Raw genomic sequence first — 226019 nt, 5'->3', positions numbered from 1 at the left:
TGTCCATGCAGATGCGAAGTCCGCCAGGGCAGGGGACGCTCTTTGTAGCTGTATAAAAGATGAGGGTCATGAATGAGGAACATTAACTCCGTATTCCCTAATAAGGCATTTGAAAACGCATTTTTAAAACCATAAAAACCCCTTTAAAGCAGTAAAAAAACGACTTCTCTATGGAAAATTGGGTGTGTTCCAAGTACAGTATTTTAATAGTTTGGGAAGTTTGTAAGAACCTTAATGGGTGTGGGTACTTTTTTAAAATCCGCCTGAGGGGTGTAACTGGAGGCAGATGCAGCGTTCTTTGCGTAGTAGTGGCAGACAGGTTAAAACGCATCTGTCCTGGCACAGGAACAGGGCGTTTCCCGATTAACTGTACATTATGTGACTGATATTAGCTCATCGCCCCTCAGAGTATTTATTTTCTTATTAAATATCTGGTCGGTTGTTTTTGTGAATAGTCTGGCCCCTCATCCTTTGGTAGAGTAATTTGATTGTAAGCTCCTCTTGGCCACAATGATCAAATGAACATTTGCTTGTATGAGGTTGTGTCACATACCAGTAGTATATAAAGAGTATCCTCATTTGTAGGTTTGGACAACGCCTCTTATTGTGGACCCTCCTTCCAGCTACTCATACTAATTGCTCATGGTGCCCCCTTAATCCGCAATGGAAGAAATGAAATCACTTGTTTTCCCTGCAGTGTCACATCCTGGAAAATATGACCGGACACCCAGTAAAATGAATGGACATATGTGGCCTTATTTTTTTTCCTCCACAAAAATGCGGTGGTCCAGTGCCGACAGCTGCAGTGGACATAACGCTTGAGTCTAAGCATCGGCTTCTCCCCTGGTACTATTCTTTTTTTAATTCACAAATAAAGTTTATTATAAAACAACAGAATTAAATACAGAGCATTGATATGTGTAGACAACATGTCTACTGCAAGTACAAAGAACTCAGTAGTGCAAAACAGCAATGAGACAGAAAAATTAGTTCAATCAATTAGGGCAATGAAAGTTTATTGAATATAGAAGTTATTGAATATAGAAATGTCATACAAAGTGATGTAAAGCAAGCAGGGTATCTGGTAATATACACTCCTTTAATATGTAAGACCCAGCGTGTAGAGCAGGGGTCTCAAACTCGGCCGGGTAAGTGGGCCACATATAGAAAAAATGGGAAGTTGACGGGCCGCATTACTTTCAAATTTGATACAATACAAAATTATTGTTAATCAATTAGTTATTTGAGCGACTATAACACTATATTACTATAAGGCCTCGTTTACACGAGCGTGTGCTTTTTGCGCACGCAAAAAACGCGGCGTTTTGCGTGCGCATAAGGCACTTAACAGCTCCGTGTGTCATCACCATATGATGCGCGGCTGCGTGATTTTAGCGCAGCCGCCATCATTATGACACTCCGTTTGGATGTTTGTAAACAGAAAAGCACGTGGTGCTTTTCTGTTTTCATTCATCCTTTTCACTGCTGTAGCGCGAATCACGCTGTTCGCACAGAAGTGCTTCCGTGTGACATGCGTGGTTTTCACGCACCCATTGACTTCAATGGGTGCGTGATTCGCGCAAAACGCCGAAAGAACGGACATGTCGTGACTTTTTTTCAGCGGACTCACGTTGCACAAAATTCACGGACTGTCTGCACGGCCCCATCGACTATTATAGGTCTGTACGACACGCGTGAAAATCACGCGCGTCGCACGGACGAATAACACACTCGTGTAAACAAGCCCTCATACTAATACTACATTACTATAATAATACCGCTAGGTTTGAAATTTGAGAGAATTCTCCACGTGCTTATTTCAACAATCCAGTTTTCCAGTTTAAGTGTCGCTAAATGCAGTCCGGCGGCTCAGTTAGCAGCGTTTGGCAGACACACATGTCAAGATTGGGCAGCCCCTTTTTAGTGCCGCAGTGCCCTCTGTGGATGCTGCCGCAGTGCCCTTTGTGGATGCGGACAGAGATGTCAGGGGCAACCCCAGAGCTGGAGTCCCGGCAGAGCGCTAGTAGGCTCTTCCTGGGACTCCAGCTGTGCTCCTGGCATCACTGGGAATGCTGTTCTGGGGAAGCCCCTGACATCATTGTCGATGTATGGACAGCGATGTCAGAGGCTTCCCCAGAGTCCCAGAGCAGAGCCTATACTAGCGCTCTCCCCAGGACTCCGGCTCTGGAGAAGCCCCAGGCATCGTGTGTCCAAACATGGACACCGATGTCAGGGAATTCCACAGAGTCCCGGAGCAGAGCCGATACTAGCGCTCTGCCCGGGTCTCCGCTCTGGGGAAGACCCTGACACACTGTCCATATATGGACACCGATGTCAGGGAATTCCCACAGAGTCCGGGAGCAGAGCCTATACTAGCGCTCTGCCCGGGACTCCGCTCTGGGGAAGCCCCAGACATCGTGTGTCCAAACATGGACACCGATGTCAGGGAATTCCAGAGTCTCGGAGCAGAGCCTATACTAGCGGCTCTGTGTCCCGCGGGCCGCAGATGACAGCCCCAGGGGCCGCGTGCTTGAGACCCCTGGTGTAGAGTCAATCACTGCCAATATATATTATAAAGGGTTAACTAATTAACTAAAACTCAAACAGTTTCCAAATGTAGAGATGCATAAAAAATAAAACATATACATGTCAGGTAATATGCGGCGGAAGATCAGAACCTATAGCCATACCATGTTGAAAGTAGAGGTCCAAAGTGTATAATGTATACATGAAGTGCAAGAGGGGCCAACTGAACACGAGTCAAACATGAGCCACGTTCGTGACTGCCAACAGATCAAGGGTTGGGGGCGAGTCCAAGATTCTGTGTTGGGGGGAGCAGACCGTAGCAGGAGATTGTAGCCACCTATCCCAGATTTTGGTGAATTTGAGAGGGCAGTTTCTATGTTGGAATAACCATTTCTTGTGGGGTAACATACTACCAACTAGAGACAGCAATTCTGCAAATGAAGGGGCACAACAGGACAACCAAGTCTTGGCCAAGAGCTTCTTGGCATAATACAATGTCTTCACAATAAATATATGGGTATGACGGAAGTCATATTCCGCAGGGTCAGGAGTAAATAGACAGGTCTTAGGGCACAGCGGGACAGCAGACCCCATCTCATCATTCAGAAATTTTACAACTTGATCCCAGAATCCGGCCACCCTAGGGCAGGACCACACCAGATTGTAAAAGGAGCCCGAGGCAAGTCCACATTTAGGGCATTCGTCAGGGTAGTCAGGACGGAAGCAATGTAATCTAGAGGTAGTGTAATATGCCCTATGCAGTATATAAAATTGTGTGAGCCGTTCATTATGATTAGATGATACTATTTTAGGGGAGGAGAGGGCTCTGTCCCACTCATCCTCAGTCAGCGGCCCCGCATCATCTTCCCATTTTTCCTCTAGTGGGATAAGTAAAGACTCTCTAAACTTACCGGATAATAGGCCATAAAGTCGGGAAATCAATTGTTTAGCTGATGGAAAGAGCAGAAAGTTAGGAAGTGGGAAGCTTTGGAATGTTCCCTGGTACTATTCTTAAGCAGATCCTAAACCGTGACATTGTTATAAACAGTACATGATAAGAATCTACTGCAAAATTGACAACCAATATGCCTGACAGCAGATCCTGGTGGCCATGCACACTTCTCTATTGAAGTCTATGGGAGTGAGATCCGTGTAGGGCACCCACCTCTAAACTGATTTCAATGCAAAAAGTGGTCGCTGCTGGCCACTTTTAATCTGTGAACAGGGTTATGGGCTCTCTGGTTTTGTGATTGGTGAGTGTCCCAGAAGTAGATATGCCATAAATGCTTCACGTGGGAAGACCCCTTTAACGCAAACAGTCACTTAGGCTTACTCATAGGCTTTCTGAATAGCTACATAATACGGCATGCAACATATGACATCGGAGATATATGGAGCAGTCTATAGGTGCTGTTTAGCCAATCCATACAACACAGATTTGTATTACAGCTGTGTGCATATGCCCTTAAAGGGTGTTCAGATAAACAACCTTTATCACCTATCCACAGGATAGGTGATAAATATCTGACCGCGGGGACACTCCGAGATCATGAGGTCCCTCGAGTTCCCTGTTGGAATGGAGCAGTAGTGCACATGCATGGCCACCGCTCCATTCACTGTCTATGGGACTGACGGAGGTACAGTGAAGGAAATAAGTATTTGATCCCTTGCTGATTTTGTAAGTTTGCCCACTGTCAAAGTCATGAACAGTCTAGAATTTTTAGGCTAGGTTAATTTTACCAGTGAGAGATAGATTATATTAAAAAAAAAACAAAAACAGAAAATCACATTGTCAAAATTCTATATATTTATTTGCATTGTGCACAGAGAAATAAGTATTTGATCCCCTACCAACCATTAAGAGTTCAGCCTCCTCCAGACCAGTTACACGCTCCAAATCAACTTGGTGCCTGCATTAAAGACAGCTGTCTTACATGGTCACCTGTATAAAAGACTCCTATCCACAGACTCAATTAATCAGTCTGACTTCTAACCTCTACAACATGGGCAAGACCGAAGAGCTTTCTAAGGATGTCGGGGACAAGATCATAGACCTGCACAAGGCTGGAATGGGCTACAAAACCATAAGTAAGACGCTGGGTGAGAAGGAGACAACTGTTGGTGCAATAGTAAGAAAATGGAAGACATACAAAATGACTGTCAATCGACATCGATCTGGGGCTCCATGCAAAATCTCACCTCGTGGGGTATCCTTGATCCTGAGGAAGGTGGGAGCTCAGCCGAAAACTACACGGGGGGAACTTGTTAATGATCTCAAGGCAGCTGGGACCACAGTCACCAAGAAAATCATTGGTAACACATTACGCTGTAATGGATTAAAATCCTGCAGTGCCCGCAAGGTCCCCCTGCTCAAGAAGGCACATGTACAGGCCCGTCTGAAGTTTGCAAATTAACATCTGGATGATTCTGAGAGTGATTGGGAGAAGGTGCTGTGGTCAGATGAGACTAAAATTGAGCTCTTTGGCATTAACTCAACTCGCCGTGTTTGGAGGAAGAGAAATGCTGCCTGTGACCCAAAGAACACCGTCCCCACTGTCAAGCATGGAGGTGGAAACATTATGTTTTGGGGGTGTTTCTCTGCTAAGGGCACAGGACTACTTCACCGCATCAATGGGAGAATGGATGGAGCCATGTACCATCAAATCCTGAGTGACCACCTCCTTCCCTCCACCAAGACATTAAAAATGGCTCGTGGCTGGGTCTTCCAGCACGACAATGACCCGAAACATACAGCCAAGGCAACAAAGGAGTGGCTCAAAAAGAAGCACATTAAGGTCATGGAGTGGCCTAGCCAGTCTCCAGACCTTAATCCCATCGAAAACTTATGGAGGGAGCTGAAGAACCGAGTTGCCAAGCGACAGCCTTCAAATCGTAATGATTTACAGATGATCTGCAAAGAGGAGTGGGCCAAAATTCCATCTAACATGTGTGCAAACCTCATCATCAACTACAAAAAACTTCTGACTGCTGTGCTTGCCAACAAGGGTTTTGCCACCAAGTATTAAGTCTTGTTTGCCAAAGGGATCATATACTTATTTCTCTGTGCACAATGCAAATAAATATATATAATTTTGACAATGTGATTTTCAGTTTTTTTTTTATATAATCTATCTCTCACTGGTAAAATTAACCTAGCCTAAAAATTCTAGACTGTTCATTTCTTTGACAGTGGGCAAACGTACAAAATCAGCAAGGGATCAAATACTTATTTCCTTCACTGTAGTTGAGCGCTGTACAGAGATCCCAGAGTCCCACCGACCAGACATTTATCACCTATTCTATGGATAGTTGACAAATGTTGTTTATAGAGAAACCAGTTTAAAATCCGAGCTTTAAAACGAGTTGTAGAAGCCTCATAGCTTCATATGTCATGCAAAATATATAAATGTAATTAATATCACATAGTATTTTAATAATAATTGTATTAATGTCTCCATTTGTCCCTTTCTTACAGTAACCCATTAGCGCAGGTCTTATAAATCCCTCATTGGGTGTGTCTGATGGTGACAGTCGGATGTTTTAGGAAGATTCCCGCTCGTTTTCTGTTTACCCCTGTTAACTTTATGTATCCGTAGGGCAAGCAGTCTTTGCGGAGGGAGTTGCCTCACCACAGCCTAGTCTACCTTCCCTGCAGGCATGTTCTCAGCTGAGTGTCATTCTCCTGACGGCTGCAGCAACCATTACCTCAAGTGTCTGATTCACTAACTGCTTCCTGTCTGCACCCCACATATCTCCATCACTCACTATTTTATCTTAAAGTGAAGCTCCACCTTCGGGTTACTGCATAAATACTCATTATATTATAGGAATTTCTCCCTTTAAAAGGGCATGTTTCACAATGATAACGCCGGTCAATATGCTTTATTAGGGCACATGAATGTCATAGAGGGTGGGGGTCGCTGATGAATGCCGGGGAACCGCTGGACATTTTTAAATTTCATTCATTTTCAGGCCTAGTTAAATATCTTAAATTTGCCGGGTTTAATAACTACCATATTATGTAAAATAGAAATCTTGTGTGTTAAAATAATTAAAATAATTGTCTTCCACACAGCTACTTATGTGTAGCTGACGGACTTACCACACTCAGTGCTTGCCCGCTAGAGTCCCCTCTTCTCAAGAAAGCGGCTCTATCAGATCTACCTAACTACTACTAAATTGTTGTTGTTGTTTTTGTTTTTTTTGTAACCGCTATAATACTGTTCCTATAGCAGAGACGTAGCTAATCTTTCCTAATACTCGGCCAATGCAGAGTGGCTCGTTGATGCCCCTCCCCAGCACCTAGAGCACTTGCCCCACCAGCACCCCCTCTAGCTACGTCCCTGCCTATGGAGATGTATATGAATTTAAATAGGTAGGAAGATTTTCATATAATTTTATACTCGTATCATATTTTGTGCTCAGAGCAGTGGTTGGTATCTATCGATCGATCGATCGATCGATCTATCTATCTATCTATCTATCTATCTATCTATCTATCTATCTATCTATCTATCGAAAGTCCAAAGCAGCACAATGGAAAAATAAATAAATTATATATATATATATATATATATATATATATATATATATATATATATATATATATATATATATATATATATATATATATATATATATATATATATATATAAAAGCAACAAATTCTAGAGTACACGCCAGAGGAGTCCAGCAAGAGTCCTATGTCTACATGTCCAAAAAAGAGGCAGTACTCCAAAATATGAAAATAAATCTGGTTGGTTTATTGCGTGGCGCATGGAGTGCTGCCTCTTTTTTGGACTCTATCTATCTATTTGTATGTTTATCATTCCCTGGAAAAATCTGATAATAGAGCAAAGCAGTGGTGTGAAAATCAAAATGCCTCTGTCACCAGAATCCTGACTGCTATTTATGACAGCCTGTATTTTGCCTATGGTGCAGCAGACACAGGCTCGGAATCTGGCTGTTTCAGAATTCTTGTAAATATAATTCCCAAATACAGAAGCGTAGGTTCCTTTTAATTGTCTCCATATAAGACATTTGGAAAATAACAATCTGCTGTCTTATATTTGGATGAGGTGGTCACAGGTTCACTCGAGCCCTGGTGTACATTGAGCAGGTTGTATGATGTATAGACCGGGATCTAGTGTGTGGCTGTGAAATAGTGAAGGGTTGGGCTGTTATTCAGAGGGTGAGTCACAACAGAAGATCTTTGTGTCTAATGAGTCAGGTTACAGAGAACTCATAAAACACACCTGAAGGAGACAGAAGCAGTCAGACAGAGGGTGCAGGGTGCACGCTACACAGGACCCCAAAACAACAACAACCACCATCGCCACCATAGGATGATTTTACGGAGGAGTCTAGACCCACTTCTGCTGCTGCTTCCATTGCTGGGTACACTGTCAGTGGTTTTTGCTGCATCATCCATAGATGGTGAGATTTAAGATTTTACTTTTGGTGGTGGGTAGTAGTTCATCATGTACAATGGAATGCATAGAGTTAAAACCTTGTTATGACCTTGCCTTTAATTCTGACTGCAGTATTTAAAAAGTACGGATTGAGTATAATGGAGCAGTGGAGAACAACACGCACTTTTGACATTAACAGTATGGAGAATGATTTTAGTTTTATACACCTTTGAGTAACTAGGAGCAAAGACTTTTACTTAAAGGGGGTGTCCAAGATTAGAACAAATGATTGAAAAACTGCACCACTCTTGTCCATGGGTGATGTCTGGCATTGCAACTCATCTCTTATCAAGTGAATGGGATTAAATTGCAGTAGCAGACACCTATCACGTACCAGCCTATGGACTAGATTGGTAATGTTTCAGGAAAGAAAGCAGACTTTTTTCTAATCCCGGACAATTCTGTTTGTAAATTATAACCATTTCATCTCTCTCTGTTTTGAAAATGTAAAAAAAACGTATGGACTTTATTGCTGCTTCGTTATGGGTTTGTCACGCAACTTTCCCAGATTTCTAAATGGCAAATCTGTCTAGATTTGCAACAATACAGAGGAACTTGGCAAAAGTCTTATTTCTTGACTCGACAATCTATATGGCTTCCATTACCGCTCACATAGGAAGGAATCTGCATAACTTGGGAAAACTTTTATTTAGGAGTCCTAAATAAAAGTTTTCCCAAGTTATGCAGGTTCCTTCCTATGTGAGCGGTAATGGCAGCCATATAGATTGTCACATGACTTTCCCAGCAACATACATAGCTAACAAACAACTAAATAAAACTTTACACCTGTCAGTAGCAAACAACTCGAGTAAATGCCCTTTAAATGTATTAAAAACGATGGAAAATTTGTATGTACAGTCCCAAAGGAAATTAATTCTTTTAGATTAGCCATTACTTTTAAAGACCCAGAGGACCCCTTTAAAGGTTAGAAAAACATGGCTGCTGGCTTCCAGAAACAGTGCCACACTTGTCCAGGGGCTGTGTGTGGTGTACACAGCCCAGACACAGTCCATTGACAAGAATGCTACTGTTTTTGGAAGACAGGAGTCATGTTTGCCTAGCCTCATATAACCCCTCTAAGTAAGACTTTAGTAATTAGGTGACTTATAAATGGACTGACTAATCATTAACAATGATGTATCCATTTGGTGGATTCCTAAAACCCTATACGTTCTTCCCCAGTGTGTTAATGATAATTATTATTAACAACCAGTTAGTGTGCCCATACATGATGCGACCGAGCCACGGTAGTTGCAGAACAGCTTTGTATTTGGACCCTTTAAGATTGCCAGATATATGCATGATGAAACCATTACTAAATATGGCTGATACGTTGTTATAAGATTTATTTCGTCAGATTTGAAGGTGATGCCAGTTCTCCTAGTATTACAGTAGAGGAGCGTTCCCCAATCTGTGGCTCTCCAGCTACTTTAGCAACAGCTGACGAGCCACAAGTTGGAAACCAGTGAAGTAGAGGGTTTTTCGGTACCCTTCATTCTACTACTACATAATTTTACTGTTTATCTTTTCATGGTTAAAAACTTGTGTAATTGTGCCGTTTGTCATTTTGGCGCTTGCTACATCTGTAGCTGAACCAATTCAGTCAGATGGTGAAAAGTGACTCTCTGAAAGGAGTATTGTGGGATCACTTGGCACAGTCATGCCCTCAGGCTTCATAGGCATGTCATATGAGGTTTTCACTTTTCCTTATATAGTTATGTATGGGAGGCTTCATAGGAAGATGTACTGTTTTCTAGATCGTACCGATAAGTTTACATAAAGCTAATATCGGTGTAAAAAACAGTCAGCACCTCCTAACAAAGTGAAATAAATGGGCAGTTGCCAATCTGCTATGACTGAAATGCAAAAGCAAATAAAAATAAAAATGCAGCAGCATTTTATTTTCAGGAAACACAGGGCACTTCTGGCATAAAGTTGTTTCAGGATTATGAAGGGGTTGTCCACTACCGGACTAGTCATGGCGGATAGGTCATCAGTATTTGATCAGTGTAGGTTTGACACCCGGACCCCTCCAACCAGCTGCTCCGGCTGCCTGTGGCCTCTAGATGATGAGCCGTATGCAATGTACGGAGCCGGGAGCAGTTGGCTCCGTACACCGCATAGCGGCCGTGCTGAGGGAATTCCAGCTCTGCTCCTATTAACTTGAATAGGAGCAGAGCTCCAGTACTGCAGCTCGGCCGCTATTCCGTGACCGGAGCTATTTGCTTCCGGCATGGATGTCCGGTGCGCGGAGGCAGCTGTCGCAGCTGATCAGTGCGGTGTCCGGGTGTCGGACCCCCACCGATCATATACTGATGACCTATCTGGTGGAAAGGTCATCAATTGTACAATAGTGGCCAACCCCTTTAATACCCAAGGGTAGGACAGAGCAGCAGACAAGTTGCACCTATAATCTCTGCATTCCAATGCGGTGTATATTACAATACTAAAGCATTATACATATTATTACACACTACATGCTGAAAATTTGAGAATTTGGAGTATTCCTGTTACTACTTCCCAACATCACGTGCACTGCATGCAAATGCCATTGTTTCCTATGGTCACTAGTTCTTTGTGTGCCCCGGACAAAATGGGGCAGATTTACTAATGTATTTGCACCTAGAATATGTCTATGTCTGTTTAGTGGTTTATTATTTTTCAGTCGGGTTTATAAAAGAGAGTTCCTTTACATAAGAATATTTTTAAATAACACATAAAATGAAAGTAAAATAAATCTATTAAAATCCCCTTCAATTCTTTGAAAATAAATTGTGTTCTATGAATTACAGGTTGTAAACTGCATTATATGCTACAATAAATTGGACATCTCTTCATCACAGGGTAGATCGATATAAATGAAGGATAATATATGTGATAATATTAGTTATGGTAAATTAAGGAGGTATAAAGGGAGATATGATTGTAGAGAAGAAAAACAACACTGAGGTAATATATAGTGATATAACTATTGGCAGCAGAATTTGCTATACAATGACAGGAGTGTCAAGAGCCAAGATACTTTAGTCATGTGACTCAAGAACTTTCTTCGGAGGACTTGCAGATGCTAATCACATGGGGTATTACAGGTCGGAATAAGCATTATTAGAATGTGAGAAGTCTACTCTTTGGCTGGCATATAAATGGTCTGGAATGTATTCATGTTACAACCTGAGTTTTGCTGGATCAATCTGTAATAGAACTACTAGAGCCTTGAAATCAAGTTCTAAGCAACCATAAACTATTTATTTTCATCAGGAAATGATCATACTTAGTCAGGCCAAAGAATAATCGGTAAGTGTACGTCACCTAAGCATCCAAAATTACTGGTTCTCAACTATGATTATCCAGTTAAGAACGTTTTCACCGTCTAGTGTTGGAAAACAAATCTGTTGTAACATGTGCAGGCAGATGAAAAAAAGGGAATATTTAAAGAGTCACCTTTAATGAACCTTTGCTAGTATATTAGGGAGCAGGACTGATTCAGGCAATAGGGGAGAACAGGAGTAAGTTTGACATCCCACTAATGCTTTCCTAGCACCGCCAGTTGCAGGGCTTGCCTGACATTGGATGTGCCCATTGCGATGGCTTCTGTTAGCGCCCTCCTATGGTGTGCGAATAACTATACCAAACAGTTTCTAATTATAGTCTCCATACAGTATGGTGCCCTAAGGTACTGTACATTGCCCAAATAACACCTTTATACAATTGTCTTATTAGCAATGCTTTATATTGCAGTGCATGTTGGCAATAGCAAAAATAGTGGTAAATACCACCATACACTGCTCAAATAATAACAAGAGAGCTCCAAACATAAACTAATCTAACACGTAACAGTGCTATCCAACGTCAAAATAATAATGTATAAGATTAATATAAACATTTGTGGTGGTCGCAAGCTCCAAGTGGCAGTCTGTCTGAAGAGCCCCTTCAGCAGGGGCGGATAATGCGCCTTGTGCGACCGCACAGGTTGCACACCCCTAAGGGTACCCGCACACACAGCGGATTTGTTGCAAATTTCTCAAAATCTGCATCTACATTGAGAAATCTGCTGTGAATCCAGCCTAGGGCCTGTTGCATTGTACCGATGGCCATCAAAACCTCTCTGTTCTCCATTGACAAAATATGTAAATGACGCCACAGGGGAAGAAACATGAAATTTCGTTTTCCAGCAATTGCTCATACTGCAGTGTTAAGTTAGCCACATGTACCAGGGCCCTCCTCTTAGGTGACGTTGTACCCACTCAAGCACCTAGGCTTGATGTGACTACAACCTATCCATCCCCTATAGTTATGTTCCTGAAAAAAAGAAAAACTATTTGTTTTGTTGGAGACAGGGACTGATTGGTTGGCGCTATATTAGCAACGAGAAATATATAATTAAATAAGTGTTCCCCCATTCCAAAATTCCCATAGTTTTTCTATTCTTAATGTTATTCTAAATTCCTAATGTTTTTCTATTTTTTTTAGCACAACCTCCTACATCCTGTTCTCTTTCTCCTTTCCTATCCTTAGTCAAGTTGTCATGGGCAAAGAAATCTAATCTTTTACGGTTACATGTAATCTTTATAGGTGTCGGCCATTGACATGTGATTTGGCGCACATTTTAGTTTTGATTTAGGACTGTTACTTATTGTATGGATTTTATTTTGACGTGATGGTGTACACAGTCTTCACTATTTTCATATTGGATATCTCAATTATTCCTGTGCGTATTGAAAAACCTTAGGACCCTCAGCAATCAAATGTAATGGGCAGAGAAACCTGATTACAACTGTTTAATTTCCCTACAGCAACACCGCAGGGGAAATTAAGTATTACATGTTGACCATTCAAATTAATAGGCTATCCAAGCCATGCTGGTGCCTCCAGACACACTTTTTGTAGCTGCTCTCCATGCTGGCCAATAGATGGATGTCCCGAACGTGAAACTCCCCTATAATAGTTCAGAATGCTGTAATAGCATATTTGAAAATGGACTTTCTAACCCAGACAATCCCTTTAATTATTGGTGGCCTGATTATCTGTTCTTAAGTAATTAATAAGGTTAAATGATAGTTTTCATATTTTCATTCATCCAGTGTTACAGTAAGTATCCTCTTTATATTTTACTTCTTTTTCTAACCCTCCAGTCCATATATCCGTCTGCAACTGTAATGGCCGCTCCCAGCGCTGTGTGTATGACCCAGAATTGCAGGCACAGACAGGTTCTGGGTTCCGCTGCATAGACTGTAATGGAGGCACAGATGGCCCAAACTGTGAGAGATGCAAAGATGGGTACTACCCTCAACAGAATGGTGCCTGTGCACCTTGCCACTGCCATGCCAAAGGTACGTTCTCAAGAATAAGTCTTAATACAGTGGGACTTACATGCTCAGTTATTGTTTTCTAATACTTTGATACATTTTCTGAGGTCAGTAATGTATTTCAGACATTACATCCTCATAAGCACTAAGCAATTTGATGCTTTGCTAGACTCCTAATCGAAATTAATAATGACGCTAAAGTAAAGGATCAATACTGATTTGGTGTGTGTGTCATCCTTCCCCTTAAAGGTTCTCTTAGCACTCAGTGTGATAACAATGGACGCTGTAGCTGTAAGCCTGGTGTGATAGGAGAAAAGTGTGACCGATGCCAGCTTGGCTTCCATTCACTGACAGAGGCTGGCTGCAGGTAAATATAATATATATGAAGCTTAAAGGGAGTGTCTCATGGATTTAAGTTTAGTTTCATTAAATAAATGTGTCTCAAGAATTTTTTTTTTAAATCTTGTAGCTATTTGTTTTATATTTTGAAAAACTTTCCTATAGGCTGCCATATTGGAGACGTACTTCCTTCCTGCATTGTCTGTATAGTCAGAACAGCAGTGTGTTCGCTTTATGGCAGCTGAAATTAATAGGAGTCAATTGACAGAGAAATGTCACAGATTATATCAGCCACCCAAGAGGCCAGAGAGTGACATTTGAGATTCATATAGGGCCTTATATGTGTATATTCTGCTGCTATTCTGCCTTATCTAGTCCTCCAGCAGTACAACAGAGCAGTCAGTAATATCCCCACCTTCAAATGATAGTGAGAACAGACATGAGATTTCTCATTCTGTTCCAATCTATACAGCAAAGCTGACAAGTGAGTTACAAAGTAAAGGAATCATCAGCCTGTTGTGACTGGTCTAGTGGCATTAATGAGCTGCAATGTCACCTAAACCAATATCCATAACTGCTATATGAATGTACGAATGCTAAAAAGTCTCAATATATAAATTAAATGAATAAAAAGATTTACCTATATGCATTTATAAACATATCTATAACCAGACGCTATAAAAATTAAAGGGAAGAAATGGGATAAAACGTGAAGATCTCCTAAATTTAGTTCATCTCACTGTCCCTAATGAAGTCAGGATGACGAAACATGTTGGGCTAACTGAGTTAATTGGCCTTGTTGTTTAGAAGATATGCTATTATTTATTGCTTTGACGTTGTGGCTAATACCATTGAGGGGGAGCAGTGTCATCCGCAGTTTAACAGGTTCCACGTGAAAGGCCTAGACGCCATGTGGACAGGCACCAGTGGTGGCTCTATTGGCGATACAAGACATTGGGGCAGCATGTACAATTAGGGCTCATTCAGACGAGAGTAATACTCGTGTGCTGTGCGTTGAAATCACTCACAGCACACGGACCCATGCAATTCAATGGGGCCATTCACACGTGTTGTTTTTCATGCAGCGAGTGTCTGTTGCGTGAAACTCGCTGCATGTCCGATATTGGTGCCATGGACAGCACACGGACGACATCCATGTGCTGTCTGTGTTTCACGTATCGAATACATTGAAAAGCAGAGAAATAAATTTTAAAGTGCTTGCACGAACGTGAAAAACACATGCCACACGCAAAGCACAGTGATGCCAATATGCAACGCACATGGACAAGAAATGTAGGAAAAACGCTGCATTTTTTTTACGCATGCAAATCAGAGACGCTCGTCTAAATGTAGCCTTAGCAGGAAAAGAGAAAGCAAAGAGGATACAATTAAAAGAGCATCAGTGAATGGCTGAGCACTTATAATATAATATCGATGTCTTCAATATTTCTAAGTTGCCTTGTCTGATATTGACTTTTGCTCTGAAGGTTTTCCCAACTATAGTGACCATTTACTTCTGATGCGTACTTTGCTACAAACTATCCACGATACATTATATGTAATTGCTATTTATGGAATTTTAAGCATATGCTTGACGCTGAGATCAAGCATACTAAGGGTATGTTCACACGCACTGTTTACAGACATAATTCGGGCATTTTACGCCTCGATTTACGCCTGAAAAAACGGCTCCATTGCGCCTACAAACATCTGCCCATTGCTTTCAATGGGTTTTACGGTGTTCTGTTCCCACGAGGTGTTATTTTATGCGTCGCTGTCAAAATACGGCGCGTAAAAAGACGCCCGTGAAAAAGAAGTGCATGTCACTTATTGGGACGTTTTTGGAGCCGTTTTTCATTGACTCCATTGAAAAACAGCTCCAATAACATCCGTAAAATACGCCACGAAAAACGCGAGTTGCTACAAAAACATCTGAAAATGAGGAGCTGTTTTCGTCTGACAACAGCTCCGTATTCTCAGACGTTTTTGAGTTTGTGTGTGATCTCCAAGCTTTATCCGATTTCTACCCTATAATTGTAACAGCGCTGGAGTATGTATATTTTTGTTTCACTTTACATTTTCCGTAGGCTGCTATATATATATAGTAAAGCAATAACATACTGTGGATATTTGTTTTTACTTGTTATATACATTTATAGTCTCAGTGCACAATGCCTGTGGAATATACGGTATATGGCCTGATTTACACGAGCGTGTGGTGCGTTTTGCGCACGCAAAAAACGTGGCGTTTTGCGTGCGCAAAATGCACTTAACAGCTGCGTGTGTCATCAGTGTATGATGCGCGGCTGCGTGATTTTCTCGCAGCCGCCATCATTATGACACTCCGTTTGGATGTTTGTAAACAAAAATGCACGTGGTGCTTTTCTGTTTACATTCAGAGTTTGACGCAGTTCGCACGGAAGTGCTTCTGTGCGACCTGCGTGGTTTTCACGCACCCATTGACTTCAATGGGTGCGTGATGCGCGAAAAAACGCTGATATATAGAACATGTCGTGAGTTTTACGCAGTGGACTCACGCTGCGCAAAACCCAAGGACTGTCTGCACTGCCCCATAGAGTAATATAGGTGCGTACGACACGCGTGAAAAGCACGCGCGTCTATTACGCTCGTGTAAATGATGCCTATTTCTGCACTAAACCACTCCTCACCTGCTGTTCTCTATTTCATCCATGTACTCTTCAGGGTGGGGTGAATTGTTGCACAATGAAAAGTCCCTCAGGAGCTCATCTGTCAAATAATAAAGTTTATGATATATAGAAGGTTGCGATCATTTTGTATATTATATATAGTTCTAGTTTCATAAACATCACAATCGATGTTATTTTAGCCATTATCCGACCCTTGTACAGGATCATAAATTCTTTAGTCACTCTGTGGGAGACGTAATGGTGGCTCTATTGGTTGTTACTCAGTTTTCCCAGAAACAGATATAACTAAGAAAAGTTGTGCAGAATTTTTTTTATTCCTAATCTTCCTTGGCAGCACCTCAGGGGGTCTTCTTCTGACCTCCATCAGGTGCTGCCTTTGGATTTAAGGCAACAAAAATTTCAGGTAAGTAAAATTGAGGTACATTATAGGGTGCAGCATCAGGTTCACAGTAAATGAATCCTTGCTTATTGCAATCTCTGCTAGAATATCACTTATATTTTATTGTCTCTTTGCTTTCTCCAAATGTCAGGCGACAAGGCTGTCTATGTGACCCGGCCGGCAGCAGCCAGGGATGCGACAGTGAAGGAAACTGTGCTTGCAAACCCAAAGTCACTGGAGAGAGTTGTGACAGGTAATGTAACTTTATGTAGCTGTTCACTATTCTGTGACAAAATAATTGATATTCTGGATAAATGACAACAATATTTTTAAGAAACACATTATTATACTAAAAAAAAATGTTTTTAATTGGTTGTCTGATGTGGATTGAGTATCTGATTTACTGTCTACGGCCAAGGAAAGCCAGGAGGAGCCAAGGGGGAATATGCCCAGCATCTTTATTCTAGTGATCGGTGGGGGTCTTCGACCCCGGTTTTCATCCGTCAGATTTTAAAATGACACTGCCCCTTAAAAAAAAAGTTGATTGTAGGGGGTCCTGCTGTTGGATATTTCTCCCCTCCCCCCACTTGTTCCCATTTTGTTAGTGTCTAGAGAATGTCAATGCAAATGTTTACTCTTCTTTTATAGTAAATGTTTATCTTTTTTACTATTTCGTTTTGAGGCCCAACATTCTGTGCTATTAATACATCTTTATAACAATCAGTGCTCTGGTTTTCTGATACAGAGCCCTAAATTCCCTGCAGAGACTTAGGCTATGTTCACACGGGGTCTTTTGCCGAGTTTTTTGACGCGGAAACCGCGTCGCAAAACTCGGCAGAAACGGCCCGAGAACGCCTCCCATTGATTTCAATGGGAGGCGTCGGCGTCTTTTTCCCGCGAGCAGTAAAACTGCCTCGCGGGAAAAAGAAGCGACATGCCCTATCTTCGGGCGCTTCCGCCTCCGACCTCCCATTGACTTCAATGGGAGGCAGGAGAAAGCGTGTTTTCTGCCCGCGGCGCTCAATGGCCGCGGGCGAAAAACGGCGCGATCATTGCTATTCACACGGAGTATTTTGGGGGAGGAATATCTGCCTCAAAATTCCGTTTGGAGCTTTGAGGCAGATATTCCTCCCCCAAAATACTCCGTGTGAACATAGCCTTAGGCTGGATTTACACGAGCATATTACGTCCGTAATGGACGGAACGTATTTCGGCCGCAAGTCCCGGACCGAACACAGTGCAGGGAGCCGGACTCCTAGCATCATAGTTATGTACGATGCTAGGAGTCCCTGCCTCGCTGCAGGACAACTGTCCCGTACTGTAATCATGTTTTCAGTATGGGACAGTTGTCCGGCAGCGAGGCAGGGACTCCTAGCGTCGTACATAACTATAATGCCAGGAGCCCGGCTCCCTGCAGTGTGTTCGGTCCGGGATTTGCGGCCGAATTACGTTCCGTCCATTACGGACGTAATATGCTCGTGTGAATCCAGCCTTAGAGTTAAAGAGGTATTCTAGTTTCAGCAAATAATTGCTATTTTATTGTATAATAAAAAGTTACACAATTTTTTGAATATGCTTTCTATATCAATTCCCAAATGTTTTCAAAATCTCTGCTTGCAGTCATTCAATATAAATCTTCATTGCTTGCTCCCAGGGAAAAAAACACTGATCATAATCATGTGATGGACACACAGTTGCACGAATTGTCACAGTATGGGTGCCTTTAGATGAGACGTTTTGTCAGGGCAAAAAAAAATATAAGCAAAAAGTGCAATAAAGCTGTACGTGTTTTTACCATGATTTCCAAAGCGTTTTTTGGCTGCGCTGTTTTTACAGTGGAAACATGTAAAATAAATGTAAACCTGGAAAAAGCACACAGGCAAAAGACGCATTACAAACCGCAGCCCTTCGCAGTAAAATCGTGTGCATTTTTGCAGCTTTTTTTATGCATTTTTTACTGTGCGGTCAAAAACATTTTATCCAAATTCACCCTATGCGTTCCAGAGCTGAGGCTTGTAACAAGCCGTGCACATGTGTGTTCATCACATGACCGTGAACAGATTTTTACCTTTTGGCAGTAAACAATGAAGATTCATATTTAATAACTGTAAGCAGAGATTTTGAAAACAATTGGGTATTAATACAAAAAGAATATTGGAAAATTGTATAACTTTTCATTGTACAAAAATAACAATTATTTGCTGAAACTGGAATACCACTTTAAAGGTACCAAAATCAAAAATGAGAATACATTTTTGATTGATGTGGGCCTCACTGCTGGGGCCCCCACCTGAACCCCCTGTTTCTCTTCACTATTTGACCTAGAGGACATAGAAATGCGTATGCTCGACTGCCGTTCCTTTCAAGCTCCTTCTCACTGCAAGGGGCGCATGTTCTTCTTCTGGATCCACACAGTAAGCAATAGCAGAAAACTATCTCCTCCGCTGCTTTATATCTGCGTCATGGTGTTTATTGCAGGTGTAAGGCTGGATACTATAACCTGCAGGCCGGGCGATCAGAGGGATGCTTGCAGTGTTTTTGCTATGGACATTCAGCAACTTGCAGCAGTTCTACTGGCCATAACAGGAGTAACATCACGTCTTATTTTGAGAAAGGTAATTTACACAAATGTATCGTCTTCCTAAGTTTCCTCATATGTGCGCTGTTTCTCAGTGGGAGCTTCCTCCTGGAGAGACTTGTCTCTGTGTGAGCTTTCCTATAGTTTCCTTATATTGAGTGGCTGTAAGCCGCACTTTACCAGAGGTAATTTCCTATTGGTTTCCGTGTTTCTTCACTTTATAATAGAAAGCACAAGTCACACAGTTATATACAATGACCGACCGATACCGTAAGATGTACCTCCTTACATTCATCCCAGAAAGTTAAAAAGGTTTTCTGTATATAAAGCTTATTTATTGTATGATGACATTATATGCTACCTTCTAAAATACTGTTTATACATTTCGCACAGTTTTTAATATTTCTGCTTGCTCTCAGTGAATAAAAACATTACTTATTTATACTGTACTGATTTACACACTGGTGCAAGACCTATTAAGTGTATCAGAGCTCCTGCCCTTTGTGAACAGCACATAATCAGAACAGGTTTTTAGCCTCTGGGTGTAAACAAAGGCCATTCACTGACAGCTAGCAAAAAACGTAATCACTGAAAAATGTACACAAACTATATGACAGTAAACGATATAACTTTTTACTATATAATGAATACAATTTATTTACATTAAGCTGAAAACTGGAAAAATATTAGCAGGAGGCCGGACCTGGTATATACCTCTACCTCTGGGATGCAAACACAATTCTCTGTCCAATTGGTTGCTGATATATATATATATATATATATATATATATATATATATATATATATATATATATATATGTGCACACAATCAAATAATTTTGATCACGACTCAGAAATTATTTTAGTTTCCAGTAACTACAATGATAATCTATGTCATATGACTGTAATCTAATGGTCGAATCCTTGGCGAATCCGAAAATCCCACCATGTACTATATACAGCTCCAGATGGGTCTCTGACATAGGAGTGGATGCTCTCCGCAAATCTGCTCTACGATGACATGGCGTTTATATATTTATATCAGCTGTCCAGATGGACCTAACACATAAACACTGGGATTGTTTACAGCGCATGCACCATAGGCATCATTTGCTTGAAATATTGTGCAGAAGGAGGATAAGCAACATATAATGGTCTTTATCATGGTGGATAATCATTCTGGTAATTTCTAATAAATCGTTATTGGGGGATAACATCTGGAATTATCCAGTGTCATTCCATCATGTGACACCAGCAATACTGAACGCAGCTCATAGTGACATCGCACGATTTCTGTCTGATATTGTATCTGTCAAATTTCCTATAGATGTAGAAGGCTGGACTTCAGTTGTAAAAGATGGATCCCCTGCTCCAGTCCCCGTCCGCATGTCTCGCCATCATAAAGAAATGTATTTAGCATCACGACAACTGGAACCCCTTTATTTCGGTGCCCCAGGTAAGTAAATCATGGTATATGACTGTATTTTCTAAGTGCAGTATTTACATAGATCAAGTATATTGGGGATTACAGCTATGGGTTTGTAGGCCAAAAACGATTGAAATTATAATTTATACATGGAGGGGGTTCTACTCCACAACATTCGACTGCAGACTTAATATGTCCGTAGACATATAAATGACCAATAAGTCGTCCGGCAGCACTTTTTGTGAATGGCGTAACAAATACATGTAATATTCTTGGGGCTGCTTTCCACAAAATCCATTAGCGCCATTCATAACATAAACTGCAGATTGCAATTGACTGCCAGCCAAAAAATCCAACATGGCAGGTTATTTTTTTGCCAGATAATGGACAGTCTGTCTGTTGTATGAAAGAAAATTAAAATTTAATGGCTGATATTCAGTATTTCAGCTGAAACATTTTTCGTATATGACACTGTTGGGTTTTTCCATTCAACTGCAGGACTTCAATGTTTAATCTTCATTATTTTGCAGGCGCTTTCTTAGGAGACCAGTCTCTGGGTTATGGCCAGGTGCTCTCCATAAGTTTCCGTGTGGATCGAGGGCGTCATAGGGCTGGTGCTGAAGATTTAATACTAGAAGGAGGAGGCTTAAGAATTACAGCACCCCTTACTTCATCCAAAACTTCATTACCCTGCAGATTACCTCAAACATATACCTTTAGGTGAGGTGACATCACTGACTCGTGATAACGTTTTACCTGTATTTCCCAATATAAATAACACGTACAAAACTGTGTCCTCCCTACAGATTGGATGAACTCTCTTTCAGCCCTTGGACTCCCAAAATCAGTCATTTTGATTTTCGACGACTTTTAAGTAATGTGACATCCTTGAGAATTCGTGCTACTTATGGAGAATACAGTAAGTTCCACTAAAAGCACAGTTTTTGTCTCCTGATTAAGATACGTTGTCTGTTTATTTTTATTACCATGAACCTTTAATTCACTGTCTATAGTGCCCCCAGTGGTGTAATTAGTTACTACTGCTCTTCATTTTTTCAGTGTATAAAGCCAAAATTTATGGCGTGCATGTACACTGAGCATTAAGATAAATTCTCGATATGACCATACAAAATTGATTGTCATTGTTTGGCAGCATTCATTGGCATTTTAGTGGCAATGTCAGGATCTCCATGCAGCTGGGCACACAAGATTTGATGCACTAATCTGGTATTCTTCAGAGAAATTGCTTTACAGTTTTGTTATATTGACCTTATCCTGGAAGATCAATTATAATTTCACATTGTTATCAGACATAATAATTGGATGAGCAGGCATATGAGGACTCCAACCAACTGAGGAGAATGTAAGCAGGGAATGTTCAATTACAAGTTGCACTGCTGGTCTATTCTGGATTAAGTATTAATATGTATGGACCCCAAAAAACCATCCAGCCTGATCAAACTCTAGTCAGCATCAACCAAATCTGCTAGTGGTCTACCCACTATGAGTGGGGTCTAACATTGTTCTATTTAGGTGGGAGAGGTAGCAGTCGCACCAGGGTCCTGGTTCCTGCGGGGGCTCATGTGCTCCTCTGCTACATACGAGGACACCAGTATTATAAATGGCACATGATAGGTGGGAGGCCATTACAGATTTTACATTGAGGCCCATGAGCTTCAAGCTACGACTCTGATTCTGTTTATTTATTCCCTTTGGGCACTAATGGGTGTGCTGACCCTTCCCTCACGATGTCCCAGGATCTCTCTCCAGTGTATGAGATTAGAAAACTAGAATAAAACCAATTCCTACTGTTTTTAAAATGTTGATTGAACTGTGTAGAATAAAAGATCTTGGACATTGCATTAACATGGAAAAGCCTCTGTAAGGATTCATGGATTTATATAAAATAGAGATAGCACTTCATAGAGACACTCAGTTTGAAACAGGAAAAAAAAAAGGTAGGTATAGGTGGAAGCGTTCACTTATGTACAGTGAAGGAAATAAGTATTTGATCCCTTGCTGATTTTGTAAGTTTGCCCACTGTCAAAGACATGAACAGTCTAGAATTTTTAGGCTAGGTTAATTTTACCAGTGAAAGATAGATTATATTTAAAAAAAACAACAGAAAATCACATAGTCAAAATTATATATATTTATTTGCATTGTACACAGAGAAATAAGTATTTGATCCCTTTGGCAAACAAGACTTAATACTTGGTGGCAAAACCCTTGTTGGCAAGCACAGCAGTCAGATGTTTTTTGTAGTTGATGATGAGGTTTGCACACATGTCAGATGGAATTTTGGCCCACTCCTCTTTGCAGATCATCTGTAAATCATTAAGATTTCGAGGCTGTCGCTTGGCAACTCGGATCTTCAGCTCCCTCCATAAGTTTTCGATGGGATTAAGGTCTGGATACCGGCTAGGCCACTCCATGACCTTAATGTGCTTCTTTTTGAGCCACTCCTTTGTTGTCTTGGCTGTATGTTTCGGGTCATTGTCATGCTGGAAGACCCAGCCACGAGCCATTTTTAATGTCCTGGTGGAGGGAAGGAGGTTGTCACTCAGGATTTGACGGTACATGGCTCCATCCATTCTCCCATTGATGCGGTGAAGTAGTCCTGTGCCCTTAGCAGAGAAACACCCCCAAAACATAATGTTTCCACCTCCATGCTTGACAGTGGGGACGGTGTTCTTTGGGTCATAGGCAGCATTTCTCTTCCTCCAATACGGCGAGTTGAGTTAATGCCAAAGAGCTCAATTTTAGTCTCATCTGACCACAGCACCTTCTCCCAATCACTCTCAGAATCATCCAGATGTTCATTTGCAAACTTCAGACGGGCCTGTACATGTGCCTTCTTGAGCAGGGCACTGCAGGATTTTAATCCATTACGGCGTAATGTGTTACCAATGGTTTTCTTGGTGACTGTGGTCCCAGCTGCCTTGAGATCATTAACAAGTTCCCCCGTGTAGTTTTTGGCTGAGCTCCCACCTTCCTCAGGATCAAGGATACCCCACGAGGTGAGATTTTGCATGGAGCCCCAGATCAATGTCGATTGACAGTCATTTTGTATGTCTTCCATTTTCTTACTATTGCACCAACAGTTGTTTCCTTCTCACCCAGCGTCTTACTTATGGTTTTGTAGCCCATTCCAGCCTTGTGCAGGTCTATGATCTTGTCCCTGACATCCTTAGAAAGCTCTTTGGTCTTGCCCATGTTGTAGAGGTTAGAGTCAGACTGATTAATTGAGTCTGTGGACAGGAGTCTTTTATACAGGTGACCATGTAAGACAGCTGTCTTTAATGCAGGCACCAAGTTGATTTGGAGCGTGTAACTGGTCTGGAGGATGCTGAACTCTTAATGGTTGGTAGGGGATCAAATACTTATTTCTCTGTGCACAATGCAAATAAATATATATAATTTTGACTATGTGATTTTTTTTTCTTTAATATAATCTATCTCTCACTGGTAAAATTAACCTAGCCTAAAAATTCTAGACTGTTCATGTCTTTGACACTGGGCAAACTTACAAAATCAGCAAGGGATCAAATACTTATTTCCTTCACTGTATGTTATGCTGGAGAGCACAACTCCCATATGTGTTTCAAAGAGGACCTTTTCGTCAAAGAGCTGCCACCGGACCGTTGCTTCCCGGGATTCTAGTATCGGTACCGGAGTTTGTAGACTTCATATATAGTGAGTGAAAGGTAGGGTACTGTCATTGGCTCTACACGTGAAATCTGATGGGTGTGTTGTAGCAGGGACCAAAGTCGCCCTGGAAGAGCCTAAATATCTCCAGTTTATGAAATTAGAAAAGTAGAATAAATACCCATTCCTATTGTCTTTAATAGGTGGATTGAACCGTCTACAATCAAAGACCTTAGATGTTGTATGACCTGGAAAAGCCTCTGTATGGATTCACATCTGTATTTGTTATCTCCCTCAGGCACAGGATACCTGCAAAGTGTTACTCTCATCACAGCTCGTCCTGGTCCTGGAGAATCTGCTCCTTGGGTGGAGAAATGTGATTGTCCTATTGGCTATAAAGGTGATTCCTGTGAGCAGTGTGCCCCAGGATACTACAGAAAATCTCCAGCACTTGGGGCTTTCAGCCCTTGTGTCCCTTGCAGATGCCAAGGTGGAGGCCAATGTGACCCAGAAACTGGTAAATATCTCATTGTATTCTTGTTTGGCTATGAGTTTATCCACATTCAGTTTTGTATATTTTTATTTTTGTGTTGCATTTTGGTAATTTATCAGGTGACTGTTATTCTGGAGATGAGAATCAGAATAATGACTGCGCTGATTGCCAACATGGACAGTATAATGACCCTCGGGACCCCCAGAAATGCCTGTCCTGTCCGTGTAGTTCTGGCATAGGATGCTCATTGTCTCCAGAGACTCAGGAACCCGTGTGTGATCACTGTCCTATAGGCCGAAGTGGTGAGTAACAGGAGTTGTGTTTATATAGAGAACTGGGAAAGTTTTGTCACAAAGCAGAAATGGGAGAGGAATAGTCTGACACACAGCAGGTTAGTGCAAGATGTGGCCTGGCACACAAAGGAGCTGAGGAAGGTGTAGTCTCGCACTTACTCATCTTTCGGGTTGCATGCATGCAAGAGTAAAGCATTGATACTACCAGAATGCTAACAGATTTGTATTCTCTACAAGCCTGGACACTAGAGGTAGGAGTTAGGTCGCCTTCCATCTCAGAGACCATCTTAGTTTTACCGCCTCTGAATTAAATAAGCGTTAATGTGATATTCTTTACATTACTACATTTTATTTCTCATATTAATGTTGATCATATATTGAAAACCAAGTAAAGTAGGGGCTATAGCATCTTCTACAGCCAGTTAGGTGAAATGTTCTGTAAAAGTCGCAGGTAAAATATTTAGTAAAAGCTGCAGGTTGACGTACATAGTGCAATCAAGTCAAACAGACATTTCATGGTGGTTTTTTAACGGTCGATCCCCACACCAGGTCCTCGCTGTGAATTATGTGCGGATGGATATTTTGGAGATCCCAATGGAGAAAATGAATCTCAGCTCCAATGTAGGCCTTGTGCATGCAACAACAATATTGATCCAAATACATCGGGAAACTGTGACCGAGTCTCCGGAGAGTGTTTGAAATGTATTTACAATACAGCTGGATTCCACTGTGACCGATGCAGAGAAGGATACTTTGGTGACCCTCTGGATGCAAACCCTGAACGCAAATGTATAGGTAATGTCCATTAATATTTCATTGCTTTTAGATGCTGCCTAACCGTTAATGGGCTGCATTGTGCAGTGACTCAATGCGTGTTCTCTGTTGCCCTGCAGCACTGGGGCCCAGAGTTCGAATCTGTCTATGCAGCATCTGAATAGAATATGTATGGTCTCCCAACTTTTTTATCGGTTTCTTTTTGGATTCTCTGGTTTTGTCCAACCCTGAATGGTTAATTAGCTTTCTATTAAATTGACCATAGATTGTGTGTCCAAGGGAAACACTGAACAACATCAAAGGAATTTGTGATGCGATTCATTGAGGGTTTTTTTTATTTATTTTTTTAAAACATATTGTTATTGGATTTTGTATATAGTAAAAACTGTAAAATAAAGAAAACAATACAAAATATATAATATATAAATTGAATAGACATGCATGTCAAGATTTATACAATCCAGTGACAATATTATGTATAAGTGGTACATGACAGAAAGTGAGAAGTTTTATTTGATGTTCGAGTGGCAATAACCAAATATGCAACTTTTCGGACATGCAAGTGCTTCGTCAGGTTGTATATGAGGATGAATTTGGCAGCCTGTCGCGACCGGAACCAAACGAATGTCTTCCCCGATTGAGCCCCATATGCAGCCTGATGAAGGACCAGTTTTGGACACAAAACGTTGCATAATTGGTTATTGACACTTCGAGCATCCTATAAAATGCTTCTCTTAATTGCATCACAAATTTCTTGAGTGCTGTTCAGTTCTTGTCTTGGCTTTCAGTGGTTCCTGACGGGATCCCTACTAAATTTCCACCATCCACCATGTACACCCATTATTTCTAGGAAAGTGCTGTTAACATTTATGATGGTGAGATCCAGACAGATGTGACTTCATTTATTGTACAGCGCTGCAGAATATGTCAGCACTATATAAATAATAGAAAATACATACATAAACTCCACCACTGTTACTTTAGTCTGAACTGTTTTTTTTTCTGATGTAATTCCAGCATTTAACGATTGGTGTATAATTGATTGCATTAAAGGGGTTTTCCCATCAGAGACATTTATGACCTATCCACAGGATACGTAATAAATGTCCGATAGATGCGGGTCCCACAACTGTGACCTGCACCTATTTCTAGAACGGGGCCCCCTAAAACCCGTTCTAGCTTTTTGTGCTCACGCTAACTCCAGGCCACTTACTGATTGCATGGTCGGGAGTAACAAAAACAGCCCAACTCGCTGAGCTACGCTGTTTCCGTAAGTCCCATAGAACTGAATAGTAGTTACGGAAACAGCGTAGCTCGCATGCTATGCTGCTTTCGTAACTGCCATTTAAAACTATGGGGGTTACGGAGACAGCGTAGCTCAGCGAGTTATGCTGTTTTTGTAACCCCCGGCCATGTAACCAGTAAGTGGCCCCGTTCTAGAGGTAGGTGTGGGACCCGCATCTATCTGACATTTATGACATATCCTGTGGATATGTCATAAATGTCCTTCATGGGAAAGCTCCTTTAATTGTTAAATGCAATAATTTGGCTGAAATATTCAAAATCCAGTAGATTGATGTATGGGTTATGACCTTCTTGGTTGTGGGAATCATTTTACTTCCAGACAGCTACTGTATTCGGAATTTCAGCACGTTAAATGCGACCAAACCTAAAATACATAGTTTCTGAACGTAAATCTTACAAAAGGAGCTGTTGATGTCATTCACACATTTGTATGTAATTCTTACGGGACATTCTCATGTAGTGATCATGAAGGTAGACATTTTCCTAAACTTCCTGTCAGTAATCCTATTGAAAGACACGACCGTCCGGCTATTCCCAGTCTGAAGTAGAACAGTAAATCTCAACCACACAGCAAATAAAGATACAATAGACTTTATAACCTTAATGGTGCACCCTGCCCGTAGTCTCATGGAGGACGGGGGTTCATATGTTGGCTAATCCTGATAACAGCCATTGTTATTGTGGATATGTCAATAGAAATATTATATTGCAATGTTCATCAATTTTCTTATACCGGTCATCTATAAGAGCCTTAATATACTTAGCACTGTTCTTGCAATATATTGTATATATAATTTTTTTCTTTTTCATGTTTATTTGGCTAGCAGCTTTTTTAGCATAAATACTTGAAAATACTGTACAAGGGAAATAACATAGCATTTTAGGAGACTCACTATAAGGGGTGCAAGGGCAATGCCACATGTAAAATACACAAGCGTTTTTGTAAAGCGCTTTTTTTTTTTTTTACAAGCAATTTTTATGCATTTTCAGCATGTTTTTTCATGAGTAATTAGGATTCCCATTGACTATGGGAACATTCGGCACGTTTTTGGTGCGTTTTATGCGGCAAATACTTGACCTGAAGTTTTTTTTAAATACGCTCGGGTTAAAAAATTGTTTCGTATGTACTAACGGCATGCTTTCTCATTCATTTGAATGGAAAGCTTAATGAAGCGGTTTTTTAAACCAGTGTCAAATGCACCCCGCGTGAACAGGGCCTAAGGGGGCCCTATGACACCTCTACCCATATGGCAGGTCAAGTACTATAAATGACGCTTGATAGTTGGGGGGGGCGGGGCCTATTGTAAATTTTGAATTGGGGCCTAGAAACTTCAGGTTACGCCACTGTAGCATCTATTATATGCATACAATTCACACATTGTAATGTAGAGAGATCAAACCTAGCATCTTATATAAAGTCTAGGTACATCATTGCAACCTCTACAACCTGCTTATCTTCCAAATGTATGTTATCAAGAAGTAGAGGACAGATGGAAAGGAGTACGACTGGAGGATCAGACTACACAGCTGTAGTCTGTAACTATGGAAACATATAGGTCTTCATAGGAGTTGTAGATACAAAACGGTCAGCGTTTTTGTTTTTTAGTCCAGGCTATTGGCAAAGTTGCTTCATTTTTTATGTTCTAATGCATTCCAGCAATAGCAAAAAGTTCCAAAGGTATCCATAGCCTTTAATGTTTTTCAGCTGAATGTTACATTTTCATATTTTTTCGCAGCTTGTTCCTGTCACCCAATGGGTTCCCAGCAGCCAAGTTGTCAGAAGGACAGCTCATGTGTGTGCAAACCTGATTTTTACGGGGACAGCTGTGATCAGCCACAATGTCCTAGTTGTTATTCCCAGTTCAGCAACAAGGTACGTCTGAGCAAAACCACAGCTCCCGTCAGTATGGAGACCTGTTATCTTTCATATAAATCTTTGTTATTTTTTTAGAAATCATATTACAGTATGAAGCATAGATTTTATTGTCCTCTCTAGATAACTTTGTACAGGAGACAGGTGCAGGGCCTGACCACTGGTGGCAATGGCCAGAGCCAGGTGACAGATACACGTTACCTAGAGGAGCAAATGAGAAGAGCTGAGGAGACCTCTACGGCCATGTTAAGAGATTCAGAAACTGCTCATGGTGAGATCAAAATCTACAGTGATATAAGAGCTTCTAAACATGGTGACAACACGTTAGATTAATACTCCAACTGCAGGAAAAATATATATTTGACAACAATGAAATCCTCCCATAGGTGCTGAGCTGTCCCTGCAAAGACAGATGTCGGGGCTGCAGGGGTTACAGGTGGAAACCCAGAATGACCTTGAGAGTTTGCAGATGAAGCTACAGGGCGCAAAGTCTCAGTCCAGCCAGTACCAGAACCAGCTACAAGATATAAAGGGGAAGATCACAATTGCAATTCAGCAACTCAACGGAGGCCAAGCTGAACTAAACCAACTGGTAACTTCTGGTTTATATAATTCATAAAACACACCCATATATATATGTGTGTGTGTGTGTGTGTGTGTGTGTGTGTGTGTGTGTGTGTGTGTGTGTGTGTGTGTGTATATATATATATATATATATATATATATATAAAATTTTCCCTTTTTCCCAATCATCTGCTTTGTATGATAGAGGGCTACATGTAATATACAATAACACTGCGCATGCACACCATACGATTTGTATATGTTTTTTATCTAACCCTGTCACATTATCTGGTAATGGTTTGCCACTTAAACCTATTAGTGACATCTCTCTAGTCACGTTTCTCATACTCGTGGGGTACGGGGACTGGAAAGTAGGCTCATCGTTTTCTTTATGGATATTTCAGAACTACAATTTAATATTGCTCACAAAATAATATATATTTTTTTATTATTACAGACATTTTCTTCTGTAGATTCATCCTGGAATTCAAACTCTTTCTCACAACTTGGTCAAGAGGCCCAGACTATAGCAAATAGGTAATAACTTGCTGATTCTCTAAGGCTGTGGCATCACAACAATACTTCATGTTGAGGCTTATAGGCAAAGCATTGTGTTTCACCCACTTGTAAATGAGTATAATGTAATGAGTCTATTGAGTCTGGCTGAAAAACTCCTTGTTAAGGGCTGGTGCATTACGTGGAGCCTGTATGGTGGCACATATATTCCCTATGGCTTCGTACTACAGACCGATAGGCACTCTGGGAGGAATTTATTAAGACTGGCATTTCAGACACCAGTCTTAAACTAAAAGCACTGGAGTAAAGGACATACGCCTCTTAATAAATCAGGCGCATGTATGGTTGTCCGTGTGTCCGCTCATAACAAGAGTAGATTTGCACTATAATTTACGCCAATTTCTAACGTGATTTATAGTAAATGTGTTGGGCCCCGTCCCATCCACTTTTCAGTTAAGTGGCGTGAGTGGCACAAATGCCTCAAAAGATTAAATTTTGGCTATGCAAATTGTGACTCTTGAGGCATCTGCGACTTTCTATGACAGAAAACTGGCGTAGAATGAATAATAAATTCCCATCTCGGTGTGTTGCCCTATGGTGCCTTAATACGGCACCATATAATTGAGTTACTCTCCCCTAGAAGCAATGTTTCCAATGGAGCATACAATGGAATCCTACGTAAAAATAAATCTGAGGCATTTGGAGGTACAGTAGGGCTTCGTACACTTATATGGGTGCCGTATTACAGCTCTATACAAACCGGAGGTTGTACAGAGCCACAATAAAGCTGTGTGCATGAGCTAAGTCAACACAAAACAAGGGGTAGGGCGGCTCTCCGCTGAATCAGAATTGCAACTTTATTTTACAGCAGTGCTACAGCAAGAAATGAATGTATTAGGCTGTTGTAATTGGGGGTATAGTGTCATACCCCCTCCCTCCACAAGGCTGGCAGTCGGCACATGTGGCAACACGCTTATGTGTAACATTCATTAGATGCTCTCGAAAGCTCCTAATTGCTAATGTTTTTTTGGGTCGGGTTTTGTCACTAGGGAGCAGCAATAAATCAAAACTGTTTTACTGTTGCCATGGATGTTTAAAAGATTGCAAAGATGTAATCAATGTATCCATGGCAACTAGTTTAGCCAATTGGTCCGTGCAGCCAGCAAACTCTAGACCATTAGTAATGAAATTAGAAATGATGAGTTCATTAACGGTGAAAATTTTTTAGGATCCTACATGATGTTCAGTATAATTAGGTGTTGTAGACTTAATTTCCATACAATATGATGTAATCTGGATTTTATCCATCTCGCTGTATAATAATAGTACAAATACAGTTAATTTATTAGAAAACAAATTTCCTGATTCCTTAATTCCTTCACTTGAATAATTCATCTCCATGTCCTACAGACTTTCTCAAGATGCTCAGATCATAACACAGGATGCCGCTGATGCCCTGGCAGATACTCAGAGAGCAATGCAGATCCTACGTTCTGGAGAGGTGGACCTTGGTGCTGCAGAAAGACTAAGAGCGAGGTATAGGATATTGGCAATAGAGAGGAGGTCCTAGGACTAGTGAATGTCTAAAGCAGTCTATGGGCACTGAGTACAGATCCGTACAACACGGATACATAATACAGCCATGTGCATGAGTCCTAATCGTGACAACTAACATTGGATGATTGGATCTGTTATGCGGTCAGAAAAATGCTCCCTTGTCAGCAGCACATCCCCACATGTAAACAGGGGATGTTCTGCCGACAAGATGAAAAAGTATGGGGATGAGCAATCGTATTAACGATCATTCATCCCCATACTTGTGATCATTGCTCCATGTAAATGGAGCAAATGAGCATCAATGGGCGCTTGTTTAATGGGAAGAATATGTGCCAGGGGCGTAGCTAAAGGCTCATGGGCCCCAATGCAAAAATTCTTACTGGGGCCCCCCCCGCAAACTTCTCATGGCCGACGGTCCACAGCTTTCAGCTGCATCGCTGGGTCTCCTAAGTGACCCAACAATGCAGCACTAGCAGCCGGGGGCGTCACTAAGGCTGGGTTCACACACCCCATTTACGGACGTAATTCGGGCGTTTTAGCATTGAATTACGTCCGAAAGTGCGGCTCAAAAGCGTTGGCAAACATCTGCCCATTCATTTGAATGGGTCTTACGATGTTCTGTGCCGACGGTCATTTTTTTTTACGCGCCGCTGTCAAAAGGCGGAGCGTAAAAAAGACGCCCGCGTCAAAGAAGTGCCTGTCACTTCTTCAGACGTAAATGGAGCCGTTTTCCATGGACTCCATAGAAATACAGCTCCAATTACGTCCGTAATGGACGCAGCGAAAGACGCCTGCACATGCCATTACGGCTGAAATGACGGTGCTGTTTTCTCCTGAAAACAGCACCGTAATTTCAGCCGTAACAGACGCTGCCGTGTGAACATACCCTCAGGGCTTAAAATGTAAGGGAAATAGCCCCAATACATATGTGTCCGCCCAAAAAAAAGTGTGTATATGAGACAGCACAGCATATCTATAGCACTACGACCCTATACACTATGGATAGGGTTAGATACAGTGGCTCAGAAGGCAGTATCACACATAATAGGATTAGATACAGTGGCTCAGCAGACAGTACCACACATGATAGGATTAGATACAGTGGCTCAGCAGACAGTACCACACATGATAGGATTAGATACAGTGGCTCAGAAGGCAGTATCACACATGATAGGATTAGATACAGTGGCCCAGCAGACAGTATCACACAAGATACGATTAGATATAGGGCCCAGCAGACAGTATCACACATAATTGGATTAGATACACAGCTCAGCAGACAGTATCACACATGATTGGATTAGATACAGGGCTCAGCAGACAGTATCACACATGATTGGATTAGATACAGGGCTCAGCTCGCTGACATTGCGTCTCCAGCGCTGGACCCAGGACAGGTAAGAATAATAATTTTGCTTCTTTTATGTGTTACTGATTATTTTTGTGTTTGTGTTATTTTACATGTTCGGTTGTTGGACTTCGGATTCGAGGACTTCAATGACGGCGTTTTTTTTATTCTCAATAAAATGGTTAATGGGGGTTGTTTTTTTATTTCAATAAAATATTTTTTTTATGTGCTTGTATCTTTTTAAACTTTATTATCACCGACTTAGTAATGGCCGCTGGCTGATTGACAACCTCCATTACTAAGGCGGGGCTTAACGTTAGCCGGTGCAGAGGCTACACTAACCCCCGTTATTACCCCGGTATCCACCGTCACCAAGAGTACTGGGAAGAGCCGGGTACGAACCAGTACCCGACCATCTGTAGTGACGGGCAGGCACCGGGGTGACCGCAGGCTGGTAGTATTAGGCTGGGGAAGGCCAAAAACAGTGGCACCTAACACCCTGGTAATGCTGCCTGCTGCTGCCGTGTTGTATCTGGCTGGTTATGAAAATTGGGGGGGACCCCACATCGTTCTTTCCAATTGTTTTTTTTTTTAAATAACGTGGGTTCCCCCCCATTTTTCATAACCAGCCAGATACAATAAAGCAGCAGCAGCCTAGCATCACCAGGGTGGGAAGGGCCACTGTTTTTGGCCTTTCCCCTCCTGCTAATACCAGCCTGCGGCCACCCCAGTGGACTACCATCACTACAGATGGTCAAGTACTGGATCGTACCCGGCTCTTCCCAGCACCCCTGGTGGCGGTGGGTACCGGGGTAATAAAGGGGGTTAGTGTTAGCCTCTGCACCGGCTAACACTAAGCCCCGCCTTAGCAATGGATGCTGTCAATCAGCCGGTGGCCATTACTAAGGCGGTAATAATATAGTTTAAAAAAAAACACAAAGACATAGAAAAAATATTTTATTGAAATAAAAAATCCCACACAGCCCTCATTAACCATTTTATTAATAAAAAAAAAGCCGTCATCGAAGTAGTCCTGGAATCCGCCGTAGTCCAACGACCGAACCTGTAAGAAAACACACACAAAATGATTAGTAACACGTGTATTAGGCTTAGATACAGGGCCCATGTGTGATACTGTCTGTGGGACCCTGTATCTAAGCCTACCACAACGTAGGCTTAGATTCAGGGTCCAGCAGACAGTAATCTTATACAGTATAAGATTACTGTGTGCTGGGGCCCTGTATCTAAGCCTACAGTGTGGTTGGATTAGATACAGGGCCCAGCAGACAGGATCACACATGGGCCATGTATCTAAGCCTACCATGTGATTGGCTTATATACAGGGCCCATCAGACAGGATCACACATGGGCCATGTATCTAAGCCTACCATGTGATTGGCTTAGATACAGGGCCCAGCAGACAGGATCACACAATCTGTGATCCTGTCTCATGGGCCCCCTAAGCCTGCTACATCGTAGGCTTAGGGGTTGTACAGTCCCTAAACATTGATGGCCTATCCACAGGATAGGCCATCAATAGCTGATGTGTCTCCCGGGACCCGCAAATCAGCTGTTTTGAAGGGGCCGCAGAACTCGTATGAGAGCTGCTTCCCCTTCATTTCACTACTCGCCGACACCGATTCACAGTGTGACCGGAATGAAGTGACAGGAATGAAGGGGAGCAGATCTCGTACGAGTGCTGCGGCCCCTTCAAAACAGCTGATTGGCGGGTCCCGGGAGTCGGACCCCGCCAGTCAGGGATAACCTTACCTTCCTCTTCGGCCGCGGCGGGAGTTCTGTCGTCTCGATGCTGTGCGCGGCGCATAGCGTGGTGACGTCATGCGCTGCGCACAGCGCTTTACGTCAGGACCTCCGCTGCCGTCCGGAACCAGGAAGGTAAGTAAAGTATGTTACTATAGTAACAGGGGCCCGCGGCCCGAGTTACTATAGTAACTTTTTATTGATGTAGTGCGGGGGGGCCGTGGGCCCCCCTGGCTTCGGGGCCCGGTCGCAATTGCGACCGCTGCGACCCCTATAGCTACGCCAGTGATATGTGCCCATGTCGTGTCTGAGACCTTTCTCTTCATCATGATTGTATGCAACGTGTTTCAAATGGATTAATAATAAAACAAAAATGCTGGATGGATCTTTTTTGTTATCATATAGGTATGATTAAAGGAGAATTAATGAGCATTTCTCAATAAAATTAAACATTTTTTTTTTAAGTCGCGCTCTTTAGTCAAGTTAGTTAAAATTCTATTCAGATGTTTCTTAAAGAGGCTCTGTCACCAGATTATAAGTGCCCTATCTCCTACATGATCTGATCGGCGCTGTAATGTAGGTGACAGCAGTGGTTTTTGGTTTGAAAAACGATCATTTTTGAGCAAATTATGAGCAATTTTAGATTTATGCTAATTAGTTTCTTAATGACCAATTGGGCGTGTTTTTAATTTTTACCAACTGGGCGTTGTGAAGAGAAGTGTATGACGCTGACTAATCAATGACCAATCAGTGACCAATCAGTCTCCTGAACAATCGCGCTGGGCTGGAACAATGAGAAGTGTATGAGGCTGATTGGTCACTGATTGGTCACTGATTGGTCAACCTCATACACTCCTCTGTACAACGCCCAGTTGGTAAAAAGTAAAAACACGCCCAGTTGGTCATTAAGAAACTAATTAGTATAAATCTAAAATTGCTCATAACTTGCTCAAAAATGATCGTTTTTCAAAATAAAAACCACTGTTGTTATCTACATTTCAGCGCCGATCCTTATGACACGCGGTTTTGAGGTTTAGAAAAAGAAATTAAGGAGGTGGTTTTATTTTTCCCTTCATTTCTTTGTATACTGTTGCACGAATCACGCGCAGCACACGGAAGTGCGTCCGTGTGCTGCGCGTGATTTTCATGCACCCATTGACTACAATGGGTGCGTGATGCGCAAAACACGTTCAAGTATAGGACATGTCGTGAGTTTTACGCAGCAGACACATGCTGCGTGAAAATCACGGACTGTCTGAACGGCCCCATTGAGTTACATAGGTCCGTGCGACGCGCGTGATTTTCACGCGCGTATCACGGAAGTGAAACACGTTCGTGTAAATAAGGCCTAACTGAGAATCCCCTAATAGGGTATATAATAGGTTTTCTAAAACAGTCAGTCCCTTTAAAAATATATATTTCCTGGGAATTTTTCTTTAAATGCTCTTTACATTTTTTAGTTTTTCAAGGTCACTTGACAAGGCTTTATTGTAGGTATGTTTTGTGTTCATAGGTTGGATGATGTCCGCACTCAGACTGGGGCAATAGAGAGTGAGGCCATTCAAGCTGCTGCAGCGGCAGAGAGGTCCTACCGTGAGAGTATGCAAACCACTCGGGCACTGGCACAGGCTTCTCTTATGGATCCTCTAGGATTCCAGGTAATGCTGTCAGCAACACATAATAACTTGGTTTGATATTCAGGAATTCCCTTAACCAGGTTGTTAATAACAGGTACAAATAAAATTTCCTCCATTTACAAATATTCAACAAAAATTCTTGGCCCTGCCAAAGCCAGTTCTTTTGATCCAATTGTGGTTGTCCAGCGGGTGCCTTCAGCTCCCTACCCTGCCATTCAGCTTGTAGCCCTGGCATTCACTATATGGGTAGTGTATACACTGCTCACTTCGGGAACCCACCTGTGAGGAAAAAAGGGGTCACCTGATGGCATTCCGGGATTCTATCCAGCGAGAGAAGTGGTGTAGGGGTGGCCATGCTTGTGTGTGGCTCTCTCAATTGAAGTCTAAGAAAACTGCTGGCTTGGCTATATCTATAGCTCCCATAAACAAGTAGAGGGCCACGCGCAGCCACTTTTCCTATATACTACTGCAAAAAGGGGTTTGGTGGGGTCTGAGTTCCAGAGGTGTGATGAGGGCCCCAACCAAATTCTTTGCCTACGGGCCTTCACTGAGGTTAATCAGCCCTGTATGGGTGTGTATAGAGGATGAGGCTTTCATTGCACAAGGATGAGGCTTTCATTGCACAATGCTTATACAACTAATAAATAGGGTGGCACGTTGGCTCAGTGGTTAGCAGGGGCCACATCTGCATGGAGTATGTATGTTCTCCCCAAGCTTGAGTAGATTCACTCCTACATGCGAAATCATCCTGATAGGTCAGTTGGATTCCTATGCAATTGGCACTAGTGTGGGTGAGATAGGGAAATGATATTATAAACTTCACCGGAGACCGTGACTGATGTGAGTGATAACCATCTCTGTACAGCGATGCAGAATATATTACCGCTGTATAATTAACAGGAAATAAATAGTGAGTGGAGATTTTAACTCGACGGGAGAGGGCAACTCAAAGACTGGTGTTTTTGTTCCTTTTTTATTTTTTTTATAAAGGGTCAAAGTAAAATCATCTGTCTTTAGATATAGCAATATTTTTTGACTGCGATTTATAACTCCAAAATATTCCAGTGACAAATCCTGAAATGCCGGACATTCTAACTTGTCAGATCTGGAGATGGTTCTCAGTACCTGGTAATAATGACTGGGAACCATCTGCTTGCTATAAAGCTAAGACTCACGGTGATACATCTTCTTAATTATCAGGGGGAGATGGAGCGTCTGAAAGGAGAATCCTTGTCCTTGAGAACTACAGTGGAAGGAGAGATATCTCAGATCAAGAATTTACAAAGCAAATTTACTGTCTGGGAACAGGATGTGGAGCAGCAGCTTCAGGAGGGACAAGGGAACCGGCTGGTAAGGAAATGTGCATGAAATCACCACTAACCACCAATCTTCTTTAATACCTCCGCCAAGAATCTGAATATATTTGAAACGTTTTATCTGACAATTAAAAAAAAAAAAGTGTGATTTGTTAATGTAATTATTATAATTACAGGCAGCAAGGATTATAACCCAGCAGAGCAGCTGTAGGAAGTCAAATTACTTGCAGATTCTTTGTTAGCGAATACAGAATATTTTACAATTGTCTGTCTCCTGTGTTAAGTTGGCCATACACATAAAACACCTGTCGGCCGAGTACTCGTTCGGCCGACTTTATTTTTCCCCGGTCTCTTCTCTTGGTTAGGACAAGCGTTATTGTTTATTTCAATGGGCAGATGGAGACAAGCCAAATATTTTTGGCAGAAGCTATCACTAAGCAAAATGAAATCCAACATGGGTGATCCTTGTTTTGGTTGACATCTGCTGTCGGGGGACAGTTGGAAGGTTACATAAACATTAGATTGTTGGCAGATGCCACCATCATGGATCTAATATTCATGGGCAGATGTTTCATATATGGCTGACCGATATACAAGAAGCAGAATTACACAATAAATGGGGGGGTATAGAATGAGGGACTTATACACTAAGTGATGGAGCTAGGAGGAGGACAGTTGTCTGGGAAAACCAGATATGGGGAGACAGACTTGTTCTCTCATTGGTATAGCTCAAACACATTGTTAACTAATTAGTAGGCATTGTGTGAATAAGGCAGCGCACAGATTTCCTGAGATTCTGTATTATGGAGCCATGGACATTTCTTGTGCCGCCACATGGTGTCAACTATAAGGCACCATATTCTCCTTTAGAAGCAATGTCGATGGAACATGCTTACGTTTCATTTTTCACTGATTCCATATGAATCCGTTGGAAAAAAAACCCTCTGTGTGCCTCCTTATAAAATTAGAGACATACGGTATAGGTACAAAGATTTCTACGGGTGCTGTATTATGAATCCAGGGATCTGTGATGTACAGCATTGATCTGTCATACAGTTGTGCACATAAAACTTGAACATGTCCTAAAAAATTTAGGAAATAGGGCGTGATTTCTTATTTTCTTCAAGTAGAATTGTGCTTTGAATATTAATTATACAGTTTAAACCCAAAAGAAATTTTTATTTTTTATTTATTTGATTATGTGGCTCAAAGAGTTGCTATCTAACAGAAAAATGTATAATAATTGAACTTTTAATGTATGTGCACTTTTTCCCCATTTGTCTTCAGACTGCTTCTACCATGTTTAACTAAATCCGAGGAAGACCCATATACTAGTTTTATGTGAACAGGAAATAATTTTGAATACAAATTTTTTATTTTTTGCAGTTGGCAGATCAGTTGCTGTCACGCGCAAATGCTGCTAAGAATAAAGCAGAAAGGGCAATGCAGACAGGGAACACCACTTACTATGCGATTGAAGGGATGCTAAGCAGCCTGAGGGGTGAGTATTTGTAAATGGAACTTTATTTTGAAAGGTTCTTCCTCAAGCACAGAAGTTGTTTTGTCATCTCATATTTACCTTGTGCCATTTCATGTTTTTATATGTTGTGACTTATAGTAAAGAGGATCTGTCAGCTCTACTGACATGTCTGTTTTAGTAAATACTTGTATTCCAAGTAACAATTCTGAAGCATCTTTTCTTAGAACTGTGCCGTACCTCTGTTATTCCTCCTGAAAATGTAACAGTGGAAAACAGAGGAACGGCATAATGCTGAATTCTAAGAAAAGATGCTCCAGAACTGTTATTTCATGGGGAATACAAGTATTTGCTAAAACAGACATGTCAGAAGAGCCAACAGGTCCTCTTTAAATATCCGATCTTTAAAGGGGTTATCCATCTGGACAATATCTTTTTGTTAAACAGATATACTCCAACAATATACTTATCACAGGATGTCCCACTGCTGGAACCCCACAGCAACCAGTTGTAATCTGTGGGGGAATCTGGTAGCAAGTTCTCAATTCCTCTACAGCGCCACCACAAGGGAAATTAAACATTATATGGGGCTCATTGAAATCCGTTGGCTCTACGTATAATGCACAGATATGTCAGATCCGCCAAAGCAGGAGTTGCCCTTCGTAGCCACTCTGGCTAATATATGAGGGTCCTCAATGTGTGCCACCTTTCTATTAACTCAGAATTTACTAATAGGGTATTGAAATGAGATTTCTAAACCAGACAACCCATTTAATGGGATTGCAAAAGGTTTGAAAGTGTTTCCTCATGTTCTTCAAGATTGTCTTTTTAGAACATTGCCATAGTATATGAAGTGAATTTATCAACATACAATATGCTGCCCTTAAAGAGGCCCTATCCCCTCACCTGGTATGTCTATTTTAGTAAATAATTACAGTATGTTCCCCCATGAAATAACAATTCTGTTGAGCATTCACTTAGAACTCTACATTGTGCCCTTCCTCTGTTATTCCTCCTAGAAATCCGTGTGTGTCCCTACACAGACTGACAATATCCAATCAGTGCTGACAGTGAGACTGTGTAATGACACACCCCTTTGACAAGGGGTATGATAACATCCAGTTGTTAATTTGTTCATACATTTTCTAGGAGGAATAACAGAGGAATGGCATAGTGCAAAATTGTTATTTCACGGAAAATACAAGTATTTACTAAAACAGACATGTCAGGAGAGGTCTACAGAAACAGGGGGAGGTCTACTGTTTGGTTAATAAAGAATACAGTGTATTCATAGTTAAGAGTCCGTGGTATTCATGAGGAGAGAGGTCTACCCGCCTACTCCTGCCCCCTCACCAGTGACTGATGGCTCCAGTGAAAAAAATGCAGATATACCAGAGCCCGTCAGTCACTGGTGAAATGGACAGGGGGAGCTCTCCATTCAGGAATACAGCAGACTTATAACTATGAGTTCGATGTATTTTTATTCGGCTCCATTAGCCAAATGGCATTATATTTTTGGTGCTGTTTGGGTTAAAAGTAGAGCAGACCTGTATTCATACTATGCTGCCCTCAAATATGGCAGCATAGTATGGTGACAGATCCATTTTAAGTTATGGAAATTAGATTGTGAGCACCACTGTTAACCGGGATTAATGTGTATGAATTCATGCTGACAGTCCTGCAGAATATAGTTGCACTATTTACATGATGGGTAGTAACTCTGACATCATAGAATCTTGTAAGTTCAACCCAATCATCATATTTTAACCTTCTTAGGATTTGGAGACACGGTAGGGGATCGTCGCACCGAAGCTGAAGATGCACTGAGACGTCTCCCACAGATCATGCGCCAAACTCAAGCAGCTATAGGGACTACAGAAAGAGCAGAAGCAGCACTGAAGGGGGCAGAAAAGGATGCTGGCACAGCAATTGGAAATGCCAGAGAAGCACAAAGTATTACAACCGCAATACAACAGGTAAATCTGACACTAGTGAAATCTTAGGGATTTGATAATATAAATAGCAGCTAGATGTCTGCTGTGTATAGCCCTGTCTTGGTATCTAAGATTTGTCATTCCCAATGGACAGCACACGGATGCCGCTCCTGTGCTCTCCGTTTTCTTTTCATGCACCAATATACTTCACTGGGAGAGTCTGGTCCGGAAAAAAGAGACCAGACACATGCTTCATTGGAAAAAAAAAGTTGTGTAAATAGCCCCATTGACTTGTATGGGTCAGTGTGTGGTCCGTTGTTAAAACAGACAGCAGACGGACGAGAAATACATTGGTGTGAATAAGGCCTTAGAGATAGCAGCAGGGACGCAGAGAAGTTGGTACAGAGCAGAATGTAGAGGGGAAAAAGCATCCAAGTGCTCAGGGAGGGCAGATCGTATTGAATTAGAGTAAAGATAGGAAGGAAAGCCCATACAAGACAGTCTGCAGGGGGAGGGGGCAGATTCTGCAGGGGGTGGAAAGGAGGCATCGCACACTCCTCAGCTGTAGTGTCTGTGCACACAAGGGACAAGAAATCCCCCAACGGCGGTAAAACACAAAGCAGTACAGGAATGAAGCTGTGCTGATACATGAGAGCTAGTAAAGGCAGCAGCATCCTGGACACACAGAACTTACATCCAACATGTATTACTGGAAGAGATTCCTTTTGTTTTTTCAATTCTGTTGCAATCATCAGAAAAAACTTATGTTATAGCTTATTTGTTCATGTGTCTAGGACAGGGGTCCCCAACTTATAACTTGTAGCCACATGTGACATAGGCATGGTACCTTCGGGTTGACAAGCAGAGGTGAGTAGAGTCCACCCAATGCCATGCTACAATGAATACTCCTTACCACCCAGGAAAAAGTGCAGAGGTGTAGGCCCTTTGGTCTAGAGGGATGAACACAACACTGTTCCATGTTAAAATTTGCATAGTGTTCCTGTAATGATGAGGAGATGCTATGTTTAGATTATCTTGTATAATACATTCTGTGCTCTGCTTCTCAGGACATGACGCAGATAAGCCTTGATGCAAATAGTACTGCTGAACTGGCCTTGACTTTAGAGCGAGAATTTGCACAATTGGGCAAGATGGTTACTGGAACATCTGGAGACCTGGATGACAGGACTCGGGTTGCAGAACAAGACAGTACGGCAGCTCAAGGGGTAGGAAACCTCTTACTAAATATCACTTAGGCTATATTTAAGCCAATTTGAAGCATTATTTAATAGTGAGATTTTCCTGTAGCCTGTGATGCATTCAATAATTGATGTTCTAAAATGTCATTGGGTTCATTCAGAAGAGACTTCAAGGAATGTTTCATGCGCTCTTGCTTTAAAAGGGTTGCACAGAATTTGAAAAACATGGTTGCTTTCTTCCAAAAATAGCGCAACACCTGTCCGCAGGTTGTGTGCGGTATTGCATCTTAGCTCTATTCACTTCAATGAGCTGCAATATCAGACACAACCCATGGACAGGTGTGGTGGTGTTTTTGGAAGCAAGCAGCCATGTTTTCTAAACCTGTATAACCCCTTTAAGTCCACATTTCCTAGATATATCACTAAGTGTCTTCATTACTGAGTGACACCTCTTGCTCATGACCAAGTTCGGGCCCGACCGCGGTGCAGGTGAATAGGACTCCTGCCATCACAGACATTTTATGATGCTAAGAGTCTCTGCCTCCTCACGGAACTGCTATTTCGTACTGAATAAAATTGTACAGTACGGAACAGCAGTTCCGTAAGGAGGCAGGGACTCCAAGCATCATAAAATGTCTGTGATAGCAGGAGTCCCGTTCACCTGTACCGCGGTTGGGCTGGGAAATCCGGCCGACACACGGACCGTTTTTCACAACCCGAACTCAGTTGTGTGCAAGAGGTGTAAATAGATTTGAAACTATGAGGAGACTATTACGCTTATCTGGGCTATGAAGTTTTTGGAGCCATCTGGACATACTTTTCTCATTTTCTTTGTCATCCTTTAGATTGCTGTAAGTGCTCTAGAAGCCGAGGCTAGCGCCAGTGGCACCTTTGATGCTGTAACAGCAACGTTGAATGTCCTTGATCATGTACTGAGCTTATTGGGTAAGAGACTGTGATAAATTATATTTTCACTTTGTGAGTTATCCTTTCATCTCGAACTGATCGAATTACTATTGAGCTATTAGAAATTCAGCACCGGTTGTGTCTTTATAGCCTTTGATGGTCTTTGCTACCACAAGTCATATTTCATGGAAAAAATTAGATAAATACTGCCCGGAATGTATATCCTTTGTGGCCAGTGGCTCCTTTGCAATTTGTCCTAAGCCAAATCTGCTACATTCATGTTTTTCCAATAGATATTACATAATTCTTTTCTACTGGCTCTGATATATGTTTAACATTTGCAATCCTATGCACTGATTTATTATAGTGAAGTGTAAAAGAGTTGGTCAGGTGACCAAAAGTGGGGTGCCACGCCTGGCTGTATTACAGATGTATGCTGTAAAAACCCTTAATATGCTCCCATATTATTTTGTAGGCTTATATTGTACCTTAGTGTTCCTCCGATTTTATACAAACTGAAGTTTCTTCTCACAGATTCATATGGAACCTGTCAGTAAAATAATTGTGGCATATTCCACCGAATGCTATATCACTGAAGTATTCTCCCCTAGAACCATTGTTTCTAGGGAAAAATACATAGTGCGCAGGCAGCATGTGGTGGCACACAAAATGACTACAGCTCTGTAATATGCATACGTCTTTGCTGTGTGCATAAGGTCTTACCCTAAACAACATCTTTGACCTGAAATTCAATCTGGTTTACTATAAAGGATAACCAGATAAGCTATAATGTGCTGAGATGAAAGTCTATAGAGTAGATATTCCCTTTATAAAGCAGGAAATATTTGCATCATTGCCATCACAAATCCAAAAAAGAGAAGGTCTATACGTTATTTAGGAATCGTAGTTGGAGTTATACAAATCGTTCCACTGCTGGTGTAAAGCACACATACAGCTTTTAGGAATGATTTGCAGGTCTCTATCCACTTCCCTAGACTATGGAATAAAAACCCTTTTTTTGCAATTAGTGATGAAAAAGATGATAAATACCCAAGTATTTGCCCCACAACCACCACCATGTCCAATGATGACCATGTCTATGAATTATTTCAATGCATAGTCTGCCATATGTAAATGTCGACGACTTGCATCATTGTGCACCGAAACCTATATGCTTTTGATTTGGATTGACTCCAATACAGACTGGATCATAGACCACAAATATGACCAGGTGAACGCTAGCTGTTGAGAGAGAATGAATATTCATGTTTATAAAATTGTTTTAACCATAACTCTTGGTAATTATCACAATGCATTTGCCTCTAAATTGTGTTTTTCTTTTATTTTTCAGACCAGCCTGTAGATGGAAGTGAAGACGCGTTAAGAGCTCTAGATCTTAGTATGCAGTCCGCTCGGAGAACTGTCACTGGGGAGCTTAAGCCGGCTTTGGAGGTGTTGGAGATGGCTGCTAATAATCAAAAACAGGAAATTCTCATTTTAGAGAAAGAGATTCAACAAACTCTCTTTGATATCCAAAACCTGCGTGATATACGTGAAGCTCTGCCGCCAGGGTGCTACAATACCGCTGCCATAGAAAGACCTTGAAAGCACAGATCACAGTGCTGGTTCATCAAAGAGGCACCAAGACACAAGACCATTCCACCTCACCCATACTGGGTGCAATATGCTGCAGTATTCGAGCACACAATCACCCAGTGATGTATTTTATTTAAGGAAATATATTCTGTTTTGGACACGGTTGAGAGAGGACACTCGAATATAGAACTACCTGAAAGAATGAACTTTGTCTCTCTCATAGAGACCACTGAAAATCTGCTTTGTACTGTTTCTATTTATTTATTAATAAAATATGATCAAATTCTACCACTCCCGTTTTTGGCAATATCACAGCTCACGCATTCTAGCAAAGCAAAATCTTTATTGGTAAAACAGCAACATTAATATGAACAAAACCACACACTAGTCAAAGATCTGCAGTCAACCCCTCCAAATAAGAGACTAACCCAAACTTTTTCTAATTATTCTTTTTGCACAATTTACATAAACGTTTCTATTAACCCCTTCTGGTCCTTCATTCTCAGCTCTTTATGGACACAGGAAATTCAATTGTTCCTATGCTTTGATTTCACTTAATCTGCCTGCAAGTGTGCCTATTGTAAATGGGTCCCAGAAACAGGTCAAAAGGGATGGTAATAATCCGTACCTACAAGTCATTAAATCGGACATTGGACCACCTTATCATTCCCATAGTGAGCATCCGATCTTCTTGGAGCCCACTCCATTCGCGTTTTGTAGGAAATTCATTCATTACATGCCGTAAAGAAAGACAAGCCAACATATGATGAGGAGGGATGAACACTGATCTATACAAGGCATGTTTATATGGTATAGGCTCCATAAATTGTATAACTATGAAAATAAGCATGCTGGCTAATATGAAAATATTTTAGGAAAGGTGTATGCAGAGGGTCCCCGGAGCATCAATCCACTATCATTAGTGGGATCATGTAGACAATGCCTTACTAGGGTGTTGGGCCTGTGGAGTTAGCAGTGACTATCATGGTATGTTGTCCACCGCTGATATCAATTTTTATATTATGAGTCAATAAATGTCTAATTTTAGTGTTCATTTCGTATCAGTACCTACAGTCTACAATACTCATGATCAACGATAGCCCTTTCAACTGTATCTTTATATTGTATTTTATGTTTTTCTACAATCTGTTTGTGGCTAAGTAATAACGACACTAACACTTTATATGCTTCTTTAAGATTGTTATAGCCAACAAAAAAAATCTGAGATCCCTTATATCCAAGTAAATGCTAGCAAGTCCAATTTAGCTCATGCATGAGTGCTGATACCTATAAAAAGCCCATACATACTGGATTTAAAGGTTAATGGGTGTATGGTTTCAAATTGCACTGCACAATGACGCCCTGAAATCTGCTATCTCATCTATTGTGAAATCACACGAGTTCTGATTTGTTAAAGCGGACATTAAAAGTCATAAATTCAGAAAGGGGGGCTATACATACGGTCTAAGACACCATCTTGACATGGCGGGATTGAATACTGAGACTACATACAGGTGTGCTTCCAAAATAGCTTGCACCTAGGAACTCTCAGCAACTTCTGCTGAAGATCCTGTGTCAAAAATATATTGTCCTTTTATATTAGGGCCTTTTTCTAAGGTTCTCCACTAGTTCCCTGATTATCTCTGCAGGTTTTAGTGATTCACATGCCTTTTCCTCCTGGGCAGGGGGTTCATAAAGGTTATGATAACACCATGGAGTTATAAGCACAGGAAGAACATGCTCGTTGCATGCAGAATGCTTATGGGGGGAATGCAGCAACAATCCCCTTCCCCGGCTACCCACAGTCCTCTATTAATAGAAAAAGGACAGGGATATTGGACTTATTCCCAATTACCACTAATAAAAGAGAAAAACAATTTATTTTTGGAAAGTAATAAATGAATCATACTCAAACTCCCACCCTCAAAATCTGACTAACGGGAATAAATATATGCCCACTCAGTGTGGCATGATGTGCAGGGCATTGAATGGGTTATATTATACCCTACCCTCCCCATAATATACCCAGAATGGTTCTAATGTTTAAACACACCAGAAAAACACTGCCCCAAACACTTCCATCAGAAGTACAGCAAGTGTTCCCCCACCTTGGGCTTTGGAGTCATAGGATCTTATAAGTGAATGAGTAAGGCATAGAGGTGAGCAGGACCGTAATGAGTGGGGTAAAAGAGGTATCATGATCCGTGAGGAGACTGTGGTGAGTAGTGGGTAATAACACATTGTATCGTGATGATTGAGGTGAGAACAAGGCTACACCTAAACTAGGAACCACTGGTCACCCCGATGTATTGATATAAAGCTGACTTTTCAGAACATAGTCAATGACAGGTTGCACCAAGTAATCCACCACGTGTCCATCTCCATGCTGCAGGGCCAACCTGAAGGAGACAAAAAATGGGCATCAGCTGGGCTGTATATGCAACTTCTACACTGCTATGATAGGAGGAATCTGCAACTGCAGTCTCGGCACCATCTACTACATCATTTCGGCACATCTATAAAAAATTGCAGCACCAGTTTCAACAAACTAAAAAGATATATATATATTTTTAAAAAATCTTATTTTGCGCTTCTGAGGTGGGAGGCGTAATATACTTAAGGGAGGATTTACATGAGCGTGTAATACGTCCGTGCAATGCGCATGATTTTCACGCGCGTCGCACGGACCTATGTTAGCCTTATAGGGCCGTGCAGACAGTCCTATATTTCTGCACTGTTCGCGCATCACGCACCCATTGAAGTCAATGGGTGCGTGAAAATCACGCGCACCACACGGAAGCACTTCCGTGGGGCGCGCGTGATTCGCGCAACAGCAGTAAGAAGTATGATTGAAAACAGAAAAGCACCACCTGCTTTTCTGTTTACAAACATACAAACAGAGTGTCATAATGATGGCGGCTGCGCGAAAATCACGCAGCCGCGCATCATACGCTGATGACACACAGAGCTGTTAAGTGCCTTTTGCGTGCGTGACTGAGTTACTTGGTTATATTATTATTGATCCTCCTATATCTGCAGTATTTATCTAAAAGATATTGAGTACACATTGTATACTAATTTTTATGTAGTTAAAGCAACACTAAACTTAAAGAGACTCTGTCACCACATTATAAGTGCTATCTTATACATAACATGATCGGCGCTGTAATGTAGATTACAGCAGTGTTTTTTATTTCGAAAAATGATCAATTTTGACGGAGTTATAACCGATTTTAGATTTATGCTAATGATTTCTTAAAAGACAACTGGGCGTGTTTTTACTTTTTGACGAAGTGGGCGTTGTAAAGACAAGTGTATGATGCTGACCAATCACTGACCAATCAGCGTCATACACTTCTCTCCATTCATGTACTCAGACATCGCGATCTTGCTAGATCACGCTTGCTGTCACTTACTCACACATTAACGTTACTGAAGTGTCTTGAGAGTGAATAGACATCACTTTCAGCCAGGACGCGATGCCTATTCACAATCCCAACACTTCGGTAACGTTTGTGTGGAACTTACAGCACATCATATCGAGATCACGTTCTGCTGTCATTTACAGCGTGATCTCGCGAGATCACCCTTGCTGTCATTAAGTCCCACACAAACGTTACCAAAGTGTTGGGATTGTAAACACACATCGTGTCCTGGCCGGAGGTGATGTCTATTTACTCTCAAGGCACTACAGTAACGTTAATGTGTGAGTAAGTGACAGATCACTACGTGCTGAGTACATGAATGGGGAGAAGTGAATGACGCTGATTGGTCACTAATTGGTCAGCGTCATACACTTCTCTTTACAACGCCCACTTGGTCAAAAAGTAAAAACACGCTCAGTTGTCTATTAAGAAAATCATTAGCATAAATCTAAAAAAGGTCATTACTCCGTCAAAATTGATAGTTTTTCAAAATAAAAACCACTGCTGTGATCTACATTACAGCGCCGATCACATTATGTAAGAGATAGGGCATTTATAATGTGGTGACAGAGCCTCTATCCTATCACCCTTTGCTTTGCGGTTGAATGTACTCTAATGTTTCCTGTAAGAGGCTATTTTGGGCCAGAGAAAAACAGGATGTCCCAAATAAATGTCTGCCACCATAATAACTATTAAATATTTCCAGATCTGAAAACCTTTACGAAGAAAAATTGAAAATGAAATTTACATTTAAGGGCTATGTAAATGTTTGAAAGTGTTTTGTTTTGGTTTTGACTAGAAATATGTATTAGTATGTGTTAATAAACTTTGTAAATACATTTTATTAAAAATGCTTTTTAAGATACAACTGCACTGTATTCTCTATTCAGAGCAGCTGTATCGTTCGCTGTTCACTAAATCTGTCAGTCCCGCGGCCTGACGGGTTCAGTGACAGCGGGTCCTGCGTGTCTGACACGCAGGATCCACCTGTAAACTGTTACATCTAAGTTATGAACTTAGATGTGATAGATAACAGGTGGATCCTGCGTGTCAGAGACGCAGGACCCGCTGTCACTGAACCCGTCAGGTCCGCGGGACTGATGGATTTAGTGAACAGCGAACGATACAGCTGCTCTGAATAGAGAATACAGAGCAGCTGTATCTTAAAAGGTAAAAATTATTTTTAATAATTTGTATTTACAAAGTTTATTAGTACACACTAATACACCTTTATATATATATATATATATATATATATATATATATAATTTTTTATTTTTTAAAAAAAAACACTAACAAACATTTAGATAGCCTTTAAAGGTTTTTGGGGATTTCCAATTTATTCCCTATTTTTAGGACAGACCATCAATGTATGATTCGTCAGGGTCTAACCCTTGAGACATTCACCAATAATCAGAATGAAGGAACCGCGGTTCTCCCTGGAGCATTGCAGCCGCTTCATTATTTATCCAGGCACAGCGATGTTCCTATGAGTGTGGCTTTGCCTGGTACTGCAGCTCAGTCCTGTTCACTTGAATAGTCAAGACGAGTGTGTGGCTGTGCCTGGATAAACAATTAAGGTGCTGCAGCCAACACCCCACCAACCGTATAATAATAAGACATCGATTAAAAATCCTAGAATACCCCATCAAGCTTTCATACAAAAAGGGAGAGGTCAAGTGACCAAACCACTAGTTCTTTTTCCAAGACAACCACTTTGAAGGTGACCAAATTCGATAAACTATGGAGCAAAGCCACCTGCTCTGGCAAGTCCTGCTCATATACAGACTGAACTTTCCCACCGTCCCTGATGGAAATGTATTGATTCAAATCAAATATTAATTCATGTTAAGTAGGCCACTAAATAGAGTCTTCCAGAAACCAGCGTGCATGGAAGACTTACACTTGGGAATGGTATATGTATTACCTGCTCTTTGTGGAGCTCACATGAGCCATCGGATGGTTGATGTCATCTTTAACCACAAGGATGTTGTTCTGTAAGGGAAGGACCAGTTTTAGTATGTTAAAAGTCTAAGAAGTTATGTGATGTATATTCTCCATAATATATGCAGCCATTACAGCTGCCATGTGGATAACGGAGATGGGGCATCAGCTCAGGTTAGTGCCATTTCTCTCCTTTTTGGGTGGTTTAACCCTGTTGCTCTCCACAGGCACTGCAATATTAGGAGGTGCAGCTGGGTGAAGGGTCACACCAACCCTTTCCTATAAGAAATTGGAATGGAGACGTGTAGCGCAAATGTTAAGTCTTCCTGCTTCATATATATAAGTTGTGCTGAATTTCTTTGAAATATGAGGCTTTGTTTTTTTTCTTCTTCTGGAAGAATACAGCAAAGAAGCAAATAACAATAATTTACAGATCATCTCATCATTTATATTCCCTGAAACTGTCAAAGCGACGTGGCCCATGGTTTAGCACAATGTCTCAATTTTCAAAAATTCCTTTATTGTAATGAATAAAATAACATATTTGTTGTTGCTAAGTGAAACATTTGGTTTATCAATGAGTAAAAGATTATAGATAAGAGTAGAACACACCTTGTATTTACGGAGAACGGATGAGTGATTCATGATTTGCTCAGTGTCTGTACCATCACGTGGCACAACTACAATGCCAAAATCTCCGACAATCACCTCCATCTACAGGGAAATATAGGTACACAGTACATCAAGGAACAAAGAAATCCAGACATCAAGTCATTATCCAGTCACCCATAACACAAAACTCAACACGTCAGTCATACAAGGAAGGAGAATGAAAGTAGGGGCTCTAGACAACATAAGGAACAATACTCACATCTGACTCATTCCAGAGGCCAGGGATACAAAATGACTCAAGCAGGTCACTACCACACAGGAGCAAGATCCGCAGCTCTGGGTAGGAAGGACAGCAAGTGTATGAGTGAGAAGACCAACTTCAACAGTATCATAGAGAGAGTGCCACCTCAACACTACCAGCCCCACAATACTGTCTGCTACTGGCACTTACCTATTTCTTCATACCTCATAACTGTGCCCAAGTTTGCATTTTCATCTGTCAAATAAAATTACAAAACCAGTTAAGGAAAGTCACATATGACCAGATGCATTGCCCTTCATCTACAGACTCATGTCTTCATATTTGTAAGTTAACAAAGGGAGAGTGTTCCTCTTTAATGGTTAGAATCAAGGGTTAACAGAGTTACCAAGCAGTGCCTTTAAGGGAATGTTTGCCCTGGATCGCCATTTTTCTAATACAGATCGAATAATCTCCTGCATAGACATAGATTTAAAAGATAACATTCTGACTGCCTGCAGTCACCACTAGAGGGAGCTTCAGGGCTCACAGCATATTGTTTTACATTGAACTCAATAATAAGTCAGTATGCAGTAAGTTCTTATACTCCCTCTAGTGACGGCTGCAGGTAGGTAAAATGTTAACTTTTAAATCTATGTCTATGCAGGAGTTTTTGAACTAAATAAAATATATGTAAAGTCTAACTAAACGTTTAAAAAACTTTTGACGTGTCATAGTGACATGTCAGAAGTTTTGTCCGGTGGTGTCCGAGGACTGAGACCCTACCGATTGCTAATATGCGGCAGCAGAAGCCCTCAGGTGAGCGCTGTGCCGCTTAATTTATGATCGGCTGTCCTCCGAAAGCTGAGCAAGCGGTGTACGGACTCATAGACTTTCTATTGAGCCCGTACACCTTCGTTTTAGCGATTGGTGGGGGTCTAAGTGATCAGAACCCCACTAATCAAAACTTGACACTATGACATGTCAAAAGTTTTTTAAAAGTTTAGTTACCCTTTAAGCTGAAGGGGCCAACTGCCTGTTCTTGCCCTATGCAGATGACATGGTGGAGTAGTGGATCCTTTGACTGAAGTTTTTAGTGGAGCAAATTTCTTTTAACACTCAGGCAGTTAATCAGAATAGTGTTTTAAGTGATCCAGCTGCCCCGAGAATACTGTCATCACAAATCTCTGTGTTTCCAGGCCAGATTAAGTCTAGTCCTGGTTAGAGAAACAAGACGGCATATTTAGCTTCCATACCCACCTATTAGGTTGAATATAGTGGCAAGTATTAAAAATTATGTAATGTCTTGTGTTAAAGAGGCATCAGCGCGCAAAAAAATTGCAACAGACTCTAAAGCTACAGCATTGGCGGCTGCAGGAGTAATGAGGTATTACATGGTGCACACTAAAATCAACGGGCAACAATGTAGTACACACCAAAGTTGGAGCCACTATCCCGCACTGATTAATAGAGGGGTGTCCCAAACAGGTGACGCCCCCTTTTTGATGTCCATATACCCTAACAAGGAATATAGACAGGAGCTGTCCAAATAGGACGATCACTTTACTAAAACAAGACACCAAGGGACATCAATCACTACTTTACCTCACATATTTCCAGTTTTTAGAACCTCCAGAAACATTTGCATACATGTGTGTGAATTGTGTAAGCAACTCTCTTTATAAACTTTAACTAATATTTATATAAGACACATTTTATATAAAAAGTTAGTTGTTTTCTTGAAAACCTTTCACTAAAACTCTAGTATATGCTCCTCTTTATTGCAGTATAGTTTAGTTAAATATTTTGGACTGCAGCAATCCCATTGGGAGGACAATACAAGAACACAATCTTGTAAAATCATTTTAAATGTTTTATACCCTGGCTTGTAATAAAGCAGCTATAGTGACCTCTGCAGGACACAGAAGACACAGCACTGGTTTGGGGTTGTCTGAGATAAATAAAAGTAAATGCAGAAAGTGTTATAAAATAAAAAAAGTTATTTTTATGTGTTAAATCCCCCGTTGTTTCTGCTTCGATGCTCCGGTGGTCTTCACCATTCCTGCATCGATGACGTCGCATACATCATTCACCTGACCGCTGCTGCCTATCACTGGCCTCAGCGGTGATGCTTGCACGTAGAGCACGAGACTAATGAATGATAAATGTGAAAACTGTGACTGATGTACGTGACGTCATCGCTGTTTCAGTGGGGGATTTAACAGTCTAGTAACCTTAAAAATCTCGGACAACCCTTTTAAGTATTTACACTGTATATACATAAAGTGTCTCAAACTTACCCACAAATGTAACACGCTGCAGATTGGGACGGACACAGCACATACGACTCAGTCCTTCTCCAACTTTTCCCAAAATCCTCACTAACAGAAGTCAATGGAAATTACCCAATTACAGATGGTTGTGTTAATAAAATGAAAATACATATACTTTAAGAATTCACACTTGCCCTTTTGCCATGGTTTTTTATTATATACATATATATTTATTTTATTAACTTCAATCCATAGGATCAATGGGCTTGTTGACGGCTTCCAGGTATGAACAGATTTTATTTGTATACTTCACAGGACAACAGGTTAATTAACAGTTACTTATTTTCACTAAAATATCTAAGTTAGGATAATGATTAAACAGGATCTGTGACAAATTTATTTATTCCCTATCTCCTATCTAATCTAATAGGCGCTATGATGCTGATAACTACAGCGTAATTTTTTCTCAAAAACTTTTATTATTTGCAAAGTTATGAGCTTTTTTCTAAATATGCTAATTTGGCTATACTTGCCAAATGGGAGGTGACTCCTTCTTTTCACTCTGGACGGTGTAATGTTTTCTGTATGACGCTGTACAATCAGCGTCATATAGTTCTCTTCCCAGCCCTGCATGATCATATAGTACACAGCTTCCATTACCGACTGTGTTTTCTACTGGTGATACCTCCGGCGATCCTGGTGCCATATGAAAGATTGTAATCTCATCTTTCATATGCCATCAGAACCATTGTTCTAGGTGGTCCACAGCCAGAGATATGGCTATTTGAAGTGATGCCCCTTCCCTCCAGCCTCAGGCTCTCACACTGTGTAAAGCAGCTTCATGCTAATAGGACAGCGTCAGAGGCTCCACCTCAGGAGAATCGCTGGTGATGACGCCCACTTGTCAAGTATAGCCTAATTTGCATATTTAGCAAAAAGCTCATAACTTCTAAAATAATAAACTTTCTGGGACAAAATTTTCACTAGCATTATCAGTGTGACAGCGCCTATTAGCTAGGAGATAGGGCATTACTAAACTAGTGACAGAGCCTCTTTAAAAGCTATGAAAACCTATGAAAGGGATTGAGGTTTTTTTAATAAAAAGGTCAGTCAGTGTGATTAGTGCAACTTTATAAATAGTTTTTATTAAAAGTTTGTTATACTTTTTGAGATACAGCTGCTCTGTATTCTCTATACAGAGCAGCTGTATAGTTTGCTAAATCCTGCTCCTGTTAGGTCCGCGGGACTGACAGGTTCAACTAAAGCGGGTCCTGCATGTCTCTGACACGCAGGATCCACCTGTTATCCATCACATCTAAGTTCAGAGACACGCAGGACCAGCTGACACTGAACCCGTCAGGTCCACGGGACTGACAGATTCAGGTCTTAGCGAAATATACAGCTTCTCTGTATAGAGAATACAAAGCAGCTGTATCTCAAAAAGTACAATTCATTTTTAGTAAAAACTATTTATAAAGTTGCACCAATCACACCGACTGACATTTTCATTAAAAAAAAATCCCTTTAAAAAGGTGTACATAGGCTTTAAGTGTACCCAACCCTTTCTTATTTCTTCCAAATTTTCCATCTTTTGGAAGGACAATCCCTAGATAATAAACTATTAAGGAATATGGGCATTAATGAAAATATAGATCTTTGACACAAGTTTGACTATCAAAAATGTTGGGAGGTACGTTTCCTATGGCAAGATCTGTTTGAAGGTCTCAGACAACCAGTTGACAAAAGCGTTCTTGTTTTCACAAGGTTGCTGCGTATTCTGTAGGTTGAAAATAGTATCTGAAGACCTGCCCACAATCGAGTCCCCAGGAGAATGAACACGAGTTGTGGTTGAGACTCCAGGGAAAGTCTCATGGATGTCGATCATGAACACACTTGCCTGCAGTCGGCTTGGTGGTGAGATTGTTGTTTTGATAGACGGGCTGTGTCGGCTGGTTCAGGGTTTGGTTAATCACTGGTGTGACAGACGGTGTGTTCACATTAGACAGAATGCAGCCAGTTACTCTCTAGAAAGGAATAATGGGTCAATTGTTATTATTAGTAGCAAAAATAGTATTTTTAAGAATACTATATCACTATTTTATTTTTTGCATATACCGCATCAGTGAAGGTTTCTTACTAGAGTACAATAAAGTCAAGAAATATTATCCTTGTACAATGTCATCATACCTAGTGCGTAGGACACAATGTACAGATGCGCTCTTATAGTCATCCAGTCTGCCCCCCATACATCATCACAGAACATTACTTGTCTCACCTTCATGAGGTCTCGATGATGCTCCAAAACACTGCAGGTGGTCTGCCAAGTATCCTGGTAGCACTCCCATGGGTCTACCCTGCAGAAAGGAAAATTTTATACTAGTAACAACACAGGGAGGCAAAAAGTAAGAATGACTTTATTGAAGCTCTGAATATAGACTCGGTTTCTTAATAACCTTGCACAACTGTCTAGTGTTATATATCTTTATCTTTACCTCCAATCGTTGAGATTTCTGCTTTCTTGGGTAACATTTGACCCTCTTAGAAGTCTCCATTGTGCATTTCCAATCTACTCTACATATTACCTCTGAAGATAGCATTTCAACCAGAGGTAAAGATAAACTATACTATCTCAAAGCTGCTGTAAGTTAGTCCGGTATAAGCAATATTGAACAGAGGTTCCTTGGGCACAACAGAGAAAATTATTCTGATGTCCACCCGCCATCTATATAGAACATGTGCATGGCCACTTTCAAACTTTTTTTGTTATCATTGCACACAAAGGACATATCATCAATAGGATCTACTAAGTTATTTGTGAATCACTACATAAAAAATAGACCCTAGTGGCAAGTGGCTCCACAGTCATCTCCAAATGGGGTTGTCTTCTGCTGGAACTTTAGGGCCCATTATTGTTGTTTCAGAGCCTGGCCCCACCAGTGGAACCCCTGGTATTCTGTTGTGCTAGTCCATCCCTGGGTACAGAGGTTTTGTTATTATAGCTGATAGTAATCCGCTATCATGTGTTATTGATACATAGTTACATAGTTAGTACGGTTGAAAAAAGACACATGTCCATCAAGTCCAACCAAGGGATGGGAAAAGGGAAGGTAAAAATTTCTACACTTTGACATAGAAGCTGATATTATTTCGTTCTAGGAAATTATCTAAGCCTTTTTTAAAGCCATCTACTCTCCCTGCTGTGACAGCTCCTGCGGTGACTATTCCATAAATTCACCGTTCTCACAGTAAAGAAGGATTGTCGCCTCTGCAGATTGAACCTTTTTTTCTCCAGACGGAGGGAGTGCCCCCTTGTCTTTTGAGGGGGTTTTACATGGAACAGGATTTCACCATATATTTTGTATGTGCCATTCATATATTTATATAAGTTAATCATGTCCCGCCTTAGTCGTCTCTTTTTAAGACTAAAGAGGTTTAATTCTATTAATCTTTCCTCATAACTTAGATTCTCCATGCCCCTTATTAGCTTCGTTGCTCTTCTTTGTATTTTTTCCAACTTCAGGGCATCCTTTCTGTGAACTGATACCATGCCCCTTAAGCCATATCTTACCGAATCCAATCAGAGTTCTGCACAGCCAACTGGCACATAGTCAGACGATGCCGACTTGAGACCAGACCCTAAAGAAGAAACAGAAGAAGACAAGTCATGTTCATGAAAAACGTAAACATTAGCAAGACCACCGATGATGCATTCTATTACAAGGAAAGACAAAGAAATCAGCACAAGAAACATTTTACGCCCAGAGACCCATTGGACATGCTGCATTTTAATTAAAAGAAAAACAAATGATGATACTAAATACATATGAATTCTTGACAATTATATATCCCATTGGTAAAATTATATTTCTTCAAAACCGATCGTTTGATAAAGTGAACACACATGATTATAGCAGCTTGCTCATAAAAATACGGTACTATCCCTCTGGAGTTTATGGCTGGTAATTGAATTTACTTTGGAAGTATTACAAAGATCCCTGTCAGCTAAACAGTCCAAAAACAAAAAGGTGAGAATGTTAATTTGAGCAAGACTTTACCAACACGTGAGATAAATGTCAGCCGAACCCACCGATTTTGTCAGGATCAGCTGACAAACTAAGGTGTATGGAGCCATCCGACTTCTACTTTGTTCCCACTGGAGGGAATCGAAATAAACATGCACAAGAGTTGAGCATGCCTGTTTAAGGTGGAGTCGGGAGAAAAAGTCGCCGAGCAAACATTTGGTGAACAGCCAGCTCATGTGTATGCCCATCTTATGGCTTCTTTTTAAACAATTTCCTGCATTGACTCTTTAGAAATTAGTCCAGATTCAGTACAGATGTCAAACTTAGCAAATAAATTCGACCAACTGCAGAAAATTTTACCCCATCTTCCAGTGAAGGCCCATGGAAACCTCAACACTTTTTTGGGAGAGAAAGGAGACAGAAAATATGCTTATAAACTTATAGTCCACACTCACAGTGCAGAAGAAAAACTAATGTTAGCCAAGGTGGTGCAGGTGGCACCTTGCCCTAATAAAGCCAGAAAATGGCGGAGCCGAGGATAAACTCTTTGTGATGTCTATAGGCCATGAATACAAATTGGAGAAAGGAACTGCAGCACTCAAAACACGAAAGTTTATTTTATTCACCCAGCATAAAAACACTTGCAGCGTTTCAACCCAACATGGGTCTTTATGCTTAATAAAGACCCATGTTGGGTTGAAACGTTGCAAGTGTTTTTATGCTTGGTGAATAAAATACACTTTCGTTGGAGTGCTGAAGTTCCTTTCACCAATTTGTATACATTTGCTTCCCATGGACCGGGGACTCTTTTTGCTCGTGCACCATCCATGATTGGGGAGTTGTCCTTTCCTGCTGATGAAAATCGACCTGGTTGTGCTGCTGATCTCCTACATATCTATAGACCATGAATAGTCATTTGATAAAAATGAATGCAAAATATTTTGGCAGGATTATAGTGTTCATTTTTAATCAGGGGTGGTGGAGGCCCTCTCAGTGTGCCACTATGACGATTCCAAAAATGACAGAGGGTCAAAGGTAAACCAAATTGTGGTGCGGAGGGAAGAATGTGGATGAGTGATGTGGGTCTTTAATAATTTGAGGGTATAAAACTACAGACAAACCTATAGGAGAAAGAGATGATAACTGAAAATAGCTGAGGAGGAGGAAAGACAGAGCATCAAAAATGAACGATAATCAATGTGAAGCTCTGTGCACAGAAGATATCAAGCTGAAAGTTTGGAGGACATTAAAAAGAGCTAAAAGCATGAAGGGAGAAGAGGGGGGGGGGTAGCCTGGCTGGCTTAAGAGTGAGGAACAGTAATGGAAGCTGAAGGCAGAGAGAGAGAAGAATGATAGGTCGGCACCAAAAATAACAAACGCTAGATAAGAATCATCTGAAAATGGAAAAGCATAAGAAGCATACAAGACAATATAAAAGAATCTTTGAATATTCGCTTAGGAGATGAAATTCAATGTGCTAATAATTGATATAATTCTCACGTATTCTATATACTATAGTCACTCATGTGTACATAAAGAATTACAGTTTTTTACACATCGTATCGCTACAGTTTAATAGCATCAAAGGAAAAAACTGTAAAAAACAGGGTTCAGGATTTCCTGCTGTGATGAAATACGGCTGATCAAACCACTTGGATTGAAATACAGCATGTCAGTACTGTCTGGTAGTTTATAACGGATGCACTTCCATATATCATCTTAGTATATTAAGTATATACCCAGTGTAAAAATGATCATTATTAATGTGTAATATAACTTTAAATAAGTTAAAGGTATACACCACTCATACGCTGTGTAAAAGCTTGTGCAGGGCCTGAGGGGGCGGTGCACGACACAAGTATTCTCTCTTTGCTGTTCTTTGAATACCTGTATCATGCATCTCCCTCAGGGCCTTCACTAGGTATAACACAGCATATAAATTTTTCCTGGGGTGTTCTTTTCTTGCCTCAAAAAACAACAATTGTGACCCTGGGTAGTCAGCAGGTACAATAAATATGATCAATAGGAGGGATGCCTGCAGGCAAACAGAACCCTTTTTCCTGACCACCCGTTAATAGTAAAGAATAAATTACAAATTTTTATTAAGCTACGTATAGCAAACAAACAGACCACATATATATTGGTTTAAAACTGTCACTGCCTAGAGCTGAAGTAGAGGTAATTCACTGAAGAGATCAGCAAGTGTTGAAACAGACGAGAGTAAGTGCTGGCCGACACACAAGGGGTCAGTTACAGCCAGTAAATACCATGTAACTAGTCGCAAGGTAAATTCAGCTAAGGCAGGAATTAAAATAAACAGAGCCCCCCCCCCGACATGTTTCGCTAACTAGTAGCGTCCTCAGGGGTACACGGGGCTAATGGCGACGCGGCGAGAGAACTGATCCTCTTATGGGAATGTAAGATGACGTGGGTGGGGGGCGGGTATGAAGACAGGCCGCCAATAGAATGGGACAAGACGCAGCAGCCATCAGAGGCGGCGATCCAACCAATGGGGATCGCTGTAGCTGGAGACCAATGGGAGGCAGCGGGCCGCGCAGGCGCACTGTCGGTACGGCCAGAATAGCTCAGAGGAGAGGCGCATGCGCAGTGACAGATAGCAGGGACTTAGAAAAATAATGAAAAAAACAGAATATGACAGGTCGGCGCACGCGCCGTAGCTGTTAATTAGAACTTAGTGCAGACGCACTGTCGATTCGGCCTGGTCAGTCCAGAGAGGGAGGCCATGCGCAGTAGCACATAGCAGAAACTTAGAAAAGTAGTAAAAAGAACAGAAATATGACAGGTCGGCGGGGACGCCGTAGCTGTCAGTTAAGACTTAGTGCAGGGAACAGTGATGTCCTCCGTTATAGTGTAGTAGCAGGCGCACGATCATAACTGCCAAGACAGTCCAGGTCAGCGCAATTGTGCAACAAATAAGGAAAAGGACCAAGAAAATATACTGATCGAACAGGATATTAAAAATAATAATAATAATAATAATAAATAAAAATAATAAATAATAAAAAATAATAAATATCACAGATGCCCCTCTGGGCTAAAGACAATAGTAACAACTACCCCCCATTTTATGGTATCCCAGTATGTATCTATGAAGATGCGATTGTCAATGAAAAGCGCACCCAAACTCCCATCCAAATAAGTACAGTCATAGTATAATAATAAATATTAAATATGTGAATAAAGGGATTGCAGTGAGTATAAAGCAATACATACATAATACCAGTCGCACACTATAAAACATATATGGTCATAAATGATAAATAAATAAATAAAGTAAAGTAAGCCATAATATATCAAAATAGAGCCGCTCTATTAGGAGAAGCTATGATACGCATAAATGAGGCGATTTATATAGACCAAAAACCAACTAATTGTAGTACAGACCATACGAACAATGAAGATATCAACACCAAACGTAAAGGGAAATGGCAGACGAGTCAAAGAAAGGCACTATAAGTGAAACCCTCATTGAGTCCCTGAGGGGTCATAGTGCCAAGACGGTGGATCCAACGCGCCTCCTCCTGTAGGAGTTTGCGGTCTAAGTTGCCAGCCCTGGGTCCCAATTTTAGTTGTTCAATGCCCCAAAATTGGAGTGACTTGGGGTTATTGGGGTGAAATCTGTGCATATGCCTAGAGAGAGTAGTATCCTCCTTAAGGTTGATGGTACTGAGGTGTCTAGACACTCTCCTCCTCAGTTCCTGCAAGGTCTTGCCGACATATAACTTAGGGCAAGGACACTTGGCTACATAAATGATCCCACTGCTTTGGCAATTCAAAAACTGCTTAATATGATATAGTCTATCATCAAAGGGGTTAGTGAAACTCCTAACCCTAGGCATCAAGGGAAAAAAGGAGCACCTACCACAGGGATGGAAGCCGGTAACAGGTGATTTATATAGGGGATTAAGAATTAACATTACACCCAATTCTTATCGCGATAATACCGCCTTCACGAAGGGGTGGGAGGATCTCCTTACTGAGAGTTCCTTGCGGATGCTCCAATATCTGCTGGAGTTTGAAAAACTGAACTACAGTAAAACCGGTGCTCAACTTGAAAAAGAGATAGCGGACATACAGGTCTTTCAATCTTGTCCTGAATTTGGCGCCTCAGAGACTAAACTGCAGAAAAATATTGAGAAATTACAGGGGGAGATTAAGGAACGTAAACATCGTAAATATATCCGTGATCGGAGGGATTTCGATATAGGTCAAATTTATACGTATAAAACACGCTTTGTTCCTACCCCTAAACGGACCACTGTGTACACTGATTTTTCCGAGTCAGATACTTCGGGCACTGAGCTTTCTAGATCTACCAGTGACAGTCCCAGACTAGGTACCAAACGTAAGGTTAGGAACATTAGGCCTGGCTTTTCAAAAAGAACACCTACCCTATCGAAACAGCCCCTCACTGAACCCCTAAGCAGAAATAGACCATGTCCACCTGCTGTCTCCAATTCTTCATCCATCTTATCTATACCTGTTCCTACATATACCCAAAGTGCCACAAGCATGATGGGCAACTCTCAGTTACCTACCCCAAGTACGGTCCTGAATGGGGGCAGCGGCACCAATACCACCATGGGCACTTCTGCCACATTTCCTTTTTTAGGACCACTCAATATGCACTGGGGGCTCAAGTCATAACCCCAAGCATACCAGCTATCAATAGTGACAATATGCAGATATTTAATGTATCTTCACATAAATTAAATCCACATCAGGTGACCCTTTTGCAAAAGGGACTCTCATATACCCCTGCACCTCCTTTTGACGAATTCACATGGGCAAAGGATATTAACCTTTTCGCCAGAAAATTGGCCCTACATAAGCACTTTAAGGGGTCCATACAGGATGGAACTCGACAGGATCGTCAGGAACTAAATACCATGAGGGATCTTGAGAGTCTCCTTCATGAGAACCAATTTGGAGCTACTGAAGCGGTTGGCCCCTTTTCCTCGTTACGCCCCAAGTCCAAGCTTACCCCTCCCTTCTCCCAGTATGGACATATCGATGTCTTTGTTAAAATGGTCTGTAAAGACCTTAAGAAATTAAGAGGTGATAGATCTATGTCCTTTGGTAATCTTAGTAGTGATGAGAGGGTGGCGTTGGATGATTTATGTGGCAGTGCAGATTTGGTACTCAAACCCTCCGACAAAGGAGGTAACATTGTAGTTATGGACCGTGTGGACTATACAGACATGGTCCATAGGCTGCTAGGTGACCATACAACTTACGCTATCATCAAAAGCAACCCTACCACTAGTTACTTGTCAGAACTGTATGACCTTCTTACCGATGCCAAGAGGAATAACCTTATCACCTTGGACGAATTTAAACGTCTATATAATCCCACTCCCACTCTTGCAACCTTTTATGCCCTACCAAAGGTTCATAAAAATAAAAGCCCTATCCCTGGCAGACCTATAGTGTCGGGAAATGATAATCTCACACAGGGCATTAGTCTTTACGTGGACGAGATTTTGTCCCCTTTCGTTTCTGCTCTGTCGTCCCACCTCAGGGACACTAAGGACACCGTCACCAGGATCCAGGAGATCAATGTTACCCCCACTACCATGTTGGCGAGCATAGACGTGGAGTCATTATACACTAACATTCAGCACGACCTAGGTCTCACCGCAGTAAAATATTTTTTGAGCACGAAAGGCACTCAATTTCATCGACATAATGATTTTGTTCTGTCACTACTACGCTTTTTGCTCACTCATAATTTCTTCACTTTTGACGCCAAATATTATCATCAGATAAAAGGCACGGCCATGGGCACTGTTTGTGCACCTTCTTACGCCAACCTTTTCCTGGGTTGGTGGGAAGACACCATTGTTTTTTCCGACGATCTACTTTTCTTTACGTCACATATCTCCTTCTGGGGAAGATATATTGATGACATTCTCATCCTGTGGGATGGGGATGTCAACACCTTTACTGACTTCATGTCTATGCTCAATAATAACTCTATTGGTATGAAATTCACATTTGATATAAATGATCGAGTGATCGACTTCCTTGACCTCAAGATCTCTCTGGACCCTGTTGGCGGTGTCCAAACCGATATATTCCGTAAAGCTACTGCCACCAATAGTTTCCTGCACTGGGATAGCCACCACCCCCCTGCCCTCAAGAGAGGGATACCTATCGGTCAATATCTACGAGCCAAACGCAACTGCTCCAATGAGTCATCATTTCAGAGAGAATGCGATGGTCTTTACCATAAATTCCTGGCACGGGGGTATCCCAAAAAGTGGCTTCATAGGGCTTATGCTAGGGCTAGGGCGTCTCATAGGTCTGATCTACTTTCTGATAGAAGTGCTGTACCCGCATTGCCATCAGCGTCCAACGCCATCCGCTGTATTGGCACCTTCGATGTATGCTCCTCCCAGGTTGTGGAGGTTCTCAAAAAACATTGGTCCATCCTCACTGCTGACCCTGACCTAATGGAGGTCATCCCTGCCAATCCTGCTATTACCTATCGTAGGGGTAAAAATCTACGTGACTTTTTGGTACATAGCCATTATTCTCCCACCTCTTCAAATACATCATCCACTTGGCTGAAATCACCTGTTACCGGCTTCCATCCCTGTGGTAGGTGCTCCTTTTGTCCCTTGATGCCTAGGGTTAGGAGTTTCACTAACCCCTTTGATGATAGACTATATCATATTAAGCAGTTTTTGAATTGCCAAAGCAGTGGGATCATTTATGTAGCCAAGTGTCCTTGCCCTAAGTTATATGTCGGCAAGACCTTGCAGGAACTGAGGAGGAGAGTGTCTAGACACCTCAGTACCATCAACCTTAAGGAGGATACTACTCTCTCTAGGCATATGCACAGATTTCACCCCAATAACCCCAAGTCACTCCAATTTTGGGGCATTGAACAACTAAAATTGGGACCCAGGGCTGGCAACTTAGACCGCAAACTCCTACAGGAGGAGGCGCGTTGGATCCACCGTCTTGGCACTATGACCCCTCAGGGACTCAATGAGGGTTTCACTTATAGTGCCTTTCTTTGACTCGTCTGCCATTTCCCTTTACGTTTGGTGTTGATGTCTTCATTGTTCGTATGGTCTGTACTACAATTAGTTGGTTTTTGGTTTATATAAATCGCCTCATTTATGCGTACTACACTATAACGGAGGACATCACTGTTCCCTGCACTAAGTCTTAACTGACAGCTACGGCGTCCCCGCCGACCTGTCATATTTCTGTTCTTTTTACTACTTTTCTAAGTTCCTGCTATGTGCTACTGCGCATGGCCTCCCTCTCTGGACTGACCAGGCCTGTCTTCATACCCGCCCCCCACCCACGTCATCTTACATTCCCATAAGAGGATCAGTTCTCTCGCCGCGTCGCCATTAGCCCCGTGTACTCCTGAGGACGCTACTAGTTAGTGAAACATGTCGGGGGGGCTCTGTTTATTTTAATTCCTGCCTTAGCTGAATTTACCTTGCGACTAGTTACATGGTATTTACTGGCTGTAACTGACCCCTTGTGTGTCGGCCAGCACTTACTCTCGTCTGTTTCAACACTTGCTGATCTCTTCAGTGAATTACCTCTACTTCAGCTCTAGGCAGTGACAGTTTTAAACCAATATATATGTGGTCTGTTTGTTTGCTATACGTAGCTTAATAAAAATTTGTAATTTATTCTTTACTATTAACGGGTGGTCAGGAAAAAGGGTTCTGTTTGCCTGCAGGCATCCCTCCTATTCATCACTTTTCTTGCCTCATGCCCAGATGTGAAGAGGCCTTTATCCTCCCACACAGACATATAACAAAATCTATTTACTTTTAAAAGGCAAAAAAAAACACAATACACAATTGAATAGATAAATACAAGAGGATTTACCTGTTTCCCATAAGAATCATGGACAGGTGAGATGATTCCTCCAATCACAATAAACCTTCCTGTTTTATGCAGGTAATCCCGGGCTCTCTCTGTAAAGGTAAATTAATTATGTTTATATAGTATATGATCTGTGATAAGTATCTACAGTAAATGCACTGCGGATGCTAAACACAAACACAGCAGATAAAATAGTGATGAGAGATTTGTCTGGACCTATAATTGAGCAAGGCTACAGTCAACCTCTCCCTAGCCTAACATGGCTGATAACAGAAAACAGTAGACTGAAAAAGTGATAGGGGCCTCATATTAGGCCCCCTTCACATCACGTTAATTGCCTTCTGTTGGAGGTATAGTCGGCAGGACACCCGACGCATACTATAACCCCCGACGGAAGGCTGCAACTTATTCCACTGTATATGCATACAGTGGGATATATTGCCCGAACAGCCCTGACACACTTGCAGAGCGCCCGGGGACAACAGCCCTGGGGAAGCTCCTGACATCACTGTACATATATGAACAGTGACGTAAGGAGTTTCCCCAGGGTCGGAGTCCTCGGGCAGAGCACTTCCTGAGGACGGCGGTGTTTCCTTCAGCTCTATGCAGGAAGCTCCAGTGACATAACTGTCCATATATTAAGTTACGTCACTGGAACTTCCCGACGTGTACGTTTAACATATACCTGTGACAAATGCAATGCAGTGGCATCTATCACCCATAGGCTACCATGGTAAAAAAATATGTATACATTTTGCAGTATACATTTTTTTTGCGGAATCCGTTAGGCTAGACTAGCGTAGTCTATTATGCTATTCCATCCTTCAAAAAAAGGTAATCTGATGTATACCAGCCTGATGGAGGCGAAAAGGAGACTCTTTTGACCTTCAACTGGCTAATGAAGCTCTATGGACACATTTATCAAGTACGTTGAGAGCTTTCCAGACATACACAATAAGAGTATGGCAAAAACGTGATGTGTAGGAGGCCTTATAGTGACAGTTAATTTGAATTTATTTCCCCTATGAATTCCTATCATAACTATGTATTAGGGTATTGCTACATATGCAAAAACCTAATCAGTGAGCCAACAATTTAAAAGGGTTGACCACTATGGACAGTGCCTTTTGGGAAGAAGGGTCACCCAGTGATTAGCTGTCATCTGTGAACCTGTTAGCAAGTGTTTAATTTCCCTGCAGCTCCACCACAGGAGAAATGAAGCATTACACAGTTCATATTGAAATCAATGTTCTGTCTGTATATTGCACGGATTTGGAGAGTCCTCCAGAGATCTACAGACTCTTTTTGTAGCTGTTCTCCCCTCCAGTTAATAGATGACAGTCGTGAATAGGAGGGCCTCCTCTATTAACTCACAATTCCATAGTAGTGTGGATTTTCTAAACCAGACAACCACTTACATAAAGAACGGATACAAGCAGTCAAAGTGAAATGAAAACATATGGCGATAAAAGCCTTTCTGATCCTTCTTCTCTCTTCTGCAAATGTGCTCTTATAAAAGAACAGTATGTTTTTAAATTAATTACATTTCAGATCATTGAAGCATCTTCAGTCCCTGTGAAAATAACCAATGTGGTGTGTGCAGCCTAACATGACATAAGGATCTGTATTGGATTAATCCAAAAGGAGTCCAATTAAATTAGTGAAATCCTAAGAGATTTCATGACCAGTGAGAATATATAAAGCAAGACAAGAACCAGATAATGACCACTTCAGTATTATAAAAATGTACTATCATTGCTACTGAAGACCCCTTAAAGTTTCTTAATGATTCTATACTTAAAGGGGCTCCATTCCTTTTTTTAATAAATGCAGATGCAGAACAGAATACAAAAAAAAAATCCTAACAATGTTAGATACAGAATGTTGAAAATTGTTCACTAAATATGTCTCTCTAAGGCTGGATTCACACGAGCATGTTACGTCCGTAATGGACGGAACGTATTTCGGCCGCAATTCCCGGACCGAACACAATGCAGGGAGCTGGGCTCCTAGCATCATAGTGATGTACGATGCTAGGAGTCCCTGCCTCTCCGTGGAACTACTGTCCCGTACTGAAAACATGATTACAGTACGGGACAGTTGTCCGGCAGCGAGGCAGGGACTCCTAGCATCGTACATAACTATGATGCTAGGAGCCCGGCTCCCTGCAGTGTGTTCGGTCCGGGACTTGCGGCCGAAATACGTTCCGTCCATTACGGACGTAATGTGCTCGTGTTAATCCAGCCTTATATTGCAGCTATGTGGGGCAATGAGTTTGTTTACATATCTATTTCCATACAGCATTCCATAAGGATGCAATACATACAGTGATTGATATTAAATGTATCAAGTATACATACTGTAAGTGGTCCTCCAAGTTACAATGATAACTTATTCTAGTATTTGTAACTTGAAAATATTGTAAATTAAGACCATAACTCTATGGAAAACTAGTAAGAAACTGCTAATACTGTGATATGAAAAGAGCGGGACAATATATATAGTTAAAGTAGAGATCAGTGCAATACATGTAGTACAGGTAGAGATCAGTCTAGTGCAATAAGTACAGATACAATACAGTACATGTAGTACAGGTAAAAAGCAGTACAATACATGTAATACAGGTAGATATTACTAAAATACATGTAATACAGGTAGAGTGCAGTACAGTACATTTGCACAGGTAGAGAGCAGTACATGTAGTACAGGTATAGAGCAGTACAGTACATGTAGTAAAGGTAGATAGCAGTACAGTACATGTAGTACAGGTAGATAGCAGTACAGTACATGTAGTACAGGTAGAGAGCAGTACAGTACATGTAGCACAGGTAGATAGCAGTACAGTACATGTAGTACAGGTAGAGGGCAGTACAGTACATGTAGTACAGGTAGAGAGCAGTACAGTACATGTAGTACAGGTAGAGAGCAGCACAGTACATGTAGTACAGGTAGAGAGAAGTACAGTACATGTAGAACAGTTAGAGAGCAGTACAGTACATGTAGTACAGGTAGATAGCAGTACAGTACATGTAGTACAGGTAGATAGCAGTACAGTACATATAGTACAGGTAGAGAGCAGTACAGTACATGTAGTACAGGTAGAGAGCAGCACAGTATATGTAGTACAGGTAGAGAGAAGTACAGTACATGTAGAACAGTTAGAGAGCAGTACAGTACATGTAGTACAGGTAGAGAGCAGTAGATTACATGTAGTACAGGTAGAGAGCAGCACAGTACATGTAGTACAGGTAGAGAGCAGTACAGTACAGTACATGTAGTACAGGTAGATAGCAGTATAGTACAGGTAGATAGCAGTACAGTATATGTAGTACAGGTAGATAGCAGTACAGTACATGTAGCACAGGTATATAGCAGTACATTACAGACAGCATTTTATTGTATTGTAGAAAGGTGCTACTAGACAGTCAATGAGAGCATGATGATCAGTTCTTCTTGCCCCCAATGTAATGCACTGATTGTCTGTTCACTGAAGCCAATCACGTGTTTTATCATCAGCACTGTCTAATTTGGAGCAGCAGTGCTTCCAAGGTTTTAAAACAACTTTCAGCATACAGTATATTGCATTACATAGCTGGTGCACATTTACTTCCATATGATATATTATTCTTTATATTGTTTTTTGTTCTTATGATGCATCTGACAAAACTCTATATCAGCAACACCTGGATTGGAAATGCAAGACCCTCTAAAAAAGTAATTTGGCTTTTTCATGATAAAATATTATAAACCATTAGGAGGCAAATGAAGCAAACTTAAAGTCAAGCTACACTTAAATATCAGGGAATTACATATACCGCACTTATACTTACTCCTCTTATCAGAATTGCTTTCTTTATGAGCTGAGCAATTGAACAAAGAAGAACAGTGGTGGGGAAATCAGATTCCCCAACATTGCTCCATGAATAAATCTATCCATAATTAATATCAATATATTGTTTTGTTTAGTCCATATAAAAGTCTTTGCATAATGTCATGTATGACATGATGATGATTATCTGTCAAGAACCAGCAGACATTTTCAGCACCGGGATGCTGGACAGCTCCCAGCTGGATACTCTTATTACAGAGCTTGAAGCCTGCATTGACTTGAAGACACTTTCTTAGTAAACAGGCAACGTTCACAAGAGCGTGGCAAATTTTACGCACGTCAAAAACACGCGTAAATCTGTCCGTGTGCGTTGCATTATGCATCCGTGTGGTTTGCGAGTGGCCTTTTTCACGCACTCGCAAGCCCTTTTTTTCCCTCAATGTAATTGGTGCGTAAAACACGGACAGCAACTAAGGTGGCAATTGTCGCCGTTGAAATAAAAAAAGATGTATCCAAAATATTTGGGCATGTGCAGGAGAAAATGCAATGTAAAAGCGGATTTAAAGCGCATTTATGTGGTGGGATTGCCCCAAAATTGTACAGTTCTGGAAAGAGGTTTTCAATCTTATATCTCAAATTTGTAGGCGAGTTATATCTCCATCACCTGAGTTGGGGATTTTCAATATATCTTTTGAAAATATCCCTCCAGAGTGCAGATGGATAGCTAACCAGATCCTAATCGTAGCAAGATCATTAATAGCTTTAATTTGGAAAGGAGAGAAAAATATGTCCATTCAGATGATAATTGCCAACGTGAATCGGCGCTATACCTATGAAGTATGCTTAGCGGATAGCGGAATACAAAATTTTCAACAAACTGCTAGAAAATGGTCGAGATGGCTATTCCTGATGGACTCAGACTCTAAGACAGGAAATAGCTGATATTTCTATTTTCTATATTATTATTATGGTTTTTGTTTTTTGCTTTTTCCCACCTTTTTTTGGGAGAGAGGGGGGGTTGGATGTGGCGCTAGAGAAAATATTTGAGAGCATTTCTATGCTACTGTAATGAATTTAAAATGTTTTGGAATATTGTGAATATGTATAAAATTACAATGCAATAGCACTGGTTTAAAAAAAAAAAAAACCACGATGTGGATCCATGTGCTGTCCATGGTTTTCACGCCCCCTCTGACTTCAATGAGTGGCTAGGTTCGTGAAAACGCACCAAAATAGGACATACGTTTTAAGCATGTGTGAATAGCCCCATTGAAATCAATGGGGCCGTGTGCTGTGCGTTGTTTCAACGCACAGCACATGGATGAGATTCACACTTGTGTGAATGAGCCCTAAGGGAAAACCAACATGTATTTCTGCTCCTAGTTGATTGCAGAGATCTATAATTCTATCTTTAGCTGCTACAAATTATTAATATTACAGTTCTTATACTGTATGATCTCTGTGAAAAACCGTATGTTCATTAAATTTTCTTACTAATATAGCTTGCTAGCTAAAAGTAATGGTACAGTGTTTCACCCACAACCAACAGATCTCTTTTTTTAAAATTCCAGAATACATATTTGTTAATTTACTAAATCTACTTCACTATCCGCAATAAAAAGAACCAATCACCAGGACAGGTTCTCTACCAATAACAACATCTGTACTACTATATGTCCAACTGTAGCCATTAAAAGGCCCCCTGAAGTGGCAATTTGGGGGTCATAAAATATAGGCCTGGCCCCTGACTTAATAGCAGAGTCGTTTACGTTCTTATCCCCAATGCAAAAGCTGTAAATAATCTTATGTCACAGTACATGGATAGCAATAAGTTTAGTAAGAATTATGGTTATTGTAAACAGTGATGTCATAGCATGGCAATAATGATCACAATTATGTCACAGTATGGGAGAAATGCACATAGTGATGTCACAGAACAGGGATAATGTCATAGAACAGGGATATAAACATAGTAATGTCACAGTTCTAGGCATCATAATGCAAGGATAATGCACACAGTAATGTCACAGTACAGAGATAATTAATGCCATGATGTCACAGCAAAGGCGTAATGAACAGCATCATACTACAAGGATAATGCACACAATGATGTCACAGCACAGGCATAATGGATGCAGTATCTTAATACAAGTATAATGCATACAGTGATGTCACAGGACAGGGATAATTAATACAGTGATGTCAACGCACAGGTGTAATAAACAGTGATATCACAGTACATATAATAAACATTGCTATTGCATTATGTCAATATTGTGCCCTCAAAGGCCCTAGGTGCAACTCCAACATCTGAATCACCTGTAACTATGCCCCTGCTCCCTAGAAACACTACTCTGCTTCTCAGGTGTCAGGGCTTCAGGCAAATGTATCTTGTGGCAAGCTAATCCCCCTATTGGCACTCCAATAGTCCATTTAATGAGTGCAATTGTATTATCTAATTTAGCAGCAATAGGACTTCTGCAAAGTGCTCCACATGTAAAGGGACTTGTTCAATTGGCAAGATCATTTTAATAAAATTCAAAACACAAAATGGCTATTTTTTGTGTTTTTAGTCTTATTATATGTCCCACTTCTTTTCTGTGGTTAAGATCATTTTAATGCAGCATTTCTGAACTAAAATGCTGATTCTGTTACAATTACCCCACTGAAAACAAGATTTCTACATCACGGGCAGAGAATAAAGGACATGTAACCAAAACCAGTGTTAATACTTTTGTGCGCCCAATTTCTGCCCTAGCGTTATCATGAACATCAATTGTCCTCTCAGTAGGGTTAGCAAGGAACTGTTATGACATTCTCCTGACATTATAGATGAGGACATAAGACATTAGACAGATTTACATGGAGCTAATCAATAAATCAATTTATTCTGTTAGAGCCATTATACAGAAAAAAAAAACTGAAGTAAGGAGAACATGACAACACGAGGGAATAAAGAGCTGTTCACTACACAAAACATAAAGACTGGACAATGTAAATAAATTCAGACCATAAAAAAACCCAAAAGCAACCAAACTGCCTATAATTCTAATGGATGATACTGAATAGCCACTAAATATTACATCCATGTCCCCTTATTATGTGACACATTGATAGTGTCCTCTGATAGCTACACCCAGTGTTGCTTGGAAACTGTCTGACTGAATCTATTTCTACATGGAATATCACATTTCACATGAATGCAAACATTGCGAAAAATATACAATGCAACAGCAATGTTCGCTCTACGGCTTAGTTCACATCTGTGTCGGGACTCTGTTCAATGGGTTCCGTCGGACCTTACTGTCAGGGGAACCCATGAGCGGAATCCAAACTGAAACAAACGGAAACCATAAGTTTCCATTTGCATCACCATTTCAATGGTGATGAATTCCGGTCCTAATAGTTTCCGTTTGTCATCATTGTGTAAAGGTTCTGTAGTTTTGACGGAATGAATAGTGCAGTAGAGTACGGTATTGATTCTGTCAAAACGACAGAACCCTTACACAACGGTGACAAACGAAAATCATTTGCACCGGATCCATCACCATTGAAATCAATAGTGATGCAAACCGAAACCTATGGTTTCTGTTAGTTTCAGTTTGAATTCGGTTCTCTTGACGGAAAGCTCAGACGGAACCCATAAACGGAGTCTCGACGCAGATGTGAACAAAGCCTAAGTTGTGGAGTTAAGGGGATGTTCTAATAAGAACTTTTAGAAAAACCCATCAACTAGAGCACTAGAAATGAGAATATGCGGTTTGCACAGAGTCAGGCCCCATGCACACGACCGTGCCCGCAATCACGGCCCGCGATTGCGGGCACGGCCGGCCGCTGACTGACAGCCGCATTTTCGGGCTGTGCTCCCATACAAAGTATGGGAGCACGGCCCGCAAAATGCGAAAGAACGGACATGTTCCATAATTCCCGGAACATTTCCACGGCACTGACACCCTTCCGTAGTGCTACGGAAAGGTGTCAGTGTTCAATGAAAGTGAATGGCTCCGTTTTTGCGGACCGCAATTGCGGTCCGCAAAAACGGAGGTTTTTTGCTGTCGTGTGCATGGGGCCTTAGGGCTTGATCTAATGTTTTGAGGATGGAAGCAATTGTCTACACAGCTGTTGAAAGAACATGAATATCTGTCTACTAATGTGAAATCACCAATGATATTGTGGATTTGCTTAGTCTACCAGGTAGAACCCCCAAGGCACATACCCAAGTCTTAGAGACGCCATCCAACCCCTTTCAGTGGTTTCAGTGACTTGGTACTACTACACTTTTGTATTTGGACAGTTAATAATATATAGCGATTGGAGAATTACTAGTCTTACAATGGCACCGTTTTTACTGTATACTAGCTTAGCAGAAATGCCATTGTCTTGTGGAGTAATAGACTTTAGTTGCTCTTTTAGACAATAGTCCCATAGTTAAAGGAAGGAAGTAGTTACATTTGGTTCACAGCGACTGGCTAGTCCATAATTCAAAATGTGTACTAGGCAATATAAATGACCAGAATAGCTGCTAAGTTCAAATCACTTAACACTGAATGAAGAGCACAAGGGAGGAAGTCAATCATTCTTGAATGGGGTTTACAAGCTTAGGAAAAAAATAAATAAATAAAAAAGTCCCTAGATGTATCTGAATGCTAACAAGAGATAAGCGACATTTCGACCCGTTACAGTGGCTGGGCCTTTTCAAGCTAATTCACTTGAAGGGGACAATGCTGCAATACCTCGCACAGCCACTATGACAGTAATGGCGTGTGCAAGTACAAACAGAAATAATGAAGAAGCTGCAGTCCTCTTATGAGCGCTGTGGCCCCTATAAACAGCTAATCGGCAGGGCTGACGAGAGTCGGACCCCCACCGATCTAATATTGATGGCCTAATTTAAGGTCTCTCTTGCAAAAATGGCTTATGCAATTGAATAGAATCCAATGTACCTTGAATGTATCCTACTTTAAGGAAAGCAGGCAGACTAAAGAATGAAGTTGGTAGTGAATACATACTATAGGATAGATCTGGTTATTTCATACGTCTTTCAGGATAATAAGCTATGCAGCTACAATTGTATCTCATGCATTGTAGTCATTTCTCATCCTGATAAATTCGACCAGTGACGTCAGCCTAACACAATTTGCAAGTAATAATTAATTAAACCGAACCTGCATTGGAGGAACATGTTCAGACTCATTATTTATTAATCATAAGACCTTTACTGATAAGAAGGCGTCTGACCTCTGTCATATGCATAATGAACATACCTTTACCATACATCTACTATTTCTGGTTTTGTGGTTTGGGGTTGAGAAATAAGTATAGTATTAAAATCAGAAAGCAAAGAATCAATACGGTAGCTCCCAAAAATTTTAGATAAAATACCACTGATCTATTAACCCTTTCAGGACCAAGGTAATTTTGGCCCTTGAGGACTAGCCCCATTTTTTCAAATCTGACATGTATTATTTTATGTAGTAATAACTCTGGAATGCTTTTGCCTATCCAAGCGATTCTGAGATTGTTTTCTCGTGACATATTGTACTTTATGGTAGTGGAAAAATTTGGTCACTAAATTCATAGCTTATTTGTGATAAACACCAAAATGTAAAGAAAATGTGCAAAAATTATAATTTTTCGAATTTTTAATGTATCTACTTGTAAAACAGATAGTAATACCACACAAAATTGTTGCTAATTAACATCCCCCATATGTCTACTTTATATTTGCATTGTTTCTTGAACATTATTTTATTTTTCTAGGACGTTACAAGGCTTCGAACTTTAGCAGCAATTTTTCACATTTTCAAGAAAATTTCAAAAGGCTGTTTTTCAAGGACCAGTTCAGATCAGAAGTGGCTTTGAGGGCCTTATGTACTAGATAGACCCCATAAATCACCCCATTTTAAAAACTGCACGCCTCAAAGTATTCAAAACAGGATTCAGAAAATTTCTTAACCCTGTGGGCGTTTCACAGGAATTAAAGCAAAATAGAGGTGTTATTTACAAATTTCATTTTTTTTGCCCAAATTCATTTGTAATAAAAAAAAATCTGTAACACAGAAGGTCTTATCAGAGAAACGCAACTCAATATTTATTGCCTAGATTCTGCAGTTTTTAGAAATATCCCAAATGTAACTCTAGTGTGGTAATGGACTGAAGCACAGGCCTCAGAAGCAAAGGAGCACCTTGAGGATTTTGGGGACTCCCTTTTTTAGAATATATTTTAGGCACCATGTCAGGTTTGAAGAGGTCTTGTGGTGCCAAAACAAGCGGTTTTGGAAACTACACACCTCAAGGAATTTATCTAGGGGTATAGTTAGCATCTTTACCCGACAGGTCTTTTGCTATATTTATTGGAGTTTGTCTGGGAAAATGAAAATCTACTTTTTTTCTGAAAAAAAATATAAAAAAATAAGTTTTACAAGGAATAAAGAATAAAAAGCACCCCAAAACTTGTAAAGCTATTTCTCCCGATTACGGCAATACCCCATATGTGGTAATACACTGCTGTTTGGACCCATGGCAGAGCTCAGAAGGGAAGGAGCGCCATTTGGATTTTGGAGCGTCCGAGCCACCCGCTGTGCAGGGAAATGCAGCATGGGGCCGACTGCAGTGCCCTGCACAGTCAATAGCGCCGCTGTGCAGGAAAAACTTAGAAGGGGACACAGCGCTAAATCAGAGCTGCATCCCCTCCATTCTCAGGATCGCTGGGGGTCCCAAACGTCAGCACCGCATCGATCATAAAGTAATGGCATATCCTTTATATGCCATGACTATATAATACGGGAATAACACTTCAAGCTGTGAGAATTCTCCTATATAAAAAAGAAATGGAGGTCACTAGAGATGAAGCAGGTAAATAAATGTTTGACTACATAAAGGCTATTATGCTGGTAGTTTATCCAGGTCATCTGAAAGCATTTTTCATGGACACAGAGATATATGCATCAGTTCAGAAATCATTTTAGCCGCCTGGTAAGCGCCTCTATTTAAATTGCTTATTTGCTCCCATGTATTTAACCTGATCCTTTCACAGAAATATTCTCTGAATCGGCACTATTAAATTTAGACACACTCTACCATGGACTGACATTCAATATTTTTATGTTGCATGGATCAGATTACTAAACCAGAGAGCACGAGCAACTGAGATGATCAAATGGGAGAAGGTGCAAGAAAATGTCAAATTTTTGCAGAGGCAGGCTGGTGAGATGTTCAATAACATGAGAATGCAGCTGGGTGCTGGAAAGTGAGTGCATCGTCAAGGGAAGCAGTGGTGTCAATCACTATTCTGCTAGCCGGAAAAGAAGCCATCAACGGGCTAAAGAAATATTTCAAGCAGACAAAGAGGTCTTGCATTTTTTAGTGTAGGCTATGAAAATGAATAATTGCTATTTTCGGCTACAATTTATAAAATTCAAATCAAACTTATAATAGCTTCTATTACAAGAAGCCCTTTATAGATTGCAGCCATGGAGGAAACATTGTTTACTGGGGTTAAAGGATATTAGAAAAACATAGCTTCTTTCGTCCAGAAACAGAGCCACACTTCAATTAGGACTGAGCTGCAATACCAGACCCAGCCCATGGAAAAGAGTGGCACTGTTCCTAGAAGAAAGCAGCCATGTTTTTCTTATCTCATACAACTCTTTTTATCATGGGATTTAGTTAAGAATTTTTGTATTTGTTCTTTAGCACTGTTTGTCCTTATCTTCCAGATTTATGAGCTGAATTCCAGAATTACAATGAAATCCATATCTCCCAATAATCCTACATTGCGTGAAATTTTAAGCTCTGTCCATCCCACCAGGAATGCCCACCACATTACCTAGAGAAGCTCTTTTTTATGCAAAACTGCATATGCCCCATTTTTTTTTTGTGATCCCATTTGAAGGCATGGAAAAATCGACCCAAGCACATCAACAAGAGGCAGCATGGGGCAGAATATAAAACTGTATAGCATTGCAGATTTACATGGCAGACAAGGTATTTGGACGGCAGGTCTGGAAAGTGCCCACATCCTTATGTGAACTGTAACTGCTGTTAATAACGGTATTCATCTAACATCCATTAACAGCATTGAAATTCAATACATGACTGAATAGACATAACATACACATCACAAAAGGACAATTCAGGACTTAAAGGGTTTGTCCACGACCGGACAACTGATGACCAATCCACCGGACAACTGATGACCTATCCATCATATACAGTATATGATCAGTGGGGGTCCGACACCCGGACCCCGCACCGATCAGCTGCTCCTGCTGCCTCCGGGCACTGGATGGAATAGCGGCCGAGCTGCAATTCTGCAAAACGGGGTCCGGGTGTCAGACCAGCACCGATCATATACTGATGACCTATCCTGTGGTTAGGTCATCATTTGTTATGTCATGGAAAACCCCTAAGTTGTTCAGTTTCAGCAAATAATGGTTTTTTTTGTATAATTAAAAGTTATACAATTTTCCAATATACTCTCTGTATTAATTCTTCATTGGTTCTTCAAGATCTCTGCTTGTTGTTATTCAGTAGGAACATTCATTGTTTACTTCCAGTGTATACAATTCTGTTCATAGTCATGTGATGGACACGCAGGTGAGGGATCATTAGCTCACAGCTCTGGGATCATTAGGACACAGCTCTGATACACATAATGTAACGAGCCGTGCACCTGTGTGTCCATCACATGACCATGGACAGGATATTATCCACTGGAATGTTCCTACTGAATAACAAGTAAAGATCTTGAAAATGGTGAGGAATTCATTCAAAAAGTATATTGGAAAAATTGTATAAGTTTTAAATATCAAAAAAACAACAACACAGAGTTAATTTTCTGAAACCGGACAACCCCTTCAATTTAGAGGTATTTCATTTTTTATTTTAGGGTAAAATTCAAGTTAAAACACAACTCTGTATCAAAGCTAATACACGGCGTTTACTTTTTGGTTATGTGATGGTTTTCCTGACTCGTAAAACATTGGGCATCCTTTATTAAATCTGTCTAAGGCCCTATGCACATGGCAGAGTTATGTGCACAGAAGCACACAGAGTCCCTGTGGCTCTGCAGCCCGCTGTGTGGTGCCTCTATATAGAGCCGCATTACAGAGATATTCTCTCCTAGAAGCAATGGAAGCTCTATGGGAGATTATCTCCACAATGCAGTATCTGATGAAAATGGCACAATTTTTATCTGTCGGATTTATGCGGAATCCATCAGGAAAAAATTCTGTAAGCCTCTGTAGAAAATCAGAGCCATATGAAGGTACAGTAAATAAAACTCCACAGACTTCTATGGGTGCAGCTGTAATACAGCAGTATGCAGGAGCCCTAACAGAAAAATCTGGCATTGCTGCCCATAGCAACCAATTACAGTGCAGTTTTAATTTTTCCAGAGCGGTTTAAAAAAAATAAAACTGCACTCTGATTGGTTGCCATGAACAACAATGCCTGCTTTTCTGCTAGACAGTTTTGTTAAATGAGACCCATTGAGACTGTATTTATCGCCATCAGAAGAGATAATTCTCACCAAATATTTTCAATTTTGCTCATTTACAAACTGTAAAGGGATCGGGTACATTGAATAGAGTAAGGGTATGTGCACACACACTAATTACGTCCGTAAGTGACGGACGTATTTTGGCCGCAAGTACCGGACCGAACACACTGCAGGGAGCCGGGCTCCTAGCATCATACTTGTGTACGACGCTAGGAGTCCCTGCCTCGCTGCAGGACAACTGTCACGTACTGTAATCATGTTTTCAGTACGGGACAGTTGTCCTGCAGCGAGGCAGGGACTCCTAGCATCGTACATAAGTATGATGCTAGGAGCCCGGCTCCCTGCACTGTGTTCGGTCCGGGACTTGCGGCCAAAATACGTCCGTCAATTACGGACGTAATTAGTGTGTGTGCACATACCCTAAGCAATGCTCCTACTGACTTAATAGACAAAATATTGGCAGGAAAACACGTTGGGGCCAAATATTAAAAAGAAAATAAGTCAGCAAAAAAAAAAGAATAAAAACATTATTTGTCTCATTGCCTACATTTTAAAGGGAATGAGACAAATAATGTGTGTATAAATTTTTTTAATATTGTAGCTATTTATTTTTTTATTTTTAAAAAACTAGCCCGGGGGCTGCCATAGTGCATAATAAAATATTCTTTCTGCAAAAACAGACGGGAAGTGTCTGTGTGCTTTATTGCAGCTGCACTGAAGGGAAGATGTTTGACAGAAAAGTGTCCATAGACTGGCCATATATTTTGGATTTCATATGGCCCTTTTGTGAGCGATGTTCAAGGTTGGTTTTTAAAGGATGTAAATTTTGAACAACTCTATATGTTAAATAATTCACTTATCAATCTCTTCCTAGATGTGTGGCCTGAACAGGGATTCTATTGATGGAATGTAGATCTGTTGCTTGGTATGAAAGACTTTCCAAAGACTGCACCCAACAATGACTGACAAATATCAAATACGGCAGAACAATTTTTCCACAGATATCTGCCTTTAGTCAGTGTCCGTCATGCTCGTTCTTGCCCAAAAAAGTCTAATATGGTCTAAATCTGCTTAATAAAGTCTCTAGTCAGAGATGGAACACCATCACCTCCCCCAGAGTCCTGGGAGTGGCACAGAGCCTTATATATGTGTATAGTGTTGCTATCTTGCCTTGTTTTGTCATACAGCAGTACAAAAAAGCTGTCATGTGTCAATAAATCCACTGCCCTCTAATAATCATGAGAAGATTCTGCTAACTCTTCCCCAGTCTACACAGCAAAGCTGAAAAGTGCGTAGACTGCAGGAAATGTCATTATATTGTGCGTTCTCCTTTAGGCCTCATGCACACGGCTGTGCCTGTAATCACGGCCCGCAATTGCGGGCACGGCCAGTCGCTGGCCGCAGCCCGCATTTTCGGCCCGTGCTCCCATACAAAGTGCATGGTCTATCTTTTGCGGTACAGTTCTACGGCACGGACACTTATCCGTAGCGATACGGAAAGGAGTCCGCGGCTAATAGAACTGAATGGGTCTGTAATTACAGACCGTATTACAGTCTGCAATTACGGACCGTATTATGGTCCGCAATTACGGAGAATTTTTTACTGTCCTGTGCATGCTCCCTTAGCCAGTGTGAAAACTGGAATATGGAGAGCCACATAAAAAAAAATTGTAAAACTGGATTAAAATTATATGTAATTTACTGATGATACATACCCTTTATCATATTTAGGATCCCCAATCCCCTAATATACTAAACTGAACTGCTCTGTTTCAAGCAGGGACAGCAATGAAAAGCAAGTTTTCTGTGGTTTACCATGGGGCCCATCGACAAACTATAGCCTGCCACAAAACAGACTTTAACCTTTTTTTTCAGGCTGCAATGACACCAGAGGAAAATAGATTCTGCTGTAGCACTTGTTCCTAGTTGTAATAGGATCAATTCAGCTACTGTACATATACTAGGGAATTACATATAACTATTTTTAGCCGAATCTCATTTATTTACCAGCAGCTGATCCACCCTCCTCTTTGCATAGGCATAACATGCACATTTGGGGGGATTCACACGAGCGTGTATTCGGTCCGTGCGGGCTGCGTGGTTTTCACGCGGCACGCATGGACCAATACAAGTCTATGGGGCAGTACAGACAGTCCGTGCTTTTTGCGCAGCGTTTGTCTGCTGCGCAAAAAGCGCGACAGGTTCAATAACTCTGCGTATTTCGCGCATCACGCACCCATTGAAGTCAATGGGTGCGTGAAAATCACGCGCACCACACGGAAGCACCTCCGTGGGACGAGCGTGATTCGCGCAACAGCAGTGAAAAGGATGAATGAAAACAGAAAAGCACCACGTGCTTTTCTGTTTCCAAGCATCCAAACGGAGTGTCTTTGTGAGGAGCGAACCCCGACAACCGAGGCAAACTTCACCGGGTTCGGCCAAACTCGTTTTGGCCGAACCCGGCAAAAAAATTTCCGGTCCGCGACGTCGGGAGAGATTCACTGTGCATGGTGCTGAAAGAGTTAAACTGTTTCAGCACCATGGACAGTGACTTGCGATCCCAAAATACATGAACCTGTAAAAAAAACGAAGTTCTAACTTACCGATTACTCCTGTCTCCTTCCTGCAGTCCGACCTCCCGGGATGACACTTCAGTTCAAGTGACAGCTCCAGCCAATCACAGGCCAAGCACAGGCTGCAGCCAATCACAGGCTGCAGCGGTCACTTGGACTGCCGCGTCATCCAGGGAGGTGGGGCCCGATGTCAAGAGAGGCGCGTCACCAAGGACGCGTCACCAAGGCAACGGCCGGGAAGTTCTCGGTAAGTAGGAACTTTATCTTTTTTTTTTTACAGGTTTTTCGCTGTTGTGTTCGGCATTCACTGTCGAGGGTGCTGAAAGAGTTAGCTCTTTCAGCACCTTGGACAGTGACGGGCGTCGACAAGCCTCATCTCTATGATGCCGGCTGCGCGAAAATCACGCAGCCGCGCATCAGACACGCATGACACACGCAGCTGTCAAATGGTTTTTGCGCTCGCAAAACGCCGCGTTGTTTGCGCGCGCAAAAACGCAACGCTCGTGTGAATCTACCCTTTGACTGAGCTGAATGTGTTTGTTATTGGAGAAATTAGGTGTCATCATCTATACTAAGGCTTTATTCAGACGAGCGTGTCCGTTTTGTGTCTACAAAAAAACGGACCGTATTTCATGCATTTCCGTTCCAGGTGGTATCAGTGTGCTTTCTGTGTGGCATTAGTGTTCCTGTTTTATTTTTTTTCTCATCATTTCTTTAGCAATTGGTGCATGAAGAATACAGATGTCGTCCGTGTTTTTGACGCACCCATTGACTTCAATGGGCGACGTGGTGTGCAAAAATGGACCAAAATAGGACATGCATTGTTTCACGCGACAGACACACGCTGCGTGAAAAACCACAGACGTGTGAATAGCCCCATTGAATTGCATAGGTCCGTATGCTGACCGTTTAACGGACAGTACATGGACCTGTAATATGTACGCTCGTCTGAATAAGCCCTAAGAGTTATATTAGACATAGAATGTCGGATACCCAGAAACATGCATTTGATTTGCATTAATACTCAGGAAAGAAGAGTATGTACAGCTAATAGGAGACTAAACAAAGTAAACTCCAAGGTTCCATGATGGGTAATTACTTACTGTGACTGATAGCAGTGGGCACATTTTCAGTATCTACATAATTCTTCTCAGCAAAAATTCAAGTAATTTTAAACATAAAGCATTTGAATGAAGATGAAGCAGAGTTTTAGGAGTTTGCTCCATCTACTAAACCACATTGTTCCTAGTGGTCTGTAGGATAAAGATCATACATTTCCTGGTCACCACTGTGTTAACAAATAATATCCCTGGTGTTTAGGGTTTTAAGAATAACATTAAAAGGGTTTACCCAGAATCATTAATTATCACCAATGAAAAGGATAGGTGATAGTTTTCGGTTCGATGGGGGCCCCACTGCTGGGACCTCCTCCGATCGTGAGAATGGAGGTCCCAAATCCCCTGTTCCTCCTCACTGCTTGACCGAGCATGCATGCTGCCCCTCTATTCAAAGTCTATAGGAATTATGGAAACAGGCAAGTACAGCGCTTGGCTGTTTCCATCATTCTCATAAACATTGAATGGAGTGGCGGCACCATGCTCGACCGCCTCTCCATTAAAGCTCCTCCACACCGTGGGGAATGCAGTGAGGCAGATCTGGGGTTCGAAACCTCTGTTCTAATGATCGGTTGGGGTCCCAGTGGTGATGCCTCCAGTGATCAGAAAATTATTACCTATCCTGTGGATAGGGGATACCTTATGATTCTGGGAAAACCGCTTTAATGCGGTTTAAAGTCTATGTAAACTTTTTTTTTTTTTTAATTTTATTGAAAAAATCAAAGGTTCATACAAAGAACTAGTATAAATTCCAGTTATACATAAGGAAAGAGAAGCGATATATATATATATATATATATATATATATATATATATATATGTATATATATATATATATATAAATGTCTATCAGTGTGTTTTGTGCAACTTTATAATTACTTATTATTAAAAGTTATTTCTACTTTTTGAGATACGGCTGCACTGTATTCTGTATACAGAGCAGCTGTATCTTGCGCTAATACCTGAATCTGTCAGACACGCAGGACCTGCTGACACTGAACCTGTCAGTCCCGCGGACCTGACAGGTACAGGATTCAGCATGACGCAGCTGCTCTGCATACAGAATACAAAGCAGCTGTATCTGAAAAAGTAAAAATAATTTTTAAGAAAAACTAATTAAAAAGTTGCACAAAACACACTGATTGAACTTTTTATAAAAAAAATAAAAAAAAAATATATTGCTTTCAAAGGTTTGCATAGACTTTAAGTAGTTAATATGTTTTCATTGTTTCTTATGTCTATTTTTTTTCATTATAATATCTGTGGTATCTGGTTGTTTAATTATACCTTTAGTATAATAGTGATGATAATAATAATAATAATAATAATAATAATAATAATAATAATAATAATATCATCAAGGTTTAGTGGGTTACTTTATTTTAAAACACCACATGTTCGTATATATCTAAAAAATGTTTGAATCAAGTTTAACTCTTGTGGTGGCTCCATTGAGCGGGCGATGGGGCAATCAACCTCACCCCAACTTCAGAACTTTATAACTGCTGAGACTTAGTGCTCCAAAGATAGGGAAAGGCAGCTGAATATCAGGTACGTTCATTTATGCTTCAGACTCTGTTTAGTTGCAGAGAACGGACAATTGTCCCTTATTAATCCACTTGACCACCCGGGATGTTATTTATAACCACAAGACGCAGCAGGTATATTATTTATGAGCATGATAAGATGACATTGATATTATTATTAACCAACTAGACATCCAGAAATTTTATATATTAACCCATAGCCCACAACAACCAAATAAAATCCGTGCTGTGCCACTTTGGCTCCCATTTCCTGATTAAGGCCAAGTGGGGTCTACGGTAGCCAGAGGAGCATTGCATTTGAATGAGTACAGCAACCCATTTATCTTAGAAATCCATGGCTATCCCAGAGATAAGACCTCTACAGATCATACATTTGTAGCATATTTTAGCGATGTGATATATTCAGTATATAGATTCTGATGCATTGACGTATTGCCTATAATGATGTTCAATCACATGACTGTGGTAGTCTAGTACTACTAGCTATGGAGACGTTCCGCCTATGGTGGCTGTGACGTGATGTCATTATGGATGATGATACACCATCGCACGAGACTCTACACAACGGGAAGGCGGTAAGTATTTATCTGCAAACAGTGGCTTACTGCTCTGGAAGACTCAGTGCGACCATGTATTATATGGTTTCCCATACATTTGAATGGGCATCATGTAATAACACAAATGTGCAGCAGCCTGCTGCTTCCCCAGTGATAGCAGCTGATTGCCAGGGTTTTTGGTTTCCAAACCTGTGGCGATCATCTGATTGTGTTAGAAAAGGGGTTGTCCAGATGAACAAACCCTGTAGGTAGTTCTGTAGTTATCTGTAGTTATAGAAAAATGAAAGAACCGGAAGTTCAGGATGAACAGTACTATAGGTCTCTCCCTCGTAGGCTATACTACACAAAGGTCAAAACATACGGCATATTATGAGCCTATTAGGATCCTTTTTAGGGACAAAGCAAGTCCCATTGCACTTAGAAGTGCAACTGTAAGGGTATGTTCACACAGGGCGGATATGCTCCGTAAAAGCACACAGCGTATCCGCCCTGTGTGCCGCAGGGAATTCCAGCCAAAAAAAACGCACCAAATTGTGGTGCAGTTTTCTGGCCAGAATGTCTGCTGTGGAAAACTGCTCAGAAAAAAACAAAAAAAAGGAGACGTGTCCCTCTGACGTCCTGACGCCTGCGAATGGCTGCAGCGGTCACATGGGATGAAACCTCATCCCAGGAGGCCGGCCTGGACGAAGAAACACAGATTTCTGGGTAAGTATAAGATTTTAAATTTTTTCTGAGTTGAACTTTTTGCGGTGAAATCACAGCGGTGAAATCACAGCGATTCCGTCGCAAAAAAATGCAACATCTGCTATTTGTTGCGGGTTTTACCTCCCTATTGAATTCAATTGGGTAATCCAGAAACAAAAAAAACAGCATTTACGCAAATACAATTGACATGCTTCGGAATAAAAAAACTTACCGCATGTCAATTTCTGAGTGTTTTTTCCTCTGTATTTACGCTAAGTGTGAACTGACCCTTATACTTTGTATACCACACAAATTTCACAATCCAAAACCAAATCATAGATTATTTAGACTGTAGAATCTTTTGAGCCTCATTTTGAATACGGTTGGATCTTTTAGAAAAAATGCAGGGTGAAAAACACATAAAATTTCCAATAGAAATATAAACTTAATTAACTAATATCATCTATTGCCATATCTGAGTCACATGCTACTTGACTTAACCTCACTTGATTTAAATTTTTTTTGCTGAAGACGAGAGATGTTTTGAGGTGGTGTGGCTGCCTTGATCTTGATCCCTCTCCCACTCGTTTATGTTTTATATCATATTGCCAGGTCCTCTCCAGTATTATTGTCAGTATGTAGGCAGATGGAGAGGGAGACATGAGTTATCTGTTATACAAATAAAATGTTTGTGTAGGAGGCCCTCAGAATTACGTCAATCCATTGGTAGATAAGCATTCAACATGCATTAAGATTATCATTATTATATCAGATATAAAATAGATCATCAAGAGAATAATGGATTTTTGGGAAGAGAAATGGCAAATAAACATTGATTAATGTGGATAAATGTTAGGTTATGCATTTGGGCCGAGGAAACAAATTCTACAATTATGCATTAAATGGTAAAGCACTGGGTAAAACTGCTACTGAAAAACACCTGGGGATAATGGTGGACAGTACATTTAGGCTACATTCAGACGAGCGTGTCCGATTTGCGCGTGTAAAAACCGCAATGTTTTTCCTACATGTCATGTCCGTGTGCCATCAGTGTGAGTTGTGTATTGGCATCAGTGTGCTTTACATGTGGCATCCGTTTTTTACGTCCGTGCCAGCACTTCTTCTTGTTTTCAATTATTTCTCTTCATTTCTTTGTAGATGATGCGTGAAACACGGAAAGCACACAGATGTCGTCCGTGTGCTATCCATGGTTTTCACGCACTCATAGACTTCAATGGGCGACTGGGTGCGCAAAAACGCACCAATATAGGACATACAGTGAGTTTCACGCATCAGACACTCGCTGCATAAAAACCCATGCATGTCTGAATGCCCCATTGAAATGAATTGGTCCGTGTGCTGTGACTTATTTCAATGCATAGCACATGGACGAGAAAGCCCTTACCTTTAGCAACCAGTACCAGGCAGCTGCTTCAAAGGTAAATAAAATCATAGGATGCATCAAAAGAGGCATAGATGCACATGACAGAAATACAGTTTTGCCTCCATACAAATCACTAGTCAGACCACACATGGAATATATTGTGTACAATTTTAGGCACCTGTGTATAAGAAGGACATGGCCGAACTAGAACTGGTGCAAAGAAAGTAATTAAGGGCCTGTTCAGATCAGGGTTGTCTTTCCATTGAGGTGTTCCATCAGAGGTTTCCGTCGGGGGGAACCCCTCAACGGAAAGGCGAACAGAAACCTTAGCTTGAATTTGAATCACCATTGATCTCAATGGTGACAGAAACTTTGCTAATGGTTTCCGTTTGTCACTGTTGCATAAGGGTTCCGTTGTTTTTGATGGAATCAATAGCGCAGTCGACTACGGTATTCATTCCGTCAAAAGGACGGAACCCTTGCACAACTGAGATAAATGCAAACCATTGGCACCGGATCCATCACCACTTAAATCAATGGTGATGCAAACGGAAACCTATGGTTTCCGTTTGTGTTTCAGTCGGGGTTCCGTTCTAACGGGAAGCTCAGACGGAACGTCAGAATGGAACCCTGACGCAGATGTGAATGAAGCCTTAAGCTGGGTTCACACTACCTATTTTCAGACGTAAACGAGGCGTATTATGCCTCGTTTTACGTCTGAAAATACGGCTACAATACGTCGGCAAACATCTGCCCATTCATTTGAATGGGTTTGCCGACGTACTGTGCAGACGACCAGTAATTTACGAGTCGTCGTTTGACAGCTGTCAAACGACGACGCGTAAATTGACTGCCTCGGCAAAGAAGTGCAGGGCACTTCTTTGCAACGTAATTTGAGCCGTTCTTCATTGAACTCAATGAAGAGCAGCTCAAGATTACAGGCGTCACATACGCCTCGTATATTATGAGGAGGAGCTTTTACGTGTGAAACGAGGCAGCTGTTTTCTCTTGAAAACAGTCTGTCTTTTCACACGTAAATGCCTGCTATCGTGTGCACATACCCTGACCTGTCCATTAACAGCAGGTTTTTGTGAGATTCTGTGTAGCGACAATGTTTTATTTTCTAAACCACATATTTTCTAAAATACATACTTTAAAAACAGCAAAACATGTAATGAGGATATATTACATAAATGCTAAATTTTACATTTGCTGACAATATAGTCAATGTTAATCAAAGGCGTAGCTTTACTTTAGTGTTAGCAAATGCGTAAGATCCAATGTATGAGATATTAGGGTTGTTGCACAACTTATCCACTCCTTCATAGTCAACGAATTTTCCCATTTAATAAAACTCAACTCTTATGTACATTACAAAAAGCAAAGGGCTAAGCAGGGAGCACCCATGACCCACCCGTCTCCATTTATTGGCCGATAAGAACTTTTACATTTCTCACATCTAATGATCTTTTTGTGTTTTAAATCTTCTTGACCTAGATTTGAGGCTTTATTTTCTTTACATATCATTTAAATATAATACATGTTATAATACTGTGACTCTACTAACAATTCTATATATTATTAATTTCTTTTTTTTTTATATCGTCTCACAGCAGGTGATGACATTTGATATCCAAACACTTCTACAACAGCTGAGACCTTTATGTAGCATCCTAGGTTTTGCATTCTAACCTTACAAGATGCAAATTCTTTTTGTGTCCTAAGGTATTACTGATATTATCCTCACCATTAGTACTATCTCGTCACTGTTAGCAAAAAATAGCAAAATGCCCTTCTATAAAGATGCCATGCACGTAAGCACAGTAGAAGTGAAAAAGGTAGTTTGATTTTTGTGCCAACTAGAGTTACAACCCAACACATTTCACCCGCTGCATTGAGACCTTACAGTTTGGTGTATGCCAAATGCCACTTAAGCTTCATAATTCAGTCTCACTGATGAAAAACTTTACCTCTGGCAGAATCCACATAGTAAAATGAAATATATCTAAATAAAACATATAATCGCATTTCATATTAAGCCCTGTCCACCACAAACCCGTAGAGACGGTAACAATTCTCGCCCTCCCAAAGTTCCCCCCCATAAGCTAGAGGGTCTCTTTGTTGTGAATTCTAATTATGCATAAATTTATCATGGCACGGAATAGCTTCCTTCATACACGGTCTGCCTTGGAAACACACGGAGAGACGTTAGCCCTCAGCCCCAACAATGAATATTAACTATTTCATGCATAGATGGAGTTCACATTAATCGTATTTCTACAACACAAGCACATCTATTGAGCTACGTTCACAAGGCACAAACTGCATCGGATAACAGAGCAAGCACAATTTTATAGGTCCATATGTAGTACAGTATAATTGCTATCTAAGGGAAATACGGTTTGGGGGATCTGTTGACTCTGCAAACACCATTATGGAGCAATGCCAACAAGGCAGACGCAATGGAAAAATTGGACCGGTACGACTGACGCAAGGGCAGGAGAGATGGACATTTACTGGGGAGAAAGGAGGATGCGGATGAGCTAAAGGGAAGCAGAATGTGGAAGATGGAGGACTGTACAGTAAACGCAGTATGGTCTGGTCAGGGGTGATAAAAAGGAAAAATAAACCCATAAAGACAAACAGGTGAACGTGTCTGTTAATGGACTCACCAAACATATGAATATGTCCTTTTGTGACAGGATTGAAGCTGCCGCAGGCCAGCAGGATAACGTGGGTCTTAATGGTTTCAGCCATGCTGGAAGGTACAGAGGAGCAGGTAGAAGATGGGTGGGTGAGGAATAGGGGTAGTCTGTGGGTGGGGGCAGATTGTGAGTTTGGATAAGGGATTTCTCTAGGTGGGTGGGTATTCTTTTCCTCTGCAGAGAAAGGAGATGAGACTGGCCGCTGAAGACTCAGAGGAACAAATGCAATAGGCAGCACGTCACTTCTCTGCTTCCCTCCCCCTCCCTCACTGCTTTCTCTCTATAGCCTTTCCCCTTTAACTACTACAGAACCACATATCCACCTGCTTCAATGGCTCAAAAACAAATAGTAGCACTTTATTGCCATTTAATACAATGATGCCGGTTAGCAAGAAGAAAAAAGTCAATGTAAAACAATTTTTGGGGATGGAAATACTTATTAACAATAGTGAATTCCAAACCATACTATTGTAACATCACTATTATTACATCTATGGACTGAACAATGAAGAAGCACGCTCATCTATTGTTTTTATCATTCTCCTGCATAGACTCGCACGGCATCATATACTTGTTAACACATAGTAAATATGAAAAAAAAAGTGAAGTATAAGTGATGGTGACAGTCACATAAAATTAAAGCGTATCTCCATTTTGAAGTGGAAATTTAAAAATTCTGGTGGCTGCCCATTACGCCAATGAAAACCTGGGCAATGCGCTGCTGGCAGTTCTCAGTGGAAAATATGAGGGCACACAATATATTGAAATTCTGCAGCTGTCTGGTCCATACATTCTGCAAGCACCGGTTACAAAACAAAGCATATTTGCTAATACATGTATATTAATAAAATTCATTAAACCGATTTACTAATATTAGTGTTTAGTGTCCAAGACGTTTTAAATAAAGGCAGTGCAAGTGTTAAACTGGAATAATTCTTACCACAACAAGGCTATATGGACATGACCGGTTGTATATTTTGCGGTCCATACATATCGGATTCGCAAAACACGGACAGCACACGGATGGCATTCGTGTACTGTCCATGGTTTCCATGTTGCCATGCATATGAATCGGTGAGACTGAGCCGCAAACATGGACAGGAATAGGACCTGCTCTGAGTTTTGTGGTTCGCCCCACAGCCCCCACACAGATCCGTTAAAAACCACGGTCGTGTTCATGGGGTCATAGTAATGAATCGGTCAGTGTGCTATCCGTTTTTAAAAAAATGGATAGCACGTTGACGAAAACAACGGTGGTGTGCATGTATCCTTAGAAAGATTATTACAATGATTGGAATTTTTTCAAATCTCAACAAGATATTTATTACATGGGCGATTAATCAAATGAAATCAATTATTCGCATTTCATAGAATTTAGATTTTTTTTTTGTCAGAATCGGGAAATCGATTTAGGCTTTGCCTCCTGACAGCCGCTTCTCATCTTGGACCCGCAGGAGATGAAACTGCAGGCTCTCCTCGCTCATCCATCCCCCCGCACCATCCAATTATCATCTGCTCCAGCCGCTGCAGCTCCACCCAATGCACAGACGTGAGCTACTTCACCGTGCAGCACACCCGCTTGCAGGCTTACCGAGACACACACTGGATTCTGCGGGCTCTGAGGGGAGAATGATGTAGTGTAGTAGGAGACACTACCGCAGGGTGATGGACAAGGCGGTAGACCCAGAGGTGTAACTTGTAGCTCCAGGGCCCCAATGCAAAATTTATAATGGAGTCCCCAACTATGACTGGACACAGAGACAGAGGCTGTCTAATGTAAATAGAGGAGAGAGAAACTCATTTACAGGGAAGAAACATTGTATATCAGACAGTCTCCCCAGGTATATCAGTGTCTATGTATATCAGTACTCTCTCTTTCTCCTCTCTATATTAGACAGTTTCACTCTCCTCTCTTTATATCAGACAGCCTCAATGTCTAATATGCAGAGAGAGAGAGAGAGAGAGAGGCTGTCTAATAGACCACTTTCACACAGCGGTATTTTAGTCAGTATTTTGCTTCAAAATTTGGAAGCCAAGATCAGAAGTGGGTCCAATACACAGGAGAGGTGCGAATCTTTCCATTATACTTTTTTGCTGTGTACGTTCCACTCCTGGTTTGGCTTACAAATACTGAAGCAAAATACTGACCAAAATACCACCATGTGAATGTGGCCATATACAGAGAGGAGAGACTAATATACAGAGAGGAGAGACTAATATAAAGAGTGGGGACACTAATATAGAGAGAGGAGAGCGACTATCTGATAAACAGTGTCACTCGGCTCTTTTTATATTAGACTGCCTCGACTGCCTGATATACAAAGAGGAGACACTGTATTAGCCTGCTTAGTAACAGAATCAAGATCCTCATAGTCGTTTCAACATAGCGCCTGCAGAGACCAGGTCCGAGGATTTGTTAGGCTTCTGCAGCTGACTTGGGGCCCATTCATTTACAAAAAGTAACTGCATATACAGCAATTCTTTAACCCCTTGCCACTGCAGCCACTCTTGACCTTCCTGACAGAGCCTTATTTTTAAAATCTGACATGTGTCAATTTATGTGGTAATAACTTTGGAATGCTTCTACCTATCCAAGCGATTCTGAGATTGTTTTCTTGTGACACATTGGACTTCATGTTACTGGTAAAATTTGGCCGATACATTTAGTATTTAATTGTGAAAAACACCAACATTTAGTGAAAAATAACAAAAAAATTGCATTTTTATCAATTTAAATGTATCTGCTTGTAAGACAGATAGTTATACCACACAAAATAGTTGCTAAAAATTCAAAAGACTATTTTTACATGGACCACTTCAGTTGTGAAGTGGTTTTTAGAGGCCCATACAATACAAGACCCCATAAATCACCCCATTTTAAAAACTGCACGCCTCAAAGTATTCAAAACAGCATTTAGAAAGTTTCTTAAACCTTTAGGCGTTTCACAGGAATTAAAGCAAAGTAGAGGTAAAATATACAAATGTAATTTTTGTTGCAGAAATTAATTTAAAATTTTTCCCGTAACACAGAAAGTTTTACCAGAGAAATGCAACTCAATATTTATTGCCCAGATTCTGCAGTTTTTAGAAGTGTCCCACACGTGGCTCTAGTGTGCTACTGGACTGAAGCACATGCCTCAGAAGCAAAGGAGCACCTAGTGGATTTTGAGGCCTTCTTTTTATTAGATTATATTTTAGGCACCATATCAGGTTTGAAGAGGTCTTGTGATGCCAAAACAAAGGAAACACCCCAAATAAACAACAATTTTGGAAATTACACCCCACAAGGAATTTATCTAGGGGTGTAGTGAGCATTTTTTACCCCACAGGTGGTTCATAGATTTTATCAGAATTTGGACCTGAAAATGAAAAATTTCAATTTTCCTCAATAAGATGTAGTTTTAGCTAAAAAAATAAAACAATTTCCACAAGGAATAAAGAAGAAAAAGCCCCAATATTTGTAAAGCAACTTCTTTGGAGTACGTAAATACCCCATATGCGGTCATAAACTGTTGTTTGGGCACATGACAGGGCTTAGAACGGAAGGCGTGCCATTTGGGCAGCGAAAATAAAAAAAATTTTTTCAAGAAGACGTAGCTTTAGCTCAACATTTTTCATTTTCTCACCAAATAAAGGAAAAAAAGAACCCCAACATTTGTAAATCAACTTCTCCAGAGTACGGAAATACCCCATATGTGGTCAAAAACTGCTGTTTGGACAGAAAAGAAGGAGCGCCATTTGGCTTTTGGAGCACAGATTTTGTTGGATTGGTTTCTTGGCACCATGTCACGTTTGCAAAGCCCCTGTGGGACCAAAACTTGTGAAAACTCCCCAAAAGTTACTCCATTTTGGAAACTACACCCCTTGAGGAATTCACCTAGGGATGTAGTGAGCATGTTAAATTCGCAGTGTAATCTTTATGCTCATCATTCTAATCGTCACTACTGCGCATGCGCCGATTAACATGTAGGGACGCGCGCCGGTTCACTACACTACGGTGCCAGGCGTGAACTCGCCTAGTACGCTGCCTAGCCCCTGTCAATCAAAGGAAGCAGGGAGGGAGGTTGAACTGGGGAATGACGAGAGAGCATTTTGGAACAACTGTGACGGCCTCGTTGCTACAAAATGCTAATTTGCATAAATGTAATAAAAGCTTTTTCTCTTCAAAGGAGGCACTCTGTGGAAAGACATAATACACGTCAGAATCAGGTTAGCCTAATCTATAATAGCCTGTTGGTAGTTCAATACGGACATCTGGTGACAGACTCCCTTTAACCCCGCAGGTGTTTTCCAGAATTTAGTGTGCACTTGATGTTGTAGAGTGAAAATAGCAATTATTCCATAGATATGCCAATATGTGTTGCCCAGCTTGTGCCACCATGAAAACACAGCTCTCCAATTATTATGATGTGTTTCCTGGTTTTAGAAACACCCTACATGTGGCCCTAATCTTTTGCCTGGACTATCGACAGGGCTCAGGAGTGAGAGAGTACCATGCGAAATTGAGGCCTAATTTGGCAACTTACAAAGTATGGGTTCAAAATTGCAGGGCTCTGATGTGAAATAATAAAATAAACCCCTGAGAAGTGACCCTCATTTTGGAAACTGCACCCCTCAAGGCATTTATTAAGAGCTATAGTGAGCATTTTCACCACAGTGAGTCTTTTCCATAAATCATCGCGCTGCGGAAGGTGCAAAGTAAAAATTGCAATTTTTCCCCAGATATGCCATATCAGTGGCAAATATATAGTGCCCAACTTGTGCCACTGGAGATACACACCCCAAAAATTGTTAAAAGAGTTCTCCCTGGTTTGGCGATGCTATATATGTGGAAGTAAACTGCTGTTTGGGCAGTAGGGCTCAGAAGGGAGGGAGCGCCATTTGGATTTTGAAGCACAAATTTTGCTTGGAAGTAGTTTTGTTTGGAGTTTTACAGGTATTTCAGTTTATAATGTGGGGCATATGTAAGCTGGGCAGAGGACATCAGGGGCATAGTCAGGTGGTATAATAATGGGGCAAAAAAAAAATACAATAAAATAATCCATAGATGTGTGTTACGCTGTGAAGCAATCCTTGCTGCACAGGCCAGTGTCGCACTGATAAATGGTGTCCTTTCTTATCCCCCTTTTGGTCCACACTCCGCACCTTTTGCAGTTTGGGGAATTTTGCTGGGAAAGTGTTGTCCTGGTATAATACGGGCCCCCTCGCTTCCAGCAGATGTGTTTGGGCCCTACCCTTCCCTTGATAAATCACCTCTTGAAACAGAGGAAATGTTCCCCTCGGGCCTGCACAACTGCATATTTTTCTTTCCTGACTCATTGGAGCTTTAACTAATTCTATTTCTTCATAGATATAGTGGCATGAGTGCTGTTTTTTTTGCAGGACGTGCTAGTTTTTATTAGTACCATTTTGGAAAGAACCTATGTCTCCAGTGTGAAAAAAAGGAGAACAATAGTGCAATACCCGTCAACAGTGTGTTCGTCATGCAAGTTTTATACCATACTTACAAAATAGGACAAATATTCAAGCTCATAAAAATACGATAAAAGCATGTGCGGCACGCCAAACAATCTCGCCCTCGGCTGGAATATTTGTCCTATTTTGTAAGTATGGAATAAAACTTGCATGATGAACACAGTGTTGAAGGGTATTGCACTATTGTCCTCCTTTTTCACACTGAAGACATAGGTTCTTTCCAGATTGAAAAAAAGTCGGTTTATCGGCTGCATACACTTGGAACTACTAGTACCATCGGTACCATCTATACCTACACTGGTTCGTGGATTGTCTATCACTACCCACTGGAACTCTTGTTCATAAAAACTACACATTGGAATTCCTTTGCAGTGCCGTTGAGCGGTAAAAACGTTCCTTTTTGCAATCCCATTTACACGTTGCAGAATTTGAAAATCCGTAGCATGTCAATTTATCGTGCGTTTCCATCTTGAAATTGTATCTGATAAGCTCTAAAAAAAAACGCACCAAAATACACAAAATGCGCACCTGTTTCCACATCAAAATGCAAAAACACCAAGTACTAAAATGTTTAAGAAAATTTTTAGAAATCGAAATAACTAAAAGAAAAAAAAAATATTTTCCTATTTTTTACCAAAAAGATATATAAGCAATAAAAAAGTAAATATAATTGGTATCGCCGTGTCCATAAAAGTCTAAATTATTAAAATATTGCGCCACTTAATTCACGGGGTGAACGCTGTAGTAAAATAAAATTCACAACGCCAGCATTGTTGCAAAAAACAAGCCCTCACACAGCTCAAACGATAAAATAAAAAAGTTATGGCTCTCTAATATGGCGACACAGAACAAATTTTTGTTAACAAATATTTTTTTCTAAGTAAAAGCAGTAAAACATAAAAATATATATATAAATTTGATATCACCGTATTCGTATTGACCCACAGAATAGAGTTAACATGTTTTTACCACACAGTGAATGCGGTTAAAATTAAACCCAAAAAAACAATCAAGGTTTTTCTCCCATTCCACCCCACAGTTTTTCTGTACATTATATGATACATTAAAGGGGTTATATTGGAAGCAAAAATTATTAGCTGTGTACTCACTGCAGTATGTGAGTATACTCGCTAATATACGTTCCGGTCACCCGTCGTGCTTATTATGAGATTTTAATAGATTTTTTATAGCGCTGGCGGGGTACAAAGTTGCACAATGTTCCTTTATGACGACACGACTCTTCGTCATGTGACCACCCGGCTGTAATCTATGTACAAGCAGAAACTACTGTTATTGCTTGTACATAAACTACAGCGGGGCCGGTGACATCACAAAGAGTCGTGTCGTCATAAAGGACGGCTATGCAACTAGAATTCTGGTCCCCCGCGGGCGCTATAAAAATCGATTAAAATCTCATAATCAGCGCGACGGGGGGCCAGAATGTATATAAGTGAGCGAACTCAAAGACTGCAGTGAGTACACTGCTAATAATTTTTGCTCCCCACATATCTCCTTTAAATGCGGCCATTCCAAACGACATAGTATCTTTTTATCCGCCTCCCCTCTCTGTTGGCGCTGTAGATCAATGATTGAACTCAGGGACGCAATGAGGAATTTCTGGGCCCCATACAGCCAAGTTGTCTGGGCCCTCCCTCCATTACCGGGGTTGGGCAACGGAAAGTGTGGCGCTCACGTGTATGTTATACGCGTTATACGTCGCCTGGGGAATGGCCCTGGGGAAAATCCTAAAGTCACTGTCCATAAATGGACAGTGTTGTCAGGAGCTTTCCCAGGGCTGGAGTCCCTGGGCAGAGCTTCTACTAGCGCTCTGCCCAAGGACACTGGCTTTGCAAAGCCTGAGTCCACGGCCAGAGAGTCGGCAACACTCTGGCCAGGGATTCCGACCCTGGAGAATCCCCTGACGTCACTTTACATATATGGACAGTGATGTCAGGAGCTTTGGGAAACTTCTGACATCACTGTCCACATAGTAATGTCAGAAACGGTATACGTTTTTTTGCGGGATCTCTCAGAATGGAATAGCAGAGTCTATTACGCTATTCCATCCTCCAAAAAAAAGGTATACCGACATATACCAGCCCGTCGTAGGCTAAAAGGACATAATGGAGCCCTATGAATTTTTGTTTACGTTGTTTATAGTGTACATTCAGAGATTTTCTCTACAATAAATGTAGGGTAATAACACGCTGTGAAGGAGGCTTTAAGAGAGGGGGAACCACTTGTGAGGATATAAGGAGCACAAACTTTCTTACATTGCCATTAAAATCCAATGTGTTTTTACGCAGCAAAAATCAGAGGATTACACTTGAATTTCTGCCGCAGATGTGCCACAAGTGTGTAACAGATCCGCACGAGAACTAGTCCCATGGTCATTCAAAGGGGCTTATCTTCGGCTTTTCCGTGCAAAATAAGTAGCATGCTACTTATTGCTGTGCTGGATTTCTTTTCATGGTGCGGACAAAAATACACAGTCCTTAGGTGCGGATTTTACCTGCAGCTTTACCTGCGTTTTTTATTCCGATTTTCTGCACCAAATTCCTCAATGTTTGCGTGTAGCCTTACAGATTTTGCTAGGATTTTGCAGCAAATTAACCCTTTGCATTGTAAAGGATGAAATACGTTCCAATTCTGCAACATAATAGGCATGCTGCTGATTTAATAATCAGCACCTCGTCCTATATTCTATGCAATTTTTTTCTGCTGCATGTGCATGGGGTTTTGAAAACTCCATTCACATTAGTTAGGGCTTATTCAGAAGAACGTGTTAAATGTTCGTGTGATGGCTGTTGTTTTAACGGCCTTCACATGGTTGCATGTATTTCTATTGGGCTATTTACATGGCCATTGTTTTAACGGACCGTGTGAAGGGTCCTGAAAAAATAGGGCTTGTCCTATTTACATCCGTTTTTACATATCCCTCAATAGACTCAAGTCTATGAAGGATCCGTGAGAACGGGTCCCACATGCATGCAAATTGGAAGTGAAAAATGGCCATTATTAAGGGCCGATTGCGCATACGTCCGTGAACATTTGTAGTGAATTTTCAGAGCGCAATCCGCACAAGAAATAGGAGACAAATCCACCACTTCTGAAGTGGCCTTAGTGTGATATATATGGACCGTATGTCGGCAGTATATCCCGGACCGACCACAGTTCAGGGTGCCGTGCTCCTAGCATTATAGTTATCTATGACGCTAGGAGTCCCTGTCTCTCTGCGGGAATACTGTCCCCGGTCCCGTACTGAAAACATGATTACAGTACGGGACAGTTTTCCCGCGGAGAGACAGGGACGCCTAGCGTCATAGATAACTATGTTGCTAGGAGCCCTTCTCCCTGAACTGTGGTTGGTCCGGGAAATATGGCTGATACACGGCTAATATAAAAAGGACCGAGCACGGCCGTCTGAATAAGGCCTTAGTCTATTTACACAGTGCGGTCAAATCGCATTTTTGCAAAATCGCAACAAAAAAACGTAATTTTACCGCACTTCGACTATAGCATAACAGCACTGTTTTACCATGTTTTGTACCCTTTTTTTATGCAATTTTCGTAATCGCGGCACAAATCATGGGGTTTTGCCACGATTTTTTAAAAATCGCTGTAAAACTGTGCCATTTTTGCAGTGATTATAAAAATTGCGGCAGAAAAACGCTAGGGAAATATATATATTTTTAACATACTGTACTTTATATATTTTTCAAGTGGGGTCAGGAGGAATGGGAAGCAGAATGGAAAGGGCGGAATCACTCACCAGCCTGCAGGTCCAGTCAGCTGTGTAGAGAAGGACGTGTCTGGTGGGCGGCTCCCTCCATACGGAGCTTCTGCTTCCATGCTGCATCTTCCCCTTCTGTAAGTCCTCTCAGGGCCCCAGCCTTAGTTACTTCAGAGTAAGGAATGGGCCCTATTTCATTGCAGGGTCCATTCGTTTCTCCAAGTAACTAACTCTGGGGCGCTCAATGAAATGTATAAAGTTGCTGAGAAGCGGACGGGCCCCTTTTTTTATGATTGTGGCCGGGCCCCTGACGGCAGCACTAGCTGTACTGCCCTGATTGAACTATTTTACATGTTTTCTAAAGTCAGAAATTTAATGAATTCTAGGACATTGTCTGACATATCACATCAAATTTCGCAAACTGTGTGCTCCCTAAGACACTGGCCTCTTCATGCTCCATCTGTGCAACATCCCTCTATCTTCCTACAAAAAAAAAATCAATCATCCGTCACCTGATTGACACTGCCCACTCCTGCGTTATGGCCCTTTGGAAACCAGTGAATCCTCCTACCATAGAACGATCTTACGGCCTCTTTGCGGGAAAGTCATGACAAATTTCTTTGCTTATAGCATTACTGGCTGTGTTTTGAGAACTTCCAAGAATACATAATTTAGATGACCTGAGGATCCCCAGATATTGTTTTCTCTGGGTTTCTTGGTTGTGACAGTACATCCCTGAATCCCATCCTGGTTATTCCTTTAACTTATTATGTCTCCTTCTTTGCTTCTCCTCTCCCTCCCGCTTCCTCGCTTCTTTCTTTTTCCCATTCTTATCTAATCTTTCCTTCTCCCCAAAGTGTTCTTTTCGTATGGTATACCTCGATCTAATCAGATCAATGTTTGTTTTTGTTATTTTGCTTCATGAGTTTATTGCCTTCATCTTCCAGCATCCATTCCACTCTATTGTGGTCCATGACTCACACATCGACACGTAGTTACTTTTCATTTATTTTTATTTGTTTTTCTTCTTCTTATCTTAGGCCTCTGTGTAGGCTGTTCATGACATTTGTTACCCTTTGATTTTCACTAGAAAAATTTCTCTTAAATCTTTTTCTTTAACTATTTTTGTATTCCAAGTTAAGAGTAGAGACAAAAAATTAAAGAAATCTCAAAATACTACAAAGAGTAAGAAAACTCTAAAGTATCAATATGTTCACAAAACACAAATGTGAAATACAATGTATTATTAGATCACTCGATGTTGGCATGTGTAACCGGTGCAAAAAGATGAAAGTTAAAATATAACATCATAGCTGTATATTGGCAGTTAGTGTTGTAGAAATAGGACGTACTGACATCTAAATCAACATAATGTCAGGGAAGACATGACAATGGGATACGTACAGAGGAGAGAAGAGGGAAAAGGGGATGAGCGATAAAAGTATCCTGTAATTCAAAGCTGAACAGCAAATGTAGTTTAGAGTTGTGCAACAACTATGTAATCCACCTAGGTGAGGCAGAAGCAGGCAATTCACCGAAGGCCATAAGGTACTCCATACAACGAGCTTCTTTAATCCTGGAATTGAACTCACTGATGGTGGGGCTTGAGGACTTTTCCAATGGGAGGTGATAAGGCATTTCGCCGCAATCAATATGTGAAGGAGCAGCCCGGCAGGAGCTTTGTGCAGATTGTGAGGAGGTACATTGAGTGTGTAGAGGAGTATGTCCAATGTGAGAACAGTACCAATTACTCGATATAAAAGGGTCTTAACTTCAGTCCAGAAGGGGACTATACTTGTGCAGTCCCAAAAGATATGTGGAAGAGTCCCTATATCGTTACATCTAGTCTAAGGGGAATAGTTTACGCAGAAGAGCCGGTGTGTGGTACCAGTACATCAGAATTTTGCATTTGTCTTCTTTCTAAGAAACATAGAGAGAAGATTTAGATGCGCGGGGCAAGATAATTTGCCAAACCTTCTTTGGAAAGCTCCCTTCCAAGACATGTCTTCCATTTGGACACGTATGGATGTTTAATCGGAGTGCTGGAAGTGGGGGAGGAAAGAATTCCATAAATTTCAATAATGAGGCCTTTTGTTGAGGGGCCTTGTGTACAAAGGCTCTTAAAGACTGTAGGGATAGAAAACTTAGTGTCATTATGAAGGGAGAGTGCAAAGTGTATCTGTAGGTAGGGATACTGGGCCAACGGGGGGAAGTTGAATTTAATTTGAAGAACTTGATAGGGTACAATATCCATAGTGTATGGATCATCTATGTCCTCAAAGCAAAAGAGGTTGGTGGTAAACCAGGGTCTGGACATTGCCGCGAAGAGATTAGGAGGAGGAGTAAAAAACAAAAAAGAGATCATAACTCATTTTCTGGAAATCAGGAGGTATAATTTTGTACCAGTTGTCCATATGTTGCTAGCGAAGGACATTGAGCCGAGTAAGGATGATGGGAGAGTGGCTGCAGTACAAGACTAAAGCATCGATTTGGGATGATATGGGGTCATCCACTAGTTTTTAATCTCGGTCCATTTCTCGTAGGCTCGCAAAGATGTTTAAGAAGGAATTCTATAGAGGTGAACTGCCAAATATGTCAGGGACAGCCGATCCGCCCTGCAAAGTTTTAGCTAGAAGGACTGTTTTTGAAATGTGGTGATGTATATTGGCTCACATAAAACAAAGAAGAGAGGATTGAAACTTCCAAAGACCTGAGAGCGGTATCACCACTGGCAGTGTTTCGAGGAGGTATAAGATTTTTGGTAATATGGTCATCTTAACCGCAACCATTTTACCGAAAAGTGAAAGGGAGTTCCTTTTAGAAACTAGAATGTTCATTTCCCAGAGGAGTGTTGGGAAATTCCATTTACACAGAGTCATATGAGGAAGTAAGATTGATCCCGAGGTATATACAGTAACATAGGGTTGAATAAAGACACAGGTCCATGAAGTTCAACCCATCTCAATCAATTACATGTCTATCATTGCTAGATTCGTTATATTTAAGGGTATGTTCTTCCAGACATAATTTAAAAAAAAAAGTTTGTTAGCCTCTTAAATTGATGCGTTCAAGGAACCAAAACTACCCACTAAACTGAAATCTTTTGAAACTTTTTTTAGTAAAAACGTTTGTCTTCACAAAAATGCGGTGCCATTTGTCATGTGTTTTCATGGGACATGTTTTCAACTTTTGATTAATCATGAACATCTAATTGTGAGTTTTATTTGGCAATCTAATGAGCCGTGAGCAATAATTCAACATGACATATTGGTTCTGGATTTTCTTAACACAAATTGTTACATTTTTGGATATTTTACCATTAATCACATTTCCATAATTGTATACGTAATAATTGTCTCTAGGCAGAATATGACATGGTGTTGACAATACAGATGTAGTACAGACCTATAGGAAAACCATGTGCCGCTGTATGGTGCCTCCAAATGGCACCATATTTTGCTTCAGAAGTATTTCTATAGGGAGAATGCCTCCATAATTTATCACAGAACGTTAGGACCAAACGCAGGGTTTTTAAAGTGGAGGTTTTCCAAGTGTGTTGTTGCCCACAATAAATATGGCAAAATTTCTCTCCACCCCGATAATAATTCACTTTTCTCCAATAGCACTTCTGTCAGTGGAGATTACTTTTCACGGCAGGCTGGGGCGGAAGATGGCACTGCCGAGCGTCAGGGAACAGGGGAGGCAATGTTTCAAGGAGCCACATGCTCCCTTTTGATTTTAGGAAAAATTAAGTTGTGTCAAAGAATACTAATGGTCTGCAAAAGTATTTTTTAAGGAGTTTGGTGGGATAAACTCTTTAAGGTTGGGGTTACACAACGTTTGGAAGTTCATAAATCACAATCGCAAGTCCTAATGCACATGACCGTTGACGTTCATCAGGCCACAAACTGCGGATCCCAGTGTCCATAATGCTTCCGAATTGCTTCCGCAACCATTCCGTGTGTCTGTATACTACAGCCTTCTCTTTTCCGAGTGTCATCCGTATTTTGCGGTCCACATTCATTAGAAGGTCACTTGATTGTATTTCCCAGGTGTGTCATAGAAACGTATCCGCAAAATGCGGACAGAAGATAGATGACTTCCATGTGCTGTCTGTTATTTTTGCAGGTCCGTAGATTATAATGCACGGATCTGCAAAAAAATGGACAGGGATAGGACCTGTTCTATAATTTCCGTAACGGTACAACGCATCTGCAAAAAAGACTGATGTGTGCATGGCTCCACAGAAATGAATGGGTCAGTGTGCTATCTGCAAAAAATGCGGTTAGCACACTGAATAAAAACAAGGTCATGTGCGTGAGCCCTAAAATAGCAGCGCCACAACCTACCATTGCGTTGTGGTGGGGAGGTAATGTTCGGAGCGGGCTCACCCGCTGAGTCTGCTCCGTACGCAGGTGTCAGCTGTGTTTTACAGCTGACACCCGGGACTAACAGCCAGGAGGAACGATCGCAGCATCTAAGACGTTACTAACAGGGGGGCGCCCCCTCTGACAACTCATTGCCCCCCCGCAACATGATCGTGGGGCACCAATGGTTGTCTTGGCAGTCCAGGGGCCTAATGGAGGCCCCCCAGGGCTGCTTTTCTTCATCTCCTGTTAAGCCGTGTCTATGGTTAAATAAAGCTTTTAGAAGTGTAAAAAAGTCTTGTAAAAAATGTAAAAAAAAATGAAAAAATTGGTATTGCTGCATCTGTAAATGTCCGATTTATTACACTATATTATTATTTAATGCGCACAGTGAATGGCGTAAAAATAAAAATATATGAAACGCCAGAATCGCAGTTTTTTGGTCACTTCATATCTCACAAAAAATGAAATAAAAAGTGATCAAAAAGTCTCATGTAGCTGGAAATGGTATCAATGGAAACTACAGCTCGCCCCACAGAAAATAAGCCCTAATACAGCTCAATCGATGGAAAAATAAAAAAGTTACGCCTCTCAATGTTGCAAGAAAACACAAATTTTATTTTTAACAATTAGTTTCTACCTATTAAAAGTAGTAAAACGATATAAATTCGGTATCGCCGTAATCGTATTGACTGGTAGAATAAAGTTAACATGCTATTTTTACCTTATGGTGAAAGCCGTAAAAACGGAACCCCTCAAAAGTTTTAAGAATCGCTATTTTTTTCCCTATTCCACCCCACGAATAATTTTTTCCCAGTTTCCCAATACATTATACAGTATTCTACAACAAATGGTACCGTTAAAAATTACAACTCGTCCCGCAAAAAACAAGTCCCCATATGGCTATATTGACGAAAAAAATAGAAGAGTTATGGCTTTTAGAAGATGGGGAAAAAAAAATGAAAACGAAAATCCCAAAAATCGGCTGGGTCGTGAAGGGGTTAATTGTTTACTTTCGATTTTTGTTTCTAAAATTTTGATATACTTGCAAGGTGACAGGAAATAACTGAGAGTAAATTGCCACAACTTTACAGCAGTTTGCACACAATGTCACATGTACATCCGTCATGCTTTACTGCATTTCTGTATGTACGGTTATCAGAGGGTGGCCCTGTTTGAGAATGCCGCAATCTTGGCGATCAGCGGGTCGGCTGCTGTAACTTCCATAAACCAGCAAATATTGCCACCTATTCCTCCACCGTCTGTGCCATCTGCGTAGCAGTCTGTATTCCGCCAGTATTAGCGATGAGCCCAATGGAACAGAGGACATATCTGTGTAGCATTAGGCCTCATGCACACGACCGTAGTGTTTTTCTGGTCCGCAAATTCCAGGACCGTGTTCCGTGAAATGTCATCCGCAGTTCATCCGTATGTCCTCCGCAGTTCATCCGTATGTAATCCGCAAAATGCGGATGAAAAAAAAAAAGCCTAGGTAAAACATGATGACGACAGAACTCATTCCCGGTCGTCGCCTAGCAACACTTCCGCAAATCCGCAAAACTGCGGATGACACACGGAGGTGTATCCGCAATTTCCACGGGCCCATTGACTTCTATTGGCATGTCCGCACCGCATTTGCGGCCCATAATAAGACATGTCCGGAGTTTCTGCGGCACGGATGTGCGGACATGCGGAGAGCCGTGAAAACACGGATAGTGGGTATGGCCACATAGAAATGAATGGGTCCGCAATTAACCCGTGGATTTGCGGTTGAATTGCGGACGCAAAAACACGGTCGTGTGCATGAGGCCTTACTCATCATCTAGTTCTATCCTTACACTGAAGTTCTGCAAACTATGGCTCTCAAGGCATGCTGGGAGTTGTAGTTTCTTTACACCTGGAGAGACGCAGATCTTCTCATTATTATTTATAATGAAGCATTCAGTTGTGGCAACAACCAACATAAATGGTCTAATCGAAAATTTTTATATATTTAAATTGTAAAAAAAAACAGTTTCTCCTTCAGATGACGCAGAATAACATAATTTATTTAGGTATAAAAGAAAAATACATGCAAGGTCACAAGTTAGCTTTCTAAAACAGCCGATGTTACGTGTTTCTACACAGCGTACATATAAATATGAGCTACACCATCGATGGCCTAGGGCAGCTGCTGACGCACTAAGCAGGCCCAGCGCCGCCACACTCAGTTGTCTAGGAAACCGCTCAGCAGCCGGGAACTCGTTGCTACAGCAACCGAGTCATCTCGTTCTCCCTTTATAGCCGCCTACCATAGCGTGACGTCACTCCCATGGTTAAGCGCTTTACGCTTGCGCACTAATAGTAGGTGGGCGTGACTACACTGTGCGCTTAGAATCTTCAGCCGGAGGGATATAGAAGACGCACCGACCGGAAGTGCTGTTTAGATAGCTGTTTCCGGAGGGGAAAGCGTTCAGTGGGACTCTCCGGGGGGTTGGTTGTCAGGGGGACAGGGGGGGTTTACAGGCCCGGGGCCCCGACCTCACAGGCTGTAGGGGGGCCCGGAAAAGATGGCTGACTCACGACCGCCTCGATTTTGATCCTGTGTGGAGAAACCGAAGCAGAAAGCCCCGGTGGAGGATGAGCCTGCTGTGTGCGCAGTATCTCCGGTGAGGGGCAGAGCCAGGGGACGGTGTCATATAGCAACAGTGTCATGGGGCAGGAGAAATTGCTTGTGTGTGCACTGGTCATCTCTTATGGCATTGTATGCTGGTCACCTGTAATAACAGAGCGCTCATCACCTCCTGGTCACACCATGTGGTGGTTTATGCTGCTCACCTGCTGTTACACTGTATGCTGCTCACCTGCTGTTACACTGTATGCTGCTCACCTGCTCTAGTAATGACTGCTGATCACCCCATGTGGCCTGCACTGGTCAGAAGTTATTGTAGTGCGGTGGTGTCCGCCGGTCACCCCATACGATTTGTGCTGCAAACTGTATGTGGTAATATAAGTGTATACTGGTGACTTCATTCATGTGGCATGTACTAGTTAGTAGTAATCCCATGTGGAGGTGCATGCAGGATGTCTTCTTTGCTGTATTAGTGTAACTGATCACCCTATATAATGTACGCTGGTCACTTGCTGTAGTAGTGTATATAATGTACGCTGGTCACGTCCTATGATCGTCTGCATTACATGTCATGTAGTAGTGTATACTTGTCAGCGTATGTTGCATGTACTGGTGAGTAGTCCCTACATGTGGTGCTGGTTGTCCCTACTTTAGTCCATTCCTATCTCCCAATTTAATGCGTGCTGGTCCTTCTTTTTGGCAGTGTGTGTTTCGCTCTTCACTAAAATGATTATTGTATTATTATTGTTGTCAGCAGACTTTGACTCCTATTTTTATGTTTTAGATAATCTGTGAAGCCAAATGATTAGAGAACATTGCAACTTCTGCTCATATTTTCTGGAATTTTTGTGTGTGTTTTCTTGTCTGTTATTACATAGATTTGGGTTTCGGTGAAAACTAATAATTTACTGCGGTGTTAGCGGTAAAGTCTGGAATCTGGATACGATGCATAAAATAGTGTCGTGCACCATATGACTTTCATTGTGTTTGCTTCTTAGAGATTTATGTAGTGTGATCATTGTTTAATGAAAAGTTCTGCACCTTTATTACATTTTGTTTTAGTGCTTGCTGTTAGTGAATGGGAACAATCTTGTTTACATCCAGAGGCTGAAGACCTGTAACAGATCTAACTCCTCTTACAGCTAAGTTCTAAGAACTTGAGAATCTTCTGTGAACTTAAAGGGGTTATGTGGGGGCCGAACATTACTGCAGTGAGTATACTGCTAATATGTGAGTACGCTCCGCTAATATACATCCCGATCCCCTGTTGCGCTGATCATGAGATTTTTACAGCGCTGCCGGGGGACCTGAGGTCTAATGGTACAGTCTAAGGCCGGATTCACACGAGCGTGTGTGTTTTGCGCACGCAAAAAACGTGGCATTTTGCGTGCACAAAAGGTACTTAAAAGCTCCGTGTGTCAGCCCCGTATGATGCGTGGCTGCGTCATTTTCGCGCAGCTGCCATCATTATGACACTCCGTTTGGATGTTTGTAAACAGAAAAGCACGTGGTGCTTTTCTGTTTACATTCATAGTTTGACAGCTGTTGCGGGAATCACGCGCGTCCCACGGAAGTGCTTCCGTGTGGCCTGCGTGATTTTCACGCACCCATTGACTTCAATATATGCGTGATGCGCGAAATCCGCACAAAGAACGGACATGTCGTGAGTTTTTCACATTGGACTCGCGCTGCGTAAAAATCACGCAACTGTCTGCACGGCCCCATAGACTAATATAGGTCCGTTGCACGGACGTATATCCCGTTCGTCTGAATAAGACCTAACTTCATGATGACACATCTCGTCATGTGACCCGCCCCGCGGTACGCTATGTAATCGCTGTACTACTGCTACGGCAATTACATAGTGTACAGCGGGGCCAATCACATGACTAGTCGTGTCGTCATGAAGTTAGACTGTGTCACTAGACTTCAGGTCCCCGGCAGCGCCGTAAAAATCTATCAAAATCATCACGACGGGACCGGGATGTATATTAGTGATTGTACTCACACACTGCCAATAATTTTCGGTCCACACATGACCCCTGTAATACATAAGCCCCAATCTCTCTTCTGCCCTGCGGCTGTTTAGCTGAAAAAAAGATTGCCTAGACTGGATACAATTATAGCAAACTCACAGCTGAGGTCTGTACAAATTTTAAGGCCTAGTTCCCACTGAGTTTTTTTTAACTGGCAAAATAAAATTGTTTAATTGCTAGCGTTTCTGGACGCTTTCTTTCTTTTTTCTTTTTCTGTTTTCTTGCCTGCTGCTGTTGAATCAATACAAAACTGCTGCAAAAAAAAAACCCACCCAAAGCGCCGCACGTTTTCTCTAAACCCCATTGATTTAAATGGGAGGTCAGTGGTGGAAGCCGCTCAAAGAAATATCATACCTCCCTTTTTTTTTCCGTCAGCGGCCAGAAGCCGCCCGGGAAAAAGAAAAACTCCTCTTCCTTTCGTTGAAATCAATAGGGGGCAATTTGGGCCGTTTTGTGGCGCTGATTTTGACGTGGTTTCTACTTCAAATCAGCACCAATAAACTTCGTATGAACTAACCCTAAGGGCTTATTCAGACGACAAGGAAAGAATGACGGCTTTTTTTTTTTTTTTATTTATACGCCATTCACACGTCTGCATTAAAATGAATGTATGTGTACGGGGCTATTCACACGGCCTTTTTTTTTTTTTTTAACTGACCGTGTGAACGACCCGGGAAGAAATAGAACATGTCCTATTTTAGCCTGTTTTCCCGGATCCTTCTATAGACTCAAGTCTATGGGAAATCTGTGAAAACGGGTCCCGCACGGGTGAAAATCATCTGTGAAAAACGGAAGGGTTGTTGCTGAGTAATATTGAAAGAAATTCATAGCAATATAAACCTACTTACTCTACAAGTGACACTATACTGATTCATGACCGCCACTAAAAGTTCTAATTCTTTTCATTATAACCGAGCCATTGTTATAGAGCGATTACATTCTTCTATTGTTATATGGACCAGAGTTAAAGGCTATGTACACCTTTTTGAAGTCGTGTTTTTATTATATAAAAATGTCTTAGTGTGATTTGGTGCAACTTTCAAAATACTTTTTTTAATTAAAATATATTTTAACTTTTTGAGTTACAGCTGCTTTGTATCCTGTATACAGGGCAGCTGCATTGTGGCTAAGACTTGAATCCGTCAGGCCCGCTGGACTGACTGGTTGAGTGAAAGCAGGTCCTGTGTCTCTGACACGCTGGATCCACCTGTAATCGATCACTTCTAAGTTATGAACTTGGATGTGATAGCAGCTCGATCCTGCGTGTCAGAGACAAACAGGACCCGCTGACACTGATCCCGTCAATTCCGCTGACCTGACTGTTTCAGGTCTCAGCGCTAGATACAGCTGCCCTGTATACAGGATACAAAGCAGCTATATCTCAAAAAGGAAAAATAATTTTTAATAAAAAGTATTTTGAAAGTTGCATCAGTCTAGAAATTTTTCTAAAAAATAAGATTTCAAAGGTGTACGTAGCCTTTTATGTATCCATGCTTCATAAGTGATTCTGTTATGTCATCCACAAATAATATTATTACTTCTACCACTGAGATGGTCATCATAGTTATTTTGCCATGTTCTACTGGCAGTGGTCTGCAACTTGTAGCTCCCAGTTGTAAAACTGCAAGTCCTGGAATTCTTTGGTAGCCAGCAGCTTTTATGTTTGGACTTGTGGGTTCACAACATATGGAGAGTCACAGTTTGGAGGACACTGATCTTTTAATTGGGGCTGTACAAATCCAGGGAGCCAGGTTGCCACTTCTTGATGATGTAACTGATTCTGATTGTTGTCCTCTCCTGTACGATGTTCCTGCCGCCCGACATCGTCACTTAGGTGTCCTGTGCCAAGGAAGAGGCTTTCTTATCTTTTAGAGACGGGGTGGCTTGTACAGTACGTGTATTCACATCCCCTTATGAAATGTATTATTGGGGCACACTGATTTAATAACAGGTGGGCCTACAAATGGTCTAATGCTTCAATGCTCAAAGGTATTTTTATCACAGTTCCTTTAGCAATAACCGGTGTTCAGGGGGGTTTCCATATGCAGAACCCCCTGCAAGCAGTTTTTCTCTGCCAGGCCTATAGATGTGATATCATTTTTTTGAATATACTCCTCTTCAAAACCCAGTCCCTCGGCATAATGTTGGGGGGCTGTGTATTGTTCATGTGGATGGGATGCATACCTGGGTCCCTAAAGATCTTTTTTACATCCTATAGTGGAGATGTATGTTCTGCGATACCCACAGATCCCTAGATCAGTACATGGGGAATGAATTTAATCTGTATACAGACAGTGTGCGCCTCAGGTAATCAGAATTGCACACAAAAATATACAGTAACGTACCATTGCCAGTTATCAGTCCTTTATGCAAAGCAACCAGAGCACATGGTGGAAACGCAGGTTATAAACCAACAGGAAATGTATAACCTGCACACAGACAACATCCTGGGCATGGAACCAGCTGTACAAGGTCACGTGGCCAAACATGATGCCCCGAGGAATTCTAACACGGCCATAGACGTTGGATGGAACTACTGATGTACAAATGGTCCTACTACTGCTCAATATTCCTACAAACATTTCTGACAATGTACAGAGACGAGTTAACAACAAAACGTAAAAAATACAAATAATTAAAGGGAACCTGTCACCAGCATTTCACCTATTGAACTTTACTTATCCCTCACTGGCCGCTGCTGTCAAAAGTTCATTGCTGTTATCCCCTCTCCTAAACTCCTCCTCCGACTGTAAATAACGGTCTGCAAACATTTTGCGCTTTTTTTTGTAATAAAACTGCCCACCGACTTGGCACCCCTTGGAGGTTAGAGAAGTCAGACCCACTGTGATCAGCTGATCTCCACACCGCCGCCTTTTTACCAAGGCCCAGTTCACATTGACTTTTTTTGGTGCTGATTTTGATATAGAAAATGTGTTAATCTGCGCCAAAAAAGTCTGAAACCACCTCCCATTGATCTCAATAGGAAGCGGAGGCGTTTTTTGTTTTTTTTCCAGAACGTTTTTTAGCCGCTTGCGGGGAAAAAAGGCGTCATGTCCTTTCTTGCCACAGTTCTGCCTCTGACCTCCCATTGAAATCAATGGGAGGGCAGAAAAAGCATTTTTCGCTGCATTTTATAGCTGCGAGTGAAAGACGCCGTGAAAACCGCAGCAAGAAAGTGCAGGCAGGTCAAAATCTGAAGGAAGGTTGAAGCAGATTTTTTTTCTTCCTGCAAAATACTCAACGTTAACTGGGCCCAAAGGGGTTTTCTTGGCTATAAATTTTTATGGATCCTGCACAAGTCTTATACAACATCTTCTATTTGGTGGAGTGTGAAGTTGGGTGGTCTGGCCTTTTTTTTTTTTTTATTGTAAACTAAGCGGACTCTTTACTGCTGCGTTCTCATAGTATAGTTTGTACTGTTTTCTGTCACCTTGCACTTTATGTATTTCATGTATTTTTGATTATCTGTTCTTCTAAATTTAGCTTCATAATAACCAGGCAATCAAGAAAACGGCAAAAATCGTCATTTTATGTACTAGAAGACACTCCGCTGTTCTGCCATCTCGCACCACCTATGTAGTTGACCACATTGTGCCATAATTTTCAGAATAATGACGTCTCGTAACTGTATCCGGTGAAACGTGTCCATGTTTTGGGGACTGTACGTTTCTAGAAGACTTTGTGCATTGCTATAAATGTAACTATAGGATCACGTGTGGGATATGAAAACAGCCAGTTCTAGACATCTGCCGCTTTTCATATATTGCTGACTTCTGATTATGAAATTTGCTTAAACTACTTCAGAAACGAAATGACCTGTTGCTTCGCTATGAAAACTCGACTGAATTGTCAGTTTGTGGAGTAACCGGAGGTTTTGTTCAGTTAATGTTTAACATTGTGTGTAGGCTTTTATTACACTTTAAAACAAGCCATTACATAGAATATTTCCATTCTGCACTCTGTTGGATAAGTAAATGGTTGTCCTAATCCGTTAGTTATAAGTCCGGGATCACACCGCAATAATTTTACATCATAAAGTTGTTGTTTTTTCATTTGCAGCCCATTGAAAACCCTAACGTTGCAAGCTGTTGGAGTATTGCCGCACATTTTTTTTTTTTAGAAGGCCTCATGCACATTACTGTATTAGAGGTAGTCCCATCTCATAAAGTGATGGGGCCGGCTGAAGTTCCCTGCACAGCTGGTTGGCTGCGAGCGCTGCTCTGCAGGGAAAACTCAGAAGATGACGCAGCACTAGATCGGCGGTGCAGCCCCTTCATTTTGGGGCCCCTGAGGCCGAACTCTCACTGATCATAAAGTGATGTTATATGCTAGCGAAATGCCACCACTTTATAAGATGGGAATAAGCCTTTAAGACTCGTTGAAGTTTATGGTGCATTACTGTACCTATTTATGCTTTTGGATTCATATGGAGTCTAACTGGTGGAAAAAACTGTGACATGTTCTATCAGATTCTGTATTATGGAGGTATTTTCCAATAGGAAAGAGAACCTGTAATTTGGTGATCACACAAAGTGCCTAAAGTTCTGTGCGCCGCTGTACAGTCGCCATGCACAAGCCTGCGTTCACACCTGCAGAGGAAATCTCAGACTTCTTATTCAGCCTCTGTTACCCACATCTTTGCTCAGAGACTGAATTTTTGATTAGCGACCGTAACAAATTTACTGAACATTTTAATGTTTAATCAGATAAACACACCGTATTCACACCATGAAAGTCTTATTAGGCTTCGTTCACATCTGCGTCAGGACTTCGTTCATGGGTTCTGTCTGAACTTTCCGGAATCCAAGCGGAAACCATAGGCTTTTGTTTGCATCACCGTTGATTTCAATGGTGATGGATCCTGTGCAATTGGTTTCTGTTTGTCACCGTTGTGCAAGGGTTCAGTCGTTTTGACTGAATCAATACCGTAGGCGACTGCGCTATTCGATTCCGTATTCTATTCCATTCATGGTTTCCATTGTTCCTGGGTTCCATCTGAGTTTTCCCATCAGAGTCCCAGCGCAGATGTGAACGAAGCCTTACTCTGTCCCTGAGGGTGGAGGGGCCCGAGAGGCATTTTTATTTACAAGTGTCTTGCCCATAGATGTGGCATCCATCCATAGGAACCCATGTAGATATTGTATCTACATGTATGAGACACACTGTCCTTCTCTGCAGTCATGGACCCTGAGATTAAGATGTTCAGTTTTATCTGTGGTTTGGCTACTCTGTCATTTGCTGCATTGCCAGATGTTCGATTATAATGACCGGGATCCTTGTTTTCTGTAGAAGCAGTTCTAGAATAATCAGTGATCTCCAACTTGTTGGGAGTTGTAGTGTCAACTGGAGAGACACAGGTTGCCGACCACTTATCTAAGTAAATGTATTTACTTGCATCTTTTGGAGTTCAATGTGAAATCTACAATAGCCTAAACGTAACTAAAAATGTGATTTAACGCAAGTGGCAAATTGGCAGAACGGTAATGTTGTTGTAGAAAAATGTAGGAGCGGGGTGTGTCGGGTTAGACGTTTCATGATGTGACACACCTTCCTCGAGTGTTTCCTGGAGCTGTTGTGTACTTGTCACCTGCTCGCCTTGTATTGTGAGCGCTAGCAATGACAGATCACATTTCTGACATGTCCCGGCCTCCAGTGCTCTTACCGCAGTCACCGAGAGTGGAGCAGTTCACTTGATCTTGATGCAGTCTGAACACTTGTACGAATACCTCCGGCTGTGTGTGTTGTGTAGAGCAATGACAATAATATATAGATTATCAAGGTTCACCTGCAATGCATATCCATGTCTTTATTATATTGTGTGCTCTGTCTAGTCTTATGGCTTCTCTTGTTATATTACACAGTAATAAAGCATTTCATGTAGGAGATGCTACACTCCACTTTTACTATCCGGATCCTGGAGGCATTATATGGTCTACTGACTACGACCGTTGTTCTTGTCAGTGTGCTATCCGTGTTTTTTTTTTTTTTTAACGGATAGCACACTGACCCTTTCATCGCTATAGCCCCATGCACACCACTATGTTTTTCACGGATCTGTGCGGGCGCCGTGCTACTATGCCGCAAAACTCAGAGCAGGGCCTATTCCTGTCAGTGTTTGCGGCTCGGTCTTTCTCATTCCTCTATAGCGACAAGAAAACCACGGACGTACGGAACGGATACGGAGGACGCGCGGATCGCAAAAATAAAACAGACAATGGATCTGTTTATGGGCCGCAAAATACCAACCGTCGTGTGCATGTAGAGCTGGATGCTTTCACCTTGGCTATTTTCTGACATGGTTTTATCATTCACAATAATAAAGCAGAAACATTCTGAACGCTTCTACCAAATGTTTGGACTTTATACCTTGAACATCCCTAGTTTAAGACCATCAGACGTCTCACATTGTTCATACAGAACTTCCCTGCTATCTTGCAGGTTTGCTAGGTAGACCTTTTATAGGTGTTCTATGCTTTTGACCAATTTCATTTTTTCAGCTGTAAAACCCCCCCCCCCCCCCACTATCTCTTGGATGCCTCCTACGCAGGTTGTGCTGCACCTTCATAGGTAATGTATCCCTGCAGTTGTGCGGCTATATTCTCTCGGATTAATTCACACTATATATATATTTTTAATTTTTTTTTTATTATTTAAAAACAAATAAAATGCCACTGCCCTAATAAACACAAGCCAAAAGGAAAAAAATCCACAAAAAGAAAAACCGCACTGTTTGTAGTGAGTTTAATAATGCCCTATTGACTTCCAGTTAACATCTGGCCGCATCATTTTTTACTGGGAAAAAAAGTGTCGTTTCTGCTAAAAGCGCTGAAGCTATCCTTACGCGGCCGTACCCTCCTACCTGTGGTTTTTACTTCAGTTGCAAGGTTGAACCCACAGCTGGACAAATCCCCTGAGACAGGTAGCCAAGTAATTGTGACATTTGCTAATTCCACCTAATCTTTAGGATTGTTTTCCACTTTGTTGTATTGGTGTACCTGCCAATTAATAAAGATAAGCTTCCCGTAAAAAATATATAAAAGGGAAATCAGCAGGATCTGTCAACTATCAAGTGTACATAGGAGCGTCCCAACTGCCCCGTCATGTCAGTGGACGGGGGGATTCCAGCTTGGGGACACTTTGTTCTACTTATTATCAAGAGACACTTCTAAGTAGGGATCGTCGAAAGTGCAGACCCCTTTAGAATCTGTAGTAGTTTGTCCATACTTGATATAGCCAGTTTTGTTGGATTTTCCTGCAGTACCCCCATGAACGAGCTGCCACCTCCTATTCCTCCTAGCCTGTCCTATAATTGATGACCCCTCATGGGCTTTATTAATGCCTATCAAAACATCTCACCAAAAGACTCTTGACGTCTATTAGGAAGGAATCTCCCAATTAATTTATGGGACACGACAAAAAAAACCTGAATCAGCTGAAGAGGTACCAGGCCCATTACATTAGAACATGTAACCACTGGCCCTCCAGCTTCACCATTATGATCGAGCCTCCTTATGATCGAGATCACTGGAAAATCACCCACGAAACATAGTAGTCTCTCCGTATGCAAAAATAACTGAATTGAAACTTCAATTTGTGTCGTAAGAATTTTCTTAATATATATTTCTTACACTTTTATAATAGAAGATATTAGGCCAATGTTTGTTCTTTTTCTTTCTCTGCCTCCCGCACCGTCTGGACTGTAATGTGTCTGATTTCCAGAATATTAATTGATTATCTAATGTGCTCACAGCAGCATATGAAAAATCTATATTCTGCTTTTTGTATGCTTCCTCCCATATAGTCTTCACTCCCAGGAGACGATCACTTCCCAGCCTTCTGCCATGGCGGCATGGAGCGTGTGAATGTTTCCTCTATGACTTTAACCCTGTCACTAATAAATTCTGTTTTGGCAAAAAAAAAAAGTCTTATCATGGTTGGCAGCTGTATGTATTTATGTGGGTAAAACATCGCTGAAGATTTTGCATGATGAATCCTGATTTTAATTGATTTATCCCATTTCAGTAATAATAATTTTAAGTCTCGGATACTTGATCATAAAAATAGACTCTGTAGCTCTGGTTTTTATTATTGCATTTCCTCTCAATAGTGGCTATATATATATATATATATATATATATATATATATATATATATATATATATATTTATATTCTAAGAATTTATTATTTATTGTATCCTTAGATTGTAGGGTCACGGTTCAAACGCAGCGAAAATGCGTCAAAACACAACATGTGAACTTCATCTTATATAGCGACGAATCGTTTCTGCCATAAGACAGCCACTTTATCAAAGGCGTTATTCAAATTCCTACGGCTAAATGCACACGTTGCGGAATTTGGTGCAGAGAATCCGCATCAAAACCGCAGGTAAAATCCGCACCTAATGGTGTGTGTTTTTTTTAATGCGTTTTTAGGTGCGGTTTTTACATTTTGATGCTGAAATAGCTATATTTTTATACTTCTAATTTTTGGTGCCTTTTTTTTGTTTTTTTTTTACAATTCGCAAGCAGAAACGCAAGATAAATTGACATGCTGTGGATTTAAAATTACGCACCGCAGGACAATTTACACACAGAAAAAAAAACCTGCAACGTGTAGATGAGATTTCTTGAAATCTTTTTCTTTGCTGGTACTGTATTCGGCACGAAGATACGCACGGCAAATCCGCATGTAATACGCATCGTGGGCATTTGGCCTAAAGGGTTAGACTCGCAGGTGCTAAAAGCCTTTACTATACAGCTGAAAGAACCAATGTTGGGTCTACTGGTGTTTTTTACATTTTATGGAGAAAAACGCCACTGATCTCTAAATGACAGAAAGTAACGCTAAGAATGAAGCAATTCTCATGTATTCTGTAGGCAGACAAAAAAAAAAGCCACAGAAAATATGTCAAAATGCTGTTCGAACCAGCTTTGTACTGTGCGTGAAATCCAGCTGAAACGGACATCTGGGAGGAACATCATAAGCTGCACAGTCAGTTATTTTCAGCCAATAGGAATCACCAGGAGTGTACTCAGCAGTGCTTATTGGCTGATTGACCGGCTTCTCCACTCATTGCTCCTCCCAGATGTCCTCTTCAGCTGCATGCCATGCGCTGCATGCAGCGCCACCACCTTTCCACATGAAGGTAATGCTTTAATTCAAAGTGGTTGCCCATTTTAGACCATCCCTTTCAATAGGTCCTTTTAGCGTGGCATACTGGATTAGGAAGGGGTTTTGTATTGACCACGTTAAAAGCTCCACCAACATCCAGCTCAATATATTCTTTTGTCAGACTGTTATTGATTCCACCAGTGATAGAAGTCACTTAGACTCAAGGGTTAAAGGATTTCATTTATATTGTCTGTCCTGTATCCGGTCTCCCTCCTCCCTTCCTCACTACAGCCCTGTCTCTCATGTACGCTCCACAGACCTGACTATGTCTTGCATTGAGACGCATGATGAGAGGAGGTAGTAATTAAACTGACAAACGAGGTTTGTTGATGCCAGGAGAGACAGCACCTATTTCCTTTCTGCCTGGCACGGATGAAGTTCGTGCCCTTGCTCTGGCAGTGTCCCTCCATGCGTCCTCTTCCAGTGATCTTATTTATTCACGTTCATTAGGTCACATCTTAGGACCTTCTATTTTGTATTGTGGCATATTGAAATCATTTTAGATGCTCCTTGTAGCCATCAGAACATCAATTATGCCATCCCTCAATATGACTGCCCATGGCACGAGTTATGTCTAGTTTATCCAAGTGATAGATATCCAAATGTGCAGAACATGGGACTGACCATTGTGGGAGAATTGGGGGTGGGGGCACTCGCCCATCTATAGACAAAGATTATGGCCCCCAAAATAATTCTATTGAAACCTTTGGACTCCAGGGTGGGGGTAGTTCACACTGAGTATTTTGGCGTGGAAACTGGAAATCGCCTTCCATTGATTTCAGTTGGAGGCTGGCTTTTTCCTGCGAGCGGGAAAAAGAAGCGGCATGCCCCATCTTTGGGCGTTTTCTGTCTTTGGCCTCCCATTGACATCAATGGGAGGCAGAGAAAGCGATTTTCACAGCATTATTTGCTCGCAGCACTCAATGGCCGCAGCCGAAAAACGCAATAAACAGCGTGCAGGCAGGTCAAAATCTACCTCAAAATTCCTGATGGAATTTTGAGGCAGATTTTTCCACCTGCAGAAAACTGTGTGAACAGGGCCTTACAATGTTTAAATTCCTCACTAGTAATGAGCACTAATAACATTTTCAGACATCTGCAGCAACTATTATGTGATTTATATCTGTCATTCTGCCATTGTTTGTTGCTGACATTCATAATGGAACGAAGTGGAAAATGTAAGAGGTTATTGGAAATATTATTTTTTTTCCCCACAGAAATTTACAGCCCATTGAAACTTATTTACAGACCACTAGCGTGCCCATGAGCCACACAAACCCCAGTGCTATAAATTTGCTTTTTAGTTGAATGGCATCTTTTGCTGTGTTTAAGGCCAGGTTCACGTGTCTCCTAAAAAATAATACGCTGCTGATCCAGCCTGGAAATCTGCACCAAAGTCTGACCAAATTTTCCGCTTTTATCGATCAGAGGCCCTTTGGAAAATAAAAGAAGCCCCTGCATTGGTTGCTCTGGCCAACTGCTCCACTAGTTTTGGTTCTGTGAAAAAATGAAATCCTTTTTGCCAGAAAAGTCCCAGGGATAAAACACCGTTATGTCCATGTGTTCGTAAACTGAAAACCTTTAACCAAAGTGCAGATCTGTCTTTTATTATAATGGCCTCTTCTCTTTTTCTCCCTACAGGCAGGCCGAAGTCCTGAAAGCAGATATGACCGGTAAGCATGTTTTATGACGGTCTGTTTTTGATGTTTACAGGGTTTTACAAGCACTTGTACCTCTGTGACCGAGTTCAGCTTCTTACCGCTTTGGACAACTATAAATATAAGTATTTAGGCTAAGCCTTATTCACATGACCGTTTTTCTCTTCAGTGTGCTATCAGTTTAAAAAACGGATAGCACACTGACCCATCCAATTTAATGTGACTATTCGCACATCCGTTTTTAACGGATCGGTGTGTCTGATCCAAGAAACTCAGTGTATGTCTATGGGAGTGAGGAAAAAACAGATTGCATACCGAAGCCACCTGTGTACGATCTGTTTTTAACGGATCCGTTAGCATGCCACAAAGTGAAACCAGGAAGTCTCGTCCACATGGTACAGAGGCGATGCTGGAGCACGTTTGCTCCATGTTGTTCTCAGGTTGCTGGACCAAATCAACGAGAGATGAGCAAGGCCAACGGACCACTTTCCACGTGTTTGGAAGACCTGCTTCAACAAAGCAGTGGAATCAGATAAAACTCTCTATATGCTGCAAAGCAATAGAAAATGGTGTCTGCGATCATGTGACCTTCCATGGTTGTTTTTAGAGGCTTAGGACTGCAATTGTGACAAAAGTAACATAATGGGTCCCCTTCCGGATTTTTTGTGTGTTTTTGTTGTTTTTTTTTTCACAGATGAGAAAAACTGACACACTGACCTAAAAAAATGGTCCGCTGCATGCGTTTTTTCCAGATACAATATCGGACATGTTTCTGTGAATAAGGCTTTGTTCACATCTGCGTTGGGGTCCCGTTCTGACGTTCCGTCAGAGGTTTCCGTCAGAACGGGACCCTGAGCAGACACAAACTGACACCGCCGGAAACCAGAGGTTTCAAATCCCTCATTTTTATTTTTTTCTCCAAAGACTAGAATCTGCTGTTTTGTAGTTGAGAATGATCTTTGACAAATTATGGGGTGGGGGGGGGGGGTGTTATGGTCTAACATTGATTCTTGGAAATCCCCTTCCATTGCTGGCTCTCTGTGCTCTTGGCTGTAAGCATGTGATTTCTTGATTTCAGATTCTAAGCCTGGCACAGCGGAGGTGTGGACATCACGTCAAGCTCTACAGGACTTGTACCAGAAGATGCTTGTGACAGACCTGGAGTATGCGCTGGACAAGAAGGTGGAGCAAGATCTGTGAGTTCCTAGTTGATCCTTTAGACTTGTACATTTCCGCATTCACCTGGCAAGGCAATCCTTTACTTTGCCTCTTTTCATACATGATAAAATGTATTGATGTTTAACACTCCGGTGTCTTTTTATTTACATACCTCTAAGGGTATGCTCATACGCTAAACAAAAAACGGACATAAAATACAAAGATGTTTTCAAGGGAAATCGGCCTCAGATTTTCAGCCGTTTTTGAAACCACAAATGTTTTTTCTGGCAGGATGCAGAAAAAACAATGCTGTAGAGGGAGATCACACTGGTGCAATATACTGATGAAACGCCCAGTACCTCATGTTTATCATTTATCGTGTGTCATGGACGTCTTTTCAGGATGCAGCCAGGTCTAATGCTGGGGGAGAATGGTTTGTCAGTATAGTGGAAGGTGCTGGGCAGCCCGCTTGGCCAATATTATGGGCGTGACTAACAGTCTGTAAACCAGTTTGTGGCACATTAGTATATGGGAGGGGGGAAACTTTTCAAGCTGGGTGTTGACCATGGTGGCCATTTTGAAGTCGGCCATTTTGTATCCAACTTTAATTTTTTCAATAGGAAGAGGGTCATGTGACACATCAAACTTATCGAGAATTTCACAAGAAAAACAATGGTGTGCTTGGTTTTAACGTTACTTTATTCTTTCATGAGTTATTTACAAGTTTCTGACCACTTATAAAATGTGTTGAAAGTGCTGCCCATTGTGTTGGATTGTCAATGCAACCCTCTTCTCCCACTCTTCACACACTGATCGCAACACCGCAGAAGAAATGCTAGCACAGGCTTCCAGTATCCGTAGTTTCAGTTGCTGCACATCTCGTATCTTCACAGCATAGACAATTGCCTTCAGATGACCCCAAAGATAAGTCTAAGGGGGTCAGATCAGGAGGCATTTCTTCTGCGGTGTTGCTATCAGTGTGTCAAGAGTGGGAGAAGAGGGTTGCATTGACAATCCAACACAATGGGCAGCACTTTGAACACATTTTATAAGTGGTCAGAAACTTGTAAATAACTCATGAAAGAATAAAGTAACGTTAAAACCAAGCACAGCATTGTTTTTCTTGTGAAATTCTCGATAAGTTTGATGTGTCACATGACCCTCTTCCCATTGAAAAAACTAAAGTTGGATACAAAATGGCCAACTTCAAAATGGCCGCCATGGTCAACACCCAGCTTGAAAAGTTTCCCCTCTCCCATATACTAATGTGCCACAAACAGGAAGTTAATATCACCAACCATTCCCATTTTATTTAGGTGTATCCGTATAAATGGCCCACCCTGTATATTGCACCTGGGTGATCTCCCTCTATGCAGCTTTGTGTTTTGTCTGCATCCTGCCAGGAGGTGTTATGCCTGCCCTCATGAGTAAGTATGGCCTATTCGGTGATTTTAAACTAATATAGTTCTTTTTCAGTAAATTGTTCACAAATATTTTTTGAGGCGTGTTTTGTGGCAGTTTTTGAAGCTGTTTTTCTATTGACACAATGAAAACTGCTCCAAAAACGGCTCAAGAAGTGACTTGCACTTTTTACGGGGCATTTTATTACGTAACGTATTTTCAAACAGCCGCATAACAAAAACATCCCGTCAGAACAAAACAACGTTTTGCAGATGTTTCGAGCCATCCAGCTTTCGTATTTTCAACCTTTTTTCGGGCGTTTACGGCCCGAAAAACGGCTGAAAATAAGCCATGTGAACATACCCTCAGAGATAGGGGTATTCCCAACTTAGGCGTTTATAGCATATCCACAGTATATGCCATAAATATCTTAAAGCCGCCGGTCCCAGTTTCGGAGAATGGGGGTTACCCAACTTTTTTTTTTTTCACCTGATTCAGTGCCTTCAGATTTTATGCTGGGACAGGGGAAAAAGGGCAGTTCTGCTTGGCTGTTTCCGTAACTTCCATGCAGAAGAATAGAGAGGCATGTGCGGCCCTCTTTCCACTATCCACTAATCCCTGCCTGGAATCTGCAGCTGCCACACCAGTCAAAGTGGGGGTCGGGTGACCACTGTTCTTGATGTAGACATCTATCAGACAATATAAATGTCTAGGTTGGGAATACCCTTTTAAAGGCTATGTCCACCTTATGTAACCAAATGTATTTTATTTCCCCAGTACATTTATTTATTTCTTGGGGGGTTTTTTTTCATAAAAATGGAGTAACTTTGCAATAGAGCTTGATTAAAGATGTTCTACTGTTTTGTATATACAGCTCCTAGGTCTCTCCATGGTAACAGACTGCAAACAAACCCTGTAGTCTGATCATGCAGTCATACTTACTCCCTTACATCTGTCCCTTACTTTTGCTAACTTTTGGTACGTTACCAAAGAATTTTGAACAGATTTAAAATCATATCTGCATATTCAGAGCCGTAAGTTGATGCTCCTTATCCCCAATTGCAAAATCTGTAACAGAGCCCCTCCCCCCAACTACCATGTGTCCCATATGAGGAGACCGGTACTATAAATTGCATAATAACTTTTTGACCAGGGCCCAGGTGCAACTGCTTTATCTGCACCCCCTATATTTATGCTCCTTCGTATATTTAAAGGCTATGTACACCTTTTGCAAGGCTATTATTATTTTTAGTGTGTTTTATTATTAGTGTGTTTGGTGCAACTTTACAAATGCTTTTTGGTAAAAATTATTTTTACTCTTTTAGATACAGCTGCTCTGTCTTCTCTATACAGAGCAGCTGTATCTAGCGCTATTTACTGAATCCTACAGTCCTGCGAACCTGACGGGTTCAGTGACAGCGGGTCCTGCATGTCTCTGACACGCAGGATCCACATGTAATCTATCACATCTAAGTTATGAACTTAAATGTGATAGTTTACAGGTGTATGCAGGCGCATGCAGGACACGCTGTCACTTAACCCGTCAGGTTCGCGGGACTGTCTGATTCAGTGAATAGCGCTAGATACAGCTGCTCTACATAGGGAATACAGAGCAGCTGTATCTCAAAACGTAAAACAAGTTACACATACTACTTATTAAAAAAAAGTTACACCAAACACTGACCCGTTTATTGAAAAAAAGTTAAATACATTCAATTTGATACATGAATGTGCTTAGGAAATAAATGGCAGAGAGATCTGCAGAAAGTGAAAGAGAATTTTGTTCTATAAGTGATTTTATTTTCTCGTTAAGTAACCAGAGCTAATTTACGTTCTTCATTTTAGCTGGAATCACGCCTTCAAGAACCAGATTACTACACTGCAGGGGCAAGCTAAAAACCGGACAAACCCAAATCGCAGTGAGGTACAGGCTAATCTGTCATTATTCCTGGAGGCAGCTAGTGGATTCTATACACAGGTGAGCTAGCAGCTTTGAATAGTCACTACGTTATAAAGACCGATCCTACACACACCTTTATCAAAACTGGTGGTGGAAAAGCAGAGTAGTTGCTCATAGGGATCAATTCGTTTCCACCCCTCATTTTTCAAAGGCTATTTGGAAAATGAAAGCATAAACCTCATTGGTTGGTATGGGCGGCTTCGCCACTTTCCTTTGCACCAGTTTTAATAAATCTCCAATGTGATATTTTTTTATTTGTGTATCCCTGATTTATTTGTTTTTCATCCCTTCTCAAAGCTTTTGCAGGAGTTGTGCACTGTGTTTAATGTGGATTTGCCATGCCGTGTGAAGTCCTCTCAGCTGGGGATTATCAGCAATAAGCAGATGCACTGTGGGTCCGTGGTGAAACCTCAATCCAGTTCCTGCTCCTATATCTGCCAGCACTGCCTGGTTCATCTTGGAGATATTGGTGAGACTTGATCTGGTTTGGTTTTAGGGGGGGGGGGGGGGGGGAGTAGAAGACCAATCCTGCTCTTTTCCCTTTGCCTCAGTTGTAGATGTTTTCTTATACTTTTGTGTAAATTGTATAGCAACGCATGAGAAATATAAAACCAAATACTTCTCAAGAATGTCGTAATCAAATGGGTTTCTATCTATTAATTCTCTAATACGAAGACTCCTTACTGGTTTTCTCTTTCCAGTCTGTAATTTTCAGTGTTGAGCTCGGTCTAAGGCCAGATTCACACGAACGTGTCCATTTTGCGCCTGCAAAAAAAGCGCAGCGTTTTTCCTGCGTTACAGTTCCCTATGGCATCAGTTTTTTATGTCCATGTTGGTGCACGTTTTTTTTTTACTCTGCGTTTCTTTATCAACCGGTGTGTGAATCACTGACAGCACACGGATGAAGTTCGTGTGCCGTCCGTGAATTTTCACGCACCCCTTGACGTCAATGGGTGCGTGATCAGCAAAATTCGAACTAGAATAGGACATTCAGTGAGTTTCACGCTGCGTGAATAATCACGGATGTCTGAATAGCCCTATTGCGTTGCATAGATCTGTGCGCAGGCCGTTGTTTTCACTGACCGCACACAGACGTATACAACGTTCATGTGATTCTTGCCTCAGAGGTCTGTTATATGTCACCCGATCTGGACCAGCGAATAAATGACTGGTAACTTCCTAACTGTTGTAAATGGTCTTAATGTGACTATATTAATATCTTTTTCCAGCTCGCTATAGAAATCAGACAAGCCAAGCTGAATCTTATTACAGACATGCTGCTCAACTTGTCCCTTCCAATGGTGAGTAGTGACTTTGTTTTGTTCCTTGAAGCTTCACGACTGGGGAAAATAAATTAAGTAAAAGTTAGGTTTTGGAGTTTCTTTATTATAATGGGTAACTGCGTTACGAGCAATTCTCTAATATAATGTTGTTGCAACCACTCCCTAAGCCTAAAGGGATTCTGGTAATCTCTCTGCAAGAAAATCAAGCCGCACGTATTTGGTGAACGGTGGTCCCATGATGCTTATTGGCTGATTCCCGGCCACCACGTTCTCCATACACTTCAACAGAGAGGTGGCTGCACTTGCATGTGGACCTCTACATTGAAGTCTACGGGAGTTAAGGAAAATGTCAAACTTTGCTTGGCCAACTCTCTTTTCAAGTGTATGGAGAATGCAGAAATCAGCAAATGGGTCACAGTCCAGAGGTGAGTTTTTATACAATGGATATGCCATAAGTGTTTAAGTTGGAAATACCCCTTTAAGTCCTTATTTCTTGCAGAACCTGTGCAGCTCAGGCATGTGAAAATGGGGTTTTATCAAATAGTTTTTTCTCTTCTAGGTCAGCCATATAATCAGCTGGCTATCCTTGCCTCTTCAAAGGGGGATCATTTGACCACTATTTTTTACTACTGCCGCAGCATCGCTGTGAAGTTTCCTTTCCCAGCAGCCTCCACAAACCTGCAGAAGGCTCTTTCAAAAGCACTTGAGAGGTACAGGTCAACTCGATAACATTATTTTTTTTCCCCCCCTGTTTTTTGTTAATCTCACTCTTGTGTTTTTGTTTTTTTTCTTTCTAAGTCGCGAGGAGGTGAAGAAACGATGGGGTGTCTCGGATTTTATCAAGGCCTTTATTAAGTTCCATGGACATGCTTATTTAGCAAAAAATTTGGACAGACTGAGCCATTTGCGAGAGCAACTGGAGGAACAATTCAAGGTGAGAAGCATTTTAAAAGACCCATTCATCGGGAGCAACCAAGCAGCCAGCTTTCCAGGGCAACACACATCTGAGAAAGTTCTTTGTGACCACTGCAGGAACCAGCCATGCATGTTAGCACGGTGACCCGCACAGAAGATATTACAAACAGATCTGTAAAGCGATGATATAACATGATTGAAAATATCATGCATTGCATACATAGGAATACTAATCCTAAAGTCTATCTGTCTTATCTACATTTGTTGATCGGTGGATATAATCTAATCCCTATAAGGCCAGGTTCACATGCTGCAGATTCCACACAAATATTTTAGTTTGGCATATCCCTCACAGATTTCTCATACTACTGTTCATGAGTTGTCTGGTATTACAGCTAAACCCTATTTACTTGAATGGGGCCGAGCTGCATTACCAAATACAGCGATTTTTAAGTCTTGCCTATTATGTATTCGTTTACATTTTCCCTTTTTTCTTTTTAGAGTATGTTATTTCAGAAAGCCTTCAGTTCTCAGCAGTTGGTTCATATCACAGTGATCAACCTGTTTCAGTTGCACCACCTGCGGAATTTCGGTTCTGAGGCTGAGCAACAGAGCTTTAGCCAAGATGAGGACCTGTGCTGGTCTCAGCTGCTGGCTCTTTTCAGTAAGTGTTTGTTTAGCCACATTATGACGTTCACACATGGCAAAAAAAAATAAAAAATCCACTTATTTTTATTGTGCAGTGAGGAAAAAAGATGCAACGTCCAAATGTAGGTGAAAAATTCTTAAAAATCCCATCCATACCTTGCGTTTTTAATAACTACATGTTTGTATGGCTTGCTGCCATTATTTACTGTAACTGCAACGTGCCCTACCTGCCATGGTTTCGTAGTGTGTTTTTTTTTTTTGTTTTTTTTCTCTGACTTCAATGGGTGGAAGCCAAAGAATTGCCAATTGCATTTTAAAAGAAGTTCCTCCTTCTCAAATAATCCATTATTTTAAAGGATGTAGCCCTACCCACCTTGTCCAGGGAACAGAGTGAATCCTTAGATGCCCCCTAAAACTGGAGGAGTTACAAATAGTTGTGGCTTCCATGTCAAATAAATTCCCTTCTGGCTGAACCATGTAAAACAAATTTGGGGAGGTCTTAGGCCTCATGCACACGACCGTGTTCAGTCCGTGATATACTGATATTGTTCCGTACTGAAGCATGTTTTCAGTACGGGACAGTAGTCCCGCAGGGAGGCAGTGACTCACAGCATCATACATAACTATGATGCTAGGAGCCCGGCTCCCTGAACTGTGTTTGGTCCGGGAAATGCGGCCGATATGCGATCCATATATCATGGACCGAACACAGTTGTGTGAATGAGGCCTAACTCCCAAAACTGTTAGAAGTCTTTACTGAAGCTGCGATGCTTCAACGTCTACATGTATCTATGCAGGAAGCCATAGTAGTATACCAAAACCTGGAAAAAACCTTTAAGTTCCAGATTTTTACCTTCCTATTATATCTCTATTACAAGTAGATGTCAAAATAATAGTGAAAACACTAGATGGTTCCAGGTTGTAACTAGACTAATACACCCGATCGAACAGGCTTTAACTCTTTTAAATATAAACTGCGTAAATTTAAGGGCTGTAGATTTAGATCTGCAGATCCCGGTTTATGGTGACTGGGTGATTTGCTCAGTGTTGAATAGGAATGTGCATGGCCAATTCTGGAGAAAATGGGGTTTGGGCAGCGATATAGGCATCCAGATCAACAGATAAAACTGAAAAACTTGCAGTAGTGCGGCTACTTAAGGGCTAGTTCACACTGAGTTTTTTGGCACTGTATTTGACGCCCATACCGCGTCACAAAAACCGTCAAATCGCCTCCCATTGATTTCATTAGGAGGCGGAGGCTGTTTTTCCCGCGAGCGGAAAAAACAAGTCATGCTCTTTATTCCCACGTTTCCGTCTCTGACCTCCCATTGACATCGATGGGAGGCAGAGAAAGCGGTTTTTGTGGTGGTTTGTTTTTCTTGCACGTGGTACTCAAAGGCTGCCGACGAAAAACGCTGCAAAGAAAACTCTGTGTGAACATACCCTTATATTGCCAGGAAGCGGATTGCACAGTACTAGCTAAAGGGAAAATCTTCTACAGTGAGGGACTTTATTAAAAAAAGTAAATTGGCCAATCTCAGGGGAGAAGGTTCTGTTTAAAAGGAAATGCAACTCCTGAATGTGAAACTCTGGGCGATCTGGTTAAATTCCCCTGGATTAGCCCCTTCTCGCCTAGAAACAAAATTATAATTGGTTAAAGAGAACCTTTCACCTGCCCATACATGAGCAGCTGAGTGCAGCATGTAATAGGCAGGGCTGCACAATCACGGTCTCGCTTTAATTTTTTTCTATCTTCCTCCATTATTTACACATTGGTGGCGTTATATTTGGTGCCCAATATGTAAATAAGCCCCTGAACTGTCAATGGGATGTTTCTTTCTAACTAAATGGCAATGGGGCGTGATCTCTTCGCTCTGACACTGTCCAATCAGCTACGGGCAGTGTCAGGGCGGCTTGCGCTGTGTTCCCTCCCGCGAGAACACACACAGACTGGGGGTTCTGCAGAGAGCGCTCTCTCTGTGTGTTCTCATGGGAGGGAGCACAGCGCAAGCCGCCCTAACGCTGATTGGACAGTGTCAGAGCAAAGAGATCACGCCCCCTTGCCACTTAGTTATATAGAAACGCCCCATTGACCGTTCAGGGGCTTATTTACATATTGGGTGCCAAATATAACGGCTCTAAAAATGTTGTTCTAATAACATAGTTTAAAATAAGACGTGGCCATATTGTTGCATCAGACCTTGCACAAGATTGTATTACCATCCGTAGCGATCGTTTCCACCACTAATATATAATTTTCTTTTATATCTACAACTGATTTCATGTTCCTTGAGTATGGCCCTGTGCATCTATGCCTCAACTGTAGACTGGCAATGAAATAAGTTGTCGTCTTTGTTCTCTCTTCCTATTATATAGTGTGTGTGTGTGTGTGTGTGTGTGTGTGTGTGTGTGTGTGTGTGTATATATCTATCTATCTCATATTCTATATGCTTTCCCTATGCCTAATCTAAGTCTGGCAGAAAAGATTTTTATTTTGTGGGGTGAAGAGTTCCATTTGCCACATACTTACACATACAGGTTCGGGTAGTCTAGCATTTGTGAATTTATCTGCATGTAGTTCTTTATGCTTTTGTGTCTTCTCTTTACTTGATTCCTTATGCAGTTTATCACTACATTTATCCAGAAGATGTAATCTACTTTTGCAATGTTCACACTGACCATTTTTATGGCACTTTTGTTTGCACAGTGTCGTTTCTTGGCACCCTTTGCAGAAGTCCCTCAAAGACCCGTCACTGTGATGAAACATCCTGTGCCGATCCACTACCCGCTATCAAGGTGTCTCTAGACTGGATGAAGCTGCGTCCCAGTGTCTTTCAGGAGACTTCTGTAGAGGAAAGACAATAGTAAGTTGCACAATGACACATTGATCGGAAGGGAAAATGTCCGATTTTAAATCCGCGACCGCCAGGATAAGAGTTGTCTTTATGAGATAAATCCTTTAATCAGCCATTTGACAAAGTTGTGTTTCTCTGGACTTCAATGGAATCTATCCACCTGTTTTTTCTTCCGAATTAAAAGCATAGAGTGAATATATATTTTCTAATCTGTTATTTTTTTTTTATTTGTAGATTATTTATTTTTATTCTATTTTTTTTTTCTGTACATGATTATGGGGCAGCCATCTTGCCTGAGCTGCTGTTAACAGCATTTAGAGATATGCTTTACAGCAGCCACGTGGGCCATAGGAACCTGTGAACAGGAGGGAACCCATTGACTTTAATGGAAGGTTTTTCTAGGCATGCTCTGTGACCTGTGCAGAGGTCATTGTGCAGGGAGGAGGAGACGGGGATTGCAATGGTGGATCCTGTGTTATCTATATATAGGTGTTACCTGTCATTGCAATCCTGCCTATGATAAGGAGATGACTGCTGAGAAGTGATCTCTATAGAACAGTAAAGGCCCTTTTAGACCGGCCAATTATCGGGCAAACGAGCGTTCACTGAACGATCATCGAGCAAATGTTCATTCATCAGCCGATTGCATCGTTTTAAATGTCGAAACTATTATCGTTGTCGGCACCACATCTCCCTGTGTAAACGGAGATGTGCTGACGACATGATAGAAATGTATGGGGACGAGCGATCGGAGTAACGATCGCTCGTCCCCATACATAGCTTCTTGTGAAAGGAGCGCCGGTCAACGAGCTGTCTCATTGAACAGCGCTCGTGTACATGGTCCACGTCGGGCCATGTAATACCACTTTAAAGAGGCTCTGTCACCACATTATAAGTGCCCTATCTCCTACATAAGGAGATGGACGCTGTAATGTAGGTGACAGCAGTGCTTTTTATTTAGAAAAACTATCTATTTTTGCCACATCAGGAGCGATTTTAGCTTTATGCTAATTAGTTTCTTAATGCCCAACTGAGCGTGTTTTTACTTTAGAGCAAGTGGGCGTTGTACAGAGGAGTGTATGACGCTGACCAATCAGTGACCAATCAGCGTCATACACTTCTCCCCATTCATTTAGTCAGAGCATAGTGACACTGCGTTGTTCACCATGTGCTGTCTTCTACTGACATATTAACGTTACTGAAGTGTTTAGACCGTGAATAGACATTCCTTCCCGACAGTACGGGATGTCTATTCACAACATAAAAACTTTATTTAAACCATTGGTAACTTTCTAATGACGCGTTCCCTTTAACACAACCAGACTTCCATTGCGCATGGAGTGTTAAACTGGATCCCTGTGGAAAGTGTGAACAAGCCCTTTATCATTTTTACTCAGTCTCAGTCTCTGAAATATTTTGTTCCTCTGCCTACAGTGTTTGGCCGTGGCTTATTTCTCTGTTAAACAGTTTCCATGCACTAGAGGAAGACCTGATCAGTGCCAACTGTAAGTAACTATAAGTTCATGCTTTATTCCTGAGGTGGCCATACACCTTAAATAACTGTCAGATGATGATTAACTTAGCCGAAATCTATTTCTTTAGACTCTCCCATAGGCAGAGTGGCAGCAGTTTACTCCTCTATCCCCATTGAAAAACATGCACAGACACCTTTTCTGGAAAACAAGAAGCAGCCATGTTGAAATCCGACATGCCCGATCTGTCTTTCACCCGACAGCTGCCATTAGGGGAGAGTCGGGTGGCCCTCATACTCGTTAGATTGTTGGCAGATCCTGATGAAATCTCTGGCAAGTTCTGTTTGATGTGTATGGGCACCTCTAGTGTTTGGGGAATATATATATATATATATTTTTTTAATTATGAACAAATGTAAGTCAAGTCTGAGTTAATATATTTTGTACTTTTTTTTTTTTTCCTGTTACTTTTTTAACTTCTCACCTAGTGTTGCCGCTTCCAGAGGAGTTTGAGCTGCAAGGGTTTCTAGCTCTTCGACCAGCATTCAGGTAAGTGTCATGTTCCTGAGTCCTGAACAAGCCAGAGAATTTGCATATGATCGGTATTATGCTACATGCACACGTTGCGTATTTTGCTGCGGAAAATACGCAGCGCGACTGCAAGAAATTTGCTGGGAAAAAACGCACCCGAAGGTGCGGATTTTGCTGCGGTTTTTACGTTTTAATGTGTAAATCGCGCCATATTCATGTTGTGTGTTTTGCTACTATTTTCCACTAGGCAGAGTTCGCAAGTGGAAACGCAAGATAAATTGACATGCTGCAGATTTTAAAATCCGCACCGCAGGTCAATTTACCATTCGGGAAAATACTGCAGCGTATACATGAGATTTTATGGAATCTCCTTGTCTAGGCTGGTACTATATTACGCTGCGGTTTTGCCACATGCTAACCCTTGGGGTTAACTAATTGTTTTTTTTTTTGTTTTTTTTGAGAGGTACACAGGAGCCGCAGTCAGTCCAGCAGACTGACGGATTCAGCTTACAACAGTGCTATGTGGTTTTTATGTGAAGTGCGTACATAGAAACTGCATCGCAAAAAGTAAAGAATTTTTAATGAGTCAATTAGAATGTTTGTAAGCACAAAAAATAAAAATGTAATTTAAAAAAAAGGCTACAAAGGTTTGCATAGCCCTTAATGGGAGAATTTTAAAACCATATTATGTACACACTTTCGCAGCACACAACGTGGCTGTGTGGCTAATCTAGTTTGACTCCCTTTATCTTGAACTCACCTTTCACTTAGGTTGCACATTGAGTATAAATCACACCCCAACACAGTCCGGATACACAACTCACTGCCAGCACCTATCAAGTACTGGGTAGATAGGTACACATCACTCACACTGCTCTTCAACGGGTTAACACGCTGTAGGAAAAGCTATGGCTTATTTAGAACATACAAGAACTAAACTGATTGGACTTCGGGTTACTATTTCTAGCCATTATGTGTCATATGTATGTAGCATTTTTTTAAGCAGTTTTCCTCTGTGAAGGCTCTTCTCTCTTCTTCTCAGTTCTCCCTGAGCTAGTGGGTGGAGCCTGACTGCTATCATCTCTCCCATACACAGCACACATAGAGAAGAGAACATTCTGCTCCCCGTTCTCTTTGTAGGACACCCTCAGAAACAGCAGCAGCATGGAGGAGATTATACAGCAGTAATGAGCAGTGTAACTAGGAATCCAGCACTGGGGTGAGACCGGAAAACACTTAGGCCTTATTCAAATTAACGTTATATACGTCCGTGTGCTGTCCATTAAAACAACGGCCAGAACACGGACCTGGGCTATTCAGACATGCGTTTTTTCACTGCATGTCCTATTTTAGTCATTTTTGCAGACCACGCGCCCATTGAAGTCTATAGGTGCATGGAAATCACGGACGTCATCTGTGTGCTCTCCGTGTTTCATGCAACCGTTGCTAAAGAGAGGCGGAGAAAAAAAAAATGTGCACCAACACTGACCTAAAAAACTGATGCCACACGGAACAAACACTGATGGTACATGGAACTGCAACGGAACGCGCAAAACTGACACGTTCGTCTGAATAAGGCCTTACTAGAAGTAGCAGCGTCAGTTTGTGTCACTCTCTCGCTGTTTCCCTCGGTCGTTCTCTCTCGCTGTTTCCCTCTGTCGTTCTCTCTCGCTGTTTCCCTCTGTCGTTCTCTCTCGCTGTTTCCCTCTCTGTCGTTCTCTCTCTGTCGTTCTCTCTGTCCTTTTTTTTTTTTCCAACTGGCTAACAAGGTACCAAACTTTTTGTGCTTACTCTTTGTAATATACAATTAGATTAATGCGGGGACCCCATTCAAACTGACAAAGGCAATGACAACTGATGTTAAAGAGGATATCAAATGTCACCAGAACTGCAACACTTCTCTCCAGGTTTTGTAGTATTTTTATGGGACACAAACTACTTATTCAACACATTGGGTCCAGTCACATTATTGTAATTGTACTCTAATTACGAGTTACCAATTTCTGTGCTGCGCCACCTATTAAAAGGAAGTACATCTCTTAATTCCTTATTCCATTGTAGAAATCTTGACTTCTCTAGAGGCCACCAAGCCATTATTGGTGACCGGGAGGCGCAGCACCGTCGACTGCGACCGATTCGCCTTGTCTCGTTAGGAAAGTGGATCTCTGAAAACCAACCCAGGTATGTTTTCGAAACAATACTACGTTTTTTTAGTATATTCTCTGAAAGATAGTAGAAGAGAGATAATCAAAGGTGGCAGATTCGGGAACAGTCTAGTGCACTACCTTTCAATTCTGGGGAGCAGCTATGTATGACTGAAGGATTATAGATTTATTTTTTTTGATTTTTTTTTTGACAGACTGATTCAATACTGTACTGTGCAAGGTGAAGTTTCCTTCTCCACTGATATTCCTGAAGTCATGATTGAAGATGCAGAGGATGCTGAAGACTTTTCCTTAACACAGGAGACTAAACAAGCAGAAACTCCGAAAACAGATGGAAGTCCTGGTTTGAAATCTGTACTTTCTACTGGGCGCAGTCCCAACTGTGAATCTTCCGAGAAACCTGTGGTTACTTTCAAAGAGAACATTAAACCCCAGGAGGTAAACCTGCAGGCTCGGAGTTACCCGAGAACAGCCAATGCTGGTAAAGAGCAGAGAGACTTTACTAAGGGGATTAACGCTCCTGCTAACAAGAAGGATATTAACGGTAAACGAAAGAATGAACCTAAGAAGGCTAGTACTGACAAGGTGCAAGAATCGGCAAAACAGAGCATTGCTGTTCAGGTATGGGGCTTATACTAGCTGACTATTTTTTTTAGAATTCCAGGGTATATTTATTATCTTTTATAGAGACTTTCCTGGCATTTCTGTCCTCTTTTACAGGTGAAAACTCCAGTGTCTGAGGTAAGGAAAACGCCAGTGACGCCAACATCAAGTCCAAGCACCAACACGCAGTTCATACCTATCCACCACCCCGGAGCCTTCCCACCTTTGCCTAGCCGACCAGGTATGTGTTAGAAGTATACTATACATTTCGATAGTGCTTGCTATTTTGTGGTGTTGGTTTTGTTACTGCTGTAGTAACCCAGCATTCTCTGTATGATAACGGACTATGCTTCTCCTCTGCAGGATTTCCCCCTCCTACCTATGTCATCCCACCTGTGGCATTCTCCATGACTTCTGGGTATACCTTTCCTCCTGGAGTTAGTGTTCCTGGATCTTTCCTGCAGCCTTCATCTCATTCTGCTGCTGCTGGGAGTCAGGGACCTCCAGGGAAACCATCCCACATTCCTTACAGTCAGCAGCGGCCTTCTGGCCCAGGGACACCTAGCCAAGGAGCTCTTGGTAACCAGCTGCCTGGCCAGTCACAACCACAGGCTCCGTCCAGTTCTCCAACTCAGCTAAGCACACAGACATCAGCACAGCTGCAGATTCAAGTAATGGCTCAGCAGCAACAGTCACCCACTAAGCCTATACAGGGACTTGCAAAGAACCATCAACACCACCCCTCTCTCAAGCAGGTATCATTCCAAAGGATTATATTTATAGCGATCTTTAATAGGCATACTTTTCAAGTATATATGAAGGATAGCTGGGTATGAGGATTTTTTTTTTTAAGCCTCGCTCTTTTGAGATTTAATAGTTTAAATAGATATGGCATAGGTTCCATCCATTTAAAATGGGATAAGACCCATAATTGAATTTTGTGTTGTGTAATATTTTATTTTGTGGGTTGTTTCTTTTTTAGTACCAGCAGTCCGCAGACACATCTAAGCAGCTTTGGAACTCTCCCCAAATCCCAAACTCACTTGGAAAGCTGCTGCCACCCTATTTCATGGATGGTCGTTTACCCACTGAACCTCTGAGCATGTTGGAGCAGTGCCTACAGCATTCGGTCATGCAGCAGCAGCCTCTGGAGAAGAAGATGAAGTCTTTTCCAATAGATGCCTACAACCAGAACACTTCTGAGATGAAGATGTCCGACTTCTACTGGGGGGACCAAGTATCCTACAACCGAAATGACAACCGAGCTCTTTTGGCACAGCAGTCGATTAATAACCAAAGGGGCAAGCGCCCACCGACTGGCTATCGTTCAGGGCAGGATTCAATGACTAGATTGCCCTTTGAGGTAGGATTTTATTTATGGGATAAAAGCAGTTTATTTTCAGATGGTTCATTAATTTCCTCACTCCAAATCTCCTTTATTAAGCTTGTGTTGTGTTTTTTCAAATTGTTGAGTGAGTGGCTTTCCTGAAATTCTGGTCACCTTTTTTTTTTTTGTCCATCCCATTTGATGGGGATTGCAGTAAAAATGACCGCACTGTCACATTCACTACAAATTATTACACTTGTGACTAGATGACAAATAGGTTGCTCTTTGTAAAATCGAACCGATGTTTAGCCATCCTTGATGGTTTTTTTTTAAACATAGCTGCACATGACTAAAGCAAAATAAATCTACAGAGTATGTACACTTTCACATTATTTATTTTTTTATTTCTCTAATGCATCTAAAACAAAAATTAAGCAACTTTGTGATTGGTATTATTTAAAAATACCCTATCATTTTGAGTCTACAGCTCCTATGAAGACCTGTGTCACCATGGTAACAGACTACAAATAAATCCTATGTAGTCTGATTCTGCAGTCATACTTCCTTTCACCTGTCCCCTACTTCTAGCTAATCAACCGAATGTATGCTAGCAAAAAGTAGGGCAAGAAGAAAGTGCGACCACAGGATCCGAGTACACTGGGTTTATTTGTAGTCTGTTACCATGGAGATGCATAGGAGCAAACTGGTTGGCACAAAATGGTGCAAAGTGCTGCAATTTTAGTGCAACTCCGTGCATGATTCATTTTTTTGTTGTACTTTTTCTATATATTTTGTATAACCTCTTCTCTTGTACTATCTTTTTATTTTATTTTTCTGCTTTCTCTTTCCTCCTCTTTCTCCTCTGTTCGTTTCTGCCTGTCTCTTACTAGGAACCCAAGCGTTCCCCTCTCCTTCCCCCGGACCTGTTAAAGAGTCTGGCTGCTCTAGAGGAGGAGGAAGAGCTGGCTTTCCCCTCTCCTCCTGATCTTTACCCAGCTCTACTCGGCCCTCTGGCCACACTCCCTGGACGAGGCCTCTTTGTATGTATTCTGTGTGGTGCGCTTTTCCCTGCTTCTAATTACGGTCTCTTTAAAGAGCTTTGTATCTTTAATACTAGTTTTTGCCACATTCTTGCATCTCTTAAAGAGGCTCTGTCACCAGATTTTGCAACCCCTATCTGCTATTGCAGCAGATCGGCGCTGCAATGTAGATTACAGTAACGTTTTTATTTTTAAAAAACGAGCATTTTTGGCCAAGTTATGAGCATTTTTGTATTTATGCAAATGAGGCTTGCAAAAGTCCAAGTGGGCGTGTTTAAAGTTAAAGTCCAACTGGGCGTGTATTATGTGCGTACATCGGGGCGTTTTTTTACTACTTTTACTAACTGGGCATTCTGACGAGAAGTATCATCCACTTCTCTTCAGAACGCCCAGCTTCTGGCAGTGCACAGACACACAGCGTGTTCTCGAGAGATCACACTGTGACGTCACTCACTTCCTGCCCCAGGTCCTGCATCGTGTCGGCCACATCGGCACCAGAGGCTACAGTTGATTCTGCAGCAGCATCAGCGTTTGCAGGTAAGTCGATGTAGCTACTTACCTGCAAACGCTGATGCTGCTGCAGAATCAACTGTAGCCTCTGGTGCCGATGTGTCCTCGCTCGTCCGACATGATGCAGGACCTGGGGAAGGAAGTGAGTGACGTCACAGCGTGATCTCTCGAGAACACGGCTGTGTGTCTGCACTGCCAGAAGCTGGGCGTTCTGAAGAGAAGTGGATGATACTTCTCGTCAGAACGCCCAGCTAGTAAAAGTAGTAAAAACGCCCCGATGTACGCACATAATACACGCCCACTTGGACTTTTACTTTTAAACACGCCCACTTGGACTTTTGCAAGCTTCATTTGCATAAATACAAAAATGGTCATAACTTGGCCAAAAATGCTCGTTTTTTAAAAATAAAAACGTTACTGTAATCTACATTGCAGCGCCGATCTGCTGCAATAGCAGATAGGGGTTGCAAAATCTGGTGACAGAGCCTCTTTAATGCACTAGTAATACTAATTTTGTACTGCTCTACTTTGTCTATGCGGAATTAAATTCGATTTTTAGTGTCTTTTTCTGGTGAAGTGAAGACCTAGCCTGATCCTATAATTTCAGTAAAGTATAGAACGATACAGTGGTGCCATACTGCACTACCATATCTGTCCAGTGTGCACTCTTCGTGTCTGAGACACTTGGCACTTTGAGTAAGCAAAAAGTGCACACTAAACCTAGATGGGTTACTGGAACGCACTCAAGGGATTTTCAAGCTGCGAAAAATCTATGTACAGATAGTCATTAAAGTGAGTCTTCCCACACACTCGCGCTCCAAATGTGAAGTTTCCATCTTTTCCGCTTTAAACTCTCTCCAACCCCTCCCTTCCTCTCGAGTGAAGAGGGGGATGGGTTAGGGTGGGGTCTTTGGCGGGGAAGCCGGACACTTCGCATTCGTGAGAATTTAAAGTTTATTTCCCTAGAGTGGCATGATCGCCAAACTTGTGTTCTCTACCCTTATCTAGTGGTGTGGAGGCAAAAGTTGTGACAGACTCCCATTTCAAAGGGCTGGCTGCTTTTAGGCAACTCCTCCTTTTTATTGAAGGACTCTCCCAAATATAAGCTGATCACAGGGAGTTCTGTTGCCTGCACCCCCAGGAATAATCTGTACATGGCACCCATTGATATCCATGAGCTGTCTGTGTAATGCATGGATAGGCTTGATTCTCCATAGAGGGTTTTGAGATCCAAACAGCCCCTTTAAAGTGGTTGTCCCACCAATAGATATCACATTCATTGTATAGATTAAAAAAAAAAAAAATTAACAATGTTTGCCATTTACATGCTAGTTAAAAACGATCCTGTGAAAAGTTATAACATTTGCTGACATAGTATGGTGCTACCTGGTGTTCAAAGTGTGCACATTGCTATACATTCACCTACTAAGCTTACTGGTGGAAATGCATGCTCAATCACTCTTACCACATCCAGGTCTCTACATAGTTATTTTCTGTTAACTGCATAGCAGCCAATAGCGGTCTGCCCTGCTTGTCAGGAAAGGAGCAGAGCCTCAGCAATATAGCTGAGAAGACTACTGCAGGGTGGAGTAAGAAGGGGACTGTATTGTCAACTGCCAGAGGGGGAAGGAGACCGATTTTGCTCAAAGCACCTCCTCTAGATTAGCAGCAGCAGCAAGGGGGACACAGGGAAGCAAAAAATGATGAGGTGTGTGTGTATATAGAGATATGATATTATAATATATATATATATATATGTGTGTGTATATATATATACATACAAAAATAGAATCCAGCAACACAGGCTTAAATGAAAGGGGGTGCAAGCCTTAGGGAGCTGACCACTGTCCCTCTAGACAAAAAGCAGTAAATAGGCAGCACTCGCAAAGGCTTATAGTGAAAAAAAGAAGGTGCTTTATTGACCCAAAAAGTTTGACGTTTCGGCTCACACAACCTCTCTCAAGCCTTGAGAAAGGCTCAGGTATTGTGAGCCGAAACGTCACACTTTTGGGGTCAATAAAGCACCTTCTTTTTTCACTATAAGCCTTTGTGAGTGCTGCCTATTTACTTTTTTATATATATATATGCTAGAAACATTGCAAATTACATTTTAAAAAGCTATTAACCGCATTCCAGGACTTTTCTTATAAAAATAATTCATTGGGTAACCCCTTTAATATTTCTCTAGAACATCCAATAAATTTAGGGTTAGGTGTGTGCAAAAGCAAGCAAATCCGTCATCCACCGTAAAGGAAAATCTGTTAAATTATGGAAGCATACGAACCATATTGACAGCTAACGAAGCATACAGAGCCACCGGCTTAATCTAGATAAGTAGATTTCAGTGGGTTTTGAGGCTGCCTTTATAGTGAAGTACCCATACCCTCCTCCACAGTTACATGTCGGTAGCAGATTGCACTTTGAAATGGGCAAACTGGTCTGGCAGTAAATTGTCTCTCTTTCTTTTTTGAGAAGTCTCTTCTGGAAAAGCCATCTGAGCTGATATCCCAGCCCCCCTCTTTCCTCTCACTCACTGGATTTTCACTGAGCCAGGTAAGGGAGGGTTTGGAGGACTTCTTATTTAGAGGAGACCGGAGTCGTATTGGTCTCATTCACACATTGTAGATTTGGTCAGTGTTTTGTATCTGTGTTTTGAAACCAAAATCAGGAATGACTGCAAAGAAGAGAAGTATAAATCTTTCCATTATATGTTTTTAGGATCCACTCGTGGTTGTGGCTTACAAATACTGATGCAAAATACTGAGCAAATCTGCAATGTGTGAATGGAGGCTTTTTACAGTTCACCGTCTGTGCTCTAATTCTGCCATTCTGTCCTTTACAGGAAAGGTTTCCAAATAACAGCGTCTTCAATGATGTGTACAGCAAGTCGCCGTGCAGTAGCACAAAGTCTGAGGTGTGCCCACCTATTGGACAGCAGGAGACCTCCCTGTATTCTCTGTTTGAGGGTAAACCTTGGTCTCCCTCTCTTCCAGCAAGCTCCGGTAAGTCATATTTATTAGGAAATTATATTTGTTCAAGATAAAACACATTTGCAAATTTTGCGGTTTTAAAGTGGATTTCCAGTCATAGCAAGTGACGGCATATCGCAAAGATATGACATCACTTTCTAATTTGGCAGGGCTATGGCCACAGAACCCCACCATTCATGAGAACGAAGTGGCAGAAGACCCTTCAGGACTCTTTATGAACAGCTCCACTGCCATCCAGGCGCTATGCAGGTTCTGCAACTCTGCGCCGGTGATCCTAATGCCTAAACCGGCACACTCGTTCATTTGATCGTGGAGGTCCCTGCGGTCAGAGCACTGTGATCGGCAAGTGAGAGCACATCGCTAGGATATGCAAAGATCGGAAAACCTCTTTATTATTAAGACCGTATCCTAACCTCCATATATATCATCAAAATGTCCAGTCCGGAGTTGTAATATGTCCATTTTATGATCAAGAGGAAGAAAATGCCAATGTTGTCGTATTTTGTTTTTGGGGGTTTTAATGATGTGACCCAAAAAATCTTTTCATTGAAACAGGAAAAACTGTAGTCCTCATTGTTCGTGCCTTCCTCTGTGGTGATGCATTTTATATATTGGATTTGAAGTGCTTTTCCTACATTAGATTATTTACTTTCAGTATAGATTCCTCCAGTTTCTGCTGGCTGTCATTAAATCGAAACCTTCATTTATTACTTATAGTGGATAAAAATCTGTCCTGGTTGTGCTAGAGACTCGGGTGCAGGACTGATGACAGCGCAGTTTTCAGAGCGGTGTCTTGTAAGAAGCCGTGCACCTTTGTATCCATAACATGACCAAGACAGATTTTTATCCACTGTAAGTAATCAATGAAGGTTTCTATCAAATGACCACAAGCACAGGTATTATTAACGAATGCCTTAGTGACCACCAATACGCCCAGTCTAAGCCCTGCACGAGTGTCCTGTGCAGGCTGGAGCCGGGGCTCGGCTGTCTAACAGCCGGGCTCCTGCTCCACCGTCCAAAGTTTACTTCGATCACGACCGGTTAACCCGTTAAATGCCGCGGTCAATACCGACCGCAGCATTTAAATCATTTGCAGAGGGAGGGAGCACCCTTTGTCACCCATCGGCAGCCCGCAAATGCAATCGCTGGTCTCCGATGGGGTGTCATGGCAGCCGGGGGCCTGATAAATGCCCTCAGTTCTGCCCTAGTGTGACTAATAAAATATGTAATAAATGTGAAATAAAAATTACAGTAAAAAAAATATTATTTTTTTTCCATAAAGTAATATATAAGTGTAAAAAAATGAATAAAACTACACATATAAGGTATCGTCACAACTGTAATGACCCAAACAAAGTTAATGTCATTTTAACCGCATGGTGAACACAATGGTTATTTTTTTTCCATTGCCCCCCCCCAAAATTCATAATAAAAGTTAATCAATAAGTCCCACGTACACCAAAACCGTACCAGTCAAAACTACATCTCGTCCCGCAAAAAACAAGCCCTCCTATAACTACATTGACAGAAAAATAAAAAAATTACGGCTCTTGGAAAGAGACGATGCAAAAATAAAAAAATTTAGTTCGTGTTTTTATTGTTCAAAAGCGGTAAAACATAAAAAACCTCTACATACTGTATGTGGTATCGTCGCAATCGTACCGACCCATAGAATAAGGGTAACGTGTTATTTACGCCGCACAGTGAACGGCGTCAATTTAAAACGCATACAACAATGGCGGACTTTCAGGGGTGGTTTTTTTTTTTTCCCTGTCCCCCCCCCCCCCCCCCCCCCTTCAAAAAGAGTTAACAAAAGTTAATTGAAAAATCTATCTACCCCGAAATGTTGCCATTAAAAAGTACGACTAATCCCGCAAAAAACAAGTCCTCAGACAGCTATGCAACGGAAGAATAAAAATTTTTATTGCTCTTTGAATCCGACTATAAAAAAAAAACGAAAAAAATTGCTTGGTCATTAGGGCCTAAAATAAGCTGGTCACTAAGGGGTTAATTTTACAAAGAATAACAATTCTATTTAAACTTGACTTTGTAAACCTGAACCAGTAATTAAGTTCAGCTGGGAAGTTCGTTGATTTGTCTTCAATTTCCTTTCTAGATCATTCTACACCAGCCAGTCAGTCACCTCATTCTTCAAACCCAAGCAGCCTGCCAAGCTCTCCCCCCACCCACAACCACACAGCTCAGCCTTTTTCCAACTTTGGGCCTATAGGAACCCCAGACAACCGTGATCGACGGGGTGCTGACCGATGGAAGTCGGATAAGCCAGGTATAATTTTCTTTTTGATGGCAACTGATGATGGATGCATCACGCTTTCTATTAATCTAACACTCTTTTTTTTTTTTTTTTTTTTTTTTTTTTTTTTTTCTACTTGATTAGCAATGGGTGGCTTTGGTCTGGACTACTTGTCTGTGACCTCATCATCGGAGAACAGCTGGCGCCAGATAAATAATTCCAGCAGTGCAAATGGTTGGGCTGCTCAAAGCAATGCAAGAGAGGACTCTTCTGCTGCCCTCATGGAGAGCTTGAAGGTTTGTGAGATGGTGGTTTCATGTGATTTTATTATATGTATAAGGCTGGATTCACACGAGCGGTGCGTTTTTGCGCGCGCAAAAAACATTTGACAGCTGCGTGTGTCATCCGTGTCTGATGCGCTGCCGCGTGATTTTCGCGCAGCCGGCATCATAGAGATGAGGCTTGTCGACGCCCGTCACTGTCCAAGGTGCTGAAAGAGCTAAATCTTTCAGCACCCTCGACAGTGAATGCCAAAGACAACAGCGAAAAACCTGTAAAAAAAAAGATAAAGTTCCTACTTACCGAGAACTTCCCGGCCGTTGCCTTGGTGACGCGCCTCTCTTGACATCGGGCCCCACCTCCCTGGATGACGCGGCAGTCCAAGTGACCGCTGCAGCCTGTGATTGGCTGCAGCCTGTGCTTGGCCTGTGATTGGCTGGAGCTGTCACTTGAACTGAAGTGTCATCCCGGGAGGTCGGACTGCAGGAAGGAGACAGGAGTAATCGGTAAGTTAGAACTTCGGTTTTTTTTACAGGTTCATGTATTTTGGGATCGCAAGTCACTGTCCATGGTGCTGAAACAGTTTAACTCTTTCAGCACCATGCACAGTGAATGTCTCCCGACGTCGCGGACCGGAAATTTTTTTGCCGAGTTCGGCCAAAACGAGTTTGGCCGAACCCGGTGAAGTTCGCTTCGGTTGTCGGGGTTCGCTAATCGCAAAGACACTCCGTTTGGATGTTCGGAAACAGAAAAGCACGTGGTGCTTTTCTGTTTACATTCATCCTTTTGACAGCTGTTGCGCAAACACGAAGTGCTTCCGTGCGACATGCGTGGTTTTCACGCACCCATTGACTTCAATGGGTGCGTGATGCGTTGAAAATGCTGATGCTGAATCAACGGACATGTCGTGAGTTTTTGGCAACGGAGCAACGCTGCGCAAAAAACGCTGCCATGTCTGCACGGCCCCATTGACAAATATAGCTACGGGCAACGCACGTGAAAATCACGCGCGTTGCACGCGCGTATTTTACGTTAGTCTGAATAAAGCCTTAGTAAAACTGTCTTAGCGGTTGAAGAACATTCTCTATTCATATATGCCTTATTACGCCAGTGGAGAGGTCTACCGCTCAAACCATCCCCGTGCTGCAGAGGTTTGCTTGCTCTAGCTCACTCTCTCGCAGAACTTTACTGTCCCATGTATTGTAAGGATAGATGCCCATTGACTTTAGTAGTGACGCGATAATACGTCAAATGTATAGTAAGCATCAGTGGTGATGGCTGATCGACTCCTCAGCAGTAAAGGCCCTTTTATACGGGCCAATGATCGGGAAAACAAGCGTTCATATGATCAGTCATTCCCGATCATCGCCCTGTGTAAACAGGACAACGATCAGCCGATGAACGAGCTCGTTCATCGGCTGATCGTATAGTTTATACAGCAGTAAATATCATTGCCGGCAGCACATCTGCCTGTGTAAACTAAGATGTGCTACTTATCAGATCGAAATGCATGGGGATGAACAATTGTTCATCTCCATACGTAACCCCAATCTATCAACAAGCTGTCTCGTCGATCGGCGCTTGTTTTCATGGCCCATATTGGCCGGTATAAAAGGACCTTAATGTGTAGCTAAACGTTTGACAAACTTTTGACATGTCATAGTGAGATGTCAGAAGTTTGGTGGGGGTCCGAGCACAGAAACCCCCCACCAATCGCTAGAACGAAGCAGCTGAAGCACTCGTGTGCACGCTCAGCCGTTTCGTATTTGTTCGGCTTTTTCCGGATAGCCGATGTATCGGAGAACGAGCTCATAGACTTTCTATTAAGTCCGTACACCGATAAATTTATTTCCGGAAAAAGCCGAACACAAGCTGAGCGCTCACACGAGCGCTTCAGCTGCTTCGTTCTAGCAATCAGTGGGAGTCTCAGTGCTCGGACCCCCTCCAATCCAATATTCTGACATGTCAGAAGTTTGTCAAACGTTTAGCTACACTTTAAAGGCTATGTACACCTTTTTTGTAGTCTTTGTTTTAGTAAAAAAAAAAAGAATGTATTACAATGTTTAATTCAATTTGTAGTTTTGGTTTTTATTTAAAAAAAAATATTGTTTTTTGAGATACAGCTTCTATGTATCCTGGATACATAGAAGCTGTATCTTGCACTGAAACCCGGATTCGTGAGGTCCGCAGTACTGACTGCTTCGGTGACCGCAGGATCCACCTGTTCTCGATCATATCTTCGTTATGAACTTAGATGTAATCAATAACAGCTGGGTCCTACGTGTCAAAAAGTTAATAAAAAAAATAATTAGAATACATTTTTTTTTTTTTTTTTAGTCAAAACAATTCCTTAAAGGTGTACATAACCTTTTAAGATCCGCCTTAATTAGCTTGCTGTTGGGGAGGGGCCAACCGGACCATGGACCGCTCCTTTTTAAATCTCTGATGCTTCAGCAATAGAGGGCCATATACCTGCAACTTACAGGTTATCACACTAGAAACCATGCACCACAACAATATTGCCACTAGAGGGCACAGTAGGATCACAAAGTTGCACATTGGCATTGCAGACTCCATATAAAACGTGAAAGCTGAATTATAAATATACACTGCTTATTGTACTCCATCCTGCAGCAGACACTGCTGTAATATTTTGGAGGATACAGATATTATTGAGCAGTGTCACTTTTGCGCTGCTTTTAGAGGCGTAAAACAAGGATCCAGTTCCAGATTGCTTGTGATTTGTTTCAATATGAACTTCACTATTGTAGGAACTATAGGGAGGGAAAATAACGTTATTGTTATCGCACTTTTTTTTTGGCGAAATCGTAAATGCATGACCATGTAATTCACCGCCATAGACTCCCATTAGAGTGGATTGTTCTGCGTTCTAACATTATCACACTTGTGCGATCATTGCAAGCAATATGTTGCAGTGGAGCCTTGTTCTAAAGGAACATGATGGATTTTCCTCCATGCTTCTGTCCCTGGAAGAAACTTTTATTCCTATAATCTTTTTGCACTGTTATGTTTTAGTTCGTTAATTTTAGGTTAATAACCTTATGTTGCATGTTTGTGTTTAGGGGTATAGTGGAAGGTAGCAGTCATACAATGCCATTCCACTACAGTGTACGTCTGTACAGTTTTAGGAGTTATTTAAAATGCAATTTATTTTAAAATTATTTTTTTTTACGTTTTAATGACCTGTAAATCTGCTGTTTGTCAGGCCGCCCCTGGTCTCCCCTCTCCACGTGTCCTGCGGTATGCTACGACCTTGCTCTGCATTGCTCAATGCAACATTAATGATAGGTTTTTATAGGGTAATTAGTAGCCACAATTGTTCTTATTTGTATTAGTGGTGTTTACACAGTGGTGAATAATTATTATATTGTATGGGCACATTTTCTTTGAGCTGCGAAACAATGTTTGTTCTAGTTGGATTCCACTGATTGTATTTTTCCTCCATTAGTCTATTTGGTCAACCACAATGATGCACCCTGGCCCATCAGCCCTGGAACAGCTCCTAATGCAGCAGAAGGAGAAGCAGCAGAGAGGACAGGGATCACTCAATCCTCCGCACTGAGAGAGATGGGGAGAAGAACCCAGTGACATATATGGCATAATTGGTCAGCAGCACAGGACAGGATATGTCCTGAGCCCTGAGGAGGGCAGCCCTCTCTCCCCCCTCACCGATCTGGGGGGGAGCACATAAGGGGGAGCGTCCAGCGTATCCCACCAAATCTGAAAACCCCCGCCCCGCAGGCGACAAAGTTACCTGACGGACACAGCAGGAAGTTCCCATCCAGAGGGAGCTTGGGACTTCTTGAGTATGGGGGGAAAAGGGGTAACGTGCCCCCATCTTTCTCGTTATTTGTGCATGCCTCTCACAGCACCCCCTGAACCTCTGCCTAACACACGGATAGAAAGTATCCCCCAGCAGTGCAAGGCAGGTGGGGGCAATAAGAACTCACCCCTCAGTTGTAATGAGTTTTATGGATCTGTTTCTAGGTGGCGGGTGCACAATGAACACCCCCACGTCCAATTTACAACCGGATGTCAGGAACTCTCTCCATTAGTGGAGACAGAGGAACTGGTCCCCTCTCGCCCACCAGCTTGTGCTGGCTGAGGGAGGTGTGGTTGAATGGGTGGCTTTTTTTTCTTTCCCCTTTTAAGAGGAATGGGTGAGGGGTTGTGTGTTTGTGTCACAGTTATGGATGCTTGCTTGTTCCCATTGAATGTCCTTAATCTACTTTGGTGTCTGTTCTTCCCTGCCTGCTTAATTGTCATGTGTGTTTGTGTGTGCGCTCAATGTTCCCCTAAAGCTGAGTATTGCAGGATGGATGTGGCGTATTAGGGAAGGTGCTTTTCTGATGGGGCAGAACATAGAATAAATAGAGGCTGGCTATACAGCCTCCCCCATGGTTATATCTAGACAGCCTCCCCATGGTTATATCTAGACAGCCTCCCCATGGTTATATCTAGACTACAGCTGAATTATTTTTCCCCCCTCCCCATTATTAGCCTGACTCTTTGAGAAGTCCCTTCCATCTGGCAGAGGGGCAACCAAGGTGTAGGATCCAGTTGTAATACTAGGTGCAAGTGCCGGAGCTCATAGCACAAGGCAAGAACAGGAATTGTTCTGTGCTCTCCACTGCTCCAGAACATGAAGAGCATTGCGCACAAGCCGTGAGCGAGCCGGGATGTTTGTGATTGGTGAGCAAGATGAACATGTGATCAAGTGGAAATCTGGTGAAAATGAGCATGAGTGTCTCGCGTGTCGATCTGGAAGGAATGAGAAAATGTTCCTATACGTAGAGTCGTCATATAGGTCCGCCCTTGTGTGTGTTTTTGTGTATGTCAAGGGTACCATTCAGTGTCCCAGCACGTTTAGAACCTCATGCATTGAACATACACTTAACACACCGTTTGGGGCCAGATGTTTTGGGTAGAACCAAGGATTCTCTTGGAAGACGCCAGTTCTCTTTGGGGATAAACTATAAAATAAGAGGTGGCGAAATGCCACTTTGGCTATCCTTTTAGCAGGATCTAGAGTGTGGAGACCCCTATTTACTCCCACCCTTTCCTTGTGTTCTTGTGTGAGCACCGTCTGCTCAGATCTGCTTTACCATTAATAAACTCATCTTCTCTACAGTCATTTGTGTGTTTGTCTTCTAGGTTGACATTGCATTGAACTGCTTCTCTGTATATTTGTAACTGATACAGGACAAGCTCAGTTGTCTGAAAGATCCATTGTTATTTCAGAAGATTTGTTCGCAGGACGAGGAGGAGCATGGCAAAAATGTTTTAGTTCTAGCAGAAGACTAATTATTATTAATATTGCTGACACCTAAAACAATTCTGGTCCTCGAGGGGTATTCCCACCTAAGGCTATGTTCACGTCTGCGCTTCATCATAGGAGCAGATAAACAGAACTCAATGATGATTGACTTTAATGGGGTTTGTCAGGTTTCCGTCATGGTGTCTGTCATTTTACCAGAAAAAATTGTGCATCATGCTGCACTATTTTTTATTTTTTTTCCGTAATTTACTACGGAATCCATACAGATGTGAACAGTCTAGACACTTGTTATATCCACAGGATATGCCATAAATGTCTAATAGATAGGAGTCCCAGCTCTGGAGTCACCGAACCCCCTGTCCAGCCTGGTGAGTATGCTATAAATGACTAAGGTTGAAATACCCCTTTAATTTTAATAATATATAATTTCATCAGCACATATCACAATATAAAACTATAATATAATGTGGAAATTCACAGGTCCGGACGCAGTACAACTAAATATTTCCTGAAACGCTTGTCCAGACATGGAATGGGGTACCTGCATAGACTTCGATGTGGGTTCTTCATAAGGACAGCTTTTTCACATGGAGGACGATGGAGATGTAGAAGTCGGTTCTCAAAGTACTGCTCAACACAGTTTACTCCACACTCTGCTTGCTTTTATAATAAAGAAACCAGGGACTTCTGTGAAGCTGCGCTCCGGATGAATGGATGTCAGAATGCCGATGTATTAATTCAATAGATACATTATTAAGATCTTTCTTCGTATCTTTTGAGTCAATACATTGGCATTCATCGTAGGCCCCGTAGAAGTCCCTGGTTTTTCCCCTCCAGACCTCTTTCTATATTTTTCGAAAGACTGAAGCTTGTTCCTGCGTGAGTACCAAGGGAGACCGCGGCACCAGACATAATTTTGCCATATAAAATGGTGTGCACAATCAACCCAGGTGTGCTTGGAAACTTTTGTACACTTATCAGCAATTTCAACTTTTATATACATACGATGCAACGCACTTCCTTTTTAGAAACCCTTCTCATCTATTACAATACCAAAACACTGTGATTAAGGTAGATCTAGCCTTCGACTAGCAGAACAAAGTCACTTTATTTTAAATGCATTGGGACAATAGACTTTATTAAAAATGTATGTGTATATAATTTTTATTTATTTTTTTAAATTCCTTTTGTCCATGTTAGAATAATCCAGAATGTTTGATCGGCACACAGGAGCTGCAATATAATCTGGAAATTGACAGGACCAGGAGCACAAAACTGAGAAGCGAGAATCAATAAGTTTTATCTGATTAAAATAAAATGTTGCAAAAGCAGCAGATTAACATTTTATTTTGTGCTATCCATCTGAGGCCCCATTCACACGAGCGTGAATCACATCCGTGTGCTGGGAGTTGAAACAACGCACAGCACACGGACCCATTGACTTCAATGGGGCCATTCACACATGCGTGACTTTTCATGCAGTGAGAGTCCGCTGCGTAAAGCTCACTGCATGTCCTATATTGGTGCGTTATCGCGCACCTACGTGCCCATTCTAGTCAATGGGTGTGTGAAAACCACACACACCACACATGGATGCACGTGCGGTGCGCGATATGCCAATCAATTCAGTTGAAAATAATAATAATAAAAAAGAGAAAAAAATGCGTTTGCGAGTGCGTGAATAATGCATGCCCCTCGCAAAGCACACTGATGCATAACGCAACACACACGGACCTGATTCACGAGCGTTTTTTACGTGTGTGAATGAGGCCTGAATGTTAATCTTCCTTTACAGACAAATATTTTATATACTTTCCGATAACCATCTGATTATTTGGTGCCTGTTCATTTTTGGGGCAAACCACCAGGCTAACATGGCTGCTTACAGGGAACAGTAGATTTTATTCAACCCCATAGCAAAATGTACAATTATTTTTTTTTATTCTAGAATAGTTATGACTTATCAGAAAATTGGTTTACAGCTTTTTTTTTTATTTTTATTAAAATTGTAATGTTTAATAAAGGATATTGAAGTTACATAAAAGGTCATCCAAACATATGAATATAAATACAAGAAGTAGCAAGGAGACCATTAATACAGGTAGAAAAGTCATATTGAGCATAAAATGATAGAAGAGACATCACTGCAGCCTATAATTCCCGGTCTTATGGCCTGATATTACATTACATGTGGCTGTTCTGCTTTTTTGTTCTCTCCTTATTGGAAAGCCACACATGGAGGAGCCAGGTAATCTGAGGACTCCAACACTAGATCACAAATAAATTCCCTCCTAAAATGTGACCACCCTATGAAATATTTCTAGAACTGTAACGCAGGTACAAAGTTTTTATGTGTTTTACATTTTAGGGAAAAATCACCAAAAACTGCACACCTGGAGCGCATACTGCAATAAATAAAATTAAAAAAAATACACCTTTTTAAAAGGCTGTCTACTTTTTGAAAACCTTTTTAATTGCGTCAATGCATATATTATACGCAGAAACTTTGCATTTCATCTTAATTAAAACTCTAGTTTTTGGTATAGAACTACTATGCAACCTATGTTTCTCCATAGTTACAAACATGCCCTATGTAGTGTGATCCTGCAGTCATACGGTCAGCGGTTTCCTTCATGCTTACTTACATTACATCCCTCTCCTATTTTTCTATCCTCCTGAATGTATCACTGCTGGATCAGACTACATGGGGTTTTTTTTTGTAGTCTGTTACCATGGAGACACTAACTGAAAGGAGATTTAAGATTTGCTTGTCTCGGTCTGCAAATATATTTACCAAAATGTTAGACGTTTGCATGCGCTTATAAGTGTGCGGCTCCTCATTTCATTCTAGCCACATTGATATTGTAATCTATTTGTAATGCTTCATGTAAAGTATTGGCTGCTTCCAGTACAAATGAACTTACTGGTACAAATTAGATTTGTTGACCGGTCACTTGGGTAGAAAAAAATTGTGACTGGATACTACGATGGTTTGTAAAATATGGAGACCTACAATAGTTTTCGGTGAGTGTTCTCTTTTTATTTTATGATCCTTTTTCTTTTAGGTAAAAGAATTTATTGAACAGCAGGATGTTCTTCTTGAAAGCTTACAGACTGCTCTAGTCCTTGCATGGATGCAATCTGCTGCAGTTTCACATTCTGGGCATTCACTGTACAAAAGCAGATGGAAAGATGCCCACCTTCTCGTGGCATTCGCCTTCCCACCATTCCTGCGACACTGCAACAGAGCAAGACAAAAGAACTGTGAAATTTATCATTGCACACACTTCAAGGCTAGACATGTCCTTAAAGGGGTTGTCCGGTTTCCACAAGTGAATATAATTTTTTTATATAAGTGACAGTAATATCATTTTCCAAAATACTTTCTGTATTAATTCCTCACTCTCTCAAGATCTCTGCTTGTTGTTGTTCAGTAGGAACTTTCATGGTTTGCTTCCAGTGGATAAAATTCTGTCCATGGTCATGTGATGGACACACAGGTGCACGGCTCGTTACAGTATGTGTATCAGTGTAAACTGTGAATGTTCCTATAGAATATCAGGCAGAGATCTTGAAAACCGTAAATGAATGCAGAAAGTATAATGGAAAATTTCATAACTTAAAAAAATAAAAATAAAATAACGCTTAAACCAGACAACCCCTTTAGGCTGGGTTCACACGAGCATGTTACGTCCGTAATGGACGGAATGTATTTCGGCCGGAAATCCCGGACCGAACACAGTGCAGGGAGCCGGGCTCCTAGCATCATAGTGATGTACGACGCTAGGAGTCCCTGTCTCGCTGCCGGACAACTGTCCCGTACTGTAATCATGTTTTCAGTACGGGACAGTAGTTCCACGGAGAGGCAGGGACTCCTAGCATCGTACATAACTATGATGCTAGGAGCCCGGCTCCCTGCACTGAGTTCAGTCAGGTTCTTCCGGCCGATATACGTTCCGTCCATTACGGACGTAACATGGTCGTGTGAACCTAGCCTTAAAGCGAATCTCCATGAAAAAATGTATGTGCCTATAAATGCTGCTGCTTTGGGTCTGCACAGTACATCACATGTTAGAGCAGCAATTTGTCCTCCAGGACTTTGACATTACAGCCTTGTGAATCACGGCTACAAGTTCCTGTCCCCAGTCACTATCTGATTTCTTGCCGAGATGAGGTCACATAGGAAAACCTTTCCTTTAGGCCCCATGCACATGACCGTGCCTGTAGTCACGGGCACAGCCGGCTGCGGACATTATAAAGCATGGGAGCACGGTCCGTAAAATAGGACATGTCCTATTTTTTTACGGGAGGTTTCTACGGCACGGATACCTTCCCGTAAATATACGGAAGGGTGTCCGTCGGCCATAAAAATGAATGGGTCCGTAATTACGGACGATTTTACCGTAGTGTCCATGGGGCCTTAGGCAGTGAGCCCTAACTAGGATGAAATGATGCACTTCAGGACACTGTGGGATCATATTGTAGCAGTGTCATAGCAGTCTTGGGGTGGGTACTGCTTATACGGCCAATCTGAATAGGGTTATCTTGGAATTGGACAATATACGTAAATCTCAAAATACTCCTGCAGTTCTAATAAGACACTTGAAAGGAAAGATTTTATTTCCATGTAGCTATGCACATAGGGGTGAATTTTACAACTTTTCCATGGTAGTTTTTGCATGGAAAAGTTGCAAACAGCCCAAAAGTGGCAAAAAGTGTGACATTTGGTTTGCTTCTGTCGCTCTCACCGCTTTTCTAAAAAGGTGGCGGAGCTTAGTGGAAGGAGGTGGGGGGGGGGGCCCACCATGACCCCACCATGACCCCACGCAATTATAATTGATGCCAGAAACCGGTGTAAATTATAGCGGACATCTATGCCAGGCTGGCGTAGATTTTACTCCGTGCTGCACGGACAGCCAAAGATGCACAGAATTTTGGTCTTAAAGAAAATGACAATAAAGCTTTGCATCAAGGTGGCACACTCAAAGTATTTTTTGGGAGAGGGACATGGTTCTCAACACCTCTCAGACTTTGGGTACGTTCTCCGGGTGCGGCGGACGAAACCAGGTCCAAGTGCGGTGGCTAATCGATGCACGATTTTACTGGAAAAATTGTGCAGCCATTGGCCACCAAATGTGGGCATAGTTTCGTCCTCATGCAGTTGCCGCAACATGGTGACATACCTTTTAGTAGCCACAATGAATGGGTTGGTAATTACCACAGGATAATGAGGATGTGTTCACATGTCATTTGTCAATTTGCATTTTTTTATTTTTTTAAACTGCCCTGTTTTCTTGTGCTTTTGTGAAAACGCATTAAAAAAAAAATACAAATGGAACGTGGGGTGTGAACACTGCCTTAGTGAGGTAAAATTATCCATCTTCTGATCAAAATGATAAGCTTACAAAGTTATGCCTCAGTCAGATGATTATAATGCAGCCACAAGACCCGGACTTGCAAAGTGTACCTTGCCGAATACTGACCATTGCATATTATGGATGTATATTTTAAGTTGTTATTATCCTTACCACAGATTAATTGGCATTAAATTATATTAATTAAAACTGATGCAAAGGAAAAGTGTAGTTGCCCATAGCAACCAATCAGATTTCTCCTCTCATTTTTCAGAGGCCCTTCAAAAAATGAAAGCATCAGCTTGATTGGTTGCCAAGGGCAATTACTTCCCTTTTCCTTTGCACTAGTTTTGATACATCTCCCTGGAAGTCTATGCCCACATGGCACCCGGCAGAAGCTCATAACCACGTTTACCTTTATTGAGAACTTTGATAATATCTCCTTTTTTAAATGGCAGGTCTTCCGGCTGTGAAGCCTCATAGTCGAACAATGCTGTTACAGTGGTCCCTGCTTTATCTTCTAATGTTAGAGGACTTAGGCCTTCTTCTATTTCCAGGGACTGTTCCATCTAGGAATAGTAAATGTGCACAGAGATGTTTAGACTAGTTTATATTCTCAGAATATATGGGATAGACACACAGACAAGGGGTAAAGCTACGAATCTGAGGGTATGTTCACACGCAGTGGTTTCAGACGTAATTCAGGCATTTTACGCCTCAAAAAACGCCCCTAATACGCCTACAAACATCTGCCCATTGCTGTCAATGGGTTTTACGATGTTCTGTTCCCACGAGCCTTTTATTTTATGCGTCGCTGTCAAAATACGGCGCGTGAAATGACGGCTCGTCAAAAGAAGTGCAGGACACTTCTTGGGATGTTTTTGGAGGCGGTTTTCATTGACTCCATTGAAAAACGGCTGTAAAAAACGCCGCAAAAAACTCTAGTTGCTACAAAAATGTCTGAAAATCCGGAGCGGTTTTCGCCTGAAAACTGCTCCGTATTTTCAGACGTATTTTGCTACTGCGTGTGAACATACCCTAAGGAGAAAGGGACTATTTCATAACTAACTTTACGTGCGCACAACTATATGATTTCACACAGTGCCGTTTTTAAGTCAAAACTAGAATTTTGTACTAAAGGAAGGAAAAATAAAGAGAGGAAAGCTTTAGGGCAGGGGTCAGCAACCCGTGGCACTCCAGATGTTGTAATAGACTGCTTTAGGGTATGTTCACATGGGTTGGATATGCTGTGGAATATTCCAAACAAGTCACCCAGAAAACGCAGGGAAATCCACCCAAATATCCAGACCAAATTGTGCTTATTTTGGTGTGGACTTACCGCTGCAAGGCTTCAGCTGCAGTGCCATCACTTTCCCTGCAGAATATTTAGGGTAAGTTCACATGTGGCAGATTTTGTGTGAGAAATTTCTGAAAATCCGTTCCACTCCACTGAAAAATCTGCTGTGTGTTCAGGGGGCCTTAAAGTTCAAACTTACAGGTCTCGCTGGATGCCTTTATTCTACACGGGTATAATGTTCACCTTTTTTTTTTTTTCATTGTTTTGATATTGGCAAATGCGGGTTTGGAAAATTTTTATAAAGATTATCTGATAAAAAAAAGTTAATGCAGGAGCAGGTGATCCTGCACCATGGAGCTATACTTTAAAGGGGTTATCCAACATGTACAAAATTCTTAAAAGGAGCTGCAAATGTTATTAAACAGAAAAGAAAAATCCTTTCCCCTGGCGATCCACCGCTGCTGCTCTGACGATCCTCACAGGCTTTGTTTTACAAGCAGAGGGCACATGACCGCTGCAGCCAATCAGAGGCCTCCGCAGTCGTGTGCTGTACTCCCTGGCATCATTGCTCAGCGATGGGAGCCGTGATGCCAGGAATATGGCATGTGACCATTGAGTCCCCTGATTGGCTGCAGCGGTCATGTGCAGACTGCGTGTGAACAAAGACTGAGAGGACTGCTTGATCACCGGGGAAAAGAGTTAAAGAGGCTCTGTCACCAGATTTTGCAACCCCTATCTGCTATTGCAGCAGATCGGCGCTGCAATGTAGATAAGAGTAACGTTTTTATTTTTAAATAACGAGCATTTTTGGCCAAGTTATGACCATTTTTGTATTTATGCAAATGAGGCTTGCAAAAGTACAACTGGGCGTGTTTACAGTAAAAGTGTATGATGCTGACGAATCAGCATCATCCACTTCTGTTCGTTAACACCCAGCTTCTGGCAGTGCAGACACACAGCGTGTTCTCGAGAGATCACGCTGTGACGTCACTCACTTCTTGCCCCAGGTCCTGCATCGTGTTGGACCAGCGAGGACGCATCGGCACCAGAGGCTACAGTTGATTCTGCAGCAGCATCAGCGTTTGCAGGTAAGTAGCTACATCGACTTACCTGCAAACACCGATGCTGCTGCAGAATCAACTGTAGCCTCTGGTGCCGATGTGTCCTCTCTCGTCCGACACGATGCAGGACCTGTGAGTGACGTCACAGCGTGATCTCTCGAGAACACGGCTGTGTCTGCACTGCCAGAAGCTGGGCGTTGTGAAGAGAAGTGGATGATACTTCTCGTCAGAACGCCCAGCTAGTAAAAGTAGTAAACACGCCCCGATGTACGCACATAATACACGCCCAGTTGTACTTTTACTTTAAACACGCCCAGTTGGAATTTTGCAAGCCTCATTTGCATAAATACAAAAATGGTCATAACTTGGCCAAAAATGCTCGTTTTTTAAAAATAAAAACGTTACTGTAATCTACATTGCAGCGCCGATCTGCTGCAATAGCAGATAGGGGTTGCAAAATCTGGTGACAGAGCCTTTTTAAGTACTGGTTTTTTTTGCCGTCTGCAGCAGTTTTTTTTTTTAAATGTACATGTTGGATAACCTTTTTAAACTGGAGTATTTTAACACTTAGGCCAGGCTCACAAAGCCCCCCCCCCCCCCTTCATAGATTTGATTATTCTTGAAATGAGTGACACTTTTGTTGTTTATTTTTGGTTTGTTTGCTTTTTTAAACACATGCGCTTGTGAAACGTAAGCCCCGCAACAAGAGACCTACAAATATCACACGCGCACACAAATTACTACATGAGCTATAGTTTCCTGAATGATATTAATTAATGATTTGGGAGCTACAATGAAAGTTCATAGAAGGTAAGGAGACCAGGCACAATAGGGCTCGTTCACAGATGCTGCAATTTTTGTCTGGCAAAACGACAAACACCATTAAAGCCAATGGGTTTCGACGGGTGCCATTGACTTCTGTCTTGCAACGGATCCAGCAGCTCTGGTTTTTCGTTGTTCTGCTCCTATGACTGAGCAGAACAACAGAAAGCCATAACGCAGATCTTCTGTAATTAAATAAAAGTGGGTAATATTGCAAAGACCCAGCAATAGAGTCCTATGTTACACATGAAGGTCATCCTTCCATAGTTCTTCTTTCCATAGATCCACAACTAATAATCAGGAACTACATAGATTAGACGTGTCTCTTACTTCGATGTCTGTGCACTTGAGTTTCAGGCATTTGTCTGTAATCTGTCCCCATGCTCTTTCCACGTTGTACTTGTTTAGTAGGATTTCTGTGTCTCCATCTATAAAGCTGAATAGATTACCAGTAAAGTCATATTCAATGGACTCTTTCCACAGTAATACGTTTAGATTGGTGAGTGATGGAGAGAAATTTCTTGAATAGTGCTAGTGACTTTTCTGCTTTCGGTGCAACTATACCTGGGCTCATCATCACATTTTGACATATAGGACCTGTATACAATATAAAAGTATTCATGTGTATAGTATCAATGATTTACTGTGCAATTTTCCTGATGAGGACCAGTTCACATTACACTGAAAAAGTGCATCAGTGACATTTTCCGTCTCCTACAGGACAAAGTAAAAACGATGGCGGTGTGTAGCTGCTACTGGGCTCCGTGATTCACAGCTACAGAAATGCTGGACCTGGCTTCTCTATTCAACGTACTGGACCCTGGTGGTCGCAACCGCTCCATTGTTTTAACATTTTATCTAAGTACAGGAACTTTTTTCTAAAGCATATTTGTCAAAGTTTGAGAAGTGACATCTGAGAAGTATAAGCATTGTGCAAAATCTTTTTAACTTATGCCCTGCCCATTTATAGAAGATATGACCCCAACCTAAAGGCATTTGTATCTTTGAATCCCAAATAGTGCATGTGACCCCAGTCATTATTCCCCAAAATGAATAAAGACTCCAGAATAAATACAGACCCCAGACTAGACACCTTAAAGTAATACAGACCCCAGACCAGACCCCAGTCGTAAAGATCCCACAACGTCAGGAAGTTGTCGGCTGCCACACCCAGGATTAAAGAGGACTGCAGAAACCAGGACCGATCTCCTCCTTATCATAGAGGGACAGAACGTGACTAATAAAAGGGCGGTAGTGAGATGGGCCTTGCGCTGAACTGTTACCCTGCTTCCTGTCATACAGTCATAGCATTGCCTGCAGTCACCACTAGGGGGTCTCACAGATTAGATATGGCCATCTGTACTGGGTAATTTTTTAATTTGTCCCCTTCAAAAAATATTAGACATGAACTTACTGAAGATTAATGGCGCAGGGAGTCAGCTTCAGTTTACTGCTGATCAATATCAAGAGGTCCTCGTATGAAAGCTTTTGAGACACTTGTATTGCTACTGTGTATTTGTAATATACTTTAACTATGTACGATGCTGAGGCAGTCGCTGTGGATTCCTGCTGACACAAGGGCGTTAAATTGCATGAATATATTAGTTACAGCATGTTTTGTAAAGAGACCTAATAGGGCTACCAAAGTGGTAGATGGGGCATCTACTGTACCTCCATATGCCTCTGATTTCATACAGACGTATATGGATGTTTTTGTTGTCAGATTCCATACGAATCCAAAAGAAATATAAAATCATGGCATGCTCCATCGTAATATATATATATAATATATATATATATTCTCCACTAGAAGCATTGCTTCTAGTGGAGAATACCTCTGTACATCCGGCATCTGACAAAGCCTTTATGGCAGCACACAGAGGCTGTTCAGTGCCATACAGACTCCATGCACATGGCTCTGCTATTTGCATGAGTTCATAGGTAACATACAACCCTCCTCCACAGTCATGGTATCTGAGGCAATCTACTTCCACTATAAGGCATGCACACGACCGTTTCTATTTTGCGAACCGCAAAACACGGATCCCAGTAACTTCCGCGTACTGTCTGGTTTTCTTTGCGGACCCATACACTAGAATGAGTGAGGTGGACCGCAAATACGGACAAGAATAGCACCTGTTCTATAATTTACTAAAAGGACACATGGATCAGCAAAAAAAAAAAAAATGGATGTGTGCATGGCCCCATAGAAATGAATGGTTCAGTATGCTTACCACAAAAAAACAGATAGGACACTGAAGAAAACAACTGTTGTGCGCATGAGCCATAAGGCTACAATCACACACTGCAGATTAGTTGCAGAAATGTTCGCGACTGAGAAACCCATCCAAATCATCTGGATTTGTCTTCTTTCTGCAGCATGTGCAAGTCACAGACATTTCTGCAACAAGTCTAGCGCGTGTGAGCAAAATAGCCTTATAATGCATCTCAATGCTATAGTTTGTTTATTTCAAATATATGTGACGCTCTTGCAACACATACCCCTGGACAAGTTGGTGATTTTTCTTTTGTAACGGATTTATCTTGTTTGTCTAAAGGAATGAAAAAGAGAAAAAAAAGTTACTAAAATCATACACTTAATAGCGAGACCTACATAACGCTGATATCAGTTGGTGTATGCTTCCAATGTCTACATAAAAGATCCATCCATCCATCATTGGGACAAGAAAATTGTCAGGCAACACATGTAGTATCTGTTTGTCCTTTGGTTGAATCTTATAACTGATCAGCAATGATAATTATCAGCAGGGGTGTAAGTATAAGGGGTACAGAGGTAGCAGTTGCACCTGGACCCTGAAGCCTAAGGGGGCCCTATTGCCCCCGGTTCCCCATATGAGGACACCAGCACTGTCACTGACATGTGATAGTTTGCATTGGGGCCCTGGATCTTCAAGTTACGCCTCTCATTAGAGACTTGGTTTATTTTCCTCTAGTTCATAGAAGTAACAATAATTTGGCTGAACCGACCATGATTTTCTGTTCAGATACAAAGTCTTCATGTCTACTACTAAAGATCTGATTGTTTGGGGACAATGTAAATATCCTGCTACACGGCTCGATATAAGCCATGAAAACGAGCGTTGATCAACAAGACATCTTGTTGATCGGCGCTCGTTTGATCCTTTTACAAGGAGTAATGATTGGTTATGCATCGGTACAAGTGATCGTTACTACGATCGTTCATCCCCATGTATTTCCATCATGTCGGCAGCACACCTTGCTGTTTATATAGGGAGATTGTGCTGCCGACAACGGTAATATTTTATGCTGCATAAATGAGCAGATCAGCCAATAAACGAGCGTCTGCTCGCTCGTTCATCGGCTGATCGTTGCCCTGTTTACACAGGGCAATGATTGGGAACGAGTGTTCATATGAACACTTGTTTGCCCGATAATTGGCCCATGTAAAAGGGTCTTAACTCATACAAAGATCAACCATGTATCTATTCCCATAAAAAGATAAGAAGCACTATAGTTTGTAACGTCCCACCAAAATACTGACCCGTGAAGACATGGCCGTACTCCTTCCCAAGATATTGGAGCTATTTATTATAGATGGGATTTCATAGGAGAAAAGGCTAATGCTAACTAAGGAATTATGTATGTACCCAGGTGTCTGCCCATGGGGCCAAGAAACTAACATGCCTGGCGACACTTTATGTGATGTTTGGAAAATCAGACATGTATTACCAAATGGTTTCCTAGTGACATTTTTAAATGGGCCCAGTAATTATATCATTTATTGAGATTAGATCATTGACGATGGCATGTAAATTTGACCCCATAAATCAGACCAGCTGTAGAGCTGACCCATTGTTTTTACACCCAATGGGGGGAATTTAACAAGGATTCAACGCCATTTTTCTGGCATAGAAAAGTTGCAAACAACGGGAAGATTCAACACAATAATTAAGAGGCATACGCCTCTTAGTAACTTAGCCACATCTTACTCCAGCTTGTTTCCTGTTAAGACTGGCATATGAATCCTTGTTAAATTCAGCCTTAATAAATCTCCAATGAGAAAATGTAGGGTCCAATGCACATGGCCGTATTACAATATGGTGCTGTATGGATCCATAATGCAGCGCCCATAGACTGCTATGGGCCCATTCTATGCCTCCACGTGCCGAGTTTTGTTTTTTTCATGGATGAATAGGGAATACGTGAGCAAAAAAATTGTGCCGTGCTCCATCACAACCTGTACTATGGAGATGTTCCCCTCTATAAGCATTGCTTTTAGGGAAGAAAATGGTGCCTCACGTAAGTACCATGCAGTGACACGTTGGGTGCCAAGGGGGTCTATAATACAGAACCACAGGGACTATGCCACTGTACAGGGTTTGTGCATGTAGCTTTGTACATGGTTCCTTATAGATACTGATATTCACAATCTACAAATAATGAGTAATTCGGGGGATACTGAGTAATTCGAGGGACCTCACCTTGTACGTTAGTAGGGGCAGCAGAAGTGGGAGCTGCTGGAATGTCTGCCTCTGGAGATCTTTCTGTTGTTGATATTTCCTCTTCATTTGATTCAGCTGCCTGAATATGATCGTGATGATTGTACGTTACACATTATACTCACAGTGTTTTCCAAATGTACCCAAAATCTATACGCAAATTTAGAAATACAAGAGCAGTATCCGGGAGGGAGGGATGGATGATTAACTAATTTTTGCCTAATACTTTGCTTCAGCAGTGTCCTGATTTATGAGAATTGTGCACCAAAGATTTTAGGGGGAAAAATATGTGGATTTTGAGTTACAACTTTTTGGCAAATTCACACTCTGTTGTTGTGTCAATGTTTTCCCTTGTGAGTTGTTTTACAGAAAACTGTAAAGGAGAAGTATAAGGGTATGTTCACACGGGCTATTTTCAGCCGATTTTGGTCCGTAAACGGCTAAAAATACGGAGGCTGAACGCCTCCAAGCATCTGCCTGTTGATTTCAATGGGAAAAACGTTGTTCCGTTCCCACGGGGCTTTTTTACGCGGCAGTTAAAAAAACGCCTCGTAAAAACAAGTGCATGTCACTTCTTAAGCCGTCTTTGGAGCAGTTTTTCATTGAGTCAATGGAAAAACGACCGTAAAAAATGCTAGTTGCTTCAAAAACGGCTGAAAATCAGGGTCTGTTTTCCCTTGAAAACAGCTCCTTATTTACAACCGTTTTTTGTTAAGCGTGTGAACATAGCCTCAGGCCTAGTTCACACATTTTGTTGAAGCTTGAAAAAATCTGCCTCAAGATTTCTTCAGGAATTTTGAGGCAGATTTTGAACTGCCAGCTTTTTTTTTGCTAATTTCTTGCTGCGTTGTTTTTGCCTGCGGTCGTTGAATCTAATGCAAGAACTGCCCAAAAAAAAAAAACTGCAAAAAACACTCAAGGTCAGAGGCAGAAACCCCTGGAAGTAAGAGCACGCTGCCTTTTTTTCTGCGAGCAGCCAAAATTCGACCTGGAGAAAAAAAAAACTCCTCTGCCTCCCAATGAAATCAATGGTGGAGTGCGTTTTGGTCCGTTTTTTGGCGCTGATTCCGACGCATTTTCTTCATCGAAATCAGCACCAAAAAAACTCTGTGAACTGACCCTAAAGGTCTACCCACTTTGGCATCTATTCCTGATTTTCAAGTGGAAACGATGATGCAACCACAAATTGTAAAGTGATTCAAAAGATATGTCCCCTTTCAGATCCCATCTATTGTCTTGAGATATTTGTTAACTCAAAGTCTTGATGGACTCTAGGCTACAACGTTAGGGGTGTATCTAATGCGTTTATTTTATTTTTTAAAACCGTGCCAACATATTCTGCAGCGCTGCACAAAGATTGTCTGATGACCAGCTTGATTGTTTCCAGTAACATTTAGCAGAACTGTGAACGCAGCTCTGGACTATAATTAGTGCAAGATAATTCATGCCATGTCCAAAATTCTTCTTTTTTTTTTTTAAATGGAAAATATATTCAACAAAACAATTTTTTTTATTAAATAATAAATATCAAACTAAATGCTAACCACCATAGTGTTTCCATATATACTATTCATCCCATCCCACCTTACAAGCATGGCTACTTCTTTATTATTATTGCGGGAAACATACTATATGTCTTACCTGGTTTTGGGACTGGAAGCGCAGCTCCACTGACTCCAGATAATTGCATGGTACAATCCCTTTCTGTATAGGGAACAAAAATAGCGGTCACTTCAAAATGTGATGAAATAAGTCAAGCTGGCCAAACACATGACAGAAAAGTTGGCCAAAACTGCCGATATGGACCGGATGAGCCGATCATCTCCTGTATATGTATTTGATCTCGTTGTCTGAAGAAGGGGTGCTGTTACCCCGAAATGCGTTACTATTTGAGGTCTTACACCCTTTAAAAAGTGCTAATAAAGCCTGGATTTTATATCCTACTGCATCTTTTGATTTATTGAAACGATATCCACACTTGGAACGCAGCCCCACAAAGGTCCACGATTTTATCCTTGATTTCTTCACATTTGTCTTGCAAACAAGGATTTCCTATGCGATTGGGGACCTATAGAGACTGCCGCACCAGCCACAAACCAATAATTTTTTGCCACGTTTACTAACAGCATTGTGCCTTCAGCGCCACCAAATCAGGTGAGCATACCAACTATCGCTCACCATTATATGCCAAACTCTCCTTATCAGCCATACTATCCTATGTAGCGCTCTGCTTTTTTCCCAGCATCTCCTCGGGTATATGGGGGCATCGGGAGAATAGGGATCGGGCATCCGGAGAATAGGGATCGGGCATGTTGGATTTCAACATGCCCAATCTATTGTTCTCACAGGAGATAAGCGGCTGCCGGAGGTGTTTGGCAGCAGCTTATTCACCCCAACAGTTATCTCGTGTGTATGGCTGGCTTTAGATTCAGTTATTAATACATGTCCAATAGCAGAACTATCTGATGTAACAATTGCTGTTTTGGACAGTTTTTTCTAAGACAATACAGAAACCATGTTTAACACTATAAGGGCACGGCCAGACGTGGCGGAATTCCTCCGCAACTGTCCGCATCAATGCCGCACAGAATCTGCGTTGCAGATTCTGCAGCGGATCTGCACAAAATGTGCAGAAAATTGATGCGGACTGGCCGCTGCGGACTGCAGGAAAAGTGCTTCTCTTCTCCCTATTCAGTGCAGGATAGAGAGAAGGGACAGCACTTTCCCTAGTGAAAGTCAAAGAAATTCATACTTACCGCCCGTTGTCTTGGTGACGCGTCCCTCTTTCGGCATCCGGCCCGACCTCCCTGGATGACGCTCCAGTCCATGTGACCGCTGCAGCCTGTGCTTGGCCTGTGATTGGCTGCAGCCGTCACTTACACTGAAACGTCATCCTGGGAGGCCGGACTGGAGACAGAAGCAGGGAGTTCTCGGTAAGTATGAACTTATATTTTTTTTTACAGATACATGTATATTGAGATCGGTAGTCACTGTCCCGGGTGCAGAAACAGTTACTGCCGATCGCGTAACTCTTTCAGCACCCTGGACAGTGACTATTTACAGACGTCTCCTAGCAACGCTCCCGTCATTACGGGAGCTACATTGACTTCCTCAGTCTGGCTGTAGACCTAGAAATACATAGGTCCAGCCAGAATGAAGAAATGTCATGGTAGTAAAACCAATACGCTCCGCAGCACACATAAGATCTGCGGACTTCATTGCGGAATTTTGACTCTCCATTGAAGTCAATGGAGAAATTCCGCCATGAGTCCGCAACCAGTCCGCCACTGCTCCGCAACAGACAGAGCATGCTGCGGACACCAAATTCCGCTCCGCAGCCTATGCTCCGCAGCGGAATTTTACGCCTAGTCTAAACGAACACTGCTAAATTAAAGTGTAAGTCAATGGACAAACGGCACCGCTGCGGATTAACGCTGCGGAGTGTCCGCAGCGGAATTTCAGTGAAATTCCGCCACGTGTGAACCCGCCCTAAGGCTCTGTTCACATCACGTCTGAGCTTTCCGTCAGAGCTATACATCAATACTCATGACATATACCCCTATCGGAAGGCTCTAATGTATGCCATTGTATAGACATACAGTGGCACACATCGCCCATAGTCTCCCATGTTAAAAAAAAAAAAGGTATACGGACACACTTTTGACCTCCATATTGTGAATGGAACCCTATGGATATGTTTGGCGTATACCCCGGGAACTTTTCTTGGCATATACACCAAATGTAGCGTTCAAACCTGATATGAACAGAGCCTAATAAACGTGCACATATTGTTAGACATCTTTTTCTGCAGGGTACAACGACTGCTAAAAAGAATGGTGGACAATAAGGTGTTATGCATTTGACAGAGCTGTCAGTGGAGGGTGGGGTCCATTCTGTGTTTTGCCATTGAATCCCATGGTATACATTGATTTTTGCATACAGTTATATTAAAAAGTGCAATCAAAAGCATACCAATATATACCAACCAAATGTTTGCCAATAGGACACTCTTTTGGCATACGTTTGGCTAAAAGAAAAGTCTATGGGTACTTTAGATGTGTATGCTGGGTGAATTTCCTGACTTTTATAACAAATGTAGAGCTCAGTGTGAACTTAGCCTGAGCTTCGTCTTCATTGTGAAAAGTAAAATGATAGTATAATTGATACAATGTTATTTCTCTGGCTGCATTTCCTCTTTTTTTACAAGTCGATCACTGATTCTGTGGTGAACGTTTCCCTATCTCTTCTTAGTCTTATCTCTTACTCATGGTTTTACCCACATCAATTTATCACAGCTCATATTTTCAGCTTGAATGACAGAGATTACACTCATATCTGCAGATACTGGAAACCGTTGATATGTTTCAGCTGTAATGCGTGCCTCATATACAATAGTTTATCCCTGCTCTAATAAGAGATCCTAGATTTACTGCAACGTTTAGCATAGTATTCACGCAAAGATCAATCGCTATGAGAATTATATTTCCCAACCTATGTCGCCCCTGTCATAGCTCTTGCCCTAGCGGTAGAGAAAGTCATAACCCTTATTACTTTTATAATTACTTTTTATCCTATACGTTTTTGGAGAATTAGATCGCTTACCTATCCGCCTCCCCGTGGTTTTCACCCCTTCCCTCCCCTGGTGCGTACCATTGTACTATTGTGTGTACATTCCTCTGTCCCAGATTGGCACCGCTTTGACCCTACAACCCATATTATTTTTCCTCCCTAAAAAAAAAATGTCAGCATCATCTAGCAGTGGCTCAAGGGCATATAATCAATCTGTATGAGGTTTTATACTTGGATATAGCATGGTACTGACGGATGGCTCTCAGACGGGACATCCAACTTCCTAATATATTTATTTTTGCCGATGGTGGATGTAACCAACAGACAAATGAAGAATCGGAACAGAATGTTGCCGCTCGTACTGCTGAGTCACTGTTCAGCTCATGAACTATACAGCCCGAAATATCTGTAGAGCGTTCATTTATTTTTTTAATGGATCCAAAAACAATTTAAAATAAATAAGTAAAACGTAATCTGTCTTTTACAAGTCGGCTGCAGCAGCAGCAGCAGAAATGTGGTATCGCATGAAGACCTTAGAAAAGAATACAGGAGCTTGAAATATGGTCATGCTGAGTCCGCCAGAGCAAGAGTCTCTATTTGCAGTGGCTCTTTACTCCATCTCATAGAGCTGAGTTATGAGCAGAGGACCCTCATCTATGACATCTATACTCCCTCTAATAAATACTGCATTTTCAATTGCAAGAAAATGATTATTTGTCTAAAATCGTGCAGGATTTTTAGGCTTAGAAATGGTTTGAGTGCTTTATGGGTCTGTCCATGGTCCTGATCTAGTCATAAAAATATACAAAGGTTTATTTGTAATCAGTGACTATGTTACAAAATTCTATTTTTATGGTTGTAAGGAAGTTTAGACTGAGTTCATTGGCATAGACAATGATATTTAACTCCATGCAGTTCATAAAAAAATAGTATATACGATCTAAATTAGTCTGGAGCTAGTGACCAAAATAGAATGAGCAGCTCATACGACGATAATTATTAATTAAAAAAATATATCTATCTATCTATCTATCTATCTATCTATCTATCTATCTATCTATCTATCTATCTATCTATCTATATATATATAGCACAAAGAGACAAAAGAGCCTTTAACGCCAATGTATCAATATATAAAAAGTTATAAATTTTATTTGGACAAACAACATATAAATAAAAAATGAACCAACAAGTATGAATCCCCTTGAGGAAGCTTTTCGTGGCGAAACGCGCGTCGGGGTATACGGCGGAGCAGACACTCTTTTACCTTCTGTCTCACACATGGGTAAGTCCCTTGATTTGACCATTCAACCCTATGCTACGCATTGTCTTTGATTGGAACTGTGGGGTGGCCAATACAGTGTTGGGTATTTGCTTGCCCATATATTACAGTGTGCAGCAGTTTGTGAGTGCGGTCTCCGTAACTTTACTAGAGTCATACTTGTTATATGTTGTTTGTCCAAATAAAATTTATAACTTTTTATATATTGATACATTGGCGTTAAAGGCTCTTTTGTCTCTTTGTGCTATAACTATCTGTGTATGGAGCTGCCTAGATGATTTTGGGAGGACAGTGGTGCTTTTAGCAGTCTCCAGCCGTTAACACCACTCTGTTTGGAGTCTATATATTTATTATATATATATATATATATATATATATATCTATATCTATACATATATATGTATATACACAAACTAGTCCTTCTCCATGAATTAGAATAGCATCAAAAAGTTAATTTATTTCAGTAATTCAATTCAAAAAGTGAAACTCACATTCATTACACACAGAGTGATCTATTTCCAGCATTTTTTATTTGATTTGATTTGCTGAAGCAAAAATATATATTTTTTAATAATGTTCCTCATAATTACAATATCCAAATTTTATGCTTTTTTTTGGACCGACAAAGTGATGGGCGTACCTCTTATATATGTGGCTGTTTAGTGGACTGTTCTTTAGCAGGAAACGCCAGTCTATCTACAGTAGTCTATAAGTCAATATTTAGGAAACAGCTGCAGGGTAGTACAGTTCTGAGCAATGTTCATTTTGAGCAGGTGCTTATATCAGGAATTGTGTTCTACGTGATCAGTAATAAAGCAGTTGGAGGGCTAAAAGCTGCCGGATGTGAAATGGAGATGGCACCATCAACACGTGAATTGCAGCCATTCGTGTATCCTTTACATTATGCAGGGCCGTCGTGATACATTAGAGTGCCAAGTACAAAGATGTCTTGAGTAAAAATAACAAAGTGCAGAAATAAGCTTAGTACTTTATGTTGGATGTAGTTTAAATGTTACTCGTTGCCTTTCCTCACCCCAACAATCCCTTAACAGTATGTGCCAGCCATAGATTTTATGAGCCCATAGGTGCCTCAGCTTCAGATACTGCCTAGATGATCTACCACAGAGATGGCCCCTCTAGTGCCAGCCACAGATGCTTCAATACAGTGCATCAATGCCACTAGAGTGCCAACCAGAGATTACCCCATACAGTACCTCAATCTCAGATACCCCCCAGATTAACTCCTAAAGGTGCTCCCATATAGTTCCTCAGTTGCCCATGAATGCCTGCCACAGATGTCCCAGAGAAGCTAGCCTAAGACTCATGACGTCATCATCTTGTGCAGCTGCACAGTTTGCCCTATTATTAAAGTGGCCTGACAGTTTGAATATTTAAATATCATGTATAATATTAAGCAACCATATTCTGATAATGACCACAGCATATGTTGACAAGTTTACTGCCAGGATTAGCTGGTGTGGAAGCCTCTTGGGTCATTGGTGTTCTTACTATCCTCAACAGACCATTTGATTAGATTTTTGATTAGACCATTGAATAATTTTATTACAGTGTCTTGCCACAAAGAATATTTTGTCATAGATTCGGACATTAAAATGTTAAATTAGATTGTTAAATGTCTTTAGAACTTGTCACCATATTTACCTTTCCATTAAACAGAACAGTTGCCCAATTATCATCCCCCTTCTTTAGCACAAACACAATATTTCCCGGCATGACCGCCATCTCTTCTGCAGTCTCAGGGGTGAATTCAAACAACACTCGGTGAGGCTGTCCCTGCAGAGTCCTGAAAAAGACATCCCAAAAAAGATTCTACTCCATGTCTGATACAGGGTAAAATATCATTATGACGTCAATATTGAATATCTAAAGCAACCAAGTAGGTAATTGCCAGCCTCATAAAGATATCTTCAGGAATGCAAACAATTCTATATGTATAATAGTAAAACTGATCATGAATGTTACTTTCCTAAAGGCTATGAACACCCTTGCCATTGAAAAAATGATTTTTATATATGTATTAGTGGCTATCTGGAGTTAAAATAAAATTGCACTAATTTTCAGGCTACAATCTTCATTCCTTTGTTCATTTTGAGACAGCCTGATATTCAGTTTGCAACCTGCTCCTAGTTTCAGACTTTTCTCATGTGGACGACTTCCAGTAATACATGCTGGATGTGAGGTCTGTGTATCCAGGATGCTGCTACCTTCACTTGCTCTAATGTATCAGCAAAGCTCCATTCCTGTATCTCTCTACACTGAAAGCCTGCATGAGTCCCCCTCTGATTTTCTCCCTATCTACACTCTGATACAGTTCAGCTTTTGTGATCTGCCCTTCCTAAAGACTTGGATGTTTTTCTCCATTTCCACACTTTGATCAGCTGTGTACAACCTCCTACCACTTCCTGTTGCTACCTCTAGAGAAAATGGAGGGGGGAGAACAGAGAAAGAGAAGACGTGTCCCCGTCCCCCCATGACAGGAGCAGTTTGCTGTTGGATTTAAAGGGGGTTTCCAGCCACTAATAATTAATGGCCTATCCTCAGGATAGGCCATCAATAGCTGATGTGTCGGGGTCCGACTCCCAGGACCCCCGCCAATCAGCTGTTTTGAAGGGGCCACAGCGCTCTTCCCCTTCATTTCTACTTGCTCACTGTGAATTGTCGACACGCATTTAGCGGCAATTCAGGTATTGCAGCCTTTTCTCCCATTGAAGTGAATGAGAGAAAAGGCTGCAATACCTGTGAATCACGGCTACATGCGTGTCAACGATTCACAGTGATCAAAAAGAAGTGATGGGGAAGCAGCGCTCATACGAGCGCTGCGGCCCCTTCAAAACAACTGATCGGCAGGGGTCCCGGGAGTCAGACCCCAACCCATTAGCTATTAATGGCTTATCCTGAGGATAGGCCATTAATATTTAGTGGCTAGAAAAACCCTTTAAGTCAGAATTTGCAGGACACAAGCTAGGTGAAGAATTTGGTGTAAGAATTTGCAGACGATACAGCCGCAAAAAATTTAAGAAAACTATTTAAAAAGTTGTTTCATTTTGCATTTAGGAAGCAAATGCACAATAAAAAGAATTTCAGTGCAAAGGTGTCTGAATCCTTTAAAGGAGGAAACAGCATAGACTACTAAAAATATTTTGGAACTCCATACAGTATTTTTCGGGTACAACCCTCAACAGTCAGTTGAGGATCTCTTATTTCTGGTGGTCTCGATAAACCCATTTGACTTACCTCAGTATCTCAGGGTTTTTTTGACGTGCTGGTGGGTTGTTGGCCTACCAAAAAGGCAAAAACATCATATAAAATCAAAATATGTCTCTATGTAAAAGAAAAAGCCTGACTATTGAAAATATATTAATCCCATATTACTACATACTCTGGAGCCAATCTTCTAGATCACTTCATAATGATTTTACATTGATTTAAAGTTTCATAGAGCAAATAAGAATTCATTGCTTCCTACTTAGTTTAGCATAAGAAACAGTCATTAGCCTTCTGCCTAAGGCTGGATTCACGAGCATGTTACGTCCGTAATGGACGGAACGTATTTCGGCCGCAAGTCCCGGACCGAACACACTGCAGGGAGCCGGGCTCCTAGCATCATACTTATGTATGACCCTCGGAGTTCATGCCTCTCCGTGGAACTACTGTCCCGTACTGAAAACATGATTACAGTACGGGACAGTTGTCCCGCAGCGAGGCAGGGACTCCTAGCATCGTACATAACTATGATGCTAGGAGCCCGGCTCCCTGCAGTGTGTTCAGTCCGGGACTTGCGGCCGAAATACGTTCCGTCCTTTACGGACGTAACATGCTCGTGTGAACCCACCTTAGAGTCCTATATAGCATAATAGGTATATTAGATAAATTTCCCATTTACAAGTCATTGAGGGAAAATTGTAGCTAAGTGCTCATTCATTCCTATACAGTCGAGGATAAGCCTCAGTAGGTTTATGCTTTAGCTTGCTATAAAAGCTTTGTTTCCCGGTGCATTGTGTTTACCAAGGTGTCCTATTAAATCGCTAAAATGAGTTGGATGTAGAAATGCTAAAATCTAAAGGTCCTTTTAGGCCCTGTGCACACAAAGTTTTTTTGCAGGCAGAAAATTCTGCCTCGAAATTCAGTTTGGAATTTTGAGGCAGATTTTGATCTGCCTGCACGCCGTTTGCCGCTTTTTTTCGCTGCGTTTTTCGCTGCGTTTTTCGCTTTCTCTGCCTCCCATTGATGTCAATGGAAGGTCAGAGACATAAACACCTGAAGATAGAGCATGTCGCTTCTTTTTCCCATGAGCGTTTTTTTCCGCTCGCGGGAAAATAAAGTCTCGGCCTCCCATTGAAATCAATGGGAGCCATTTTCGGATGTTTTTTGGCACGTTTGTGTAAAAAAACTCTGTGTGAACTGGGCCTCACACCCGCCAACATTCGACCGGTGCAGCGATCGCTCATCAATGAGACATCGTTGATCGGCGCTCGCTTGCTCCTGTCACACGGAGCTATGGATGGGGACGAGCGGTCGTTACCCCGATCATTATTATCATGTCGGCAGAGCGTCTCCCTGTTTACACAGAGATGTGCTGCCGACAACGATAATATGTTACTTTTTTAACACGATACGACCAGCAGATGATCGTTCATTTGCTGATCACTGCCCTTTTTACACAGGGCATTTATCGGCAACGAGTTATTTATGAACGCTCGTCTGCCCGATAATCGCCCAGTGTAAATCCCCCTTAACTTGTCTTCAACTAGAAATTGAGGTTGAAGTGCTCATTAGCCTATGTTCACATTAAGTTTTTTACTTACGTTTAATGCATACATCAGTTTAACGTTCCCGACGTATACGCTAAACGTAGTCTGTGACAGGTGCCTAACAGTGGCATTCATTAACATAGACTTTAATGGTATCCGTCAAATACGGAGGTAATGACAGTTCATGACGTATCCGTTAAACGGATAACGTTATAGTCTATGGTTGGCGGATGCCACTATTAGGCATCCGCTTAACGGATCCGTCACCCATAGACTATAATGATATCCATTTAACGGATACGTCATGAAAGCCTATTGGAAAGCCTATGGCATATCTGTTAAACGGATGCTGAAGACATATGCCGTACAGTGGCATACGTCATCTATAGGCGTCTATGTTAAAAAAAAGCACGTATACCGTGCGGTATACATTTTTTTGCAGGATCTCGTGTAATAGAATAACATAGTTTACTACGCTATTTGATTTTTTTGCGGTATATTAACATATGCTGACCAGACCGAACCCCTATGAACTTCCATCTGATAATGGAGCAATATGGACACGTAGGTTAAAAATGTGATGCAAACAGGGTATATAAGTGGATCACAACCAATCAAGCAGATCATCTACAATGCGCAATAAAAATCTGTCCCATCCTTACTATATTCTAAACTGGATTAGCTGAGACTTTTGACCCTACTGTAATATTGTGTCATTTAAATGGAAGTAACAATTTCACTCGATGTACACATTTTGGGTATGACATGTATTATGACCTGTGTTTATGGAGGCTCAAGTGATATTCATCTCCAACCTGCAGCTGTCAGGACATGGTGGGAGTAGTGGTTCTACTACAGTTGGACCCCCACACGTTGAAGACCTCTATTCTAGGCCCACAACTGATCATTTAGCAAAATATTACCCAAATATAGGACCCACGTATCTAACTATATCTTTAAAAAACTGGGATAATCAATGTTAAACTAGTGATATTTGTCAGCACAGATCCGATTTTAGCATTGAGCCAAATAGTGAAGTCATTTGCGACACACTGATTTGCTAGGGGTGCACTTTCTTTTAAATTAGGTTGTTAGGCATTGCTTCCCTAGCTGCCAATCTGTCTCATCTTGCTCAGTTCAAGGCCAAATTGGTGCTAACCGCTATAGCACTCACACACAGATGACATTTTAGTGGGCTGTATTGTTGTTTGGAAAAGGAAACCTCAGTCATTTACATTTACAAGGAAAACGTAGAACTTTCATCAAGGGGTTTCCACTTTTGAACTACTTCCCTCTTTACTTACCCCATATTCCATCCAATGCAGGGGATGTGGCTCAACCTGGACTTTCAGTGTATGGCTGGACAAGCAGTTTAGTTACTAGTTTTCCTAAGACCTTATGCACATATTGCAGATTTGGTCAGTATTTTGCATCCGTTTTTTGTTTTTTTTAAGGAAATCTGTCAGCAGTTTTGAGGCCTCTAAACTGCTGACAGCTCTATATAGAGGAGGAGGAGGACATTGTAACAATGCCTGCTGTCTCAGTCATGCAAGTTGCATGACCAAAACATTAACGTTTCATTCCCCTGGCACCGCAGTCACAAGTGCCACTCTGTTCTCTGATCCAATCAGGAGACCACTAGAGCCGTCACTCAGGGAAGAGGGGCGGGGCTGGCAGCGTTCTCTAAGTAGACGCCAGGATCTCTTGCACATCAAGGGGCCGTTTTAGTGGCACTTGCGACTGCGGAAACCGAGGGAATTAAACTGATGTGATTAATTCCTACATCGATGGTGACAACAAATTTGACTGTTTAGGACTAATGGAATATGTTCCATCAATCTGAAGATTCATTAGACATCAGTTTTCTATAATATTTTATTGCTTCAATTATAGCTTTTCACAACCACCGTGGGGCTACATGAAACTTGAATAGCTTAAACTTTTGCTACAATGATACATGGTAACATTGCTCTGATTGAATAAAAACGTGATTGTTCCACTGCATGAACACCCACGAAAGTACTTTATCACCTCTCCACAGGATAGGTGATAAATGTGTGATCGCTGCGGGTCTGACTGCTGGCACCACCAGCGATCAAGAGATTAAGGGTCCCGTGTCCCCCATTTAATTGGAGCAGTGCACACTACAGCTCAATTCCAGTATATGGGATTTGCAGACATAGCTGAGTCATGGAACAACCCCTTTAAGTGGTCCTTTTATATCCTACATATCTTACTAAGAGCAGGTTGTAAACACAGTCAACACACACTGGTTATTACAATTTTAGATGATGATCATATGTATAAGATGGGTATAAGTTAGACTGGAAAATTATTTGAACTTTACCTGAGGTTGTAGTGGTGCAAAACCAGAGAAACTGTCTTTGTCAACAACAGAGGCCACAACCTGCAGAGCAACAACAGTCTTTACTAGTCAAAGAAACAACTTTGGAATAAAATGTTTCCTATATTGAGGAAATGGAGTACAGTACAAGGTGTTGTTTAGATGTTTAGATGCTATAGCTTGAAGCAATGCCTATAAAAGAAGCAAGGACCAGGGGAAATTTGTAGAAACCCCCATTAGAGACAATATTAATAAAAAATATTTCTGTCGCCACTAGGGGGAGCTCACTGCATATGGATTTATTATAGAGTTCAATAGGAGCTGTATATATTCCCATGCAGGGAGCTATATCCTTTGTGGCAACTGAATACAGTCATCATTTTATGATTTAACATAAAGTTTGTGTGAAAGGTAAACAGAGGATTTGGAACTATGTATCAGAAAAACAGAGCACTGTCCCCCTATCGAGAAATTTGGACCTATTTTGCTTAAATAATATTAAATTCTGGGTAACATTTTCTGCCCTGTACCACCTACATTAACACCTTCACCATCCCAAACCAACAAAAATATTACTTCTAGGTTTCTATTAACGTATCATTCCCTCTAGACCCCCATGGATAATGGATCACATTAAAGGAGTTTTCTTATAATCATATTTATCACCTATCCACCGAGCACCCTATTCCTCCTCACTATGTGACTGCAGTAAAGAAGAGCTTTAATGTAGCGGCGGTTGAGCATGCACCCTGACGCTCCATTCAACGTCTATGGGGCTGATGGAAACAGCCGAATACATCTGTCAGTCTCAAAGACTGAATACAGTAGCACTGCGCATGCTTGACCACCACTCCAGTCAAAGTTCTCCTCACTGCGGTTGTACAGCGAGGAAAAACGGAGGGCTCAGGACCTCCGTTGTAGTGATCATTGGTGGTCCCAGCCAACAGACATTTGGATTGGTGATAAATGTTGATTGTGGGAAAACCTCTTTAACCTCTTCATCACCCACCAGAAATACTGGATATTACCTACTAAACCACTTAGATCACCAGGATTACCAGCCAATGCAAAAATGTGTGATGAAGTACATGGAGAATTTTGGCTAAGTGAGTTTAATTGGAGGGTGTTTTGTGGTCTCCATCACTGCACTTGAAGACCCTTCTTCAAAATCCTACTTTTGCTGCTGAGAGAGCCTCAGTATTGTTATTATCTGAGAATAAACTCTCATGCAAATAACCGCATTTATGTAAAGTGCCTTGAAGTTTAATATTCCCAATGCATTGCAAATGCTGGCTATAGCAAACTCCACCGGCCCATCGTGACAGCTGCGAGATTGCCAGCTACAGTAATGACACTTGCATTCTGCTGACGGCTGCTATAGAACACGTGTGGGGAAGCTGCAATCCCACAAAGCCTTGCAGGTTATTACTGAATCACTTCTGCTTATAAAGGGGGCAATAATTACAATATCAGGTCATTTCTATTCATATAATCCTCTAATATAATCTTTATGAGCTTCAAACGATAAGATGCACTTTTAGTTATTCAGCAGGTAATATATTTTATTTATTTTTTATTTTATTTAATATTTAATATTTATATAGATTTGAATGAACTCAAAGAGTACCTATCAATTTTTTTTACCCTAAATATGTCCAAAATTATGTGTAGATTAATTTCATAATCTATATTTATACAGGTCAGAGCTCTGTTTTTCCAAATAATCTGCTTCCCATCACACAGAAAGTGTTGAATGCTAAAATTATGGTCACCTCCAGGGGGAATTTAGGAACTTATTGAAAGAGTTTGTCTCACAACGACAAAACCCCTGTCAATATCTCCTATTAGGGTATATAGACGTCATAATTCCTCGCCCGGAATCCCTTTCTCTGAGTTCTGTAAGACCGCCTCATGCACTGGTGGACCCCTTACATCCATTCATTACATAAACCACCATTCATTCGAATGACCGACATGTAATGCTGCATTTCCCCTGCAGCGACCAGACCCACGGTGACAGCAGATCATCCTGCTTCTTTTAATAGAGGGGTTTTATTTGTCAAACAACCCTTTGAAGTCAAATTTATTATTGAGCATGATGGGAGTTGTCTTCAGTATGCTCCCCCTAGAGGTGACTACAGGCAACGAGAATGTTAATACCTTAAGGCTATGTATACCTTTAAAATAGTTGTTGTTTTTTTTGTTTGTTTTTTTAATAAAAATGTCTATCAGTGTGATTGGTGCAACTTTCAAATTACTTTTTATTAAAAAATATTTTTACATTTTGAGATACAGCTGCTTAGTATCCTGTATAGAAAACAGCTGTTTCGTGGCTAAGACCTGAATCCGTCAGGTCTGCAGGACTGACGGGTTGAGTGAAAGCGGGTTCTGCATGTCTCTGACACACAGGATTCACCTGTAATTGATCACATCTAGGTTATGAACTTAGATGTGATAGATAGCAGCTCGATACTGCGTGTCGGATTCAGGTCTTAGCGAACGATACAGCTGTTTTCTATACAGGATACAAAGCAGCTGTATCTCAAAAAGTTACATTTTTTTTAATAAAAAGTATTTTGAAAAGAGCACCAATCACACTAATAGACATTTTTTTGTAAAAAAAAAAACGCAAAACTATTTCAAAGGTGTACATAGCCTTTAAAGAGGCTCTGTCACCACATTATTCGTGCCCAATCTCCTAAATAATCTGATTCGCGCTGTAATGTAGATAACAACAGTGGTTTTTATTTTGAAAAACTATCATTTTTTAGCAAGTTATGAGCAATTTTAGATTTATGCTAATTAGTTTCTTAAAGACCAACTGGGCGTGTTTTTACTTTTGACCAAGTGGGTGTTGTAAAGAAGTGTATGAGGCTGACCAATCAGTGACCAATCAGCGTCATACTCTTCTCATTGTTCCAACCCAGCATGATCCACAGCACAGTGTGATTGTGCAGTGAAAGAAGCTGGGCTGGAACAATGGGAAGTGTATGACACTGATTGGTCAGCCTCATACACTTCTTTACAACACCCACTTGGTCAAAAGTAAAAACACGCCCAGTTGGCCTTTAAGAAACTAATTAGCATAAGTCTAAAATTGCTCATAACTTGCTCAAAAATGATAGTTTTTCAAAATAAAAACCACTGCTGTTATCTACATTCCAGCGCCGATCAGATTATGTAGGAGATAGGGCACTTATAATCTGGTGACAGAGCCTCTTTAAGTATTAACATACTAGATAATGCGCTTATTCACTGCCCTGTTCTCTGCCATTTATTCTACAATTCATGCTAGTGTGCAGCTTTCTGAACATACCGTTGCTTTACCCAGGTAGTCTTTCTTCTCTAGTTGTTCCACAAGTCTTTCATTAGGATGAAATAACCTTCCTTTTGGCATCTCTATAGGGGGGAAGTCCTTTTGTTTCTAAAGATGTGGGTATATAATGATTAACATTACAGCAAGGAACTGTTCATTGTACGCAATAATTCTCACCGTCACATTGTGCCTATGAAAAGAACAGTCGTAAGATATTTCAGCATCAAATATATTATCCAAAAGATTGTAAAAAACAGAAATTGAAAATAGTATTTATTCAGGGATATCGTCATGTCATCTTATAAGCTCACAGGAGCGGGGGAGGGTATCATTTGGGAAAGTTTCTCTTTTGTTCAGAACATTTGAGTGTGAGATAATTAACAGGCCGCTCAAAGTGCTGGAGGTAAAAATAGCTGTCCGCCCACGTATAAAAATGCTAAAACCATTGGCTGCTGCCATCTGAAAGCTCAGCGCACTCTACAGAACAGAACATTCAGTGGCACTACAGTTTATGGAATATTCTTCAACTTATTCTATTTTTTGCTGTTCTGAAAAACATTTAACTCTAGAGAATTCAGGAAAAACATAAGAGCAGCAATTTTTTTAATGTCCTTCCTATTTAATAATTTTAAAAAATCAACCAAAAAAAACATTAATTATCAGATTTGTGTACAAAAATATATTAAGCAAATTAATAAATATAAATTGTTGCCTTTTAAGTGCGTTCATTCTGATAATGTAGCAGCCACGGGCATACATACGCATTGAGGCAGCCAGCATGGCTGCCATGGGGTCCTTGGAGTTGGATGGTCAGAACCTGTGCAGGACTCCTTTTTCCAGAGGAATTGCATAGTTTGCAGAGAAACGGGTAGGCAATTGGCCTAAGGGTCATGGAAAGGGTGTGGAGGGGAAAATAATCAGCAGGCTTTTCTGCCCTGGGTGGCAAATGGCATTATATCCAGTAGTCCATTTTGAGCTTTGCTATGAGGCCCCCTCTGTTCTATGTGAACAACTGTTGGCAGGGTAGACAAGGTCATTCACAATCTCTGCGGCTTCTCTGCCATTCCATTCACAGAATATTGACTGCTGTAAACGGCAATTTGCTGATGGACTCACAGGGATACCGTCTGTATAATCGCAACTGACTTGACATGGTAGCACTTATGTTAATATGATTTTATGGAGTTGTTACTTATGCAATTCCCAAACATATTAAAGTAACAATTTGTGGTCTTACATAGCCTTGTGAAACTATTACTAAACATATATTGCTTTATCATCTTGGCTTCCGTCTGTGGTTTCCAGACATGTCACTATCTGACAGGGTAGATATGGAAACATATAGCTGTGTTGTTCTTTCAATGCTCTGCTGGAATTTTTTCAGAAGGCTTTTTGCCGTTTTTTTTATACATTTAAGTAGGTTTGCCATCAAGTTGAATGCTATATGGAAGCTTATTCACCAAGAAGCATAAAATGAAAGAGGGGGTGCAGAGATAGAAGTCACACAGGGCCCTGGTCTCTGATGGGGCCCGAAGGCCTTTCTGCTACATAAGAAGACACCATTATTATGAGTGGCACAAGGTAGATGGGGGCTGTTATAGATATGATTAAATGCCATCCATTCAAATGAATGGCCAACCATCTGATAGGTGGCCAGGCTTAGTCTGTCCAGACTCTCTGCTTTGGATAACCGAAGGGGGTCCGGAGCAGGTGACACCCTTCATATCCATATACACTGATAGTGCACATTGAAAGTGGTGGTAACCAAATCATATCTTCCCATTATATAATTGTGATTGACCCTCTGTCTGGTTTACATTGTGCACCTCTGACCTGTCTGATGCATTCATGCACAGACTAAAGAAATCTCATGGTCTAAAAATGCAAAAAAAATACTTGAAAAGGTGTTTTCCGAGTTATTTAAAAAGTTGGCCAATGTAGCTGCAGCCAATCACTGGTCTCAGTGGGTACACGGCACAGGAGCGCTGAGACCATTGATTGGCTGCAGCGATCATGTGTGTAGACGGGCACGTCATCGCTGCAGCTATGTAAAAACACAGCGGCAGGAAGGAATGGAGCGGCGGCCCTGGACCCCTGGGGATCCGTGATTTGAGCAAAGGCTCTTTTTTTTTTTTTTGCATCGCTCCTACCGTTTCCAATTTTTGAAGCCACTTCAATTAGATGACAAAAATGTATAATTAGAAAATAGGAAAACAGTTGAAGGCTGTAAATAAGTAGATAACTAAACCACATAGTAATAAATGCGGACTACAACAATAGGAAATACGGGGTTACCTAGTCACAAGGGGTAGAAAACAAAACCTTGTATGATCCTGTATAATCATAACTACTATTTCCTTACAATTGCAGTTCATTTATTTGTTGCACTGGAAGTGCCACTGACAAGGTGACTGCCCCCCTGGAAGCAAGAGCCCAATGTAATACCCAATGTCTCACCATCCATCTGGCAAATCTAGAAATTATGGTTGATGAAAAATATCCACACAAACATTCATAGAAGAATTGCACAAGATTCTGCAACAAGTCTCACTCAGGCTCACCAGGATTTCCTGCATTGCCTTCTCTATCTTGGTGGCGTGGCGCGGCTCTGCCTTCTGACTGAGGGCGAGGATGAGGCTTTCTTCTGCTTTTGCCCAATTCCCCACTTTTGCATTTGCAAGTGCAATATTATAAAGGATCTGAAAAGAGTACCAAATGTATAAAAAACAAATGTTAGTCCCGTTTACTTGAATAGGGTCTATAAAAACGATGCACATGCTGCAGAAATAACCTCATTCAGATGTATAGAAGAGATTTTCAGTCACATAAAATTCTGCAACAAATTTGTCGTGTATGAGCATACCCTTAAAGAGGTCAACTGCTTCCATCCATGAGGGATATTCTCATCTCAGACATTTATGGCATATCCACAGGATATGCCATAAATGTCCGATAGACGCAGGTCCCACCTCTGGGACCTGCATCTATCTCTAAAACTGGGACCCCTGACCCCTTGTCGTACCTTCTGTCACTGCCGCTGGGCTCTAGTCCCTTTCCGTAAACTGTCGAGCGTGTTTTGCTACGCTGTTTCCAAAACTATAGAAGTGAATAGGAGTTACGTACACAGCGTGGCACCGCAATCTACACTGTTTCCGTAGCTTCTGAGTTCTGGAAACAACGTTGCTCACTGTGCTACACTGTTTTCGTAACTTTCATTCACTTCTATGAGAGTTCTGTAAACAACGAAGCAAAATGCTAAATTCTGGCCACATCATAAGTCAGTGGCCGGAGCCCATCAATAGCTGCAGAAAGTAGGACAAGGATTGGGGGACTTAATTCTAGAGATAGGTGTGAGTTACAGAGGTGGGATCCGCATGTATCGGACATTTATGGCATATCCTGTGGAGATAGGATACCCCTTTAACCCCTTCCCGACATTTGACGTATCCATACGCCAAAGTCGGGTAGGGGAAATATAGAGCGGGCTCACGGAGTGAACCCGCTCCATACGATGCGGGTGTTGGCTGTTTGTTACAGCCGACACTTCAGAGTAACGAGCGGCATCGCGCTCGAGCATGATCCCGCTCGTTTAACTCGTTAAATGCTGCGGTCAATAGCGACCGCAGCATTTAAATCGTTAGAAAGATGGGGCGACCCCCTCTAACAGCTCACCGCGCACCCGCAACGCAATTGCGCGGGGGGGTGATGGTTGCTATGGCTGCCTGGGGGCCTAATGAAGGCGCCCAGGTCCGCCATCTTTGTGCACCTATTAAGTCCTGCACAGAGGCAGGGCAGGGCTTAATAGATGCCTGTCAGAATCACGATATACTACAATACATTAGTATTGCAGTATATCGTGCAAGCGATCTAGCGATCGCTAGGTTGAAGTCCCCTAGGGGGACTAATAAAAAAAGTAAAAATGAGTTAAATAAAGTTGTTTATTTTGTGTAAAAAAAATTTAAAAAATTAAAAGTTCAAAAAAACCCCCTTTTCCCATTTTCCCCCTAGAGCATAGTAAAAATAAGTATAAATAAATAAACATAATTGATATCACCGCGTCTTAACTATTACAACATATCATTATTTAACCCGCACGGTGAACGCCGTAAAAAAAAAATTGTAAACGCCAGAATCGCTATTTTTTGGTCCCCTAATCTCCCACAAAAAATGAAATAAAAAGTGATCAAACTGTCGCATGTACACCAAAATGGTATCATTAAAAACTACAGCTTGTCCAGCAAAAAATAAGCCCTCATACCACTCTCGGAATTTGGTGACACAAAATTAATTTTATTTTCAACACTTAGGTTTTTACTTGTAAAAGTAGTAAAATATAGAAAAAACTATATATATTTTATATCGTCATAATCGTATTGACCCACAGAATAATGTTAACATGTTGTTTTAATTGCACAGCGAATTCCGTAAAAACGGCGCGCAAAAAAAATGGAGGAATCATTTTTTTTCATTTTCTACCCCACATATATTTTTTTTCCCGTTTCCTAGGACATTATATGGCAAAATATATGGTGCTACGAAAAACTACAACTTGTCCCGCAAAAATTAAGCCCTCGTAGAACTATATTGATGGAAAAATAAAGACGTTTTGGCTTTTGGAAGGTGGGGAGGAAAAAGCGGAAACTAAAATCTGAAAAAGGGCTGCGTCGGGAAGGGGTTAAACAACCTGGCTTCCAGTTCCTCATACAAGTCCTGCATGCTTACACAATGTTACATAGTACTGTTGAAAAAAGACAAGTTTACATAAGCACTGATATTATTGTATTACGGTAGCGACTTCAGTGAGGCTGCAGTAAAGGGGATCTGCAATATTCTAATCCACAACTCATCTCTAAATATATGTTTGTTTCATCCAGATTGTCTCTCACCTCACAACTGTAGAGTTTAAATGTCAGGCCCAGGATCTTGTAGTCAATGATTTGGTTCCCCCTCAGCTCTGTAAAGCAACGAGACCAGTCTTGCAGTGCTTGGCTGAACCTGCACATAAATAAATTGTCATTTGTTAGTTAACATAGGAACTTGGTACAGGGGAAAGTATATAGCACCGTAGTATAGCCGATCATTGAATGGCCGGCACATAACTCTACCTATCCCCCACAGTGGTTGCTGCAGGGGAAATGTATGGCGAGCCAGAGCGTCTTCAGGTATCTGAAGCAGGATCCACGTCGTCTAGCTTGGATATGAAAAGGAGCTGGCTTCATGAAACAACCTCTTTAAAGGCTATGTACACCATTGAATATATATATATATATATATATATATATATATATATATATATATATATATATATATATTATAAAACCGTGTATCAGTGTTTGGTGCAACTTTCTAATCACTTCTTGTTAAAAATTATTTTTACTTTTTTAGATACAGCTGCTTTGTATCCTGGATACACAGCAGCTATATCTTGTGCTGAGACCTGAATCCGTCAGGTCAGCGCAGGGCCGCCATCAGGGGGGTATTAGGGGTAGTGGTGTGAGGGGCCCGGCCAAACCTAATTGAAAGGGGGGCCCGGCAACTGCCGCGACATTCTTTTGGTAGGAAAAAACGGGCCCCTGCAATGGGGCCCGTTTTTTTCACTAAAAGAATGTCGTGAGATGCTGCTGCTGCTGCTGCGGGCCCCCTCCCCTCGTCATGGGGGGCCGTCAAACCGTCCGCCCGCGCGCGCGCACCCGATCGCGCGCCCAAGGAAACTCCCGAGCGCGCACCCACGAACGCCCGCACTGGAGACCGCCCGCGCGCGCACCCGCGATCGGCCGCGCGCGCACCCGCGATCGGCCGCGCGCGCACCCGCGAACGAAGCGCGCGCAGCCGCGGACACACATGGACAAAACTTACCTGGAGCCTGGCTGGAGGTGAAGGACTGGACGTCTGGACCGAAGACCTCGCCTGGAAGACATCGCCGGAAGAGGACTGGAGTGGGAGCAGCTCTTCTGACACAGTGAGTAAATTATCTCAAAGTGCTGTTTATGTATGGCCCTGTTCACACAGTATTTTGCAGGCCAAAAAAAATCTGCCTCAAAATTCCTTAAAGAATTTTGAGGCAGATTTTGACCTGCCCACACTATCTTGCCGCGTTTCTTTGCTGCGTTTTTTGCCCGCGGCGATTGAGGACAGCAGACAAAAAACGCAGCGAAAAATGCATTTTCTGCCTCCCATTGATTTCGATGGGAGGTCAGAGGCGGAACCGCGGCAAGAAAGGACGTGCTGCTTTTTCTTTTTTCCGCGACTGGCTCCCATTGATTTCAGATTAAATCAATGGGAGGCGGTTTTGGAAGTTGTTTGGTGCTGATTCTGACCCAGTGTCCGAGTCAATATCAAGGCCCAAAAACTCTGTGAACTGGGCCTTAATGTTAGGGCTTATTCAGACGAACGTGTAATACATCCGTGCAACGTGCGTGATTTTCACGCGCCTCGCACGGACCTATGTTACTCTATGGGGTCGTGCAGACTGTCAGTGATTTTCACGCAGCGTGTGTCCGTGTGTCCGCTGCGTAAAACTCACGACATGTCCGATATTTGTGCATTGTTCGCGCATCATGCACCCATTGAAGTCAATGGGTGCGTGAAAATCACGCCCAGCACTTCCGCAGCAGTATAAACTATGAATGAAAACAGAAAAGCACCACGTGCTACAAACATACAAACAGAGTGTCATAATGATGGCGGCTGCGGGAAAATCACGCAGCCGCGCATCATACGCTGCTGACACACGGAGCTGTTATGGACCTTTTGCATGCGCAAAACGCCAAGTTTTTTGCGCGTGCAAAAAGCACACGCTTGTGTGAATCCGGCCTTAGGGTAGGAACACACTAGGCATGAACACTGCAGATTTTATGCAACACATTTTATTGTGGAGAATCCGCAGCGTATCACAGTCGCAGCAGAGTGGATGAGGTTTAAACAAATCTCATTCACACGCTGCAAAAATAATGGACCTGCAGTGTGGTTTTTGGCTTTTTAAGCCGCAGCGTGTCAATGTATTCTGTGGAATCGCTGCTCCTCTGTTGCGGAAATGCTGCGGTTCTGCCGCAAAAATCACACATGAGAAAAAAAAAAGGTACTTTTTTAAATTGATTAAGTTTAGACTTGCCCCGGCCGTAGTCCTGGTGACGCGATCCTCTATTCTTAGCGCAGCCCGGCCTCCTGTCATGACGTTTCATACCATGTGACTGCTGCAGCGGTCACATGGTCTACAGCGTCATCCCAGGAGGCGGGGCTACGTTCAGAAGAGAGAGATGCGTCACCTAAACTACGGCCGGGGCAAGTCTAAACTTTTTTTTCCCTACAGGATTCCCGCAGCGGAAACGCCTCCCGAAACCTGCGCCACTATTTGGTGCGGTTTTGCTGGCAGAATTCCCTGCGGCTACCGGGGCGGATAAGCTGTGTAGTTTTACTCAGCATATCCGCCTAGTGTGTCCCTTATGATGTCGCTCCTGGAGCTGCTGCCGGTCTCTAAATAGGCAGTTGGTCCAGTAGAATTTGGAATTATTTTTTTTTGTGAACCAGCTTAAAAAAATACAAAACTTTTGTGTTAGGGCCTGTTCACATCACCGTTCGCTTCCGTTCCGGGGTTCCGTCTGAGGTTTCCGTCGGGTGAACCCCGCAACGGAAAGTGAAAGTGACAGCACAGCTTCCGTTTCAGTCACCATTGATCTCAATGGTGACGGAAATATCGCTAATGGTTTCCGTTCGTCACCATTCCGGCTGGTTTTCGGACGGAATCAATAGCGCAGTCGACTGCGCTAATGGTGATGGAAACGGAAGCTGTGCTATCACTTTCACTTTCCGTTGCGGGGTTCACCCGACAGAAACCTCAGACGGAACCCCGGAGCGGAAGCGAACAGTGATGTGAACAGGCCCTAACACAAAAGTTTTGTATTTTTTTAAGCTGGTTCACAAAAAAAAATAATTCCAAATTCTACTGGACCAACTGCCTATTTAGAGAGCGGCAGCAGCTCCAGGAGCGACATCATAAGGGACACACTAGGCGGATATGCTGAGTAAAACTCCACAGCTTATCCGCCCCGGTAGCCGCAGGGAATTCCGCCAGCAAAACCGCACCAAATAGTGGCGCAGGTTTGGTGAGGCGTGTCCGCTGTGGGAATCCTGCAGGGAAAAAAAGTTTAGACTTACCCCGGCTGTAGTTTAGGTGACGCATCTCTCTCTTCTGAACATAGCCCCGCCTCCTGGGATGACGCTGTAGACCATGTGACTGCTGCAGCGGTCACATGGGATGAAACGTCATGACAGGAGGCGGGGCTGCGCTAAGAATAGAGGATCGCGTCACCAGGACTACGGCCGGGGTAAGTCTAAACTTTTTTATAAATTTAAAAAAGTGCCTTTTTTTTTTTTCTCATGTGTGATTTTTGCGGCAGAACCGCAGCATTTCCGCAACAGAGGAGCAGCGATTCTGCAGAATACATTGACATGCTGCGGCTTAAAAAGCCAAAAAGCCGCAGCATGTAAAAAAAAATTTCAGCGTGCGGATGAGATTTGTTTAAATCTCATCCCCTCTGCTGCGACTGTAATACACTGCGGATTTTCCACAATAAAATATGTTGCATAAAATCCGCAGTGTTCATGCCTAGTGTGTTCCTACCCTAAGGCCGGATTCACACAAGCGTGTGCTTTTTGCGCGCGCAAAAACGTGGCGTTTTGCGGTTGCAAAAGGTCCATAACATCTCCGTGTGTCAGCAGCGTATGATGCGCGGCTGTGTGATTTTCGCGCAGCCGCCATCATTATGACACTCTGTTTGTAGCACGTGGTGCTTTTCTGTTTTCATTCATAGTTTATACGGCTGCGGAAGTGCTGGGCGGGATTTTCACGCACCCATTGACTTCAATGGGTGCGTGATGCGCGAACAATGCACAAATATCGGACATGTCGTGAGTTTTACGCAGCGGACACACGGACTCACGCTGCATGAAAATCACTGACAGTCTGCATGGCCCCATAGAGTAACATAGGACCGCGCGAGGCGCGTGAAAATCACGCGCGTTGCACGGATGTATTACACGTTCGTCTGAATAAGCCCTAACAATAAGGCCCAGTTCACAGAGTTTTTGGGCCTTGATATTGACTCGGACACTGCGTCAGAATCAGCACCAAACAACTTCCAAAACCGCCTCCCATTGATTTAATCTGAAATCAATGGGAGCCAGTCGCGGAAAAAAGAAAAAGCAGCACGTCCTTTCTTGCCGCGGTTCTGCCTCTGACCTGCCATCGAAATCAATGGGAGGCAGAAAATGCATTTTTCGCTGCGTTTTCTGTCTGCTGTCCTCAATCACCGCAGGCAAAAAACGCGGCAAGATAGTGTGGGCAGGTCAAAATCTGCCTCAAAATTCGGTGCGCGGTTCCAGGCGGTCGCCGGAGCGCATGCGCGGGAGTTTGCGGGTGCGCACGATCGGTCGCACGGGCGGCGGTGTTTGACGGCCCCCATGCTACCCAGGGCCGCCATCAGGGGGGGTATTAGGGGTACTGATGTGAGAGGCCTGGCCAAACCTAATTGAAAGGGGGGCCCTGAAATTCCTGATGGCGGCCCTGGGTCAGCGGGACTGACGAGTTCAGGGACAGCGGGTCCTGCATGTCTCTGACACGCAGGATCCACCTGTCAAGTTATGAACTTAGATGTGATCGGTAACAGCTCGATCCTGCGTGTCAGAGATACGCAGTACCTGCTGTCACTGACAGATTCAGGTCTCGGCGCTAGATACAGCTGCTCTGTATACAGGATACAAAGCAGCTGTATCTGAAAAAGTAAAAAGATTTTTTAATAACATGTAATTACAAAGTTGCACCAAACACTGATACACTGTTTAAAAAAAAAATAATAATAATAGTTTTCAATGGTGTACATAGCCTTTAAGGCTTCATGCCACATCTGTATGGTATGGATCCATAATATGGTGTCAATATAAATTTTTGCACCCATATTGTACCTCTGTGTTCCTCAGATTTCATAGGGAGGCACACAGAAGGTTTTTCCCACAGATTATGTATGAAATCTGTGGCATGTTCCATTATATGCCTTATTGCAAAGAAGAGGCACTATAAGGCGACACATGGAGTGCCAACGACAGACCTTTTTTCTAATTTCATACGATGTCTTTTACATGTTCCTTAAATTTGAAGAAATAATCTTATCTTTGCATGTGCCTAAAACTGTGTCAATATTTTTTTGATCTGGATCTGAGCTCATTCCCATATGCAAGACTCTCTGTGCCTGCAAATGGAGCTCTAAAGCCACGTTCACCCTTGGCATTTCCTGCCGTGTCCAGATGTTTGAAGACTGCTTGCCCTCATTTTTTTGTCTGCCGTTTTTCCTCTTTGATTTCAAAATTCTATTCCACATTACTAGTCACCTCAGCTAGACTGGAAATGTATTTGAGGAATCACTAATCCCGAAATGTGATGTAGTGAATATCTCAGTGACACCACTATTACATAATGCCTGCAAGATACAGTATTATAATATGAAGCCCTTAGAAATTCTGGGCTTGGGGTTGTTCACACTGAATCAGTATTTTTCAGTTTATTTGAATAATTTTTTTCCCAAATATGTTGAGAAATCAATTTATCTGTACATGGTTTTAATCTGTAATTTGTTTCTTTGTCGTCATTAGTTTCCATCTTTATTTATTTTGGTCAGTTATTTCGGGGGAGGTGGGGGGGTTTGGTGGTCCAAAATGTATTTTCATCCTGGCGGTTCTGGATCCATTACATGGAGGTAATTTTAACAGTCTCTTTTTTTGTTATAATTGTAATACATTCTCTTGTTAATTTGAATTTGTTGCTAGAAGAAGGTCAATGTGTAAAAACTGATCATAACAGATCAAAAATACTCACAAAAACACATGAAACTGATGAAAATGGATATAATTTTCGTGTGAATATACCCTGGTGTTATGAATGGATTGAGCTAATGATTGAGTTGTGTGAGTGGACGAATAACTTGAAGCTCCTGGGACCCAATAGAAATAGGGTCCCGCACCATGTGCCATTTATAATACTGGAATCTTCTTTGGGCCCCATCAGACTCCAGGCTGCAGCTACTACCTGCTATAGCTATGCCCTTGTGTGTAGGAGATAATGATGTACATTTAGCTTATTTCAGACTTTTTACATGAAAGTAAAGGCTATGTTCACATTTGCGCTAAGAATTAAATTTTTCCGTTCCGTAATAATAGCAGAAAAATGGAATTAAATTCTGTGATGGATCCCGACTTTAAAGGGTCGATCAGATTTCCATCATGGCGTCCGGCATTTTGACAGAAAAAATAGCAATTTTTCACGGAATCTGCAATAAAGGCTTTTAACACAGTCTTCAATGCAGATGTCAACCGAGCCTAAAGCAGACATTTGACTAACACACTCTATAAGTCAGATGATGTTAAAACTAGGATATTTGTATTATAACTTTATGATCTTTTTTTGCCGTTTTCTATAATTTGTCAGTTTCGATTTACTTTCTATAGTGCAAATTAATCTGGAAATGGTCAACCAGCTGCTGTTGACGGATCTTTTTCTTATTTTGTGTCTCTGTTTAGTTATAATGGCCTTAGGATCACGTTAGCCATAATATGATCCATCATAAGCAAAAATAATAACAATAGAAAATATATTAGAAAGATGGTAGATTGTTAATGTACTGGCTACAGAGCCAATTTTAGCAAAAGATGGAGCTCAATTTTCTTGTTAAAAAAATGACCTGTGTAATATAAAAGTTACGGTATTCTCTTACTTGCCCTTCTTGAAGAGGACTGAGCCACGTTGAAAATAGCCCACAGCCAAGTGATTGTCTTTTTCTATGGTGTTTGTAAAGGCCTGCAAGACAGCAATGCATGTAAAAGATCAGTATACATGAGACAATATATTGATGATACTAATTGTTATTGTATAGGTAACTAGAAATACTAGTTAAAACGATTATGCCACAAAACACATTTATCACCTGTCCACAGATGTGAACAAAGTCTAAAGCAGGCAATTAACTAACATGCTCTGGTCCAGTTCCGCATTACACAGACAACCCATTGAATTGATGGGCAATGTGAAGTACTTAATCTCCCCTGTGGAGGAGCTGCAGGGGAATTAAACTCTTATTACTGCCAGGTTTCCCCACTGGGGGTCCCAGCAGGAGAACACTTTGTGATCAGCTTATAATCAAGGGACCCTTGTGACAAGTAGGGATTGCCCAAAGTGGGAACACCTTTAAGTCACATGGCTGCTTTGACTGGGAATTCAACATGTGTTCCAATAAAGTTTATTTTTATTTTTTTAGGCAAGTCAGCCATTTCTTTGATCAGAACAAATATTAATAGTCCATTTACTGCAAAAATAAAATTATCTTGGCCACTGAATTGTGCTGTAGGCAGTACTGAATTTATATCTTACAAGCCTGTAGGCACGGAACGTCCGGCGCTTTATCTGCCCATCAAGTATGACCATAAATCATGTTTGGCTTTAAAATGTTTGTATAATCTTACATATTAAAAGCAGAACATTGCTGTGCGCCTCTCACAACATCTAGCATCGTCTGCAGCCTTCCCCTTGTCCCACCCTGGGCATCTTCCCCCCCCACAGCCCCAGCACTGTGATCAATTAATTAACAAAAAATAAAAAATACATACAATTAGTATATTTATGTGTAAATTTTCCCTTTAACAAACACCCTTCCACTCACTGGTGCCTATAGGCACAGGTCTACTGTGCCTATATGTAAATCCGGACCTGGCCGTAGAAATTTTAATTTTTATCCAGCATAAATATTTCTTCCACAATTCTTGTACATCGGTCTGTTTGTATTACTTAAAGAAAAGATCACAGCTCTGAAATGAGAATGCACTTCGCTTTATACTTAAAATAGATGCAAAATTCATAGATAATACTGCGTTAACCTGCAATAATTTTAATTGGTATAAAAGTTAATACAGGATTCAGTAAGAGGTACTCAGGGGCGGACATACCGCATGTGCAGCCGGTGCAGCTGCACAAGGGCCCCGCGTGGGAAGGGGGCCCGTTCCTCTGCTGGCCGACTCAGTTCTCAGCTGCGCGATGCTGAGGACTGAGACAGAGGCCCGTGGACCACTGGCGTAGCTATAGGGGTCGCAGCGGTCGCAATTGCGACCGGGCCCCGAAGCCAGGGGGGCCCACGGCCCCCCGCACCACATCAATAAAAAGTTACTATAGTAACTCGGGCCGCGGGCCCCTGTTACTATAGTAACATACTTTACTTACCTTCCTGGTTCCGGATCGCAGCGGAGGTCCTGACGTCAGGCGCTGTGCGCAGCACATGACGTCACAGCGCTATGCGCCGCGCACAGCATCGAGACGACAGAACTCCCGCCGCGGCCGAAGAGGAAGGTAAGATAGCCCTGACTGGCGGGGTCCGACTCCTGGGACCCGCCAATCAGCTGTTTTGAAGGGGCCGCAGCACTCGTACGAGAGCTGCTCCCCTTCATTCCTGTCACTTCATTCCGGTCACACTGTGAATCGGTTTCGGCGATTCACAGTGTGGGCGAGTAGTGAAATGAAGGGGAAGCAGCTCTCGTACGAGTGCTGCGGCCCCTTCAAAACAGCTGATTTGCGGGTCCCGGGCGACACATCAGCTATTGATGGCCTATCCTGAGGATAGGCCATCAATGTTTAGGGACTGCACAACCCCTAAGCCTACGATGTAGCAGGCTTAGGGGGCCCATGAGACAGGATCACAGATTGTGTGATGCTGTCTGCTGGGCCCTGTATCTAAGCCAATCACATGGTAGGCTTAGATACATGGCCCATGCGTGATCCTGTCTGCTGGGCCCTGTATCTAAGCCTACCACACTGTAGGTTTAGATACAGGGCCCCAGCACACAGTAATCTTATACTGTATAAGATTACTGTCTGCTGGACCCTGTATCTAAGCCTACCTTGTGGTAGGCTTAGATACAGGGTCCCACAGACAGTATCACACATGGGCCCTGTATCTAAGCCTTAGGGTATGTGCACAGACACTAATTACGTCCGTAAGTGACGGATGTATTTCGGCCGCAAGTACCGGACCGAACACAGTGCAGGGAGCCGGGCTCCTAGCATCATACTTATGTACGACGCTAGGAGTCCCTGCCTCGCTGTGGGACAACTGTCCTGTACTGTAATCATGTTTTCAGTACCGGACAGTTGTCCGGCAGCGAGGCAGGGACTCCTAGCGTCGTACATAACTATGATGCTAGGAGCCCGGCTCCCTGCAGTGTGTTCGGTCCGGTACTTGCGGCCGAAATACGTCCGTCAATTCCGGACGTAATTAGTGTGTGTGCACATACCCTAACACATGTGTTACTAATCATTTTTTGTGTGTTTTCTTACAGGTTCGGTCGTTGGACTACGGCGGATTCCAGGACTACTTCGATGACAGCTTTTTTTTTTATTAATAAAATGGTTAATGAGGGTTGTGTTTTTTTTTTTTATTTCAATAAAATATTTTTTCTATGTCTTTGTGGTTTTTTTTAAACTATATTACTACCGCCTTAGTAATGGCCGCCGGCTGATTGACAGCATCCATTGCTAAGGCAGGGCTTAGTGTTAGCCGGTGCAGAGGCTAACACTAACCCCCTTTATTACCCCGGTACCCACCGCCACCAGGGGTGCTGGGAAGAGCCGGGTACGATCCAGTACCTGACCATCTGTAGTGATGGTCGGCCACTGGGGTGGCCGCAGGCTGGTATTATCAGGAGGGGAAAGGCCAGATACAGTGGCCCTTCCTACCCTGGTGATGCTAGGCTGCTGCTGCTTTATTGTATCTGGCTGGTTATGAAAATGGGGGGGACGCCACGTCATTTAAAAAATAATTGGAAAGAACGATGTCGGGTCCCCCCCAATTTTCATAACCAGCCAGATACAACACAGCAGCAGCAGGCAGCATTACAAGGGTGGGAAGGGCCACTGTTTTTGGCCTTCCCCAGCCTAATACTACCAGCCTGCGGCCACCCCGGTGCCTGCCCGTCACTACAGCTGGTCGGGTACTGGTTTGTACCCGGCTCTTCCCAGTACCCCTGGTGGCGGTGGGTACCGGGGTAATAATGGGGGTTAGTGTAGACTCTGCACCGGCTAACATTAAGCCTCGCCTTAGTAATGGAGGTTGTCAATCAGCCAGCGGCCATTACTAAGGCGGTGATAATAAAGTTTAAAAAGATACAAGCACATAGAAATTTTTTTTATTGAAATAAAAACACAACCCTCATTAACCATTTTATTGAGAATAAAAAAAACGCCGTCATTGAAGTCCTCGTATCCGAAGTCCAACAACCGAACCTGTAAAAAAAACACAAACACACAAAAATAATCAGTAACACATAAAGAAGCAAAATTATTATTCTTACCTTTCCTGGGTCCAGCGCTGGAGCCGCAATGTCAGCGAGCTGGGCCCTGTATCTAATCCTATCATGTGTGATACAGTCTGCTGAGCTGTGTATCTAATCCAATCATGTATGATACTGTGCTGGGCCCTATATCTAATCCGATCATGTGTGATACTGTCTGCTGAGCCACTGTATCTAATCCTATCATGTGTGATACTGTCTGCTGAGCCACTGTATCTAATCCTATAATGTGTGGTACTGTCTGCTGAGCCACTGTATCTAATCCTATCATGTGTGATACTGTCTGCTGAGCCACTGTATCTAATCCTATCATGTGTGGTACTGTCTGCTGAGCCACTGTATCTAATCCTATCATGTGTGGTACTGTCTGCTGAGCCACTGTATCTAATCCTATCATGTGTGATACTGTCTGCTGGGCCACTGTATCTAATCCTATCATGTGTGATACTGTCTGCTGAGCTGTGTATCTAATCCTATCATGTGTGATACTGCCTTCTGAGCCACTGTATCTAATCCTATCATGTGTGATACTGTCTGCTCAGCCACTGTATCTAATCCTATCCATAGTTTATAGGGTCGTAGTGCTATAGATATGCTATGCTGTCTCCTATACACACACTTTTTTTTGGGGCGGACACATATGTATTGGGGCTATTTCCCGGACATTTTAAGCCCTGAGGGTATGTTCACACGGCAGCGTCTGTTACGGCTGAAATTACTGTGCTGTTTTCAGGAGAAAACAGCACCGTAATTTCAGCCGTAATGGCATGTGCAGGCGTCTTTTGCTGCGTCCACTACGGAAGTAATTGAAGCTGGTTTTCCATGGAGTCCATGGAAAACGGCTCCATTTACATCTGAAGAAGTGACAGGCAGTTTTTTACGCGCCGCCTTTCGACAGCGGCGCGTAAAAAAAAATGACCATCGGCACAGAACATCGTAAGACCCATTCAAATGAATGGGCAGATGTTTTCCGACGCTTTTGAGCCGCATTTTCGGATGTAATTCAATGCTAAAACGCCCAAATTACGTCCGTAAATAGTGTGTGTGTGAACCCAGCCTTAGTGACGCCCCGGCTGCTAGTGCTGCATTGTTGGGTCACTTAGGAGACCCAGCGATGCAGCTGAAAGCGGACCGTCGGCCATGAGAAGTTTGCGGGGTGGGGGGGGGGGGGCCCTGGCACATTATCTGCACAGGGGCCTTTTGCAGTCTGTGTCCGCCACTGGAGGTACTACTGTATCGGCAAATATATATCACGGGTTTTAATATATTTTTTGTATCAATTCATTACAGGTTTCAAGATCTCTGCTTGTTGACATTCAATAGAACCCTTAATTGTTTGCTTCCAATCTAAAAAAAAATCTGTCCTGATCATGTGATGGACACAGGTGCACGACTCGTCACAAGATAAAGCTCTGATAACTGTCCTGCACCTTCAACAAACCAATCACCTGTGTGTCCATCACATGACCAGGAAAGGTTTTTATTGGAAGTAAACAATGAAAGATATCATCGAATGACCGCAAACAGAGATCTTGAAAACCATGTGGAATTTATACGGAAAGTATATTAGAAAAACGTATACATTTTAATTATTATTTGCCGAGATCGGAATAACCCTTTAACGCTGTATTTGTACTTGGATGCCAACTAGAACACAATATCTAATTGTTATGTTACAAATAAACTAAATCCTTTTTTATGTCATATTTTTGGACCTGGAAAGATAATATATAATTTAATAATATCAGATAAGTTTGAGAAGCAGTGATCTAGCTTGGATGTCCCTGGCAATATCTAGACCTGGGCCCTTCAGTAAACCACCAATGACTTCTCATGCCACTGTATGCAATGGCAGCTAGCTGTACAGAATCTATATACTGATAGCTTTTTATACTGCTTTCAATTATAAACATACGTATAAAAAATATGTTTGCAACTTATCAAATAGATTTGACTGCAGGAGTTTTCTGACCATAGACATTTATGGAGTACCATATCATACCTCATAAATGTCTGATAGGTGGCGCTCCCAATCAGGGCTAAATGGGAGTCCCATGACCCCTGTTCCGTAAATTCAATGTGGTCGGCAGAGGCCAAGAAAGGGGGGAGAAGAAGCAGAGCGCATGCACGCACACTTATCTCTTCGTTACAGTCTATGAGAGTTATGGTGGTCCCAATTAAATGTATACGGTCAGAATATCCTCTTTGAGTGACACTCCACCTTTGGAGACACTTTAAGGAAGCTACAGAAATGACAATTTCTTGAAATAAGATTATTATTGGAATAACTCCCCATCACAGATGCAGCTTGCCATAAATAAAATGCAAGGCTACACAGACTTTCAAAAGAAATTGCCTAATATATTCTTTATAAGGCTCCCAAAGTTGGACTTCACGTAGACCTCATTCACATGAACGTATTTTACGTCCGTGTGCTGTCCGTTTAAATAATGGTCAGCACACTGACCCATGCAATTCAATGGGGCTGCTCACACATGCGTGTTTTTTCACTGAGCGTGTGTCCGTTGCGTGAAACTCACTGCATGTACTATTCTGGTCCGTTTTTGTGGACCACGTAGCCCATTGAAGTCTATGGGTGCGTGAAAAACACGGACAGCACGTGGACGACATCCATGTGCTGTCCGTATTTCAGACATCAGTTGCTAAAGAAATGCAGAGGGAAAAAAAAACGGAAATGCTTGCATAGGAGAAACACGGAAAAACTGATGCCACACGGAAAGCACACTGATGCCACACGGACGCAAATCGGACACGTTTGTGTGAATGAGGTTTTGGAAAGATAAAAATGATGACATTGCTTTTAACTAGAGATATGTTTTACCTGTTCTGCCCCATGTAAATCCCCTGATACCAGATGGCAGCAGCCGATATTAAAGCAGATCTTGGATCGAGGGTCTGTGATGGAGGTGAAAAATTTCAGGGAATTATTCCAGTCCCCTTTGTCCGCAGCAGCCACCCCCTCGCTCCAAAGGCGCATAATCTCAACCAGGGCCATCACTGTGCACTAGGATGTTATCCTTCCTTCACTGATCCCTTCAAAGTTATTCTGCCTCTGCTGCCAAGTCATAAAACAAGTAACTGCACCCTTGCAGCACCCGCACTGTTCATATGTCTTGGTGACACAAGAGGAAGCAGCATGACACTACACAATTGTCAGCAAGAGATTCTGAAACTGAAGATTTATACAATACGTGACAACTTCCCCTATTTCATGACCTTCCTCTATCACCACCGTGCAGACGGGAAGGGAACAAGCGTTCACGGCCCTTATACCCAGCGTAATGTAAAACCTGAGATATATATATTACTCACCTGGTCATCTATTACTCACAGTGCACATATGCTTTCTGATATGAAAATGAGCTCTCCATGTACCAAGGTGACCTTGTGCTGGAATTGTGCAACCAATCTGACAAGGTAAAGCTGCAGTTTAAAGCATTGAGGAAAAAGAGCAGCAGTCTGATGAAACAGAAGGTGGATTTCAGACTACCTCAGACTACCACTAGACACTGCAGCTTAGCTGGAGCCACTGACCTCCGCTGTGACATACAGGAGCAGAGCTAAACATTCAGGAGTATTCAGGGACATGTACGCTGCTTTCACCTGCTAACTGAATAAGCTAATATGTGAATTTTTGTATTGTCAGTTATGTTAGGATTTAGAACTATATTTGTCATTGTCATAGTTTTATCGGCACCCATATTCTTACTAGTATGAATATATGCATTGTGCGATTTGTTCTGTCCGGACCGTGTGTATTTCCTTCTTGAAAATAGATTGTCTGTGATATCATTTTTAATGATACATAATAAAATTGAATTATTTTTATAACAAAATTGTGGATAGTAAATGACTCCCTTTTTTATTGTAAAATGTGGAATATATATTGGAGTTTCTATTCGTTACTATAAGAGGTGATATGAACATGAGTATAAAGAGCCTGGACCCAATATTGAATCATTGTCCGGTGAGATTTGTTTATGAATAAGCTCAGAGTGTAGTGTGTGATAATCCCTGTATATCACATTGTTCTCAGCAAAACAGCATCTCCGTGGACCTTCCCAGCTTTAGTAATTGGCTCTAAGAGTCCAGTGTCCACGCAGCGTCTACCAGGAAATTTTCGAGCATTTCATGCTTCCCTCTGCTACAAGCTTTATGGAGATGCTGATTTCATTTTCCAGCAGGACTTGGCACCTGCCCAGACTGCCAAAAGTACCAATACCTGGATTACTAACCACAGTATCACTGTGCTTGATTGGCCGGCAAACTCGCCTGACCTAAACCCCATAGAGAATCTATAAGGTATTGTCAAGAGGAAGATGAGGGACACCAGACCCAACAATGCAGATAAGCCAAAGGCCGCTATCAAAGCAACCTGGGCTTCCATAACACCTCCGCAGTGCCACAGGCTGATCGCCTCCATGCCACGCCGCATTCATGCAGTAATTCATACATAAGGAGCCCCGGCCAAGTATTGAGTGCATATACTGTACATACTTTTCAGTAGGACAACATTTCGGTATTAAAAATCATTTTTTGAAATTCGGCTTAGAAAATTAGAATACTATATGAGACACTAAATTTGGGGTTTTCATTAACTGTTACCATAATCTTCAACATTAAAATAAAAAAATGCTGGAAGTAGATCACTCTGTGTGTAATGACTCTATATAATATGAGTTTCACTTTTTGAGTTGAATTACTGAAATAAATTAACTTTTTGATGATATTCTAATTCATTGAGAAGGACTAGTATATGTACTGAGTTTTGTTCTGGCGCTGTATATATGTACTGAGCTTTGTTCTGGCACCGTATCTGTGCATTAGCCGGGAGATTTGTTGCAGCTTGCTGCTCATGCCGCATGGTCCTCCACCCTTCTCACAGTGCACAGCCTAACTTAATGGGCTGAGCACACTTAGGATATTGAATGTGCGCATATAGGTCTATACGTAATGGGCGAGTTTAATATAAGGAGTGTGGGTAGGTAGGTATGTAGGCTTATGTAATTGTATACATAGTGTGGAAATCCAGTTAAACATTCTGGACAGGAATTTCTTTATTTAGAGTCCACTTTAATATAGGGTGTATTTGGAATATTGTAATTGTTTTATTTGATTATTAGAATCATTTTGTATGGCGCGATACACCGTAAAACACTGCAACCCCATACATACGGAGGCTGACGGAACACGTCACAATTGTATTTCTGCTGGATTTGTACAGAATACTCCATATGCTCCCACCCTCTCCCATTTGCAACCTTAGCCCTAAGAGGACACTTCTAGGGTTGAGTTAATTATATATTGACAGAGAACGCCTATAAATAATTAATTCACTAATGGGATAACTGGTAAGAGGGGGAACCACTATAGAGACAGATCTGAACATACAGCAGGTTTCAAATGTAGATATTTTTAGTTCAGTCAGTTGCAAAAATATTATTTCCTGGCTTTAAGTAACTTAATAAATTATGGACTATTAATACACTTCATAAAAGTTCAGTTAGGAGTCACCTGCTATGTCCACAAATACGTTTGGAGCCTGAGGAATTGAAGGGGTGCCCTACAACTTTGCAGCCTCCTTTTCTGATGGCAGCTAGTGCAGCATAGTGATGTCAGGCAGATATTAACATATACAGATCCTGCTTCTGTTCATTTAGTCTTCCACTTCTTGGTCTCCAAGAAAATAAAAATTGGGGGATAAATGGCTGTTAGTAACACTAACCAAAACTACATTTTTAGTCAAAGGTGGAGTCGGGCTACATGGCGACTTTGGCCGCACCACAGGTTGAAAGGCCAAAGATCGCTGGATGGCACTACCTGTATCGCAGGTAATGAAAGTAAATTTGGTGCAACTGCGACACCACAATCACAAGCAGTCCAGTGGGTTTGGATTCCTTGCGACTGTGGTGTCGCGGTAACCAGCAAAGCGACCACATTCACTTTCATTACCTGCGATGCAGGCATAACACAGTGTTCTCTGGCCGTGTGACCTGTGTCGTGGCCAAAGTCGCCGTGTAGCCCTACTCTTTAATTTTTCGATATCATACGGACAAAGCTATTTCACTATGTGGTATGTAACCAAAAAAGGAGAACATAGCCCACTTTATTTCAAAGATCAGTTCAGTAGCAACAAAGCCCAGAATGTGCAAATATTTCCTTCCCTTTCCATTAAGTGCAAGACGTTATGGAGAAATATTCCATTGCATTATGAGCATGTATCATGATGGTCACTATATTGTTGCTTAATAATGTAACTAAAGGGTATTCGTTATCAGTCATGAGAGATATAGACTACCTAGAAATATAATTTCGGAAATATATGCCAGACATTATATTGTAGATTCACTAGAGGGGTCATCTCATCACAGCTGAGCCACTTTCATTGGCTCTTCAGTGTTTGCTGCAGGGGAATTGTAATATTACATGGGGGCCATTAATATGATAGCAATTCATGTAAAATATGCACAATTTTAGTCCTCCAAGGCAGCTTTCCATTCTGGCTCATAGGGGGAGTCCAAGTGGATGATTATCCCCCCTCTCTATGATGTCCATGCGGCCCATAGGGAATATGGGCAGGGGTTATCTTTAAGAGACAACCCCTTAAAGAGGCTGTTACCACATTATAAGTGCCCTATCTCCTACATAATGTGATCGGTGCTGTAATGTAGATTACAGCTGTGTTTTTTATTTAGAAAAACGATCTATTTTCACCAAGTTATGACCTATTTTAGCTTTATGCTAATTACTTTCTTAATGGACAACTGGGCGTGTTTTTACTATATGACCAAGTGAGCGTTGTGGAGAGAAGTGTATGACGCTGACCAATCAGCATCATACCACTTCTCTCCAATCATGTATTCAGCACATAGTGATCCTGCGTTGTTCACTATGTGCTGTCACATACTCACACATTAACATTACTGAAGTGTCTGGACAGTGACTAGATATGGCTTCCAGCCAGGACGGGATGTCTATTCACAATCCCAACACTTCGGTAACGTTTCCGTGGTACTTACAGCACAGCAAGCGTAATCTCGCGAGATCACGCCATAAATGACAGGTTACAGCGAGATCACGCTTGCTGTGCTGTAAGTACTACACAAACATTACCGAAGTGTCGGGATTGTGAATAGACATCCCGTCCTGGCTGAAAGGAATGTCTATTCACCGTCAAGACACTTCAGTAACGTTAATGCGTGAGTATTAGGGTATGTTCACACGGCAACGTCAATTACGCCTGAAATTACGGAGCTGTTTTCAAGCGAAAACCGCTCCTGAATTTCAGACATAATTGCATATACTCGCGTTTTTCGCCGTCTTTTTCGGACGTAATTTGGAGCTGTTCTTCATTGGAGTCAATGAAAAACAGCTCCAATTACGTCCCAAGAAGTGACATGCACTTCTTTGAGGCAGGCGTCTTTTGACAGCGGCGCGTAATAAAAAAGCCTGTATGCACAGAACACCGTAAGACCCATTGAATTCAATGGGCAGATGTTTGCAGACGGTTTGGAGCAGTTTTTTCGGACGTAATTCGAGGCGTAAAACGCCCGAATTACGTCCGTAAATAGGGCGTGTGAACATACCCTAAGACAGCACATAGTGAATAACACAGGATCAATATGTGCTGAGTAAACGAATGGAGAGAAGTGTATGACGCTGATTGGTCACTGATTGGTCAGCGTCATACACTTCTCTCCACAACGCCCACTTGGTCAAAAGTAAAAACACGGCCAGTTGTCCATTAAGAAACTAATTAGCATAAAGCTATAATCACTCTTAACTTGCTGAAAATATATCGTTTTTCTAAATAAAAAGCACTGCTGTAATCTACATTACAGCGCCGATCACATTATGTTGGAGATAGGGCACTTACAATGTGGTGACAGAGCCTCTTTAAGGCTAGGTTCACACAACCTATTTTCAGGCGTAAACGAGGCGTATTATGCCTCGATTTACGGCTGAAAATACGGCTACAGTATGTCGGCAAACATTTGCCCATTCATTTGAATGGGTTTGCTGATGTACTGTGCAGACGACCAGTAATTTACGCGTCGTCGTTTGACAGCTGTCAAACGACGACGCGTAAAATGACTGCCTCGTCAAAGAAGTGCAGGACACTTATATACATTATATGCAGGACACTTCTTTGAAACGTAATTTGAGCCGTTTTTCATTGAAGTCAATGAAGAACAGCTCAAGATTACGGGCGTCAAAGACAACACGCAAAATGCGAGGAGCTTTTACGTCTGAAACGACGCAGCTTTTTTCTCCTGAAAACAGTCTGTCTTTTCAGACGTAAAAGCCAGTTCTCGTGTGCACATACCCTAAAGTGTAGCTAAACGTTTGACAAACTTCTGACATGTCCTAGTGACATGTCAGAAGTTTGGATTGGTGGGGGTCCGAGCACTGAGACCCCCCCCACCAATTGCTAGAACGAAACAGCTGAAGAGCTCGTGTGAGCGCTCAGCCGTTTCGGGTCTGTTCGGCTTTTTCCGGAAAGCCGATCTATCGGAGTACGGGCTCATAGACTTTCTATTGAGTCTGCACACCGGATACATTTATTTCCGGAAAAGCCAAACAGACACGAAGCGGCTGAGCGCTCACACGAGCTCTTCAGCTGCTTCGTTCTAGCGTTTGGTGGGGGTCTCAGTGCTCGTTCCCCCACCAATCAAAACTTCTGACATGTCAGAAGTTTGTAAAACATTTAGCTGCACTTTACTTTTTTGGAATGACTTTCTATGCCAGGCGCTCTGTACATTAACTTTTATTGCTTTCATAAAACTAAATATACCCCAGTCTTTTTTTATGCACCAATCTTTTTAATGCCATTTCATGTATGTTACTGTACATGGGGGAAAAAAAACTTAAAAAGGTCACACAAGAAATCACACTTATGAGTGGGATTTAGTCTTGATTTTCATTAAGCTAGTAATTAGCAAAATATTCTACAGTGGCATCCGTCACCCATAGGCTATTAAAGCATCCATCAAGAAAAGTTCACGACGTATACATTAAACAAATGCGACTTATGCATCCATCACAGACTCCATTTAATGTATACATCAGGAGCCGGGGTATATGCTAAACATATGGCAAAAACATGATGTGAATGGAGCATTAGCACCAGATTTTTTGGGGATAAATTTTACAGAGTTGTTTCTAGAGGGAAATATATCTCTGAGCTGATTTTCCTGTTATATTCAGCTTGAAAGCGAATTTACTAGCTCTTTATACATGCAGATGTACAGTTAGCGCACCATCCTGGCTGGCAGCCTATTGGTCACCTCCATGCTATTAGGCTGGGCTCACATATTGTGTTTGTTCCATTTTTTGAACATTTGGGGAGAAAACTGCATCTAAAAAACGCATGTTTTTTTGATTACTCATATCTTTAATAAAGTGTTTCATCTGTTAGCCTAGGACTAGTAAATTTAAAACCAGATAACAGATGAAGCATTTTGTAAAATGCAACATGTGAACCCAGCCTGAGAAGTGGACTGCGCAGCAACTTTTACATGGTGGGCTACATGTGACTGGCATCTTATAGAAGTCTGTGTGCAATATAATACTAAGCGGCCATCCCCCACCTGAATGGTAAGTGTGTAATTAGCTGTTAATGCATTCTCACACTGCAGCTAAAACCACGTTCATATGTAGTGGCCAATGGCCTTGTGAATTTACTGGTATTAGTACTTACTGTACTTTGGTATTGCCAGCAAAATTGTGCAGCCATTGGTCACCGCATGTGGTCGTGGTTTCATCCACATACGACTGCCGCAGCTTGAGAACGCACCATAAGGCCGGGTTCCCACGTAGCGTAAACGCTGCAGAATTTCCGCAATGGAGTTGTGTGCGGAAATTCCACCGCATTTACGGTAGCAGCAAAGTGGATGTGAGTTAGTAAATCTTTTAGCTAATTTTTTCTGCAGTGTAAACGTTAATAACTTCACCTGCAGTGCGGAATTTAATTCTGCAGCATGTCAATTTACGCTGCGTTTGTTGATTTTCCGTTGCAGATTTTCCCCATTGAAATCAACGGGGATGCAAAACCCGCAACAGAAACCCAAGCATTGCGACGTAATCGTGTTTACACCGCAAAACTCCCAATGCCGGAAGAAATAATAAAAAAAAAATCATACTTACCTAAAACGCCCTCCGGCCTCCTGGGATGACGTATCACATGTGCGCACTGCAGCCAATCACAGGCTGCAGCGTCACATGGGCTGAAACGTCGTCCAGGGAGGCCGGAGCGGACGTCAGAGGAGGGAGGGGGTAAGTATGTGAGCTTACATACGCAGCAAAACTTCCATTAAAAAAAAAACAAAAACGCACAATGTGGTGCAATTTTTATGACGGGAAATCCTGCGGGTTCCATGTCGGATACACTGCGTGGTTTTTACGCAGCGTATTCGTCCCATGGGAACCCGACCTATGCGTAAGTTTACATGAGTATTTTCTTGGGCATTTTTTTGCTGCAGTCGTGGTAATCATGGCAAAAGCACACTTCTTTTGTCAATACGTTGTGACGTTTCCCACTGAGTAGGTTTACGATGCAGAAATACAATGCAAGCCAGCCACGTGTGAGCGCACCCAAATAGTCCTCCGAGATAAGTGGCTGTGCAAACATTCAACCACCCACAGGAAGAGAGTCCATGTTGCTGTTCTGCAGATTTTTCTAATCTCTTGGTGAATGCAATATTCAAGGAGGAAAAAAGGAAAAAAAATAAAAAAAGAACCACAAACACAATAATTAATCTAAATCAATATTTAATTTGTAAAAAAAAAAACAAAAAAAAAAAACATAGCAAAGATTAATTACGTCAGTGCTTCAGGCCCTTCGATGCAAGTGTCAACATTAAGGGACCCTCTAGCAAATATTGGATTAAGGCTTCAAACCCTTGTTGGGTATGTGGCTGCAAGGTGCTTTCCAGTTTGGTAGCCATCTGCTAACCCATGAAATTACTGGGCAAGTCCCATCATATTGTCTGCACTGCAGAGTAAGTGGGATCTTTACCACCCAGATCGACTACATGGATCTAGGTACCCGCCTTTTAACCATGAGCCCGTCATAGTGAGGCAGAGACCATAAAGCCAACTCTGCCCTTGGGTACTTTCAGATTGTCAAAAAAACACCAACATCTGAGGTTTCTTTATTACAAAGCACAACTGTTTATATGAAATCCTTTACAACAGAAAGCTGCAGGTTTCTATAGCTTTTGGCACTCCAGTTGACCAACCATTTAGGCAATCACTGAGTATTACAAGTGCTGTCTGGTTGAATGAGTATTATGGTACATGCCATATGCTGGAATGACAAAGCCTAGCCCTTTAGTATATGGTACTGGTTACATTTAAAAAAACAGAAACAAAAGAAAAACAAAAACATACATCAGTACTATATAGAGCCGTCTTCCTGAAGTGAGACTTAAAGGCCGCTTCTCAAATCCAGCTTTTAGCGTCAGCTACCAGGTAAAGTTATAAGGTGATTTTGTCTGCGGGCACTGCCACAACAGACTTAAAATGCCATACCCTTTATATAAAATGTATATCATTATAACCAAATCTGGTATCACTGAAAGCTAGAATTTAAAAAAACACAGACCAAGGCCACCAATCGATTTCTTTAAAACGTTGGCATGGTTTACAGAAAGCTTGTAGGGACTCAATACTGATTGGCAATGTAAGTCATCTTCAGACCCCCATTTGAATTTGATCTAGGCTATAGCCATATCTAAAAATGGATGAAAAAGGAAATTTCTAAGCACTGTTGATTTAAAGAGCACCTCTCACCTACACATATGACCATTTAAAGGGCAGAAAAATCAATCAATGGTTGCAATGGGCAACTCCTCCACTTTTCCTTTGCACTAGTTTTGCTGTAAATCCCCCCATAGCCTCTAAAACAAATCATAATTAATATCAATAAACCCTAAGATTCACATGAACTTATTCTAATTCAGCCCACAAAATAACCAATATGAGCAGGTGATGGGCACTCTATGATGTGGTTTGCAGACACCACATTTGTCGGTTAAGGAAAGGAACCCGAGGAGCCACAGCAGTAGAGTGAATAATTTTTACTATATCATTTATCCCTTTATACATCTAGGACCTGAGGGCGTTAATAGTAACAAAATCCAGACCCTGCCAGAATGACAATGATTGAGCCTAGATCGGTCTCTGGACACTTCCATGATATAAAAGCCTTAGATTGCTAAAAACGCCACTCCTGAGAATCATCCTAATGGTGTGGAAGATGTGGCAGCAGCGGGAATGAAGGCAGAGGGGTCAGCTAGCTTCAAGATCCACGATGTGAGGATTAGCCCTGACAAAAAATGCGCAATACAATTCAACTTGGAGCAGACAACACTGCAACCTGTAGAAATGAGAAGGGAGATGACTATTCAACAGAGCCCAGCTCAAGGAGGGCAGGGTACGCTGATAATTTAACACTCATGTCAACAGAGCACTGCACTCACAGCACACTCACATTTTCTGCGTACTTCAAAACAGTATAAAAATGAAAGCTGAAGAAGAAAGGGGAGAACAGAAATTTGGGCAACAACAAAGTAATGGATGGTCGTCTACAGCAAAGGCTGCAGATCAGAGTTTTGGTCTTGGCACCAGTTCTTCCATCTATCACAACCAGCTGAACATTCAAACGGTCTTCCTGGCAGTAAGTACCCGGACTATAGAGCCCACTCCACCTACTGCCAAAGCCTGCAGAGGAGAAAAATAGATACATTCAGAGAGGCGCTACATAAACATTTCATAAATTAAAAATGATGCCTTGAAGTAGCGAACAAGGACAAGCCTGCAGATTATTACCAGAACGGTGGTGAAAAGAAGCATTTTTGATAATATTATATTTGGGAATTGCTATTCAGGAGTTGTGTGTAATAACAAACAGAACAGCAAAGCAACAAACAGCAGCTCTATGGCCCAGTTCACATTCTGATTCGCATTTGCACAATTTTTTTTATCCAAACTGGGACGTCAGCGGTTTTGTTTTGGATGTATCCACTGAAATTGGATATTAATGGTCACTTTTTGGACATCAGCTGCATCATTGAAATATTTGGAAATAGCCGGCTTCTGGTGGGAACTATACTTTGCCATGCTGTTAAAACTAGAATATATTGAAAACACAATCAATAAAAGAAACATTCAGGATAAGGCTTATATCAAGGTGGAGGCATTTGATTTCCTATACACACCAAAACCTGTTATCAGTAAATCCCCTAGATTTTATTACTGGCAAAGTGATATTAACTCTTTAGGTGCTTTTACACAACCAGATTTCCTGGCTGGTCAATGAGCGCCGATTGAGGCTACGGGACATTCATCGTCTCTCGTTAGCGCCATTTACACAGATCAATTGTCAGAATATATAGAGATTGTGATAAGATCCGTTCAGCTGAAAAACGAGCATTTGCTCATTTGGTCAGCTGATCGCTGCCCTGTTTACGTGGAAATGATCGTTCGTATAAACACTCGTTCACCCGATCATTGGCCTGTGTAAAAGGGCCTTTAAAGGGAATGGGTCAGTTTTGAGGCCTCAAAAACTAGTGACAGAGCAATATGGTGTGTATGGGGGGGGGAGGGGGACGACATACGTGTTGTGATGCACGTTTGATTCCCTCGATGCAAGTGCAACACTCTGCTGAGTGACCGCTCCAGCGGCCAATCAGGAGACTGTAAGCAGTCACTCAGAGAAGAGGGGTGTGGCTAGAGGCGTCAAGTGCGGGAGCACTTGCACATCAAGAAGAGATCGCGGCGCCGAGGTATTTAAACGTTGTGCGGCCGAGACAAAAGCTATGCTTACAGTGCCGCTGCCCTCCTCTATATTGAGGCCTAAAAACTGCTGACAGGTTCCCTTTAAACTGGCCATACACAAAAGAGTCGGCGGAACCAGACAATATTAACGGGATCAGCCGACAATCTAATGAGTGTGGAAGCCTGCCAACTGTGCCTATTGGCAAATAGAGTACTGAGATGGGGATGCGCCCAAACCTTTGTTCCTGTGCGAGCCAAGCATGTTTATGGTGGAGTGAAGAGCTATAGCTGTTGGCTGAACAAGAATGTAGCATAAATCTGCTTTGGAAATTCCTGGATTAATAAGGATCCCAGTGTGGTGCTTTTTTTTTTTCCCTTCCTAAAACCAGGAGTGGATATACAAAAGGAGGAAAAGCATAAAGGAAAGACTTCGGGTATGTTCACACAGGTCGGATATGCTGCTAATCTGATAGACTCTGCTGGGAATTCCAAAAGTCTGCACTATATCGCGTTTGAATTGGTGCAGATTTTCATCCGGATTTTCCGCCGCAGACTATCAGATGAGAAAAAAAAAAGACTATACTCTCCTGACTAGTCTCTGCGCTGCCAATCTCTTGGGATGACATTTTGTCCCATGTGACCATTGTGGCCTGTGAGGAACAGCATTAGTAGCAGGGAAAGACATGGAAGACTAGGGAAGAGAAGCGTGCAAAGAAGGACTGGCAAAAATTATAATTTTATGGAAATCCCACCCAGTTATACATTGCACTAATGGCAAAAGATTTTGATGTAACATAAGCCACGAATTAAAATGTAATTGATGTGCCCCCCCCCCATCTATGAATAGATATAGAACAAAAAAAAACCTGAAAAGCATTAATGCTCCTATTGCCACAAGCACATCTTACCACGTGGAGCTCAGTATGTGCTCACCTTCTCATGCCATTGCAGCAGGACGGCACTGCTGTTGTCAGACGGGCTCTCGAAGCCTTTGTAGATGTATTTCATTAACAGGTCCACACCGTTCTTATCCAGGGACTGAACCGCCTTCTCTATCTCATTGGCTTTAAAGGAAATCAGAACTTTCAGCACCAGACTCTCTGCTCGATCCTGTAACACGAACATGATTATTGCTGCGATTACAATATGACCTTAAATGAATATAAAATCCTAGAAATGAATGACCGAGGGGTCAGTCTGCACGGTCCTGAAGTAAAAAGTCTGGCAGGGGAAAACATCTCTATTATCCTGATCCATTCTGTCTCCAGTTGGGAGATGGATAGAGTTACGAGAGTGGTTAACTAGCGGGTGCAAACAGTCTCTCGAAATACCAATCATGGGCTGGAAACTTGGTCGCCAAGAGAGATCACATGACATTTCCCTGCACCCCTGGCTTTACGTAACCTGGGATTGAAGCCTTCTTCTTCTGGGCCTCGAGTGGCACTTCACGTGGCTATTTAGTAGCATTATTGCACTCTGTAATTTACCCGAGGCCCTGTTCACACAGAGTTTTTTGGCGCGGAAACCGCTCCGCAAAACTCGTCAAAAAACGCCAGAAAATGCCTCCCATTGATTTCAATGTGAGTTGGACGAGTTTTTTTACCGCGAGTAAAAAAAACACGTCGCGGTAAAAAGCGACATGACCCATCTTGAGGCGGTTTCCGCCTCCAAAACCCCATTTCAATCAGTCAGAAAGGGTAAAGAAAACACCTTGACGAGTGTTTTGACGAGTTTTTGTCAAACCACTGTGCAAAAAATGTCTGGAGCAGTTTTTGCAGGAGGAATTTTCCTCCTGCAAAAAACTCTGTGTGAACACAGCCTAAAAGGGTATCATATGGATGCCAGCGACCTAAAGAGCTGACTGCTCACTATTACCGTAAGGCCTGATTTACACGAGCGTGTGCGTTTTGCGTGCGCAAAAGGCACTTAACAGCTGCGTGTGTCATCAGAGTATGATGCGCGGCTGCGTGATTTTCACGCAGCCGCCATCATTATGACACTCCGTTTGGATGTTTGTAAACAGAAAAGCATGTGGTGCTTTTCTGTTTACATTCAGAGCTTGACAGCTGTTGCGCGAATCACGCAGTTCGCACGGAAGTGCTTCCGTGCGACCTGCGTGGTTTTCACGCACTCATTGGCTTCAATGGGTGCGTGATGCGTGAAAAACGGCGAAATATAGAACATGTCGTGAGTTTTATGCAGCGGACTCACGCTGCGCAAAACTCCCGGACTGTCTGCACGGCCCCATAGACTAATATAGGTGCGTACGACGCGCGTGAAAAGAACGCGCGTATATTACGCTCGTGTAAATGATGCCTAAAAGTAGCTGAAAATAAAGACCCTCCCACCAATGTGACATGATATATATATATATATATATATATATCTTTCAGGGAAGAACCTCAATAATTCTACTAGTGTTGCTTGTCACCTTACCTTAGCCGACTGATTCTGTGTGTTAATTGGTGGATTCTTCAGTGCAGCCTGCAGAGCACCCATCATGTTCCCTGTGCTTAGGGGTTAAGGGAATCATATAACAAGATAATACAATAGCAAAGAGCAAAAGAGGTTCTCTGGGAATTGATAGACAGGACAGATGAAATAACGGAGCGTTAAAGGGAACCTGTCAGTAGGTTTAGAGCCACTAAATAATCAACATGCCAAAAAAAAGTCCTGGTAAGGAGTGTGGCGCATTGGGCGCATGCAGACAATAACATTACATCTTGGCTTCATATGCACATGTGCCCGATGCCACTCCCAGTCTCGTCGAGTTGTAATTCACTTTACTAATTATTCGCTAAACATCCGTTTTAGAGGTAGGCAGGTTTGGAACATTAAACTCCGCTGCATTAGAGCACGCCGGTGGTGTAGTGGCTCCAAACCTACTGACAGGCTCCATTTAAATGCTCTAATATAGACCTTGTTACAATCTCCTGATCTCAAGCACCATGGTTGTATGGGTATAGGTGGAGATGAAATTTGTTTACTCATGTGTCTACCATGGATGAGAGATTTATACTGTGTACATATCCCTTGTCCATGAATAGGACATAAGAAAACAAACTATTCCTCGCCGCTCCCCAAGATCAATCCTCAAGACAAGTCTATATTAGGAAGTTAAAGTGCATTTCAATAAAAAAAAAATTCTGCCATATTAATATCCCCCTGGAGAATCCCTTCAGCGCGCTCACAGATGTAACAGACACTGCTAAACACCCTTTAATGGACGTCACCCTGAACTATGGCAGCTCGGCTCATATTCAGGTACCTATGGCTCAATATAATATAGCTGCAGTGATCATTACCACTAATGGCTATAATGTCCGTGGTTGTGATAAATTATCTATCTAAAACTCAGCAAGACATAGCAGACATCTGTAGGGGAGGATTAGGGAGCGGGGTTAAAGAGTAATTAAACATACAACAAACTTCTGACATGTCAGAAGTTTTGATTGGTGGGGGTCCAAGCACTGAGACCCCCACCAATCACTAAAACGAAGCCTCATATACTTTCTATTGAGCCGGTACACCGCTGCATCGATTTCCGGAAAAAGCCGAACAGAAACGAAGCGGCTCAGAAATCACACGAGCGCTTCTGATGCTTCGTTTTAGTGATTGGTGGGGCTCTCAGTGCTCGGACCCCCAACAATCAAAACTTCTGACACGTCACCATGACATGGCAGAAGCTTGTTGGACGTTTGGTTACCCTTTAAGGTTTGACAACCGTCTTGTCACTTGCGGCGTGTCAAGAAAAAAATCCAAGAGGGACTTGGATTGCTGCAGGGGATCCATCTAAACAAATTACAACCTGTGGTTAAACTGCAACTCCCAGCATGCCCTGGCAGCTGTCACGAAATGCTGGAAGTTGTAGTTCTGCTATAGATAGGGAATTTGGAGCTAAAAATATAGATGGAGTCCCCTTTTAATGTCCATGATTTATAGATTACATACTCAACTTATATAAAAGGAACGGGTCCACTCAAGACTGGTGTATTTTTTTTTAAAATCAGACAGTGAAAAGCGACACATGTATTTCCATCTTACCCGCGTCTTCGGTTCTTACTTCCTGCATTCCTAAGCAAGACACGGCTTGTCTCCCTCCTGCAGCAGCCTGACGCTGTGTACATACTGATAACACACAGCAAGAGGTGTACTAACCCAGGTGTGTATACAGCGCCAAACACTCCCGATGCAGCGTAAAGGTCACAACAATTGATCTGCACATGCCCTGGAAAACTTCCACTGATCACTGATACATTATAACCACGGCCCTTCAAAGGGGGTGATACATACAACTCAGGCAGATAAAATGTGCTAGTATGGTCAGATATTGATTGGTTCCGTCATCAATGATCTATCCCACCATATCTGTTGGTGGGCCAATCAAAAGAGGGATCAGGAGATTCCCCCGATCAGCAAGGTGGGGGGTGACGACACCGGCACACAAGACCTCACCTTGATCTGTATGGAGAGTGAATGCAGGGGGCACATTTTTATTACGACATTAGAAAGTTGCATAACTTTTTGTTATTTAGGCTTTTATTACCGGTGGATTTTTGGGGTGTAGCGTCAGACGTACATCACCCCACTCATTGCAAAACATCTATTATAAATGATCTGACATTGAAACAATTGCCATATTGTCTTAGCCGCCTCTTGAGGACTAGGGCTGCCTTTACCTTGCACAGGATATGAAGAAGCAGAAGTAGTGACACACGGGTTCCTCCTTACACAACCAACATAAAACCCATACATGTTCTGAGCTGGGGGACAATGATCAGAACACCCCCCTCTTATATGCTAATTATATATCTCATACAATCCCCCAGTACAAAAAAACATATATATTGCACAAATGCAGCAGAGCCGAATCAGTCATGTATGTGTTTTGCCCCTGCACAGGGCTTACCTGCAGTCCTGTGTAAGATCTGCAAATAAAATAACAGTTGAGTTGTGCTAAGTGACAAACTCAGCTCTACTACATCCGGCATGCAACTCAGCACTACTGCATCTGTAAATGTATGAATCACTGCTGTGTAATATATATACATATATATATATATATATATATATATATATATATATATATATATATAGCTTTACATTCTGCACTGAAACCATGGTAGTGTCTATGATGCAGGGCACACGTACACCCGCGCACACCTATACACAGGTATATCTAGAAGGATATCCCCGGATAGCGCCGTCCACCTCTCCCTCGTCCGGTCCTTGTTGTCCTTCTCCGGCCTCCTCCTCATCCACAAACTTGTTCTCATCGTACTCGTCCACATCTACCTTACGGAAGCGGGCGGACACCGTGTTCTTCGCCATCCTGTACCGGAGCGCCGGGTAGCAGCAGCAGGCAGGGAGCGGCCGTGCTCAGTGCGCAGGCGCAGCGGCTTCCGCTCTGACCGCCGGCTTCCTGTACTGAGTGACTGTGTGTAGTGCTGTAAGCGGCCGCACAGGGAGGAGGAGGAAGAGGCCGTCAGCGGGCAGGGCGCTAGTGACGTGACGCGCTATATCAACATCAACATTTGAATCCGAAATCAGATCACAGATTTTGTTGCGGAAAATCTGCAGCATAAAGGGCTTGTCCACACACAACGGAATTGCTGCAGAAAATTTCTGAAGCAATTCCGTTGAAAAACGCAGACATTCCACTGTGGCAAAAATGCAACATTTAGGCTATGTTCACACGGAGTATTTTGGGGGAGGAATATCTGCCTCAAAATTCCGTTTGGAACTTTGAGGCAGATTTTTCTCTCCCTGCACGCTGATTTTCGCAGCGATTTTCGCGCCGTTTTTCGCCCGCGGCCATTGAGCGCCGCAGGCATAAAACAGCGCGAAATACGCTTTCTCTGCCTCCCATTGAAGTCAATGGGAGGTCAGAGGCGGAAGCGCCCGAAGATAGGGCATGTCGCTTTTTCCCGCGAGGCAGTAAAACTGCCTCGCGGGAAAAAGACGCCGACGCCTCCCATTGAAATCAATGGGAGGCATTTTCGGGCCGTTTTTGCCGAGTTTTGCGACGCGGCTTCCGCGTAAAAAAACTCGGCAAAATACCCCGTGTGAACATAGCCTTACTGCGGTTTTTACACTTCTGCGTTTTTCACAATGTTGGGAGATGGAGACATCTCCTGAAAATCGCTTCGATTCAGTCCACTTTCTGCAGCAGGAGTTGACATGCGCACCGCACCGCAGTTCAATTTCTGGTTGGCATTTTTACGTAGCGTGGGGATGATATTTGCTAAATCGTATCCACTATGCTGCTACTGTATCCTGCGTTTTTTTCCGGCCGGAAAAAACGCTGTAATTCTGCAGCGTGCGGACGAGAGTGGAACAAATCTCATCCACACGCTGCGTAAATGATAAGCGGGAAAAAATGCTCAGAAATTGACCTGCGGTGTGTTTTTTATATCCGCAGAATGTCAATTGTATTTGTGTAATCGCTGCTTTTTTTGTTGAATTCAATGGGGGAGGTAAAACGCGCAACAAATTGCAGTTGTGATTTTTGCGGCGAAAAAGCTACGATTCTGCCGCAAAAATCGCAACAAAAAAAAAAACGTACCCAGAATTTTCTGCTTCTGCATCTTGCCCAGCATCCAGCCCGGCCTCCAGGGATGACGTTTCATTCTATGTGACTGCTGCAGCCAATCACAGGCTGTATCAGTCGCATGGAATAAAACGGCATCCCAAGGGGCCAGACTGCACGACAGCAGAGGGACACGTCGCCATGGCTACTGTTAAATATGAAACTTTTTTTTAACGTGCAGCCTTCTGCAGCGGACATTCCGGCCTAAAAAATTGCACTACAATTTTCTGCGGTTTTCGTCCAGAATTCCCTGTCGCCAGTGCGCATACGCTGTTTACTTTTCGCAACGTATACGCCCTGTGTGAACATACCCTAATAGGCCAACCATGCATCCTCTAAAAAAAGCCAAGAGAGGGTTAAGTGGCACGGCACTTTCCTACCACCACTGCCACTACGTTTTAGAGATTGGCAGGGCTGACACGCTGCTCCTAGCTATAGACCATCAATGTCTTTTGTGAGAAAACCAATTTAAAATCACATTAACATTAAAGCGGTACTCCCCCTTTAGACATATATGGCACGTCCTTGTGGACATGCCATAAATGTCTCATAGGAGATGGACCCATTTCTGTGCAAGTGTGTTCTCTGGAAATAGCTGTACATAGGTATGGCCACCTCTCTTCTAAAGGCCCATTCACACAAGCCAATAATCTGGGGAACAAGCATTCGTACAAAGGCTCATTACCGATAATTTTCTTGTGTAAATAGGCAGCGATCAGCTGATGAACGAGCAAACGCTTGTTCGTCGCTGATTTAATCTTTTGTGCTGCCTTAAAAATCATTGTTGTCGGCAGCACATCTCACCGCGTAAACAGGGAATGTTATGCCGACATTATGTAAACTGAATGGGGACTAAACAATCAGATTAATGATCATCCGTCCCCATACAGTTTACATTGGCCCATGTAAAACGAGCGCCGATCGACCTGCAATTATTGTCGATTGTCGTTCGTTATGGGCCCATATCTGCCCATGTAAATCAGCTTTAGTCTGACCCGTGATCGAGACGAGTAATCGGTGTAACGAATGCTCGTCCCCATCCATAGCTCCGTGTGACAGGAGCAAGCGAGCACCGATCAACGATGTCTCGTTGATTGGCGCTCGCTGCATCGGCTTATTGTCGACCGGTTCAAATGATGAATCTATGTGGAGTTCCCCTTTAAATGCCAATGAATTAACACTGTAATTAACGCGTAACTAAAGCCGTGATATCGCTGAACAGACTGTATAATCCGACCAGTATGATCCACATTAATCATAGCAACAGAATAAAGAAGTACTTTGTGAATCAGAACAAAAGGATAGATCCGCTCCTCTGATGTCCCTATTTCCAATTTTTTTACAATGTCGTAAAAGATTGAGTTTGAGTTTAGTGGAAATAAACTGATTTATTATGGAGCCTTGAAAACAAGAACCAGACGATCTCTGAAGGTTTCGGCAGGAAGGATGCCGCACACATGACATCAGACATATGGCAACTCTTTACTTCTGCAGATCAAATACAGATTTAATGTCACTCGATGGCAATATTAAATTAGTTTCCAGAATTTGTTATAAAAAAAACTGCATTCAAACCAGATAAATACGTTAACCCAATTATCTTGCTTTTCCAAAGATCTTTACCATAAAGAATAAATTATAATGCTGTCAGGATAAAGCCATTATTGCCTTACTAAGCTGGTATTGCCCTGATTATGGCTAGGACGGGCATCAAGAGAATATTTCCCTGCAGTTTAGTCTAACCATTGTCTCCTACTTGTATATATTTTTTCTGATTACTTTCTTGCTTTTCATTTTCATGTAGCAAATTTGTACTGCCACAATAAGGGTACAGACACAGGTAGCGGCCCCTGTCCAGCAGAGGTGTGGACACAGTGTAGCCGAAAAAGGTGCCTTTGTGCGGTTTTGCCACAAATCAGCGCAGTTCTCAAATGATCGTTACTGTCCAAGCGGTTTTTGAAAATAAATAGCAGTTTACAAGCGCTTTAATTGCGTTTTTTTGGGCATTTTTTATTTTGTGTCATTTTGTACATGCGTTTTTCCTGACATTTTGGAAATCCTATAGAGAAGACTATGTAAAAAGCACCAGAAAAAAAGGAAAAAAGCCATACTTAGAGCATGCTGCGCTTAAAATAAAAAACACATACCCCAAAAATGTAGACCTATAGAGAAGCCTATGGAATAAGCACCAGAAAAAAAATGCCATACCTAGATCATACTGCGTTTTTAAATAAAAAAAAAACAGACTAAAAAAATGCTATAAAAACGCCATAAACCAAAACGCTGTGCATGTGGGCTCTCTCATATTTTATTATAGACTTTAAAGTAACATTTGTCCACAAAAAAAGTCCCTTTATTTTAGAAAAGGCGTAAAAAATGAGGAAGACGAGAACTGAGTCCAATGTAGAAAACACATTTTCATACACCCTATTAGAGAATCCTGAGTTAATAGAGGAGGGGGGGGGGTGTTCAGGATCCTCATATCTCGGCCAGAGTGGAGAGTGGTTATACAGAACATCTCTAACTCTGGAGGATCTGTCCTGTCCTGGATTACACAGGGCACTGTGTAATGCTTAAACTATCCTGTGGTGGCGCTGCAGGAAAATTTAACACTTCTCACCAGATTTATACACAGAATACAGCTGATCACTGGAGTCAGTTTATAGTTCAGGGACCCTTTCAACAAGTAGGGATTGTCCAAAGTGGACAACCACTTTAATGGCCAAAGTCGCTGTGTGGCCCTAGCCTTATTTGGGTACACTTTGTTAATAGAATTTGCTATGCATGTTCTATATATGGAAAGTTGAGTAACACAATGTGATACCTATTTTATACTGATCCTGAACTGGAACCTGTATTAGGCCACATTCAGACGTGGCGGACAGAGACATCAAGCAGAGTGCTCAAGGAGCGTAATCCCCGGCCACAGGGGGATTCCGCTCCTACAGGGAGCTAAATTGGCTCTATCTACAGGAAGAGGGGGTGCTATCTACAAAGGGGCTGTGTGGCACTACCTACAAGGGGGCTGTGTGGCACTACCTACAAGGGGGCTGTGTGGCACTACCTACCAGGGGGCTGTGTGGCACTACCTACCAGGGGGCTGTGTGGCACTACCTACAAGGGGCTGTGTGGCACTACCTACAAGAGGCTGTGTGGCACTACCTACCGGGGGCTGTGTGGCACTACCTACAGGGGGCTGTGTGACACAACCTACAAGGGGCTGTGTGGCACTACCTACAGGGGGCTATGTGGCACTACCTACTGGGTGCTGTGTGGCACTAAATACACGGGGGTTGTGTGGCACTACCTACCAGGGGGCCGCGTCGCGCTACCTATAAGGGGCTGTGTGGCTCTACTTACAGGGTGCTGTGTGACACTACCTACAGGGGGCTGTGTGGCACTACCTACAAGGGGCTGTGTGGCACTACCTACAAGGGGCTGTGTGGCACTATCTACAAGGGGCTATGTGGCACTACCTACAAGGGGCTGTGTGGCACTACCTACAAGGGGGCTGTGTGGCACTACCTACAGGGGGGCTGTTTGGCACTATCTACAGGGGGAATTTGTGAGTGGTGGGCTGATGGTCATTTTACTGTGATTGGGGGCTGATGGTCATTTTACTGTGAGTAGGGGCTGATGGTTATTTTACTGTGAGTGGCGGGCTGATGGTTTAGGGATTGGGTGCAGCAGTGGTCCCCCCTCATTCCGGTCCTGATCTCCCGTCTAGAGTTGTACTTTGTAGGTATAGGCACATTGCCGTTTGTGTAATACATATGTCTGTGATTGCAATTATACCTTTCTTACTTAATTATACCAATCTGTGCAAAATTTACCATACCTGATACTTGTTTAAAATTTATGATTCAAGCACTTTTTCCTGGGCGATCTTCTGACCGGTTTTCCACCTGGGGGGCCATGCTGCTTTTATGTTCTGATTCCATCTTTGTATGAGGGCTCATTTTATTGTGTCTAGTTTTGTCTATGTGTTTTTCTTTGTCTAAATTGACTTTAATAAAGGCTTTGTTACTTTTTTTATTATTTGGTTGTGACTTGTTTCTCTTTTTGTTTATGGTGAGTGGGGGGCTGATGGTCATTTTACTGTGAGTAGCGGGCTGATGGTTATTTTACTGTGAGTGGCGGGCTGATGGTTATTTTATTGTGAGTGGGGGGCTGATGGTCATTTTACTGTGAGTGGGGGGCTGCTGGTTATTTTACTATGAAGTTTACCGCTCAGACGGCACTGGTAACAGTCCAATATCATTCAGTATAGACACTCTCTCCCAGAAAAATGCAGTGGACAGTCCGCAATCCAATGAGGGTGTGGATGGTAATTCTTATCCTTGTGGTTCCACCAAGCTCCTTATCGTCTCCCTCCACATTCAAAGAACTCCTGGTAGGAAAAGGATCTTATGTCTAGAAGTAACAAGAAATAAAAGCATCAAGGTAAGTAAAAATCTTTAAAATTTCTAGGCGGCACGCCAAACACTCTCGCCCGACCCTGGGTTTCGCCCTTCCGGCTTCCTCTGGGGCATCGTAAGTGCTGATGCCGAGCAAAAACGTATTTATTCTGGAGCTCTTGCAAGGTTAACCACCTCTTATCCTGTGCGTGAAACATATCCCCCAGTGTCGCTACCCCTTTCTCCCTCCATTCTGACATTAGTTTGTTAGATCTTCCTGTTGCAAACTCTGGGTGCTGCCATAAGGGCATATGTTTTGAAATGCGGTAAGAAAGATTATAATGTTTGCGCAGTACCTTCCAGGCAATGATGGTATCTCGTAACAGAGATGATTTCTTGACGATCTTTGGGAGACAAGTGAACGTTGTGTGTACCAGAGCCATGAGGTCCCAGGGTTTTGCTAACTGTCTCTCTAGAAATTGTAAAGATTTTTACTTACCTTGATGCTTTTATTTCTTGTTACTTCTAGACATAAGATCCTTTTCCTACCAGGAGTTCTTTGAATGTGGAGGGAGACGATAAGGAGCTTGGTGGAACCACAAGGATAAGAATTACCATCCACACCCTCATTGGATTGCGGACTGTCCACTGCATTTTTCTGGGAGAGAGTGTCTATACTGAATGATATTGGACTGTTACCAGTGCCGTCTGAGCGGTAAACTTCACTGTACTTTATATATGCTATTTAGGGTATTTGTTGGATCATACCCAATTTAGTTTTGCCTGCTCCGGTCTGAGAGAGATTTTGTGGGTATTTGAGCCAAGAGAAACCACCATTATATTGGTTATTTTACTGTGAGTGGAGGGGCTGATGGTTATTTTACTGTGAGTGGCGGGCTGATGGTCATTTTACTGTGAGTGGCGGGCTGATGGTTATTTTACTGTGAGTGGCGGGCTGATGGTCATTTTACTGTGAGTGGCGGGCTGATGGTCATTTTACTGTGAGTGGCGGGCTGATGGTCATTTTACTGTGAGTGGCGGGCTGATGGTTATTTTACTGTGAGTGGCGGGCTGATGGTCATTTTACTGTGAGTGGCGGGCTGATGGTCATTTTACTGTGAGTGGCGGGCTGATGGTTATTTTACTGTGAGTGGGGGGCTGATGGTCATTTTACTGTGAGTGGGGGGCTGCTGGTTATTTTACTGTGAGTGGGGGGCTGATAGTCTTCAAGTGGCTTCAACCTCTGAACTCCAATTGAAATTAATAGGAGGCAGAAAATACCTGTGGCGCTCGTTTGGTGCTTTTTCCCCTGTGTCTTTTGCATTAGCTTCAACGGCTTAAAAAAAATGCAAAAAAAAAAAAAAGGTCAAACAACGCTGTCAATTCAAAATCTGCTTCAAAATTCTTGAAGGAATTTTGTGTCAGATTTGTTCTGCCTTACAAAAAACGCTGTGTGAACATATCCTACGAGTGTAGTGCTTGTTTTTAACCGTTTTCTGTATTTCTATAAAAAAAAATTGGTAGGTGTGCCCTGAGGAAATTTTATTTTTCCAGTAGTGCCTTGAGTCCGAAAAGGTTGGGAAACTCTGTGCTAGGCTACAGGATCACGCCAGCCTACGCAAGGATCCCGTCATGAAACAGCTCAGTTCCTCGTAGGAACGGGGCCTAGGTGAGTACAATTTTTTGTTTGTTTAGGGGCACGGTCTACATGGGGGAGGTGGGGGGCTGTATGTCAAGATCTACAAGGAGGAGGTGGGGGATTATTACTGTCTACAGGGAGGCTGTATGGCACAATCTACAGGGGGCACTATCTACAAGGGGGGGGGGCTGTGTGTGCTAGCCAGGGGTGGGGGCATTACACTGTGTGGGCGCCACTAAGCGGACATTATACTGAGTAGGGGTACTACAGGGGGCAATATACTGTGTGTGGCACTTAGGGGGCATAATACTGTGTGGGCACACTTAAAGGACAAAATACTGTGTCCTTGAAGGGGTTATAATATATTATTAAATATTATTATTATACTGTAAGGGGGCACTAAAGGGGCATTATACTGTGTGGGGGCACTATATAGGGCATTATACTGTGGGGGCATTATACCTTTTTATGGGGCATTTTTTTATGATGGGGTGGGGAGCCGAAAGATAATACTGGGGCGCCATTTATCCTAAGACCAGCCCTGGCTGTGTGGCACTACCTGGGAGGGGGGGGGCTGTGTGGCACTACCAGGAAGGGGGGGGCTGTGTGGCACTACCAGGAAGGGGGGCTGTGTGGCACTACCTGGGAGGGGGGGGCTGTGTGGCACTACCAGGAAGGGGGGCTGTGTGGCACTACCTGGGAGGGGAGGCTGTGTGGCACTACATGGGAGGGGGGCTGTGTGGCACTACCAGGAAGGGGGGGGCTGTGTGGCACTACCAGGAAGGGGGGCTGTGTGGCACTACCTGGGAGGGGAGGCTGTGTGGCACTACATGGGAGGGGGGCTGTGTGGCACTACCTGGGAGGGGAGGCTGTGTGGCACTACATGGGAGGGGGGCTGTGTGGTACTACCTGGGAGGGGGGCTGTGTGGCACTATCTACAGAGGGCAAAAAAATTATGGGGGTACAAACTGGGGGCCTAACTCCTATATGGGGGCATAAACAGGGCCTAATGTCTATATGGGGGCACATTTTACTGCCGCCGTGAGTTCCCCCGCAAAGGGGCCTACCAAGTCTGTGTTGCCCAAGGGCCCACATAAACCTGGAGCCGGCCCTGCCCAGGGGATCTGTCAGCTTTCATTCACATCAGTCCACTAGCAGATCCTAATGAAAATGAAAGGAACTTTTCATAGAAGTGAGAATGTGTATGACGGCTTTAGAGTATATGCAGTTCTCTGTTATTCGAACCTTATTCATTAAAAGTTATGGAACTTTTGGCCTAGCCTTTAGCATTACTCTCATGGCCACTAGGTGGCAGAGCAGGAACGGATTAGGGCTCATGCACATGGTCATTTTGTATGGTGCTATAATAGGGGAGCTCCCATAGAGATGCCTGGGGCCTCTACTGTACCTCCTAAACCTTCAATTTCATATATTAACAGGACTGCAATGGAGATAATTCTACACAGATTGATATTATATATATATATATATATATATATATATATATATATATATATATATATTCCAAGGGCAAAGAAACACAGCACTCCACACATCAAGAAAATCAGGCCATGTGCTCGTCACCGGGGGATGAATCAATTCCCCTTCTTTTTAGATAGATACCAGCATAGAACGTAGTAACGGCACCAGGACTTCAAGACGGATGAAAAACAGGGTGGATTTATTCACCTCAAGGAATAACAGCAACGTTTCGGTTCAACAGGAACCTTTCTCAAGCCATCTATATATATACACACATACACAGGGCCGACGCATATTATTATGACCACCCGCTAATATCCTAAGTAACTGCCGTGTCCAGCAGGGACAGCAGCTAGACGAGCTGTCAGTGACTCAATAAGGTGTTGTCTCAGGTATCTGGCGCCATGCTGACTGCAGTGCATCCCACATTTGCTAGAGGGTGCGTGGGGGAGGATCCATATAGCGAACAAGACGATCGAGGTCCCACAGATGCTCAATTAGGTTCAAGTCTGGTGAATTAGGGGCCAGTGAAGTACTTGGAAGCCTTGGTCGTGCTTTTCCAACCACTGTCGGACATTTCTACCCGTGTGATGTGTCACATTGTCTTGCTGGAAGATTCAGTTTTCCCCCGGGGAAGACAAACAGTATGTATGGGGGGGGACGTGATCTGCAACGATGGATTCACACCCTTGTCGGTTCAGAGTGCCTTCCACATGGATGAGTGGGCCCAGAGAATGGCATGAAAAAATTCCCCAGAACATAACGCTGCTGCCGCCACCAGCTTGTGTTCTTCCAGCAATGGTTCTCGCCTGACACGCCAACGTCTATCCGTTCGATGAAGCAGAAAACGTGACTCATCGGAGAAGACAACCTGTTGTCAATCATCGGTGGTACAAAACCGATATTGCTGTGCAAATTGAAGCCTTTTTTTCAGTTGGAAACTTTGTTAGCATAGGAGCAGTGACCATCCGTCTGCTTCAGAGCAGTAGTAACTGTTGTAGGGTTCGTTGAAAATGTCTGGTAGCCCCCTGGTTGATTTTGAGGATGAACTGCTCCACTGTAGTGTGTCGTTCAACCCTCGCACGCCTTCGAAGCCGACGTTCACCTATCACATCAATGGCACGTGATGCAAAATCCAGAACAGAAAGCCAAGAGTTGCGACTTTTGCAGCAGATTCGCAGCGATTCCACCGCAAAAATCACAACTCCGGAAAAAAAATAATACCCAGAACGCTCTCCTTCTTCCTGCAGTCTGGCCTCCTGGAATGACAGCCTTTTTTCACGTCCGAGTTTGCACTCGTTTATGTGAATCTGGGTTAAAGCGGAGGTTAGTCCTAGTCTTGGATAGATGCATCAGGGCAGGGGTGTACAAACTTTTGGCATCTCTGGGTCACATTGGGAGAAAAAGAATTGTCCTGGGCCACACATTACATACACAAACACTAATGAAAAAAAAGGTCCGTGCATAATTTTTGTGACATCCGCCACCACAAAGTTATATTTTTTATTATAAAAGTATAAGAAAAGAAGACAACATAAAACTAGTGGGATATTTGACATTGTATTTGAGAAACTAATGTATCAATATCTGGTTTAATAGGAGTAGTTGCAATTCTCAGTGAGGTCTCAAGGTGCTCATCAGAAATTTTTGTTGTAATTTTACTCTTAGGGTAGGAACACACACAACGTACTCAGTGCGGTTTCAATGGTGGCGGATCCGGTGCAAATGGTTTCTGTTTGTCTCCGTTGTGCAAGGGTTCCGTTGTTACCGTAGTCGACTATCAATTAAATCAATAGGGATGCAAAAGGAAACCTATGGTTTCTGTTTGTTTCAGTCAGGGTTCCGTTCTGACAGAAAGCTCAGACGGAACGCCTGAACGGAGCCCTGACGCAGATGTGAACGAAGACTTATCCAGCAATTTTCCAAGGGAACATTCGAAAACCACATTATTATACTAAAAGGTAAACAACAAATATTACAGATAAAACAAAAAGGCAAAAACGTCTGTAAGGGCAGATACACACGAACGTTGCGTTTTTGCGCGCGCAAACAACGCTGCGTTTTGCGCGCGCAAAAACCATTTGACAGCTGCGTGTGTCATCCGTGTCTGATGCGCTGCTGCGTGATTTTCGCGCAGCCGCCATCATAGCGATGAGGCTAGTCGACGGCCGTCACTGTCCAAGGTGCTGAAAGAGCTAACTCTTTCAGCACCCTCGACAGTGAATGCCGAACACAATATCGCAAAACCTGTAGAAAAAAAAGAAAAAGTTCGTACTTACCGAGAACTTCCCGGCCGTTGCCTTGGTGACGGGTCCTTGGTGACGCGTCCTTGGTGACGCGCCTCTCTTGACATCGGGCCCCACCTCCCTGGATGACGCGCCAGTCCATGTGACCGCTGCAGCCTGTGCTTGGCCTGTGATTGGCTGGAGCTGTCACTTGGACTTAATTGTCATCCCGGGAGGTCAGACTGGAGGAAGAAGCCGGGAGTTAGCGGTAAGTCAGAACTTCGTTTTTTTTTTCTACAGGTTCATGTATATTGGGATCGGAAGTCACGGTCCATGGTGCTGAAACAGTTTAACTCTTTCAGCACCATGGACAGTGACTATCTCCTGACGTCGCGTACCGATAATTTTTTTGCCGGGTTCGGCCAAAACGAGTTCGGCCGAACCCGGTGAAGTTCGGTTCGCTTGTCCGGCTTCGCTCATCGCAAAGACACTCCGTTTGGATGTTCGGAAACAGAAAAGCACGTGGTGCTTTTCTGTTTTCATTCATCCTTTTCACTGCTGTTGCGCGAATCACGCTCGTCCCACGGAAGTGCTTCCGTGTGGTGCGCGTGATTTTCACGCACCCATTGACTTCAATGTGTGCGTGATGCGCGAAATACGCAGAGTTATTGAACCTGTCGCGCTTTTTGCGCAGCAGACAAACGCTGCGCAAAAAGCACGGGCTGTCTGTACTGCCCCATAGACTTGTATTGGTCCATGCGTGCCGCGTGAAAACCACGCGGCCCGCACGGACCGAATACACGCTCGTGTGAATCCCCCCTAACATTGAGAAAATAAGTAGCAAATGTTGTAAGCTAAATACATTGCATCACACAACCCTCATAAACAAAAGAAAAGTCTACATGATCATTTTACTGTCATTATTTAAAAAAATAGGACAGAATCCGCATTAAATGTCCACAACAAATATAATTATTACTAAAATACAAAAACTAACATATTAAAATATACAATATTAATATAAAATTCCATTAAAATAAATGAGAGAGCAAGAGGTAAATAAACAATGCATTTTGTTATGTCTCGTTTTCTACCTGATACATTTCAGAACCTCTAGAAATGTCTTGCTGATTTTCTGTTTATTGTTCCATTGCTAATTTCAGCAAATTACTAGCGGAGGTGATACCTGTTCAGGCCCCATTCACATGACCGTAAAAATCGTCCGTAATCACAGCACCCTAATTACGGTCCGCGATTATGGAGCGACTCACTTCTATTGTCCACGGACACCTTCCCGTTTATTTAAGGGAAGGTGTCCGGGCCATAGAAGTATACTGCAAAAGATAGGGCATGTCCTATCTTTTGCTTTTTACGGTCCGTGCTCCCATACTTTGTATGAAATACTTACCCAAAACGCCCTCCTTCTTCTTGCAGTCCGGCCTCCTGGGATGACATTGCATCCCATGTGACCATTGCAGCCAATCACAGGCTGCAGCATCACATGGCCTGCAACGTCATCAATGGAGGCCGGAGCGGACGTCAGAGGAGGGAGGGAGGGGGTAAGTATGAACGGCTTTCTTCCGCAGCGGATATTAAGTTCGAAAGTCCGCACTACAATATTCTGCGGGTTTCAGGTCTGAAACGCTGCGCGTTTTTTTTACACAGCGTATCCGCCCCGTGGGAACCCGGCCTAAGGGCTTGTTTGGGAGGGGGGTTACACACAAAAAAATGCAGTTCCGCAATGGACCCTTTTTTTTATGGGTTTCACCGTGCAGGTTTGATAACGTGAATTTTATAGTGTGCAACGAAACCAATTATGTGTATTTATCTAAAAATAAAAAAATACATTATAAAGCATTTTGTAAGGGGAAAAAAAACTTTATGTTTTATTTTTCCTTTGGATTTTTTTTATTTTTACATTTTCATTTTCCCACTAGGGGACTTGACCATGTGATCTTTTGATTGCTTACATAATACACTGCAATTCTGTAATATACAGCTGACACCAAACCATTCCAGCTCCGTAAATGTATGGCCGATGTGGGAATTTACCCAATTACTCTCCTGCAAATTCTAAAAGGAGTTTTCCAAGATCAGAAATAATTGGGCCAAGGGGGGAAAGGCCATAAAATAATAAATGAACCTTTACTCATTTGATAATTTCCCCGCTGTTCCAGCGCACCCGCTCAATTGGTCCCTGTCTGTGTTTGTTTACTGTGCTGCAGTGATGATGTGCCCGCATACCCATGTGACCGCTGCAGCTTTTAGGGTGCATTTGCAACCTCCTGGCACATGCCCTACCAGTCCTTTCTAAGGTTACACCCCTGAAGAAGGGAAGAACGGGAAAATTCATGAGCACATATAAACTCTATTATTTGGATGGAGACGCCTTAATCTAGTACACAACGTTAATTTAATGACTATTGGTTCTTTTCTTCTAGGCTTTCCCGTTCTTTTTAGTTGCATCAGATGTGACCATAAAGGTTTTGCTCAATACAGCAATGTCACCTTTGGAAGCAAACTTTAGTATGTGACTAAAAAGTGTGACAATTCTGTGTTTCCACTCAAATTCCAGATTTCATGATGGGGTTACGGTGTAAAAGGTAAATGGGGATCTCTACAGACAGACCGTTTATGTCAACAGTCGACTATTTTATCTACGTTGTGTAGGGGAAGGTTCAAGGTGCTGCAACATCGTACCAGGATTTCAAAGCAAAAGGTAATTTGAGGATCTGAAGAGGTAAAAACGAGAATGTAAAAATCTGTTTGCTCCCCCCATACTAATATAGTGATGTTCATTTCACTGACACCTTCCACATATATGGATCATTAAAATATAACTTGTATTAATTTGAGCAGAGTCAATATAGGTACATTAAAGAGGTTTAAAATTTTATGTAAATAAAACGTAATCACTGTATAAATGAAAAGTCGTACAAATTTCTTATATACTTTTTTCAATTTCTCACCATTTTCAAAATATATGTTTGCTGTCAGTGAACGAGAACACTATTGTTTACAATCAGTTGCAGTAAACACATACATACCTGTTGTATCCAGTCTAGGCAGTGCTCTGTGAGAACATCCTGGACCCCAGACTGATACATTGTAGCAAACTATCAGTGAGATTCGTGTTGCGGTTGTATTTCGCTCACAGAGCATTTCCTAGACTTGATGCAATTGTATCTACTTCACAGCTGAGAGCAGGACTAGGTATGTATAGGTTTTCAGTCACTAAAGCTTCGTTCACATCTGCGCTAGGGCACCGCTCTGACGTTCTGTCGGAACGGAGACCTGACACACACGTTTCCGTCATGATTGATTTCAATGGTGATGGATCCAGTGCCAATGGTTTCCGTTTGTCTCCGTTGTGCAAGAGTTCCGTAGTTTTAATGGAATCAATACCATAGTCGACTAGGCTATTGATTCCGTCAAAACGACGGAAACCATTTGCACCAGATCTGTCTCCATTGAAATCAATGGTGACCGAAACAGAAACCTATGGATTCCGTTTGTGTCTGGCAGGGTTCCGTTCCAACGGGAAGCTCGTACTGCAGCATGTTAATTCTTGCTACGGAAAGTGGACTCAATTGCTTAGTTTTTCAGAGATGTCACCATCTCCCAAGATTTAACCCCTTAATGACCAGCCTATTTTAAACCTTAATGACAAAGGTATTTTTTAAGTTTTTCCATCGTCGCATTCAAAGAGCTATAACTTTTTTATTTTTGTGTCGACATAGTTGTATAAGGTCCTGTTTTTTGCGGGACAAGTTGTATTTTTTGGGGTACATATTATTTATTGATTAACTTTTATAAACTTTTTTTTTTGAGGGGGAATAGAAATTCGAAATCCTAAATCTATGCCATTTACCGTGCGGTATAAATAACACAACAAACTTTATTCAGCCGGTTGTTACGATTGCAACGATACCAAATTTGTATAGTTTTGTATGTTTTACTACTTTTACGCAGTAAAAAAAAAATTTTTCCAAAATTATTTGTTTTTGTGTCTCCATATTTGAAGAGCCATAACTTTTTCATTGTTCTGCCGATGCAGTTGTATGAGGGCTTTTTTTTTTTTGCAGGACGACTTCTAGTTTTTATTGGTATCATTTTGGAGTAGATGCGACTTTTTGATCACTTTTTATCAAATTTTTTTTAAGGCAGGATTTACAGAAAACAGCAATTCTTCCATTGTTTTTTATTATATTTTTTACGGTGGTCATCGGGTTAAATAATGTAATAGCTTTATAGTCGGGGTTGTTACGAACGCGGCGATACCAA

The 226019-nt window shown here is 42.0% G+C and overlaps 5 protein-coding genes across 11 annotated transcripts; 2 read left to right on the top strand and 3 right to left on the bottom strand.

Moving 5' to 3' along the window:
* Positions 1 to 7871: 7871 nt before the first annotated feature.
* LAMC2 (laminin subunit gamma 2) lies at positions 7872 to 45131 on the top strand. Its single transcript, XM_075833122.1, has 23 exons — positions 7872 to 7962; positions 13130 to 13327; positions 13553 to 13670; positions 16842 to 16943; positions 19169 to 19305; positions 20596 to 20724; positions 21225 to 21414; positions 21501 to 21613; positions 24641 to 24859; positions 24955 to 25137; positions 25678 to 25923; positions 28944 to 29080; positions 29204 to 29351; positions 29467 to 29672; positions 30102 to 30181; positions 31571 to 31696; positions 36340 to 36484; positions 37664 to 37813; positions 39166 to 39280; positions 41033 to 41232; positions 42258 to 42416; positions 43235 to 43334; positions 44647 to 45131. The coding sequence occupies exons 1-23, from the start codon at positions 7872 to 7874 to the stop codon at positions 44898 to 44900; spliced, it is 3546 nt and encodes a 1181-aa protein (XP_075689237.1). The 3' UTR covers positions 44901 to 45131.
* Positions 45132 to 45214: 83 nt separating this feature from the next.
* NMNAT2 (nicotinamide nucleotide adenylyltransferase 2) lies at positions 45215 to 89421 on the bottom strand. The gene is made up of 11 exons (XM_075833123.1): positions 89150 to 89421; positions 65290 to 65378; positions 56952 to 57019; positions 55659 to 55737; positions 55277 to 55407; positions 53411 to 53487; positions 51324 to 51368; positions 51132 to 51208; positions 50873 to 50974; positions 50244 to 50311; positions 45215 to 47290 (listed from the first exon to the last, which is right to left on the bottom strand). The coding sequence occupies exons 1-11, from the start codon at positions 89232 to 89234 to the stop codon at positions 47188 to 47190; spliced, it is 924 nt and encodes a 307-aa protein (XP_075689238.1). The 5' UTR covers positions 89235 to 89421; the 3' UTR covers positions 45215 to 47187.
* A 15738-nt stretch (positions 89422 to 105159) lies between these two features.
* SMG7 (SMG7 nonsense mediated mRNA decay factor) lies at positions 105160 to 146780 on the top strand. 7 transcript variants are annotated; one of them, XM_075833116.1, is made up of 24 exons: positions 105160 to 105405; positions 118218 to 118249; positions 119313 to 119430; positions 122639 to 122771; positions 123051 to 123222; positions 123983 to 124054; positions 124596 to 124746; positions 124835 to 124970; positions 125453 to 125615; positions 128307 to 128463; positions 129889 to 129959; positions 130415 to 130475; positions 131554 to 131676; positions 132519 to 132638; positions 132817 to 133243; positions 133343 to 133466; positions 133589 to 133980; positions 134208 to 134588; positions 135443 to 135592; positions 138578 to 138655; positions 138945 to 139104; positions 141209 to 141379; positions 141491 to 141642; positions 145095 to 146780. In XM_075833116.1, exons 1-24 carry the CDS (start codon positions 105377 to 105379, stop codon positions 145206 to 145208), a joined length of 3687 nt encoding a protein of 1228 aa, XP_075689231.1. In that variant the 5' UTR covers positions 105160 to 105376; the 3' UTR covers positions 145209 to 146780. The 7 variants fall into 7 exon arrangements, with proteins under 7 accessions (XP_075689231.1, XP_075689229.1, XP_075689232.1 ...); XM_075833114.1 differs by having other exon boundaries at positions 138575 to 138655; XM_075833117.1 differs by lacking the exon at positions 138578 to 138655 and having other exon boundaries at positions 105161 to 105405.
* Positions 146781 to 148888: 2108 nt separating this feature from the next.
* On the bottom strand, positions 148889 to 194697 carry NCF2 (neutrophil cytosolic factor 2). Its single transcript, XM_075832159.1, has 15 exons — positions 194446 to 194697; positions 187985 to 188067; positions 181109 to 181217; positions 178784 to 178921; positions 176223 to 176330; positions 172910 to 172969; positions 169046 to 169089; positions 167453 to 167594; positions 161581 to 161643; positions 159922 to 160021; positions 157961 to 158010; positions 156873 to 157024; positions 155789 to 155894; positions 152694 to 152847; positions 148889 to 150162 (listed from the first exon to the last, which is right to left on the bottom strand). Exons 1-15 carry the CDS (start codon positions 194617 to 194619, stop codon positions 150092 to 150094), a joined length of 1554 nt encoding a protein of 517 aa, XP_075688274.1. The 5' UTR covers positions 194620 to 194697; the 3' UTR covers positions 148889 to 150091.
* Positions 194698 to 202377: 7680 nt separating this feature from the next.
* On the bottom strand, positions 202378 to 210845 carry ARPC5 (actin related protein 2/3 complex subunit 5). The gene is made up of 4 exons (XM_075833113.1): positions 210595 to 210845; positions 207840 to 207912; positions 206337 to 206513; positions 202378 to 204347 (listed from the first exon to the last, which is right to left on the bottom strand). Exons 1-4 carry the CDS (start codon positions 210732 to 210734, stop codon positions 204285 to 204287), a joined length of 453 nt encoding a protein of 150 aa, XP_075689228.1. The 5' UTR covers positions 210735 to 210845; the 3' UTR covers positions 202378 to 204284.
* Between the last annotated feature and the right edge of the window lie 15174 nt (positions 210846 to 226019).

Source organism: Rhinoderma darwinii, chromosome 7, assembly GCF_050947455.1.
Source record: "Rhinoderma darwinii isolate aRhiDar2 chromosome 7, aRhiDar2.hap1, whole genome shotgun sequence".
In the NCBI taxonomy this organism is placed as follows: domain Eukaryota; kingdom Metazoa; phylum Chordata; class Amphibia; order Anura; family Rhinodermatidae; genus Rhinoderma; species Rhinoderma darwinii.
This window is presented reverse-complemented; position numbering and strand designations above follow the sequence as displayed.

What these genes read in the sequence shown, in the direction of transcription:
- LAMC2 (XM_075833122.1), top strand. Translation starts at nt 7,872, where the DNA reads ATGATTTTACGGAGGAGTCTAGACCCACTTCTGCTGCTGCTTCCATTG. An exon ending in ACTGGAGAGAGTTGTGACAG is followed by an intron (nt 16,944 to 19,168) that starts GTAATGTAACTT and finishes TGTTTATTGCAG; the next exon opens with GTGTAAGGCTGGATACTATA. An exon ending in GATGCTAAGCAGCCTGAGGG is followed by an intron (nt 39,281 to 41,032) that starts GTGAGTATTTGT and finishes TAACCTTCTTAG; the next exon opens with GATTTGGAGACACGGTAGGG.
- NMNAT2 (XM_075833123.1), bottom strand. Translation starts at nt 89,234, where the DNA reads ATGGCTGAAACCATTAAGACCCACGTTATCCTGCTGGCCTGCGGCAGC. An exon ending in ATCATCGAGACCTCATGAAG is followed by an intron (nt 55,408 to 55,658) that starts GTGAGACAAGTA and finishes ATTCCTTTCTAG; the next exon opens with AGAGTAACTGGCTGCATTCT. An exon ending in GCAGCGTGTTACATTTGTGG is followed by an intron (nt 51,369 to 53,410) that starts GTAAGTTTGAGA and finishes TTTATTTGACAG; the next exon opens with ATGAAAATGCAAACTTGGGC.
- SMG7 (XM_075833114.1), top strand. Translation starts at nt 105,377, where the DNA reads ATGAGCCTGCTGTGTGCGCAGTATCTCCG. An exon ending in TCTGTAGAGGAAAGACAATA is followed by an intron (nt 128,464 to 129,888) that starts GTAAGTTGCACA and finishes CTCTGCCTACAG; the next exon opens with TGTTTGGCCGTGGCTTATTT. An exon ending in AGACCTGATCAGTGCCAACT is followed by an intron (nt 129,960 to 130,414) that starts GTAAGTAACTAT and finishes CTTCTCACCTAG; the next exon opens with TGTTGCCGCTTCCAGAGGAG.
- NCF2 (XM_075832159.1), bottom strand. Translation starts at nt 194,619, where the DNA reads ATGGCCCTGGTTGAGATTATGCGCCTTTGGAGCGAGGGGGTGGCTGCT. An exon ending in AGGCAATGCAGGAAATCCTG is followed by an intron (nt 176,331 to 178,783) that starts GTGAGCCTGAGT and finishes CCACATCTTTAG; the next exon opens with AAACAAAAGGACTTCCCCCC. An exon ending in TATCAAAGTTCTCAATAAAG is followed by an intron (nt 150,163 to 152,693) that starts GTAAACGTGGTT and finishes GCTCTGTTGCAG; the next exon opens with TGTCGCAGGAATGGTGGGAA.
- ARPC5 (XM_075833113.1), bottom strand. Translation starts at nt 210,734, where the DNA reads ATGGCGAAGAACACGGTGTCCGCCCGCTTCCGTAAGGTAGATGTGGAC. An exon ending in GTGGACGGCGCTATCCGGGG is followed by an intron (nt 207,913 to 210,594) that starts ATATCCTTCTAG and finishes ACCCCTAAGCAC; the next exon opens with AGGGAACATGATGGGTGCTC. An exon ending in CACAGAATCAGTCGGCTAAG is followed by an intron (nt 206,514 to 207,839) that starts GTAAGGTGACAA and finishes TTCGTGTTACAG; the next exon opens with GATCGAGCAGAGAGTCTGGT.